Below are 243,793 nucleotides of genomic sequence, written 5' to 3' on the forward strand. Positions count from 1 at the left end.
GGTGTACATCAGTTTTCTTCCAGAGATCCATTTCTCTTCACTGCTGAGATGGCCAACAAGGGTGCCAACCAGTGCCAGTTACAATGTTGATGGGATTTTTTAGTGATATAGTAACTCGACCAAAGATACCAATTAATTTTGCTTAGGTCATTGCTTTAGATTTGGCCAAGGTCGCTATTTCTTATGTTATCTTGTTCTATGTATTTCTTCTAACTGATGTACAGCACACTCACATGAAGCGGTTCAAATGCAGCAGAGGGAAACCTGAAGCAAAACAAAAAAAGTAAAGTATTTAGAACAGCTGGAAAACCATGTTCGATATTCAGAAACAAGCTCCAGAGGCAAGCCAAACAAATATAAAATGCTTTTTAAACACTACCAGCTACAATCGACACTGAAAGAGATTTTTCCAAAACAAAAACTGACTCTAGTTCTAGAAGGATTTTTCCTAATATGTTTTTTCTTTTTTCTTCCTACCTTTCTGTATACTGACTTATCAGCAAGTACGTCCAGACATTGCAGTCCTCTTACACCAACTGCATTACAATGACAGCAACATTTATTTTAAATCCAAGAATGATTTTAACACAGGTAAATGGTACAATGCTGACAGCCTTGTAGAACATTTCCGATTCATCCACAATATTATTTATCCTTTCAAATAATACTAAAACAAGGGGCACTCCATGAAACTAACAAATAGTAGAATTAAAATAAATTGTAAAAAGTACTTTTCATTCATTGCACAATCAAACTCTGGAATCTGTTGCCAGAAGCCATGGTCAAGGTGACTAGCTAGCATGGTGGGGTTTAAAAGAGGTTTGAACAAGTTCCTGGAGGAAAAGTGCATAAAACATTATTAGCTAGGTAGACTAAAGTGATTGCTGTTTCTGGGAGTGAATAACAAGAAACAGATCTACTTTTTGGAATCTGCTGGGTACTTGTGACCTGAACTGCTAGAGGCAGAAAGCTGAGCTTCGTGGACCTTGGTCTGAGCCAGCATTGTATATCTTATGTTCTTATATTCTTAGAGTCGATACAATATAATCCATCACATTACTTGTTATTGCACCTTGAGTATTGTGGCAGTTCTGGTTGCCCATCTCATAAAATGGACATAAGGTGCAGAGAAAGGTAACAAAAAATGGATGGAAGAGCTCCCTTATAGAGAAAAGCTAAACAGATTAGGGCTCTTTAGTTTGTAAATAAGACAACTGAGAGGGGACATGAATGAAATTTATAAAATCATGGGGATGGAATGGGTAAATGGGGAAAGGCTATTTACTTTTTTAAAAAATACTAAGATTAGGGGATGGTCCATGAAACTAGCAACCAACAGATTTCAAACAAATCATAGGAAGTATTTTTTTTCATCAGAGCACAATTGAGCTATGGAATCTATTGCCAGAGGATGTGGTCAAGGCAACTAATATACAGGGTCATTTATCAAATTGCGTTATGGTGTTCTTGCATGCAAAAACGCCTTAATGCATGAGTTAAGAACCATAATGCATGGCACAATGCAAATTTTTAAAAGGGGAGGGGTTGGGGATGAGTTGAGGCTGTATTTCCGAAAAAGTGGGCTGGCTTCGCAAAGCCATAACACATGATATTGCACTGTTTTAATGCTGAAAACAACTACAACTTTGTGTTAAGCTATGCAATTGCTTCACAAATCCCATTTTGAGGAGAGAGAGAGAGAGAGCAAGCCTCTGGAGTTGGTACTCAGTAAGCAGCTATTTATGCTACTATAGGAGGCCCACTTAGTAACTTGAGGTGAGGTTTAGATAGTAGTGTATGGGTTAGGGGCCACTTTTACATGCAGAGTGAGACGTATGAACAGAACAGTGCACTCTTGTGAAGATTTGATGTCCATCAGAACATGACCTAACTTCAATTTCCACTAGGTAGCTGAAAAAAAAACTGTGAGTTTAATGCTATCAGCTCTCAAACAAAATCATAAAATTGTTATACCCAGAGCTTTATTGACTGTGTCTTTACTGAACCAAACAATACACAAATAACATTACCTCTTTCAATTCCAAATTCTATAAACTACATTGATGTGGTGGTAAGAGAGGAGTTGTTTTCTATGCTGTGCTTTATATTAACCTGCAAAAGGCATTTCTCCATGACTGGGTCCCTTCTCTGGAACCCTCTTCCTGAGAGTATTCAATTAAGAAGATACCTGACATCATCTGTTATATATTAACTAGCCGTTAAGCCCGTTAAAACGGGCGAGATTCCATCAGTCAGACCGGCACGGTTAGAGCGCTCTGTTCTCCACAACTTCCCTTTTCCTTCCATCCCCTCTCATCTTTCCTTTCATCCCCTCTCCTCTTTCCTTTCCTTCCCCTCTCACCTCATCTACAATCCCTTCCCTCTCCCAGCCTTCCTCCACGCTTTTTTCTCTTCTCCAAAATTTCTTACCCTTCCCACTTGTTCAGTCATATCCTCTTCCCTTTTCATTCCCTTCTCACCTTCCCTTTCCTTCCCCTTCTCACCTCTCCCTCAGCCCTCCTCCACTCCACCCTTCCCACTTACTCACATCCTCTTCCTTCCATCTTCCCTTTCCTTCCCTTCCCACCTCTTCAACCCCTTCCCTCTCCCTCAACCCTCCTCCAGTCCCTTTTTCTGTACTCCACAACTTTACCCTCCCCACTTACTCACATCCTCTTCCTTCCCCTCCCACCTCCTCCACAACCCCTTCCCTCTCCCTCAACCCTCCTCCACTCCCTTTTTCTGTATTTCACTTTACCCTCCCCACTTACTCACATCCTCTTCCTTCCCCTCCCACCTCCTCCACAACCCCGTCCCTCTCCCTCAGCCCTCCTCCACTCCCTCTTCTTCTCTTATCCAGAACGTGCGCCTCACCACTGGGCTCGTTGCTAGCCCACCTGACTCTTAGATACCGCCGCCGCTGCTCCATGGAAGGTCTCCGGGGGGGGTCTCTCTCTCTCTCTCACACCTCTCCACCGGGCTCGTTGCTAGCCCGCCGGACCCTCGGTGATGAGGCACGCACGTGAGAGAGACTCCCGGAGACCTCCCATTTCTGTGTCTGTGCCGCTGCTTCTCCCCATGCGAGAGAGAGTCCCCCTGGAGACCTTCTGTGCTGCCGCCGCCGCTGCTCCTCGTTACCGCTTCCAAGCAGCCCTCCGCTGCTCCATTCCTTCCCAGCACCATGTTGCTGCCCTCTGACCGACGTGCTCTTGCGCATGCGCAGTAGAGCTGCTCTCTACTGCGCATTTGCGGCACGTCGATCCAAGCCCATTTATATGGTAGATATTCAGTAAGAAGCCCATCTAATGATGCAAAAAAAAGAACTACAGCTGTGGAACCCTGATGAGTCTTTTACTCTTTGGCAAGTAAACTAATTTTATTTTGGTTAATTGTAGATCTGCTGCTTTTATACTAGAAGATCACTGAGAGGTCGATATTCAAAGGCCTTGTCAAAATAACTTTTGGAGTTAACTGGATAAAAGCCAAGAGATGATTATATTCCCTCACTGAGTGCCCAGAATTTATCTGGCTAAATAGAGGTGGTGCAGGGGCATTCTGCTGTGGGACTAAACTTTAACCAGTGAGTGCACGTATTCAACACTATCCAGCTAAAGTCTAGGGATGTGCATTCATTTCAGGGGCAGCCCTGAAAAAAATCAGGGGCCTCCCTGAATGAAATGAACCTTATTTGTTGCATTTGTTTGTAAAGAAAGCATCGGGCCTAAGCCGAGGCCTCACCAAAGGCATGGGCCGTGGCTCAAGTCACTGGTGCCACGGCCTAAGCCTAGGCCCGAAGCCGTGACCTCACTTAGGGCATTGACGAGGCCCAAAGTTGGGGCCATGCCTAGGCCTGAGCGTGATGCCAGGGTCTTGGCCTAGGACAGGCTGATGCCAGGGCCTCAGGCAAGATTCAAAAAAGTCATACCTGATCCATTGGGTATCCAATGGCAAGGCTGGGCCTTGGCCTTGAACCCAGGCCCAATGTAGGACCTGCCTAGAGACTGGATCCCGACACCTGGGCTTTGGCTCAGGCCTCGCAGCTGCTCCCTTATCATCTTCATCTTTTCTTCTGATGCTGTCTGCTGGAGTCGTGCTGGAGGGCCCAGCATCAGGACCAAGCCTTGGGGCTGGGTCATGGCAGCGGGCCTGGGTCTGGACTCTGGCTTAGACCAAGGCCTAGGTGTCAGGACCTAGCCTCCAGGTCAGGTCGTGGTGTTGGACCTGAGTCCATGCCAAGGCCCAGAAATCAAGTCCTGGCCTCAAGGTCTGCATCGGGACTGGGTCCGGGTTCTGGCCTAGGTTGTGGCCCAGGCTTCAGGCCTGGGTCCAGCCAAGATGTCTGTCTTGAATAGGCTGAGGTCGCTGTGACATACGGCTTCCTCAGTTTACACAAGGCCGAGGCTTCAGTCTGGACTTTGGTTTCACTGGCAGATCCCCATAGGACCTGGTAAGGGGGGTCCGGAGGGGATCCTGGCCCCGGCATTTTTCCAGGGGGGTGAGCGGGGAGCCTTGATTTTGGTTATTTTGGCTTTTTATTTTTTTTAATTGTTTGATTTGTTTTTTCTCACAAATGAAATGAGTCAAACAATCCATCAACTGAAATGTGTGGGGAAAAAAAACCTCCTGAAAACGAATCAAAAACAAAAATGAAATTTTTTCCCTGCATATCACTACTAAAGTAATGCATCTAAGTCTGATTGGAAAAAAATCCCTGTCCTAAAGTTATCTGGGTAAAATTATGTAGTTTCTTTAGGGATTTTCAGCAGCAGACTTATCCTGGTAAGTCCTGCTGGATATTCGGATAAAGCTGCATGCATAACTTTACCCGAATAAACTTACTCGCTCATCAACTCTCTAAATATCGACCTCTGAGTCACTTTTCTTCACAGTGGCTGCCACTTATGGGTTTCGATTTCTTGCTCCTGTAGTGCAGAATACTAATAGACTGATTGGTCCTGGGGAAGCCAAATTCTTTGCATGCTGTGGTACCTTTTATTGATTCAATGTAAGTCACAAGTATACAGAAAAAGGAATTTATGTGATCTTGAAAGCAAATGTGCAGCCCCTTTGGATAATTCTTAAATTGGTCCAATAAAAAAGTATCCCAGTGTGCAAACAGCCAAATCCATTTTGATTCTCAGATGCTTCTTTTGGTTTACTGCTGGAAAATGATGAACTGAAGAAACATAAAAGTTGAAAGTATCTAGAATGATATTCCTAAAACAAGTATTTATTAAAGAGGCAGAATATGTAATAAACCCCTCTAGCAGTAAAAAGAAAGAACTGAAGTATTTTGGCTGATTAACTGAACTGCCAGCTTTAGTTGAGAAGGTGCCTTGCTCAAGTCCCAAATGAGACACTTTACCTCACCGCAGTTTAATCTTAGCACTTTTTTTAAACGTCCCATATGTATTTTCTTAATTTCTCTGTCTGTCTGCACATTGGGGTAGATTTTAAAAGGAGCGCGCGTGGTGTACATGTGTGCGCGCTACCTGGTGCGCACACATGTACGCCCGATTTTATAACATGTGCATGCATGTTATAAAATCGGGGGTCGGCGCGCGCAAGGGGATGCACAATTGTGCACCTTCCGCGCGCTAAGCCTGCGCCAAGCCCGCGCCAAGCCGCACTGCCTTCCCCCATTTCCTACCCCCCACCCCACCTTTCCTTCCCTTCCCCTACCTCCCCTACCCTTCCCCCCTACCTTTTCCTTTTTCTTTTTTTTATCTCAAAACTTTCTTCAGCCCTGGGGCTGAAGTAAGTTGCAGTGCGCGATCCCCGGCACAGCGACAAATATGGCCGCTGTGCCGGGAGGCTGACCTCACCCCCGCCCTGCTCCCGGACCGCCCCGCCCTGCCCCTTTTTGCAAGCCCCGGGACTTACATGCATCCCAGGGCTTTATGCGCGTCACCAGGCAACTTTAAAATAGGCCCAGCGCGCGTGACCCTTTTAAAATCCGGCCCATTATCTCCTGAACCATTCAACTAACAGCAAGCAACCACATGTTCAGGATAGTTATATCTATACCACTGCTTGATGCCAGTGGTATAGATATACCAAATGTTCTCTCCTGCTGTCGCATGGCCAGTCTCGCAGCTCTTATCCCAAGACCTGTCCTGTAGCAGCAGGAAATGACGTTTGGCTAAAAGTGACTACTGCTGCCGTGCACGCCATGATCTGGCAGGCCACTAATGTGAAGGAGAGAGAGAGAACCAAGGAGCCTTATCTCGCTGGTAACTGAAGAAGAAGCCCAGACCCTGGGCGAGAATGTACTTTCTGCCAGAAGGAAATCATTGTTCCTGATTCACTAAGGGGTAGATTTTCAAAAGTATGCACGGGTGTACATGTGCGCGCACTACCCAGCTGAGCCCGCGCCGAGCCACGCTGCCTTTCCCCATTCTCTACCCCTCCACCCCACCTTCCCTTCCCTCCCCCGCCCTTTCCCCCTTATTTTTTTCTTCTTTTTTCTTTTGTTATAAAACTTAATTCAGCCCTGGCCGCTGTGCCGGGAGCCTCTTACCCCCCCCCCCCCCAGACCACCACGCCCTGCCCCTTTTTGCAAGCCCAGAATTTACACGCGACCCAGGGCTTTACACGCATTGCCGGGCCTTTTTAAAATAGGCCCAGCGCACGTAATCTTTTGAAAATCTTCCCCTAAAGGTTGCTCCCAGAGACACAAAGGGGCCAATGCAATTAGAATGCGCTGAAAGCGGGCGCTGAACACTCAGCATCCGCTCACGTCCGCTCACGGGAGCCCGTGAGCAGTTGGCCGTCCACCAGTTAGGAAACAGAAGCTGAATTTATTGGCGTCCGTTTTTCCTAATCAGCGCACAGCCAGGGGATCAGGAAATAGACACTTGATAGCTGAGCATCCGTTTCCTGAACCCAACCACCGGCACTTAATTTTAAAGTTTTTTTAAAGATTTTTTTTCCCCCTACTTAATATCGCAATGATATTAAGTAGGAGGACTTACAGAAAAGCAGTTTTTTCTGCTTTTCTGTACAACGTTTGTGAGCGCTCAGCAATTAATGCCTGCTCTGGTCAGGCGTTAATTTATCAGCACAAATATGTGCGTTTTAGACACTATTTTTGTTTTGCATTCAGAGTGAATAACTAATAGCCTCATTCACATGCATTTGCATGTGATGAACGCTATTAGTTTCACCCCGCGTTGGACGCACGTTGTGGAGGCGCTAATCCCCTTATTGCACAAAGGGATTAGGTAGCGCCTATACAACCTGTGTCCAACTGTGGGTTAAACAGTGCACACGGCTGAGCGCACTGTATTGCATCGGCCTCAAAATGGGAGAAAAGCCTTAATGAATCTGGCCCAAAATATGAAGGCTCTTTGTTTTCTGTACTATTATTTAAATGAAAATACTAGATTGCACTGAAATGTAGGATGATGATGTACATAATACTATGTTATTTTGACAAATAAATCCTCAGAATTTTGCAGAATTTACAGAATGTGTGTGCAGAATCTCCCCAGGAGTAGAAAATGCACCAAAATAATGTTGGGCATAAAACTTCTGGATCTAGCACAAAATGGAGAAAAAGAAATGGCCGTTAAATATATGAATTCATCTGTGTACACGTTATCTTACCAACCATTCGATCTCCAGCAACCATATTTTTAGGATAAATATCTCTCTATTAAAGGGGGATACCGAGACACTTTTATTTATTTTGATTTATGCCTCACTTCATTCACACATCATGTTTTTGAAGTGAGTTAAAATGAAAACATGTAGCAATATATATATATATAAATGATCTGGAAAGGAATACAACGAGTGAGGTTATCAGATTTGCGGATGATACAAAATTATTCAGAGTAGTTAAATCACAAGCAGATTGTGATACATTAAAGGAGGACCTTGCAAGACTGGAAGATTGGGCATCCAAATGGCAGATGAAATTTAATGTGGACAAATGCAAGGTGTTGCATATAGGGAAAAATAACCCTTGCTGTAGTTACACGATGTTAGGTTCCATATTAGGAGCTACCACCCAGGAAAAAGATCTAGGCATCATAGTGGATAATACTTTAAAATCGTCGGCTCAATGTGCTGCAGCAATCAAAAAAGCAAACAGAATGTTAGGAATTATTAGGAAGGGAATGGTTAATAGAACGGAAAATGTCATAATGCCTCTGTATCGCTCCATGGTGAGACCGCACCTTGAATACTGTGTACAATTCTGGTCGCCGCATCTCAAAAAAGATATAGTTGCGATGGAGAAGGTACAGAGAATGGCAACCAAAATGATAAAGGGGATGGAACAGCTTCCCTATGGGGAAAGGCTGAAGAGGTTAGGGCTGTTCAGCTTGGAGAAGAGACGGCTGAGAGGGGATATGATAGAAGTCTTTAGGATCATGAGAGGTCTTGAACAAGTAGATGTGACTTGGTTTCCCCAGTTCCTTACAAAGCTGAATCCCTCTTCCCTACACCATTGTCTTATCCACGCATTGAAGCTCTTGAGCTCTGCCTGCCTCTGGGGACCTGCACATGGAACAGGAAGCATTTCAGAGAATGCCACCCTGGAGGTTCTGGATTTCAGCTTCCTACCTAAAGTCCTAAATTTGGCTTCCAGAACCTCTCTCCCACATTTTCCTCCAGTTCCACCAGATCGCAACTCTCTACCTGAGGATTTGACACATTCAAAGTTCTTGGAAAAGATGGGGAGATCTTTGAATGTTCTTGTACATAAGGACTAGAGGGCTTTCCATGAAGTTAGCAAGTAGCACATTTAAGACTAATCGGAGAAAATTCTTTTTCACTCAACGCACAATAAAGCACTGGAATTTGTTGCCAGAGGATGTGGTTAGTGCAGTTAGTGTAGCTGAGTTCAAAAACGGTTTAGATAAGTTCTTGGAGGAGAAGTCCATTAATGGCTATTAATCAATTTTACTTAGGGAATAGCCACTGCTATTAATTGCATCAGTAGCATGGGATCTTCTTAGTGTTTGGATAATTGCCAGGTTCTTGTGGCCTGGTTTGGCCTCTGTTGGGCTTGATGGACCCTTGGTCTGACCCAGCATGGCAATTTCTTATGTTCTTATGTCATTACAATAAAATTAAAAAAAGAAATCACCACAAACGAAACAAATACTTTAAAGCAAATAAGACAAATTTAACCACCTGTGGCCCCTTTTCCCATAAATCTTAAGGATCTAGTCCAAATTTGTAAAATATGCTCATTTGACTTGCTCTGAAATTCTTTTCTTGTTTACTTCCTATTTTTTGTTGTTCATTTTTGTTATTGCAAATCAAGCTGTCTAGTATATCTAAACATTCCTTTTCTCTTCTGCACAGATCATTTTCTCTTGTTTCAGCTTCTAAAACATTTCATTCACATGTATTTTAGCAAAACATAAACTAAGGTTTTGTTGGCCATACCTGGATTATTAATATCTGATGAAATCACTATGAGCAGCAGTTTTTTCCATGCAATGTTCCCATCCTTTTCATGCCCAAGGCACATCTGCATTAACAAAAATGTTATGTGGTACACCAACCTCCAAGGGGCAGACAATCTGGACATGGAGAGGGCTCATATGGCCAAAAGAAGAGCCCTGCTATCTTCCTTCCACATTTTAAAACACAGGTTAAGGGTGGGGGGGGGGGGGGGAGTGGAAAAGGCACACCAGAAGCCATCATGATGGACCAGCTCCCTCCTATATACAAGTTCAGGAGAAGGGAAAAGCTGGTGCGATGCAGGCAGCTGACTCAGTTACCTCGGCTGCCGCATGTGGCTGCCAGAGCTCCTTCACTGCTGCTACTCCCAACGCTCAAAGTGAGTCACGTCCAGTGCATGCACCCCCTCATCTCACTCAACATGGCTAATAGGACGGAGCTTGAAAGGACTCAAAGGAGGAGGCTCAGAATGGAAAAGATGAGGAGGTTCTGTCTTCAATGGATGTGCTGCCAGAGCCGGGACCAGCTTTTTCTGTGCCTCCCCTTTCACTTACCGGTGTCTGCTCTATCGCAGCACTTTCCTCTTTCTTCCCCATTCCTTGCCCTGCATCCCCCTACCTCCTGCCCTAGGTCTTCCTCTTTCTCCCTCCTCCCCCACTACTTGTCTTGCATCCCCCACCTCCTGTCCAGCAGCGGAAGTCCCCTCTCCATCACTCTGCCCAGCAGCAGCCCCCTCGCTCTTTTTGCCCCCCTTCCCAATCTCCTGTACCACAGGAGTCCCTTCTTTGGCTCCCCTCTTTACCCCTGCCAACCAGCACCCCCTCCACTCTCCCTCTTTCTTTCTCGCCTCCTTCTAAAGCTCGTCAGGCTGCAATGTTGTCAATCTTTCTGCAGTGGCAGCAGCGATAGCTGAAGAAACTTAAAATCAACTCAGAGCCAGAGAGCCATGAGGCAGCCCCTACCTTTCTCCTTCGCAAGCTTATTCATTGCAGTATCCTAAAAACATGAGTGGCTGGGGATCCCCCCAGAACAGATTTGGGAACCACTTCTTCCCTAGGTCCTTCGGTCTTGCACACCTTCCTCAATTAATTTTCAGGCTCATAGGCTCCCCATATGTTTTTATAATTAAACTCAACCATCATTATGTCCCCACCACAACCCTTCCCAAAACAATCCTGTAAAATCACATAATTGGAGATCATACTTTTAAATATGTATTTGATAATATTTCTGTTTCGCTTCACTGATTAAAAATCGCTGAAAGCGATTTATAACACAATATTAAACTTTGTTTTGCAAAATATGTTTCAGAAATCATGTCACAGTGTCTGATGAATGTGTTCTGTGATTTTTGGAAACAGACTGCCAAAAAAGAATAGATCCCAAGAAATACTTAAATTTATCAATTAAAAGATATTCATACTACAGTGGTTGAAGGTAATCTCTGAAATGGCTGGACGAGCTGAATTGGTAATTTTTCCCTTTACTACTTACAATAGGAAAAACATTCAAATTATGTTGTCACTTCAGTTCCAGAGACACAAAGTCCCTCGACTATCAGGCACTTTGAGAAGTAACACACAAATCTTCCAAAAAATCTATATAGGAAGCCTGCCATACCAACACACATTTAATTTCCATAACTTAAACAGCAACAATCCTGCATGAAAATGCAACAATGCAAATATTCCACCTAAGCCTAAAACACCATTATACCTCCCACTGGGAAAACAGAACAAGCTGGACTACTATAGATCCCTATACTGAACCTATATGCTAGCGAATACTTCACCTCTGTCACACACATATAAGTCGATTTTAAAAGCGTTGCTTCTTACAGAAATGCTCTCATACGATGTGCCTATGCGTGCCGCACATGAGCAATGCTGATGTTATAAAGCTGCAAAACATGCCCGTATATACCTGAGCATGCATGAGGAGTAAGGGGCTGGGAAAGGGGTGGGGCCTTGGCAAAGCATGGGTGTTCCAGGGTGGGGCCAAGACTTATGCAGGTAACTCCAAATTTTAAAAACAAAACATAGCCCTAGCACACTAGATATCCGCGTAACTTTATTGCTGCTCCGGATGAAGAGCGAGTCTGTAGATCTCACGTCTTAGGGCTTATAGGACAGGGTGAGGAGTCTGGGTCAAATGGGCAGCATGCAAGATGAAGAGCAAGAGGGGACAAACTTGTGAACCTATTGGAAAACTGAGAATGTGCCTCACACAAGCATTTTTTAAAATTCGCTGACATATGTGCGTGAAAGCCGACATGATCCCATTGAAACACATGCGCGCTAGCTGCGCTTGAGTAAAACTCTTAAAATTAGGAGCATATACGCACATTTGGTGCATTTTAAAATATACACGAGTAAGTGCGCACAGAATTACAAATTCTAGCGTATCCTCGCTCGCATGCCAATGCGCACATATATGGGCGCACGTGCGCTCGTTTTAAAATCAACCTCATAGAACACAGACAGACCTTTACCAGTACAGAATAAGGTATCACAAATTAGAAATAGAAATATGCAGATAAAAACTGATTTCTATTTGTTCTGCTATCCTCTCCATTTCCCCCCATTCCAATTACCACCCTCTTTGTTCCCTGCAAATAGGAGGACAGGTGGGGACAAGAGAGGAGAAGGGGCTGGATTAGGAAGGGTTCTTCCTTGCTTTGCACTGTGCTCTGTCTCCTCCAGGCTCACATCAATCCCCATCCAGTTCCTTGCATGCTGCCTGGGAGGGGAGGGACTGGAGTAAGAAACAGAGGGCTGTCCCCCAGCCCAGTGGAAAATAGCCCATCTGGTCATCATGGCAGCCAAGGAAAAATTGGCGATGAAGTGGAGATCTGTTAATATACCCACAGCCCTAGATGTGAGGAGTCGGGTATGCAAGTTATGGTGCCTACATACAGGGATACTAGCTACCCGGCATCGAAATCCTCAGCAGTTATTAATCTGGCAACCTCTTGCAAAATGGTTAGCTCTTTGATGGATTGGGGATCCTTGCTGTGTACAATTCTGGTCGCCGCATCTCAAAAAGGTTTATAATTGCGATGGAGAAGGTACAGAGAAGGGCTACCAAAATGATAAGGGGAATGGAACAACTCCCCTATGAAGAAAGACTAAAAAGGTTAGGACTTTTCAGCTTGGAGAAGAGACGACTGAGGGGGGATATGATAGAGGTGTTTAAAATCATGAGAGGTCTAGAACGGGTAGATGTGAATCGGTTATTTACTCTTTCGGATAGTAGAAAGACTAGGGGGCACTCCATGAAGTTAGCATGGGGCACATTTAAAACTAATCGGAGAAAGTTCTTTTTTACTCAACGCACAATTAAACTCTGGAATTTGTTGCCAGCGAATGTGGTTAGTGCAGTTAGTATAGCTGTGTTTAAAAAAGGATTGGATAAGTTCTTGGAGGAGAAGTCCATTACCTGCTATTAAGTTCACTTAGAGAATAGCCACTGCCATTAGCAATGGTTACATGGAATGGACTTAGTTTTTGGGTACTTGCCAGGTTCTTATGGCCTGGATTGGCCACTGTTGGAAACAGGATGCTGGGCTTGATGGACCCTTGGTCTGACCCAGTATGGCATTTTCTTATGTTCTTATGTTCTTATTCCTAGACCACAACAGACCCTCCTGTAAGGGGCAATCTATTTCTACCTCATGAACTAGGAGATTTCTCTCCAAGACTTGTTATTCTCAGTCTGACTGCATACACCACCCTACACACATTGCTCTGAGGTTCTGCACATTGTAACACATTGTAACCATCATGTGTCACATTTCTACGGATACCCATCGATTTATAGCTTCCTTATATTGCAGAGGGAGGGGAGGAAGCTCATAGAGTTGAGTCTGGAAGACAACAGGGAAAGAACAAGTTGTACTATACTCTCAACATTCTGTTTGTTATACTTTCCGATGTATTGACGAGAGTGTCCTGGTTTTGTTGTTTATTGTGTATGCATGTTCTATCTGGTTGTTTTTGCTCCATATGTATTGTTATAATCATTGAATACTCAAACTATAAATTAAAAAAAAAAAAAGAAAGAAACAGAGGGCTGGTCTCGCTGACTGAGATTTTAGGTACTGGCCAATAGAGTCATCTGGACAGTCCTGGGTGCTTTTTTCCATAGAGAAAGCAGCCTTGATGATGCCTCCTTGTGCTTGACACCTGGGCAGCACCCCCCAAGTCCCGGCTCTGTGTGCTGCACAAAACAGAGCCCAGCTTTACTTACCTCACTCCTAACAAGTAATCATGGCAGAAAAGGACCAAATGGCCTAGCCAGTCTACCCAGCAAGCCTCTTATGGTTGTATCTGCCACTCCATGCTGGATACTCCCATGTGTAATCAGAAGTCAGAGAACATGTGTAATCATAAATGTATGATTACACATTCTTGGAAAGGAGCTCCTACACGTTTAAGAGCCACCGCTGATGACGTTGTTGTTTCAAGGAGCGGAGAACAGAACCAAGATGCTGGCCTGTCTCTGAGCATCAGGCATTGGTGACTTTTTCATGGCATATCTGATCAGGTCTGAAGGCACACCATGGCACACCAGTTAGGAAACACTGCCCTAATAAAATCAACACAAATAACATTAGATTTCAATTACATGTTCATTTTTAGGCTAAGAACACTTTAATCAGACATGCATTATCCCAAGAATTAGGCTGACTCTTAACCTCCTTCCTGTACTACTATACAAGAATAAATATATGGCAAGACATTCTTCTATTCACAAAATAATAAGCAAATGCAAAAAAAAAATAAAAATAAGATACCTACTATGTTATATCACACTAGAAAAATGTAATACTATTTTTTATTTCCCTTGCTCAGACTGCAGAGCAAAATATAGTGATTTTACCAACTACTAACAATGATGTCATAGCAAAAAGACATTTTTACTTTCCTATCAAAATGGGCATAATGCTGCTTTATGTTCATACTGTTTTATGACTCTCTACAGGTACAAACTATAATAATTCTGGGGCAGATTTTTAAAAAGTACGCTGGATTTTATAAGATACGCGCGTAGCCGCGCGTATCTTATAAAATCCGGGGTCGGCGCGCGCAAGGGGGTGCACATTTGTGCAACCTGTGCGCGCCGAGCCCAGCGCGAGCTGCATGTTCCCTCCGAGGCCACTCCGATTTCGGAGCGGCCTCGGAGGGAACTTTTCTTCGCCCTCCCCCACCTTCCCCTCCCTTCCCCTACCTAACCCACCCCCCCCAGCCCTATCTAAACCCCCCCTTAACTTTGCGCGCGACGCCGGCAGCCCCGCTCCGTCCTCCGGTCCCGGGGGCTGGTCCGGAGGCCTCGACCATGCCCCCGGGCCGGCGCCACGCCCACGGGCCCGCCACCGAAACGCCGGGGCATGCCCCCGAAATGCTGCGTCGTTTCGGACGACGCCCCCGGACATGCACCCTCCCGCCCCTTTTCGAAAGCCCCGGGACTTACGCGCGTCCCGGGGCTTTATGCGCGCCGGCGGCCTATGCAAAATAGGCGCGCCGGCATGCGAGGGCCCTGCGCATGTAAATCCGGATTTACGCGCGCTGCCCTTTTAAAATCCGCCCCTCTGGGGTAGATTTTTTAAAAATGCGTGTTCGCGTACTTTTGTTGGCGCACCAGTCGCAAACAAAAGTACGCTGGATTTTAGTAGATACGCGCGTAGCCGCACGTATCTTCTAAAATCCAGGATCGGCGCGCGCAAGGCTGCCGATTTTGGGCAGCTGGCGCGCGCCGAGCCGCGCAGCCTGCTTCCGTTCCCTCCGAGGCCGCTCCAAAATCGGAGCGGCCTCGGCGGGAACTCTCTTTCGCCCTCCCCTCACCTTCCCCTCCCTTCCTCTACCTAACCCACCCCCCCGGCCCTATCTAAACCCCCCCCCACCTTTGTCCACGGATTTACGCCTCCCGGAGGGAGACGTAAATCCACGTGCGGGAGCGGGCCGCTGGCGCGCCGAGACGCAACCCGGGGGCGGTTCCGGAGGGCGCGGCCACGCCCCCGGACTGCCCCGGGCCGAAACCACGCCCCCGGGCCCGCCCCCGAAATGCCGCGTCCCGCCCCCAAAACGCCACGTCGATCGGCCCCGCCCTCGACAAAAAACCCTGGGACTTACGCGAGTCCCGGGGTTCTGCGCGCGCCGGCAGGCCTATGGAAAATAGGCGCGCCGGCGCGCAAGGCCCTGCTCGCGTAAATCCGGGCGGATTTACGCGAGCAGGGCTTTTAAAATCCGCCCCTCTGTGTATAGCCTAGCATCTAAATATTAGTTCTTGTCAATAGATGGCAACCTACTATATTGTAGCTGAGAGTATACTATGAGGTCAGTGTACTAAAGTTCACTGAAGTTTGCATGCACTTTAGTAAACAGTGCTGCTGGGAGTTTTATGCAAATAAGCCCATTGATTGGCAAAATAGTACATGTAGTTTTTCTAACAATTTTTTCACAAGCTTAACTACACCTGATTAACATGTAGTTAATTTTCTAGTAAAATTGGGTTTGCAAAGAAATGTTTATAGAAACATATAGAAACATAGAAATGACGGCAGAAGAAGACCAAACGGCCCATCCAGTCTGCCCAGCAAGCTTCACATTTTTTTCTCATACTTATCTGTTTCTCTTAGCTCTTTGGTTCTATTTCCCTTCCACCCCCACCATTAATGTAGAGAGCAGTGATGGAGCTGCAACCAAGTGAAATATCAAGCTTGATTAGTTATGGGTAGTAGGGGAAGTAGGGGAAGTAACCGCCGCAATAAGCAAGCTACACCCATGCCCATCTGCTTTACCCAGACCGTGCCATTCAGCCCTTATTGGTTGTTTTTCTTCTCCCCTGCCGTTGAAGCAGGGAGCTATGCTGGATATGCTTGTAGTATCAGTTTTTCATCTCCCCTGCCGTTGAAGCAGAGAGCCATTCAATAGTTAATAAGCTAGCCATTCATAGTTAATAAGCTACTTTCCATAATTTTGCATTACAGTTGCTCATTAATGAATTTGCAAAACATTTCACAAGCATAAAACTGTGAAATAAATAGCTCACTAAAGAGGCAAACACATCCCATTTAACGTACACTTACTGATTATAACACATGAAGTAGCCTTTACAAATGTAGCTGCAAAATTTAGTACTCCTGCCTCCCTGTGTTTTTCAATCTGCTATGGTAGCTCATTGCTCAATCTCTGTGCTCTGTTCTGTTTAAGCACCACACACAGGCATTAGTTCCTGAATAGACCACTGTTATACCTTCTGCCTCACATACCCTGGGCGATGATGCAATAATAATCATAAATATTGAGGAAATACCATAACAACATGGCTTGCCTATCTCTTCTGTGCAAGGTCCGTTTGACTGGTTCATGGCAAGGCTCGTTCAAGGGCTGTAGTTTTGCAACACTCCTTATTTTATATTCTCAGTCTGCATCCATCACATTAACCCAAGGCTACATATTAACAGCAAGACTTAGTCAATAAATTAACCGTACAACATTTCCCATTAAAGTGTTCCATCAGTTCTCCCCATTGTATGCTCCTGACAGCAGAATGAATGCATTGCACCTCAGCTAATTAACACCAAGCAGCACCAAAATTAAAGAGTTATTTAACTAATCCGCCCTAAATACTCAACTAATTTCTCTCCTGGAAATGAGCCAGTAACAGCGTGGCCCATAATATCCAAGTATTTTCCTCAACCAAAAACAGCTCCTGTGGGCTCATAATGTCTCTCTTTCTCACTCCCTTTCATTTGCCCAGAATGGGTAATATACATAAGGATTCTGCAACAGTTGATTCTATGAGCATATAAATGGGATAGTAGTTGGATTTCTGATTGTAAAAATGTCGTTAAACACTTTTTCAAAGTTGAGAATAAGTATAGAATATGTATAAAAATTAGAAAAGGAGTTATTTTACTCATGCCACTAGCTTTCATAACTGTTGAGAGAATAGAGCAAGCGTTAAGAGAGAATTTTAGGTCAATTTAATTCACAACTGTTTTGGCCAATAGGGTAGTAATTTTTCTGAGTGTATAAACAAAAGAGAAACTGATCCAATAAATCTGGCTCCAAGTTTTGTGGGGAGGAGTGTCTCAACATTTTATACCCATACTATGAAGTGTGAGCCTTTCTGCAAAGTCCCTCAGTTATGTTCTTTGTACAAGTAATGACTGCCCTGAAGGGGTATCTGCTGACAGATTATCTAGAATTGCCTCAGGCATTGTGAGACAAGGCTATATAAGTGGTGCAAATTGGCGATGAAGATTAATCAGATCAACAAAATAAAGCAAAAGCACTTTTAAAGGAATACATTAGACATGAAAGAAATTTGTAAACTATAAACTTACAAGTCATCTTTCTAAATGGCTAGTTTTTAATATTTCCCTTGCCTATACAGCTAAAAGCTAGCTACATAAATCTTGATATGGCTAAGATTTAGCCAAATAAGAAAGGGTGTGTTCTGAAGTTAGCTAAATAAGGGCTAGATTCATCAAACTCTCACATGTGATAAGGGCATGTTTTTGCAGTTGGTGCCACAATTATTGTAATTCCTACCTATAACCACTGGAGGGAGAGAGAGAGAGAGAGAGAGAGAGACTATCTATAAGGCCCTTCTAGTAGTTAGGTATTTATACCTCTATAGGAGGCCCACCTAGTTACTTGAGGTGAGGTTTAGGTAGTAGTGTAGGGGTTAGGGACTAGAGATGTGAATCGTGTGCCCGATCGTCTGGAGGGAGAAAAAAATCTGATTGCTGGAGATGTGAATCTGAATCGGTTCTGATTCACATCGTTAATTTTTTTTTAGTGAGGCCCGACCCTTTAAAATTGACCCCTTACTTCCCCCCCCCCCCCCCGAACCCCCTGGTGGTCCAGTGGGGGCGAGGGGGACCGATCTCACGCTCTTGGGCCATCGGCGCCATTTTGACTGCCACTCAAAAATGGCGCCGATGGCCCGATTAAAAAAAAAACCCACCCAACCCTTTAAAGATGACCTCTTAGCTTCTCCCACCCTCCCGATCCCCCCAAAACATGTTAAAATTACCTGGTGGTCTAGTGGTGGTCCCGGGAGCAATCTCCCGTTCTCGGGCCGTCAGCTGCCACTCATAAAGATGGCGCCGATGGCCCTTTGCCCTTACCATGTGACAGGGTATCCGTGCCATTGGCCGGCCCCTGTCACATGGTAGGAGCACTGGATGGCTGACGCCGATTTAAAAAGGGGCATGGTTTGGGTGGGGCATGGACATTCTGAGGCAGGGACAAGAGATGTTTGTGCAAATACTTCCATTCCTTGGCATAAGCCCAGGTACAGTGCCATGTAACTTCTGCTATGGAGAAATGGTAAATTAAAAAAAAAAAAAAAACAACAGCCATCTCTGAGGGGTTTAAGGGTCTGGGGTAACTGGGGGGAGTGCAGGCTATTAAACCAGGGGGATGTGGAGGACCTACCTCTACTCTGGGTAAACTGGTAGATGAACTGATGAAACTGGTCATGGCGTGGAGGCACACCGGTTATAAAATTCACCCACTTGTGCGGCTCCAACCTGCATTTGCGCGTCTGTCCTCACCCAGTTGCAAAATAGGGCACACACACATATGTGCACCCTGGCTATTTTATAACATATATGATTATGTGCACATTATTATAAAATAGCCATATCCCTGGGCTCACATCAATGTGCACCCGTGTGTCCCTTTGAAAGTTAGTCTATACTTTATTATATCATGTTTTGTATTTTGTACTTTTACATTTTACTTTATGTGATTTAATAGTATATCTATTTATTTGAAATATAAACTTCTTTGATTTTCCAGAAAGGCAGTATGTCAAATTCAAACTAAACTAAAATGAACGGAAGTAAACTGTTTTTAGATTTTAAACCCTGGCTCTTCCTGATTATGTCCTTACTGATTTTAACCATTTTTCTATAAAACAAAGATCCTGAAGCCTCTTGTCTGTTTATCTTGATAAGATCGTAAGTGCCACAGAACATAGACTGTCTCCTTTATGTATCTTTACAATGGCATGTAAATATTGTGGTGCTACATAATTAAGTAGTAACTAGCAGATATCCCTGGAAATTCCCCAGAAGCCCCTATGACTTGTTGTCCCCTAGCACCAGCACAGTCTGCCTTCCCATTCTGAGCCCCAGGACCAGTCTACTCAGTCCAACAAAATCTCCCCCCCACCTCTCCCACAACCACAGCCCTAGCTGCACACAACTACCCATGGAAATTCCTCAGAGGATCCTACTAATTGCACTGCCCCCTCTAGCCCCAGCACAGCCTTATCCTGCCCCTGCAGCCCCATGTCTGGTAAAGCCTGCCCTCATCACCCCCCCTCCCCCGCCCCCCAGCAGCTTCAGCACAGCCTGCACTCCCACAGCCCCAACACAACCAGCCCCTTCCCTCAGCCATAGCATATCCTGCCCATTTCCCATCAGCCCAGATCTCAGCCACTCTAGCCTCTTTGCACTGAGTGCCCATTTTCAGCTTCTCACCAACTGGTAATCATACATGTGGCACTCAATGCAAAATACTAGATACCCCACACACACATACACACACACACACACACACTGCTGTACTGTTAGCTGCATCTTAATTTTGTTCAATTGTTAGTTATTTAAAATTTCTAAGGGAATAAGGATGTTCAAACTAATCTAAAGTACTTTTAATCTATTGGTTTATTTTATATTCATCTGGCAGTGATCTTCCATTGACTACAATCAATCAATTTATAACTACTTGGTTACACACTTTATTGACTCTTGCTTTGAAATAATTCCCTGTTATTGTATCAAATAAATAAATCTGTTGAAATTGGTAGAAAGTGGCATTTTGGTACATACCTTCTAATCCTCTGCTATTAGAAAGAGAGAGGGATGTGGAAGCTGGGCTGTGGGAGCTAAAGCCTAGATGACTCATGGTATTGCTGCTAGAGCTCCTGGGAGAAGTATGCAAATGAGCTTTCAGGTCCTTTGCTGCCAGAAAGAGTTCTACAGTTATGAAAGTTGTAACCTAGATGGCTTACAGTGTCCTTTGGAGTACTCTGCTAGGGTTGCCATGAGAAAGATTTGAATAAAATGGAGGCAGTGCATACAAATCAATCTCATGCACATGGCCGGCGCTAGCTTCTATGCCGCCCTATGCATAGGGTCCCCGCTGCCACCCCCACACTGCTGCAAACCCCCCCCCCAGCGCCACTGCTGTGCCTACCCCCCCCCCCCCCCGAGGCGGCCCCCTGTTTCTTCAGTCGCCAGAAGAGGATATGAGCTTATACCCTCTTCTGGCAGCGGCACTCTCTCCGTCCTCCGCCGACCCGCTGAGTGGTCGCCCGCCACCTCCCCGGGTGTGCGCTCTGTGTAATTGCACGGTTTGAACACACGGTCGCGCCAGGCCTGCTTATGCATATTCATTGTAGATATCCTGAAAACATGACTGGCTAGGTGTGTACTATCTTGTGTTTTATAAACCTCCTTTACAGTGCTTCACAATCCAGTCTGCAAGGCACACCTAACTAGTCAGGTTTTCAGGATTAATATGCATGAGAGAGATTTGTATGCACTGCTTTCATGTATGTTGATCTATCTCATGCATATTCATTGTGGATTTTTTTATTTTTTATTTTATGCAACTTTTATATACCGTGTGACAGAATACAAAATTCTATCTGTACGGTTTACATGATAATATACAAAAATAATTAGAAACTGATATAAATACATTAAAAATTTCAATAAAAATAAAATACTAAGATAGTTAAAATCTACTCATTAAAAAGCAAAGTTAAGAAGATAAAAAAGACTCCTCAAATGACTTCTGTGTTAGCTAACACTCTTTAGGTTCAATTCCAAAAGCCTGCTGGAAGCACCATGTTTTTAGATCTTTCTTAAATTTTTTCAAATTATCCTGCACTCTAAGCTGAACTGGCAAACTGGATATCCCAAAACCCTGAGTGTCTAGGTGTGCACCAACGACTGGGTTGAGAAGCACTGCTCTATCATATCCCTTCTGTCATCTCTTTGCCAAGTTGAAGAACCTAGCCTGTGTGGCTTTTCTTCATAAGGGAGCCATTTCTTCCTCTTTATCATTTTTGTCACCTTCTTTGTGTCTTTTCTAGATTCACTATATCTTTTTTTATATGGGGTGAGCAGGATTGAATGTAATACTCATGGTGTGGTTGCACCATAGGTCTATATAGAGGCATTATGATAATTCCTTAACACTCTATTTGCTTTTTTTAAATTACTACTACCCACTTAAGTGTTGCATTGGAGGTGGACCCTTGGGCTGAGGTGGGGTTGACACAACCTGTAGGCGAGGGCCTACAGGTCCCCACGGTCAGCAGGTGGAGTGGGCTGAAGCTAGAGGCCACTGGAGCTTCACCTATACCAGCCCTCATTCCCATCGGGTTGAGCCTTTGGGTGTCGGGCCGGCAGGACTTAGGTGGGCCTCAAGGTTAACTAGAGATCAATAGCTGTTCAGCCCAGAGACAGTAGTCTGTAGGTGGCGTAGTTCTATCCTGGACAGGATTCGGTACAGAAGCTCAGGTGCCAAAGGAACAATGGAGGACTGGAGGCACCCAACTAAAGGAAGACCTAACCCTAGAAAGTCCATGTCCAGAGGATAGGCGAGGAGAGGCGTTACTGACAAGCTTGGTTCAGAGCCAGCAGTGAGTGACAGTTGTGCCAAGCAACGTAGAACTCTGGACTCAGGAAAGTCTATAGCATAGTCGTGCAAAGCAAGGGTCAGGGCACGGAGAAGGCAGGTGTAGTCAATCCTGGCAGGTAGTCAAGGTACGGAGAAGACAGGCGTAGGCAAGCAAAGCAGTGGTCAGGGCACAAAGAAGGGAGGCGTGGTCAGGTGTAGCGGAGGTCCAGGGCTGGAGATAAGCTGAAGAGTAGTCGGGCATAGCAGAGGTCTGGGGCTGGAGAGAAGCTGAAGAGTAGTCGGGTGTATGGGAGGTCCGGGGCTGGAGAGAAGCTGAAGAGTAGTCGGGTGTAGTGGAGGTCCGGGGCTGGAGAGAAGCTGAAGAGTAGTCAGGTGTAGTAGAGGTCCGGGGCTGGAGAAAGGCTGAAGAATAGTCAGGCGTAGCGGTGGTCAAATCCAAAGAGTCAATCCAACACATAGACGAACAGGAAGTAGGAGAACAGGAACCGGGAACCAGGAAGACAGGAACACAACGATGAGACGAATCAGGAATAGCAATGAGAACTCGGAGTACGAGGAGATCTGTTGCAAAGGCAACGCTATGGAGCGAGGCCTGAGTTTATATACGCTGAAGAGTCTGACATCAGCATCCGGGTCCGTGGCCAGGTTCCCGCTGCGGGCCCTTTAAAAGAATCAGTGAAGCACGTGCGCCTTGGAAGGGGCATGGCGCTGATGGCGGCGTCTCTCCACGGGCCATGCGGAGAGGCCAGACAAGCTGGGACATCTTGGCTAGCAGCACTGGGTAGCCTGGCAGGGCCGGAGGCACTGGAGGGAACCCGAGGGCAGAGCTGGTGGCCTCCTGCCGCCAGCGAGGAGGAGCCAGCAACTGGAGTCCATCTGGAAAGGTGAGAGGGCCACACCGCGGGGTTGCCGCGGGCAGCACGCATAACATTAAGCTGAGAATTTCAATGTATTGTCAACAATGGCACCATGAACCTTTTCCTGAGTGATAATTCTTAATATAGAATTCAGCAATGTGTACCTATAGATTATTTTTTTCTAATGTGCATCACTTTTCACTTGTCCACATTATACTTCACCTGGCATTTACATGTCCAATTCCCCAGTCTGGCAAAGTCCTTCTGCAGTTCCTCATAATCTGTCTGTGTTTCAACATCTATGAATATTTTTGTATTATCTGCAAATTTGATCATCTCATTCATTGTTCCTGTTTCCAGATCATTTATTAATAAGTTAAAACACTAGTCCCAGTACAGATGCTATGTTTAGCTCTTCCATCTGGAAAACATGACCATTTAGTCCAACTTTCTTTTCTATCTTTTAACCAGTTACCTCTTATCCCATTACATTTTAGCTTCCTGAGGAGCCTCTCATGAGGGAATTTATCAAATGCCTTCTGAAAATCCAAATACACTATGTCAACTGACTTACCTTTGTCCACAGGCTTGTTCACACCTTCAAAAAATTCCAATCAATTAGTAAGGCAGGACCACCCATTGCTAGATCCCTGCTGGCTCTTCTACATTAAGCCATATTTATCCATATGTTTAGTATTTTTGTTCTTAGCAATATCTTCCACCATTTTACCTGGCACTGATGTCAGGCTCACTGGTCTGCAGTCACTTTTGGAGTCTTTCTGAAAATTGGCATTACATTGGCAACCCTCCTGTCCTCAGGTACAGAGGCAGATTGGAATAATAAGTTACAGATTACTAGTAGCTGGTCTGTGATTTCATATTTCAGTTGTTTTAGAAACTCTGGTATGAATACCATCAGTCCTCAGTAATTTGTTGCTTTTTTGTTTGTTGATTTCTTCTAGCATCTCTTCAAGATTCTCATTGATTTGTTTCAGTTTCTCTGAATCATTATCTACAAGGAATGGTTCTGGTGTGGGTATGTCCCCAATATACTCCACAGTAAAGACCGAAACAAAGAATTCAATTAATTTTTCTGTTATGGCCTTATCTTCACTCGGTGCCCCTTTTACTCCCTGGTCATCTAATGGCCCAGGGGTAAAAACATTTTTTCCATTGAAAGAGGCCTGTCTCCTATGCAGTTATTCCATAGCAATATTTAAATGTCTCAAATACTCCCCCTTTCCTTCAGAGTATACATGTTTAGATGTTTAAATCTGTCCCCATATGCTTCATGATGAATATCGTTGACCATTGAAATAACTGTTCTTTGGACCAATTCTATCTGGTTTATATCCTTTTGAATGTGTGGTCTCCTATAGTGTACACAGTACGCCAAATAAGGTCTCAATAGACTAGAGACATACAGAGGCAATATCACCTCCTTTTTTCTCCTGACTATTCCTCTTCCCAAGCATACTTCTGACTTTTGCTATTGTCTTATCTGCTTGACTACTTTAAGATCATCAGACAGAGCCATAGTCAGGCAATGTGGTGCCTATGGCCAAGTGAAAAACTGCGCCCTCACCCATTACACAACACATGACACCATGAGTTGGGAGACTTTGTTAAATGTTTGTACAGCAATGCCCATGGCCAGTGCAAGGGTATTATCTGCCCTCCACCCTATCACATCCTCCTCACACACACAATTAAAATTTGTGCATTTATAACAACATTTTACATGAAAAAGATCGTTCAAAGCACAGTCTTCTGAGGAAAATATATCACTTGCAATATGTATATTTTATTTACATGCACTGCTGTGGTGCCAACCAGAAAACCCTGCAAAAAAGCAAGAGGCCCTTGGAACTCATATGGTATTAGGCCTACTATTATGCGTCTTGGGCATGGGCATAACCCTCAGAGAGCCACAAGAAAACAGAATTACAGTGCAATAAACTTTTTATAATCAAACAACACTTTCTATAATCAAAGTAACACTACAGCACTCAAACAGCAATAACTCTACATATGAAAGTTAACACTGCACATATTACATCCCCTATTAGGAAAACAGAACAAGCCAAGCTGCTCTAGATCCCTATATACAAAATACACACTATTGGAATATCTCACTTCAGTCACACATGCAAAACACAGATAGACCCTCAAATACAGAATAAAGAGACCATAAAATAGAAATAGAAATGTACAGACAAAAACTGAACAGGAAACCTCAACAAGCCAAATTCTATATGAACTGCAATAATAGAAAAACAGAAACATTATCATTCCTCATAAAACAATAACATTAGTAAAACCATACCAATAAAAAGAATAATTTGAAACTAATTAAGAGAGTAGCATTCAAAAATTAAAAACTCACATACATATTTTCCAAACATCAATAAAATATTTCAAATAACACAAATAATACCCAATAATTAAAACTAATAAGGATTTAAAAAAATCCCCTGTTATCTATATCTAGAACTTTTGATTTCTAGAAGCCCTTAAATTGTCATGGATTAGCAGGCAGAGAGAAAGTGGGGTCAGTCTCCCATATACATGCTCTATCTCCCCCCACACATGCTCTCTCTCTCTCTCCCACATGCATGCTCTTTCTATTTCCCCACACGCATGCTCTCTCTCTCTCATACACAAGCTCTCTCTCTCTCCCACACAGTCTTGCTCCCCTTCCCCCCACTTCCCAGCATTCTTGGTCCCAACTCCCTCTCCCCTTTCAGACCACCAACACCCTAGCAGTTTTGCTCCCCTCTCCTCTCTCAGATACCCCACTCCCCAGACCCCTCCCCCATCCCAGAAATACCACTTCCCAGAAGTCTTACTCCACAGCCCCCTCTCCTCACCCAGACCTCCACTTCCCAGCAGTCTTGCTCCTCAGCCTTTTTTCCCCTCCTAGTCCCCCTTCTGCCCAGAAGTTCTTTTGCCCCTCCCACACTTTCTCATCCACAATCCCCTCACTCACTGCAGGTGGCCAGTGCATGATTTCCTTAAAGCTGCTCACCCCAATCATGGTAGCGTTCATATAATCATGTGCCATTCCACTGCCACCAGTGAGGCTTCTCCCATTGTTGGCAGCCCCCCGATCTGACGCCTATGAGTGGAAAAGCAGCACAGCTCCACCAGAATCATCAGTATGGCCGGCGGGCCGCACTGCTTTTCTACTTATGGAGGCCCCACATGATGACGGCGCTATGTCACCTTTTGGTAGCGGTGCCTATGGCCATGGCCATATTGGCCATAGGCACGCTGTGGCTCTGTCAACAGATATGATCATCTCCAAATCCTACTTTAGTTTTTCAGCACATAAGAAATTCACCCCTATACTGTTCTGTTCCCTAACAGGCAAATTTTAAAAGGAGAGTGCGTGCACCGATAAACATGTGTATTGTGCACACAAACAAAAATACGCTTAATTTGATATTGTGCATGCAAGTACACACATATCATTTAAAATATCCCTAGCATGCGAATGTGTAGAGCCTTTCTGCATGTACTCACAAGCGACCATGGTGGGGGGAGGGAGAGAGAGAGAGAATCTGACACTCCATACATCTCTCACTGTAAGAGGGCACTTTCAACTCAGAGGGGGTTTTGGAGGTGGGGCATTGTTACATTGGTGTGCCTAGGGCGCAAAGGTCTGTAGACCCTTGTAACACTTTTTATGTGCAATATAAAATTAAGCATATTTTTTGCTCGCGTGCTCAATACTCAAGTTTACCTGTTACATTGTTCTTTGTGCCTGTCATGAAAGAGAAAGCAGGATACTAATGACTAATGGTGCTAAGACTCCTGCAGACAGCCACAACATGGCTATTTTAGCTGTCACTGCATTGTGCTTTAGAACACATGACTCTAAGAGCCAATGAGCAGAGGAGGAGGATTTCTTTTCCATTCAGCCTGGGCCGAGGATTCAAGGATTAACATTTCTGTATGAACCCAATTGATTAAACTAAGATAAAGACATATATAAACATACAAACACTATTTTGTGTACCACCACCATCACATCAGAAAACTATTCCTGTTGTTGGAAAACACATTGCTAGCCCCCCAGGTTCTTCTTGCATTTCTCCTTCAAGGGAAAAACTCTTCTTTGGGTAACTTGGAACATGGATATAGACAAGGACATTTGCATGATAGGGAATGCCATCCACCATTTTAAACCACCACAACAAGACATCGGTTATGGGCCTCTTCTATAAACCCACGCTCTTTAAAACACAGCACACATCAAATCTCCAAGGACCAGAGTTAGGTTGGCACCTTTCCATATTCATCCTTATTCCTCAGAGGTCACCCTCTTTGGAATCTCTTGGTTAGAATTTCAGGCACCTGAAAGATAAAAAGCACACATTCTCCTCCAAGGTTCATCTCCCATGAGATTGAGTACTACAAACCAAAATTCAGGTTAAACAGGCGGCATCCTTTTGTGCACCAAAATTCCTTGGTGTCATTGAAACACAAATTCAAAAATAAGCATACAATTGCATGGAAAAATGCAAATAAAAGCAAAATTTTGAGTGAATAATATTTTTTTGTACTTTGAGTATTTTTTCTTCTCTTATGCTTTTTCTTTTCAAGATTTTCCGTATCTTTTCCAAACCAGCTCAAAAAAGTTTTGCATAGCAAAGTCCCTTAAAATCAGGATTCACAGTTTCTAAAATGAATGAAGATCTTCTGGTCTTCTATCCACCTTCTATGGGAAGGTCTTCATTTTTTTAAAGTTCAACCATTACTCTGGCAACTGTACGTGGATTTTCTTAAATCAGGAACAGTTCCTTTAAACCAACAGCAGGGAGCCCTAAGCAGAGGTATCTGGAACTTTCCAGAGGGCACTCAAATCCAGGCAAAAGTTCTCTATACAAACCAGGCACAGCACCTGAAACAAAATGCAGACAGCATTAGGACACCACAAAGGACAAGGCAGTCCTTTGAACTGGGCCCCTTCCTTTGGAGGTCCTCTTCAGAGCTGGATTCAAGCTGGAATGAATGGACTGTCTGTCTGAAACCCGTAAACAATCCAGAAACTGGCAAATCTATGAGGGGTTGCGGTCATGGCTAGACTGGCAGTCTTCAGGCACAGGCTCCAGCCAGCGGCCCTTGTACTGACCGTCTCTGACAAAACCTGGAAAGGCATCGGTTCAGGGGATTCCAGGTTTCTTCCTTCACTGGCCATGCTCTGAGGGTCACAACAGTCTGCACTGAAAGTCAAGCTGAGCACTGTGACTGGGCAGAGACACCTCACAGAACATATAGAAAGACATGGTTTAATGGAACAAAGTCAGCATGGCTTTACCCAGGGCAAGTCTTGCCTCACAAATCTGCTTCACTTTTTTGAAGGAGTTAATAAACATGTGGATAAAGGTGAACCAGTAGATATAGTATACTTGGATTTTCAGAAGGCATTTGACAAAGTTCCTCATGAGAGGCTTCTAGGAAAAGTAAAAAGTCATGGGATAGGTGGCGATGTCCTTTCGTGGATTGCAAACTGGCTAAAAGACAGGAAACAGAGAGTAGGATTAAATGGGCAATTTTCTCAGTGGAAGGGAGTGGACAGTGGAGTGCCTCAGGGATCTGTATTGGGACCCTTACTTTTCAATATATTTATAAATAATCTGGAAAGAAATACAACGAGTGAGATAATCAAATTTGCAGATGACACAAAATTGTTCAGAGTAGTTAAATCACAAGCAGATTGTGATAAATTGCAGGAAGACCTTGTGAGACTGGAAAATTGGGCATCCAAATGGCAGATGAAATTTAATGTGGATAAGTGCAAGGTGATGCATATAGAGAAAAATAACCCATGCTATAATTACACAATGTTGGGTTCCATATTAGGTGTTACAACCCAAGAAAGAGATCTAGGTGTCATAGTGGATAACACATTGAAATCGTCGGTACAGTGTGCTGCGGCAGTCAAAAAAGCAAACAGAATGTTGGGAATTATTAGGAAGGGAATGGTGAATAAAACGGAAAATGTCATAATGCCTCTGTATCGCTCCACGGTGAGACCGCACCTTGAATACTGTGTACAATTCTGGTCGCCGCATCTCAAAAAAGATATAATTGCGATGGAGAAGGTACAGAGAAGGGCTACCAAAATGATAAGGGGAATGGAACAACTCCCCTATGAGGAAAGACTAAAGAGGTTAGGACTTTTCAGCTTGGAGAAGAGACGACTGAGGGGGGATATGATAGAGGTGTTTAAAATCATGAGAGGTCTAGAACGGGTAGATGTGAATCGGTTATTTACTCTTTCGGATAGTAGAAAGACTAGGGGGCACTCCGTGAAGTTAGCATGGGGCACATTTAAAACTAATCGGAGAAAGTTCTTTTTTACTCAACACACAATTAAACTCTGGAATTTGTTGCCAGAGGATGTGGTTAGTGCAGTTAGTATAGCTGTGTTTAAAAAAGGATTGGATAAGTTCTTGGAGGAGAAGTCCATTACCTGCTATTAAGTTCACTTAGAGAATAGCCACTGCCATTAGCAATGGTAACATGGAATAGACTTAGTTTTTGGGTACTTGCCAGGTTCTTATGGCCTGGATTGGCCACTGTTGGAAACAGGATGCTGGGCTTGATGGACCCTTGGTCTGACCCAGTATGGCATGTTCGTATGTTCTTATGTTCTTATGTTCCCTGGCTCCTTTATGAATCTGGTAAATGTTTTTCTCTCTCTCGCTCTCTCTTGCAATAAAACAGCAGATTCCTGCTTGCCAGAGGGGAGAATCTGGAAGTATTTGTCATCCTCCCCCACTGCTTCACTATTTACCTGGGCTCTCACAGACATAAGCTTCAACTGTAAGGGAGGTAACCTAGCAAGCTCCAGGGGCCTTTTTCCCTGCTTTCCTAAGCTAGGACTCCTACGGTGCTCTCTTCACAGGTTCCATTTGCACTGTTTTACCTTTGTCAAGCACACAGAGCTGGTTTGGCATCCTGCTTTCACTCGCAGATCTCTCCAACTTTGGATCTATGGGCAAAATGCTAAAAGGTAGCAGTGCAGGCTGCAAAAAGCATTTCTCTCACACAAGCCCCAGGTTCTCTCATACAAGCCCCATTTCTCTCACACAAGCCCCAGGTTCTCTCACACAAGCCCCATTTCTCTCACACAAGCCCCAGGTTCTCTCACACAAGCCCCATTTCTCTCACACAAGCCCCAGGTTCTCTCACACAAGCCCCATTTCTCTCACACAAGCCCCAGGTTCCACTGATACTGTATTGCTCCTCAATCCCTCTTCATGCTAGGTGGGACTTAGCACACCGCTCCTCTTCTGGTCTGCTGGAGGGGTTGGATTGAAGCCCGTGATTCCATTCAGTGCACACTGCATCACCTCCATGTCAGCACAGGATCTCCTTCTGGCCCCAGCCCAGTGGCCATCTTGAATCCATTATACTCTATGGGACCCTTTTTTGCAAAAGTTTCCAAAATTGTTGGGGTGCCTTCCACAGGTTGAGAAGATTTCTCAAGGTACCCCAGAAGCCCCCAAACCTTTGTAAGCCCCATATTACTGAGTGACATTTTTGTATGGCCCCTTTCCCGGTCAGCTCTTGGGCATGGAAGTACACAGGGCAAGCTATGGACCACACCCAGTCCCATGATCTTCCAGAATTCCCACACAAGGAGGAAAAGAAAGATTTTTCAAGGCCCTTAGGATTTTGCTCTCTCTCTGGGGCTCTTCTGCACACTAGTACACAAAAATCACTGTTCACTCTAAACTATTGTTCAGCATGAAATTCTTTACTGCAAACTGGTGGCAGGGAGCAAATCAAAGTCCAGCAGCATACTAGACAATAGTGCACCACACTGTACACAAAGTCCAAAAATGCAAAAACGTACATCTCTGTCTCTTTCACACTCTTCTCCCCACAAACATAAGCTCTTTGGGACAGGTATCCTTTCGCTCTGGGCCCACCCAGTACCTTTTGGGTGTTGCAGATCTCAGTTCCTTTCTCTTTCCTCTTTGGTGAGTTTCTGGCTGAATTGTTTGATCAGTTTTCCAGGGAAACCATCTCCCTTAAGACTCCCTGGTACACTCATTCAGCAGATTCTGTGGAATCCTTTTCTTTAAGGGGCTCCTCAGACTCTGATCTTCTCTCCTGTCTCTTAGTGGAGTCTGTGGCTGCTGGAGCTAGTCAATCAATGTCGCGGGTATTTTCCTGGGCAAGCTACTTCCCTCGAGAACTCCCAAGACAATTCTCTCCACTGCACTCAGAAGAGAGAGGGTCCTCAGATGCAGTTTCTTCACACAACACTTCTCTTCTGTGTTCAATGAAGAGCCAGGACTTCTCTCCTTTCAGACACCCATTTGCCCAAAGTGATAGCACTCCTTCAGGCCCTGTCCCCGTGGAGGGACAGATCCATCCACGTGTCCTCTGCTCCCTCCGCCCTGGGCAAAGGCTGATTTTTAACTCACTTGGGCAAAGGAGTTTGTTAATGTAACCCCCAAGGGCGGGAACAAGAAAAGGGAGAGCTTTAGAACTGTCACCAGGCCTCTCCCTCACTTTTCCTCCAATGAGTCACAAATAAAAGAACACTTCTCTGTATTGTGATTATTAACAATACAAACGGTTTGCCAGGAGGTAGGGGAGAGAACTAAGTGCCATAAAATGTGATTGTAGAAAAGAAATAATAATAAAATCCTGAAATACAATGTGTTACTGCACAGCAATAAATACCTTGACTCAAATTCTCAAATTCAGTAGAATTTATTTAATAAAAGATCTCAAACTGAGGAAATCTTGATTTGTTAACAAGTAAAATGTATTAAAATACTTTCCAGGAACACATTTGAACAGCTTTCAAGTGAAATATTCAACAGATAAGTATATTTCCTTTAACTATTTCCCTTTCACTATTAACTAATTTCTTTTTCCTTTTCGGGTCTTTCAAAGAACTTCAACTATTAACTTTTCTGTTTCTTTTACCTTGCAGGTACAAGGATTCACCAACAACGAAAAAAAAAATCAGATAAGTTTCAGTTCAAATGATCAACACAAATTTGTAGTGCAAATTTCTTACACCAACAAATTGATTCTTTTCTCTAAATATTTTCACTCTTTGTTTCTTGCGAGCATTAATTTTTGCTCAGATGAGGTAGCTGTCGGGAAGCTTTGGGAGTTTTTCAGGTGCGGGGGTGGAAGTTCTTGGCTTGCAGTGTGTGTTTGGATAGGGGTTCTGGGGACTGGACGCTATCAAGGGAAAGAGGTATTTTTTAATGTAAAGAGGGACGGGGGAGGGGGGAAGGGGCATCAGAGCTCCACCACTGGAAAGAGCTTTTTATATTTAAAAGAGAATGAGAATATGCTTACTTGTTGAATATTTCACTTGACGTTGTTGTTACAGTATAGAGCATTTTTTTAAAAATGTTAAAGGAGATTAAACTCTGGAATTTGTTGCCAGAGGATGTGGTTAGTGCAGTTAGTATAGCTGTGTTTAAAAAAGGATTGGATAGGTTCTTGGAGGAGAAGTCCATTACCTGCTATTAAGTTCACTTAGAGAATAGCCACTGCCATTAGCAATGGTAACATGGAATAGACTTAGTTTTTGGGTACTTGCCAGGTTCTTATGGCCTGGATTGGCCACTGTTGGAAACAGGATGCTGGGCTTGATGGACCCTTGGTCTGACCCAGTATGGCATTTTCTTATGTTCTTATGAGATCGGAAAACCATCATGGATTCGAGTTTTTTAAAATGTAAAAGAGGATGGCTAGCGTGAAACTTAGAAACAGAAATGATGGTAGAAAAGGAGCAAATGATCCACCCAGTCTGCCCAGCAAGCTTATGCCAGTTTCTGCTGCACTGTGCAGGCTACCCTCGTGTTTATCAGTTTCCCAGACCGTAAAGGTCAGGGCCGATGCTGTTAGAATCCAATTTCTCTTAACCATTGCCATGAAAGCAGAGAGCAATGTTGGAGTTGCATCAAAAGTATCAGGCTTAGTAATTAATGGTAGTAAGTACCGCGGTACTTTATTTGTTCCCCAACCCGTAAAAATCGGGGCCCTTGTTGGTTGCTGTCTCAATCCAATTCCCCTTTTCTCACTGCCATTGAAGCAGAGGGCAATGATGGAGTTACATGAACAGTATCAAGGCTTTTTACCACCACACTCCTAAAAATAAAAAATTGCAACCAAAAGTACCTAGGTATAGGATTTAACCAAGCCTATCTCTCGTATCTGCAGGTAGCAGAACAAAGAATGTCTCCCATACACTATGAAAAGCATCAAGAGATTTAGGATGTAAAGGGTCCACAGATTTATATTCTAGCAAAAGAAGGTCCAGCATAGTCAATTTCCACACATCCAACAGTGGGCTTTGCTGGTAAAGCCATACCTTCAAAATACACTGTTTTGCCACCAGACAGCATTTGGCCAGCAGTAATTTCCAGTTTTTCCGCAGAGCATCAGATTTATCGGTATGTCACAAAATACAAAACTGGCATGTCCACCTAATAATAGGTCTGGATAAAGAGGTCAGAAAGTCTCTGCTGACTGTCCAGAAAGCTTGAATTTGAGGGCAATTCCATAAGCAGTGAAGAAAAGTAACATCCATTTCACCGCATTTTAAACAAGAACTGGATGTCAAAATTCTGGCTTTATGCGCCTTAAGCATCCAGAAATATAACCGGTGCATAATTTTATATTGCATTTCCCTCAAGGATATGCCCAAGGTAGTCATACTAGTGAGTGTTGAGCATGCAAGAAGAGAATATTTTGTGATTTCAAGCTGCGGGTCTGTACTCCACACATCAGCGAGGGAAATGAGTATATTGTAGACTGTGACAGAATGTAAATTCTTATATAACAGTGTCAGAGATAATTTCCACTTCTGACATAAGTAACTGAAACGTTGAAATGGTCCAGCGGTATACAGTCCTTTATGCTTTGCAAGAGTTCTATCTATGTAACTCTTTAATTGAAATTAATGAAAAATGTTCATGCTTTGCATCAAAGATTGTGAAACCAAATAAGAAAAAGGATACATCTTGTGAGCTTAATTATGTCAATAAAATTTTGTACCACCGCTTTGCTTTAGTCTCGCATTTTTATAAAGAGGGAATACATATTACCTGGGGGAAAATCCAAATTCCCAATCAAAGAGGTACAAGGAGAAAATTCCCAGGATAGCTGTAATAAACGTCTGACGTATTTCTAAGAGACTCTGACCGAGGTTACCAAAAGCGAATACACTACATAACTCGGCAAATGCTGCCCTGTAGAATGGAGAACAAACCCAGGAATTAGAGGTGCAACAAAGCCTTTTTCATACAAGAAACAAAGAGAGTTGTGTTTATCTCCCAACCATTCCCTGCCAGATATCAAATTACAGGCTATATTCTAATATTTCAAATTGGAGACTCTCAGTCTATCCTCCTCCCTCAGAGCCAGTAATTTAGATAACGATATCCTAGGTTTCTGTCCTCTTCCAGAAAATATTTTGTTAAATAACTGAAAAATTAAATGAAGATCCTTCCAACTGAGAAGTATGGGAGTCATTTGTAATAAATATAACAGTTTAGGAACCAAAATCATCTTTACTAGATCGACTTGTCCCATTAGGTAAATTGGAAAAAGTAACCAAGAATCTAGACACCTTCTGAATTCACTAATGAGAGGCTGAACATTATGTTTATACCAAAGGGTGAGATCTGGGTGGATCATAATACACAAACATCGAAGGGAAATGGTAGCCCAGGTCAATGGGAAAGATGGCCAATGAACTTGGAATTAACCACTAATATCCAATCCCTCCAATTTGCCCAAATGTAATTTCAGCCCAGAGAAACTGCCGAATCTTTCAATAATATGTAAAACTACTGGAAGGGTTTGCCTTGCATTAGATAAAGTCATTAGCATATCATCAGCAAACAGTGACATCTTCGACATTTCCGAGCCAACCTGAATCCCTTGTACCCTCCTATCACCTTTCAGTGTCTGAATAAGGGGTTCTAAAGTTAATATAAACAAGAGAGGAGACAAGAGGCAACCCTATTGCATGCCCTGGGATAGCGCAAATGGGAGAGAATGTATCCCATTAACATTAATGAAAGAGGTCAGATTAGAATATAATAAAGTTATAGCTTCAAAAATGTGCCCTACAAAACCATAATGAGTCAAAACAAACAGTAGGAATTTCTAGGACACCCTGTCAAATGCTTTTTTAGCATCAAAACATACGACAAGAGGGTCCACAGGTTTAAAATAAAGACTATACTCCATTGCCAACAGCAATGTATGAATATTAGCTCTGGAATGCCTTCCAAAGACAAAATCGGATTGTTCCAGAGATATCAGAACCAGCATAATATATTTCAATCTGTTAGCTATTAATTTAGCATAGGTTTTTATGTCTAAATTTAATAAGTTAATTGGGCGATATTATGAGGGGTATAAAGGATCTTTTCCCGGTTTACTAGTACAATTGCTATACCAAACGTTTTAGACATCTGACCACTCATTACCATAGTAGAAAAGAGTGCAGGCAAAATATTACTGATAGGCATTTGTAATAGCTTGTAAAATGTGGCATCGAGCCCATCTGGTCCTGGCGATTTGAACTGGGAAAGACTTTGAATGATATGTAACACTTCAGAGTTAGAGAAAGGCAAATTTAATTTTTCCAGTTGCTGATGGTCTAATTTAGGAAGCTGGTATCCAAATGGCAGAAGAAATTTAATTTAGACAAGTGAAAAGTGATGCATATAGGGAAAAGTAATCCAAAATGCAGTTACATAATGTTATCTTCCATTTAAAGAGTTATCACCCATTAAAAGGATCTAAGTGTCATTGTGCAAAATTCCTTGAAATCCTCGGCTCAGTGTGTGGCAGTGGTCAAAAAAAGCAAAGAGATTATTAGGAATTTTTAGGAAAAGAATGGAGAATAATACAGAGAAAATCATAATACCTCTGCATCGCTCCATGATGAGACCACACCTGGAATACTGTGTACAATTCTGGTCACCACATCTCAAAAAATATATAGCTGAACTAGAAATGGTATAGAGAGAGCTATCAAAATGATAACATAATAAAATGATGCAGAGGCTCCCCTATGAGGAAAAGCTAAAGAGGTTAGGGCTGTTGAGCTTGAAAAAGAGATGTCGGGGGGGGGGGGGGGGGGGGATATAATACAGTTTAAAAAATCATGAGTGGCATAGCAAGGGTAAATTTGAATTGGTTGTTTACACTTTCAAAAAATACAAAATTTCAGGGACACTCCATGAAGTTAGTAAGTAGCACATTTAAAACTAATTGGAGAGAAAAAAATTTCTCTCAATGCATTATTAAGTTCTGAAATTAATTGCTGGAGAATGTGGTAAAGGTAGTTAGAATAGTTGGGTTTAAAAAGATATGGATAAGTTCTTGGGGAAAAGTCTGTAAACCATTATTAACCAAGGAGACTGGAGAAGGCCACTATTTACCCCTGGGTGTTAGCAGCATGGGAACTATCTACTATATGGTAGGGATGTACATTCATTTAAAATGAAACATAAGAAACATAAGAAAATGCCATACTGGGTCAGACCAAGGGTCCATCAAGCCCAGCATCCTGTTTCCAACAGTGGCCAATCCAGGCCATAAGAACCTGGCAAGTACCCAAAAACTAAGTCTATTCCATGTTACCATTGCTAGCACAGTACTCCAGGTGAGTGCTATATGGCATTTTCGCGAGTGTTAAGGCATTTTTGCATGCATTAAGCATCTTTAATGCATGCGAAAATGCTTTTAATGCATGTGAAAGCCCCATAACGCATGGTGCGATGCAAATGAGAAAATAGGAGGAGTTTGGGGTGGGATTTGTTGCCAAGTGGGCTGAAAGAAAGCAAGCCTAGCTGTGATGCCCTCATCCTAGGTAGGTATTTATATCTCTATAGGAGGCCCGCCTAGTAACTCGAGGTGAGGTTTAAGTATTAGTGTAGGGGTTAGGGGCCACTTTGACATTCAAAGTGAGACATATGAACAGAACAGTGCTCTCTTGTGAAGATTTGATGACCTTCGGAGTGAGGAAACTCACCCAAAAATGAGATTTGTGCAATGTTCTCTCAATCCGGGAGGATTTACGCGCGCAGGGGTTTTAAAATCTACCCCTTGGAGAATAGCCACTGCTTATTAACGGCTTTAGTAACATGGGATCTGTTTAATGTTAGGGTACTTGTAGCCTGGATTGGCCACTGTTGGAAACAGGATGCTGGGTTTGATGGACTCTCGGTCTGACCCAGAATCGCAGCTTCTCATGTTCTTAAGCTTGTGAAGACCTGGTTTTTTAATTAGGTTTTTTTATTTAATTGATTTTATGAAATTGTGGTCTTTTATATTTTCCTTTTATAAACTTCAGTTGTTAGTAACAAGGTATCATATGTATTTGTTATTTTATATTAGGTTTATGTATGTCTTGTATGGTATAAAGTTACTAGCCGTTAAGCCCGTAACAACGGGCTACATTACCTTTTTTTTTTCGGTCCATTTCCTTACTCCTCATTCTCCCCCTCCCCCCATTCTCCCTCACCCTCTAGTCTCCCTCCCCCCTCCACTCAGCCTCCCTTTAGTCTCCCTCCCCCCACCTCACTCCTCCCTCCCCTCAGTCACTCCCCCTCTCAGCTCATTCACAACCCCTTCGGATGGCGCAGACGGAAGATCTCCGGGGGAGGTCCCTCCCTCCTTCGCGCGCGCCGCCGCCGCCACTGCTACTGCTCCTCGCCGCGCCAGAGGTCCCTCCCTCGCGCCCGCCGCCACTACTGCTCCTCGCCGAGCCAGAGGTCCCTCCCTCCCTCGCGCGCACCGCTGCCGCTACTGCTCCTCGCCGCGCCATTTTTGTTACAGGCAAGCTCTGACCAACGTGCTGCCCACGCATGCGCGGTAGAGTTGCTCTCTACTGCGCATTTGCGGCACGTCGGTCAAGCTTCATTTATCTAGTAGATTTTAAGATGTTTTGAACTCTGTTGCCTTGGATTTTTATATTTCTATATGACTTTGATTCTTTTGGGAAAGACAGTATATTAAATAATAAATCTAATCTAATCTAAGTCTCATTTATCAAGCCCATTAAGCCTAGGACTCGCACCTTTGAATGAACCACGACTGTGTGCCAGGGGTGGGCACAGGCAGTTTTTTGTTTTTGCTTCATTTCTTTTTGTTTTTGCTTCATTTCTTGTAATTCTTTGTTGTTTCATTTGTTTTATTTCCTTTTATTAATTTAAAACAAATAGAAAACTGTGACAGTAACTTTCAAAGGGGTGCGCAGGTACACATGGACGCGTGTGTTGGTGCACACCCAAGGACGCAGCTATTTTGTAATATACGTGCACATATTTGCATATGTTATAAAATAGCCTGGGCATGCTTATGTGTGCACCCTATTTTGTAACTGGGCGTGCACAGTTGCACACATCGGGTTTCGGCCGCACAAGTGAGGGAATTTTATAACTGGCGCGCATTCTCACCATGTCTCGTTTCACCAGTTCATCCACCAGTTCACCCAGTATAGAGCTAGGTCCTCCAAACCACCCCGGTTTTATAGCCTGCACTCCCCTCAGTTCCCCTAGAACAGGGCTTCCCAAACCTCCCCACATCCAGTCAGGCTTTCAAGATATCCACAATGAATATGCTTGAGATAAATTTGCATATCATGGAGACTCAGTATATGCAAATTTAACTCGTGTATTCATTGTGGATATTCTGATTTTGGTGTGCACCAGGCTTTTAAAATTCACCTCAAAATGTTTTAAAAGTGAAACAAAAACAAAACAAAAAAAAATCTGTCTTATCCAAATAAAAAACCCTAGTCCTGGAACCTCCCTCCCAACTTCCTTTCCCCCCTCCCAAACCCTCGTACTAAGTTGATGCTCTTCGTGTGAGAGGTTGCTCTTGCCCTGCCAGAACTGTGATTATCAATAGTACCAGCAGACTAAGGTCTGCATCATTATTAATTTTGCCTTACAAAATGGTGCCAGCCAAAACCAGGCCAGTGCCATTTTGTATGGAAGAAATTTAAAATGGCACCAGCCTCAGTCCACCAGCACCATTTGTAATCCCAGTTCTGGCAGGGCAGAAGCAGCTAAGGATCACTACTGCCCCATGATGGACATCAACTTGGTAAGAGGGTTTGGGATGGAGGGGAAAATCAGGTGAAGTACCCAGGAGTGTTTTGTTTTTTTTTTGTGTTGTTTTGGCAGCAAACTTTTTAAAAACTAAATTAAGGAAAACAAACATAATTTCATTTGGTTTTCTTTTGAAAATGAATTGAAAGAAAAAGAGAAATCCCATTAGAATTTCTTGTTTCATTTCAAACAAATGCACACTCCTACTGCCTCGTGCTTTAATACTGAATTACATCAGTCACTTGGATCCCAGGTCACCACCCACTATGACATCAGAAACACTCTCTCCCATTTGTAAGCACCAAGTCCACTCTGGATTCTGTTATCAGTTGTCACAACAGCTCCCCCTGCAGAGAATCCAGAATCTCCCTCCTTCTGGATGTCACTGCCGCAGGGATGTCCCAATCAACGGCAGGCAGATTGAAATCCCCTAGCAAAAGCACCTCTCCCTTCATAGCAATTTTGTTAATGTCTTCAACTAAATCTCTACCCATATTTTCTGCCTGTGAAGGAAGTCTGTGTATCACACCACTATTTTCCTCCGCTTTTTCCAGAGTAGCCCGTAGTGCCTCCTTCTTACCTCATAGGTCCTACAGTTCTGTTGCTCGAATGTTATTTTTTTGTATAGATAGCGTTACTCCCCCCCATTTCTTCCTCTTCTGTCCTTCCATTTCACTAAATTGCAACTGCTGCCTCCCCTCCTCTTTGACTTAGTAATGTTTATTTTCCACCCCAATGCAGACTTTAATTTTGCTCCAACGGCTAGGCAGTACCACACTAATGAAAGTCTTCATCTACCCAGAGATTCGAGCTGTTGCTCCTCCCATCATGGAGTGCCTTCCTCCTGAAGGTGGTTGACTGCCACCTTTTGCTCCCTGCACATTCAGGCTTCTTGCAGCAATCTTCCTTCTTCTCCTAGACCTAAACACCAACTGTCCAGATGGGTATATAAGAGCAGGTAATTAATTAACTTAAATAACACAGGCAGTCGATTTATAATTACCCATCAGCAGTCAGCACTGTTTTTATGCTTCCAATTTATAATCCTACTCTCTTCCTCTTCTTTCTTATCAAGTCATTGCAAAGGGCTTACTGGGGTTGTTCAGTTTTTTCTTTGGTTTTGTGGTAGGTTTTTTTTTTTTGGTTTTTTTTTTATAAAAACTCAAACTAATGAGGACAAAGCATCTGGAATAGTGACAGTGAAGCGATCTGCAGTCAAAGAATAAATCACAGTGGGAGAGGTGACAGCTGACAAGTCTCCCCATGGAGAACCCAGGAAATCTCTAGCAATCAATCTAGCACTGGAAGGAATTAAAGCAAACAAGAGCTGGCTAGAGTGAGCTTGTTCTGTCAGTGGTAGCACAAAAGGGCTTGAGAAATAAATAAATAAAAATAAGCAGATTCAAAATTAGGAAAAAAAATTATGCAAAGGTTGGGAAGCATTACTATGTTTCAAATATCTGTTATGTTGTAAGAGAGAAACGCTTTTTAAGTGTGGTGAGCTGCAGCTGTGCATGTTAATACAGTAATTAAATTGACAGAGATGCCAAATTACTCAGTTCCAGGAGGGAGATTATTTGACCAGTCCTGGTTTTGAACATACAACTCCAGTGCATGGTGGTATTTGTAATTTATTTAGTTATTTTATTTATATTCCACCAGCACTTCAAATAGGGTTGCCAAATGGCTCCAGATTTTCAGGACAGGTTGATCTAGTTCAGGTTTTGCCCCATTGCATGCTGGGATTTATTCTGATTTCCCTATTGCATTCCCTAAGAAAAGCAAGACTATAAGTACCTCCATGCGGAGGGAGTAAAACCAGGACTGGATGAACCTGTCCTGAATGTCTGGACCCAGTTGGCAACCCTAACTTCAAAGCAGATTATACAGGGATTATTTTTTATTCTACCCATTGAAATCAGAACTACAGGTACCAGAATGCATCCAGACTGTCCTAAAATCTCCCTACTAGAACTGTGTGACATGGCAGTTTTGGATTTATTTTAATTTTAGCATTCATGCACTCTGTGCCACATGCTTTTACTCTGGTTACTAGGGTGGGCTTCAATACCTCAAGAATAAAGAGCAGTTGCATTTAGTGCATAATGATTTTTTTTTTTTACTAAATGTAATGCTAATTCCCAATAACCACATCTATAAAGACTACCAAAAAAGTTAAATGTGTATGCACAACTCTAGGAGCATAAACATTTGATATTTCTGTCCTTTCCTGGCATCATTCAGAACTTTTTTGTTCCCCAGAAAGTGAAAGTATGTCTTTGTATTATGAAAAAGATTAATGCCGATCTGGAGCTCTGTTTTCATACTGTTCACTTGCAGTCTGTTCCTCTTGTTTCTCCAAGTGGCGGTCATCATTGGAAGAAACCTGTGTGAGCATTGCTGCATCGTATAGAGAACATGTTGGAGAAGGGCTTTTTTTCAGAGGATAAATCCTGAGTACTGGCTCCTTTTCCTCCATAAGCTTGAATTGCCCTGTGGTTCCTTAAAAAAAATAAAAAAAAAACCCATGCATCCAGTGACATCTATGCTCACCCTCCCTGTGTCCTTTCTTCTGCACCAAGGACTTAGGGAAGAGAGACTATTGCCTCAGCAGGGAAGTGGGGGAAAGAAGAGGACTGAGGTTAGGCCCCTGGGGAGAGAGGGGGGATTCAGCCTGTCTTCTGGGAGAAGGGAATTGAGAGACACAGAGAACCCCAGGGGGAGGAGGAGGAGAGAAGGATGGGGCAAAGTGGTATGGTGGGGGGGAGGGGGGTAGGAAGTGTTATGATTGGACTGCCGAGTCCCCGTCATCATTCCTGTGTGTGGGTGTGGCAGGGAGGGAAATTTTATGTTTGGGCCACCGAGCTCCCATCATTGTCCATTTGTGTGTTGGGGGAGCTCTTATGTTGGAGCTGCTGAGCCCCCATCCAAAATGTCCAGACAACAAAGGCAGAAAAAAAAAAAGTATTTTTTTATGGTTTAGTGATTTGAATGTGTCAGCGTTGGGAATGGAAATGCACATTTCTGAGATCTTTCTGTTGTGCATGGTAAAGAAAGAAATGCATTTCTGTTTCTCCAGAGTGGCATTCAGGGTCCGGCTTCTTGGCGTTTCCAGTTCAGTTTTTATTTGCCTATTTCTGTTGATAATTTGTGATCACTTATTTGTGTTTGCTGAGGGTCTACCTATGCTCTGTGCCTATGTGATCAAGGTGAGGTATTCTGCTAGTGTGTCATTTCTGTGCAGTGATCTGCAGCAGTCTGGCTTATTTGGTTTTCCCAATAGGAAGAATATTGGTGTTCCAAGGTCACACGCAGTATTCGCAATGCAATCATTGCATAGGCTCTGCAGCCAGTTGCAGGGGACAGGGTCCTGGATGGTTGCCCCTTATCATTGCACCCCCAAAGAAGGATCCTGCTTGTGAATACTAGTACCATTTTTCCAGAAAAAAAAAAGCACTGTGTAGGAGGTTATCATCATGTTCTTTAACGTTTTCCGGACTTTGCTTAAACGTTTCCAGGACTGTATCTGCCCTCTCTTGTCTGGCAATCTTTCATTTCAGAAGAGCATGTAACACTTTTCACAGTGCCTGATAGTACTCTGTACAGCTTATCTTTCGTCAATATCTTTAAGACTACAAGCCAGGACTGCATCACAAAATTCTTCAAAAGGCACAGCACTTGCAAGGACTAATTTGGACACTTTGCAATGAAAGTTGTTTTTAGGGAAATCATATCTGCCACGGAAATAGTTTTTGACTCTCATAAAAATTTAGACGGTCACGTTCACATTTCTCTGCCATAATTTGTGTTAATTGCTTCGATCTGGTATTCCCAACAAACCCAAAAAACTTGTTTCAAATCATTCTCTCAAGTTTCCCAGAGATTTCAGTCATTAGCTCTGTGGGATAGGTGAGTCATTTAGGCTGGAGACATCAGGCACACTGACTCCAGCCTTCTTTCTTAAAGATCCCAGCTTTATTTATAAAAGGAAACAACATTCACAAAATTTAATCCGCCTACTTCCAGCAATATAACTCACACAATACTCCTAGGGGAATTCTGCACAGAATTTCCATTTTTTGCACAGAATTTGGAGAGAGGCACAGTGGGCTGCCTGCGAGCCCATCCCGCTTGTGGCGAAGATGTAAATAAGCCTGGCATACCACGAATGGAGCCCAACTCACTCGCAGCAAAGTTGTAGCAGGCCTCATCGTGCTGAGAGCAAAGCCTATCCCACTCGTGGTGAAGATGTAAACAGGTCCAGTGTGCCTGGAGCGGAGCCCATCCCGCTCGCTGTGAAGATATAGCAGACCCGGCATGCCGTGAGCGAAGGCCCGGCAGAAGCATTACACAGGGTAGGCAGTGGCCTGGGGCTTTGGAAGTGTGCGTGGCAGCAGAGTAACCCAGTAAGGGCAGCAGTTTTGAAAGGTGTGCAGGAGGGACGAGAGGAGACATGACACGGGCGAGGCAAGGAGCTGGTGGTCATTTCCTTTTCGGGAATGTATTTATTGGAGTAGCTGGGACTGTTTGTGGTATGCGATTTGCAAGAGAGAGAGAGAGAGAGATTACTTGACATCATCACTTGACATCATCACCGCCTAGGGCGGCTGGACACCCTTGCACCAGCACTGTGGAGCCCATTGCTTCAGGTACAAAAAACTTAGATCGTGACCCTTTTGGTGACAGGGAACTACCTGCTTTGAAGTGCCTGGAAAGCGGAATATAAATCAATCAATCAGAATTGCTCCTTGTGACGTGGGCAAGTCACTTCATCCCTCGTTTCCGCAAGTACAAACTTAGGGGTCTAGTTGCTAAATCATGATATTGTTCCTGGAGGGGAAAATGCCATGGGATTCACAAAGCTGTGGTACTGACTAGCATGGTGAGGTTTAAAAGATATTTGGACATATTACTAGAGGAAACATCCATAACTCATTATTAGCCTGGTAGACTAAAGAAAGCTATTGCCCTCCCTGGGAGTGAGTAACGGGATTTAGATCTACTTTATGGGATCTGCCAGGTATTTGCGACTTGGATTGGCCACTGTCAGAGACAGGATGCTGGACGCGATGGACTGTGGTCTAACCCAGCCTGACATTTCTTATGTTCTTATGGGGACTGCAAGTTTGTCAATCCCATGGTATTTTCCCCAGCAGTAAAATAGCACCAGGACAAGTCCCATGGCTTAGCTAACCTCTTGAAATAGCACATGGCAGCAGCCCCACATGCCATCATTTAAAGGTCCCAACTGGCCTGAATATCCCCCCCCCCCCCCTCTTGCTACCACATAGAAACCTCTGGGGTCTTGAGAAAACCCCACACCACCTCCCCCCGCCCCCCCATCTTTGAGGTGGCCAAAGTGAAATAGCAAATCTGCCTCTGTTAATCTGTAACCTGTCATTAAAAATCTGACCCTGTACCAGAGGACTGGACGGTAGTCAATGTAATGACAATTCTGTAAAAAGAGATCCATAGTGATCCAAAATACTACAGACCAGTGAACCTTATGCAGGTGCCTAGTAAAATGGTATAAACTATTGTTAAGAATGGAATTACTGAACGTATAAATAAATGTGGCTTAATGAACTAGCATAGATTTAGCAAGGACAGGTCATGCCTTGTGAATCTATTAGAATTTTTTTGGATAAGGGCAGGTTGGACCATACTGTGTATCTGGATTTTCAGAAGGCATTTGATAAAGTCCCTAATGAAGGACTTCTGAGAAGATTAGAGTGTTGTGGGATAGGAAGCAATGCCTTGTTCTGGATTTGTAACTGACTAAAGGAGCGGAAACAAAGAGGAGGACTAAATGGTCATTCTTTCCAATAGAAACGAGGTGAATGGTGGCGAGTCCCAGGGATCTGCACTGGAAGTGTTTGTTTAACTTATTCATCAATGACCTAAAAAAAAAGGGAGCAACAAGTGAAGGGATCAGATTTGCAAATGACACAAAATTATTTAAAGTTGTTAAAACATGAGTAGACTGTGAGAAAATGTAAGAGAATCTGAGGAGGCTGGGAAACTGGGCGATAGCAGATGAAACTTAATTAGGGTAATTTTCAAAATCCATTTACCTGGGCAATGGGCTGCCTGAAAATTGTCCACTCTTTCCCCAGGTAAAAGTACAGGTGAGGTTCAAAAGCACATGCACTTTTACTTGTGAGAAAAGCAGGTGGGCTCAGAGGGGTGGCAAGATGGGGGAAGGCAACCATGCACAGAGTTTTGCACTTGCAAACCTACATGCTTTTTTTTTTTTTTTTTTTTGGGGGGGGGGGGGGGGGGGAAATATCCACAGAAAATGCTAGTGTACATCTTTACAGGCAATTTTCACAAAAGAAAGTACACACGTACTTTCCCTTTGAGAACTGGTGCAAAATCTGCAGGAATAAGTACCCCCAGACTTTGTAACAATGTGGGCACTTTGTAATAATGTGGACAAGTGCAAAGTGATGCACATGGGGAAAAATAATCCAAACTATTGGTACACAATGCTGGGTTCCATGTTTAGGAGTTACCAGTCAGGAAAAAGGGGTTGGATTAATTGTGGGTCATACATTATAATCCTGAGCTTAAGGTGTAGAAGTGGCCAAAAAAGCAAATAGAAAGTTAGAAATTATTAAGAAAGGAATAGAGAATAAAACTAAGAATAGAATAATATCCCTGTATAAATCCACGCTGCAACCACATCTTGAGTATTGTGTTCAGTTCCTTTCACCTCATCTCAATAAAGACAAAGAATTAGGAAAAGATACAGAAAAGAGTAACAAAATGATGAGTATGGAACAGCTCCTTTACAAATAAAGTTTAAACAGGTTACGGATCTTCAGCTCGGAGAACAAATGATTAAGAAGGGATATGGTAGAGGTTTATAAAATCATAAGTGATGTGGAATGGTTATTTACCCCTTCAAGCAGGAGATAATGCATGATACTAACTGGTATCACATTTTAAACAAATTTATGAAAGTATTTTTTCATTCAAAGCAAAATTAAGCTGTGGAATTTGTTGCATAGAGGATTTGGTCAAGGAGCGCAGGTCCATTGGCAACTATTAGCCAGGCAGACTAGGGGATCACTACTTCTGGGAGTGAACAACAGGGGAATTGATTTCCCCTTTAGGATCTTTGGGGTTCTTGCAAGTGACTCAGATTGACCACTGCTGGAGACAGGAGACTGGGTTTGCTAGACCATTGAACTGACCCAGCATGGCACTTTTATATTTTTATGCTAATCTGCCTTCTAAAGAGGATTTGGATTCTGATATGTCTGTTCTTTCAATGAAAAGGGCAAGATATATAGCCAGGGGTTGTGGATACAAATTTGATCAGATATGAAACTCCTGTTATCTCCAAATTGAATCTAGACAGATGTGAGTGTGATCTTCGACGACCTTGATCTTTGGATAAATGGATGCATTGCTTGTCAATAAAAAAAAAATTCTGGCATCAACCTGACTGATAGATTTATCTTTATGGTTACTGTGCATTGTCATGGATAGAAATATGGATAGTTCAAGCTCTGGGATACTAAACTAATTTAACATCAGCTGTTAGCACACGTAAATGCAGTGTTTTATGTGTGTATCAATAGCGGATGTTAATGAGAGAAAAATGAGGCACACATTACCTCAGACAATAAAGTATGCAATTGAAAGTATTAATGTGTATTAATGCAACTTCGTTTTTGGCATTATGCCTCTGTGTTGCATTTTGCATGTTTTAGTGTGTGCAATATCTTGCTGATTCTTATGTTCCAGATAGGACATTGTGTTCCAAAAACCAGAATTATCTTAAGATACCTCCTGTATTAAGCAGCAGACTTCAGTGAACAAAATCATAAGCTTTTTCTCAAATTGGCCCAGTTCTCTGGAATAAGTTGCATCCAAATTTAAGAGCCTGTGAGGATTTTAAAATATTTAGAAAGCAACTCAGGAGAACAAGATGGCCGCCGTCTAAACAGCACACCTAGAAGCTCTCTCTGCAATTTTCTTCTTAAGCAATTTTCCTTTTCCTTATAATGCCGCATACTAAAAGAAAAGCTAAATTAAGAGAAGTTTCAACTTCATCTCCTATACTTGATCAATGACAACAGCGAATTGAGCCATTATTTGCAGCCCCTCTGCAGACGCCATCGGATACTAGGGCCATGGTGGATGTCGGTGAGGAGTGAATGCTGAACCCACAGGCCGACGAAATATCATTAAGTCCTTGCGTGCCAACGACTCCCTTACCTCCTTATGCAATTTCTGATGTTAATTTCGCTGAGCAGACGTCTCTTGAAGCAGAAAGGACCTGGGATCAGACATCAGAAGCCCCGAGAAGGGATACCCTTTTGGCATTGCCTTCGAAGAGTCCTCGTTTGCAGGACTTCATGCGCCACCTGGGTGTTTTGGATACACTTGCTACTGCTATAGAGATTGGGAACCCTACAGAAAGAGGAACTTGGGATTCTAAGGTATGCTCTTTATCACAAATCTCTCTGATTAAACTACCGATTATTACCTTAGACTCCATATGGAATGCCCTGGTATCGTTAGAAAAAGCTATTTTTTACTTAACAGCAGTTCTGACAGAGACCAATACCAGAACACAGACAATGGAGTCTGATATTTCTACTTTGGATGTAAAATGAGAGATTTGGATGTGCTGTTGCGGTCTCGGTCGCCACCGTGGCGTCCGAGGCCTTACCTGCTCCTCGGGTCCCGGAGAGCTGCCGCGCTCCGCGGATTCGGGTCCTCAGCCCCTGCTTCCTCCCGCGTTCCGCGTACTCGGGATCTCTGCCGCTGCTTCCTCCTGCCGCTCCGACCCCCCCGCGGCCCTATGGGACCTTCGGACGCCATGCGCCAGCTCCCTCACGGCCGCCGGCGTTCTCTCGCGGCTAGCTCCGCCCCCAGGCGCGCGCGCGCGGCTGATCTCCGTTTTTAAAGGGACCAGCGCGGGAAAACTCGCTCCTCCCGTTTCTGACGTCAGACGCTGCTGGGCTATTTAAGCCCTGCAGTTCCTAGCCTTCTTTGCCTTGCAACGAGGTTCCCTACTTCTGGTAGCTCTGAGTTGCGTTCCTGGATTGTCTGTTTCCTGCCTGACCCTGCTTGCCTGACTCCGCTTGCCTGTCTCCTGCCTTGACCTCGGATAGCTTGACCACGCTTATCTTCAGCCTGCCTTGACGCCGGTCCGTGACTTCGACTCCTGTTATCTTCAGCCTGCCTTGACTCCGGTCCGTGACTTCGACTCCTGTTATCTTCAGCCTGCCTTGACCCCGGTTCGTGACCCGACCACTGCTTGCTCGCCGCCTGCCCAGACTCCAGTCCGGATTCCACTCCTGGGTTTCTTCGTTCTCGCCTAAGTCCCAGCGGTCCGGGTCCCTACGGGCTCCTCCTGGGGGGACCTCGGGCTTCCAGGGCGAAGACTCCTAAGTCCTAGCAACCCGGGCTCCCACAGCTCCTCTGGAGGGGTCACGGGTTTCCAGGTGAAGCTCCAATTGCCCAGTGGGAGTTCTGCCTACCGACTGTTCCTTCGGGTCGGTCGGCCTAAGGATCCACATCCGGATTGTCTCCATCGCAACATGTGCGACTAACAATTGCTGAAGTGGTTCAAAATATAAACTGGTTCATGCCAGATATTTACTCGAAGAAGGTGGAAATCTGAAAAATTCCTTGAGACTTTTGAACCTGATGGTTTTGAATTTCCCATACCTTACACTGGTATCCCCAAAGGAAGTATTTAAGAATTATTTGACTCAGATTCTCAAGTTTCCGTCGGAAGCTATTCCAGCAATAACAAAAATATTTTACCTACCTTCCTCTACTGAAGTGATTTCTGAAGATGCTATACAAGATACTTCTTTAAATGTATTGGACATGTTGGAAAGTACTCAAGAAACTAACATCAATAATAGGAAAACATTATTGGTAAACTTTAGGGGTGTGCATTTGTTTTTCCCGAATTAGGCAATTTAAAAGAACCTTTTTGGTCGCCCTTCTCTGTACCGCTTCCATCCTGTCTCTGTCCCTTTGTAGATACGGTCTCCAGAACTGAGAACATAAGAACATAAGAACATGCCATACTGGGTCAGACCAAGGTCCATCAAGCCCAGCATCCTGTTTCCAACAGTGGCCAATCCAGGCCATAAGAACCTAGCAAGTACCCAAAAAACTAAGTATATTCTATGTTACCATTGCTAGCACAGTACTCCAGGTGAGGCCTCACCAAGGACCTGTACAAGGGGATAATCACTTCCCTTTTCTTACTCGATATTCCTCTCTATGCAGCCCAGCATTCTTCTGGCTTTAGCTATCACCTTGTCACATTGTTTCGCCGACTTCAGATCATTAGACACTATCACCCCTAGGTCTCTCTCCTGCTCCATGCACATCAGCCCTTTACCCCCCATTGAATACATTTCTTTCGAATTTCCACACCCCATATGCATGACTTTGCATTTCTTGGCATTGAATCTCAGCTGCCATATCTTCGACCACTCTTCCAGCTTCCTTAAATCCCGGCTCATTCTCTCCATTCCTTCCGGCAAGTCCACTCTGTTGTAGATCTTAGTGTCATCTGCAAACAGACAAACCTTGCCTTCTATCTCGTCCGCTATATCGCTCACATAGATATTGAACAGGACCGATCCCAACACCGATCCTTGCGGCACTCCGCTTAACACCGCTCTCTCTTCAGAGTAAGTTCCATTTATCATCACACATTGTTGTCTGTCCGTCAACCAATTTGCAATCCAGGCCACCACCTCAGCACTCACTCCTAAGCTTCTCATTTTATTCACCAGCCGCTTTTGCAGGACCGTATCAAAAGCCTTGCTGAAATCCAAGTAGATGACATCGAGCACTCTTCCTTGATCCAATTCTCTAGTCACCCAGTCAAAAATGTCAATCAGGTTTGTCTGACAGGATCTTCCCCTGGTGAATCCATGCTGCCTCTGGTCCAGCAATTCCTCAGACTGTAGATAGTTCACTATTCTTTCTTTCAGCAGCAACTCCATCACTTTACCCACCACTGAGGTGAGGCTCCTCTCTGCTCCCACTCTTGTGAAGCGGGACCACCACCGCTCTTCTCCAGTCACTCGGCACCACTCCTGTTTCTAGTGATCTATTGAACAGGTCACGCAGCGGACCCACCAGCACATCTCTGAGCTCCCTCAGTATCCTGGGATGAACCTCATCAGGCCCCATGGCTTTGTCTAGTTTCAGTTTTCCCAGCTCTTCCCATACATTCTCTTCTGTAAATGGAGTTACATCTACTCCACTCCCCTCCAGTTTCTTGTTAACTAGTGTCGGTCCTTCTCCTGGGTCCTCTTTATGAACACCGAACTGAAGTATTTGTTTAGTATTTCTGCTATTTCTTAGTCTCTCCCAAAGATAACGACAAACCTTTTCCGTTGGAAAAAAATCAGCAGAACCAGGGGTCATGATTTAAAGCTCCAGGGAGGAAGATTCAGAACCAATATCAGGAAGTATTTCTTCATGGAGAGGGTGGTAGATGCCTGGAATGCTCTTCTGAAGGAAGTGGTGAAGACCAGAACTGTGAAGGACTTCAAAGGGGCGTGGGATAAACACTGTGGATCTATAAAGTCTAGAGAATGTATATGAAAAATGGGTGGCTCGCGGGAATGATGGCTACTATCTGGAGATAATACCAATGACAGTATTACCTGGAGATAATACCCTTATTCAATAAACATACAGACAGTTAATGCGACTCCAACATTGCTCTAAGCTTCAACGGCAAGAGGTAATGTAGAAAAAAAAAAAAAGATTTCCATTCACAAAAAATGCGGGGAGTAGTTTGCTGGTTATAGTGGTTACTACTCCTAACCAAATAAGCCTGATACTTCACTTTCAATGCCTATCCAGCATGGCTCTCAGCTTCAACGGCAAGGGAGAAAGTCTGATACTTCACGCATATCCAGCACAGCTCTCTGCTTCAACGGCAGGGGAGAAAGTCTGATACTTCACTTTCAATGCAAGGGAGGAAGACTGATACTTCACGCATATCCAGCATAGCTCTCTGCTTCAATGGCAGCAGGAATGACGGCTACTACCTGGAGATAATACCAATGATGGCTATTATCTGGAGATAATACCCTTATTCAATAAACATACACACAGTTAATGCGACTCCAACATTGTTCTAAGCTTCAACGGCAAGAGGTAATGTGGAAAAAAAAAAAAGGATTTCCATTCACAAAAAATGCGGGGAGTAGCTTGCTGGTTACGGTAGTTACTACTCCTAACCAAATAAGCCTGATACTTCACTTTCAATGCCTATCCAGCATAGCTCTCTACTTCAGCGGCAAGGGAGAAAGTCTGATACTTCATTTTCAATGCAAGTTAGCTCTCTCCTTCAATGACAAGGGAGGAAGACTGATACTTCACGCATATCCAGCATAGCTCTCTGTTTCAATGGCAATGGGAATGAAGAAAAGTGGATCTAGATACAGACAACAACCAACAAGGACTGAATTACATAGACTGGGTAAACAAACATGGGTGTAGCTTGCTTATTGCGGTGGTTACTATCCCTAACTAATTAAACTAGATATCCACTTAGATGCAGTTCCAACACTGCTCTCTGCATTATGGGGGGGGGGGGGGGGGGGTGGAAGGGATACAGAACCAAAAGGTTACTAAGAGCCAAGAGTAACAGATAAGTATGAGAGAGGAGAAAAAAAAAAAGAGTGTGAAGGCTTGCTGGGCAGACTGGATGGGCCATTTGGTCTTCTTCTGCCGTCATTTCTATGTTTCTATGTTTCCAAATATTTGTTTTTTGAGCCGTCTCAGTTTAGAGCTTTCCTAGACTCCCATTCCTAAAGCTTTCGGTAGGGGTTTCGGCAATTATTATTAATACAGAGGTTGGGGTTTTTTTAGTAAGGGATTTCTTCTTGCTACATTCTCCTTTGACACTCATAAAATCCCTTGTTCTCCCCTTCTATTTTCATTTGAACATTAAGAGATACATTTATTTATTTCTTGCTATCGGGCTAATACAGAAAACCTCGCAGGAGAGCCGGCAAGCGCCTGCTCTCCCGACACGCTACTCTCCTGTGCGCGCGATTCAGGAAGCCAAAGTATGCAGATTAAGGCCTGCGGTAAAAAGGAGGCACTAGGGACACTAGCGCGTCCCTAGCGCCTCCTTTTTGACAGAAATGGCGGCTGTCAGCGGGTTTGACAGCCGACGCTTAATTTTACCGGCGTCAGTTGCCAAACTCGCTGACAGCCACGGGTTCGGAAAATGGACGCCGGCAAAATTGAGCGTCCGTTTTCCGGGCCGCGGGCTGATTTTTTTTAGATTTTTCATTTTTTTTTAATCTTTGGGGCCTCCGACTTAATACCTCTTTGGCAGGCATTAATTTCTGAAAGTAAAATGTGCGGCTTGGCTGCACTTTTTACTTTCTGTATCGCGTGGGAATAACGCGAGTAGTTTCAGGGGGGTTGGCCGTGCTTTTTCCACGCGCTATTACCCCTTTCTGTATAAGGGGTAAAAATAGCGCATCTAAAACACGCAGCCAAATGGGGGCTAACAGTGCGCTCGACCTGAGCACACTTTACTGTATCGGCCTGTATATAATCTGTAATTGTAATTATCGTTGATTGTATCTCAATTAGTGGTGCAAGTTAATCTTGTGTTTGTTTTTTAAAAATTTGATAAAAAGAAAATAAAAAAAAAAGAAAGCAACTCAAAGTTTATTTTTTCAGGCAGGTGTATCCTGTTGGATTTATTTTTTATGGTATCTGATTTATGATTAATGTTGAATAATTTGTTTTAGGAATTGTGTGTGTCATTTTGTTATCCACGCTGATCAGTTTTGTTATTGAATTTAGCGAACTACAAGTAGACTAAATAAATAAATAATGTTTTGCTGCACTAATAGGTAATATATTTTGCATACTTTGCATCTCATAACCTCATTTGTTATGCTGGAGACAATCCGGATGTGGATCCTTGGGCCGACTGGCCCGAGGGAACAGTCGGTAGGCAGAACTCCCACTGGGCAACAGGATCTTCACCTGGAAACCCGAGACTCCTCCAGAGGAGCTGTGGGAGCCCGGGTTGCTAGGACTTAGGAGACTTCGCCCTGGAAGCCCGAGGTCCCCCCAGGAGGAGCCCGTAGGGACCCGGACCGCTGGGACTTAGGCGAGGCCGAAGAAACCCAGGAGTGGAATCCGGACCGGAGTCTAGGCCGGCAGCGGGCGAGCAGAAGTCGGTGTCACGAACCGAGGTCAGGGGCAGGCTGAAGACAAGCAGGAGTCGGAGTCACGGACCGGAGTCAAGGCAGGCTGAAGACAAGCAGGAGTCGGAGTCACGGACCGGAGTCAAGGCAGGCTGAAGACAAGCAGGAGTCGGAGTCACGGACCGGAGTCAAGGCAGGCTGAAGACAAGCAGGAGTCGGAGTCACGGACCGGAGTCAAGGCAGGCTGCAGGCAAGCGGAGTCAGGCGGAGCGGAGTCAGGCAGGTAGCAGGCAAGCGGAGTCAGGCAAACCGTGGTCAAGGCAGGTAGCAGGCAAGCGGAGTCAGGCAGAGCGGAGTCAGGCAGGTAACAGGCAATCCAGAACGCAACTTAGAACTACAGGAAGTAGAGAACCTCGTTGCAAGGCAAAGAAGGGAAGGGACTGCAGGGCTTAAATAGCCCTGCAGCGTCTGACGTCATAGAAGGGAGGAGCCGGGTTTTCCCAGCGCTGGTCCCTTTAAAAGTGGAGGACAGTCGAGCCTGCGCGCGCCTGGGGGCGGGACTGGCCGTGAGGCCACGCCAGCGGCAGCGTGAGAGCCGGCGCATGGCGCCCGGAGGCACTGCAGGCCCGCGGAACGCAGCAGCTCCCCGGAAAGCAGCGGCCGGGGTCCTGAGGCCGCGGAACGCGGCAGCTCCCCGGGACTCGGGAGGAAGGTAAGGCCTCGGGCGCCAGCGTGGCGACCGAGACCGCAACATCATTAGTGCAGTTTCTGTGTTACACTAACACAAGATAGTTTAAGTACCTCAAAAATACTGTTAACGCATGTTTACCACTTACAACTTGTGATAGTTCATGCAGGCATATGGGGCAGATTTTAAAACCTATGCATGCGGCCCACCTGGCATGCACAAATATACGCCCGATTTTATAACATGTGTGCGCTGCCACGCGCATGTTATAAAATCCAGGGTCGGCGCACGCAAGGGGGTGTGCACACTAGTACGCCTTGCGCGCGCCGAGCCCTATGGAAGCCCCGATGGCTTTCCCCGTTCCCTCCGAGGCTGCTCTGAAATCGGAGCGGCCTCAGAGGGAACTTTCCTTCGGCCACACCCCCACCTTCCCCTCCCTTCCCCTACCTGTCCTACCCCCCAGCCCGAAAAAAAAAATACCCCCGTACCTTTATCCCAGAAGTTACGCCTGCCAGAGGCGTAACTTGCGCACGCCAGCCAAGTGCCAGTGCGCGATCCCCAGGCCCAGTGGCCAAAGAGAGGCCTCTGGCCATGCCCTGCCCCGGACCGCCCATTTTTTCAAGCCCTGGGATTTACGCACGCCTCTGGGCCTTTTGAAAATAGACCCGGCGCACATAGGCTTTTAAAATCTGCCCCATAATGTGCATTAATGCTTGCATTACCATTAATGTACTTTAGTACATGGACCCCAAATTTGTCTTGCATTTTATTGTTTCTGTTTGCTTTTGGATTATATGCATAAAATTCAACAAGAACATTTATTAAAATGAAAATTTAAATTAAAAATGATTTTCTTAATATCCTGCTAACAGTTCTACCCTCTATTTCACATAATTGCAGTTTGATCCCATAGAAAAATATCTTAACATCATTCATGACGCAATGACACTGGAAAAAAGTGCTTATTTCATGTTTTGTGGTGCAGCTATAGTTCTCAGTTTCATAAAAGCCATTTATCAGCTACACATAATGTTCTTCTGATGAATTTTTTGTTCGTTGTATCTTCTTACTAATGGCAATCTCAATTCCTTCTCTCTGCTAAAATGGATGAGCTATAATTTGCAATATAGTCAACTCTTGCTTTCAAGATTTTTAGTTTGACTGAGGAAGGTGATAATTAATACAATATTTGAATGTAGGACTGACTACACTTTCATTTGAACAATGAAATAAATTGAGCTTCTACTGTTATTAAAAATGCATGTGGAGTATAAGCAAGAACTGAAAGCTCTTGGAAAGGACAGGGGTATTTGATTTGTTTGCAACCAGAGGAGTTTAATGTCCATTCATCAGGATAAAATGACCATTTATTCAAAAAGAGTCAATCTTTAATGAAACTCAAGGATGAAGCTATGGGTCATCTGCCAATATATACCAGAATGTCTCTAAGCAGTACTATTCCTTGTGTGATAGGGACTACATCACTGCCCAGAAGCATATCTGTTCTAGCAAACACGGAACACTGGCACACTTCAGAGTACTTGTGGTATAGCTGAAGAGGACTAAGATGAGACCAGGAGAGTAAGATGACACAGATTATTATTATGCATATAAATCCTGAGGTGAGCTATCATAATCAGTAAAACCAATTAAAAGCAAAACTGGCAATGCTGAAAGCACAATAAACCTCATTTAGATCACCCAAATACAGATAGATAGAGTCCAATTCCACGTTAGTACTGACTGCAAGATAGCTAAATTATATCATGTGGAGTCTGCTTTACAAAATAATTTTTCCATTATACATGAAATGGGAGAAAATAATCAGGCATATGAAGGAGAGGGCTCAATATAAAGGGAGAAATCGACACAAAGGGGGCAGTTTTCAAAGGTTTTAGTGCTAACTTACAGGCTGATACAGTACAGTGCGCTCCGATGGAGCGCACTGTTAGCCTGCTCTTGGACGCACATTTTCCCTTACCCCTTATTCAGTAAGGGGAGGAAAATGTGTGTCCAACCCGCGGCACCTAATAGCGCCCTCAACATGCAAATGCATGTTGATGGCCCTATTAGGTATGTGCGCGGGATACAGAAAGTAAAATGTGCAGCCAAGCCACACATTTTACTTTCAGAAATTAGCGCCGACCCAAAGGTAGGCACTAATTTCTTCCGGCACCGGGAAAGTGCACAGAAAAGCAGTAAAAACTGCTTTTCTGTGCACCCTCCGACTTAATATCATGGCGATATTAAGTCGGAGGTCCCGAAGAGTAAAAAAAGTTTTTAAAAAAAAATTTGAATTCGGCCCGCGGCTGTCGGGCCGAAAACCGGACACTCAATTTTGCCGGCATCCGGTTTCCAAGCCCGTGGCTGTCAGCGGGCTCGAGAACCGACGCCGGCAAAATTGAGCGTCGGTTGTCAAACCCGCTGACAGCCGCCACTCCTGTCAAAAAGGAGGCGCTAGTGACGCGCTAGTGTCCTTAGCGCCTTCTTTTGCCCGTTTTTACCGCCGGGCCTAATTTAAATATAGAATTGCGCGCACCAGCAAGTGGCCGGTGCGCACGCCGGGAGAGCGGGCATTCGCCCGCTCTCCCGCGGACTTTACTGTATCGGCCTGTTAGGGAGAGTGGGCGGCTTCGGGGGCAGAGCTGGATGAGAGAGAGAGAGCCTTGATGTGGAGTCAGTCTGACACTCTCTATATATGTATGACTGTAGAGGGGCACTTTGAATTGGGGTGGGTTTCGGAAGGTGGATAGTAGAGGGTGGTGTTACAGAAACATTCTGAGGTATTCATAGTAAAACTGACATCACTAAAGATTTGTAATCATTATAAACGAATGAAAAGTATAACTGGAGGACTAGATTTGTACAACTTACTTAACAGCCTGGCACTGTCAGTTCTTATTTTGACCTTAGACTCTTCATTGAGTCAAAAACCTGACCAATTTTCAAATTTCTTCCTCCTAACCATTCTTTTATATCAATATATTTCTGTAAGAAATTAAAGCATCTCTTTCTACCTGCCCTTAAAATCACTCACTTAAGAGCTTTCAAATTGTGGCCTGCATATAAAAATTCAGAAGAAAGTCATTGTATTCTGTACTTCTCAATGGGCACAGAAGGAAAAATATAATAAATGCTGAACAGTGATTAAAGAGTACTAATAGAGAAATAATCAAATTTTACAAGTGTGACCCCATCTCAGGGAGGCCTCTAAGCACCAATGGGCCATAAAAGTATTTTGTGTCTCCTCGGGCCTGGAACCGCTCCTGGCTAGCTGGCACACTGTCTCTCTTTCCCCCAGCGTCTGGATTCTTTGTTGCTGGGGGAAAAGACTTCTCTTTCAGGGCCCGGAGTGAAAGCAGTGACTTCTTTTTGCAACTTTCTTTTCCCTGGGAGAGGAGAAGGAAGTCCTAAGGGGAATTGTTGGAAAATTCTGCCAAATGAGAAAAGAATAAGTAATCACGTAAATTCAGGAAACTGACTAAGAAACTTTTTCTGTGGGTTTTTTGGTGCTTTTGGACTATATTCGGATTCCTGCTGTCATCTAGACTATGATCTCTTTCAGATTTTAAAATAAATGAATGGTGCAAGCATACAGTGGTCACAGAAACTGTAAGGTGTTTGGTAAGGTGACAGATGGGTAGAGGAGGGGGCATTCCAATCTTATTTTGGTTAACCAGTGAGAGGGTGGAAGGAAGCCATGAGCAGGCCTGTGCAATTTCTAAATTTTTAAAGAGAGATGGGGGACTTGGCCCTGTAGGGCTCATTTTTTCAGATATTGGGTTGAGGTCAAGGAATCGAGCCACTAAGACTGTGGGGCACAAATATTTTGTTAGACACCATCTCCACTTAACCAACTATGGCATGGATTCATCATTCTTTCGCAGAATGACGAATCCAGTGAAAACGGGGGGGGGGGGGGGGGGGCTGGCCTGCGAATGCCTGCAGCCTTCGCACCACGGAGGTAAGATTTTGTCAGCCGTGGTGAGCTGGCTGCCAGCTTTCGCACCGAATAGCACCACCATGAAAGGTGGTGCTATTGGGCTCACTACTGGCAACAATAATGTTAGTAACATTATCGCCGCCAGTGAAGACACCGCCGAGTCGCCCCCTCGACGCCCTGACTCGAATTTGCATGCTATCGCACGCGATACGGCCTTTTCGCGTGTGATAAGCATCTATCGCACGCGATACAACTGTATCGCGTGTGATAAGCCTTTAGAAAATAACCCCGTATATTCTTTTGAAAAGAACCAGTTAAGCCTAAAGTTATCCTGGAAAACTTCCCATATAACTTTAGATTTGCTTTTGGGCAATGTTCCTTCTAATTTTTGAAAGGCTTATGTGTTGTGGAGCGCTAGGAGAGCGATCCCACTCCTGGGTGATGTGTGTCCTTGGGCCACGGCTCGACCCAGAGGGCTCTGAAGAGGTGCCGCGGGAGGCGTGGCATGCCCGAGCATGGGCTGGACGGGAGCAGGGCTGGAGTGACATGGAAGACAGGCCCTCCTCCGGACCTGCACGCTTCGGAAGACCCAACAACGCAATGTTGGTCTTGTGAACAGTCCTCCGACCGTTCCCAGCCCTTTCGGACCTGCCGCAGGGTACGGCACGAAGCGGCAGGCCGGATGGAGGCCAGGGCAGCGAAGACTGGAACATGGATTCAGATGAGACTCAGGAACGACGTAGACTCAGGCATAGACGTGGACTCAGGACGAGGTGCAGGATCCATAGACGTGGACTCAGGCATAGATGCAGGATCCTTAGACATGGACTCAGGCAAAGACGTGGACTCAGGAATGAGGTGTAGGATGCATAGACGTGGACTCAGGCAAAGACGTGGACTCAGGAATGAGGTGTAGGATGCATAGACGTGGACAGGCACAGGCATGGACTCAGGACTGGATGCACAGAGGTGGAATCAGGAACGAGGGCTGAAGGTAGACATGGGCACTGACCCTCAGGGCGCCCTACTCAGGCCACCCGCGGGACTGAGTCGCGGACCACCCTGTCCCATGCGCGCCCTACACAGCCCTGGAAGGCTGGTCGCGGACCACGCAGAGAGCGGGAGAGCACAGGAAAGAGGAAGCAGGTTCGCTGCACTCCTGGCAGCACAAGGCAAGAATACGCTGCTCTCCTGGCAGCACAAGGCAAGGATACGCTGCTCTCCTGGCAGCACAATGCAGGTTAGGCATCAGGATCAGGAACAAGGATATCTGGAACAGCAGGAACATCAGGACTGGAACACAGATACTGGAACAGGAGACACACCTCAGGGCTGGAACATGGACAGCAGGAACATCAGGACTGGATCGAGAGACAGACCTTGGGATTGGAACGGCAGGCAGACATCAGGACTGGACGAGGAGCTCCGACAGGTAACACGAAACACAGGACCTTGCAGAAGTGCTGGAACACGGACGACTTCCTGGAGCGAAGGATCTCAGGAGTGACCAACTCCTTGCAAAGGCAAAGACACACTGAAAGCTGAGCCCTTTAGTAGGACTGAGGTGGACAACGCCCAGGGAGGGGTCAGCCGGGGGCCACACCTGGCTGGCCCTTTAAGAGGAGCAGAGAGGCGCGCGCCCGCACCCTAGGAAGCTGGAGAGAAGAGCTGGAAGCTGGTGGCATCCTCAGCCACGTGGGGGGCCCAAGGAAGCCGCGGAGCAGCCCTGGGCTGGAGCTGGGTGAAGGCAGGTCAGTGGAGCAGCTCCCAGCTGCAAGGACAGAAGCAGAGAGAGGTAAGACTGGCTGTAGAGGAAGCGGGGGAAGGGCTGACTGCAGGAACGGCTCCATGCCGTGAAGACAGCCCCAGGAGCAGAGGTAAGACTGCAGGCACCGGCAGGGACGGCTTCCCAGCCAGGCAAGGACCCGGGCTGTAGTAGCACGTTGGGGGAAGGCAGGAACAGTAGCAGAGAAGCAGACCGCATGGCAAGAGCTGCGGGGACAGCCCCAGCTGATTCAGGGAGAAAGAGAAGCAGCAGCGTGGCTGGCTGTCTGTGAGAAGGTAAGAGCCTGCCCATGTTTCTTGCGGGCAGAAGCGTAACATTATGTGCACAAAAAAAATTTTTTGTACAACTTTATATAAACTGAGTTCAAAATTGCGCACTATGAGCCAGCTCAAATAATATTGGGATTTCTTTTGCACACTAACATGATAACTTTTAAGGAGCCACGTGGGTGCACGCGTACACACATATGTTAGCTCGTTCCAGAGATGCGGCCATTTTATAACATACATGCATATATGTGTGCATGGTATGAAATAGGCTGACGTGCATACATGTGTGCATACTTTGTTTTTTTCTCTTTATACATTTTACAAAATTAAAAAGATATCAATCTTGAAAGGAAATACAGAAATAATCTTGATAATAATAAAGCAAATTCCAGAGCAAAAACTGCATTGATTGCTCTGATTAAAGTCCTCTAATTGAGGGGGGTAGAATTTCACAACTTAAGGTAATCTTAACATACATTTTCAAAAGAAAAAAGGAACACTCGGTAGATACAGGATACTATTACTGTTCATGAGGAACTTGATACATCAGTACTGGTATCTGCTGCTACTAAAGGAGTTTTTGCTACCAGAAATTGTGTTAGTATGGGGGGGGGGGGGTCCATGAAAAATATAGGTATTATTTGCATATTTTACCATGCACTTGCATGGAAACTTTAGGGGAAAAGCCCCCCCTATTTGTAACACTTGCAGTCTCAAGAGGAGGAAAGCTTTCCTCCTCTTTTGGGTCTCCCATGAAACATCTGGGAATACCCTCACATTGCAACCCAAAAATGTATCATTTCTGTGTTGAAGACACAGCCTTAGTAACCATTCTTTGTCTGGCTCGAGACCTAGAGTCACTATCAGAATTGCTGGAATTGTATCAGAAGTCTCCAGAAACTCCAAAATATTCAAAGGTTGCACTGAAACAGGTATCAATGGTGTAGCTCCTTCATTTTGTTCTGGAGATCTCCTTCATTTTGGAAGGTAGTAGATCTTAGAGCTTGGTGGTAATGCACTCTCCGCTACATGCAAAATTTCCAACAGATATCTTTTGAAAATGTTCTTGGAGAATTTAGGGAAATTTGTGAAAAGTTTATAAATCTCAAATTTCAACTTTAATTATATTCTCCATACTTTCCAATTTCATAGAGATATTATTCCTTTCCTTTATAGTAGCGGATTGTGGCTGTTGAATTTCCTTTATTTGATCTCTATTTATCGAGATTTGCTGTTCCAAATCAGTGTTGGTATTATCCAAAACTTTGATTTTGTCCTCCAGCTCCTTAACTTTACCATTAATAGGTATCAATTGTGATAAAATAGAAGATTTCATCTCTATTATAGAGTCCCAAATGGTTTCAAGAGTAAAAACTTCAGGTCTTACCCCCATTAGCAATCTTCCTTCAGGTGAAACTCCTTTAGCTCCAGCAGATACTTCCAGCCGAGAATCGCCTCCAACACCGGTCTGCCTTGATGTCACGCCTATGCTCTCAGCCGCAGTCACTTCCTCATCAAACCCTGCTGTATTCCGCCTCTCGACACCTCGGTCTACGGGCGTCTCCCTCGACACCGGAGTGCTCCTCAACGCGGCCAGATTGTCCGGTGGGGTTCCTTCTGCAGGGCTAAATGGAGATAGCGAGCCAGGAAGAGAGGGGAGCTCCACTTCCCCTCCCCCACTCTCCAGCGGCTGATGTCCTGCACCCAGGTCTCCACGGACGATGTGTGCATCCATTGGTCCGGTAACAATCAAAGTCGGGGGGGGGGGCCACAGGGTATGGATCCCCCCTCAGCTTTCGTTTCCCACCCATTCAAGGTAAGTAGAAGCAAGAAAATGTCTTTAATTATTTCTCCCATTGGAGCTCAAACACCAAACGACACTACCGAGCAGCCATCTTGGTTCCGCCCCCTCAGCCTTGTGTGCATAATTTTATATGAATGCGTGCATGTGCGTGCAAATACCAGCTCAACCACATAAGGGTTGATTTCTTAAGCGATGCACGCTGAAACCATTACTAGTTTTCCCAGTTCGATCCCAGTTTGCCCAATTAAGGGATAGGATTTCCAATCCCCTCTAGGTTATTAGCCTTCCATTCCCCATGTTAGCCCCCAACCTTTAAAACTCCGCTGACTAGCCTAGTGTTTTTTGTTTTATTACTTACATGCCATCCTTAGCAGTAGTAAAGTTATGCAGCAGGATACTTATGCGCACATTTCATGTTAAAGTCCCGAATGCCCATTCCCTGCCCTTTTTTGGACTTTTTCATTTGTGCGTGTACCAGGAGATACATGTGCACATGGGCACTTATTAAAGTCTACATAGCATGCGCCGGCCCAACTTGTGCCATTTCTCCCGCTTTGGCGCACACAGAGTTTTTAAAATTCACCCATATATTTTGCCATGTTTGTGGGGTTCATGACCTGTGTGTGTTCACACACAAGCACATCTTAGAGGGAATAGTGCTCCTGGGGCTGGTTAGAGTTAGCTGAAAAACATATTTAGCTAGCTCAGGACAGGATTATATAAATTATTGCAATTATAGGCAGAAAACTCAGGGTAGGAGCATTTCTCCCTAAATATCAGAGAACAGTGGAAGTCCCAGTTTTCAGACCCCTTCAGAATTTGATTCCCAAGGCATATGCTTACGTTGCCGTACCTAAATCCGGCACTGAGCTAGCTCCTAATTTCAGAGTTAGCCAGATAAGTTTCCCAGTTAACTTATTCTCACTCCAGAACTCCCCCAAAACACCCACAACTTATTTGTCTAAATTTTAATTGGATAATGAGTTACTGAAAAGTCGGCATTTAGCCAGATAACGCACATGTTGTCCGGCTAAACTGCCTTAAAATATTCACCTCATAGTCTCTACTGAATTAGCCTAGCTTTCTCAGAGCTTCAGATACAGCGCTGTGTATTTCTTTTAGCACTGTGGAAATAAGTAACAGACTGTAGTTACATAAACGGAAGCAGGGAAGGAAGAGTATGCACTCCTTACTTCCTGTAGCTCTTTTATGTCCTGCTTCATATTCTGCTGGATTCTTATACCCATTTACCCCATGACATTGACAACTGCTATAAGCTTTGGTACAGGCTGTTCAGATTGTGCCATATCCTTCAGACTCTTTCTTTGCCAAAGGCAGTTGTTCTACCTACAGAAAGAAAAGCAATTTGGGTTAATGGAGCAACTGTCATAAACCGTATCTCAAACTGAGACAGACAGAAAGCACAGGCAGATCTGGGATGGAAATTAGTCTGAAATTATTTATGCCTCAGCAAAGAGCACCACAGCAGGGTGCAAGACTGACAAATAAAAGACAACAAAGTATAAAGAGTTTGAAAGTGAATAACAGCAGTAGGAAATTGAACTTGAATATTCAGGTATGGTGTCACTGGGATATTTTATCACTAGCTAGCAGATTGGTGCTGTATACCTCATTGTGCAGTACATATTCAGGGCTGGATCTAGGGCAAATGGCACCCTGGGTGAAAATCAGCTCCTTGCTGGCTCTTCACCATAATGAGCAATGTCAGTGATGCCCCAGGCAACAGCCCAGTGCGCCGTACCCAAAGGTCAATACTGTATATCTTGAGTATTTGTTGTGCATGTGGACCCTTAGGCCAAGGTGGAGTTGGCACAACCTGCAGGGCCCTGCAGGTCCCCACCATCTGCAGGTGGAGCTGTCTGAAGCAGAGAACCAAATGGAGCTTCATCAATACCAGCTCACGTTCCCCTTAGGTTGAGCTCTTGGGTGCCGGGGCCAGCTGGACTTAAGCGCAGGCCTCTGTGGAGGTGAAGATCCATTGAGTTGAGATGTACAGGCCAGCACACAAAAGAGGTGTGAAGTCAGAGTCCAGCAGCGGTCAGGGCAAGTGGAAGACAATCAAGATCAGGTTCAGGCTGAGGTCAGAGGCAGGCAGAGCTCACTCAGTATCAAAGTTCAGGCAGTGGTCAGAGGCAGGCAGAGGTCAAAGCAGCATCAAGATCCAATCTAAAGTCAAAGAAGTCCATCTGAAGAGGTGAGGAACAAAGAGGAAGCAATAGGACAAGGAGCCACACAAGCAGGAAGAAGATGCTGAAGACAGGCAATGGGGAAAACTGACCATGATGAAGACACAAACTCAGAACTCTGACCAGTCAATCAGGAATCAGGGACCGGACACAGAACTCAGGAATACAATCAGGTAAGATGCACAGCAGGAACCAGGAATATGCAGAGGCAAATCACTACTCCAACAGAGTTGACCTATTACCAAGGTGAAGAAGTCAAGGTTTGGAGGCCTTTTAAAGGCCTTAGCTGACTGATGTCATCAATAGGAGCCGCAGAGGGCACCCAACCCGGTCCCTTTAAATTCAGGCCTGAGGCATGTGCAAGCACCTAAGAAGGCCTGCTCCATGCTGATGTAGGCAGCATTTGCTGCAAAAAAGGGCAGCAACCACCCAGACTGGCAGCCTCCCACCATGCAGAGATACCCGTGTCTTGAGAGGACGGCCAAGGTCCACTTGGAATGCTAGATTGGCTGAATGTTCTAGTGTTTCACATAGAATATGTTGCGAAGACGGACGAGAATGTGGACCCCTTGCCCAAGGTGGAGTTGGTGCAACCTGAGAGGGCGAACCCTCGCAAGTCCCCACTGTTGGGAGGCGAGGCAGGGCTGCTGCAGGGGCCGGCTGGAGCTTCATCAATACCAACCCCATTCTCCACAAGTTGAGCCCTTGGGGCAGGGGCCGGCTGGTCTTAGGTGGGCCCCTGTGAAGATGGTTGGAAAGCAGCCAGAAGGGTCGTCCAAAGTCAGTCCAAGATCAGAAGCCAGAGTGTCGCCGAAAGCCAGTCCAGAGTCAGAAGCCAGAGAGTCACTGATAGCCAGTCCAAGGTCGAATCCAGAAGAATCACCGAAAGCCAGTCTGAGATCAGAAGCCAGAAGGTCCGTCCGCAGGAACCAAAGGATGGGAACTGGAGCAGGGACAGAACTTGGAAGGCAGGAAAAGGACTCGGAAGGCAGGAACAGGAAGCAAGGTACCAATGCAGCTCAGAAGACTTCACCAGAGCAAAGCAGACTCTTTGCCAAGTCGAAGAACCAGAAGAAGAGGCCCCTTGAAATAGTTCCAGGCTCCAGACTTCATCCAGGGGCTGGACTGTAATTTGTGAGGCTGGCCCTTTAAAAGTCTGCAGGAGGCACGGCCGCGCGCCTAGGGAGGGCTTGGCCCAGAGAGGGTTGCCAGAGGCATTGGCCTGTGGCCTTGTGCCATGAAGAGAAGGTCGGTGGTCGTCTTCACGCCATAGGAGGTGGCACAGGTCCGGCGGCAAAAGCCCCAAAAGCAGCTGGGACCTAGCAAGCATGGCGAGGGATGTCTTCCCGCAGCCGCGTGGGTCCTGGCGGAGGTCCTGTCATCTGTGAAAGCGGTAATGGGGGGCCAGCTGCGGGTAGCTGTGGCTGGCACGCCTAACAGTACTCCCTTCCTTAGGGCGCCTCCCCAGGGGTTTCGGTTTGGATGGATGGGTCAGATGGAACTGAGCAAGGAGACCCTTGTCCAGGATATTGGTGATCGGTTCCCAAGTATTCTCCTCGGGTCCGAAACCTTCCCAAGCTAGCAGATACTCCCACTTTTTCTTGCATTTTCTAACATCTAGAACTTCCCGGACTTGATAAGTGGAGTTGTCCTCAGAGGAGAGAGGTTGCAGTTCGGGTGGAATTCGGGACGGCCATGTCAACCCACTGGTTTTAAGAGCGACACATGGAAGGTTTTGTGGATCTTAAGGGAGGACGGGAGTTGAAGCTGGTAGGATAACGAGCTGATGCAGCGGAGTATTGGAAATAGCCCAATGAAGCAAGGGGCGAGACACATAGATGGCAGTTTCAGGTGGATAAACTGCATATTCAACCACACTTTCTGGCTGGGTATAAGAAGTGGGCTTGGTCTTCGATGCAGGTCCAAAAATTTTTTAGCTGCCTGAGTGGCTTTGTGTGGGGTTTGTTGGGTGAAAGTCCAGAGTCGGTGCCGCTCCCTGGCGGACAGCTGGGCGGCCGGTGACAGGACCGTCATGGGAGTGAGTAAAGGTGGGAGAGGTTGCTTGCCATATACTATCTGAAAGGACGAAGAGCGGGTGGCGGCAGATGGGTGGGAGTTGAGGGCGAATTCGGCCAAGGGGAGTAGATCTTCCCAATCATCCTGCTTGTTATTCATGTATGCCCGCAGAAATTGTTTGAGGATCCAGTTAGTTCTTTCTGTTTGGCCGTTGGTTTGTGGATGATAGGCTGATGTAAATTCCAGGGTAACATTGAATTTCTGACAAAGGGATTTCCAAAATTTGGCAGTGAACAGGGGTCCACAGTTCAATAGGATGACCTTGGGCAGACAGTTAAGGCAAAAGACGTGGTGGATAAACAGCTGGGTTAACTGAGGTGCAGAAGGTAATCCTGGTAATGCCATGAAGTGGGCCATTTTCGAGAAGCAGTTGACAATGACCCAGATAGTAGTGTTGCCTTTGGACGGAGGCAAGTCCACGATAAAGTCGGTCAAGATGTGTGTCCAAGGCTCACTGGGAATAGGTAATGGGTGAAACAGGCCCCAAGGCTGACCTGTGGGATTTTTGTGATGGGCACAGGTGTGGCATGATTCCACATAGGAGCGGGTATCCTTAACCATCCCAGGCCACCAGTAAAATCGGTGAAGTGTGACCAAGGTTTGCAGTTGTCCCGGATGACCTGCACTGTGAGAATCATGTGCCCAGGCCAACACTTGATTCCAGAGATGTGACGGAACGAAGGCTTTCCCTGGTGGAATTGATGTGGTGGTGGCCAGAGGAACCCGAGTCAGGTCGATGATGAAACTGGATGGTTCTGCAGTATCCATGAGGTTGAAGGCTCGAGAGAGTGTGTCTGCCTTCAGGTTCTTAGCAGCTGGGCGATACCATAGGACGAAGTTGAATCTTGTGAAGAATAGGGCCCATTGGGCCTGTCGTGGGTTGAGGTGCTGGGCCCAGTGTAGATATTCTAGATTCTTATGGTCAGTATAGACCGTAATCTGGTGCTGGGCTCCTTCCAACCAGGGGTGCCATTCTTCAAAGGCCATCTTGATAGCGAGGAGTTCTTTATCACCAATGGCATAGTTGCGTTCCGGTGCCGAGAATTGGCGGGAGAGGAAAGAACAGGGATGAAGGGTATTGTTGGCGGAGTATTGACTGAGGATGGCCCCAACTCCTTCAGAGGAAGCATCCACCTCGACAATAACAGGGCGTCGGGGGTCTGGGTGACGGAGGCAAGGTTCCTGGAGGAATGCTTCCTTCATGCAGAGAAAAGTGGAGACAGGTCAGGCGACCAATGCTTGGGGTTGGCTCCCTTATGGGTCAGGGCAGTCAGGGGGCCACCAAGGAGGCATAGTTGAAGATAAACGAGCGATAATAGTTTGCGAAGCCCAAGAATTGCTGTAGAGGTCTCAATCCGGAAGGCTGAGGCCAATCTTGGATGGCCTTATGCTTTTCAGGATCCATGCTAAATCCCTGATTAGAGATGATATACTCTAAGAATGAAAGGGCCTCTTGCTCGAAGATACATTTTTCGAGTTTATTGAAAAGCTGGTTCTCTCAAAGATGTTGAAATACCCGAGAGATGTCCCTGCAATGAGCTTGCATAAACTGGGAGAATATCAAAATATCAACAAGGTAAATGATGACGGACTGGTACAATAAATCTCGGAAGATTTCATTTATTAGGTTTTGGAAGATGGCCAGGGTGTTACACAGTCCGAAGGGCATAACTAGGTACTCATAATGCCCATCTCTGGTGTTGAAGGCCGTCTTCGATTCATCACCTTCTTTAATGCAGACCAAGTTATATGCTCCTCTAAGATCCAGATTAGTAAAGACCTGCACCCCCTGGAGTCGGTCGAAGAGTTTCTGAAATTAATGAAAGTGGGTAGCGATCCTTGATTGTTATCACGTTGAGGCCACGATAATCGATACAGGGGTGGAGTGTCCCATCCTTTTTGCCCACGAAAAAGAACCCAGCTCTGGCTGGAAATTGGACCTGTGAATGAACCCTCTGTCCAGGTTTTCTCACATGTAGTTGGACATGGCCTGGGTCTTGGTAGGTGAGAGAGGGTAGGTACGCCTCTGGGGCGGCTCGGTGCCAGGTAGAAAATTGATGGCGCAGTCAAAAGACCAATGGGGTGGTAGCGTCTCGACCCCTTTGTTGGAGAACACATCTGTGAATGAAACATATTGTGGCAGCAAACAGACTGGAAGGGTAGTTGCTGTCAGGCATCGTTAGGGAGAGACAGGTTTGAGACAGGTGTCTTGACAGGCAGGATCCCAGCGGAGCAATTGCAGTGTCTTCCAGTCGAATTGGGGAGAGTGTGCTTGCAGCCAGGGAAGCCCTAGCACAATGGGGTGTATGGCCCGATCAAGTACGTGGAAAGCTAGGTACTCCTCGTGTAGCAACCCAGTGTGGATTAAGATAGGTGCAGTGATGTGGGTAACTCTACCTGGATAGACCTGAGAACCAATGGGACCTGAGAACCAATGGGACCGGGGAGCGATGGAGTGGAAGTCGGAGATGTTCCACCAAATTCTTCATAATAAAGTTGCCCTCAGCCCCTGAGTCTACCAGGGCCAGAGTGTGGAAGTCGAGGGATTCCATCTTCAATGTAACAGGTACAGTCAATGGAGGAGCGGGTGAAGCAAGGCCTAAGAAGAGTCCTCCTTCAGGACCTAGGCCTGGGAGTTTCCCTGATGTACCGGGCATGACGCCAAGACATACCCTGCTCCGCCACAGTAGAGGCAGAGACCGCCCTGACAGCATCTGAGGCGTTCCTGAGGGGATAATTTACCCCAACCCAATTGCATGGGCTCCTCCACTGTGGTTCCCTGGTAACTCGAATCTGTCTTCGGGGAAGGTGAACGCCAAGGGCGTCTGAACCCGGTGGAAGATTTCCTTGAGAATTGGACCTCCCGGGAGCATTCTTGGAGATGCCTGTCGATGCGCCCAGTCAGGTCGATTAGAGTGTCTAATGACTCTGGTAACTTGCGGGCTGCGAGCTCATCCTTGATTCTGGGACTTAAACCTTCCAGAAAGATGGCCCTCAAACAACTAGGGTCCCAGTGAAGTTCAGAGGACAAGGTTCGGAACTCAATCACGTACTCCGATAGGGTCTGGGAACCTTGACGTAAATGAAGGAGAGTCACCCCACAGGCTGCCTGCCAAGTGGGATCTTCGAACACAGTGCAAAAGAGAGCCAGGAAATGGTTTAATTCCTGAAGCACAGGGTCGGCATGTTCCCATAGGGGAGATGCCTAGGCTAGGGCTTTCCCATCAAGAAGAGACAGGATGTAGGTTGTCTTTGTGATGTCTTCTGGAAAGAGAGCTGGTTGTAGGCAAAAGTGCATGCTGCACTGATTAATGAAGCCCCTACAGGACTGTGGATCCCCAACAAAGCGGAGAGGAGCAGATACGGGAATCAATGGGCGACCATGTAGTATCAGAGGTGAGGCGGTTGGCATCGGCGGTGTGACAGGAATCGTGGTAGCTGCGGTCCAAATGCCAATTTAAATTCTCCACTGCTGAGGCCAGCGCCTCCAGGGCCTTCTGCTGCTCAAGAATCCTTTGAGCTAGGCCCGGAATGGCTTGGAGGGCAGAGGCCTCTGCCGGGTCCATGGACTTGGCAATCTGTTGAGACGACGGACGAGAATATGGACCCCTTGCCTGAGGTGGAGTTGGCGCAACCTGAGAGGGCGAACCCTCGCAGGTCCCCACTATTGGGAGGCTAGGCCGGGCTGTTGCAGGGGCCGGCTGGAGATTCACCAATACCAACCTCATTCTCCACGGGTTGAGCCCTTGGGTGTGGGGGCCGGCTTGTCTTAGGTGGGTCCCTGTGAAGACAGTTGGGTAGCAGCCAGAAGGGTCATCCAAAGTCAGTCCAAGATCAGAAGCCAGAGAGTCACTGATAGCCAGTCCAGAATCAGAAGCCAGAGAGTCGCCGATAGCCAGTCCGAGGTCGAAGCCAGAAGAATCACCAAAAGCCAGTCCGAGGTCAGAAGCCAGAAGGTCCATCCGTAGGAACAAAGGATGGGAACTGGAGCAGGGACAGGACTCAGAAGGCAAGAATAGGACTTGGAAGGCAGGAACAAGGAAGCAAGGTACCAATGAAGCTCATAAGACTTCACCAGAGCAAAGCAGACTCGTTGCCAAGTCGAGGAACCAGAAGAGGAGGCCCCTTGAAATAGTTACAGGCTCCAGACACCATCCAGGGGCTGGACTGTAATTCGTGAGGCTGGCCCTTTAAAAGTCTGCAGGAGGCTTGGCTGTGCGCCTAGGGAGGGCCTGGCCCAGAGAGGGCTGCCAGAGGCGTTGGCCTGCGCTACCTCCCCCGCCGCAGGAGGTAGCGCAGGTCCGGTGGCGAAAGCCGTGAAAGCAGCTGAGACCTGGCGCGCGTGGCAGGGATATCTCCCCATGGCCGCGAGGGTCCTGGCGGAGGTCCCGGCATCGGCGAAAGAGGTAGGGGGGGGGCTGGCCGTTGATAACCGCGGACGGTACTCCTAACAGAATATTAGATGTAGCCAGCAGATATTAATCAATTTATTATGTATACCAGCACCCATATAGCTGGGAGCTTCATAGCCAGAAAAGATAAAAGACAGGAACAAGAACCAAGAGACTATATAGCACAGAACCTGAACACTGCATGCAGGTAGAACACACCCTGTTGCAAAACACTTCATATTCAGAATAATCTTGCAAATACACTATCCCTGTTGCGGGAGCGCTGGGAAGCAGTCCCATATCCTGGGAGATGAAGTGTACCCTTAGGCCACGACGCGACCGGAGAGGAGCTCCGGAGAAGCACCATGGCAGCCAAGATGTGCCTCAGAACGGGCCGTCAGGCTGAAGAATAGGGAGCCCTGGCCTCTACATAGAAACATAGAAATGACTGCAGAAGAAGACCAAACGACCCATTCAGTCTGCCCAGCAAGTTTATTTGTTTACCCAGACTATGTAATTCAGTCCTTGTTGGTTGTTGTCTGTATATAGATCCACTTTTCTTCATTCCCCCTGCCGTTGAAGCAGAGAGTTATGCTGGATATGCATTGAAAGTGAAGTATCAGACTTTCTCCCCAGCCGTTGAAGCAGAGAGCTATGCTGAATATGCATTGAAAGTGAAGTATCAGACTTTCTCCCCAGCCGTTGAAGCAGAGAGCTATGCTGAATATGCATTGAAAGTGAAGTATCAGACTTTCTCCCCAGCCGTTGAAGCAGAGAGCTATGCAGGATAGGGGTGTGAATCGTGTGATCGATCGTTTTAACGATCGATTTTGGCTGGGGGGGGAGGGAAATGTGATCGTCGTGTTTTTTGTTTTGTTTTTTAAATCGTTAAAAATCGTAAATTGGGGGAGGGCGGGAAAACCGGCACACCAAAAAAACCCTAAAACCCACTCCGAACCTTTAAAACAAATCCCCCACCCTCTCGAACCCCCCCCCCAAAATGTTTTAAATTACCTGGGGTCCAGTGGGGGGGTCCCGGCACGATCTCCCTCTCTCTGGCCACAGCTGCGTTAAGAGAAATGGCGCCGGTGGCCCTTTGCCCTTATCATGTGACAGGGCAAAGGTAGCGCCGGCGCCATTTTCGTTCCTGGCTCCCGATGTCACGCGTGCAGGAGATCGCCCCCGGACCCCCGCTGGACCCCCAGGGACTTTTGGCCAGCTTGGGGGGGCCTCCTGACCCCCACAAGACTTGCCAAAAGTCCAGCGGGGGTCCGGGAGCGACCTCCTGCACGCGGGCCGTATTGCCAATCTTCAAAATGGCGCCGGCACTACCTTTGCCCTCACTATGTCATACGGGCGACGGTCGCCCGTATGACATATCCAGCATAGCTCTCTGTTTCAACGGCAGGGGAGAAAGACTGATACTTCACGCATATCCAGCATAGCTCTCTGCTTCAACGGCCGGGGGAAAGACTGATTCTTCACGCATATCCAGCATTAGGAATGTGAATCGATTTTGAATGATTAAAATTATCGTCAGATAATTTTAAAATCGTCCAAAATCGTTAGAGTGCACGATACAATACAAATGCCCCTGATTTATCGTCAGGGGCATTTGTATTGTATCGTTAAATAGGGCGCGGGAAAACCGGCGCCATTTTGAAGATTGGCATTACGGCCCGCATGCAGGAGGTCGCTCCTGGACCCCCGCTGGACTTTTGGCAAGTCTTGTGGGGGTCAGGTGGCCCCCCCAAGCTGCCCAAAATCCCTGGGGGTCCAGTGGGGGTCCAGGAGCGATCTCCTGCATGCGTGACGTCGGGAGCCAGGAACCAAAATGGCGCCGGCGCTACCTTTGCCCTGTCACATGATAAGGGCAAAGGGCCACCGGCGCCATTTCTCTTATCACAGCCGTGGCCAGAGAACTGGATTATCTGACGATAATTTTAATCGTTCAAAAACGATTCACATCCCTAATGCTGGATATGCGTGAAGAATCAGTCTTTCCACCTGCCGTTGAAGCAGAGAGCTATGCTGGATATGCGTGAAGTATCAGTCTTTCTCCCCTGCCGTTGAAGCAGAGAGCTATGCTGGATATGTGTGAAGTATCAGTCTTTCTCCCCTGCCATTGAAGCAGAGAGCTATGCTGGATATGCGTGAAGTATCAGTCTTTCTCCCCTGCCGTTGAAGCAGAGAGCTATGCTGGATATGCGTGAAGTATCAGTCTTTCTCCCCTGCCATTGAAGCAGAGAGCTATGCTGGATATGCGTGAAGTATCAGTCTTTCTCCCCTGCCGTTGAAGCAGAGAGCTATGCTGGATATGCGTGAAGAATCAGTCTTTCCCCCCTGCCGTTGAAGCAGAGAGCTATGCTGGATATGCATTGAAAGTGAAGTATCAGGCTTATTTGGTTTGGGGTAGTAACCGCTGTAACAAGCAAGCTACTCCTTGCTTTTTTGTGAATGCAAATCCTTATTTCCACATTTCCTCTTGCCGTTGAAACTTAGAGCAATGTTGGAGTCTTAGAGCAATGTTGGAGTCGCATTAACCGTGTGTATGTTTATTGAATAAGGGTATTATCTCCAGGTAGTAGCCATCATTCCCGCGAGCCACCCACTCTTCATTCACTTCCTGTAGACTTTATAGATCCATAGTGTTTATCCCACGCCCCTTTGAAGTCCTTCACAGTTCTGGTCTTCTGCTTTTTTTCTGACGGAAAAGGTTTGTCATTGTCTTTGGATCATTAAAACCTTTCAAGTATCTGAAAGTCTGTATCATATCACCTCTGTTCCTCCTTTCCTCTAAGATGTACATATTTAGATTCTTCAGTCTCTCCTCATAAGTCATTCGATGAAGACCATCCACCTTTTTGGTCGCCCTTCTCTGGACCGCCTCCATCTTGTCTCTGTCTCTTTGGAGATACGGTCTCCAGAACTGAACACAGTACTCCAGTATTCTCCTTTATTCAGAACCCCGTCTGAATCTTCAAGCAACACCCTTCATATCATGAATCCTCATTCAACTTGTGTCTTCGTCTGAAACTTTGTCTGAGTCTTAATCTGAGTCTTCAGACTATCCCGTAATTGCTTTCCACGGGAGAGAATTGTCTGGAATAGAAAGAGCATGGGTGGAGAGTGTCCATCGAGGAGTGCTGGCTCAGTACTGCCCCTACTCCCACAGAAGAGGCACTCACTTCAATTATGAAAGGTTGGGATGAGTTGGGATGCTGAAGATAGGGTTTTTGTAGGAAGGTGTTTTTTAGGCGCTGGAAGGCCGACATGGCTGCAGCGGGCCACAGTTTCAGGTTTGCTGCCTTACGAGTCAGGGCGGTGAGTGGAGCTACTAGGTTAATGTAGTTGTGACGAAAGTTCGGTAATAATTAGCGAAACCTTGGAAACATTGTAGGGCCCACAGGCCGGCTGGCTAAGGCCAGTTCAGGATACTTTGGAGTTTTTCTGGGTCCATCTATTTTGCCTATCGATTTTGTACTGCGCACCAACTGTGTATATAGTTATTGTTATAGTTCAAGTACTTATCATATACCCATGGCTTCTAACCGTGGTTGTGTGTTTTATGTAAGGGCTCCTCCCAAACATTTGTTATATGTTACCTAGCTCACTATATTCTGTTTTATGTAAGGGCTCCGCCCAATGGTTTGTGTTTGCTGTAAACCGACGCGATGTGCAAACGGTCATCGGTATAAAAGAAACGTTAAATAAATAAATAAATAAATAAATAAATCTGGAAACCACGGCGGGAGACGATGTAGCCGAGGAATGGTAAACTCTCAACCTCGAAGGTACATTTTTCAAGCTTGGCAAACAACCGGTTGTGTCGGAGGCGTTGAAGTACTCGGATGACATCTTGCGGTGAGTTTGTAGGTCCTTGGAGAACACGAGGATATCGTCTAAGTAGATAACCATAGAGCTGTATAATAGATCGCAGAAGATCTCGTTCATCATGTTTTGAAAAATGGCGGGGGCATTGCACAAGCCAAATGGCATTACAAGGTACTCGTAGTGCCTGTCCTGAGTGTTAAATACCATCTTCTACTCATCACCCTCTCGGATATGAATCAAGTTGTAGACCCCGTGGAGATCAAGCTTTGAGAAGATTCTGGCTCCTTGCAAGCGGTCAAACAATTCTGAGATGAGCAGCAGGGGATAGCGATCCTTGATAGTGATGGCATTCAGGCCCCTGTAGTCAATGCAGGGCCGCAGAGACCCATCCTTTTTAGTCATAAAAAAGAAACCTGCTCCCGTGGATAGACACGCCCACAAGGGGGGGGTCTGCCTTGAGCAGCAGATTGATGGCACAGTCAAATGGACGATGAGGTGGTAAGACATCCACCCCTTGTTTCAAAAAGACATCTGCGTAGGAGGCATAGTGGGCTGGTAGCCTGGTGGGAGACAGGGAAGTGGAAAGACAGCGCTGCATGGACGGTGTCTTCAAGCAAGAGTTGTGGTATGACGGTCCCCACTGCGACAGCTGCATGGAGGCCCACTCAAACTGAGGGGAGTGTTTCTGGAGCCAGGGTAAGCCGAGGACTATGGGGTGAATAGCACAGTCCAAAACATGGAAGACAATGTTTTCCTCATGGAGAGCACCAGTGCGCAAGGTGACAGTTATGGTGGTATGGGTGACCTTCCCCGGCAGGGATTCACCTGAGATGGAGGAAAGTACAAGCGGCATGGGGGCAAGGCAGGTAGGAATCTGTAGGTGCTGTACCAGTCATTTGAGGATGAAGTTACCGCCCGAGCTGGAGTCGACTAGAGCCAGTGTGTGGAAGTAATCTTTTTCGCCAACTATGGCGACTGGTAAAGTAAGCAGGGGAGCAGGAGAAGTTAGGCCTAGGGAAAGTCCCCAGAGCCGACTCCACTATATCCATAAAACCTTTTCCACCAACTGGTAGCAGCCTAGTATCCTCCAGGCTAACACTAGTTCTTTCCTCCTTGGAATTTGCCCTGGAGGAGGAAAACCCTCTTCAGTCTTTTGGACCTTTCCCCTTTCAGGAGAAAGCCCTCTCAGAGCCCGCTGGTGACGCTGGTTGAATCTCCCCACCAAAACTCTTAAATGCCACCTTGTAAAGTCCCACTAGGGGTTCTCCCTCACTCACTCACTTAGAGAAACATACCATATCCCCTTAATAAACTTCTGCCATAATGATTCATCATCATAACCCACCAGTAGAGGTTACGTGACATCCCTGAACACTTTCCAAGGGACACTGCTAATAAGAGGAGCTAATTTAGGGCCCCTGTGAGATAGATATATATATATTCCTCATCTTTACTTTTTCTTTTCTCTCTCTATTCCTGTTGCACTATGTCTGTACGCTTCTTTCCTTGAGCACCCTCACCCCCCCTGTACAATTCATTCTCAGTCTCTTTTACCACTTCGCACTCACAAATTCTTTATGCCTGGCTGCCAGCTGGCTACCAGCAGCATTTGCCTCTAAACAAAGTCTTAATTAGTTAGAGTCATCTGGAATAGAAAGCAAGAAGCAACATTTCTCTGCCCAAGTCACATATTTCTAAAGACATTTGTTAATTAAACTTGGATGCCAGGATTTCAGGCCCCTGAAAGTTTGAAATGTGTCAAATGATTATTAACATATACTGTAGCCCTGGTGCAGTGTAGCCAGGTGCCCCATAATTATTATTGTTGTTGTTGTTGTTAATTATTTGTATAGTGCATTCGTGATGTGCACAGTGCAGTACAGAGACACACAATGGATAATCCCTATTCCATGGAGCTTACAATTTAGTCAAAACTGACAAACAAGACATACAGCAAAGAATAAGAGGCTTTGAGTTACGGCAGCAAAGGCATCACTAAGAAGAATAAAGCATGTGGTTATAGGTGGGAATTAAACTGAGGATCAAATATTAGGAATATGCTTTTGTTTCAAACAAATAGCACATCTGAATCAAAAAAACGCTATTTTCGGTTTGTTCCAGATGGAACAAACCGAAAATGGCCTTGCATGAAAATCCTTAAGAATCTTCATTTCATTTAAAAAAAACAAAACAAAAAACGGTCTCCCCTAGGCCCTCCTATGCCCCCCCCCCCTTCAAGAAAGCCGCAGGTCTGTGGCCTAGGCGTCTGGGCTTAGCTGAGCCCAGCCTGGGCCTCTCACCCTCCTCCAACCCCTCTCCTAACCTAAAACTTTTGCCAAGGCTGTGGACATCCCTGGCCACCATTTATCCCTTCTGGAAGAAGTCCCTCTAGATGAAAGGAACAGGAGTACTGCCCACCTACTCCTGTCCCAACTTGTGGTCTTTGAAAATGGCACTGATGGCCCTGCAGCTGATGCCATTATGTTGTATGCCCATACTTTTCCCCCTACTCCTGACAGGCATTCCAGGGGTGGAGTTGGGGCAATTTTCAAATGTGCATGCCTAAATGTACATGCACAAAGTTGCACATGCTCAGGAACAGGAGTGACTTCCTGCGCATATGTGTACTGTATAATCTCCACCTAAATTCTGAAGGAGAGAGGAAGAGAGGTGAACCATGCAGTTTTATTTTAATAATAATGTATGCAGTCCTCACTGCTGTGAGGACTATCTTTAGGGTAAATTGCATCAAATATTACGTTTGTGGATAAAAAAAAATGACTTTCTAAAGTAATGTTCCTTACTGTTGAAATCTGTCTTTTTTAAGGTAAAAGGATCAGAAGAAGTGCAATAAGTGTAGAGATCCCTAGGTCTCCACTAGCTAAATTGTCCCTAGCTTAATCCCTAGTTGGGATTTAGAGAAAAAGAATTTGCAGATCATCCCTGCAGGCACCTCCACAGACACTTGTCTCGATTGGTCAGCAGTTTCCTATAAAAGGCAGCTCTGCATGTGGGTTGGTTGGCTTGATGTGTTTGGTTTCTGGTCTTTTGAATTGCAGGAGTGGTTTTGGAGTGCTCCCCATTGTTGCGCCCCCAGCATGATAACAGGGGACGTGGCAATGGACGCTTGGATTTTTGCTTTAGAGTGTGAAGAAGCATAAACAAAGTGTTTGAAGTTTTTCCCAGTTCTGGGCACCCAGGTTGGTTCCAGGGAAGAGCATATTTCCTTGTCCAATACCCCATGGTCTAGAAGGAGGTGTCTGTGCAGAATGGAGGAGAAGTTGAAATCAGTGTTGAGAAGAGCTATTTTGTGTTTTTCCTAAGCGTTTCCTTTTTTGGATCCTGCTCCTGCCTGAGGAGGGTAGACAGTCAATCTAACAAAGCAGTTGAGAAATCTCATTGTATATTATTTGGCTGCATGAAAAGAGGTATCACTAGTAAAAAGTGAAAGTAATATTAGTTTTGTACATATTTATGGTGAGACCCCACCTTAAATACCATGAGCATGGATGGAACAGGGAGCTGGGAACCTCTCTCACGACACCTTATTATAGAAAATGTTTTTCAAGGGCCCACTTTTTATCTGTACCGACCCCTTTACAAGAACTTCAATTCAAATTTTTACATAGATTTTATATAGCCCCAGCGCAGGTGAGTAAGATGGGGAAGGGTGGTACGGGTTGCTGTTTGAAGTGTGGAGCCCCTCGAAGCACTTTGGGTCATCAGTTTTGGTCATGCCCCCAGATTAGCTTATTTTGGAGGCAGGTGCATACTTATCTCCAACGGAACTGTGCCATACACTTTGCGTTTCATGTTAATGTCTTTCTTTGGGATGACAGTCGAGGCATATTTTTTGCTAAAACAACAACGAGGTGGTGGTTCCGCCTAGTGATCTTGTTAGCCAAGAAATGTATATTGCAAAAGTGGTTAGCCATTGATCCCCCGACTCTAACGCAACTTCGTAATATTATTCATCAGACCTGTCTGCTGGATAAATATATTGCTAAAGTGGAATGGTTTCGCCCCTGTATATATTTTGTGAATCGATGGGAGACTTATCTTAACTCTGTCTCTCCTTCTGTCCGCAGTTTACTTCTTAATGATTTACCCATATGTTAAACGGTGAAGGAGTGTATTCATAACTGTCTATTACTGTTACAGTCCTTGGTTATTTGGTTTTTGTTTTTTGGGTTTTTTTTTGTTCATTAAGACTGACGTCCTGGGGGGGGGGGGTCCTGTTTAGTTGTAAGTTTTGTTCCGGAGTTTATTCTTTGCTGTTTCTCCGGCTTAAAAGAGTATGGCCGGACAATGGCTTCTGTGGAAACTGTTTTTTCTTTTTCTGGAACGTATGTATGCAAATGGAAATAAGAAAATGTGACCATTGGTATTGTATGGTTGAACCTGTTTGTTAAGCTTGTCACTGTTATAAAAAATAAAAGAAAAAAAAAATACCATGAGCATTTTTGAAGACCACATCTACAAAAAGACATTGATAAGGTGGAAGCAGTTCAAAGTAGGGCCACCAAAATGGTGCACAGCCTGCATTATAAGAGAGTGAAAATCCTAGGATTTCTTGTATCTCTTTTATGCTTTTTTTTTCTGACAGTCCTTTTATATCCTCTTCCCTAGGGAAGCATATTTACAACCACATTTGTCTTCAGTCTTACTTTACTTTCTTTATCTCTGCCCCTTTGGAGTTGGGGTATTCAAAAACAGTTTTAATATAATGAATGTGGACTCTTGCGCTGTGGTGGGACTGGCGCAGCCTAGTAGGTAAACCCACTAGGCCCACGCCAACAGCTGGTAAATACTCCCTGGGCTGGGACAGAGCTGGTGCTTCATCTGTACCAGTCCCATTCCCCCTAGGTTGAGCCCTTGGGTTCCAGGGGCCGGTAGGACTTAGGCAATGGTCCGACAGGTCAAAAATATAGAGAGAGTCTGGGTCCAAGCTGAGGTCAGGGCAGGCAGCAGTCAGAGAATCACCAGAGAAAGGCTGAGGGTCGGGACAGGCAATGAGCAAAGTATAATTTGTGTCCAAAGCTATGGTCAGTTGCAGGTGGCAGGCAACGGAGTAGACCAGGTCCGAAGCGATGGTCAGTAGCAGGCAGCAAGCAAGAGAATGGTCCAGATCTGAAGCAATAGTCAATCCGGGTAGTCCAGCCAAGGCTAGGTAGGGTGGACTGAAGCAGGCTGGATGGGCAGGACAGGACAAGGTACAGCAGACTGGATGAGGTGGGGTAAGGCAGAGCAGGCTAGACGAGATGAGGCAAGGCAGGACAGGATGGTCAAGATGAGCATAAAGCAATGCAGGAAGTAAGATCATGATGAGCAACACGAACTGCAAGACAAGGCAGGAGACCCGTTGCTGAGACAAGTGTTATGATATCGAGGTGTTTGGTGGATTCTTAGGGGCAACAGTGACAGTGTCTCCCACGGGGAGGAGCCCCATAGGGAACTGTAGCACCAGGCTAGACTCAGATGCACATACACAGAGAATATATCTTTATTATGCAGCTTGTATGGTTCACCAGAGGTGGCAGTAGAGAGTGGATTAGGCAGCAACAGTCTATGATCCTCAGCAGAGGAGACCCGTCCTACAATGATGGTATAAGGCCCGGATGCAAAGATCCAATGAGGCACTGTAGACTGACAGATGTTGGAACACACTCCCTTGTAGCTGAGTAGATAGAGTTCTCAATGAGCAGTGGAGAGAGGATAGGCATCAACAGTCTGTGATCCTCGGCAGAGGAGACCCATTCCACAATGGTGGTGAAGGGCCCAATGTAGATGAACAGACTAGGAGAAGTAGTACTCACTCTCTGTAGCTGATAGGTGGAGTTCCAGCACGTAGAAGAATTAGTAGCAGGCACCAGGATAGTCACACAGGCCCTCGAGGAGCGAGTACCTGGATTCAGGATAGGCACCTGGAAATAAACAAAGGGCCCCCAAGGCACAGGTACCCAAGTTAGTAGAACCCCGGAGAGTGTAGATAGCTTCCAGCAGCAGTAGAAGCAGGCAGAGCAGCTTCAGACCGGAACAAATCCAATCCGTTGCTAACTCGGCAAGAGTCAGCAAATGGGCAACCTTTTGAAGTAGGAAGCAGTGACGTCACTCGAGGGGAACGCCCCCGAGGTTCGCGCCAACACTGCTACAAGACATGAGGCATGCGCGTGCACACACCCTAGGAGGCCTCAGGTCAACATGGCGGGACGCCGTGCCAAAGCCGCTCCGGGGACGCCGGAGGGTGCGGCAAGCAGACGCTATGGACGCCATTCTCCCGAGGCTGGTGGAGAAGGCTGAATTAGAGGTGAGGCATGTCAGGCGAAGCCATCTGAGACTGACGGACGCAACAACAAGAAACCACTGTTCCTGGAGAGCTAATCTAGGCCAGGTGTGTGATGTCATCAGAGAGCGCCACTGGGCTATTTCCACCTTGGGCCTTTTAAACACAGTATAGCTGTGTACATGTGCCTAGAGGGAGCCCCCAGAGAAGCAGGAACATGGTGCCATTCAGGCATGGTGCCAATGTGGTGGCATTCCAGGGTAAGTCAGCCAGTCGCAGGGCCATCCTGCGTCTGGCCCATCATCTACCTTATAAATGGGCTCTGACTGACAGCCCGCAAATGCGCAGTAGAGAGCAGCTCTACTGCGCATGCGCGGGCGAGTACGTCGGCCGGTTTGCCTGTTGACAAAAATGGCACTGGGAGGACCCGTAGCGGCGGCGAGGACCCGTAACAGCGGCGATGGTGCGCGCGCGCCATCCGAAGGGGTTGTGAATGAGCTGGGAGAGGAGGGGAGTGACTGAAGGGAGGGGGAGGGAGGAGAGAGTGAGGTGAGAAGGAGTGGGAGGGAGAATAGAGGTGGGAGGGAGAATGGGGGAGGGGAGGGGGAAGTGGAAGGGAGAGGGAGAGGTGGAAGGGAGAATGAGGGGGGGAGAGGGAGGTGGAAGGGAGAATGAGAGGGAGGGGGAGGTGGAAGGGAGAGAATGAGAGGGAGGGAGAATGAGGGGAAGGGGAAAGGGAGAATGAGGGGAGGTGGAAGGGAGAATGAGGGGGGAGGGGGGAGGTGGAAGGGAGAGGAGGGGAGAGAGAATGAGGAGGAGGTGGGAGGTGGGAGGGAGAATGAGATGGAAGGGAGAATGAGGGGGAGAGGAGAATGAGGGGGAGGGGAGGTGGGAGGGAGAATGAGGGGGAGGTGGAAGGGAGAATGAGGGGGAGGTGGGAGAGGGAGGGGGAGGGAGAATGAGGGGGAAGGAAATGGACCGAAAAATTTTTTTTTAATGTAGCCCATTGTTACGGGCTTAACGGCTAGTTATATATAAACAGAACAAAATACAAACTTAACCAAGTTCTGCTTCCACTCTTGAACCTGGTATTCCCATCTTCCCATATGAAATCAAATAAACTCTGGCTATGTGGCCGGGTGACTACCTGGACTTGGTTGCTCCAGATTCAAGTCTACTCTTTCTGTGATATCTGCCAAAAAATGGTTTTCCTGCAGCCCCATTCTGAGGCTCTCTTTCCTAGCTTCCCTCCTTGCTCCCAGGCTGGTCTGCTCTGTTCTTTCCAGGTCCAATTTACAAGGCCTTTCCCATGCCAAAAGTGACCCTCAATGCTTGCCTCTCCATATGCTCCACCCAGGCACCCTCTCAGCCTGTATGTAGGCTTTTCTTTTATCTGATCAACTCTGTTATACATTGTACCTGAGACTGTCTTTTCTTCCTGGCTATTGGTTTCCCTCCCTCCTTACTGAGAGTTCCTGGCACAAGGTATAACTACCCATTACATATAGGGGTAGATATTCGAAGCTGGCTGTGTGAGTAATTTAGCCGGTTAGAACTTATCTAAGTTATCTACCTTATAAATGGGCTCTGACCGACAGCCCGCAAATGCACAGTAGAGAGCAGCTCTACCGCGCATGCGCGGGCGAGCACGTCGGTCAGAGCGGAGCTTGCCCGAAAAAAAAAAAGGAGCTGGGTCCTTAGGAGCAGGAGCGGCGGCGGCGAGGAGCAGGAGCGGGAGGAGCAGTAGCAGCGGCGGCGACGAGTAGGAGCGGGAGGAGCAGGAGCGGTGGCAGCGACGCGCGCGAGGGAGGGACACACACACCCCTCCCCCCCCCCCCCCCCCCCCGTCTGCCGGTTGTGGATGAGCTGAAAGAGGAGGGGATTGAGAGAGGGGGAGTGAGCTGAAGGGAGGCAGGGGAGAGGGAGCTGAGGGGAGAGGGAGGGAGGCGAGAGGGAGGTGAGAGAGAGGGAGGAGAGAGGGAGGGGAGGGGGGAGGGGAGAGAGGGAGGGGAGGGGGAGTGGGAAGGAAATGGACCGAAAAAATTTTTTTAAATGTAGTCCGTTGTTCCGGGCTTAAAGGCTAGAGATGTATATTCAATGGCATGGCGACCCCGCTGAATATACATGTGTATATATATGCACTTAACTGGATAAGTCTACTTGGCTAAGTTTAGAAACTGCTTTATGGCAGGTCTAAACTTACATGTATACTTATTCGGCTAACTCCAAATATCAGTAGTTAACTGAATGAGTTATATAGCTAACTCACTCCACCCCCGAGCCACCCAGTACATACCTATTTTTTGTAAGTGTAACATTTACCTGTATAAGGGACATATAAGGCTAAGCAGTGGCTGCTGTATACTCTCGCTTATCCGGCTAAATAGCACTGAACATACTTTATTTATTTATTTATTTATTTATTAGTTTTTATATACCGGGGTTCCTGTATAAAATACATATCACCTCGGTTTACAAGGAAATGAAACTTTGAATACTGGGCCCATAGAAATGGAACTAAGATATAATCGTTAGATGAAATAAAGGAAATAGGCAATATGATACAGACATTCAAATATCTAGCATTCTTCATTTTCTATAGAACGTGCATTCATTTGTGCCTGGTTTAATGTCCCATATTTATGCCATTGGGTTGGCTATGTACACTGCTTTGGACAACAGGTCTTCAGCTGGGGAAGTGTTTAATCATGTTTATGTAGATAAAGAGTGAAATAAAATGTATTATTATTCATTTCCCAGTGGTGGGCTTAAAGAAGCCCAGAAGAGGTGGCCCAATGTTATGCTGGGGCTAGGAATGCCTGAAGGAAGTGCCCCAAGTTTTTTTTTTTGGCCATGGAGAGGAGCAGCAGGACTCCTACAGCCAGCAGCACCAGGCTGCACTAAAAATAAAAACAGCTGATAGCCACGATGCTGAAGGAGTGCCCCGATGTTTTTTTTTGGTGGGGCCTGGAGCAAAAGGCAGCGTTTTGCTGCCAGCGGTGCCTGGCCGCATTTAAAACTGAAAGCAGTGGTGAGCTGCAAAGAGAGGCTGGCTGCTTCAGGGATTCTTCCCTCCTGACGTGGCACCAAGCTGCGATAGCAGAGAGGCCAGATGCTTGGGGATTCCCTCCTTCCCCCCCCCCCCCCCCACCAATGTGATAGAGAAAAGCTCTGAGGATTCCCCCTATGCAGCGCTGCAGCCGTGTCATTGTCAGAGGGGCCAAGGATCCTGTGGAGCTCCTAGCAGCCACAAAGAAGGCAGTGCTGGGACTGCAGGAGACTGGAGAGCTCCCGGTGACCAGATAGAACCCAGAAGAGCCACGATGATTTTTTAAAATAAATCAATGCCATTCAATGTGGCTGGGGCCACTGTGCAGTGGCAGCACTGGGAATGCTGCTGCTGTAGGAATTAAAGGGGCAAGATAGCATCAGGGCTGTAGGAAAGGCCCGGCATGTTGTAATTGAAGGCCAAGGGATCATTACTGATGTCGATAAATGATGTCAGCGAGAGGCTGCCCCCAGAAATGCCTGAAGGCAAAATGAAAAGTTTGAAAAGTTAATAAAAACAGTGAGTTTAAAGGTTTAAAAAGGTGGCAATTTTATAGGGGAGCATAGGAAGAGGCTTCCACCTTAGTGTCAGCCCCTGGGAAGCACTCTTGTGAACCAGGTGCCAATAAGTTTATTAAACTTTTCCAGACTTGGATATTCAAATGGAGACTTGGATACTCAGAAGACTCAAACAAAGACTTGGATATTCAGACGAAGACTGGGATACTCAGAAGACTCAAACAAAGACTGGGATACTCAGGAGACTCAGACGAGGATTCAGATTTCAAGCAAGGGTTCAGGAGTCGGGCAAAAGTACTGGGTGAGAACTGCACCGCAGCACGCCCTACACAGCCGCCCATGGCTGGTCGCGACCACGCTGAACGTGAAGCAGAATCCAGATGAGGTAATGGAAATTGAGACTGGAACATGGCGAAGATTCAGTAGAGGCCTGCACCGGGGCGCACCCTACACAGACGCCTGTGGCTGGTCATGGACCACACTGGAGCGGAGCAGGTTCTGGCAGAGTCTTAGGCATGGACAGATGCAGGCACAAGGGAACTCCGTAGACCGGGAACAAGATACTCAGGAACAAGACTTTAAAAACAGAAGTCTCCCAGAGGCTTGCGCTGCAGACGAGAAGAAGGCCTTGTACCACGAGGCACCCTACACAGCCATCCCATGGGCTGATAACAGACCACGACATGGCACGCCAAGAAAGGTGGACAAACGAGGAACCTGGGAACTGGACGAAGAGCTGAAGATGAAGCAGACGGAGTCAAGACAGGAACATTGGACTTCAGGAACAAGGAACATGCCTCCTCAGGACACAGGACATCAGGATATCTGGACACGGAACATCAGGAACAGAAGACAGGCAACGAGGGAGCTCCAATGAGGGATGAGACCAGGGACATCAAGGAGACGAAGTTCAGGAACATGAAGAACATGGAACGAAGATCCATCAAGGCATAGGAGACCACAGAAGACCTGGATCAGAAGGAAGATCATAGACACTGTGCAAACCCGATCCAAAGGCCCTGAGGAACAGCAGCAAGGCTCTTTTATAGGGCTGAAGTGGCACAGGTTGATAACATCACTCCAAAGGGCCATGAGGCTTTCCCGCCGCTGGACCTTTAAATGCAGGAGAGAGGCACGCGCTTGCGCCTAAGCAGGAGCAGGAATTGAAGGTGCTTCGGCAGCGTCCCTGCCGCGTAGGAGGCCCAAAGAACAGTGGTGGCAGCCCTGCCACGAAGAACGAAGGAAGAGGCAGGCAGTGGAAGAGACTGCTTCCCTGCCACTCGAGGACCCCAGCAGTGGCACCCACCGTGAAGAGGAAACACTGGCAGCACAGTCCCGCCGTGCGGAGCAGGAGACGGCCGCAGCCTCCGGGCCGCGGAGAACGGCATCAGAGGCGGCCTGCTACAAAGACAGGGGAAAGGTAGGGAGACTGCCTGCACCTGTCGCAGGCAGGCTCACAACACCAAGACCATCTAAAGAAAGGGATCCCAGTAATGTGCACTGCTAGAGGAAGCAAAGAAGATACAGAATAAAGTTAAGAAGAACTTTGTTGCTACTAGAGGAAGTCATTTAAGGGTATGAGAGGTGCCCACTAGGCACTGACAAAGGAGTTAAAGTATCAATAAAGAGAGTAAAGTATCCTAAGGAATTAAATTATTTAAAGAGGATTTCTGGAAGAGTATTAAATCTGGGACTGAGTTCTGATTAAATATTGGGACTGTGTGTATATTCTAATCACCTCTGTGGGAAGAGAGAAGAAAATAAATTGGGGACGTGAAAAAAGATTAAACTAACTTTAATCTGCATAATCTCTCAATCCTTTAAGTGAAGATCAACTTAATGGTGATTGAAGAGGATTGGTAAGTATTGCGCCCATCGGTCGCAGAAGGCTGCGCCCTCTCTGTCTCACCTCTTTTCTTTCTCTTTCCTCTCCTCTGGGCAAGATGGCTGCCTCCATCTCTCCTCGCCGACCTCTCCGGCGTCCCTGGACCGGCATGGGCGTCTTACACTGAGGTCACTTAGGGCATGCATGCGCCACCCTCTCTTTTGAATACGTCATGGTGGGAACCTCAGGGCATCCCCACCACATGACATCACTACCTCCGGGTACTTAGCCTCCAATCTCCATTCCAGCTACAAGTTAGCAAGGATTCCGCTCCAGCTAATTTCGACTTCCTTCAGAGACACCCGCTCTGAGTTCTTGCTCCTACTAACCGTCCGGATTTACATTGATACACTAGGGCGTTCTAGGTACCCGCTCCTTGGGGGTCTTGCTTCGCTCCTATCTACTCACCAGGTTTCCCAGCTCATCAGGATCCTAGGTACCCATTCCCCAGGGCCTAACACTCACCTGCCTTCCTTCTGGGTTAAACTGCATCTATAGAGGATATCTTGGCTCCAGCGCTCTGGGCCTTGCATCATCTCTACCTCCGAGCTGCGGAGGCCACCTCTCCTACAGCTACCAGCCTTTGTGAGTACCTTCTCTCTTCAGTCTCTCTGCCTTGTCTCACCACAGAATAGATTCTCGGCGTATTCCGCTCCGCGGACCACTACCAGATCTATCATCGCTGATTATGTCATATGTGACTGGGTTCTCGGCCTACCCTGCTCCACAGACCACTACCAGACCCTGCACTTCCAGTTTCTGGTGAGACCTTCTCTGCATTTGATACAACTCAGTGCCTGGCTGAACTTAATCATCAGAGACCTACTCCACTGGCTCAAGACTGCAGCCCGCTCCTCGGGCATTGCCAATTGCTGTATAATAAAACTTCTATTCTCTCTGTGGTCATTACTGAAGATTCAGCCTATTGCTGTATTTTCCCCACGGGGCCCCTCCCCATGGAAGGCGTCATCAATACAGCAACCAAGGGTCCACAAACATGTCAAACTTACAAAAGTAAGTATAGTTTTGGGAAATCTTAGAACTTAGAAAAAGTCTGAAGAGAGATGAAAGTGGGATATATTCTTTAGGGTTGTCTGAGATAATAAGAAAGCTAGAGGGAGTTAATTCTAGTGTCTTTCTCTTCCTCCCACCCACCCCTAGCTCAACCCTTGATTTTTAGGCAAGAGACACTTTCTCATTAAAAAATAATCAGGCTCTTATCTAAATCATACTATTGCACCTTGTAGGTCAATAGCAGATTAGATAGTGAATACACCTATAAATTTAAAGTACTCTAATTCCAAATCCCTTAGCAACCTTAACTTAACTAAGAACTCAAAAAAATGAAGATGAAGGCAGCAGTCTAGCAGCTAGAGGGGGGCTTTCCAGTCTTTTGCATCCAGTGTCACATGTATGACTTTTTAACGGCCAGTGAGAGATCATATATGAGCACCCGGTGCAAAGAGCTCCTGGCTCTCAGAAAATGAGTCCAATCTCTGGAGGCTAGAATGCAGACCTGAATGAGCTGAGGCAGACAGAGAAATACATTGATGAGACCTTCAGAGACATAGTAGCCAAGTCCCAAATCCAGTCTAGCAGCCCCGGTGTGGCCTTGGATCAGAAAAGTTTTCCGGATGGAGTGCATCACTCTGGTGTAGCAGGAAGTGATCCTGTAGCAAGGACCTGCTCTCCAGGTGATGTGTTGTCCTCTCACACTGAGGACAAGTCATCCAGGGCTACTGCCCAGAAGGCAAGGTTTAGGCCGGCGTTCATAGTTGGTGATTTGATTATTAGAAATGTAGATAGCTGGGTGGCTGGTGGACATGAGGACCACCTGGTAACTTGCCTGCCTGGTGGAAGGGGGCAGACCTTGTGCGTCAGCTAGATAGGATTATAGACAATGCTGGGAAGGAGCCGGCTGTCATGGTACATGTGGGCATCAATGACATAGGAAAATGTGGAAGGGAGGTTCTGGAAGCCAAATTTAGGATTTTAGATAGAAAGCTGAAATCTAGAACCTCCAGGGTGGCATTCTCTGAAATGCTCCCTGTTCCACGTGCGGGTCCCCAGAGGCAGGCAGAGCTCCAGAGTCTCAATGCTTGGATGAGACGATGATGCAGGGAAGAGGGATTCAGTTTTGTATCCACCTCAACCAAAGTGGAACCAGGCTACTGGCGCTAACTTTTAAAAAGGAGATAGAGAAGCTTTTAAACTAGAACAAGGGGGAAAGCTGACAGTCACTGAACAATACATGATTTGGAGGAATGTATCTTTAAAGGATACTAATGAAACAGGAGAGTTAGGGCATCTTAACAGAGAGATTCCAGTAAAAGGAAAAGTAGTCCATGTGCCTATAAGTAAAGAATCACCTGAGCTAAAGAATTCCAAATTATCCCTATCAACTGAAAAACATAGTTAACACAAACAAAAAATGCACTTTGAAATGTCTGTATGCCAGTGCCAGAAGTTTAAGAAGTAAGATGGGAGAGTTAGAGTGTATAGCAGTGAATGATGAGATAGACAAAATTGGCATCTCAGAGACATGATGGAAGGAGGATAACCAATGGGGCAGTGCTATATCAGGGTACAAATTATATCGCAATGATAAGGAGGATCAACTTGGTGGGGGTATGGAACTTTATGTCTGGGAGGGTTTAGAGTCCAACAGGATAAAGATCATACAAGAGACTAAATTCTCAGTAGAATCTATACGGGTAGAAATCCCATGTGTGTTGGATAAGAGTATAGTGATAGGAGAATGCTACCGTCCACCTGGCCAAAATGATCAGACAGATGATAAAATGCTAAGAGAATCAGAGAAGCTAACTAATTTGGCAGTGCAGTAATAATGGGAAATTTCAATTACCCCAATATTGACTGGGTAAATGTAACATCAGGACATGCTAGAAATATAAAGTTCCTGGATGGAATAAACAAATGCATCATGGGGCAATTGGTTCAGGAGCCAGCGAGAGAGGGAGCTATTTTAGGTTTAATTCTTAATGGAACTCAGGATTTGGTGAGAGATAACAGTGGTGGAGATAGTGATCATAACATGATCAAATTTGAACTAATGACTGGAAGGGAGACAATATGTAAATCTACAGCTCTGACACTACATTTTCAAAGGGAAACTTTGATAAAATGAGGGAAAATAGTTGGAAAAAAACTGAAAGATGCAGCTACAAAGGTTAAAGTGTACAACAGGTGTGGACACTGTATTTTTAAACAATCATAGAAGCACAGTTCAGATGTATTCCACACATCAAGAAAGGTGGAAGGAAGGCAAAATGATTACTGGCATGGTTAAAAGGTGAGGTAAAAGAGGCTATTTTAGCCCAAAAAACATCCTTCAAAAATTTGAAGAAGGATCCATCTAAAGAAAATAGGAATGTTATGTTTTGGTATGGATGTGAACCCCGGGCCGAGGTGAGAGATGACTCTGCCCACAGGGAGGAGCCCTGTGGGCCTCACCGCTGGTAGGCACAGTCTCAGAGGCTTAGGACACAACTGTAAGAGAGATTTTATTATAGAGGAGAAAGAGCAGAACCCGTGGAGCGGGGAACTGCAGTTAAAGGACAGTTCTGGAGCAGAACCCGTGGAGCGGGGAACTGCAGTTAAAGGACAGTTCTGGAGCAGAACCCGTGGAGCAGGGAACTGCAGTTAAATGACAGTTCTGGAGCAGAACCCGTGGAGCGGGAACTGCAGTAGAGTTACAGTTCTTGAGCAAGGGATATGCCCAGGGTGAAACCTCAGATGTAGATATCTGGTAGTGGCCTGCGGAGCGGGGTACAACAGGCAGCTTTCTCAGTAGTGAAGCAATTACCTCCGATGTGCAGATATGGTAGTGGCCCGCAGTGCGGGGTATGCCGAGGATGACTCTACAATGGTGGAGATGCTGAGTTAGTCAGAGGTACCGAGGCTCAGAAGGTTCCTGAGGAAGTTGAGGCAGTAATCTGCACCACAGGATATGTTGAAGAGAATCCTGCTGAGGAGAGCACGGTAGTGGCCCTTGGCCCGGGGCACGGGGTACTCCACAGGGAATCACAGCAAGGCTTGGTAAAGTTGAAGTATGAAGAAGATACTCACGAGGCGTGGTTCCAAGGGAAGTCCTGAGAAGTAGAACAAACAGGAGTTCAAAGGCAGGAAGGCCCTCCAAGGAGTGGATAGCCCAGGAACGCAGAAGAGGCCCCGAGGAGAGGGTACTCAGAGCGTTCACACAGCAAGCCAGGAACTGGAACTGAATGTCCAAGTGTAGTGGATTCAGCAACAAGGAAATTCCTTGCTAACTCGTCAGTGCATAGGGCGGGTCTGCTTAAGTATAGGTAGCGAGACTACGTCATCGAGAGGGGACGCTCCCAAGGTTCCCACCATGACGTGTACATAGCTGGCCCATGCATGCGCGTCTAAGTAACTCCAGAAACAAGATGGCGGTCGGCAGCGTCCACACCATCCCAGGAACACCAGGGAGGTTGGCAGTGACTGGCGGAGGCCGCCACTCGTCCTAGATTAGATGGTGCAGCGAAAAAAAGAGGTAAGCATGAGAGGTCGCAGCCATCTGCGACCGATGGCGCAACAAGGAAAAAGCATAAGCATTGTCAAGTTAAATGTAAAACACTGATAAGGCAGGCTAAGAGAGAATTTGAAATGAAATTGGCTGTAGAGGCAAAAAATAAAAACTTTAAAAAATATTTCCGAAGAAAGAAACCTGTGAGAGAGTCAGTTGGACCATTAGATGACTGTGGGTTTAAAGGAGCTCTTAGGGAAATTAAGGCCATTGCAGAAAGACTAAATACATTATTTGCTTCTGTGTTTACTATGTTGGAGAGATACTGGTTCTGGAGATGGTTTTCATGGGTGAGGAGTCAGATGAACTGAACCAAATCACTGTGAACCTGGAAGATGTAGTAGGCCAGATTGACAAACTAAAGATAGCCAATCACCTGGTCCAGATGGTATGCACCCCGGGTTTCTGAAGGAACTCAAAAATGAAATCTCAGATCTGTTAGTTACAATTTGTAACCTATCATTAAAATCATCCATTGTACTTGAAGATTGGAGGGTGGCCAATGTAATCACAATATTTAAAAAGGGCTCCAGGGGCGATCCAGAAAACTATAGACTAGTGAGCCTGATTTAATGCTGGGAAAAATAGTGGAAACTATTCTAAAGATCAAAATCACAGAGCATACAGGAAGACATGGTTTAATGGAACTCAGTCAGCATGGATTTACCCAAGGGAAGTCTTGCCTTATAAATCTGCTTCATTTTTTTGAAGGGGTTAATATGTGGATAAAGGTGAACCAGTAGATATAGTGTATTTGGATTTTAGAAGATGCTTGACAAAGTCCCTCATGAGAGGCTTCTAAGAAAATTAAAAAGTCATGGAATAGGAGGCGATGTCCATTCGTGGATTACAAACTGGTTAAAAGACAGGAAACAGAGAGTAGGATTAAATGGTCAATTATCTTAGTGGAAAAGCATAAACAATGGACAGCCTGAGGGATTTGTACTTGAACCAGTGCTTTTCAATATATTTATAAAAGATCTAGAAAGGAATATGATGAGTGAGGTAATCAAATTTGTATATGATACAAAATTATTCAGAGTAGTTAAATCCCAAGCGGATTGTGATAAATTGCAAGAGGACCTTGCAAGACTGGAAGATTGGGCATCCAATGGCAGATGAAATTTTATGTGGACAAGTACCAGAAGAGGCATATAGGGAAAAATAACCCATGTTGTAGTTACACGATGTTAGGTTCCATATTAGGAACTACCACCCAGGAAAAAGATCTGGGTGTCATAGTGGATAATATATTGAAATTATCAGCTCAGTGTGCTGCAGCAGTCAAAAAAGCAAACAGAATGTTAGGATTTATTAGGAAGGGAATGGTGAATTAAACAGAAAATGTCATAATACCTCTGTATTGTTCCATGGTGAGACCGCACCTTGAATACTGTGTAAAATTCTGGTTGCCACATCTCAAAAAACATATAGTTGCCGTGGAAAAGGTACAGAGAAGGATGACCAAAATGATAAAGGGGATGGAACAGTTCCCCTATGAGGAAAGGCTAAAGAGGTTAGGGCTGCTCAGCTTGGAGAAGATACGACTGAAGGGGGATATGATAGAGGTCTTTAAAATCATGAGAGGTCTAGAACGGGTAAATGTGAATTGGTTGTTTACTCTTTCAGATAACAGAAGGACTAGGGGCACTCCATGAAGTTAGGAAGTAGCACATTTAAGACCAATCGGAGAACATTCTTTTTCACTCAATGCACAATTAAACTCTGGAATTTGTTGCCAGAGGATGTGGATAGTGAAGTTAATGTAGCTGGGTTTAAAAAAGGTTTGGATAAGTTCTTGGAGGAGAAGTCCATTAACTGCTATTATTTACCGACATTTGATCTCAATTTATTTATTTAACACTTTTCTATACCGACCTTCATGGGCAAGCCATATCAGATCGGTTTACATCGAACCAGGGTAAACAACTGTAGAGACAATAAACTTAAAACAAAAGTGTGGAAGAGGCAAAGTTACATTGAACAAGGAAAATGGAACTTGGAAGCTTAATCAGCTGGAAAAATAGGTTATAGCATGCTGAAGTTTATAACTATAATACTATTAATAAGATAATGCTTAAGGCGCTTAGGAGAATCGGAGTCTATTGTACAGGCAGGAGATAGGCTAAACATTCACTCATGTCCTTCAAGCCTAGAGTAAGGGCAGACTAATGAATGTCAGGGGGTTCAGAGAAGGCTTGACTGAAGAGTCATGTCTTGAGTTTTTTCCTAAAAGTTAGGAGGCAGGGTTCCAATCTGAGGTCTGCGGGGATGTTATTCCAGATATCTGGGCCTGCTATCGAGAAGGCTCGGTCTTTTGTCGAGGTAAGGCGAGTGGCTTTGGTAGGGGGAAATTGCAGTATTCCTTTGTGAATTTCTCTCATTGGTCTGTTTTGAGAATGTAGTTTGAAAGGGATTTCGAGATCTAATTGAAGTTGGTGGTGGATGGATTTGTGTATTAGAGTAATTGATTTGTGTAAGATTCTAAAATTCACTGGTAGCCAATGTAGGTTCCTGAGGATGGGTGATATGTGGTCTCCACGGATGGTATTGAGATATCACACCAGTTTACATTCAGGTATTTCTCTATCCACAGAGGCTTATAATCTAAGTTTTTGTACCTGATGCAATAGAAGGTAAAGTGACTTGCCCAAGGTCACAAGGAGCGACAGCAGGACTCAAACCCTAGTCTCATGGTTCATAGTCCACTGCTCTAACCACTAGGCTATTCCTCCTTCCAGCCAACAAAGATTAATTAAGTTGACTTACGGGTAGACTTTCCACCATCTGCGTGCCTAACGTCTGGCCTTTATGCACGTGGCCGGGCCTTGTGCGTGCTCAGCCAATTTTCCACGAGGCCCAACCACGCGCATAAAGGCCGGTATGCACACAAGTGCCGGGTTTCCTGGAAGGAGTTGGCCGAAGGATGTGTTCTAGATTTTAAAATCTATGCCCGATTTTATAACAAGCGCGCGTAGCCGCGCGCATGTTATAAAATCCAGGGTCGGTGCGCTCAAGGGGGTGCACACTTGTGCACCTTGTGCATGCCGAGCCCTAGGGGAGCCCGAATGGCTTTCCCTCTTCCCTCCGAGGCCTCTCCAAAATCGGAGCAGATTCGGAGGGAACTTTCCTTCTGCACCCCCCATCTTCCCCTCCCTTCCCCTATCTAACCCGCCCCCCCAGCCCTGTCTAAAACCCCCCCTCACTTTGTTGGCGAAGTTGCGCCTGCCTCTGGGCAGGTGTAGGTTGTGCGCTCTGGCACTCGGCTGTGCCGGAGGCCTCGATCCCGCCCCGCCCATTTTTTCAAGCCCTGGGACATACACGCGTCCCGGGGCTTGCACACGTCGCTGTGCCTATGCAAAATAGGCTCGGTGCGCGCAGGAGCGGGTTTTCGGGGTTACGCGTGTAAAATATGCATGTAACCCTTTGAAAATCCGCCCCATACTTTTGAAAATCCAAAAGTATATGCGTAGGTCCAAACTCCTCCCCAACTCCGCCCCCTGAAATGCCTCCATTCGATCCAGGTAGATCTATGTTCATACAGGTCATATAGGTATGTACATTTACTCACTTATCAGGCAGGCAATTTTAGAACAAATCATTTCCAGAAGTAAAACACCATTTTGCTCATGGAAATGTCATTGTAAACTACCCTTTAAATTATCTATAGCCATACTGATTGTATTTGCTTTGTCAAAATTCAGATCATAAGATCAAGAGAGCACTGATTCAAAACTGAATTCCATTTGTTCAAATATATCATTGTCTCCGCAATTTAGCTTTAGCTCTTTCAGAATACTGAGGCCCCTGCTCAACCAATAGAAGTGCAAAGCTCTAAACAGATAAGCTATGTAATCTCATTGTGAGATGCCATTCTGTGCCTAGACTGGTTTTCACAGTATCTGAAAATGTAGTTTCTGTTAGCAGAACTTGCAAATTCTTATCAAAATAAGTTAGGGTAGTTACTTGTCCTATAATATAGTCATACAATCCACCTCAATGGCATATTCAGGTATTAACTTGCATTTTTCTTTTCCTGTGAAATACTCTCACTTCAAAAGTTCATTTCTATAAGTAGGCAAGCCGAACGAGATCTGAGACAGAGCACTGACTCTTAGTCAGGTCTCTTTCCATTACTGGGAAGATTAAAGATTGAGGAAGGAATCAATTATGACATCTCTCAGTGATGGACAAAAACAGGATCCCAGAGCACTGATGCAACTTTTAAGTTACTTAAATATTGATAAAAGTAGATTATCTTTATCTGTATGTGAATTACACAGGTTACTTACTTGATCTGAAAAGAGGAGAGTACTGGTTACTGGGCAACTAGTCACTAGTTTGACTCCCACCCACCCATCCCAGGCTGTTTATCTGTTAAATAGATAGACTTAGTTTTGGGGTACTTTCCAGGTTCTTATGGCCTGGATTGGCCACTGTTGGAAACAGGATGCTGTGCTTGATGGACCCTTGGTCTGACCCAGTATGGCATGTTCTTATGTTCTTATACCGCCCCTTCCAATTAGTAGGAAGTTTGCAATCGATATAATTAACCCTGATTTTAGTGATTGACTAATTTTAGTATTACATAGTAACACAGCAATGATGTCAAAAAAAGATCAAATGGTCCATCAAGACTGCCCAGAAAGCTTCTTATGGTGGTATCTACCACACTGTGCAGGTTACCCCATGTTTCTCTTAAGGGTAGAAACTGCCGTTCTATGCAGTTATTCGATGAGCCTTCTTGAAAATTCAGACAGTGCTGATGTGTTTTGTTTATGGACTTGGCCTTACAAGCAGTCCTGTGCTTTTTCACTTATGTCTGTGTATCAGTACCCCAGACCATAAAAGTCAGGGCCTGTGTTGGTGGTCATCTGAATCCAATACCTCTTACACACACACACACACATACACACCCAACTGCCATCAAATCAAAGAGTGATGTCGTAGTTGCATCAAAAGCATCAAGACTTATTGGTTAAGGGTAGTAATCCATTGTCTTCTGTTAAGGGTATTCATTGCTACTCTGTGCAGGTTATCCCCATGCTTATCAGTTCCCCAGTGTTATGCTGGAGACAATCCGGATGTGGATCCTTGGGCCGACTGGCCCGAGGGAACAGTCGGTAGGCAGAACTCCCACTGGGCAACAGGATCTTCACCTGGAAACCCGAGACTCCTCCAGAGGAGCTGTGGGAGCCCGGGTTGCTAGGACTTAGGAGACTTCGCCCTGGAAGCCCGAGGTCCCCCCAGGAGGAGCCCGTAGGGACCCGGACCGCTGGGACTTAGGCGAGGCCGAAGAAACCCAGGAGTGGAATCCGGACCGGAGTCTGGGCCGGCAGCGGGCGAGCAGAAGTCGGTGTCACGAACCGAGGTCAGGGCAGGCTGAAGACAAGCAGGAGTCGGAGTCACGGACCGGAGTCAAGGCAGGCTGAAGACAAGCAGGAGTCGGAGTCACGGACCGGAGTCAAGGCAGGCTGAAGACAAGCAGGAGTCGGAGTCACGGACCGGAGTCAAGGCAGGCTGAAGACAAGCAGGAGTCGGACAAACCGTGGTCAAGGCAGGTAGCAGGCAAGCGGAGTCAGGCGGAGCGGAGTCAGGCAGGTAGCAGGCAAGCGGAGTCAGGCAAACCGTGGTCAAGGCAGGTAGCAGGCAAGCGGAGTCAGGCAGAGCGGAGTCAGGCAGGTAACAGGCAATCCAGAACACAACTTAGAACTACAGGAAGTAGAGAACCTCGTTGCAAGGCAAAGAAGGGAAGGGACTGCAGGGCTTAAATAGCCCTGCAGCGTCTGACGTCATAGAAGGGAGGAGCCGGGTTTTCCCGCGCTGGTCCCTTTAAAAGTGGAGGACAGTCGCGCGCGCGCGCCTGGGGGTGGGACTGGCCGTGAGGCCACGCCAGCGGCAGCGTGAGAGCCGGCGCATGGCGCCCGGAGGCACTGCAGGCCCGCGGAACGCGGCAGCTCCCCGGAAAGCAGCGGCCGGGGTCCTGAGGCCGCGGAACGCGGCAGCTCCCCGGGACTCGGGAGGAAGGTAAGGCCTCGGGCGCCAGCGTGGCGACCGAGACCGCAACAGTACCCCCCTTCTTACGCCCCCTCCGCCGAGGACCAGGTTTCCCGGGATGGTCCAAATGAAATTGAGTGAGCAATGATTTGTCCAAGATGTTTCGAGCTGGCTCCCAAGAGTCCTCCTCGGAGCCACACCCCTCCCATGCCAGTAGGTATTCCCAGCGACGGGCATGGAAGCGAACGTCCAGGATTTCTCGAACCTGATACGTAGTCTCTGAAGATGTAGAGGAGGATAGCGCATCCGTGGACGGATGATGGTACCGGGACAGTACCACTGGTTTCAGCAAGGATACGTGGAACACGTTGTGGATGCGAAGTGAAGACGGAAGGCGAAGTCTGTAGGAAACGGTACCAACACGCTCCGCAACCTGAAAAGGCCCACAGTATCGAGGGGCCAACTTACGAGAGCGGTTAGGTAGTTGGAGGTTCCGAGTGCTTAACCACACCTTGGTACCTGGCAGAAAAACTGGCGCTGGTCGTCGATGACGGTTGGTATACTGCTGGGACCTTTTTGCTGCGGTGGTCAGTTTGAGTTGAATCCTCTTCCAGAGATGATGTACTTGCCGTGCTGTGGCTAAGGCAGCAGGTGATGGAATGGAAATCGGAAGCGGCAAAGGAGGCCTTGGGTGACGTCCATACACAATCTGGAAAGGGGTTTGTCCAGTGGCAGCATGGGTATGGTTGTTGTAGGCGAACTCCGCCCAAGGCAGGAGAGAAGTCCAGTTATTCCCTTTTTCGGAGATAAAACTGCGAAGGAAGGCTTTAAGAGTGCGGTTCGTGCGCTCTGTCTGACCATTAGTCTGGGGGTGAAAGGCCGTGGATAAGTTTAATTGGACCCCAAATTTTCTGCAAAGGGCACGCCAAAAACGAGCCGTGAACTGCGGCCCTCGATCCGATACGATACTCTGTGGTAGACCGTGAGCCCGGAAGACGTGGGTAGTGAACAGGAGTGCGAGTTCAGGTGCAGAGGGCAGCTTGGGCAAGGGTACCAGGCGAATCATCTTAGAAAAACGGTCTACAGTTACCCAAATCACCGTATTGCCCTCCGAGAGGGGCAGATCCACTACAAAGTCCGTGGCTATGTGGGACCATGGTTCCACGGGAATAGGCAGCGGCTGCAGGAGGCCCCAGGGCCGACCACTGGGCGGTTTTTGCCGGGCACATACTGGGCATGAGTCAACATATACTCGGACGTCTTGTCGCATTCGAGGCCACCAATAATAGCGGCTAAGCAGGTCGAGCGTCCTCTCCCTGCCGGCGTGACCCCCTGAAAGCGAGTCATGGGCCCAAGCTAACACCCTTCTGCGGTCTTTGTGGGAAACCACCACTCGTCCAAGAGTGGAAACTGTGGTGCTAGCTAACTGGATTTTAGCGGGATCTATGATGTGTTGTGGAAGGTCTTCCTTCTCCTCCTGAAGCTCATAACGGGAGAGTGCGTCAGCCCGTACATTCTTCAACGCGGGTCGGTACTTCAGAATGAAATTAAAACGGTTAAAGAAAAGGGACCATTGTGCTTGTCGAGGATTAAGACGTTGGGCCTGGTTAAGGAACTCCAGGTTCTTGTGATCTGTATAAATTGTAACCAGATGGAGGGAGCCTTCCAACCACTGTCTCCATTCCTCCAGCGCAAGTTTGACCGCCAGCAACTCCTTATCCCCAATGCCGTAATTGCACTCGGCAGAGGAGAACTTCTTAGAAAAATAGGAGCAGGGTAGGAGATGTCCGGAGTTAGAGACCTGTGAGAGGACCGCTCCCACAGCAATGTTAGAGGCATCGACCTCAACAAAAAAGGGCCGTGTTGGATCTGGGTGCCGTAAACAGGTATCCTGGAGGAACGCCTCCTTTAATAGTTCGAAAGCCTCACAAGCTCCCTTAGGCCAGAGACGAGTGTTTGCCCCTTTCCGAGCTAGTGCGGTTAAAGGAGCCACCAAGCGGGAGTACTGAGGAATAAAGTGTCTATAGAAGTTAGCAAACCCCAAAAAGCGTTGTAATGCTTTCAACCCCTCAGGTCGGGGCCACTTCCTGATGGCGGTTACCTTGCTGGGGTCCATCCGGAAACCTGTAGAAGACACTATAAACCCGAGGAAGGGTAACGACTCTTGTTCAAATAGACATTTTTCGAACTTGGCATACAAATGGTGGTCTCGTAAGATCTGGAGTACTTGTCTCACATGTTGCCGATGGGAGGCAAGATCCGGAGAGTGTATGAGAACGTCGTCCAAATAGACGATCACGCAGGAATGCAATAAGTCACGCAGAATCTCATTCATTAAGTGCTGAAAAACAGCGGGAGCGTTGCACAGTCCAAACGGCATTACTAGATATTCATAATGGCCGTCCCGGGTGTTGAACGCCGTCTTCCATTCGTCCCCGGGACGGATTCGAACCAGGTTATAAGCGCCGCGGAGATCCAATTTCGTGAAGACTTGTGCTCCTTGGAGTCTGTCCAACAACTCCGGAATGAGGGGAAGCGGGTACCGATTCTTCTTGGTGATAGCATTGAGCCCACGGTAATCAATGCAAGGCCGCAAGCCTCCGTCTTTTTTGGCAACAAAAAAGAAACCTGCTCCGGCGGGGGACTTGGAAAGGCGTATGAAGCCTTTAGCCAGATTCTCAGTGATATATTCGGACATGGCCCGGGTCTCTGGCTGAGACAAGGGATAAACTCGTCCCCGTGGGGGAGTAGTACCCGGAAGCAACTCTATTGCACAGTCAAAAGGTCGGTGTTGCGGTAACAATTCTGCTTTTTCCTTGGAAAAAACATCCTGAAAGTCAGCATACGGAGCCGGTAGTACCGGTACGGTGTGGGCCAGCGGAATCCGTTGGAATCTTTTCCCTTGGAGGCAGGATTGGAAACACTCCGAACTCCACTGGGTAATCTGAAAATCTTTCCAGCGAATCACAGGAGAGTGTTTCTGAAGCCAGGGTAACCCGAGAACCACCGGATGTACTGCTCTCTCCAACACTAGCAAGGAAATCTCTTCTGTGTGTAACAAGCCCGTCTGCAAAATTAACGGGACGGTCTCAGTGGAGATGCATCCCGATAAAGGAGTACCCTGAATAGAGGTTATCCGCAAGGCAGGAGTCCTAGGTCGCGACAGGGCCTTACCTCCACGGCCTGGGTAGCCACCTACGCTGCTCCTCGCAGCCCAGAGGCCGCAGTTGAAGCCGGGGCCTCACCTGAGGCGGCCGACGCCAGGTGCTCCAGTGGCCCTGCTGCTATCTTGCCGGCACGTCAGGAGCCGTGCCGGGTCCTTGCCTCACCTGGAGTGCCTGGAGGCCGACTCCCCGTCGGGGCCTGCCTGCGGCCCAGTCTTCTTCTCCCCTATGCGGCAGGATGCCGCCAACGTCATCGAGGCCTGCCCGGAGGCCTGCTTCCTCCACTCTGCCTCCTCCCTGCAAAGGCCTGCCCCCTCCTTGTAGGGACAGAGCGGTGTGGTCCTCTTAGCAGCTCCACCCAGGGAGTTGCCCTCAGCCCTATAAGAGGGCCCTGCTTCATTCCAGCTTTGTCTTCGCATCAGCTCAGATGCTCCTGAAGACGTCTCTTCATCTGATATCTGATGTCTGATTCTTGAGTCCGGATCCTGATGTCTGATCCTGAATCTGGATCCTGATGTCTGTTCCTGAGTTCAGATCCTGATGTCTATTCCAAGTCTGGATGTCCGTGAGTCCAGCTCCTGAGGTCTGCTCCTAGCCGGATGTCCGTGAGTCCAGATCCCGAAGTCTGTTCCACGTCCGGACGTCCGTGAGTCCAGATCCCGAGGTCCGTTCCAAGTCCGGATGTCCATGAGTCCTGATCCAGATATCTGTTCCAAGAAGTTCCATGTTCCAAGGTTCTGTTCCAAGTCCTGCAGTCCATTTCAAGTCCTGCAGTCAGTTCCAAGAAGTTCTGTTTCAAGTCCTGCAGTCCATTTCAGTCCTGCAGTCTGTTCTAAGATGATCCAAGATGTTCTAAGATGTTCTTAGTTCCAAGTTCCTAGATGTCTGTGAGTCCTTGTCCTGTGATGTCCTGATATTCCTTGATGTCCTGTTGTTCATGTTCCTTGATATACTGATGTTCCTTGATGTCCTGATGTTCCTTGATGTTCTGATGTCCCAAGTTCCGTCATGATCCCGGTCCTAATACACCAGGAGGTGGGACCCGTGCCTCAGGAGATTTTCTGCTTTTACTCTGAGTTTCCATACTCCAAGCTTTTATTTGGTTCCCTAGTTCCGACTCCAGAGGATCCGAGGGGTTACCACTAACCTGCGCTATGAGACTGCATGAGCCTGTCCTGATCTCCTCATGGTCTGCAACCAGCCATCCAGCTGTGTAGGGTGCAAAGGGGACAGTGTGGTCCACAACCAGCCCCAAGTACTGTGTAGGGCGCCTGAGGGTCTTACTCATCCCTCCTGTTTCCTGTCTTCATCCCAAGCTTCACATGAGAGTCTTCACTCCAAGTCTTCAGCTCTACGTTCCAAGTTCCAAGTCTTCATCTCTATGTTCCAGGTCCCAAGTCTTCATCTCTACCTTCCAAGTCCCAAGGCTTCAGCTCTACATTCCAAGTCCCAAATTTTCTGCTCTACATTCCACGTTCCAAGTCTTCAGTTCTACATTCCAAGTCCCAAGTCTTCAGCTCTACGTTCCAAGTCCCAAGTCTTCAGCTCTACGTCTCCACGTTCCAAGTCTTTAGCTCTATTTCTCTATGTTCCATGTCCCAAGTTCCACGTTGTCCTCCTCAAGAGTTCCAAGTTCCAATGTTCCAAAGTTCCAAGTTCCTAGTCCTAGCCAGAGACCTACTTCATAGCCCTGTGTTCCTAGCTCCATCCAGCTCTGCTCCTGTGACACCCGTTCCCGCACACACACACCTCACCATGGGTGCAACTCATGTCCCGACCTGAGCCGCCCTGTGGCCCAAGAGTTCCGCTCTCCCAAGAGCCAAGTGATGCGTGCCAAGCCCACACCATCGGCCCCTGAAGGCTGCGCTCGAAACATAAATGCTTTTAAAATCAAGCCCTCTTATTTTAAAAGACACCAAATAATTTAAAACCCCTTAAACTGAGCAACATACCTACTCCATAATAATCTTTAAAACTTTAGCAATAAAATGAAAAAGCAGACAGTAGTCCAGTTGCATGTTGGAGGCTATCCATTTACACCACATGTATGAGTATCCGCCAATTGGTGGTTGTTATGTGTACACCCAGTACAAAGAGCTCCTGGCTCTCAGAGAATAAATCTGATCTCTGGAGACCAGAAAAGCAGACCTGGAGGAGCTGAGGTAGACTGAGAGGTATATAGAGGAGACCTTCAGGGACATAGTAGAGTGGCCCTAACTCCAGTCAAGCAGCTCTTTTGCTGCTCTGAAGGAGCAAGGTCACCTGACAGGAGACTATTACCTTGGTGTGGCAGGAAGTGATCCTGTAGCTAGGACCTGCTTTCCAGGTGATGCCTTATCCTCTTGCACTGAAGATGCATCTCCAGGGCCATGATTCCAGAAAGAAAGGTTTAAGATGGCCATTATTGTGGCTGATTCAATCATTAGAAATGTAGATAGCTTGGTGGCTGCTTGGCGTCAAGATCGCTTAGTAACTTGCCTGCCAGGTACCAAGGTAGCGGACCTCATGCACCACCTAGATAAGATTTTAGAGATTGCTGGGTAGGAGCTGACTATTATGGTACATGTGGGTACTAATTACATAGAAAGATGCAGGAGGGAGGTTCTGAAGGCTAAATTTAGGCTCTTAGGAAGGAAACTGTAATCCAGAACCTCCAGGATTGCATTCTTAGAAATGCTCTCCATTTCACACATAGGTCTCCAGAGGCAGGCTGAGCTCCAAAGTCTCAATGCGTGGATGAGACAAATGGTGCAGGGAAGAGGGTTTTAAATTTGTTAGGAATTGGGAAACATTTTGGGGAAGGGGAAGCCTATTCTAGTGGGATGGATTTCTCTTTAACCAGAGTGGAACCAAGCTGCTGGCACTAACCTTTAAAAAGGAGATAGAGCAGCTTTTAAACTAGATGATAGGGGAAAGCCAAAAGTTGCTCAGAAGCACATAGTTTGGAATGATATATCTAGAAAGGATACTAACTAAACAGAGAAATTAGGACATCCTAATAAAGAGGTTGAAATAAATGCTAAAATAGCCCATTTGTCTTTAAGTAAAGAGCAGACAAAGAAGAAAGATTCCAAATTACCCCATCAAATGATAAGCAGATTGTTAAATCGAACAAAATCCATATTTTGAAATGTCTATATACAAATGCTGGAAGGCTAAAAATTAAGATGGGAGAATACATAGCACTGAATGAAGAGGTAGATATAATTAGCATCTCAGAGACCTGGTGGAAGAAGGTTAATCAATGAGATATTATGATGCCAGGGTACAAATTATATCACAATGATGGAACGGATCAAATTAGTGGAAGAGTGGTGCTATTTGTTAAAGAGGGCATAGAGTCAAACAGGGTAAAAGGTCTACAGGAAACAAAATGCACTGTAGAATCTTTATGGTTAGAAATTCAATGTGAGGAGAATAGAATAGCAGTGGGAATGTACTACCATCCACCTTGCCAGAATGAATAAACAGACAATGAAATGCTAAAAGAAATTAGAGAAGCTAAGAAAATTAAGAACACAGTAATAATAGGTGATTTCAATTACCCTAGTATTGACTGGGTGCGTAAATGTTACATCAGTTCATGCTATGGATGTAAGGTTTCTGCATGAAACGAATGACTGACTCATAAAGCAGATGGTACAAGAAGAAACAAGGTGGGTAGCTATTTTAGACCTAATCCTTAGTGGAACACATGATTTGGTAAAAGAGGTAATGGTATTAGTACCACTTAGAAATAGTGACATAACATGATCGAATTTGACTTGATAACTGGAGAGAAAACACTAAGGGGCAGATTTTAATAGCTATGCGCGGGCATAGATTTGAGCGCAACCCGGCGCTCACAAATCTAGGCCCAATTTTATAACATGCGTGCGCAGCCGTGCACATGTTATAAAATCCGGGGTCGGCGAGCGCGAGGGGGTGCACACTTGTGCACCTTGCACGCACCGGGCCCTAGGGGAACCCCGATGGCTTTCCCTGTTCCCTTCGAGGTCGCTCAGAAATCGAAGCGGCCTCGGAGGGAATTTTCCTTCCACCCCCCCCCACCTTCCCCTCCGTTCCCCCAACAAACCCGCCCCCCAGCCCTACCTAAAATCCCTCCTTACCTTTGTTTTGCAAGTTGCACCTGCTTCTGGGCAGGCGTAGGTTACGCGTGCCAGCCAAGTGCCAGCGCACGATCCCCCGGCCTAGAAGCCCTACGGAGGCCTCTGGTCATGCCCCCGCCCCTTTTTTCAAGCCCCGGGACATACGTGCGTCCCGGGGCTTGCGCACATCGCCAGGCCTATGCAAAATAGGCTCGGCGCACATAACCCCCCTACACATGTAAATCCAGCTGGATTTACGCACGTAGGGCTTTTAAAATCTGCCCCTAAGGAAATCTACTACAATAGAATTTAACTTTCGAAAGGAAATTATGATAAAATTATAAAAATGGTTAGGAAAAAACTAAAAGGAGAAGCTGCAAAGGTCAACAGTTTAAATCAGGCATGGACGTTGTTTACAAATACTATCTTAGAAGCCAGACCAGATGTATTCTATGCATTTAAAAGAAGGTGGAAGGAAGACCAAACAACTGCTACATTGTTAAACAGTTAGCTGAGAGAGGCTATTCTAGCCAAAAGAACATCCTTCAAAAAATGGAAAAGGGATCCAAATAAAGAAAACAGGAAACAACATAAGCACTGGCAAGTTAGATACAAACCGTTGCTAAGAAAGGCAAAGACAGAATTTGAAAAGAAGCTTGCTGTGGAAGCATAAACCCATAATAAAAAAATTTTCAAGTACATTCAAAGCAAAGAGCCTGTGAGGGAGTCAGTTGGACCAAGGGGTAAAAAGAGTGCTAAGGGAGGACAAGGTCATAACAAAGAGATCAAAGCAAAAAATTAATTTAATCTTTACTGAGGAAGATGTAAGGCAGATACCCATGCCAGAAGTGATAATTAAAGATAACGATTCAGGGGAAATGAAACAAATCTTAGTGAACCTAGAAGATGTACTAGGGCAAATTGACAAAGTAACAATAGCAAATTACCTGCTCCAGATGGTATACATACATCCCAGAGCATTGATAGAACTGAAAAATGAAATTGCATACCTACTGTTGGTAATCTGTAAACCATCATTAAAATCAGCTACAGTATCTGAAGATTGGAGGCTGGCCAATGTAACACCAGTTTTCAAAAAGGGTTCCGGGGTGATCTGGGAAACTACAGGCCGGTGAGCCTGACGTCAATGCCAGGAAAATGGTTGAAACTATTCTAACGAAATTACTGAACATATAAATAGATATAGTTTAATGGGCTAAGTCAACATGGATTTAACCAAAGGAAATCTTTCCTCACCAATTTCCTAAATTTTTTGAAGGCATGAATAAGCATATGGATAAAGGTAAGCCAGTTAATATAGTGTATCTAAATTTTCAGAAAGCATTTGACAACATACCTTGTGAGAGACTCATGAGGAAATTAAAATGTCATGGGCTAGGAGGCAATGTTCTGTTGTGGATTGAGGACAGGTTACAAGATAGAAAACAGAGTAGGACTAAATGATCAATTTTCTCGATGGAGAAAGGTGAATAGTGGAGTACACCAGGGATCTAACTGTACTAGGATTGCTGCTTTTTAACATATTCATAAATGACCTAGCAATAGAAATGATGAATGAGGTGATCAAATTTGCTGATGATACAAAATTATTTAAAGTTGTTAAAAAATAACAAGGTGATTGTGAGAAATTGCAAGTGGACACTGCAAGACTAGGAGACTAGGCATCCAAATAGCAAATGACATTAACCAATGGTTAGTGCAGTTAGTGAAGCTGGGTTCAAAAAAGGTTTGGATAAGTTCTTGGAGGAGAAGTCCATTAATGGCTATTAATGAATTTTACTTAGGGAATAGCCACTGCTATTAATTGCATCAGTAGCAAGGGATCTTCTTAGTGTTTGGGTAATTGCCAGGTTCTTGTGGCCTGGTTTTGGCCTCTGTTGGAAACAGGATGCTGGGCTTGATGGACCCTTGGTCTGACCCAGCATGGCAATTTCTTATGTTCTTATGACATTTAATATGGACAAATACAAAGTGATGCTTGTAGGGAAGAGCAACCCAAATTAAACTATACAATGTAAGGTTCCAAATTTGGAGTTACCACCCAGGAAAAGGATCTAGGCATCATCATGGATAATATGTTGAAATCCTCTGCTCAGTGTATGGCGGCTACCAAGAAAGCAAATAGAATGCAAGGAATTATTGGGAAAGGAATGGAGAATAAAACAAAGAATATCATAAATTAATGCCTTACTATTGTTCCATTGTGCATCGGCACCATGAGTATTGTGTGCAGTTCTGGTCACCACATCTCAAAAAAGACACAGCAGAATTAGGAAAGTTACAGAGAAAGGGAATGGAACAGTTTACCTATGAGAAAAGGCTAAAGGGGTTAGGGCTGTTCAACTTGGCAAAAAGATGGCTGACGGGAGATATGATAGAGGTTTATAAAATAATAGGGGTGTGCATTCGTATTGAACATAAATGTAAAACGCTACTTATTTTTTTTTTTACTTAAAAAAGTGATGAGACATAAACGATCGGATTTCCAACTTATTCAACATAGCTATGTTGAATAAGTTGGAAATCGCGATTGTTGATCCAAAATAAAAATTTAAACCCCTCACCTTCCTTAATCCCCCCCCAAAGACTTACCACAACTCCCTGGTGATCCAGCGAGGAGTGAGGACGCCATTTCTGAAATTCTTTGCGAGGAGCACGTGACGTCGGCGCCACGTCGGAGTGACGCGGCGTCACGTGATTCCCCGCGGGTTCGCGCCGGGACGCTCGTTCGGCCCAAAAGGAACTTTTGGCCAGCTTGGGGGGGCCTCCTGACCCCCCCAAGCTGTATGAGTTGTAGTCACTCATACATAAAGGAGGCAAATGGATGGTTCTTGCTTTGACAAAGTGACTTTTAGCAAGTTACAGACCCTTAAGTCCTAGAGATCAGGCAAAAAGAAGATAAACACCAACATGTTCTGCAGCACTGCTTCTGCTAGCACCTAAACTGAATTGAAAAGTGATGATCTTAGTCTCTCTTCTGAAGGGCAAATTGGAAAAGTGGGATAAAAATCAGCATTTTCTACAGCAGACGAGGAAAAGAGGCTGATAGGGAAAGTGAAAGAGCAAGCTCTCTACAAACCCGCATATAAATGTGTCATCACTGACCTCCCCAGATTAAATGCAAATCAATTTCAGACTTTCCAAATAAGTCTGACAGATGCAACCTGTCCTAATGCACTACGTGATATGATGTTGGTTAATGCATCTCTCTGTTTTTCTATAAGTTTTAAAACGTTACTATTTACAACACCGCATGAATAAAGACTAGGTAAATATAGCAGTTAGGATGAATAAAGGCACTTGTTTATTGCTTTCAGACTTCTGAGTAATCTACACACTACTTATTATGAGAATATACTGTTTTGACTACAACTGTCTCTATGAGAGCTACACACTACTCTTGAGCTAATGCTGTGCTATCACTTGTGTACCTGTTGTATGTATTGATGGTTTGTATCTCTTAGTCCATCCTTTCATTCTAATCTGCTCTGAGGCTTTTTTTGGAAAGAAAAAAAAAAGCAGAATATCAAATGTTCAGAAATAAATAAATACAGAAATACTGAGGACAATCCCACATCTCATCAGCTGAAAAGGCAAAGACAGTTCACAAGTCTGAGCACAAGGAAATCTGTCACATGGCCAGAATAAGATTTATTGACAAGTATTTCCAAGATCCAAGACTGAAACTGCAAGGCATTTTACTTTTCAGGATTGAGGTACATCAGCAGTTTTAGGGAGTATATTCCCAGGATTAGAATAGCAGGTCATGATACTCAGACCAAAAACAAATATTTGATGCAGCTTTCCAGAGAAATTTGCAGGAGTCATGATAGAAAATCCAATAACAATCCACCTTTACCCTCAACCTGCCTTCCAGATCGGGTTTACCAAACTATAATTAATACTACTACTACTGTTTATCATTTATAAGGTGCTACGAGACATAATTACTCCATCTCAGCCCTCTTCATATGAAAATGACTATACTCGTCTATCTACTCCCGCATATGCTACCTGTAGATACACCTCGTTCAAGATTATATGTTAAAGTTAACATCTGATTGTTTCAGTTAAAGTTATATGTTATTGTTATCATTTGATTGTTTTTTGTATCTTGTTGTTTAACATGTAAACCGGAGTGAAGGCCTCCACTAATACTTCGGTATATAAAAAAACCTATAAATAAATAAATAAATAAATAAATAAATAAATAAATAATTGCTCAGCACTGAACAGACACACAGATACACAGTTGCAACATATGTGTCACATTAGAGTCATCCAAGCAAAAGTTTAGATCACACCAGACTGAGAAACTAAAAATTGTCTAATCAGTATAAAATTTTCCTTGATCTAACTTTGTACTCCTTTGCTACTCAGAAAGCAATAGGCTGAGCGCACCTGACAAAATAGAAACTTCCTCTAAATTGGAAGCATAATAAATGGAAGCTTTTCGGGTGAACTAATAACAAAATGGAAATCTGACAATGTCCACTTTGCTTTTCAGTGTCTCTTTGCCCTAATTCCAGGAAACTGAGCACAAAGCTGAATCTAAATAGTCAGTCGCCAAATTCCCCTTTGGATAAGTAGAAACAAGAGTTAACAAACAAACTGTAGATGATACCTATTCACTGGACTAACTCACTACATCTGTGATTAGCTGTTGAGAGCTATATTTCCTTCAAATCAGATAAATGATGAATGACTATAGGACTTTAGAGTGTGCTTTAGTGGCACTTAACTGAATTAGCAAGCTATTTTGTTTTTCTTTTCTCTAGATTTTCCCTTACTACCTTTTCATTAATTCTTCATTCATTTGAGCGTACTTATTTACATTTTTTCAGCAATTGTATTTATCCGTTCATTACAGAACAATTACTGAAAGACTGCAGATGAAAGAAAATAGTTTTTGCAACAATAACAAAAAAATTACATCACATAATCCATCCTTCCGTGAAAGTCTACGTGTTTGGAGGGAGATTAACTAATCCAAATGAATTAATAGCAAAATAATTTTGTACAAAGTAGAAAAAATTACTCCTTATACTCTCACAAAACATCTTAAAATGGAATCACATTATAGAAAACAATAATAATGGGTATTCTTTAGAGATCTTGATATGGCTATACCACTCAGCAGATGGATCTTTCTTTGAAATGTTTCCCTCAGTATACATCAGTGGCTAAAAAAAAAAAAGCAAATAGAATGCTAAGAATTATTTAGAAAGGACTAGAAAACAAAATAGAATGTAATAGTGCCCCTGTTACGATTCCTGCCCGCGAAGCTATTCCCCGCGAGCAGGCCTCTCCACCCACCTTCCTGAATTGCCGCACTACCGCTGAGACTGCCGCCCCTCAGCGGCCCGAATCGCCACTGACTCCTCCCTCATTGCGGCCTAGTGCCGTTGCTGCCTACGTCGGGCCCTCCCGTGGCAGGGAGCCGCCGAGACCTGTGGCAGGCTGCCGCCAGCACCATCCTTGTTGCGGCCCTGATCTGCTGCCAAGACCCGCGGGAGGCCACACCATCCAGCTCTTCATTGCGGCCTGTGCCGCCGCCGAAATCCTTCTCTGAGTGGCAGGGGAAAGCCGCTGCTGCTCCGTCGTCCCACAGCCTGGAGGCCGTCCTGAAGCCTGCCTGCTCCTTTGCCCTGCTCCTGTACACAGCTTACCGCTGTCCATGGTCCTGCTTCCTCCAGGGCCCTCCTTTAGGCGCCGGCACGCACCTCTTCTGTGTATTTAAAGGGCCAGTAGCAGGAAGTGTTCCTGGTCCCATCTGATGATGTCTTAATGTGCCAGCCCTATAAAAGGGCCTTTCTTCAGTCACTCCTGGCCTTCAGATCGGGTTCCACAGTCGTCTGTGTTCTCTTCTCCGGTCTAGGTCCTCCATGATCTTCTTCTGCTTGACGGCTTCATCTTCATGTTCCTGATGTCCTTCGTCCATGCCCCCAGATGTCTTCATGTTCCTGATGTCCTTCGTCCGTGCCTCCAGATGTCTTCATGTTCCTGATGTCTGTTGTTACTTCCTGACGCCTTGTCTTTGCCTCTGTCTCCATGCCTTGGTTCCTAGATGTCCACTTTCTCGGTGTGCCATTGTCGTGGTCTGCGACCAGTCCCACGGGTGGGCTGTGTAGGGCGCCTCACAGTACAAGGCCATCTTCTCCTGCACAGTGCAAGTCTCTGGAAGACTTCTGTTTGTCTCCTGAAGTTTTGAATCCTGAGTTGTCTGAAGAATTGTGTATTTTGAATCCTGTGCTTGAATCTTGTCCCAGACTTCGGAGCTCCTTGCATTTGCATCCGTCCATGCCAAAGACTCTGTTCGAACCTGCTCCACTCCAGCATGGTCTGCGAACAGTCCCGCAAGTGGACTGTGTAGGGCCCGCCCCGGTGCAGGCCACCTCAGAATCTTCGCCATGCTCCAGTATCAGCCTCCATTATCTCTCCTAGAGTCTGCTTTGAGCCCAGAGTGGTCCACGACCAGTCCCGTGGGTGGACTGTGTAGGGCACCCTGCATTGCAGTCTCGACCCAGTGCTTTTGATCCTTTGTCTACAGTGCCTTGATCCTTCGTCTACACTGTCTTGCTCCTGAACCTTCGTCCAAGAGTCTTCGCCTAGGTCTTGGTCCAAGAGTCTTCGTCTACAGTGTCCTCGCCTATGTCTATGTCCAAGAGTCTTCCATGTTTCAAGACCTCCGTCTGCCCTCATCCTCTGTCCGGCCTGCCACCTTTTGCTGTTACCCAGCGGCAGGTCCAAAAGGGCTTGGAATGGTCAGAGGACTGTTCATTGATCAACATTGCGTTGTTGGTCATCCTGGGGCGTGCAGGTTCGGTAGAGGGTCAGACCTCCTGTCTCCTTGTCTTTGTTCTAGCCTTGTCCTGCTCCTTGTTACCTGTGCTTGCACCAGCTCACCTCCCGTGGTGCGTCTTGGGGCTCCTCCCTGGGTGGTGCCATGGCTCAAGGGCTCACTTCACCCGTTTCAGAAACAACCGCGCCTCCATGCTCGTAACGGCTCCTGATTGACCATATTTAAATTTTAGCTAGCTAGCAGGGTCATTCATCAAATTGCGTTGGGGCCCCTTATGCTTGCGATACTTATTGCAGCACTGCGTATGCAAATTTACAAAATGTATTCAGATGGGTGGATTAAATGAAATAAGCAATAGCCACACCTTTTTTCCAAATTCTGTTTTTTAAGAGAGAGAGAAAGAGAGAGAGAGCAAGCTTCTCCAGGATGGCACACACATATTAGGCATCTATTTATATCACTATTGGAGTTTCAACTAGTAACTCGAGGTGAGGTTTTAGTGGTGGTCTAGGGTTTTGGGGTCAGTTTTACATGCACAGGCAGATGTACGAACAGCACAGTACACATCAGTGAAGATTTGATGTGATTTGGAATGAGGAAAGATACACAAAAATGAGATTTCTACAATGTTCTCTCACCCTAGTTTGATGCATGCTTTACCAGGGTACTATCAAGTTAGGGTGAGAGAACATTGTAGGGATGTGAATCGGGCTTCGGACAATTGAAAATATCATCGATATTTTCAAAATCGTCAGAAATCGGGGGCTCCCCCAAAACGATAGGAAAACCCCACGATATTGATCGTGGGGGTTCCCTTATCGTTTTGGGGGAGGGAAAAACGGCACACAAAAATAACCCCTAAACCCACCCCGACCCTTTAAAAGTAACCCCTTAGCTTCCCCCACCCTCCTGACCCCCTCCCCAAAACCTTTTTACAGGTACCTGGTAGTCCAGTGGGGGTCCCGGGAGCGATCTCCCGCGATCTCCAGCTCAGGGCCGTCCTCCGGCTCCCGGGCCGTCAGCTGCCACTAATTAAAATGGCACCGATGGCCCTTTGCCCTTACCATGTGACAGGGTATCCGTGCCATTGGCCGGATCCTGTCACATGGTAGGAGCACTGGATGGCCGGCGCCATCTTGTGCTCCTACCATGTGACAGGGGCTGACCAATGGCACCGGTAGCCCCTGTGACATAGTAAGGGCAAAGGCTATCGGCGCCATTTTGATTACTGGCAGCCGATTGCCCGAGTGCAGGAGATCACTCCCGGACCCCCGCTGGACCACCAGGGGCTTTTGGCAAGTCTTGGGGGACCCTCCTGACCCCCACAAGACTTGCCAAAAGTCCAGCGGGGGTCCAGGAGCGACCTCCTGCACTCGGACCGTCGGCTTCCAGTATTCAAAATGGCGCCGATAGCCTTTGCCCTTACTATGTCACAGGGGCTACCGGTGCCATTGGTCAGCCCCTGTCACATGGTAGGAACACAAGATGGCGCCGGCCATCCAGTGCTCCTACCATGTGACAGGGTCCGGCCAATGGCACGGATACCCTGTCACATGGTAAGGGCAAAGGGCCATCGGCGCCATTTTGATTAGTGGCAGCCGACGGCCCGGGAGCAGAAGGACGGCCCGGAGCGGGAGATCACGGGAGATCGCTCCCGGGACCCCCACTGGACCACCAGGTACCTATAAAGGTTTTTTTGGGGGTCGGGAGGGTGGGGGAAGCTAAGCGGTTACTTTTAAAGGGTTGGGGTGGGTTTTTTGTTTATCGGCTGGGGCGCAGCCGATAAACAAAACGCGATCTGGCCCGATGGAAAAAAACCCACATGTGAATTGCAACCGGAATCCGAACCGATTCACATCTCTAGAACATTGTACAAATCTCATCTTTGTGTATCTTTCCTCATTCCAAATCACATCAAATCTTCATTGATATGTATTGTGCTGTTCATATGTCTGCCTGTGCATGTAATACTGGCCCCAAAACCCAGACCACCACAAAACGTCATCTTGAGTTACTAGTTGCCCCTGCTATAGTGGTATAAATAGTGCTTAATAGGCCTACCACCCTAGAGGCTCTCTCTCCCTCTCCCCCTCCCCCCCCCAAAAAATAAGAAAATACCCAACTGGCTAAAAATTACCCTAAACCCACCTCTTTTCCTTAATTTTTATCTGGCTAACTTTGGACCTGTTAAATAGCAGAACTAACTTATCCTGTTAACTTATCAGGATAAATTTGAATATCACTACATATCCAGCAAAGTCAGCTGGATAAGTAGCCATGCCCTGGAATGCCCTCATCCAACCCACCACTTAGATGGATAACTATTTAGTCAGATAAAGTGGTGGCTGAACATGGCCAAATATTCAAAAGCTGCAACTTAGACTTTGAATATTTGGTCTGAAAATATCCTGCTACGTTGCACTGAATATTGACCTCTTGATATACTGTGTGCAGTTTTAGGCACCACATTTCAAAACAGATATATAACCAAACTAGAGAAGGGCAATAAAAATGATAAACGGGATGGAGCAGTTCCCATTGAAGAAAGAATAAACAGGTTAGGATTCGTTAGTTTGCTGAGACTAGGGGACATTCCATGAAACTAACTAGTAGCAGATTTAAAATAATTTCTAGAAAGTATTTTTTTCAGTCAACACATAAATGATGGAAGTTTCTGCCATAGAATGTGTTCAAGGCTAATAAAATAGCTGAGGTTTAAAAAGTTTTGGATATATTTCTAGAGGACAAGTCCATTAACCTTTAGTTGGATAGCCTTCAATCTCCACCTCCGGCTTCTGGGAATAAACAGCATGGAATGAGCTTTCCTATTTGGGATTTGATGGGTATTTATTTTATTTTACTTTATATTTTTAGTCTGCTTTTTAACCCTGCAAAGCAGATTATATTCAGGTATTGAGGGTATTTCCTTATCCCCAGAGGGCTTACAATCGAACACACTCATTTTAAAACAAGCATGCAGGCTCCCATACTCGTGCATATGGCCGCGTGAGCAAACATGTGCTGTAATTTTAAATCATGTGCGCATTTACGTGTATAAGATTTAAAATATGTCTAGTGCACATAAGTACGCTCCTAATTTTAAGAGGTTACTCAAGCATATCTACTTTGCTGGCTTTAACGTACATATGTAAGTGGATTTTAAAACGTGCTCACACGAGGGGCATTTCCAGTTTTTCCAATTAGTTCACCAGTTTGTCCAGTCAATTTCGAGGTCATCCAGACCCCTCTGGCTCTTCATTTTGCACTCCCCTCAATTGACCCAGGCCCCTCACCCTGTCGTGTAAACCCAAAAACACAAGATCTGCAGACTTGCTCCTCATCAGGAGCAGCAGTAAAGTTACATGGATAACAAGCCAACGCATGCTGCGGCCTCCTTAAAATACGGAGTTATGTGCGATACTCTTGGCGCCATCCCAGAATCGTCATGCCCAGCCTGCAACTCTGCCCCTTTTCCGCTCCTTTTTTTTTTACTTGCATACGTGTATATACACATATATTCTGGCTTTTAAAAAAATATGCTTCACTTGCCTGCGGCCCAGATATTTGCCTATATCTGGGATTTTTAGCATGAGCAATGCTTTTAAAATTCAGTCCTAAGCTTGCATGTGAAGCTACAGAGAGAAAAGGATGTCACAATGACTGACAGTGAGATTTGAAGTGTGGTTTCTCTGGCTCATAGCCCACTGTTGTAACGACTAGGCTACTCCAAGTGACCCGAACTGATATCATTCAGAGACAGGATGCTAGGCTTGATGAACCTTTGGTCTGACAAACCTGTCACTTCTTATCTTTTTATATTCTAAACAAAATGGGCCGGATTTTAAAAGGATTACATGCACCGGGCCTATTTTAAAAAGGCCCAGCGATGCATGAAAAGTCCCGGGACACGTGTAAGTCCCGGGGCTTGCAAAAAGGGGCGGTCTGGGGGCGGGGCTAGAGGCCTCCGACACAGCGGGCATTGCTGCTGTGTTAAAGGATTGTGTGCCAGCAGGCGCAAAAGGTAAAAAAACTTTTGGGGAGGTTAGAGTAGGGCTAGGGGGTGGAAAGGTTAGGGGGAAGGGGTGGTGGAAAGGTTAGGGGGAAGGGGTGGAAAGGTCAGGTTAGAGGGAAGGGAAGGTCCCTTCCAGACCACTCTGATTTTGGAGTGGCCTGGGAGGGAACAGGGGAAGGCAGCGCGGCTTGGCGCACGCAAGGTGCACAATTGTGCACCCCATTGCGCGCGCCGACCCCTGATTTTATAACTTGCGCACGCCTGCGCATGCAAGTTATAAAATCGGGTGTACATGTGCGTGCACCAGGTAACGCACGCACATGTATGCCCGCACACAAACTTTTAAAATCTACCCTAATGGTTCCAGTCAGACTCAGTGAAAAATGCACCATGATAATAAAAAGAAAAACTAGTTTAACAGATATTCTCTGAGTTTATCTGGATCAATATAGATATATTATTTAACAATTATCCAAAATTGACATTTGCAAATATATAACAAACAAAGTTCACCTTTCAAGCCAAAACACCTTTTCTTATAAACCCAATTGCTCTATGTCAGATTCAGATAAAAAGTTCATCATTTCTGAAGTAGTGGAAATTATTTTACTACTCAAATATTCTCTAAGCTGATCAATTTCAAAATAGAAATATTGGGGTAATTTTGTAACATCCTATAAAAGATAGATGACAAAAATGTGCATATATTGCACCAATTTTCAAATCTGACTTATGCAAAATTACATAGATCCTCAAGAAAGGCCTACAATGCAGATATTACATAGATCTCGTTAGCTGGGTCCACTAGCAACTGCTAGCTTTTGTATTACTGACTCTCAAAAGTTTATTTGGTTAGAATGATATATTTATTTAATTTTATTTTTATGTTTCTATTTTCACTGATTTGATTTTTTATTAGTTTTATATTCTGGATTACAAACTGGTTAAAAGACAGGAAACAGAGAGTAGGATTAAATGGTCAATTTTCTCAGTGGAAAAGGGTAAACAGTGGAGTGCCTCAGGGATCTGTACTTGGACCGGTGCTTTTCAATATATATATAAATGATCTGGAAAGGAATATGACGAGTGAGGTTATCAAATTTGCGGATGATACAAAATTATTCAGAGTAGTTAAATCACAAGCGGACTGTGATACCTTACAGGAGGACCTTGCAAGACTGGAAGATTGGGCATCCAAATAGCAGATGAAATTTAATGTGGACAAGTGCAAGGTGTTGCATATAAGGAAAAATAACCCTTGCTGTAGTTACACGATGTTAGGTTCCATATTAGGTGCTACCACCCAGGAAAAAGATCTAGGCATCATAGTGGATAATACTTTAAAATCGTCAGCTCAGTGTGCTGCAGCAGTCAAAAAAGCAAACAGAATGTTAGGAATTATTAGGAAGGGAATGGTTAATAGAACAGAAAATGTCATAATGCCTCTATATCGCTCCATGGTGAGACCGCACCTTGAATACTGTGTACAATTCTGGTCGCCGCATCTCAAAAAAGATATAGTTGCGATGGAGAAGGTACAGAGAAGGGCAACCAAAATGATAAAGGGGATGGAACAGCTCCTCTATGAGGAAAGGCTGAAGAGGTTAGGACTGTTCAGCTTGGAGAAGAGACGGCTGAGGTGGGATATGATAGAGGTCTTTAAGATCATGAGAGGTCTAGAATGAGTATATGTGACTTGGTTTTTTACACTTTCGAATAATAGAAGGACTAGGGGGCATTCCATGAAGTTAGCAAGTAGCACATTTAAGACTAATCGGAGAAAATTCTTTTTCACTCAACACACAATAAAGCTCTGGAATTTGTTGCCAGAGGATGTGGTTAGTGCAGTTAGTGTAGCTGGGTTAAAAAAAGGTTTGGATAAGTTCTTGGAGAAGTCCATTAACTGCTATTAATCAAGTTTACTTAGGGAATAGCCACTGCTATTAATTGCATCAGTAGCAAGGGATCTTCTTAGTGTTTGGGTAATTGCCAGGTTCTTGTGGCCTGGTTTTGGCCTCTGTTGGAAACAGGATGCTGGGCTTGATGGACCCTTGGTCTGACCCAGCATGGCAATTTCTTATGTTCTTATGACATTTAATATGGACAAATACAAAGTGATGCTTGTAGGGAAGAGCAACCCAAATTAAACTATACAATGTAAGGTTCCAAATTTGGAGTTACCACCCAGGAAAAGGATCTAGGCATCATCATGGATAATATGTTGAAATCCTCTGCTCAGTGTATGGCGGCTACCAAGAAAGCAAATAGAATGCAAGGAATTATTGGGAAAGGAATGGAGAATAAAACAAAGAATATCATAAATTAATGCCTTACTATTGTTCCATTGTGCATCGGCACCATGAGTATTGTGTGCAGTTCTGGTCACCACATCTCAAAAAAGACACAGCAGAATTAGGAAAGTTACAGAGAAAGGGAATGGAACAGTTTACCTATGAGAAAAGGCTAAAGGGGTTAGGGCTGTTCAACTTGGCAAAAAGATGGCTGACGGGAGATATGATAGAGGTTTATAAAATAATGAGTGGAGTTAAATGGGCAAACATGAATCGATTCTTTACTCTTTCAAAAATTGCAGACAAGGGGACATTCAATGAAGTTACTAAGTGATATATTTAAGACAAATAGGAGAAAATAGTTTTGTACTCAATGCATAATTAAACTCTGGAATTCATTGCTGGATAATGTGGTAAAAGCTGTTAGCATAGCTGAGTTTAAAAAACGTTTAGACAAGTTTCTGGAAGAAAAGTCCATAACCATTATTAAGGTAGACTTGGGGAAATCCACTGCTTATCTATTTACCTTTTGGGATCTTGCCAAGCACCTGTTACCTGAATTGGCCTCTCTTGGAAACAAGATTCTGGGCTTGATAAACCTTTGGTCTGTCTAGTATGGCAAATCTTATGTTCTTCTTTTGCTGTTTCAAATCTTCGGAAGTCCATCCCTCATTCCTAAGTTTGAGTTCCAAGCTCCTGAGTCCTGTTTCAGTCTTTGGAGTTCTTGTTCTAGCTTTTGCCTTGTTTCTGGTCCAGTGTCTGCACCACTATTGTTGTGGTCTGTGATCAGCCCACAAGCTGTACAGGGCATGCAGTGTTGCTGGACCTCCTCAGAGCCTTCATCATGTTCCAAGTCCTGATAGGCCAAGTCCTTGTTAAGGTCCAAGTCCACCTGCGCCACCTTCGGCGTGGTCTGCAGCCAGCCCACAATCGGTGCAGGACGTGCTGCAGTGCAGGGCATTCCCAGAGTTTCTTCTTGTTCCAGGTCTTCAGTGCCTTAGTTGGTATAGACCTAGTAGAAGTTTAAAGTCCCAGAAAGGCTGTTTTCTAAGAGTTCAGGATGTCAAAATGTTCCAGCATGACCATCTGAAGGCAAGATCATTCACCGGAATGATTCTCAATCTTTGGAATAACTTACTGCTTAGTTTGAGAGAATAGGTAGATGTTTTGAAATTCAGGAAAGTTTTAAAAATCTGCTTGATGAATGAGATTGTTTAGTAAATAGAAGGTTCTGGTAGAGAGGAATTAAAATATTTGCCCCAAAGTATTGAGGATTGTTGCACTCGGGGGTGGACCCTTGTCCTGGAGTAGTGGAGAACAGTTTCCTGGTAGGGACCAGGAAGCACCTGCCCCCAGGGAGCGGAGCACTGGAGGAGACAGAGGCTAGGATGAGCTTCACCACTGGAAGCCCACGGTCCCCCCAGGTAGAGCCCGTAGGGACCTGGGCCGCTTGGACTTAGGTGGACCTCGCAGGGTCTCCTGGAGAGGTAGTAGACAGGCGTGCCCACAGACAACAAGGGAGTGTGGTTGGACTTGAGGCTGTAGGTCTGATGGAGCAAGGAAGACCAGAACAGCATAGGCGATGACAAGGAAAGGGACAGAGCCAGAATCAATGGCAGCCGAGGTCAGAATCCGAGGATCAGTCCGAGGAACAGTCAACGAGGCAGGGGTCAGGTTCCGGAGATCAGGCAAGGTCTCAAGGCAAGCAGAGGTCAGGATCCAGGCAGCAGACAGAATGGTCAAGGAATAGGCTGAGGTCAGTACCTTAGAGACCAATTGGCCAGGTATGTACACACATTCACTCACATAAAGTTACACCTCCTCTAAAGAGGGTGTAACTTACACACACACACACACACACACACACTTATGTGCATATTTTTTCAAATCAAAAAGGTATGCATGGAAATGCCATCTCCATTCATTTCATTTTCATTTCATTTCATTTATTAAAATGTATTAATCGCCTAACACTTAAAAAGGCCTAGGCAATATACAAAAATACATACATAATAAAACAAAAACATGCGATACAAACCTCCCTGGAATACCTCTTGTCAGTGCTCAGTCTGTGAAAGTACACGCGTAACGAGGTTACGAGCATACTTTTCCATGCACTCAGCCCCAGGCTATTTTTTTTTTCTACAGCCATATTCTTGCAGAAAATCCCATTTTATACACAGAAATGGCTTTGAAAACTACCCCTATGGAAAGCAGTTTTTAAAGGTATTTACCCAGATACAATAGGCAGACTGAAAATTGCCTTTTTCAGATACAGCTAAAAACATTTAGCTGATGGGAGAAAAGAGGCACTTCTGCATGTGCATTTAGGTCAGGGAGAAAAACAGCATGCGCACACTGGATTTCCAAATGCACGCATCCTGTTAAGCCTTCCCAAGTTGCAAGTGCAAATTCTCACTTTGCAAGTGGTCATTTTCAAAGAGGTGCATAAAGTACATGCAGAAAAGCGCCCACACAGTTTGCAGCTAGATGGGTTACTTACAGATTGCTCCCCATAGTAATCAGAGCTAACATGGACATGTTAGATGGAATGAATAACAGATGGGACCTACAGGGAATGGAAGCATAGCAGATGATGGGAAGGATGGAAGAGAGGCATGCAACCCAGCAGCGCTGAAATGAGGAGACCCAACAAGCCACTCCGAGGGAGAAGAAATAGAAAGAAAAGGGAAAGGACAGAGGAGGGGATGGGGGCAGAAAGGAGAAAGAAAGAATAGTTAAAGGGGAGATGAAATCCAGGAAAACAAAGCAGAGTGGAGAGGAAGGGGTAAGTAGCAATCTGATGCTTTTTGGTACACATGATAGCACCAGGAATCACTACGTAGATGTCAGTGCTCTTCACTTGTAGGTGTTTGCAACTAGTAAGGGCAGCTGAAAGAAGCAGGAAGAGATTTGCTGATGGTACAAATAGGGCAGGTATGCAGCAGACCTGAACAAGTCCTTTGCCTTTTCAGGCTATGCTTGGTGTTTCCTTGAGAGAGACTGCAGCAAGCTGAAAAAAAAATGTAAGGATTTATCTTGAACAGGATTAACATTCTTTAGGGGCCTTGAAATGAAGGGCAGCATGATCAGAGCCCTTAATGCAGTTTTGATAAGAATCTAATCCTTCTTGTATGAGTCAATAAACATCAAATTACAGGGTGCAAGGGCTGCCAGTCACTTTCTTAATTACACTGAGGTTCTCCCCAGAGGCTGAAAGGTGAGCAAGGAAGCAATCCCTGGTACTCATGAAACTGACCGTGCCCTTTAATTCACACTTTCTGGAATAGGATTCGTAAAATAAATCTCAATGTCATCCTGTCCCAGCACGCTTGTAATCTGGGTGTCATTTCTGACGCTCTCTTTTCTGTCTCTTACTACACCTTTGGAATTTCCAAACTCATTTATATTTCCTGAATGCTCAGTTGTCTTATTTTTCCTAAACCCTTTTTCAGGAAATTCTTTAACCTGCTCCCTTGCAGTTTATGTTGCATTTCTGTGTTGGATTGGGCTGGGAATTTTGTTTATTTGATGTGTAAGTGAGTCTTGTTGTCCTCTTAATGATAACATGCTAATAGGTGCATCTGGATAAGCATGAACTTTTGGAGAGCCTGGCAATATCCAAATATACTATTCAACAGATCAAGTTTGGTAAAGTTAATAGATTAGCAATTTGTGTACTTACTGTTCACCATAAATCACTGGTTCAGTTCTTTTGGACTTTCTGAGATTGTGTACTCATAAAATATTGGAGTCCCCCAATTTGGTAGTCCAGGGGGACTTCAAAATACATGCTGATCTTCCTGGGGCTGGAAAAGCTCATTTGCTGCTGTCATCTCTAGCCTATTTAGGTTTGAACAAGTAATATCTGATCCTACTCATAGTGCATGCTTTGGACCTGATTTTTTACCCAGCTAACAATGAGATTTTGATGTCTATAATTAGTTAAGAGATTTCACTGATTGTTTGGTCGGACCATTATTTGGCTACGTTTTGCTACAGTGGCTTGCCTTTTTTGACTGATGATCTTAATAATAGTTCCCCTTCTAAATATAGCAAAAGAATGGACCCAACCAGCTTCTCTGCAAAAACTGAAGAGTTGCCTTTTGATATAGATCGTTCCCCTGTCTGCAGCTCTACAAGTACTTCACCATTTCAAGTAGTTTACGAGAAGCAATCTTTGCCACCTCTGCCTCTCCCCATGGCAGTACCTTCATTGGCAGACCAGCTATCCACCCAAGAACCCCAGAACTTCTGGATCCACACCAATGCCCTAATTCAAAAGGCAGTGGAGAGTGGTCCACTTACCAGGAGATGTGTGTTCTTGGGCCATGGCTCGACCCCAGAGGAACTCCAAAAAGGTGCCGCGGTAGGCGAGGCATGCCCTAATTCAAAAGGCAGTGGAAAAGGACAAGAAAACCACAGACACGCACAGGAGGCCTACTCCTCAATTCAAGGCAAGCAAAAAGGTGTGGCTAAGTACTCGCCATATATGCCTAAGAGTGCTCTCTATGCATCTCACCCCACTATATATTGGACCCTTCACCAACCTCCACCAGATAGGACTCGTGACCTACCAGCTAAGATTGCCACCCATGCTGGGCATATACATCTTTACATATCCTTTGATACTCTCTGGCCCTCTAGGGCACCACCAAAACCTCAAGAAATGACCAGTGAGGACAGTATGCTCTATGAAGTAAAAAAAAAATCTTGGACTCATGACGTGGAGGCAAGATGGGAATTCCTCATCTATTGAAAGGGATATGATCCAAAGAAAACACATGGGAACCTGCTTCCAACATTATGGACACCAACCTATTAAGGGAATTTCATATCTTAACTCCAAGATACATAGACCCCCAGTCAGGGGGTTTGCATTTAGCAGTCCATGGGGCAGTCTGTGTCGCCCGCTGCACTTACCTCCAGCCCTGAGCCTGAAGTGACATCCTCCAATGCTGGGACAAGTCCCCGAACAGATGCGCAGCAGGCTGCTATGCTCAATCTCCCTCCAACACTGCTACTTCCTTCATACCCTACTAAGGCGTACGCACGCCCGACGATCATCTTAAAAGGCCTGTGGCAGGAAAATGCCAGTGGTGCCAGATAATATCACCAACAAGGGCCTATAAAAGGCCAGCTCAGCAGCACCTCCTTGCCTTGGCAATAGGCTGTCTACTGTTTAGTATAGCAAGTTTCTTCAGCATACCTGGTCTTCATTCCTGAGTTCCTGGTCTGTGTTCCTAAGTTTCTGGTCTTCATTCCTGAGTCCTTGGTCTTTGTTCCTACATTCCTTGTCTGTGTTCATGAATTCCTGTTCTTCATTCCTGAATTCCTGGTCTTTGTTTCTGAGTTCTTGGTCTGTGTCTTTGTCCTGTGATCAGTCTTCTGTTCTTCAGTGTCTTCTCCTACTCACCTGTGCTGCTCCTTGCCTCCATGCCTACCTATCAATCCTGTTTTCCCTCAGACAGTTGTTTGACTTTGACTTCAACTTGACACTCTTCTACAATTGAACTCCACTTGCCACTGACCACTGCCTGACTCGCAACCACGCCTGAACTCTGCTTGCCACTGACCACTGCCTAACTCACAACCATGCCTGAACTCCACCAGCCACTGACCACTGTCTGACTCATGATCATGTTTGTATGCTACTTGTCTTGGCCACCACCTGTCTCTGCGTATGCCTGATTCCAGCCTGCCCTGGACCCTGGCCTGTGACCCGACATTCTCCATGGACCTCCAGTTCAACTAAGACCTGCTGGCCCCAACATCTGAGGGCTCAACCTAAGGGGAATGAGGGCTGGTATAGGTGAAGCTCCAGTTGGGCCTCTGTTACAGCCAGCTCTGCCAGCTGATGGTGGGGACCTGCAGGGCTTCTCCCTGCAGATTTCACCAACTCCCCCTTGATCCAAGGGTCCACGATCAAGACAGAATAGTCCTTGTGAGCTATTCCAAGTTCTTGAGGGATTGGTGACTCCTTCATCTTGTTTATCTTTCACTTCATTTTCTTTACTAGGTTGTACTCAACTTGCTGATTTTTTTTATTGAGAAGGTACAAAAGCTCAACAACCAAAGTTTGGAACATCAGTGCTTTTGAGGAGGATAAGGTATGAAAATAAGAAATCTTTAGCATTGTGCACTAAATTTAAGCCTAGAAAACTATAGGAAATTCAAGTTGTTATGAAGCCTGGATCCTTAGGCTAAGGGGAAATTGGTACCACCTGTGGGGAGGAGCTGCACAAGTATCCACCGTTGGCAGGTGAGCTAATGGGAAGCCTGATATCCCGTTGGCGCTTCACCACTACCAGCCCACGTTCCTCTCAGGTACCCCTTGGGTACCTGAGGGCTGGTTGGACTTACGTGGGGCTACTGGTGTAGCTCTTAGCAGGCAGGGATTAGTAGAAGGCAGGAACTGGCAAAGCAAGGCAGATGATGTGGCTGGAGGTCGGGTACAGGCGGAGGTCTTGGGCAGGCAGCGTATCTCGGAAGTCAGGTACAAGCAGAAATCTTGGCAGGCAGCATATCTCGGAGGTCAGGTTCAAGCAGATATCTTGGCAGGCAGGGCATTTCGGAGGTCAGGTTCAAGCAGAGGTCTTGGCAGGCAGGGCATTTCGGAGGTCAGGTTCAAGCAGAAATCTTGGCAGGCAGCGTATCTCGGAGGTCAGATTCAGGCAGAGGTCTTGGCAGGCAGCGTATCTTGGCAGACAGCCTTGGCCACCTGTTACGAAGCGTGGATCCTTAGGCCAAGGGGAAGTTGGTACCACCTGTGGGGAGGAGCCCCACAGGTCTCCACCGTTGGCAGGCGAGCCTAATGGGAAGCCTGAAACCCCATTGGTGCTTCACCACTACCAGCCCACGTTCCCCTCAGGTTCAGCCCTTGGGTACCAGGGCCGGCTGGACTTACATGGGGCCTCAAGAGACAGAGTTCAAATTCTGGTGTAGCTCTTAGCAGGCAGGGATGAGTAGAAGGCAGGAGCTGGCAAGGCAAGACAGATGACATGGCTGGAGGTCAGGTTCAAGCAGAGGTCTTGGCAGGCAGGGCATTTCGGAGGTCAGTTTCAAGCAGAGGTCTTGGCAGGCAGCGTATCTCGGAGGTCAGGTTCAAGCAGAGCTCTTGGCAGGCAGCATATCTCAGAGGTCAGGTTCAAGCAGAGGTCTAACCTGTCAGAAGCAAGAAATCAGGAATGGGACTATCAGGAACACAAGCAGGAGCCAAGTAGCCAAGGCAAGGGCTTGCAGGAAGCCCTTGCCTTAAATTGTCCCAGGTCAAGAGGGAGGAGCTCTAGCACCTCCCATAGTAATTCCTTTAAATGATGTCAGAGGCCGCGCGCACGCCTAGGAGCACGGGGCACCCCTGCGGGACCAGACAGGGCACCACCGCGTCAAGGCCGGGAAGGAGCAGCAGTGACAGGGGCCTGGCGGAGGCCCTGCATGGAGAGTGCTTGCAGCCGGAAAGGAGTAGCTGTGCCAGAGGCCAGGCAGGAGCCCGGTGTGGGGAGAGCATGGCAACCGCGGCTGCGAGACTTCCAGGGCTAGCAAGCTGCGGGCAGCCATGGCGGTAGATGGAGGGAGCAGGCTGCAACCTACAGTGGCCAGTTCCCATAACAGAAGTTCCGTTTTTGTTAGGAAAACTGCATAATTCTGCTTCTAGCTTGGATCCTTGTCCCACAAACTTAATAAAGGTTTCTAGTAATAATTTGGTTAAAGAACTCATGCGTATAGTTAATGCTTCTTTTGGGGAGGCTTTTTTCCAGACAGTCTTAAGTTGTCTTTAGTGAAACCTTTGATTAAAAGGCATCACTAGATGTCAATTCAAAAAAGAATTATAGACCAGTGGTAAATTGGCCATTTCTGAATCCATTTATTGAAATAGCAGAACTAGAACAGTTTTTTAAATTTTGGGATACTCAGAACTCTTTGGATCTAAGGTAATCAGAATTCCGCTCAGGTTATCACACTGAAATGGCATTGGTTACTTTAGTAGATGATTCAAGACATTGTTTAAATAGGGAGGGATGGGAACTATCTTTGTTCATTCCTTTGAATCTAATGACTGTCTTTGATGCCACATATCATGAATATCCTATGTACATTTATCTGGCTAACTTTGCTGACTGAACAGCAGCTGAAAATATACCCCTATGTGGTTGAAGCCTGTGACCTTCCAGAGATCCTACAGCCCAGACAGGAATCAACAAGGCTGTTATTAAGCGCCGTTTGTCCGGCTAAGTTTGAACTTAGCCAGACAAACAGCAGTATCTGAAAAATCCCCCATGCTGATTGGCCCTGAGGGAACCAGATAACTTTAAAATTGCCAGATAAACATGTCCAGCTAACTTTAAGATAGCTGGGTATATTCTGTGATGTGGGTGCACTGCTAAATATCATGATAAAGTTAGACAAATAAATGTATTTGGCTAACTTTGCAGGCTGGACAACAGTTGAAAATGGACCCAAATATGTTTAAATCTGAGGGCTCCAGGAAACAAATAAAAGGCACAGTTGGTGTCGGCCTGTCCAAGTGTTACTGGAAAATCCATGGCAGCTCTTCTTCCTGTGCATCCTAAATATCTCTTTATGAGCTGTGCAGGTTGGTATTAACATATTTCTGTAAGAGACAGTCCTCTCTAGACTTGGCAGGGTTGATTGATAAGCATTAAACAGCATGACAAGGTCTCTAGTACTGCTAGCACCTAAGCAAAATAAAACCGTTACTGACTTCAGTGCTTGAAGCTAGTCAGTATCCAAGTCCAAAGGAAGCAAAAGGCCCAAACTTTCTCTTGTTCCGATATGAGGGATTTCGGGAGGTTCCTTTAATCCTTTCCTGTCAGAGGTTCCGCTTTTACCTGAGCCACTATCTCTCAGTAGCCAACACATTTTTTAGGCTTTATGAGAAACAGACAAATTCTGCTCTCCTCTCCCCAGACCTTTTGGTCAACAGTCTTTCCCATCCCAGACGTGGAAGCTCTGAATGTTTCCAGCTTCCTCAGTTGCTCTTTTATGCAGCTGCTTCTGGTCCTTGTAATTAGTTCCAGCTGTAAGCAGTGAACAGAAGCTCCTTTCTTTTTAGATTGTCCATCTTCATTACATTGTTCACAGTACCAAAGAAAGGAAGGCCTTTCAACCTCTTGTGTACTGATGTTTATTCTGATCCTCATCATGAAGATTATATCCACTCCGTCACACACATATAATTTATGTGTGTGTTTATTTTGTTCAGTCTTACATTCCTCAATATCTGTCAAGTAGTCCATTGTGGATTATAGCATGACATTCATAATAGTAAATAACAAACAAATTCTATTCTGCCCCAAGGAAAGAAGTATTAGCTCCCAAGATTCAGTCAAGAAATGTATTGTTAGTCCAGTAAAAAAGGTAACACCTTATATATAATTTTTATTTCAACCTTTACTTCCATGTAAATAGTAAGGAATAGGGGACTTTTAGGACACCTTTATGTCTGCTTTACCTGTAATGGTATGTATGAAGGCCCTGATGCATCAAAATGGTAGAAAAGCCTTACTAAATGAACCTTTAAGGGTAGCTGGATCCTGATATAATCTATGGTCCTAGGGCCCATTTTGCTTTCAGGATACCTCGAATGAATGTGCACGAGATATATTGAGGCACTGAATGCTAATATATCTCATCTATATGCATTTGGGATATCCTGAAACCTGACTAGCTAGGGAGGAGAACTGAGAACTGATTGAGCACTACTGCATTATAGGATGAATGTATCATACATGTGGCCCTGGTCTAAAGCCTGTGCCTGTTAGGTCTGTATGGAATGCACTTAACCATTACCTAATGTTCATTATTCCCCTACCCATGTAGCACAAAGGGTTGCAACAGATTCAGTGGTAGTAACAGAGAGTCATACCTTTAAGCCTTGGAGATGCTATAGGAGAATATCAAATGGGGAAAAGGATTAGATTTGCAGAGAAGAAATGACTTTGGCCCATTTTTTGTCTGCCTGTTCCTCTGCTCTGTATTGAGCTGCTGTCCATTTTGCTCTCTAGTGCAGAAACCAGTTGAGGTATCTTTTTCCATGGAGGGAGTAAAATCTACATTTTAGTCCTAGATTAAGACCTAACTTCCTTTGGAAGAGCCCCTGGGAGGAAAGAGCAAAGAGCAACCTGCCTTTAAAAGTCTCATTATTTATCCTAACTTATGATGTTGAGCTAGTGACTGATTTTCTCTGATGAATTGTAATGGATTCTCAGAAATTCATTTTATATGATAATGAATCTTTTGTGGTATTGCTAAAGTGTTAATCTTTTTTACTGTCTGCCTTACTGTTGAAATCCTGTGGAAGTGAACTTGTGAACTGTTTCCGTACGCTTAATAAATTTGGCAATATTAAAACCACCAACCAAATTGTGGACTGTATTCTTAATCCCAGTGTTTGGATTTACTAGAGGTGGTAATGACTGATCTGCTGTGAGCTTGAAGAAGCCATGTAGTTGAGGGTATGGTCTGTTCACCCACAAAGTGGAGAAGTTTCACTGTCCAGTAAGAAGGATTACCAAGAGAAGTGTCTGGGAACCAAGTTGACTATATCATCTGCTTGACTTGGAAGATCAGAACCCTTCTGTACATGGTTTCTATTTTATGTGCCCCTTGCAAATCATACATATATATTAATATGCTTGTGGACTCATAGGATCCAACTGTCTGTGGCGTTTCATGCCAGCAGTGTCCACAAGATGGCAGTATACTATTATTATAAAAAGACAATACTGACATCTTGTGGCTACTGTTGGTACTGCACCCTCTCACATTTCCTAGAAAAGAGCTCATAGAGAAATGTAGACATATATATGGTATCCAGCTCGGTGAGCATGCAGCACATAAATCATTGCAATGCCTCTTCAAGAAGCTTGGTTCATGCAGCATTGTACAGGCAATAGTTCAGTCCCTATCGTTTTGTAATTTTAGATTTAGCTTTAGCAGTGACAGTACAGGCCCCTGCAGAAGTCAGCATTGTGATCAGTGCAATGCCAAGGAAATGTAGGACTTGTGGTGGGAGTGCCATTGGGCTACAATAATTGGACTTCAATGGGCCCCATAAGGCAGAAGAATTAGACACAGTAGTGGGAAGATGGAGAAGAGGTGGGCCACATCTGATGGCAACAGGTCAGCTGCATCAGTGCTAGAGGCAGTGGTTGAAGAGTATGGAGATATTATCAGCCAGCAGTGAAAGCTGCAGGGTCAGAGACATGTCCAGCTGTCATTCACTGGATCAGCAGACTCCATCAACAACATGGGCTGCACTCATGGTGAGAATGATGGCAAGGCAGGAGGCCACAGAAATTTGACATGGGCAGACAACCTGAAGCTGAGGCAGCAATAGAAATTGTTTGCACTTGTGGTAATAGAGAGGGAGACAAGGAAGAGAGAGAGTAGAAAGTAAGAGAGAGGAAGGGGCTGAGTAATAGAGTTGAGGGAGAGAGGAAAAATGAATAAGGAGAGGGTAAAATTTGTGATGGGAGGAGGTAGAGAAAAGGGAATGGATGAAGAGGAAGAGAGATAAGGTAGAAAGGGGGCAAAGGATTGTCATGGTTTCACCTGTTATACAGTCTTTGTGCCAAGGTTCAGCCTGCTGCATAGTCTTCCCTCCAGCAGGGGTCCTCAGTGAGCATCACCTATAGCCTGGCCAAGTGCTTCCTCACTGATCACACTATATCCAAGCCTCAGTCTTACTTAATCCAGCCTGCTCAAAGCCTCAGTGCCTCTTCATGGAGTCACTCTTGGCTCTCTGACCTGGCTACACTTACCATATATACTCGCACACAAGTCGTAAAATTTACGACGTAAAATAAAATAAAAAATTACAAGGAAGACTTAAGTGCTATTGGACCCACCATGGCACAGTGTAGTGTGGTTTCATCCAAGTGTCAGATTACATTGCGCAACTCTGAAAACAACGCACCATTGGTTACAGTTCTTTCAGGCGGGATAAGTCTCAGGTAAAGATCTTGAAGTGTTAGATATTTTTTTCTTTGTTTCTGTGAGGATGAACATCTTGGAATGATATGGAGTGATAGAGCTTCTCACCGAATATTACAACTACAGGGAGTGAGTTGTAATATTTACTTGTATGCATTTAACTACTCTAGCTAGTGCTTAACGAGGATATGTAGGCCTAGTGTAATAATAATCTTAAGCTAAGTATTTCTAGAGTACCATACAGAGGCTGAGTTTGCTATTTCAGTCATGTGTAGCTAAAGTACGTATTTTATTAACCACATTCAACTGAAGTAAAAATTTGGTAAAGCGTTTTTTATTTATGCATTTTAGGTAAATAACGAATGATATCACATGGATTAAAAAGAAAAAGATTGTCTTATGATGCAAGCTTTAAGATGAAAGTCGTGGCTTTCACAGAGAGTACAAATAACTATGTCATAGAACGCCACTTTGGTATTTCAGAAAAGTTAGCACAGGTCTGGAGAAAACAGAAGCAAATTTTAGCGGAAATGCCAAAAAACAAGAAGGCATGCCGTGGCGATCAAGCAGTATTCCCAGACCTTGAGAGGGCATTGGCAGACTGGATACTGGAATGTCAACAAAATGGATATATCATCACTCGGACGGCTATTCAATTGAGAGCTTTGAAAATGAATAAAGAGGCCCCTTACAATCGGAATCCTCTGTCTGGTTCCTTTCTTGCTTCCGCAGGCTGCAAGAAGCTTCCCAAGGATTTAGAAACAAAAGTAGACTCATTCTTAAAATACACAATATAGTTGTGTAAGAAATATAACTATGACCTGTCACAGATAGGAAATATGGATGAAACGCCCCTAACCTTTGATATGCCTGGGAATACCAAAGTGAATGCTAGTGGTGAGAAAACTGTAATGATAAAGACAACTGGGCACGAATGAACCCATTTTACATGTTACTTTCTCTAAAGGAATTATTGTAACAGCACACCTGAAGGGTTGGATGGACGAAAATGGCACAAATGATTGGCTGAAAAGAGTGTGGCATGTGCGGCCTGGTGCGTTGTCAAGAAAACGGGGTTTACTAGTTTGGGATATGTTTAGGGGCCCATCTTTCAGCTGATTTTAAGAAAACAGTTAAGCGCTTAAACACGGACCTTAGTGTTATTCCTGGGGGTCTGACATCCATTTTGCAGCCCTTAGATGTATGTTTAAATAATCCTTTCAAGGACTGTATGTGCCGAATGTGGATAGATTGGATGACATCAGGCACAGCAAAACTGACGTCTGTCAGTGGGTTAAAGAGGCCTGGGATGAAATACTGAAGGATACTGTTCATTGCTCATTTCTGAAATGTGGGATTAGTAATGCTCTTGATGATCACAGGACGATGTAATATATATGGAGTCTGATACCGAACACAACGAAAGCGAGGACTGACGAATCGAACAACCCCCTATGAAGACGAACCAAGTGTTCAACGAAAATGAGAATGGAGAAGACTTTTATGGTTTTGATTAATGAATGCTTTTTTTGTTTACTTACTATTAGATGTTTAAATAAAGTATCAAGTAGAATTGGAATAAATGAATAAAAAAGGTTATCACTAAAACATTTGTTACAGCAAAAGTTTGTGAAGTAATTCCTCTTTTTTCAACCTTAATTTTGTTCTGCCTAAGGAAAAGATCTAGAACAGACTTCTCTGCTGGGTTACCAAAGGTGTCACATTTACTATGAAGGAGGGGCTGTGGTAAACACAGGTTGTCTGTCCCAAACACAAACACAAACATGTACCCATTAATGGGGACAGAACAAGTGAATGTAAATTTCCTGTAAGCATGTAAATATCTATGGACATGACATGTTTAAATAAAGCATCGAGCATATTTGCATAAAACATGTTGTCCTTTCCTAATGTGCCACATGCCAAAATTTCCTAACACAACTTATATCGGGTCAGCGAGCTTTTGCATTGACAGCTGTCTAAACTTAACGGGGTGACTTGTACGTGAAGCGACTAGTGCACGGATATGTACAGTACCTTTCTCCATGCCTTATGGCCTGCTCTTACCTTGTACCTTGTCTTATGGCCTACTCAGGTCATTCCTTACTCTGTGGCCTCATAGCCTGCTCTCACCTTGTAACACCATTGAAATCATAGTTGTATTGCATTATTCACATCAAAATTAAAATTTAGACATTTGTCTTAACTTTCTTGTCGATATTTACTCATTATTGTGTTGTCAACCTTCCATCTCTGAAAGTTGGGCTCTATCTAAATATGTTAACATGGTCGCCTTTTTTAAACTCCAAACTCACTTCAATTGTAGCCAATCAATTCTTTCGTATTTACGTATCTGCAAGATTTCGTATCCTTCTGAAAATACCTTGCCGCTTGTATCTTAATGAATTAAGCTATTCCATTCTATTTTACTATGAAAAATCTGTTTCTTAGCAAACTGCTGGAAACTAGGACTACCAAGAAATAAATCAGATTACATTATTGTGTTGGTCAAAAAGAAACAGGCAGGAGGAAAAGTAGAGAAACCAAAGAAAAACAGAGGTAAAAAAAAGAAAGAAAACAAATGCAAGACATGAAAACAAGACAAAGAGAAGAAAAAGTGACCAAAGAACAGAAAACAAAGTAAAATTGGAGGGAAATGAGAACCTGAAATCTGTATAAAGAGAAAAGTAAGAGATCATTGTTCAGTTCATACTGATCCCTGTTAATGGGAAAATTATGAGTAACAAGCTACACCAGGGGTTCTCAACCCAGTCCTCAGGAGGCACCTAGCCAGTCAAGCTTTCAGGATATCCACAGTGAATATTTATGAGATAGATTTGCACTCAGCGGAGGCAGTGCATGCAAATCTCATGCATATTCAATGTGGATATCCTGAAAATCTGACTGGCCAGGTGTGTCCCGAGGACAGGGTTAAGAATCACTGTTCTACACTAAAAGATTCTAAGACCCAATGGACTTAAGGGCAATAAACATATATCCCTATGTGATAACTATATATCATGTCTAATAAGACATGATGAAGGTGGTCTTCACATCTATAATAACATTTATCACAGCTAATATGCATGGCAATACTGAATAATGAGTTGTTTGGGCATTCCCACAGTAAGATGCAATAAAACTTACTGCCAAGGAAAATACAATGGCAAAGTGGCCCCACATGATGGTGGCCCAACATCCTGAGGCTACCACCTTTTTACGGAGTGGTAAAATCATGTGATGGGGCAAAAGTGTGACTTTGGCCAATGCAATTTTGAAAATGGAGGCACTGGAGCAGGAGCACAAGGGGATGATCCTAGACCTGCTGGTTTACCAATGACTTACAGGTACCAGTTCGGAGGGTTCAAGTGATCCAGGAGAGGGTTGAAAGGTCATTTTTACACCCACATAATATTATCAAAAAACTATTGTAGCAACTTTCCTTTAATTTTAAACACTGGCTAAAGTTTCCCATGTAAAAGCCATTTTTAAAGGACCTGTGCTTTTTCCTCTCAGGGATCATAGCACTTGCCTTGGAAAAACACGTTGGCATACTGTAACCACCAGAATCTAATCTAAACATACACACCATCTCTCTTATCAGGATATAAACCTTTACTCCCACTCTTTCTCCCATACTCATCCAGTCATGCATCACGTACTCTCTTGCATTAAGTCGTGTGGCTGTCATGTTGTCAACCTGAATGCACAAAAATAAAGATTTACACATAAAAAATAAATATACACTCTTTCACTCTCTCTATATATGCAAACCCATAACATCATAGCAACATCACATGTACTGATAAATATGCATCCTTAACACTTGGGCTAACACAAACATTACTATCTACTGTGATACACTCGAGGTGAGAGAGCGTTCATACAGACCAAGCTCAGCAACAGTTTTACTTTCAGTCGTATTTCTCTACCAGCCCTTATGAACGTTACCAACTATCACACTATAAAGCTTATATATCCATTTATGCATCCATGAACTCTATAGAACTGAACAGCTGACAGAAGAATGTATACCAAAATGATTTTTCTTCCAGTGCCACCTGCTTCCTGGTTGTAGCGGAAAGTTCTGGTCCTCTCTTGCTTCTTCCCTCCTGAGCATAATGATGTCATGCTATGCAGTATGTGATTAAAAAAAAACACAGTCTACCATGACTATAATATGGGCCTGGGCTACATCATGTTCTACAATGTGATCAAATAAGGGTAAAACAAGAGGCAGACAATGGCATGCGGTAACACGATAGCATCAGGAAATGAGAAGCATAACAACACGCTTTTAACAGTGTGACATCAACCAGCAGAGCCGGAAGTAAAGACATAACAGCTATTCTTCCGAAAAAAAAGTTAACATATGAGTGAGCACTACAGATGGCACTAGAAGAGAATAAGCTATGAAATACTATGACTACAAAAATAACTGTGTTAACCACAATGCAACACCCTGTGAGTGCAGCACAGACAGCACTACAAAGTACAACCATAGTTCAAACCACAAGAGTAATGCAGACCCAAGCACAGAAATGGATCACCTCCTGTATTTCCTCACACCAACTGAATACATGTGATCTACTTCTTACAGCTGCATCAATGTTATTTTGCTTCCACTATGAGATTGTAAAATGTCAAGTTATCTGCTCCCTGACAGCTGTTTTGTGTTTTTTATAATCACGACTGCTGGCTTTTCTTTCTTTTCTGACCTGGCACTTCCTTCCTATTCATTGTACTTCCCACTCAATGGGAACCAGCGCTGGGATCTGGCACCATAAGCCTTCACTTCCCTTAAATAATGGGTGGCAAACTCCAGTCTTCAAGAGCCACGAACAGGTATGGTTTTCAGAATATCCACAATGAATATGCATGAGATAGATTTGCATACAAAGGAGGCAGTGCAAATGCAAATCTATCTCATGTAAACTCATTATGGATATCCTGAAAACCAGACCTGTTTGTGGCTCTTGAGAACCGGAGCTGGCCTGCCTGGCTTATTTTATATTCCCTTCTTCCCTTCTCCTTCCTCCAGCATTCCTAGTCTATTCATTGCAATGACAGACCTGAACCAGGGGTCATGCATCTGGGCTCCTTCTGAAACCCCGCAATCATGAGCCTGAATCTGGCCAAATGCTATCACCTTTAAGGAATGATCACAAACACCCCTCCCCCTTCCAGGGGGGCTGAAAATATTGCCTCCACAGCATCTCTAGCACCAGCTGACCTGGGGAGAGGAAGCCCTGACTCATGGATTGAACCGGAGACCTTCCACATTGCAGCACCCAGCACTGTTCCTGAGCCCACAAACCAGCTCACCACTGGCTTTTCTAATCTCCTTCCAGTTACAAATACTAGAAGTAATTTTCAAATTGATTTTATACGCATAAAAGTATTTTACGTGCATAAATGGGATTTTGAAAATTGCTACATTTACACTCATAGGGGTAGATTTTAAAAAGGTGCGCACGGGCGTACATGTGCGCGTGCTACCTGAGCGGTCAGCAGCCGCTCTGTCGGAGGCCTCTGACCCCGCCCACGCCCCGCCCCTTTTTGCAAGCTCAAGGGCTTTACGAGTGTCGCCGGGCCTTTTGAAAATAGGCCTGGCGCACGCAGGACTGGTTGCGCGCGTAAATCCTCTGGATTTACGTGCGAAACCTTTTGAAAATCCGACCCATATCTTCTTTCAAATTTCACTGAATTTTCAAAATGTTTTACGTGCATAAATGGGCTGTTGAAAATTGCTATGATATATGCTACTTTTACACTTGTAACTTCTTTCAAAATTCACTCCTCTTTATTTCATGCAGTCCCCCACATACCTCTCTCCATGTCAAATTCAAAAGCCATTATCCACATCCTCCTTTCACACATAGGGAGAAACCTGCTAGGTCTCCCCTGTCCCCCTCTCTTTCCAAACCGGCTGAGGACAAAATGGTCCGGATATCTGTTCAAATTACCTACTTCAGTTTTTTCAACCACTTCTGCTTTTGCTCTACCAGTTAGAGATACTAATGCCACGTGTACCCTAGCCCACCTAGCATCCTTTAACTCAAAGGTGTCATGCTTGCCACTTTATATAAACTAAAACCAGGGCTGGGATTCCCTTCCCAGTAATAAATATAATTGTCCAAATTAATACAATTAAATAATAAATACATGTGTGTATGCTTTTCAAAGGCTCTATAGGGGGGACGTGTAGTCTAACCGTTACACTACTGAAACAAAAGGTATGAGAAGCCCTGGGATATAAAAGAGCCCACTCAATCCGCTACTGTCTGTGTGATCCTGGGTGCCGCCTGGATTTGAGTAATAATAATAACAACAACAGTGTGCTGCCTCCTTTTACCTAGGTCCCAGAATTGTGCTGCTAAACCATTCACCCCAAAAGTGCCCCGGTATTTCTGAATCAACAAACGTTGTAAAGTTTGTTGCCATCTTGCTCGGATTAATCATTAATAAATTGTCCAACAGTTTTACTTCAAGTCCACACACCTCTTAGTAAATGGAATCGCTGAGAGTCAAGTTAGTGCCCTTTTAACATTTGTAACTGTTTCTTGGCATCAACATTTTTAATATTTTGAAAGAGACTTGCAGCTTTTAATATCCTCCTAGTCTCCACTTTTAGGCTGCAGCCCACCTATGTAATTGTTTAAGAGAAACTGAAGAAATCCTCTCTCTTAAATATGGCAGTTTTTGTCTTCATTTTCGAATCTGAAAAAATTCTTTGTAAGGACTATTTCTGCCAGTTCCATGGTAAACCAAATTGGGATACGTTTATGGTGACTGTGTATGTGTAAGACTTCTTTAATAATATCAAGTGCATCAGACTGAGGTATATTTGTGTAAAGTGATTCAATATCAAGACAAATCATAGTGATATTTTGGTCTTTGATTTCAGATTTTTCTAGTGTGGAAATGAAATCACTTGAGTCTTTAATGTAGGAAGGGATTGTAGGAATGTGTGGTCTTAAAAATTGATTTATAAATGTAGAGGGGCTCAAGAAGGGACCCTATGGAGGAGATAATGGGATTCATTCATGGGATTAAGGCACAGAACCCTAATCTTATATCTTAAGCCAGACGTGTTTGTCCTTTTTCTTTTCTTCCTTCTGTACCCAGAACTGGCTGCTTTGTTCCTGTTTTCTGAGCCTGTAGCTCGTTCCCTAGAACCTGCGCCTCTCAGCCCGGACCCTGCCTCTTGTGGCTGTACCGAATCTGCTATTCAGGCCCATTCACTGCCTGGCTATTTATACTGCTGAACTGAAGTACATGCATTTGAGGAGAAAAAAGTTCTTAACTGACACTGGTTACACAGGGATACATTGCACCTCACTAATATCACATGTGCCCCTGATTAGTTTTATTTCTTATTAACCAACTGCTGTTCAGGGGTTAGCAAAATGAATTTTTTTTCCCCCTTAAAACTGCCATGAACGCTTCATGACAGCTGCAGCCTGCTTAGCAACGTATCCTCCACCAGAGACTGCCATGGCAGTATCGGGGCTGGCAGATGTCACCTGCTCCCTCCTTGTCTCCAGTGACCTTCTCTTTTCTGCATTTGTTGGTGCCACAAAACATTATCCATGTCCCTCCTTCCTCGACGTTTCGCTCATTGACGGAGCACTCTGTAGAGGTGTCAGCTTTTGCTGATGAGGCAATAATGGGACTGAATGCACGCCATGCCGATCACTGCAGGTCTGGCCTGATGAATTCCTGATCCGCTTACTGCCACCTGAGCTTTTTGGCTGGCAGAGTCCTTTCCTATCCAAACTAAATTAAAGCCACTGGAAATGGGGACTAATAGGGGGGGCCACAACAAAACGTGCATCCAGATTCCTGCATCATACTGTTTTGTTTTGGGGTTTGTTTGTTTTTTTGCAAAATAATTAATTACCTTTGTCACCCTCATTACTGTGAAATCTTATTTTCAATTTAAGGATAATAAGACTGCACCACCAGAGCCCCAGTGCACAAATATTGGAGTAAACCTTTCCCGCTAGCTGATGAGATGACCCCTCGGTTAGATTTAGTGCACCGGTTTCCAGCTTCCATACATTCAAACAAAAATCTGAGCTGATTAGCAAGGGGGGAGGCGCCATTTTCAAACTGACTGCGCTGGGACGCACGCCGTGGCTACTTTTAACCCTCACACTACGCAGCACTTTTTAAAGCTAAAGAATGCGCATGCGTTTGCTTTGAAACTTGCCAGGAGTTACAAAGGAGCCGTGGAAATTTTCACCGGCTTCTTGTGTGGGTTCTTTTTTTCATGGAAACTACCGTGAGCAGAACTGAAAATGTAATATCTGCCCATTATTCTCCTACCCCCCCCCCCCCCAATCTAAATATGCCTCCAGGGGAACACAGGCTAAAAGCACAACTTTTCAAACGATCAAACTACGCACAGAAATCACCATCTACCCGCAGAAATGGCTTTGAAAACTGCCCTTGAATAGTAATGAAGAGCATCTCCTTTCTTTGGGGATTAGATTAAATGCTTTCAGATTTTGTACCCCATGTGGAGAGTGGCAAGTAAACAGATATGGGATATATTTAGAGAAAAAAAATCATATTACTCCAGTGCGATATATAATTGAGTTAAAAACTGGGCTGTGAGAAGTATCAGTTCAGCTTCTCCACCTGTGCACGCTTTGGCTCCAGTTCGCATGTGTGCGCTAAGCTGGGAAGCCGGCCAAGAGCTGCAGGATCTAACATTGAATCTCAGTGTCATGCTATCATTAGCGACATGGGAGGGTAAAAAACCTCTGTATACATTGAGTAATAAGTGTGATTCAGGGTGACTTTCTTGGGAGGTTAAAGGCCAGGCTGGCTGGAGCATGCACAATGCAGAGAGGACTGCCCCTCTGCTGAAAGCACAGGATGCAGGCTGGCCAGCTGCCAGGCTCAGTAACAAGCATGACTTGTTGAAAGGTTTGCAATTTCAGGGAATAAGCAGGCTTCAGCAGGGAGAACGAGGGAGAAGGTTAAAGTGATTAGGGAACTCACGCATTCCCTGGAGCTTCTAAATTCATGTTTCTCCTGGAGAAGGCTAAAGTGATTAAGAATTAGCTTGACCTTGAAGTTCCCACTTCATGATATGCAACATGGATTAATACAGGCTTTAACAACAGTCTTAAGAAAGCAATACAGATTGAAGAAGATTTTCTCTCCAGTACTGGCAAATGATTCAAAACAAAGCTGTGCACTCTAGGGTGAATTTTCAAAGGAGTTGTGCATGTAAAATTAGCATATACACATGTAAGTTGCTTATATTTTCATATACACTGTTTTATAAACATCAAACGTACTGTGTATTTGTGGTTTCGCATGCAGATTTATCTGTGCAAAAAAGAGGCAGTCCAGGTGCATTCTAGGGCAGGCTCAAGAGGAGCTCACGTAAGTTGTTAATTTATAAGAGATTTACGTGAATAAATTAGGTAACTTATTCGTGCAATTCTACACCCATTAGTTATCTAGTGCAATTGCTATCAGACTCATTCTGTTGTCTGCTATTAGTTGGGTAGGAGGTCTGGGTGAACTGGTGGGACTTCAAGGCGAAGAGCTAGGAGGTTTCAATAACTTGGAGAAGGACTGGGTGACCTGATGAAGGTATTGGCCAACTGGTGATTTCAATTGCACACATTTTAAAATAAACTGACATCCATGTATAAATCAGGGATTTACACGAGCAAATTCTAATTTTTTTGTGCAGAAAATATATGCACATATGCTTATAAATAAGGAGGAAAAGTACATGCTTTCAAAGAATTGCAGGTACTCATGAATAACCAAACATATGCTCATATGTTGGGGGTAGACATATGTGTTATGTTCGCCGGGCGGCTCCCATGACTGGCATCACTCACCCCCCATGAGCTCCTGGCTCCTGATGCGGCTGGCAGGTCGCCATGCACCTCCAATGTCGCAAGACGCAGTCAGCAGGACACCATCTCTTCTTCCCTGAGGGCAGCCCTTAGGCACGCACACCGCACTGCCCTTTGAAGGGCCCGCGGCGGGAACCTGAACTGCCAGCACACTCTGATGACATCATTCAGCTGTTTATTTAAGGCCCAGCTGTGCACTAAAGGCTTGCCTCATCAACGGGTCTCCCGCTTAGAAGCAGAGCATGTTGCTCCTGCGTTCCTGATTGTCCTGCATTCCTGTTTTGCTCCTGCCTTGCCAGGCTGCCTTATCCAGCCTTGTCCTACCCTGTCCATCTCGTCCAGTGTCTCCTATGTGTCTTTGTTATTCTCAGCCTGACTTCTGGACTCTGACCTCTTGCTTTGGACCTGTCCACAGATGCCTGCTGCCTGGACCTGACGTCTTGCTTAGACCTGATCTGGTTCACTTGCTGCCTGTCCCGACCTTTGGCCTGTCCCAGTACCTCCAGATTGCTGCTGGTCCTGATCCTGGCATGCTTTGGATTCTTGCTCTCTCCACCACCATAGCAACCTGCCTAAGTCCTGCTAGCTGCCAGAACCAAAGGGATCAACCTGAGAGGGAGGCAGCTGTTATAGGATAAGCTCCTGTCTGTCCCGTTATAGGGCACATTCGCCAGCTGTTGGAGTAGGCCTCGTAGGTTCGCCTGCGAGGCTGCATTAACTACACCACAGCATAAAGGGCTCACTCCCACAACACTCCTTACATGTGTGTTTTAGAATCTGCACAGATCTGATCATGCAAGTTATAAAATACTGTTGTAGATTTCCATACGGTCATATATACACATATATGGGCTATACAGAGTTGTGTGAAAGTTATCCTCTCTGGGTGCTGTATATTGTACCAACAGTACATTTGATAAATAGTAATACCAACTAAAGGGGTGAAGTTAGCACTGGCACAAGGGCACCATGCTCCAAATCCACAGATCAGTGCCCCGGGTTTCAGTCACGGCTCACATAAATCTATTTTTATGCCCCAGTTTATTCTGCCTAGCGGCAACTCCACCTTTCATTGTTCTTCTTCGCTGCTCTGAGTGATGATCTGAGGGAGTCAAGGCCTCCTCCCTATAGACTGAAGAGAAGGCTACTATGTCTGCCGGGCCTGCGTAACACTGAATTGCCTGGGCCTGTGCCGCCAAAAAAAGAGCGCTCTTGTCAGCTGGGAAGCTCATTTGAAAAGGGAAAGCCACTGCCAGCAGGGCTGAGTTGCAGAAGACGGGAGGCCGCTGTCAGCTAAGCCACATGGTGGAAGAGAGGAGACCGCTGTCTACCGGGCCATGTGGCACAAGAGAGGATGCCGCTGTCTTCCAGGCCATGGGTGGAAAAGAGGAGGCGGCTATCTATCAGGCTGCATGGCAGAAGAGAGGAGGCCATTGTCAGCTGGGCTGTGCATCTTAAGAGAGGAGGCTATTCTTGGGGGCTGCACCACCAAAGAGACTCTTGCATCTGTAGGGCCGCATGGCTGAAAGAGGCTGTTGTGCCTGCAAGCTGTACGAGAAGGAGGCTTTTGCATCGATGGGCCACATAGCTGAAGAAAGAAGGCTGATGTTATCTGCACCCTGTATGTTCCATGGAGAGAGAGAGTATGAGTGTGCGTGCGTGTGTGTGTGTGTGTGTGTGTCAGTAAATAGAATGTAAGTATGCATGTGTGTGAAAGACACTGTACAGGCCCAAGTAGGAGGCCACTATTGCTGGTACGTTCCCAGGAGAGAGAGAGCATATGTGTATGAAATGAAGCAAGTTTGAATGTGTGAGAGAATATATGTCTGTAAGAAAATAGCATATAAGAGAGCATGTGTAGGAGTATGGGTATGAGCAAATAGCATGTAAGACTGCATGTGTGTGTGAGAGAGAGAGGGAGAGAGAGAGAGAAATGCTGCACAAGTCCAAGAAGGTGGCTGCTATTTGTGTGTTCTGGGGAGAGAGAGAGACAGTATGTGTGTGTGTGAGAGAGAGAGCATGTGAGAGCATAGGTGTGAGTGAGTGAGAGAGAACCTGTGTGTATGTGTATGTGAAAGCATATTGGAGAGAGAGAGAGAGAGAGCGCATGTGTGTGAGGATATGTGAGTAAGCAAGTGTGTGTGTGCTGGAGAGAATGTGAGAGAAAGAGGAGAAAGTTTGTACCACTCCTTCCACCTCCCCCAACTAATCCACGACAATGTCAGGGTGACTGGAAATAAAAACTTCCCAGGTATGGAGAGCAGGGGATTTTTTAAAAAATCATTAATTTTAATTATTGGGTGTTATTTAGTATGTCTTCTGTTTTGAAATATTTTATTTATTTATCTGATTCATATTCCACTTTTATTGGTGTTTGGGAAATTTTTAAAAATGTTTAATTGATGGGTATTATTTTCATCAGCTGTTTTGAAATATTTATTCTTTTTATGATTGAGGTTCTATTATTATGATGTTTTATATGTCTTCATTGGATTGTTTGATGTTTTATGTGAAATGTGATTTTTTTTCTACTATTGCACAACACAGAGTCCATCTTGTTGCAGTTTCTGGTTCAGTTTTTGTCTGCACATTTCTGTTATAAGTTATGATCTCTTTATTCTGTGTTTGGTGAGGGTTTGTGGTCTGCATGTTTGACTGAGTTGAGGTATTCTGCTACCTTGTAGTTTCTGTGTAGAGATCTATAGCAACTTGGCTTGTACTATTTTCCTAATAGAAGGTACCTTGGTGTTTTAGGCCCTGTTGTAGGTAATATTAAAAGTGTTTGCTTTTCATAGGTAGGGTTGTTACTGTTTGGGTGCTAGCAGTTAGTGCTGTTTTGATATGGAGGTTTATTATTTTGCAACTGTAATTTACTTTTTCAGAGAATTCATTATCAATTTGTTTTCAGCATCACATTAAAGACAATACAATTTTGGAATATTTACATTTCTGTAACCCAAAGGCATGACATGACATGAGCTGGGTCGGCCGTGGATGGCCACGGCCGACGGTCATAACAATGTTATACCAGGGAACAAATTATATCACAATGATAGAGAGGAGCAACTTGTTGGCGGGGTTGCACTTTATGTCCGGGATGGCAAAGAGTCCAACAAAATAAAGATCCTGCAAAAGACAAAATGCACAATTGAATCTTTAGGGGTAGAAATACTACTGTCCACCTGGCCAAAATGATGAGACGGACAGTGAAATGCTAAGAGAAATTAGGGAAGCTAACCAAATTGGTAGTGCAGTAATAATGGGAGATTTCAATTACCCCAGTGTTGACTGGGTAAGTTTAATATCAGGACATGCTAGAGAGATAAAGTTCCTGGATGGAATAAATGACAGTTTTATGGAGCAATTGGTTCAGGAACCAATAAGAGAGGGAGCTATTTTAGATCTAATGCTCAGTGCAGCGCAGGATTTGGTGAGGTAGGTAATGGTGGTGGGGGCCACTTGGTAATAGTGATCATAACATGAATAAATTTGAATTAATGAGTGGAAGGAAGACAGTAAATAAATCCATGGCTCTAGCACTAAACCTTTTTTTTTTTTTTTGTCAAAATAGTTTTTTATTGGCAAGGAAACAAGCACTAAACTTTAAAAAGGGAAACTTTGATAAAATGGGGAAAATAAGTTAAATAAAAACTGAAAGGTGAAGCTACAAAGGTTAAGAGTTTGCAACAGGCGTGGAGATTGTTAAAAACTACCAGATGTATTCCTTGCATTAAGAAAGGTGGAAGGAAGGCCAAATGATGCCGGCATTGTTAAAGTGAGGTAAAAGGCTATTTTCGTAAAATTGTGTGTCCGTTTTCCTAACCCGCGCACAGCCACATCTCCTGGGTGCCCGATGCCATGGACACGCTAGGGACGCACAATTTATCCTTAGTGCATGCATCCTTTTTAGTGCGATGGTTCATTTGCCTATTGCATCAAGTGCCCAAGAGAGGCAAATGTGCGCACAGTAAAAAACAGGTGCTCAGTCTGGATGCACGTTTTTTATGTGCACTTTATTCCATTGGTCTGCTCGTGCCTTGAGTTCTTGGCAGGAAAGTGCATTTGTAGTTGAAAATTCAATTATACATGAGTACTCTTCTCCCCTGACCCAAACGTTCCTAAGAATTCCTACTTTAATAGCAGCTAAATGTAGCCATATTTTGAAACTACCAGAGTAGTTTCTATTTGAAAATCGGCTAAAGGTATGCAGATACTTAGCAGACTTTGCCACTATGTGGCTTATTGAAATTTGCTCTCAAAAGACGGAAAAGATTAACTTGTTTACTGTGCAGAACTAATCTGGTACTCAGTAAATCAAGCAGATCAGCGGAGTGATTAAGAAATAATTGCACAACAAAAGATCAGTCAGGCAGTTGAGCTAAACTTTAGGGATTCAATTCACCTAAAACAAGTTTGGCTGTTTGATAAGGTTCCTACTATGGGATAAGGTGGGGGGTTCTCTATTTGTAACCCTGAGGGCTATATTTTAACCCACAGGATTTCTCATGGGGGATTGGCTATTTTGTGTAAAATTTTGCTACTGTCATGAAATGTCATGAAATTGCAAATAAAAATTTTGCAAAAAAGATACCTACATCTCAATGAGGTATAGTTACCTTTTTAGCAAAACCCAAACTGTGAAGCCTTTTTCACAGATAAGTTTTCATTAAATTCATAATTAATGAAGTGCTGTCACGTAACTCTGCAGTGCCATCCCTAACATATACTCAGGGTAACCCTATGGTCCTTCGGAGGGTCCTGCCACCCACTGCCCAGGCCTGCCTGCACCTGCACATGTGCTTCTAGACTGGCAACCTCCCATCCGCCAACTGGGTTCCTACTCGCATCTGGGTAAGTTCCCCTGCCTGCAAGTTGGTGGTTTCTAGGGACACTGAGACCTCTCACAACTAAGGGTCACACAATTCCTAGAAATTTACCCATAGACCAAATATACACAATTCCAAGTTCGTTAGTCAGTCCAAGACAGGCAGAGCTAACAAACTAATAAGTTTATTAAGAAAAAGTAGGAACAGTGAAAAGATTTAAACTGCAAACTGAAACAAGTAAAACATCAAGGATTATACAGCAAAAGTTAACTGAACACTTTTCACTACTTAGTTAGTGCCTGGGGAGGTACAGAAAAGGCTGACCATAGGAGCTGAACGGGGCCTCAGCACAGACGTCTGCTTCCTTTGGACTCCCAGCCAAGACTGGAGAGTTCCAGAACCCTCAGGGTGAGTTCTCTGTCTCCAGGACTAATCAGGGCATACAGTATTAACAGCTTTCTGGCCGATGGCACTGCAGTTTCAGTATTACATGTACTCAGGGCTGCTGGGATGTGTATGCCGACCAAGCCACCTTCAGTCAAGCAGCATCCAACGCCTCCGATTGAACAACAGTGCAGAGGTCAAACACCACCTGCAGGCCATCATACGGGAAATGAGCTCTCTGAGGAAAAGTGTCATAGTGCAGAAAAATAAACTACAAACATGCAAAACCCCTGTTTCTTCATAAGTGCTTTGCATGATATTGCGTCACAGCATCTCATTAATTTTGAATTTGAATAAAATTATATGTGGAATGAACTATGTGTGAAATTTTACTACTTGCACATTATTTCACAAATGGTGCTTTGTATGCTAAAGGTCAAATAGTTTGTGTAATTGTATATTATGCATGCTATTTCTCTATTTGCAAAGTAATACATGCTTTTGTACATCAGCATCACAATCTTTTTAAAATGCTGCAAAAGCATTATAATCCAGATTAACCCTAAGGAAATATTGATGTATACTACCAGTAAGGGGAGTCAGGGGGACACTTGTGGTTGAAAGAATTGCTATTGGTCTACCATCCATTCTGTATACATGAAAGAGCAACCTGGTCTGTAGATAGATCTGTTGTTTAAGCCCAGAACTTGTACTGGATCCAGCCTGATGCTGGAACCAGTCAGCTGGCATGAAAAGACAATCTGTGTACCACTGGAAAACTAACTTGTAGCAATCCTCCCCAAAGGATTATGGTTGAAGATTCTTTTGCTACCCATCTTTAGAGTCAACACATGATGGGCTCAGTATCTAGAATCCATTTATAAAAGGGAATGAAAACTCTATAGCAGGGGTGGCCAACCTATCACATATCAAGAGGCACAAAACCAGAATTCACAGTAGCAGAGAGCTGCCATACCTTTCACACACCCCTCTCTCCAGACACAGACACACATTCTCACTCCCTCTTCCTCCCAGACACACACCCTACCCTTCCTCCCAGTCTTCTTCATACATACAACCCCCTCTCTCTCTCACCCACACACACCCGCCCTCTCTCCCAGACACTCACACCCCTTCCTCCTTCTCTCTCTCTCTCTCTCCCAGACATACAAACGCACACCATCCCTCCTTCTCTCTCCTAGACACACATGCATACCCTTGCTCCCTCTCTCTATCCTATATACACAGAACCTCTCCCTCCCAGACACAAACACACGCCCCCCCAGACACAAAACAAACATACACCTTCCTCTCTCTCCCAGACACTCCTACACATACACATTCTGTCTCCCTCTGTTTCTTTCCCAGACACACCCCTCCCTCCCTCTGTTTCTCTCCTAGACACACATACCCTCTCTTTCTCTCCCAGACACAATCTCTCTCACTTTTTTCTCTCCCAGACACACACACCCTCTCTCACTTTCTCTCCCAGACACACACACACCCTCACTCTCTCTCTTTCTCTCCCAGACACACTCAATCTCTCTCACTCTTTCTCTCCCAGACACACACACCCTCTCTCACTCTTTCTCCCAGATGCACAAACACAATCTGCCCCTTCCAAAATTACTACTGTTCTGCTGCTCATGTGCTCAGTGAGTGCCCCCCAAACTAGCACTGCCATATCAGACCAGTTACTGTTAGATGTAATGTTGTGTTTTGTGTTAAATTGTAAATTGTAATAAGGAGTAATCGTGTTGCTCACGTTCTCTGAGTTCACTTACTGTTTTATGTAATGGTTGTTGATGATATAAACCGGAGTGAAGGCAGCTAGCTATACCTCGGTATATAAAAAGCTTTAAATAAATAAATAAATATCATTAAGTAAACCTTAAGCTCTTGCTTACTGTCCGCAGCCTTTCCGCAGCTTGCAGCTGTCTACTCCATGTCCCATTACCACCTTCTCTTGACACGCCAACTCTCCAACTAGCTGTGTCACTGGTTTCACAGCCAACTGTGCCTCTCAGAGTTCAGTCCAGCCACCTAGAAGCCTTCAAAGCCATGAGTAAACTGAATTTCAATTATGGAATAACCTCCCACACAAAACAGCACTAATTGCCAGCACTCAAACAGTAGCAACCCTGTCTATGAAAAGGCAATACTACAAATATTACACCAGCCCTAAAACACCAAGATCCCTCCAATTAGAACAGAACAAGACAAACTGCTATAGATCCCTATACCGCAACAACATGCAGAATACCTTATTTTGGTCACATCTGCAGAACACAGACAGATCCTCATGAAATACTGAATAAAGTGATCATAAGTATAAACAGAAATATGCAGACTTTAAAATGAACTGGAAACTGTAATAAGCCAAACTGTATTATGCAGTTCAAGAATGGCAAATCAGAAATGTCATGTTTCCTCATAACACCAAAGAATAAAATGAAGAAATATAAATCATTGTTAACAGTAAAACCATACTAATAAATAGAATATTTCAAATAGCTGGTAAATAGAATAGCTAATCATTAAAAATTCATATTTTTTTTAAATTTCCCAAACAGCAATACAATTTTTCAAAAAACAAATACATCAAATAACACTCAATCATTAAAATTAATAAGGATTTAAAAATCATCCACGCTTCCTATCCTGAGATTGTTGTGGATTAGTTGGGGCAGGGAAAATGGGGGTTATTGGTGATGCACAAATTTTCTCTTCTCTCTCTCATGCTCACGCACACACACACACACACACATTCATTGACACATTCTAGTTCACAAACACCTGCACTCGCTCACACATATATTCACAAATATTCTCTCTGACATACACTGAGACATACTCACTCACAGACATACATCTTCAATCGCACACATGCTTTTAGATAAATATGCTCACAGACACATGCTCACTGGCACACACATGCGCTCGCACCCATGCACTCTCAAACCCTCACTGTCATGTTTACAGATAAATGCACTTGCTCATTGACACTCAAACACACTTGCTCAGATATATATGCATGCTCACACACTCATTGTCTCTCACTGATATAAACTGACATAAGTTAAAATAATAAAAAGTTTGTACATATAGTGGTGGGAATCCAGACAGGACCAAAGGAGAATGGGTGGGCTTCCAATTAATGCTTCAGTAGGTCTTCAAGACTGCAAGACCCCCATACCCTTTATCAGTGATAGATTTAGGGTTTTGATGCCCCTAGGCACTGTTGGTTCTATCACTCCCTGTCATCCCCACCTCTTCCCTCCCCCCCCCTAAGATTGGACAACAGCAAGCAGAATGTTTAAAGCACAGTCCCCCCTGATTTCCTGTGGCAAAAATGTAAAAAATTCTGAAGCGAATTGACAAACATTTCCATCTTTTATATTACATTACGAAATTAAAATACACTGGGGTAGATTTTCAAAAACGGCGCGTTCGTGTACTTTTGTTGGCGCTCCAGGCGCAAACAAAAGTACGCGGGATTTTAGTAGATACGCGCGTATCCACTAAAATCCTGGATCGGCGCACGCAAGGCTGCCTATTCTGTGTAGCCGGCGCGCGCCGCGCAGCCTGCCGCCGTTCCCTCCGAGGCCGCTCCGAAATCGGAGTGGCCTCGGAGGGAATTCGCTAACGCCCTCCCCTCACCTTCCCCTCCCTTCCTCTACCTAACCCACCCCCCCGGCCCTGTCTAAACCCCCCCCTTCCCAGAGGAAGAAGTAAATCCCCGCGCGCCAGCGGGCCGCTGGCGCGCCTAAACACAACCCGGGGCCGGTTCCGGAGGGCGCAGCCACGCCCCCGGACTGCCCCGGGCCGAAACCACGCCCCTGGGCCCGCCCCCGAAATGCCGCGTCCCGCCCCGAAAACGGCGCGCCACTCGGCCCCGCCCCCGACACGCCCCCCTCGGAAAACCCCGGGACTTACGCGAGTCCCGGGGCTCTGCGCGTGCCGGTAGGCCTATTGAACATAGGCGCACCGGCACGCAGGGCCCTGCTCGCGTAAATCCGGGCGGATTTACGCGAGCAGGGCTCTTAAAATCCGCCCCACTATATTTATTAGTATAATTTATATTATTTTATTGGAAGGCAGCAAATCTTCAGCTAGCCTGCTGCCCCTTCAGATTTCTGCTGCCCTAGGCACAGGCCTAGTGTGTCTATTGATAAATCCAGGCCTGCTGTTTTCTATTTTGCCACGGCTCGAGGATGAGTGGGCTATCAGCAGAGGACTTCATTAGGGGCTCTTGAGGCAATGGCTGGAGGTGTGCTAGGTATCTCCCACCTAGATGTAGGTGTGCTAGATACCTATCCCAGCAGATGTAGGGAGAGACAACAGGCCTTTTCCAGCTGCTGCGGCTGAAGATAAGTGTATGTGTGTGTATGTGTGTGTGTGTGTATGTTTGTGTGTGTGTGCGTGTGTGTGTGTGTGTCCATCCAGAAGGGGAGGGCTTTACTAAGGGAGCAATTCCAGGGAGAATGAAACTAAGTAGGATCCAGTAAGGAGGCTGTTGCGAGGGCCTGTTGTTGGTCGCAATGGCTCCACAGTCATCTTAAGGCCTGTGGAGTGCTTTGACATGGTGGGGAGGTGACAGCAGCGTGAAGGTGGGCAGCTTATGCAGTCGTCTTCCCTCTTCTCAGCTGACCAAGCCAGCTGCTGAGAAGGGGGAGTACATTGTTTGCAGGAGGCAGAAAACAAACCTGGGTCTACATTAGTGGTCTGCAGTCCAGGAGGATTTTAGTCGGGAGCCATAATTGAAGCTTGGAAGAGTTGCGTGCAGCTCAAGAGATGTCGGTTGGCCACCCCTGCTCTATAGCCTTTCTGATATGAGTTTTAATCCTAAAGTTTTGTAGGGTTGACCTACCTGTGATCATTTACTAGAAGGTAACCGCTTGGCCTGGACAAGGCTGGAGAGTACTTATTAAAACATAAGCCATATATATTTATAATGTAGAAACTGAGTCAATGTCACCAATTTTAGGCATAAAACTTTTGTATTAGAATTGAACTAGGCATTAGTTGCTTACATTCACCACTGAATACTATTTTGAATCTGCAGTTGGAATTTTTCAACCTTGCAAAGACTGAGCTATTTGCTACACTATTTTTTGTTATCTCAGAATAAAGCAAGCATCTGTGAAACAGCGAGCCTGGTATGGAAGTCAAATTGCAATTTTTTAGTTTCCTCACTGAAGGTCCCATTTGTTACAGCCTCTTGGATAGAGCAAAAATGAATGATACCATATCAGGCCTTGAACCAGGCTGGGGAAAGCACAGCTACAGCTGGAAAATGACAAACAACAGGGAGATCAATATTCAAAAGCCATTTAGATAGATAACTGATACATTATCCATCTAAATGGCAAAAATGAATGGCATATTTCTAAGTCAGCGGCATTCCAGGGGCCGGAGGGAGGCTTTTTAAGGAGAAGCAGAATCAGCCACATAAATCAACTGTAGTCGGTTAACTTATGCAGCTAACTCTAGTCATGCTGCTGACCTGTCCTAAAATTAGCAGGAAAAACTGTGCCACTGAATATACCCTGCTATTTAACTGGATACGTTTATTTGGCTAAGTAGCCAAGCCACTCAAGCAGCTGAATATTGCCCAGTAGATTTTATATAAAAGAAGATACTTGTGTGGAAAAAAAATATTTGTAAGGGCGATGAAAAAGTTATTTGCACACAGGAGGAGGGGCAATCATAGACATTTTACTAATGCTAATTTTCTCATCAAAGGGAAAATACCTTCCCTCCCTCTACTTTCCTCCCTTGGAGGGGTATGTTTGCGAACTGCGCTTACTTAAATGATTCCACATTTCTGTTAAGTGCTGGAAAGTATGAATCGAGTGGCGCAAAATGATGTTGCATAGCATTCCATGGGTAATTTTCTTGTATGCATTTGATTCTTGTTGATTAGTTTGGAAGTATCAAATGACAGTAGCAACAAATGACATTGCGAATAAGGATGAATGCGTCATGCAGCGCTTTGATTCGCATTCCTAAAGAAGCAGTGCTTTCAGAGTTAAGATGCTGATTTTTCAGGAATTTTGGAGGAGCTTTGTTGATTTGGCTGGAAATTCAGGTGTTTCCCATGCCTCTTTAATTACCATTCTTTTGAGGATGACACCCTTCATAGAAAGACAGACGGCCCCTGGCATGGATTCCCCACCAGGCAGTGTAGACAGCTGGAAGGGGAGCTTCATCCTCTATCTTGGTAGCACTTTCTGAGCAGCAAGAGTCCTATTGGACCTGCCTCTACTAAATGTGCAGGGGGCTCGTAGGCTGGCAGCATTAGGATTCAAACAGAATTGTCATCATCGCACCTTTATGCCGCCACTCAGGAATGGTCCGCTGGGATGGAGAAGGAGGTGCCCAAGTCATCACGCCACTTCTTTAGAATGGGACCATTGCATATCCCCCCTCAGCTCCTTCCCTTTCTGCTCCCTTCCCAGCTCCCATATCCTCAGGGGAGGATCCCCCTCTCCTGCATCTAGGGCATCTAACTGATACATTTGGCCCTAGCCCCCTTAACCATGTCAATCCCCTCCAAACTCTTCAATGACATTTCAGTTTTTAATAGCAGAATTATGTCACTGTAAGCAGTTCAAGTCATACAAATGGAAGGCACGATGTGCTTTCACTGTGAAACTTTCCATGGAGATTTTCTTTTTTTTTTAATCTTTTAGTACCATGCAAGCAAAGTTGTAAAATATGTTGTAATTTTTGGGCATAGTTTTCAAACAGCCCATCTAGGTCTGGTGGCAAAAACACAATATTCAAAAAGGATTAACGCACATAAGTCCACTTTGAAAATTATCCCACCAAATTTACCCGCACCTTCTATGATATGTGAGGAAAGTTTTGGGGAAAATGTACGTCATACCTTCAAACATCCAAATGTATGCACATAAGTCCAAGTCCCCTCCCCAGCTCTGTCCCCAGTAACATCTCTGCTCAGCCCAGGTAAACTTAACGTGTGAATGGGACATGCATGCGTACATTTACCCGCATGTCAGGCAGGCAGTTTTGTATAAGGCCATCTCTGTGGGTAAAACACTGTTATACCTGCAGAAAAGCCTTCAGAAATTACCCTGCCCTGGCCTAATTCTAGAATTCAATGGGATCCTCTTTGCCTGCTCATTGGCTCATGTGCAGTGCTTATTAAGTTGTAAGATGCATAAAGTGAAGTTGTGTTACCATCAAACGAAGGCACTTGAGACCATGTTGCTGTGATAAAAAGGTGCTCTAGAATTCAATTCACAGGGTGAAAGGTACTGGAATATCTATTACCATCTATTGTTGTTTTTCCTGTCTCCCCGCCATCCCATTCTTTGCCTGAGTCTCATTGCTTTCATGTTTGCTCTCCTTCTAGGTATGATTACCAGGAGCTCCTCCACAATTCCAGTTTCTGTCTGGTTCCTCGGGGCAGGAGGCTGGGATCATTCCGCTTTCTGGAAGCTCTCCAGGTAAGCCAGAATTCCTCCCTTGTTTTTTCTCTCTCAGATTTTGACCTTTTCTCCTTGCATTTTCCCACTTTTTTCTCTGCATTGTGGGAATGTTTTAAGAGATAAACTGCAAACTGTGAGAATTAAGCTGTGAGATTATAGCAACAGGTAAGAGATTATTAAGAACATAAGAAATGCCATACTGGGTCAGACAAAAGGTCCATGAAGTCGAGCATCCTGTCTCCGACTGTGGCCAATCCAGGTCCCAAGTATCCAGCAGGATCCCAAAGAATAATCTAATCCTTCTTGCTCTTTACCAGGGATAAGCAGTGACTTTTCTAAGTCTGCATGGCTAATAATGGTTTATGGGCTTTTCTTCTAGAAACTTGTCCAAACCTTTTTTAAACCCAGCTATGTTGACTGCTTTCATCACATCCTTTGACAACAAATTCTATAGTTTAATTGTGCATTGAGTGAAAAAAATACATTCTGTGATTTGTTTTATATGTGCTACCTATTAGCTTCATGGAGGGACCCCCTGCTACTAGTACTATTTGAAAGGAAAAATAATTGTTCCCTGTGTAAAACTCCTTCCCTTTGCTGGGGTCATTTTCGATGACTGCAGAGGTGATAAAAACCTATCTAAAGGTTCGGTACAAGGTTCCTTCCATTGAGAAATAGCGAAAAAGCTATGGGTCCAAGGAGAGTCTTGCACCCAAAAGGAAATAACGCAGTCCACACTCCAAGTGTTGTTCCAAAACAAAAACAGAATTTATTAAGGAGATCAAAGAAAAAAATCAGAGTCCAATTAAAACAGGTTACAGATGAAAAGACTTTAATAGCACAGCCAGGGGCGGTTCTATCATGAGGCAGGGTGAGGCGACGGCCTCAGGTGGCAGAATTTTGGAGTGGCAAAAAGTGCCCCGCCAAAATACCTCTACCGCATCTGCCGCCTCACCCTGCCTCCAAAGTCTAACATTGGATCAGGCAGGAATAAACCAAACCCCTGCCTGATCCACTCAGTGGCAACCCCAGGCAGCAGGAGTCACGTTTTTCCCAATGTCATCTCCTGCTGCCACGAGACCCGCAGCACCAGGAGATGATGGGAGAAATGCGACTCATCATCTGCTGCCATGAGACTGGCCTTCCGGCAGCAGGAGATGTTATCAGGAAAAAGGTGAATTCTGCTGACGAAGTTGCCACTGAGCAGATCGGGCCTTTGTGTATCGGGAGGGGGGGGGGGGAGTGAGAGCCTGTGTGTGGGTGTGTACGTGTAACTGCTTGGGTGTGGGTGGGTGAATGATGGGTGCCTTCCTGGTGTCTGTCTGTGTGAGAATGGGTGCTTGCCTGTGTGTGGGTGTGTGTGTGTGTGTGTGTTTGTGAAAATGAACTGGTGCCTGCCTGGGTGTGTGTGTGTGTGTGTGTGTGTGTGTGTGTGTGTGTGTGTGTGTGAGAATGAATTGGTGCCTGCCTGGGGTCTGTGTGTGTGTGAAAATAAATGTGTGCATGCCTGGAGGGTAGGGGGAGTGGTGTGAGAATGAATGGGAGCTTGTGTTCTGGATTTGCTAGGGAGTTAGCAATCTGTTCTGACTCTGATGCTTGATGGGAGGAGCAATCAGATAGTAGTTAGCAATCCGTTCGGGATTTGTAGTATATATGAGAATTGAGGGTGGATCCTTGGACCAGTGGCAGATGACCATGCCCCCGGGGAATGATTCTGAGAGGGACCACCGGTCAGGCTCAGAGTTAGGAGACAAACACACACTAGTTCTTTATTAGACAGTATACTGAACTACCAGAGACGCCTGAGGACAATTGGCAGGAGAATGCCGCGGTAGCCAGTCTTCCCGCGGGCGGAGAGGGAGGCGCCAGAGAGGTAAGGAGGGCGGAGAGAGGGCGTCGGGCACCGACGGACACAACAGCTTGCATGGGTGTGTGTATGTGTGTATGTGAGGGAGCCAATGAGAGCGTGTGTGTGTGTGTGTGTATGAGAGAATCTGGGGGAGTAAGAGCTTGTGTAAGGGGGGGTGGGAGGAGAGAGAGGGTCTTAGAGCCTGAGAGTGTGTCAGTGTCTGTGAGAGAGGTTGTGGGCTTGTATAAGAGTATGTATGTGTGTATATGTGACAGTGTATGTGTGAGAGGGGGGTGGGCGAGAGGGCACCATCTTATCCATTGCCTCAGGCAGCAGATTGCCTTGAGCTGCCCCTGAGCACAGCCCAACACTTGAATTCAAAACAGTTTCTCATTTCCAATCACCAACAAATTTCACAAATGTTACTCAGTTTCTTCACTCCATGGTAAAACACTTTCCAGGGCAGTTTATCCAGTCTGGCCCCTCCAAAGCCTCTCAGTTCCACAGATCCCCAAATGTAGACACTGGGAAATGTTCTCCTTTTATAATCTCAAGCCCAAGCTGTGGACTTCCCAAGGCAGATGAGAACATCCCATTTGTCTGAGGAATTTTCTGTATCCAAGATGGCCTGTATCTTTCTCTGAAAGAGCTCCTATGCTCCTCCAACACTCTTTTCTTCTGAAACCCACAGACCCCCAAAGACCTCAGGGCTCAGTCTCTTAGAATGCAGGACCAGCAGTCTCAGAGATCCTCCTCTCAATTCCTAGACCAAACTCCTCCCTGTGCTTGTGGAAGCACCTTTATATCCTCCCCCAATACCCATCCCCTTTAGGGGAAGGAATACCCTTTCACTCATCAATCTCAGCATACCCCTAGCACCTCCCTTTGCTGGAAAATTCTCCATACATAAACAGCACAAAAATCTAGTACCCTGTAAGGGATCAGACCTGTTTTCCCATTTCACCCCATTCATGATTTTTTATAAACCTCTATCATACCTCCTCTCAGCCATCTCTTCTCCAGGCTAAAGAGCCCTAAACTGTTTAGCCTTACCTCACAGGGAAGCCATTCCATACCCTTTATTATTGTGTTACCCTTCTCTATCTTTTCTAACTCTACTTTATCTTTTTTGAGATGGGCCAACCAGTCCAGAACCGCACAAAATTATCAAGGTGCGGACGCATCAAGGATTGATCCAGAGGAGTTATAATATCCTCTGTTTTATTTTCCATTCCTTTCCTAATAATACCTAACATTCTGTTTGCTTTTTTTTTTACCTTAACGACACACTGGGCTGAAATTTTCAAAGCATTGTCCACAGTGATCCCAAAATCCTTTTCCTGAATGATGACACCTAATATGGAACCCAATGTTGTGTACCTACTGTTATTCTTCCCTATATGCATCGCTTTGTACTTGTCCACATTAAATTTCATTTGCCATTCAGATGCCCAATCCCCTAGTCTCTCAAGGTCCTCTTACAATCAGCCAGTGATTTGACAACTTTGAACAATTTTGTGTCATCTTCAAACTTGCATTAAAGACAGCATGTCCCTCATAATGCTTCTGTTTTAAGCAACTCATCTTTCCTTATGTTATCCAGGCCAAAGTGAAAGGGCCGTTCAGTGCAGAAAAACAAGTCCAAAACCCTATAACCTGCCCAACTCTGATACTCAGAGTTGGGGCCTCATTGCCCATTACATACTCACTCACCACGGACCTCAGACACAAAGTAGGGAACCCTCACCTCCAGATCTTACTCATCCTCCAAGAAAACTTTCTAAATCTTCACTGACAGGATGTAACCAGTTTCTTCTGGCTGTCAATAATACCAAGTCCAAAATGATGCTATTGGCACACTTACCTACATGCCAAAGTTCATATTTGACATGTGGATCAGAGTATTAATGGCACCATTTTGGAGCTGGCATCACTGTTAGCAGGAAGGAAACTGGTTTCATCTTGCTGGAGTAGATTTAGAAGACTTTTATAGAGAGTGTAGATGGTTTCTGAGGGTGGGTGACAATGGGCTATGAGGATCCTATTTTGTGACCTATAGGAAACCACTTTTATGTGTCTTGGTGGGAGGAGATGGGATTTTGAGCACAATGATTCAATTTTTCTTAAGGGGAGGTTCAGATCAGGAGGCCCAGACAACATCAGCTCTCCTAATGCTGGCCTTTAAACCACCTTTTGAGGTGTAGTTAAAGGTCCCACATTAGTGGAGATGTGTTAACACTGGTTAGTACTGTGCATAGAGCCCCTAGGGCAATAAACCTCTAGTGACCAGTACTGTGAAAAAAAACTTTAGCTTATACTAACTGATATGAGCTTTCAGTGATAATGCCATGAGACTGTGGTTGTGCACATGCAATAACTGGTGCTTTGAGGGTGACTGCAGTATTTAAGAATAAAGGGCCAGATCTTAATAAATACGCGCGGGTGTAGATTTGTTCGTGCAACCCGAGGCGAACAAATCTATGCCTGATTTTATAACATGTGCGCGCAGCTGCGCACATGTTATAAAATCCAGGGTCAGCGCACGCAAGGGGGTGCACGCTATTATTCAGCTCATGCCTATCTTCTCCATAACCTGCTTATGTTTTTAGTCTCATATGGGTCACACTGGAGTAGCTCTATTTTTCCTTCACCCCATGTGACCTCTCTTCTTCACTTCCAGGCAGCTTGCATCCCTGTGCTGCTGAGTAATGGCTGGGAACTGCCCTTTTCAGAAGTCATTGACTGGAATAAAGCTGCCATCATTGGCGATGAAAGACTCCTACTGCAGGTAAGAAGAGGGCATAGAGATCTGGGGAGGATGAGAGATTCCTACTGAAGAATAAAAGGAGTCATGGAACCCCTGGCGGACGAGGGACCCCTACTGAAGTTAAAGAAATTCCTGAAGGGAGGTGGATGAATTAATCTTATTCAGATTAGGGCAGGGATGAGGAACACATACAGCAGGTAAAATGGGGAGGGGCAAACTGGACCTTTGATGTTAGATTACATGAAGGGTAATAATAACCTTAAGTAAGGGAAGGGCCAAGAAGACTCAAACCATTGTAGGATGAAGCCCTCTTTCTATAGGTAACATGAGGTATTCTCCAAAGCCTTCCACTTACATCTACAATATTTAGTTATAATTCTCTGAAGACAAGCGAATGACCCATGATACATATGGGTAATGTCATTGCTGCTCAGCACTGATGAAATACTTCCAGAATGTTCTAGAAATTCTTGAATATACCACTGAGCATGCACAGTATTTTCCACACTTCTGCAGCCCCACAGTTCATTTATTCCAACTCAGTCAAACAAGTGGATTTTAGCTGTTTTGACTACAGTGTGCCTCAGGTTTTTTTTTGCTCTTCCCTTCTAGCTCCCTAGTGAGAGTTTCTCGTCAGTTTGAAAGCTTAATTGATTTTGGCGATTCTTGCCAAAAGGTCCAATTTAGACCCCCTCAGGCACTGCAGTTGGCATTTTTATTTCTCAGGTCATCTTTCTCTACTGCAAAAATGTCTTCTTAGATTTTGCCTCATTGATTTTTTGCTAACCATGGCAGAGAAGTAGTTCATGGGCTTTAAGTTTTGCTCCGAGTGCAGACAGAAAATGTCCATCATGGGCCATCACAAAGTCTGCCACCACTGCAGATGTTACATCAGTATGTTAAGAGTGAAAAACAGCATGCATCAACTCGTTCCATTCCACTTGGTGCATTGAGCAGCTCACCTGCTGCCTCCTTTTCAGTACTGAGTGCTTTGATGCTTGTCCAGAGGGGGATATTAGTGATATGTGGGCGGGGGGGGGGGGGGGGGAGAATGGTGCATGAGGTGGTTGGAAGGGGAAGGGAATATTTTTTTTCACTGGGGTTTGGGAGAGAGGAAATCTCTTTGAGAGAAATTTCTGCAAGTAGCTAGTGTGCACATCATCGGGGTTTTTTGGTTCCTGTGTACGCTAATAATGTGGCCATGCTGGTGTGGCAAAAATTTAACTTGCAATCGGTAGACCTTATTACATACCACGTTAAGTGGTATTTTATTGTATATGATAATTTTTTTACAGATTTGCACAAAAAAACATTTTTTAGCATGGCTCCAAAGTTACATAGTTGGTTATGATTGTAAGTCCTCTGGGGATAGGGAAATATCTACAGTACCTGAATGTAATCCACTTTGAAGTGCTGAAAAAAAGTGTGAAAAGTGGAATACAAATCTAAATAAATAAATCTAAATAAATAAATGTAACCTTTTTGTATATACTGAGGGGGCACATCTGGGAGCTGAATGGCCACTAAGCAACTCATTGGGGCTCCCATGATCCTTCTGATAGGGAAAAAAGATGATTTTTAAGGAACTTTAGGTTTCAGATGGTCTTCTTCATGTCCCAGCACAAATCACACAATCACACAAATATTCAGAAGGATAGCTGTGTAAAATTACAGGAGTCGGGCGGCACCTTATAGACTAACCAGTTTATTGAAACATGAGCTTTTGAGGACAGTGTCCACGTCATCAGATACATCTGACGTCTGATGACGTGGTCACTGCTCTCAAAGGCTCATGCTTTAATAAATTGGTTAGTCTATAAGGTGCCGCCCGACTCCTGTCATTTTTTACAATCAGGGTTACACCAAAACTTGACAAAACCCAAAACTGTCCTCTCATAAAAGAGAAGATCACTTCTGGCTTAACAGAGTTAAGTACAAAATAACACTGAAAATTGGCGAAGTGGGTTGACGTATAAGAGAGTGCTATTTGAACAATACCCCTTCCCCGAAGGACAGCCAGAGCAGAAAAAGGAAAGAAACAAGCAACCTCAAGGCACCTATGTTATATAAGCAAACCCCTCTTCATTTTGTAGACCAGATAAAGAAGTCACACAGTTCCCAGGGCTATTTCACTAACATCCCTGACTCCTTTATCTCTCTGTCATGTCTCATAGTTCACAGCCACTGGGAAGCCAGAGTTCCACCAGCAGGGAGGAGGCATAATCTCTGGGGCCTTTGGTGCAATGGAAAGATTCAAAACAATAGCAGATACTGTCAATCACTCTTCGAATCTCAGTTCAAGAGGTACTTATAGAAGGAAGGAGCTCAATGAATTGAGGCCACAAGGAAAAACACAGCCCGAAGTCCAGTAGTGATGTTCAACAAAAATAGGTTTACTTCAACTTAAAAAACAGAATCTATGCCAAAATGGAAAAAAAAAATCATCAACATAAAACAATAAAATGACATTTCCAAGGGCTGCAGTTTTTTTGTTCATAATGCACCTCCTCTTAACTATTCTCCTCTGATCTGAATCAATGTCTAATATGCCCTCCCCATGACAGAAAATTCTCCTCTCAAAATCATAATCAAGATGCAAAAATGGGGAAAAAAACCTTTCTTGCTTCAAAACTGGATACTGTTCCAGTAGTCTCTGTCCCACTGTTAACTGGTCACAGGATTGAAGCAACTGGAACATTCAGCTCTTCCAACAAGGGCATATTGGTCCTCCTATTTGGAACAGGTCAAAAACCACAAAAATCCACAAAACTCCCAACTTCCTTTAACTATCTTCAATTGGTGAACTGAGAAGCCTACCAAAAACTCTTCTTTATTTTGCTGAGCCGTAAGCCTGCCAGGAACCCCTCCAAACTCCTGAGTCAAGACAGTCTCCTAACTCTAGATGGTCTCCTCCAAGAACTTGCTTTGAGCATGCTCACACAGGACATGAAGGACCAGACCCAACCCAAGAAAGGGGAAGGGCTTACTTGGGAAAGATGCCAAATATGCAAAAATCCCCCAAAACGGGGTCATCAGGGAAATTCTAGTGAGGGTGTGAAGCCACCGCCAAATGTACAATTGACTCTACTCTCCTAACTGAGACACCCTCCATTGGGAAGCATCTGGAACACACTGACATACTTCCCTACTCTCTCACTTCATCCATATGTTTCTGTCGAAAAACCTAAAGAAATAGTAAGGGACACTTTTGGGACACCCTTACAGTTAGGTTGAATGAGCAACTTTCTTCTCTCTCCCTCATGAACTTGAAATACAAACTGGAATAAAAGAATCTTAAGTGACTTGCTCAAGACCACAGATCGAGTGGCAGAGGCAAGACTGGAACCCGATTAACTAGGTTTCACAGCTTCATTTCTTCATAAGGGCTCAATTATGTATAACAATAGAATAACTCCTCACACCTTGTCATGCCTTATAAAGTAAATATTATTGCAGTAATTGTTGTTAGCATTTTCCCTTCTCTCTTCCCCTCTGTTAGTTTTCTCTCACAGATGTGATGGTGCTCATTCATGGCACACTCCAGACTTAATGGCTTCATTAATTACTGTGTGTTATTTATGGCTGGTAATTACTGAAATTAATAACAGCATGGGGCTGTCCGGCCCCTTGTCAGACAAGGAAGGGATAATTAAAGCAGTGCTCTGTCTTCTGCTGATGTATACATGGGAATAAAAAAAGCAGTGTGAATGTCAGAAGGGATAGGACATTGTTGGAAAGCTGATGGGACAGCACTGGTGGTAACAGGCAAAGCTTGCGCATAGCAATACAAAACAAGCCACATGCTCACAAGCGGGAGTGAAGCAAATCTATGAAGCATGGGCTACAGGAATTTTCCAAGAAAGAGATGCAAGCTGAAAGTGTTTTGTTGTCCCAGAAAAGTTTTGCTTTTGATTTTAAGGTAGACAATGGATTGTGCAGGGATATGGTAGATAAAGAGAATGTTTATGTTAGCAATGAGTCCAGGAATCCCTCTCATCAGTATTGGACACTATGTTGGGAGATCTGCAGTATGGCTGGGTTACTACTACTATTACTTATCATATCTATAGTGCTACTAGATGTACCCAATACTGTACTAGACTTGACTTCACTAGTGCGTGACTAGATGTTCGTTTTGGGATAAGATCTGAAACAGGCTAATCACAAAATCATAGAAGACCTACAGCCACTACTCCTGGAGGCTGAATCATTGAAAGACATAGTCTAATCATATCGGCCTTCAGGTAATCACCTAATCTGAAGCAAAAATTTGTAGAAAGCAAATTTCTAACAGAAATTCCCAAAGAATATGGCATATATCCCTACAATGTAATATGCTGCAAGCTATGCCAGTACATATCACAGGGCCCTACAATCACCCACATGGGAAAATCATTCATCATAAGGGGACTATATTATTCAATGATGAAAATCTGAAGAAGCATGCTATATTGGTGAGACAGGCCAGACATAAAGGCAAGAGTCAATTCACACAGACACAAGATCAAATGATCAAACACCATAAGGAAGACCAAGGTGACACCTCCAGAACCCGACCACTGCATCAATGACCTAATGATCATGATAACCTAAGGAAATTTTACAATGATCTAGGAACACGAATTTTTTGTAGTTAAAATGATCAGACAAGTTGGAACTGACAAGAGAGGACTGCCTGTCACTGTATGACCACCCATCAAACCCCCTTCACCCCTTTCCCCTCCACACCTCTACACACCCCTTTCACCCTGTCATTAGAATGCCTTTTATGATTCATTTATTTTGTTTGGTAATGTCATCTTTTGCTCATACTATTCTGACCTAAGGAAGTGAGCATTAGCTCTCGAAAGCTAGTCATGAAATGTATTAAGTTAGTCCAATAAAAAGGAATCGCCTTATATTAACCTTTATTTCTGTGCATTCATGTGGACTAACATGGCAGCCAATCTACTTTATCCACGGTTGATCATGTCCTGATTTTGCTTCATTGCATCTATGGACTTGCAATTCCAACAGAAAAGCAGGACTATAAGATCATAGATGCAATGCCTGTAGCTATTTCTTTTTATTTTATTGAAATGCTTAATATATGCAGATAACCAAAAAGTTCCTATCAAACATTTCGGAACAAAGGAAATACTTTGTAGTAGGGACTAAGGCCTAGATTTATCAATCTGCAACATAGATATTACCACAAAGTGTGTTAACTGCGCATTTCACCACGAAAGAGAGAGAGAGAGAGTGCCTCTGGGGGTGGCACCATAGTAAGCAGCTATTTATGATACTATAGGAGGCCCACCTAGTAACTCGAGGTGAGGTTTAGGTAGTAGTGTAGGGGTTAGTGGCCTTGGACTCCATCAAGCTAGGTTGAGAGAACATTGTCTAAATCTCATCATTGTGTGAGTTTCCTCACTCCGGACATCAAATCTTCACAAGAGTGTACTGTTCTGTTCGTACGTCTCACTCTGTATATAAAAGTGGCCCTTAACCCCTACAGTGCTACCTAAACCTCACCTCGAGTTACTAGGTGGGCCTCCTATAGTAGCATAAATAGCTGCTTACTATGGTGCGTCTCTCTCTCTCTCTCACACTCTCTCTCTCTCCCGCCCTCACCCTCGCCTAAAAATATCCAAAATAGAATTTGTGAAAAAATTGCATTATGCACAATTTCGCTCAGCTTAATACAATTGAAAAAGGTGTCGTTATTTTCGGTGTTAAAACTGTGTGATATCATGCATTATGGCTTAGAACAAAAAAAAACAGCAAGAAATTTACCCATAGTTATATTATTTTGTCTCAAAAAACAAAAGAAACAAGAAGATTCTAGTCTTCATCTCCAGTAAAGATGTTCAGTTCAGATAAGGAAAAAAGAGAGTCTGTATTAAGTGTTGTTTGAACAAAAGTAAACAGTTAATCTGGATTAAGTATAAAATATCATTTCTGGAGTGTTTGTCCTGAAGAGCCTCTCTTCCTTTTTGCACGCTTTGTTTGCCTTTTGATATGGGAGCGGGTTGGAGAACAGAGCATTTTGATATTTTCCATATTTTGAACAGTCTTTTGGCTTTGTGGTTTTAATATTTTTTTATTAAAAATCATTTAAATAAAAGCAGCATAGTCAAGATACCCTTTAGAATGTTCACTCTTGCTTTCCTCAAGACTTATAAATGCATTGGCACTGGCACCAGCATCACAGGATGATAATGCCTACAGCTATAATATTTCTTTATAGATGGGTCAGCTGAGGCACAGCAAGATTAGGTTATTGACCTAAAATCACATAAAGGAGTCTTGGCAGAGTCAGGATGTGAACCCATGAGAACCACAGGAGTTCTACTGACTCCCACTCATTGCTGCCAATACTCCTTCTTTCGAAAGCATATGCAATAATTAGAAATTAGAAGTACTGCTCCAGGGTCAAGGCATGAAAGACATTAACATGAATATCTGTGCTAGTAAATATGATTGTTATTTACTCCTCACATTTCTAATTTCACTTTCTATCTCTCTCTCTCAGGTTCCTTCCATAACCAGATCTATAGGGCCTGACAAAGTCCTGGCACTCCAGCAGCAGACTCAGTTCCTTTGGGAAACGTATTTCTCTTCAATAGAAAAAATAGTATTAACTACATTAGAGGTAACTACCTTTCCTCTTTTAGATCCAGCAATGAGTCCTATACTTTGTTACCTGCAAAACATATCCATTCATTCAGACAGTCCTCTTAATGCCTCACATTTTCCATATTGGGTCAGAGCAAAAGTCCATCAAGCCCAGCATCCTGTTTCTAACATTGGCCAATCCATGTCACAAGCACCTGGCAATATCCCAAAAGGTCAATAGATTCCATGCTGCCTATCCCATCAGAAAACACCTGTGCAGTCAAACATAAAGAGACAGGTGTGGAGGAACAGAAGGCTTGCTTGTTATCCCCATGATCCCCATATAACAGCCACATTCACAATTAACTCTGTAAAGGTTATTTAGCAGTATGATAGTGCACCAAAATGAAAAAGCTACAGACTGACAGAATTGTCTGCAATAATAGCAATCTCACAAGAATATAGTGGAACAAATCTGGATCATTATTGTATGAATTCATCATTCTAGTATTCTGAACTAATACCATAATTTCATGTTACAAATCAGAGTATTAGCATAGAATTATCACATTGCTATGTCCCAAATCATTATCATTATCATAAGTGTTTCACTGTACAGTATGCCAAATGCATAGTATTATCATAAAAATACTGAAATAAATATACACTATATATTAAAGTTAACATATTGTATACATTACATAGAAGAAACATGATGGCAGGAAAAGACCACATGGCCCATTCAATCTGCCCATCTGCTCAATTAATTTAGCTTTATAATTCCCATCACTCCTTTAGAGATCCCCTGTATTTATCCCATGCTTTCTTGAATTCGAATACTGCTTTTGTCTCCTCTACATTCACTGAGAGGCCTCTCCATGCATCCACTACCCTCTCTGTAAAGAAATATTTCCTAAGATTCCTAGGGTTGGTAGCCCAAAAAATTGTGTTGCATTTTTACTATCATTTCAGGTCCACACCCAGATTGGTTTTTTTTTTGTTTTGTTTAAAAAATTAAAAAAAACCAACCTAGAAACCATCCCTTCCCTTTTATTAAAATATTTAGCCCCCCCCCCCCCCCCACACACACACACACCAGCTGAACCCCCTCACCCACCTTAGCCTACCCTCCCAACCTCCTTAGGACTCATCAAAATGTCTCTGGTGGTCTAGTGGGGGCCCAGGAGCGACCTTCTGCTCCTGGCCCAGTGGCTGCAATTATTCAAAATGGCAGAAACCTCCCTTTGCCTCTATAATGTGACAGGTGCTACCGGTGCCATTGGGTATTGGGAAATATCATCGGTATTTCCTATTTCATTGTAAACTAAGTCTCCTGAGTCTACCCTCCTGAGTCTCCTGAGTCTACCCTCATCCCATGATCCCTTGTTCTAGAGATTCCTTCCCATTGAGAGAGGCTTGCCTCTTGTGCATAGAAACTTTCAAGATATTTAAATGTTTCTATTATATTTTCTCTATTTCGCCTTTCCTCTAGGGTGCACATGTTTAGATCTTGTAAGTCTCCCCATATTCTTTAGTATGAAGACCACTAACCATTGTAGTCACAATCTGGACCAATTCCAACAGGTTTATATACATTTGAAGGTGTCATTTCCAGAATTGTGTGCAGTATTCTAAATGAGGTCTCACCAGGGACCTATACAGGGCCAATATCACCTCCCTTTTTCTGCTGACCATTCCTCTCCCTTTGCAGCCAAGCATCTTTCTAGCTTTTTACCATTGCTTTATCCTCATGTTTGGCCATCTCTCCCAGATAGTAACATAACATAATAACATACTAATGAAGGCAGAAAAGGACCAAATGGTCCATCCAGTCTGCCCAGCAAAGCAAACTTCTTATGGTAATATCTGCTGCGCCGTGCAGGTTACCAATATGTTTCTGTTAAGGGTAGCAACTGTCGCTCTGTGCAGTAATTCCCAAGCCTTATGATAACCCATAAAAAATGTACTGCTAGCAACATTTTTACTGGGTGATGAGCCTTCTTGAAAATTCTGACAGTGCTGACATGTTTTGCTTATTGACCTGGCCGTAGAAGCAGTACTGTGCTTTTTCACTTATGTCTGCATATCTGTAACCCAGACCGTAAAAAGTCAGGGCCTATGTTTGTTGTCATCTAAATCCAATTCTTCTTCCACTCCCCCACCGCCTTCAAAGTGGAGAGTGATGTTGTAGTTATGTCAAAAGCATCAAGGCTTATTGGTTAAGAGTAGTAATCCCTTGTCTTCTGTTAAGGGTAATAATTGCTACTCTATGCAGGTTACCCCCATGCTTATCAGTTCTCCAGACCATAAAAGTCAGGGCTCTCATTAGTTGTTGTCTGAATCCAACTTCCCTTTTCACCCTGCCATTGAAGCAGAAAGCAATGTTGCATTTGCATCAAAAGTATCAAGGCTTATTGGTTAAGGGTAGTAACCACCACACCAACAAGTTACCGCCATGCACCCTTTTCTTCATTTCCATCTTCTAGCCTTTAGAGACCCACAGTGTTTATCCCATGCCACTTTGAATTCTTTGACTGTTGCATGGGTTAAAGATCCTGCTCTTTTCATTCTTAGAAGTATTTCACCATCCCCTTGGGTTTTAGCACCCTAAATGCATTACTCTGCATTTTTTAGCATTAAATTTTGGCTGCTGGACCCTAGACCATTCCTCATGCTTCACTAGATCCCTCCTCATGTTTTCCACACCTTCCTTGCTGCCCACCCTGTTGCAGACTTTGGTATCATCAGCAAAAAGACAAATCTTTACTGACAATCCTTCTGCTATGTCACTCACGAAAATGTTGAAAAGAACCAGTCCAAGGACCGATCCCTGAGGCACATCACTAGTAATACCCTCCTCCTCAGAGAAAACTCCATTTACCACTACTCTTTGTTGCCTCCCACTCAGCCAATTTTTAACCCAGTCACTCTAATTCCTATATTAAGGTTGTTCAATTTATTTATAGGTCTCCTAAGCGGAACCGTGTCAAAGGCCTTACTGAAATCCAAGTATACTACGTCTAGTGCTCTCCCTTGAACCAATTCTTTTATCACTCATTCAAAGAAAAAGATCAGATTCATCTGACATGATTTACCGCTGGTAAAACCATGCTGCCTCAGATCTTACAATCCAAAAAACTGCACTGTCCTCTGTTTTAGCATTTATTTCATTAATTTGCTACCACAGAGGTCAGACTAACCAGCCTGTAGTTCCCAGCTTCCTCCTTACTTCCACTTTTATAAATAAGAATCACATCCACCTTTCTCCAGTCTACTACTTCTGACTCTTAAGAAGTATTGAACAAGTCAGCCAGTGGAACTGCCAGGACATCTCTAAGTTCCCTTAGTACCTTCTGATGTATCCCATCTAGCCCCATCGCATTATCTACTTTAAGTTTAATTAGCTCCTCACAAACACAATTTTTCTGAAAATCTATTGAGCTTTACCTCACTTCCAATCTTATTTGTGTTTGTTTTATGTGGTCTTGCTCCAGGACCTTCTACAGTGAAGACTGAGCAGAAATATTTGTTAAGCATTTTTTATCAGCTTCTACATATTCCTCCACTTCACCTTTGCACTTTCTTCTATCACTAATATATCTAAAAAGAGTCTTGTCCCTTTATTTTATCATATTTGCCATTTTTTTCTATTTCTTAACAAAAAGATTAGTTGCCCTTATAATATCTTCTAGCTTTTCCCCACTGCTCTTCCACTTTCCCTAGATTAGATTTTCCCAACCAGCTAATGATTCCTTGAGCTACTCCCCTATTTTAGCAAAGTTGATTTTCCTAAAGTCTAGGACTCTTGCCTTTGAATGAACCTTCACCTCTTGCACCCTAATACTGAACCACACATCTGGTGATCACTGGATCCCAGATGATCATCCACTACAACATCAGAGATACTGTCCCTGTTGGTAAGCACCAGGTCCAGCATCTCCTTCTCCTGTGTGGGTTCTGTTACCAGTTGACAGAACAGTTCTCCTTGCAGAGAAACCAGGATCTCCTAGCTTCTACAAGACACTGGAGCCACAATGTCCCAATCAATATCTAGCAGATTGAAATCCTCTAGCAATAGTACCTCCCCTTTCATAACATAGTTTTCCTCTCCATTAAATCTCTATCCATTTCTCCTGTCTGTGATAGAAGTCTGTATATAATACCAATATAAACAGATGTTCCATCCCCTCTTTGCAGATTAACCCATAGTACCTCCTCCTTACCTCATAAGCCCAGTAATGCTGTTGCTTTAATATTTTTTTATATATATAATGTCATGCCTCCTCCTTTCGTTCCTACCTGGTCCCTCCTAAATAGATTATAGCACAGTATTACTGTATTCTTGTCATAGTTCTCCATGTGACCATGTCTCCATGACAGCTACTATATCTTCTTCCATCACTACCTCTAGATCTGGAACTATATTTCTTATTTCTATAAAACTTTTAATATTTTACTTATTATAGGGTTTGTTCATCCATTCGCAATGATTCTAGTTTAAAGACCCCTCAGTAGGTTAGCCATTCTGTGTTGAAAGACACTGTGCCCCTGCTGCTGCAGGTGGACCCCCATCTCTGCTCAGCAATCCTTGAAATACCATCCCATGATCCAGAAAGCCAAACTTCCTCTCATCAACACCATCTATGCAGCCAATCATTGATCTTCAGAATGCGAGCTTCCCTGCCTGGGCTGTTATCCATGACTGAAAGGATGGAGAATACCACTTGTGCACCTATCTGCTTTACCTTCTCTCCCAAGCAACTTGCCAAATACAAAACCCTACTGCATGACTACAGAACTAACACTCTAAAAGCCAAACGCGACCACTATGCCGCCAAAATTCACAACTTTCAATTCATCCCGAGAGCTCTTTTCTCTTTTATCTCTAACCTTACCATGACATCTCCCAAGACATCTCCATGCGAAGACCCTAACACTAAATTCAACCAGCTTGCCCAATATTTCCACAACAAGATCGCCACTCTTGCCTCACGCTTTCCCCCTGCTCCTTCACCGACCAAATTTAACCCTAAAGTCATAGACTACAAAATGGACACATTCGAAAGCACCTCCTCCTCTGAAATCTCTGCTATACTTAAGAAAATGCGACCTGCTACCCACCCCTCTGACATGATCCCCTCCAAAATGCTGTTGACAATCCCAGACAGCATTTCCCAACCGCTAGCTGATATTATCAACACCTCCATGGCCACTGGAGATGTTCCCACCCAGCTCAAATCAGCCATAGTAAAACCCATCCTGAAGAAACCGAAACTTGACCCTTCTGACTTATCCAACTACCAACCTATCTCCAACCTCCCCTTCGTCGCTAAAGTCCTTGAAAAAACTGTCAACACCCAACTGTCAAACTACTTAGACCAGCATCAGATACTCTATCCATCACAACATGGCTTTAGAAAGCGCTTCAGTACTGAAACTCTTCTACTCTCCCTCACCGACCTCGTCATCAGAGGCTTTGACAAAGGTCACACATTCATTCTAGCCCTACTAGACATCTCCACAGCCTTCGACACTATCAACCACTTTATATTACTCGACAGGCTAGCTGACATTGGCATCTCTGGGATCCCACTTCGCTGGCTCAAATCATACATAAGTGACAGACAATTCAAGGTAAAAATTGAAAACCATGAATCGGAGCCAATCGACATCACAAGGGGCATACCCCAAGGCTCCTCCTTATCATCCACACTCTTTAACATATACCTCCTCCCCCTCTGCCAGCTACTCTCAAATCTCGATCTCCCACACTTTGTCTACGCAGACGACGTACAGGTTCTTATACCTATCACTGACTCCATCTCCAACGCCCTAAAAAGATGGGATACTGCCCTCTCATCCATCAACTGTCTCCTCACTCAACTCAACCTAGCCCTAAACCCCAACAGAACTGAACTTATGATCATTTCACCTCAACCCATCAATTCCTTACTCACCCCCTCAGCCAACTCTCCCCTTGCTCCCCCAGTCCTCTCGCAATCTGTAAGAGACCTAGGCGTCACACTTGACCCTCAATTCAGCCTACAGAAATTTATCTCCTCCACCATCAAAGACTGTTACTATAAATTACACACCCTCAAAAAACTTAAACCTATCCTGCACCTCAACGACTTTAGAACAGCCCTACAAGCCCTAATATTATCTAAAATAGACTACTCAAACGCTCTACTCCTTGGTCTCCCGAAGAACAGCCTTGCCCCCCTACAGCTGCTTCAAAATGCAGTTGCACGAGTATTAACAGGAACCCGCAGAAAAGAACACATCACACCTGTTCTCAAACAACTTCATTGGCTCCCCATCACAGCCAGAATTCAATTCAAAACCCTCACCCTTATTCACAATGCCATTCACAATCCTGACATGCTCTGGTTCTCAGACAGTTTACACATCCGTTCCTCTTCCATACCTACCAGAACGCCCTACACCGCAAACATTCACACACCTTCCCCCAAACTCTTCCATCTAACAGCCACCAAACAACGTGCGATATCACTAGCTGGGCCCTCCTTATGGAAATCTATGCCCACCCACCTACGCCTTGAGACTTGCTCTAAGAAATTCAGACAGAACCTCAAGACCTGGCTGTTCACACGAGCCTACGCATGAGCCCCCCTTCTTTTCACTCCTATTCTCCTTCACCTCCCCGCCCCGCCCCACCCCCCCACTTGCCCTCCCCTCCCCTCGCCCCCCACCCCACCCCTCCCCTCCCCTCGCCCCACAGGTCTCTCCCTCTACTATATTTTTGTACATAATCTATACTTGCATTTATTATGTTTTTGCGTTTACCTATTTGTACAGCATAACCTCCCTCTAGTATATTTTTGTACATAATCTATACTTGCATTTATTATGTTTTTGCGTTTACCTATTTGTACAGCATTACCTTGGTTTCCCTTATCCTTATCTGCTATTAATCAAGTTGACTTAGGAAATAGCCACTGCTATTTCTGCACCAGTAGATCTGGGGCAGGCAGCGAAGAAGCACAACGATGAAATAGGCCAGGGGTCGAGACAGGCAGCAGACAGGCAGAAATGAGAAGACAAGCTGGGGTCAAACCTGGAGATCAAGCCGAGGACTGGATACAGGAGCAGGGAAGAGGCAGGAGCTGGATCAAGGCAGGAACGGAAGCTGGAACTGGAACAAGGCAGGAACGGAGGACATCTGTAGCAACTAGCACTCAAGCAGAGAAGACCTGTTGCAAAGGCAATGTTCAGAGGGAGCTGTGGGGTTTAAATACCCCTGCTGGATGATGTCATCTTCCGGGGCTGGGCTTGGCTTTCCCGCCATTGTCCCTTTAAAGGGCGGGGCCTCCCACACGCGCCTAGGGAGAGCCCAGCTGAAGAGAAGAGGACGGCGTTGGCAGACATGTGGCAGGCCGTGGGAGGCCTGCCATTGAGTGGAGCGTGCCCACTGAGCCGCAGAGAAGAGTGGCAGTGGAACAAGTAGGAGGACCCAGTTGGGGGTTGCCGCGGCCGAGAGCCGCAACAAACACCACCACGCGGCCTACTGTGTGTGGTGTGTGAGAGAAAAGATAACCTCCATGACAGAGAGTAACAACTGAAGCAGATTTTTCTGAGGAAAACCAGGCCTCAGTCAAGGCAAGTTGATAAAGAGTATGAGAGATAAAGAGGTCATAAATATAGGCAAGTTTCTTGGAAATAGGGTGAACATTCTACAGGGAACACGAAGAAAAAAAAAAAGAAGAGGGAGTTTGGGAGGAGAGGAATAATGATAAGATTAGAAGGGTAATGATTTGATATGCACCAATGCAAGTGAAAGTTGCCTTGGAGGACCAGGATTGGAACTGATATCCCTGGCTGAGAGTAGGAGGAGGAGCAGGAGAATACATCAAAGAGAGGTAGAGGTGTGTTGACAGCGACAAGGATGAGATGCTGTTAGAGAGAGTGGAGATGGCTGGATGAGAGGAAGAAAACTATGAAGTTCAAGAGCAGTGGATAGTGCAGATGACAGAATGTCAGGTGAGATAAAGAATGTAGGGAATGAGGAAGCTGGACTTGGTATTAGTAGTGGTAGCCAGCATGAAATAAGACTGGGGAGGATTAGCATCAGGAAGAGAAAATGTAGTGGAGCCATAGGAAATAAAGAGAGACGTGTAAGCTCCCCAATACCTGGCCAGCTGATCAGGGAGTGTGAGGTGGGAGCAGATCAGGCCCAAGGTGGCTTGTGACTTCCAGAGTCACCCACCAAGGCAGGGTTTGGCCACCAGATGTCACTGTCCCTATAGTATAACACTCTATTAAAGAGCTATTCATACCCTTTAGTCCCTACTTGGAGGTTCTAGATTAGATGCCTCAGCTCTATTTAACCCAGCCATTTTAAGACACATGGGTTCAATTTAAGGAAGCAGAGAGTAAAGATGTATTTTTCCACAATCTGGTGGGGCCTTCCAGCTTCATCCTAAGGAGTTTATGTTAGAAGAGACAGCTCCCAGTACACTCCCTGCCTGAGGGTCCTTCTTATAATTTACAGAGCGAAAGATTTGTAAGCCTGATATCCTTTAGGGACAAAAGGGCTCTCACCAGGGGACCAAAGACTTGTGAGCCTACTCTAAACCCTAGCTAGGCAAGCACCAGTGATGGATCCTGCTGCAAGAGACAGTAAAGGCAGAGAAGACAACAAGTTTAAGCTTTAAAGTATTTTTTGGATTTTGAGTTAAGTGGGGAGGTTTTTGAATCTCCCCTCCCCACTGGTATTTCAGAGCGGAGAGCGTGCCTGATCCCACTGACTTTTCCTTAAGAGAAGTCCCCTGGAAAAAGAATAATCAAAATTGAAAGGAAAAATTAAACTAAAAGAAAGAAGAACCAGAATCAGGAGATCCCATCCGGATTTCCTCTAGAGGGACCAGGACAGGCTGGGTGTCCAGGATAAAGATGTATAAAGGTAGGATTTTTCAGTAAGGTTGGGGACATCTCCACTAGGATTCCTGCACAGCTGCTGGGAGAATTATCCGCATTTAAAATCACCATGGGCTCTATTCAGATGTCTGTGACAAGGACACCTACCTACCAGAACTGTCTTGTAACACCTTTCAGAGGTATACTCATCAATTTGGACAAATGGACTTTATTTAACTTTCCCTAACTTTACCAATCAGCACACTTTATTTTAACACCCAGACGTAGACCTGTCTGAATTATTCCAGCCTCTCACCTCATGGGAAACATCTAAAGTATAGCATACACACTGGTGACCTTTTCTCATCGTTTGGGTCATAAACGAGAGCTTTCCTCTATAAAAAGAGTCCCCCCCCCCCCCAGGGATTAAGAGTTAGTGAGAGATGCAATGGTTATCTGGAGCAGCCCCAGAAGAGATAAATAAGTCATGTGTCTTTAAGAGTAGCAATCCTCCAAAAAAGGGATTACAAGTTTGTTTAAGGGACAAAGATTTCCCTCTCATTACAGTGCATTAGAAATTGAAGCCGCATCTTTCTTAGTATTTGAAGGAAAGCATAGACTGTATCTATTTAACTTTTCAACTGATTAGAAGTATCTACTGTACATAATTGATGTCTCTTTTGTAAATATGTACAACTATCACCTCAGTTAATAAATACTAGTTCTCATGAACCCCAGCCCAGTTTCTAAAGTGAGCCTCGGTAACCAGGACCCTGCCTTGGCCAGGACCTGGAGTCAGAACTAGGCCTAGGCCTCAGCTTTATGCTTGAGCCTCAGTGTTGGGCCTTTGCTTAGGCCTTGGCCCAGACCTCAGTGACAGGACCCAGCCTAGGTGAGGCACCAGTGTTGGGTGTGGGCCTCGGTGATGGAACCTGGCTTCAGGAATGGGCCCTGGCCTATTTTTCTTTTATAGTGAAGTCAATGGGACCTTCCCCATTGACATCAATGTAAAACAAAAAAATAAATGGAACAAATATATATTTTTTTTGCTCCAAAACTAATGAAATGAAATGAGGTACTCACAAAGCAAACCAATGAACCAAAACTAAGTTTTTCAAGTCTCTTTTCATAAAATTCATAACATAAAGTTATGTTTGGTAAATCTGTAAATCTGTGATTTCTTCAACAATGAAGTCCTAGCCATATTCCCTCCCTACTCTAGGGGTAATTTCCTCCTGGGATAGCTATCTCTCCTCTTACTTATTTCCTTTATTCTTCTTGGACATTAGATGAATGTCTAATCTTCTTCCAATGCTTCTATTTTGTATTGCTGAATTTCTTTATTTTCTTTATTTATTTAGCGATTTTATATACCGACATACACTGTGAGTATCACATCGGTTTACATTGAAACAAGAACTTAGCTTAAAATGCTTTACATATAACTCTTCATATATGCGAGTAAAATGAACTGAATGTAAATGAACTAAATGTAACATGAACTGATGCGGATAACAAAGCTAAACTTAAAATGGGAAACAAGAGCTTATTTTACATCATTTTACACTATTTTACAGAGAGCTCTTTGTAAATGCGAATCTTTAGAAGAAGGGATTGGGGGGCAGAGAGGGGGATCACAGGGATTATGGGAGGAACCAGGGGTGGGTGGGCAAGAAAGGAACGAGATGCCTGAAAGGATTCAGTCTGGTATGGTATATGCCTGTTTGAATAGCCAGGTCTTTAGCTTCTGCTTAAATTTCTTTGGGCAGAGTTCCTGGCATAAACTAACTGGCATAGAGTTCCACAGTGCAGGCCCGGCTATGGACAGTGATCAAGCTTTAGTGGATGCAAGGTTGTAGAGTTTGGGAGAGGGTGTGCGTAAGGTTGCCAGGTATTGATTTCTGGTCGGTCTTGAGGAGGTGTGGAATATTAATGTTTCTTTGAGCCAATTCATGTCGGGATTGTGAAGGGCTTTGTGGATGATGGAGAAGGTTTTGTATCGGATACGGTGTCCAATGGGGAGCCAGTGTAGATCCTGGAGGACAGGTGATATGTTTCTACGGGTGTTAGTAAGGATGCGAGTGGTAGCGTTTTGAAGGATTTGGAGTGGATGGATGCCACTAATCAAAATGGCGCTGATGGCCTTTGCCCTTACCATGTGACAGGGTATCCGTGCCATTGGCCGGCCCCTGTCATATGGTAGGAGCACTGGATGGCCCGCACCATTTTTAAAGATGGGGCTGGCCATCCAGTGCTCCCTCCATGTGACAGGGGCCGGCCAATGACACGGATACCCTGTCACATGGTAAGGGCAAAGGCCATCAGCGCCATTTTGATTAGTGGCAGCCGACGGCTCGGGAGCGGGAGATCGCTCCTGGGACCCCCACTGGACCACCAGGTATCTGTAAAAAGTTTTTTGGGGGGTCGGGAGGGTGGGGGAAGCTAAGGGATTAGTTTTAAAGGGTTGGGGTGGGTTTAGGGGTTATTTTTGTGTGCCGTTTTTCCCGCCCTCCCCCAAATCGATAAGAGAACCCCCACGAACAATTTCGTCGGGTTTTCCTATCTGTTTCGGGGAGCCCCCGATTTCTGACGATTTTGAAAATATCGTACAATATTTTCAGTCGTCAGAAGCCTGATTCACATCCCTAGATTGTTAAGAGGAGTCTTGCTGGGTGCAGTGGTAGTGGGGAATCGTGTCAACATAATCGTGTCAACATAATTTCTTATGATGAAAGAACCAGATGATCAATCTCAAAGTTCAAAAAGGGAAGGAAGGGTAAAAAAAAACCTTCTTCAACTTAACTCTAAACTGGAAAAATCCTCTCTTCAATCAAAAAGGAAAATTTTGACAAGAAAGTCTCTTAACTCTTCAAAGATCCAGATCTCACAGTACTGGGCTTAGGATTTCTCCATAACAGAAAAGAACATAAAAAGAAACACTCCTCTCCTGATGTCCAACTAAAAGATTCAAACATAGAAACATAGAAATGACAGTAGAAAAGGACCAAATGATCCATCCAGTCTGCCCAGCAAGCTTATGGTAGTATCTGCTGCATCGTGCATGTTACCCAGACCATAAAAGTCAGGGCCCTTGCTGGTTGCTGTTTGAATCCAGTTCCTGCTTTGCTCTTTTCCCCCTGCCATTGAAGCAGAGTGCAATGATGGAGTTGTATCAACAGTAATAAGGCTTATTGGTTACGGGTAGTAACCACCGCACCAGCAAGTTACTCTGTTGTACTCTCTTCTTCATGTCCATGCTCTAGCCTTTAGGGATCCACAGTGTTTATCCCATGCCCCTTTGAATTCTTCCACTGTTTTTGTCTTCACCACCTCTTCTGGAAGGGCATTTCAAGCATCTACCACCCTCTTCATGAAGAAATATTTCTTAACATTGGTTCTGAGTCATCCACCCTGGAGTTTCATTTTGTGATCCCTAGTTCTACTGATTTCTTTCCAACGAAAAAAGTTTGTCAGTTGTGCATCATTTAAAACCTTTCAGGTATCTGAAGGTCTGTTTCATATCTCCCCTGTACTTCCTCTCTTCCAGGGTATACATATTTAGGTCCTTCAGCCTCTCCTCATAAGTCATTTGATGGAGACCCTCCACCATTTTGCTCACCCTTATCTGGACAGCCTCCATCCTATCTCTGTCCCTTTTGAGATACAGTCTCCAGAACTGAACACAGTACTCCAGATGAGCCCTCACCAAGGACCTGTACAAGGGGATTGTCATCTCCTTTTTCTTACTGGTTATTCCTCTCTCTATGCAGCCCAGCATTCTTCTGGCTTTAGCTATCACCTTATCATATTGTTTTTCCATCTTCAGATTGCTAGACACTATCACCCCAAGGTCCCTCTCTTGATCTGTGCACAACAGTCTTTCACTCCCCATCACATACAGCACTTTTGGATTACCGAACCCCAGATGCATGACTCTGCACTTCTTGGCATTGAATCCCAGCTGCCATATCTTCGACCACTGTTCAAGCTTTCTTAAATCATGTTTCATTCTCTCTACTCCTTCTAGCATGTCCAGTCTGTTGCAGATTTAGTATCATCTGCAAGTAGATAAAATTAACCTTCTATCCTTTCCACAATGTCGCTCACAAAGACATTGAACAGAACCTGTCCCAACACTGTTCCTTGTGTCACTCCGCTTAACACCGTTCTCTCTTCAAAGTAGGTTCCATTTATCATTACATGTTGTCTTCTACCCATCAACCGGTTTGTAATCCACTCCACCACCTTGGCGCTCATTCCCAAACTTCTCATTTTATTCACAGGCCTCCTATGTGGGACCGAATCAGAAGCTTTGCTGAAATCCAAGTAGATCATATCAAGGGCTCTTCCTTGATCCAATTCTTTAGTTACCCAATCAAAAAAATCAATCAGATTTTCTGACAGGACTTTCCCCTGGTGAATCCATGCTGCCTCGGGAACAGCAATTCTCCTGATTGTAGATAGGTCACTATCCTTTCCTTTAGCGAGTCTCCATTAATTTTCACTGAGGTGAGACTAACCAGCTGTTGCGACCGTCGCTGCCTGATGTCTTCACTCCGCCCTCTTTACCTCTGTGGCGACTCCCTCCAGGTCTGAAGGACGGCTGGCTGCTGCGGCGTCTCCCTGCCGTCTCTCTCTGGCGTCCCCGGGCCGGCTCGACACTGCAGATCCGCCATGTTGCCTGAAGCCTAGGGCGCGTGCGCTCCGAGTGAAGTACCAGCAAGGCGCGAACTTCAGGGGCGTCCCCCTGAGATGACGTCATCCGCTTCCGATATTTAAAGGTCTCTGATATCGCTACTAGTTGAGTTAGCAAGGGCTAAGGTTCAGATTGGGTTCCCTGCCTAAGCTACTCTGCCTCCTCGGACTTACTAGAGGTACCCACTCCTCGGGGGCCTCGCTCTCTCTCTTTGCCTTTCAGGTTACAGACAGGAACCGGTACTCGCTCCTCGAGGGCCCTCGTTCCTGACTATCTGCTGATTCTCTTCTGCCTGGAAGTCATCATTATCTACATCATTGTGAGTTACCATCACTCTCTCAGAGCTTTCCCTGGAACCAGGTACTCGCTCCTTGACGGCGTATCCTTTCCAGCTCCTGAGCTCCCTGAGACCAATATGTGAGTGTTGTCATCTAGTTCTGTTCATGAACTCTGCATACCCTGCCTACTCATTGTCTACAGTTTCTCAACAACTCAGCCATCCAGGGATCGCTGTTACAGTATCTGAGGGACTTCAGCTCACTACTGCCACCTCTGGTGGTTTCAAGACCTGTTTAATAAAAGAACTAGTGTGTGTCTGTCTCCATACTCTAAGCCTAGCCGGTGGTCCCTCTCGGGATCTTCCCCCAGGGGCATGGTCATCTGCCACCATCCCAAGGATCCACTTACTACTATCTCCGGCAGTCTATAACAACAGATTGCTAAGTCCGCCTACGGAATACATCAGATTGACACTCCTATTTGATTGCTTCTCCCATCAGCATAGCGAATCATGACACTGGCCTGTAGTTTCCAACCACCTCTCTGCTATCATTTTTGTGAAGTGGGACCACCTCCGCTCTTCTCTAATCATATGGCACCATCCCATTTCCAGAGATCTATTGAATAGTTTATGCAGTGGATCCACAGCACATCTCTGAGCTCCCTCAGTATCCTGGGATAAACCTCATCTGGCCCATCTTCTCTTTTTAGGACAGTCCATAATGCTTCTTCTTTACCTCATGTCCTTTGCAATTCAGTTGCTTGGATATTGTTTCTGACATAAAGAGCTACTCCTCCCCCTTTTCTGTCCTCTCTGTCCTTCTTTAACAAGTTATAGCCCGGGATGGCCATATCCCAATCTTGAGTCTCAGTGAACCACATCTCTATATAGCAACAATGTCCAGTTCCGCCTTTACCATTAGGGCCTGCAGGTCTGGGATTTTATTGCTCAGACTACGAGCATTTGTAGTCATAGCTTTTCAGCTGCTCTTCCTAGTCGCTTTTTCTGTTTTTGTGAACTGATTGGTTTTGTTACTTTCTCTTCCCATTTCTTGTATTGCTTGGGGGTGACATTCCAATTTCATTGACCATCGCCTGCCACCCCCACTTCCTAATTTAAATGCCTGATAATGTATGATTTGAATTGTTCACGTAGCATCCTCTTTCCTGCCACAGACAATTGTAGGCCATCCTTACCATATAATCTTGTATTCCTCCATACATGGCCTCAGCCTCCAATGTATCCAAAACTCTAGTTGTCTCTGTCTTTTATAGCAATAGGAGGAAACTACTGCAACAACTTCACATGAGGGTGCTGAGGCATAGATGGTTTGCTCCTCTCTCCTGCTCTACATGCATAGCCTTTCTACACAGCCATAAATTAAAAGGAACCCAATGAGGCCTTGCAGGTGTAAAAGAGGGTATATTTTAGATCACAGGCTAGGGTGAAATGCTTTGATATATTCATGAGAATAAGCAGATTCCCTATAAATCTTAATTTTAAACAATTTATGCTACCAAACCCATTAATTCCCATAAAGCACTCAAGAAGCATGTATGCAGCAGGTTTGTCTTTCTGGAAGGTATGTATTGATCTATATAAAGACTCTCAACTTTTTATTTCTAATTAATTAAAACAGATAAAACAATCTCAACTTTTATGAATGAGGAACATAGGAAGAAATAAGTGCTCTTTTCTTCCCTGGCAGATAATTCAGGATCGAATCTTTTCCCACATAAACCGGAATTCATTGATGTGGAACACACTCCCTGGAGGTCTTTTCGTGCAGCCCCAGTACTCCACTCACCTTGCTGATTTCCCATTCTATTATTTTGTATTGGGTGAGTATAAATAGCAGTGGATACCAATCATAAGATTGTAGTATTCTGTCAAATCATCCATTGTTAGTCAAGTAAGGGCCAGTCTACGTATTGTATTTATAGATCAACCAGTCTATTTCACTGAAACAAAATTATTTTAGTTCGCTGAAGTTTTTTTGTTACAAAAAAAGAAGGTAATTTGGATTTATACAGCACCTTTCGCATCAGACATATCCCAGTATGCTTTATCAGTGTATACAGGTGAATGTGAGGCCATCCCAGTGATGAAAACCAGGCAGCAATCACTTGTGCATCAGCTCACATTCCCTCTGAGATAGAAAGGAAGAAATACAGATTGAGGAAAGCAGAGAGAGAGACACACACTCAGAGAGGCTCTTAAAGTGGTTAGTGTATGAGATTGGGACCCAAGTCTTAAATTTATGTTTGACTACATTACCAAGCCCACAGCATAAAGTTTAGTTATAATTTTCATAAAACTGCACCTGAATAAAACTGAATTAAAAATGTCAGTCATGTATGTTATGGGGCAATTTTCAAAACAGCTTGCATGCAATGTCCACTTTTACTTGTGGACTTTGTACCAGTACTCAAAGAGAAAGTCGAGCATCCTTTCCTTTTGATAACTGTCTAGAGAAAAAAATACTCTTAGAGATTTACACCTTGTAGCTTTGAAAATGCAAAATTATGCATGTTATTGCTTCATGCCTCTCCTGACCAACCCCACATCCAAGCCCACCTACCTTTCCCACAGGAAAAAGTATGCACATTGTTGATCCATGGCCATACTTTTACCAATGGAAAGGGTCAACAATTATCAGCCAATTTCCCCAGGTTAATGGCTTTTGAAAATTGTTCTTGATGGGGACTGTTGTCAAAACAATCCACATAGTTGCAAAGTCTACACATACTTTTATTCATGGACTTTGCTAGGTCTCAAGGGGAAAGTACAGCATATTTTCCCTTTGAAAATTGCCTTGGTTAAATGTACCCATAGTGCTTTGCACTTGCATTTTCCATTAAAAATAACAGGTATCATTTTGAAAATGCAAAACTCTGTATATTATTGCCTTTCTACCCTTTCTCCACCCCTGGGAATGCTTTCCACTCAGTATTGGGGAACAATAAGCATACTTTTTACCCATGGAGGGGTGGGCAATTTTCAAAAAGTCATTTACGTTTTTATTGCTTTTCAAAATTGCCCTTTATGGGAGAAATTTTCAAAATCATGCAGGTATTTGCAAAACAAACCACTCAAATTCTCAAAAGGAAAGTGCACGCTCCTTCTCTTTGAAAATTGCCTATACCTGATGTACACTTGCTTTTTCTGTGATACCTTTTCCCTGTATTACAACAGATTGTTTAGAAAATACAAAACTACATGTGTTGTTGCCTCCCTGATCTAACCCCACCTCTGAGGTTACCTAGTTTACCCATGCATTGTTGATCCCCACATGTACTTTTTACCTATGTACAGAATGGGCAATTTTCAGGCAAGGTGTTTATCCAGGTAAATGCCTTTTGACAATTGCCCTCTCTATGTATTCTGAACAAGAATGTTTTTGTTTATTCATTTTCCTTGAGATAAAGACCACTTCTGACTCCGTCACAAGTATAACGGTAGGATCTCTGTATAGCCCCTAGCAGAGAGTTTTCACAGGAATAACACCAGGATCTCTGGTGACATTGCAGGTCAAACCCCAGTCAAGGAATTTACAGCGGTTGTTCATGCGGTGTCTCCACTGCTGACACATTCCCAGACGATCCTCAAGCTCATCGTCAACGTAGCAAAGTCCAGGTACTGCAGACAGGTAGGTATAACAAACTGTGGTCAGGCGAAAGAGACGGCATCACTTTATTCCCGGTAGAGACTGGGAAAGCATGAGAACTCCTCTGCGATTTACAATACATACTGATTATTCTCTTATTAACTACCAGATTTGATAATACAATCTAATAATCCTACAATATTGTTTTTAAAACTCATTAATTGTTTTGCATATAAATGGAAAGCTCTTTTCATTTTTTAAGAAATCAACTAGTTCAACAAGTTTGCAACTCCATAAGAACAAGGCCCATACACTGTACTCACTCTGCCATACAAACTCCAGATCATTATAAAACTTGATGTTTTTCAGTTTAACTTAAAAAAGCAATGAGCCAGATAATACTTACTTCTGTGTGAATGAATACATGCCAGAGGAACTCTTCAGTTTTCCCCCACTGTCTTATGCAGATGAGCTGGAGGAAGAAAACAGCAACTCCAACACCCAGAAGCAAAAAGAATAATGTTGCTGCAGCTTCTGACTTAGTCCCTTATATGACATATGAAAACCTTATAATAGCTGCAGATTTGTAGGCCAGTTCTTACCAGAAAGGTGTACAAGTTGAGCCATTTAAAGAAAGATTGCAAATTGCACAGATATTAGCATAGCATGAATTTTGTAAGAAAGGCCTATCAATATAGGAAATGTATTATTTCCCTTCCTCTTGGTTTTGGTAAGATGGAATTGTCTTATGTACACGGTTTTGGCTCTGAACGGCCATCTTCTTCTCTATCCCATAATCCATCCTCTGCTCCCATAATCCATCCTCTGCTAGATTACTATATATTGCCATGTTTTGAGAGGTCAGTGTACCTGTCCTTAAAGAGGAAGAGTGGTAGAATGAAGGATTCTTCATAGTTGTGTAATAAAGAGGAGCACTATTTGTGAAGAGAAAGACCAAAAAGGTCCATCCAGTCTTCCCAAAAAAGTGTTTAGTATTGTTATTGCTGCATAAGTTTTTTGCCATCCCTCCTCCCCCTCATCTAGTTTGAATACTTGGAATATATGATCTGAACTATAACTGTTTGCCTAGGATCTTGGTCATCTTTCTAGAGTGATGCAGGTCATCCCTACAGTAAACTCATGTATCTGCCCCAATAGCAATCCAGAGCTCGTGAAATTCAAACCCTCTTCTTTACACCATTTCTTCTGCTAAGCATAGAAGATTCTGGCATGACATCTTTCTCCTTGCCATAAACAAGTAATATCTCAGAAAATGTCAATGTCTTTGGCTGTTCTTAAGACCTTCCCCTAAGTTATTGAACTCTTTTTGTATTACATTGATTTGGGGATCTAATTAACATGATAACGCTCAATGTACAAACTGATTTTTCAAGCCAGTCTTAGAATGAATATGCATGAGATAGGTTTGCATGGAACAGAGGCTGTGTATGCAAATCTATCTCATACATATTCATTATGGATATCCTGAAAACCAGCCTGTCTAGGGGTATTCAAGGGTCACTTTGACAAACATAGTACCAGATATGCAGAACAGAGTCTGCATTACCATGGTTACATTAAAGGACACAACCTGCAAATCAAATTTCTCTGTGCTAATTGGCCAAGGTAGATGGGGGAAAATGCACCTCCATCCTCAACAGAAATCACACCAATGGACATTAGCCTTCCCTCCTCTCAAAGCTGATGTATCCCACTGTTGTGTCCCCCAGACCTCCTGATGTCCCCTCCTGAACTCACAGCTCTGATTGCAGCCCTCTTCCCACCCCAATTGCCCCCAAAGTCATAGTTCACCTTGCAGCCCCCTAATGGCTTCCTGAAGACACAGCCCTGATTATGGTGACCCCAACCTCTCCCTGGTATCCCCCCCCCCTCCAAAAAAAAAGCCATGATCCACCTTGTTGCATAATCTCCATTGTCCCCTTCAATCCTGGCCACAGTCTAGTCTGCAGAGGTGTCCAACTCCCCACTTCCAGAATTCCAATTCCCAGATATAGCCTGCTACCCAGTAGCCTCCCTGGATCCCTGGCCTATCTCCCCCAATCACCAACAACCAAAGATGAGATCAAGTCCCTGGCAGCCCTCCCCAGACCTTACCAAACTCTAAACCCCTTAGTCACAGCTTAGTCGGGCAAGACTATGGACTCTATCCCCCCCCCCCCCCAAAGATACAGCCTAGTTGGGCAGCTATCCATACCCTTTAACCCAAACCTATCAACCCTGGGTTGATGACCCCTCCTATAATGCACAGTGAATCTTAAGATCCAGAAGATAACAATCTTAAGAAAAACTTACAAGGATTCTTAATATTCTATATAACATGGAAAAATAGAAATAGATTTAAAAACATGCAAACACAGATAACAGAGCAGTTTGGAACCTCTCTCCTTTGCTCCTCTCCTTTCTCATGTCTGGTTACCTCTAGACAGACATCTGACACTCACCTCTTGCTGATCCTGTGAATATCTTCATTCAGACAAAGAATTCAGATCAGGGTCCTGTTGCGGTCCCGTTTCGAGCCTTCCCCGGGTCGTTCCCACCAGGCCCCGGGCCTGCAGGCCTTCCAGCGCGTCTCTCCCTCCTCGGGAGAGACGCCAACGTCCCGACGCGGTTGGCCCCGCCCCCTTACGCGCGCGCGTGGGGAGGAGTCCAGTTTAAAGGGGCCAGCATGGGAAAAACCACAGCTGAACCCAGGATGATGTCAGACGCCTCAGGATACTAATATCCTGCTACTAGCTCTCTTCTACGCCTTGCAACAAGGTTCCTGGACTTGTCCTGTGGTTGCTGCGTTCCTGGTTGTCTTCGTCCCGCTTCTGCCTGCTCCCCTTGCTGCTGATTCTTCTGGCTCTGACCCCTTGGACTGGCTTTGGACCGTGCTCTGGCTCTGACCCCTTGGACTGGCTTTGGACCGTGTTCCGGCTATGACCCCTGGATTGGCTGCAGACTGCTCGCTTGATACGAACCCCTGGACTGGCTGCTGACCATCTCTGGAATCCGACTCCTGAATCGACCTTGGACCACCTTCGACCTGCTGGAGGCGCCAGCCGTCCGGACCCCACGACCTGCAGGAGGCGCCTGCATCCGGACCACCTTCCACCTTCAAGGAGTCGCCTAAGTCCCAGCGGTCGTGTCCCTACGGGCTCCTCCTGGGGGAACTTCGGCTTCCAGGGTGAATCTCCAAAAGTCCCAGCGGCCGGACTCCTAAGGGCTCCTCCCGGGGGAGTACCGGTCTCCAGGGTGAAGATTCTTCCATCATCAGGGGTTGACGTCAGCCATTCTGCCAGTAGGTACGAAGTCTTTGGTCGCATAAGGCTTCACCGTAGTCCATTATCTAAGCCTACTCCGGGTCTCCGAACCACCTCCTGGTTGGGACTCTTGCTGTGGGTCCTCACAGCACTCCACCTTCTATCCCAACCGGCCCAAGGGTCCACGAACATAACAGGTCCTCCTTCCCCCATAGAAAGAAGAACTTGGGGTGAGAGGTTTACTACTCAGAATAGGGATACTCTCCACCCTACTGATGAAAACAATAGGAGCAGCTACTTTTAGTTAAGTATCAGAAGACCTACTATAGTTCTGTGTGGCTTGCTATACTTACTAGTATGAAACCTCTGTAGAATTGGGACAGAAAGCAAGTTTTGCAAACTCCAAACTCCTTCAGAGAAACGAAAGACTGGACTTCATAAGAACATAAGATTTGCCATACTGGGTCAGACTAAAGGTTTATCAGGTCAATCCAAGTCACAAGTACTTGGCAGGATCCCAAAAGGTCAATAAATTCCATGTTGCTTATCCCAGATATAAGCAGTGGATTTCATCTTAATAATGGTTTATGGACTCTTCTTCCAGGAACTTGTCCAAACTTTTTTTAAACCCAGCTACACTAACAGCTTTTACCACATCTTCCAACAATGAATTCCAGAGGGGATTGATTAAAAAAGCATTTTCTCCTATTTGTCTTAAGTGTATCACCTAGTAACTTCATTGAATGTCCTCTAGTCTTTGTACTTTTTTAAAGATTAAAAAATAGATTTGCTCGACTCATAACATATCTCGGCCTTTGTTTTCCAATCCCTGAACTGTACCATGGTGGTCGCTCTTAGAGGGGAGTGCCATAGAAAATGGTTTAGTCCACTCACTACTCCACTAACTTGATATTTCCTTAGCTAGGAGGAACATAGATCTAGCGAAAAGACATAAGCCCTTTTCACTGGCAAAACTTTTTGTTTAAGATTTAAGTATCTTATTGTGGACTTACCTGGAATATACCTTATTTTTTACTTTTTGTATTTTTGATTTTTAGTATGTGGCCAGAGAAAATATTTTTAATCAATTGCTGTCCTATCTGTGAATTGCCATCCTAGTTTCTTCGTGTTTCCTGTTGAAAGGTGATGTCACATTTCTGTGGGGAGTTCATGCACATCTTTGTTTTGCTTCTTACAGGAAAAGGAGACCAGAGTATGTGTGAGTATACATGAGGCAGGAAGCAGTGGATGGCTAGGGCCAGTTCCAGGGACAGGAGTCAGCAGGAGAAAGAGTAGAGGCTGACTTAGAAAAAAATTATTAACATCAGATAAAGAAGGATGTGAATGGTATGTCTCTTTTCTGGACTGGTGATAGTAGCAAGTTAGAAGAAACCTGAGACATGATGACAGCATTGACTGGAGGTGGGCTGGGGATGCACAGGGGCATTGCTAGGCTAAGGCACATGGGATCCCTGCCCCAACTCTATTCCATGATGTCTCAAGTCCCTGCTTTCTCTGCCCACTTCTGAAACCTGTTCTTGTTTCTGCCTTTCTTCCCCCTTACCTTCCCCTCCATGCCCCAGTGCTTTGCGCTTCTAACACAGCCACTTGTCCTGCTGTCAGTACCTCTTTATTTCCCAATTCCTGTGGCGTTCACTGTTCAGCTGTTTGAACTGCATGGCACTCTGTGCTATAGAGCGGAGGCCCAGTTAGAAGCATGAACTGCACTGGAGCATGTAATAGGAAGATGATGGGGAGAGAGAGAGAAGCACTAGGAGGCAGAAGCTGGGTGGAGAAGAGCAGAAACTTGGGTATAGTGGTGATTCAATGATTGGAATAGAATGGGATTTCAAGGAGACAGCATGGACTCAAAGACTGAATGGGATGAGGCAGCATGGATAGGGAAGAGATGGGCTATGAAAGTGGGGAATTGGGGGGAAGTAGGTACTTGAATTGAGTGGATTTGCAGGAAAGCGGAGACTTGGGAATTGGATGGGAGAGTGGAGAAAAATTGACACTTTGTGATGAGGAAACAACAGGGAATTGGAGATTCAGCAGAGATTTGGGAGGGTAGCAGGGATAGTGTTTGGGTGGGGGTGGGAGTAGGGGCTTGTTATATGGGATGGGAGGGTATGAGTGAGGGATTTGAGATGGGTCTAAAGAAGGCAGAGGATGAAGGGTTGGGAAGGGTCAAGAGATATTGTGAAGGACCAGGAGGGCTAGGAGGAGGGTAAAAAGTAGTGAAAAAGGTTAGGGAGTGGGGAAGGGCAATATAAAGGAGAAAGTATGAGAGGCAGTGAAAAGGTAGGGATGGGAGAGGATGGAAATGAAGCTGGGGATGCGTAATGGGAGGCTGGTTGAGTATGAGACAGAAGAAATGAGATGAGGTAGAAGAAGGGATGAGCAACAGGGAAGAAACAGACTGGTAAGGGGATGAAGCAAAGGAAAGCATATAATGGTTGGAGAGGGATAAATAAAGAAGGTGGAAATGGGGGACTAGGTAGTGGGTGAAAGACAGTGAGGAATAAGAGGTTGGAGAAGGACTGAGACAAAGTGGATTGGGGCTGGGGAAGAGGTGAGAGAACATGAGAAAGTGGGCTGGGATGGGGCTGAGAAGAGATGGAAAGTTGTAAATAAGAGAAGAAAAAAAGGAGAAGAAAAAAAGGAGAAGAAAAAGGAGAAGAAAAAAAGGGACCAATAGGAAGTTTAGAGGGAGAAATCTGAGTTGACAGAGAGGCAGAAAAAAAGAGATGGAAAGGAAAGATCAGTGTCACATAGATGTAGGGGAGAAAGTAAAGAAGATAGGAAGAGAGAGTAGAAATGGAAAATGGAAAGGAGACCCTGGAAAAAGAGTTAAGAGTTAAGAGAAGACAGAGGAAAGCAGAAAAGAGAGACTGGGACCAACAAAATTAGAAAAATAAAATGCCCAGTCAACAAAGGTTGCTATAGGTGAATAGCTTTATGTACCTCAATGTACTAAATCGTTATTCCACTTTTGAGAGCGTTTTTATTAAAGTTGATTTGTGGCACAACACTAATGCAAGCAGTGTTTCAAAACACAGCAGGTAAATAATTAATTTTGCAGGAAACCTCAATTTTTGACTATTTTTAAATATATTTTTAATTCAGAATTTGAATGATTTTATCCTCTTTTTTCTCTTTCATATATAGGCACTAGGTTAGCCTATGTATGACACTGTGTCATCAGCCCTGCAGGTTATTTTTCAGTCCTGCTTCATTTGAGTAAGCATTTCAGTTCACATATTCATCCTTTTTTCTTTTATTGGTTTATGGTTTCTTGTGTTCCTGGTATTACCACTGATTTTTCTAGCATGATCAGAACACGGTTTTTCTAACACAAAGTCCTCCTCTCCAGTTTCATATTATCTGTACATCAATACAGTGTTTTAGTTATGTATCTTTACACAATATGGTTTTCTGCTTCTTAGTCCACATTCTGATTGCATACCATTATTTTTGTTTGTCACATATGCATGTATTATTTTAAGTTTTTGAGTTTCTACACCTATATTTATTTATTTTATTTATTTATTTAGGATTTTTATATACCGGCAATCATGAAGACATATCTTGCTGGTTTACATAGAACAGGAGTGCATTATATACAAAAACATATATGTTGTTTATTGATTTTAAGTTTAATTTTATATGTTTGTATATTTGCTTCTAGTTGCCCCTGAGGCAGCTCTATATAAGAGCGAAACTCGGCCAGAGCCGGGCATATTTTAATAAAGGGCTTTTTCATCATCCGATCCTCATTTTGTCTTACTGTTAATAAGAATAGCCATACAGTCAGCACCTTGGTTCAGCTATTAGATCCTCGGAAAGCCCAGTAATCAGACAAAGATACCTGCAGCTGAAGCAGAAATTGTGGCTATTATTGAAAAGTAGAGAATGGGAAATAGAGGTGAAAGATCAATGCTTCTAGGAGTTTGTAGAGAATGTAGGAGAGCTGTTAGTTTGCCAAGAGCCTTTTTCCAATTGAAAACCCCACAGGAAGTGAGTTGCTCTCAGGCTACTTTTAGTCAAGGGACCAATAGGAAGAGGCAAGAGAACACAGAGAGAGGGAGCAAAATATGAATAGATCCAATAGGTAGATCAGAGTCATTAAAACAATAACCATTCAGGAAAAAGAGCTGGATACCTTGAAGACTCTAAGCTAAGCAATATCATAAGATGACATAGGCTGCCGGCATGTAACAAAAAAACTGTGGAGGCAGAACAGGATCTATAGTTCTGTTCTATTTTTCCAATTTGAGATGTATTGATCTATTACTCCTATTACTTAACATTTTTTTAGCACTACTAGGTATATGCAGTGCTGTACAGATACATAAAAGAGACCATTCCTGCTGACCATGAAATTTACAATCTAGTTAAGATACACAGGCAAGATAAATTGTATACTTGTTTTTATTTTAGGTAAACCGCTTTGATTTTATAATGGAAAGGTGGTATATTAAATGTAATAAACTAAATTAAATAATTTTGTAGTAATCATGTAACTATTCCAGGAAAGCATGTTAAACGTGAGAGGACCAAGATCAGGAAGAGTCAGGATCTTTAAGCATGACTTGAATATGGCCAGAAGAGAGCAAAACACACCAGCTCAGGAATGCTGTTTCAAGCACACAATGCTGCAAGATAGAAAGCATGGATCTGGAATTAGCAGGGAAAGAGTAGGGCACAGTTAGGAGCTGCTTGTCCAAGAAATGGAGATCACAAGCAGGGACGTAGGGGAGATAAGAAAGGAGAGGTGGTGTGGAGCTGCAGAGTGAATGTACTTGTAGATGAGAAGCAGTTTGAAATGAATGTAGAAGCAGATAGGGAGCCAGTGTAGAGCTGTGAAGAGAGGTCATAACGAGACTGGAGGAAGATAAGTCACATGACTGAATTTTGAACAGTGGAGAAAGACTTGTTGGGAGAAGGAGGTTGCAGTAGTGCAAACAGGAGATGCCAAGAGAGTACATAAATAAAGGTTTTGGAAGTGTGCTCAGCAAGGCCAGTGCAAGGGTATAAGGCACCCTAGGTGAAACTCCAGCCTTGTGCCCTCCCCACCCCCAAGATATTGATAATTAAACTCAGTAATCATGATGACCCTCACCACCCACCTCCCGGATATCATATTTTTAAATATTAAGCTTACAGATATGTTTCAAAAATCATGTCGCAGTGTCTGATGAACATGTCATCTGTTATTTTTGGGGCTAGGCTGCCAAAATAAGAATCAAGAAATACATAAATTTATAACTTACAAGAAATCCATACTGCATTGCCTGAAGGTAGTCTTTTAAATGGCTGACCATTTAAACTACTCACCATGCAAAAAAAAAAAAAAAAATTCAAATTCTTTTGTCGCCTATCACAAGGCAGATCTGTAAATATTATGCCAGGTCCTAGTACACCAATACTGCTACTACTACCATTAAACTTTTATATAGGACTACAGGGGGTATGCAGCATTGTATAGATACACATAAGACAGACCCTCTGTTCAAAGGAACTTTCACTTTAGTCAAGACAGACAGACAAGACCAATAAGCATTTGGTGAGGATGAAGGAAAACATTTAAAGTTTCAAAGGTGGATTAATTGAAGACAAGGACCATATTATCTCATTAGCAGGCATTCTATGAAGTAGCACAACACCCTGCAAAAAAAAAAACAAACACTATGTAGCACACCTCCTACTGGGAAAACAAAAAAAGTCAGACTGTTACACAGAAACTACAAATTAGCAAAATACTTGGCATCCATTATATACGCAGAACACAGACAGAATCTCACCAAATATGGACTAAAGGACCACAAATTAGAAGTAGAAATCTGCAGACAAAAACTGAACTCTTTTTACTCTTCCATCTATTCCAGCCTCAACCCCTCCCCTCCTGTTCCCTGCAGCTGCCTGGGAGAGGAAGGGAAGAGAGAAACAGAAGTGGGGAGCTTTTCTCTACTATCTCCACTCTAGCCCCAACCTCTCCCGTCCTGTTCCCTGAACCACAGGCAAAACTTTGGGAACAAGGCATAATGCTAAAGTTCTGTCAGAGGTATAGACACAAGGGGACAAATGTAATGAGCCATGTTGACCTTACCGTGGGTTTTAACTCCTGTTTTAACATGGATTTTTTTTTTTAATCTTTATTTATCAGTTTTAAATTTACAAAACCATAAATTTTGCAAATAAGAAAAATGACAGATAGAATGTAATAAAGAAAAACAAAAACATGTTATACAATTCTAATTTGAAGGAAATAATATTAAGATTCCATGAGTCTTAAAGTATAAATCAATATACAATGTGTTTCCACAAACTGGTGAGATCCGATATTACAGAGAGTACATTAGTAAATTAATTATTCCCTTGAAGAAAAAAAAAGACGACATCTATCCACCACTATTATTACATATCAATTGGGGAAGATGTAAGGGGGATTTTAGACATAAGAAAATTATTTAACTGCTGGGAAGTAAAGAATATGTTAACTTCTGCTCCTTTCTTTAAAATACATTTGCAAGGGAATTTTAATTTAAAGGAATAACCCAAAGTAATTGCCTGTTGGCGAAGGGTTAGAAATTCCCTTCGCCTTCCCTGAGTAATAGGAGACAAATCGGGAAAGATCTTTACATTTTCACCAAGAAAAAGAGTGGGAAATTTCATGAAATAGTTTTTCATAATTAACTGAACATCTGGTAATGATATCAGTGAAACCAATAACGTAGGTCTATCTATTACCTCTGCTGCAGAGTTTTCTAAGAAATCAGTTAAATTTTCTTGTATATTTGCTCTATTTGGTGTAGGGGTTACATTTGGTAAAAAGAAGCATTTATTAACATTAGGTAAATTTTCTTCTTGAAAACCCAAAACTTCCTTCAGAAACCTCTTCAGGGAAATATAAGGATTTTCTCCTAAGACACGAGGAAAATTTAATATCCTTATATTTAAGTGTCTGGAGGCATTTTCTAATGCTTCTATCCTTCTTGCAGTAAATTGATTATCTTTAGCATCTGCAGCCTTGAACTTAAGATTTTCCTGCTCCTTTTCTTCTAATTTATCAATTCTCTTTGAAACCAAATTGAACTTCTGTTGAATTTCCAGCGATTTTTGGGTCCCTTGAGAAGCCAACAATTCCACTTTCTCATTTACTTGGTTTATTACAGTCGCTACCCCCACCATCAAATCCCACAACGCAGCATTTGTCACAGTCTCTGGACATTCTGGGATTTTTAGGGGTATAACAGTTGGGGAAATTGCCTGTGGTAGTGGCAGGAAAATATCCGCGGGACTTACCCCAGCAGCCCCTTCTCCCTAGCCGATTTCTGCTGTTCCCAAGGCGAGGTTCCCTTCTCCTGGGACGACTGAGCTGATTACCCGTGCTGTAGGCACAACAGTCGACGTTGGCGATGGTGTCTCTGCTTGTAACCCGGAAGAAGATCCTCCCTTCGGCGCATCAAGTTGAAACAACCGACCAGCTTCCTGCTTCGGTGCTGCCCTCAGCTCGGGGCTCAGGCTAGTCTCCTCCGGAGCGGGTTCCTCTCTCTGCTGGATCCGCTCCAAGGTCTCCTTGACTCCTGGAGGTAGTGTGGTGGAGGAGGTAAGGAAGGGAGTAATCTCTTGATAGGCTACCGAGGTTAATGGGGGAGTCGAGGGGTATACCTTGACTTTCCCTTTCCTCTTCGGTGGCATATTGAGTGTATTAAGGCAATTTCTTCAGCAGGAAAATGTAGAGCTACTCGGAGCCTGCTCCTACTGTGTCGCCATCTTGGATCCTCCTTAACATGGATTTTTTTACACTAATCTAATCCCGGTATGTAATAGGGGTTTTAGCGCTGGAAAAAAACCCATGCTATAAAATCTGTGGTAAGGTTAGCACATCTCATGCTAACTGCAGGGTAATAAACCTTATTACTCTGCAATGCAAGGAGGCACACTAGTGGAGAGGCTGCCTAGCATGTTTCCTTTCACCATGGGAAATTTAACACCTGCTCAGAGGCAGGCGTTAAACGTTTTACAGCCCCAAATCCCACTCCCATAAGTCCTCCCTCCACTCCCAAACAGGCAGATCCTGCCACCACCTTAAAAAATAAAAACTTGAGGACCTAAGATGGCCGCCATGTAAGACGCGGAGGAAAACGCTCGGCAGCGCTTTTTTCCTACCTTTCTGTTTTGCAGCAAGAACTATGCCCCATACGAAGCGCAAGGCCAAGCTTAGAGGGGTAACAACAAGTTCACCCTCAAGCAACCATCTTCAGCCGTGCATAGAGGGTTTTTTCTCCGCGGATAATATTCAGACACCGGGAAGTGCGGTCGCGGTAGGAAATCTCGAGGAGCGCGAGATTAACCTTTTGACCCTGGATACCACCTTGAGCCCTGGTGCGCCGGACAGACCCGTTCCCCCAGGCCAGCTACCACTGAGGTCCGTGCCAGAAGCAGCGCTAAACCCTGTGGAAGCCCAGGGGAGTTTGGAAGCACTGCAACATCGAGAGCCCCTGAGAGAGGATAAGGGACTTTGGAAGTCCCCGGACACGGGAGAAAGGAAAGATCTTGAAGAAAACAAAATCCTCGCGTGGAAATAGAGCTGGATATCCCTGGGACATCAGCACAAGGTAGGGGAACGGGCGCAATTAGGAATATGGGAGAAGAGAATCCAAAGGTTGTGGAGACTGATCTATCTAAATTTATGACTTCACCCTCTACAATGGAAGGCATTTGTGGGGCTTTAAAATCAATTGAGTCCTCTCTAGCAACTTTATCACAAGTTACTATGGATACTAAAAATCAAGTTTTGGGATTAATACTACATTGTTGTCTTCCTATAATCAAAAAATACAGGATATTGATAAAAGACTTGATGAAACCGAAAATATTAGTCAGAATTTGATAAAATCTGAAAGAATTTCTAACAGAAGACTAGAAAGTCTCGAAAATGCTTCAAGGATTTGCAATTTAAGAATATTAAATTTTCCCCAAATAAGATTGATCTCACCACTTGAACTCTTTAAAAGCTACATGTTAAATATATTACATATTCCAGAACCAGCACTTCCAGTCATTACCAAGATTTATTACCTTCCACAAGTTTCAAGAGAAAATGTAAGAGTACAGGAAGAGCGGGATCAATCATTGGATGTTTCAGCTATCCTTGAAACATCGATTGAGACAGATATTGCTTAGAGAAGACCAGTATTGGTGACTTTTGCATTCGCATCTGAACGTAATAACATATTAAGAATGTTTTTTCGCAATAGGCAGTCGTTATTCTATGGCCATAAGGTCTGGATCTTTCCAGATCTAATCAGATCTACACAAATAATGCGCAAACAATTTCTTGAATTGAGACCAGATATTGTGAAACTCGGAGCGAGGTTTAATTTACGATATCCCTGCAAATGTGCCATTTTTTTCAATAATGTAAATTATGTTTTCTTTGAGATAGAACAGTTGAAAATCTTTTTGGAAACTCATACCCAGATATAATATAATTGTGGTCCGCAGTAAAATAAGATATTAGTATACATGGAGACCTGAAATGTTACAAGTATAGTTTTTTCCTTAATTAACGCTCTGTTTTTCAGTCCTCCCCCTTATTTCTTTTATTTTAAGTACAAAAGTTATGCAGTAGAGAAACTTTTCTTACATGACTATACCTTTGAATGTACTGTATTACCCTAACAAGATATATGCTTGTTATAATATGGAAATTAATAAAAATAAAATTAAAAAAATAAAAAATAAAAACTTACCTGGGGCCTAAACCAAACTCCTCCACCCTCCAAGCATGTTGAACTCCTCACCTTAAAAAAAAAAGGTAGAGTCGCATCAAGTCAGGCACTTACTATTAATTTATTCACTGTCTACCAATCGGTCTTCCACTGGCAGCTGTCAGTGAAAGGACCAATCCCCTTTCAAAAGGCTGTCCTTTCAGAATTCTGAAAGGGGATTGATTCTTTCATTGACATTCTACAATGGAGGGACCAATTGGCTGTTAAGAGAACAGCCAGCTGGAGGAAGCCACGGCCTTCTGAGGTAGGGGTTTCTGGGATGGAGGAAATTTGGAGAGCTCTTATAGGTAGAATGGGATTCAGGAAGGTAGAGAAGTTCGGCTCAGGCAAATTTATTTGTTTAAGACGAGAGGTCTGGGAGGGCCTACTAGACTAGACTGGACCAATAGATTGATGTGACCCAACCTGACCAGACCTGGCTTGACTCTCTTTTAAAGATGAGGGGTTCAGCATGCTTGAAGGGATTCGGGAGTTTGGGAAAGTTTGGCCCCAGCCCCAGCCAAGTTTTTTTTTAAGGTGGGGGCAGGATCAGCCTGCTTGGGAGGGGAGGACAGGACTTGTCAGGCCAGCCTGGTCTGACATCAGGCCAAAGTAGGAGGACAGAGGAAGAGTTGTTTTTCTTCTTCTTTTGTGCTGGTTTTCAGCTTATGACATGCAAAATGGCCACGGATTAAAACAATTTAGTGTGCTTTTTTTACATGTGGTCTATCAGCATGTCATTAGCTTACTGTATTCTGTGGGGACCACTCACTTTAGCGAGTTCATAAAATAAAAACCAAGCTACAATCTAACTACAGTTTTAGCATGGGTTTCATTGCATCAATCCCAAGATGAGTCAAGCCATTAAAAAAAACCATAAAATCTAAAACACAAAAATAAATAAAAATATGAAAAACAGTACTTGTGTAGTGTGAGTTTATTTGTACACAAAAAAGATATGAAGACAAATTGATGAAAAGCGCTGATAGTTCTGTGAGTTTGTGTGGCTGTCAAGACATATGGTTTTGCTGTGACTGCTAATGTTCAATGCAGCTTGCCAAAAACTAATTCTCCAAATGATCACCTAATCTGCTTAATGGTTAAGCTGGTCCTAGTGTGCAGAAAGGAAAGAGTGAATTTTGGTGATATTATACAGAAAGAAACACATTTTAACAATGTTTTGAATGTGCACAGAGAAGGAGAGAAAGGAGTCAAAGATGACACCAAGGTTGAAGACCAAGGGGAGTATGACAGTGTTATCCAGTGAGATAGAAAAAGAGGAAGGAGGGAAGTAACATGGACAGTACAGCACACAAATGATCGGTAGAAAGCAGTGAAGAATTGAGGGTGAAAATGTGGATAGATAGTGAGAAATACAGATGTTAAAGTGAGTAAAATGTAGTATATACAGCTGTATAGATCTGTGAGCAGATAGATAATGAATAAATGAGTGGGTGATAGTAGATGATTTTTGAATGGGTTTTTGGATTGTTGAGTTGGATGATGGATAAAATGCCAAAACAATGGATGAATGCATGCTTTGGTTGATGGGACGGGAATCATGGATACATAAAAGATACACAAGTGTCATAGATGATAAGCAGATTTGGTGGAAAAGTTGCATGTGTATGATAAATGGTTTAATGGAAGGATAAGTGAGTGGTGATGAATGATGAATAAGTTAGTGGGTGGATAGGAGAGGTGAATGATAGGTTCATGGAATGGATGAATAAAAGGTTAGGTTTGTAGGAAGCATGATGAATAAAGCTGCCAACCACCAAATTACTGCTTCGTTGCTGTACATGCTGCCTGCAGATCTGAGCAAAATGTATGACCAGATAGATAGGTTGATGGATTAGATTCATAGAATAAGCGTGAGTGAGATGGATGGTATGTGTTGATGAAATATGTGGGCAGACAGAAAAGAACACTAGATTGATGGAAGGATGAGGTTAATGAAATGATTAAGAAAATGGATATATAATTGGCTAACAGATGAATAGATAAGTAGACAGATAGATCATGGAAAGGTGGATAGATGGGATGCATCATGAATCGGTGAGTAATTGGATAGATGAGAGATCCAGACCTCTGTTACTTTATTTGTTTAGAGTTCAATATTCGAAGAGTGCTAAGTGCTCAAATATATGCCCCTATGTTAGGTACCTATGAAATTTCATTTAATATAGGCCCATGATCTTAACTTGAGGGTCCTAACTTTAAGCGCCTAATGTAGGAGCCCAGTGCTGGAAATCAACACTGAACACCTGGAGATCAATATACAAAAATAGGATTGAACAGGTAAATTACACTCAGGTTTAAAATATTTATACAACATAATGAGAGCGATCACAAAATATTCACAAATAGTGAAAAAACATACAAATTTTATTATAGTGACGTTCTTTCATAGAAAATTATATTATCCGCACATATATAAATTGCAAAGATGTCCAAAAAACATATTCTAATTATAATATTTTAACATATGATATGAGGTACAATCTTCTCATCATGATATAATCTCTCAACTCACATCTATATATTCCAAATGTTTAAAACAACTCCACATAAATTTAAATCTATCTTTGTTCACATCATAACACACCCAATTCATACACATTCACATTCATACATATTAAACCAAAAAAGTATAGTGACTTCCAAGAAGTATCCTCGGCAGGTACGGTAATTTCAAAGGCCGTTCAAAGGCTCTTCTCCTTCATAAATCTTTGCTGATGTCTCAGTTGGTCCCAGTCCTGCTGATGTTTCAAAACTGCCCGACAAGGGACCCTCGTTTCACCCAACTGGGATTCCTCAGGAGGCAATTTCCCTATAACCACAATAATACTTAGTGGGCCATACTGTTTGTCACCAAAACTCCTAAAGCATAAATGTGCCATAAACACATACCTCAAATTCATATATCCTACTCAAGAATGTCAAATATACCACTGATATGGAACCAGAAAAACACTTAGTATTCCATGTTACTAATTTATTGGCTCTCTCAAAATATCTAAGAAATGGAAGCATAAAAACATCAAAGATCACTACATTTAAATATACTTAATATAACAACTAAGGGCCTCATTTTCCAAGGAGTTACCGGGCACGATAACAGCAGTTAATGCGATTTGCAAATGCTTAGCCGCACTGTTAGTGCTGCTCCTAACTACACCTCTTTCATTTGCGTTACAGGCCAATAAGAGTTTATTGTGGTTCATGAGGTGAGAAAGAAAGAGAGAGAAAGAGAGAGAGAGAGACTTGCCATAGTGTCTCTTCCCTAGACAGGTATTTGTATCCCTATGGGAGGCCTACCTAGTAACTCGAGGTGAGGTTTAAGTATTAGTGTAGGGGGTTAGGGGCCACTTTCACATTCAACATGAGACATACGAACAGAACAGTGGTCTCTTGTGAAGATTTGATGACCTATGGAGTGAGGAAACTCACTCCAAGATGAGATTTGTGCAATGTTCTCTCCACCTAGCTTGATGTTACCCAGGTAGAGAGTCCATCAAGCTAGGTTGAGAGAACCTTGCTCTCTCTCTCTCTCTCTCCATTGTGAACTGCGATATACTGGCAATGTAGCCCAAATTGGGCTAATAGCGCAACTTGCGATAACAGCCTTTCGCATAGCAATTTGCGATACACATGCTTATTAGCATAAGGTACACCCCTTTTTGGTATCACATGCGATATTGGAAAATGAGGCCCCAAATTTCTTCTTAAATACTACTTACAAATAGATCCGGTGCAAGGGAATTGGGCACCCTAAGCACCTTCTGCCTTACGTCCATCCCAGGTTGGGTACTGTGCTCATGGCCTGCCGATTGCAGCCTCACATGGCTCATGCCCCCTAATGGTCAGCGCCCTAGGCCCAGGCCTAGTTCGCCTAGTGATTCCGCCAGCCCTGCTTACAAACTATTCATAGGCAGACCAGATAATCCGTTGCTTCGTGTGCCTTATTTATAACAGCTTTTTGACATTAAAATACACATCATATCGGTTTACATCTTAACAGAAGGTGGAAATTACAAAGAACAGGGTGGAGGGGGGGGACAAACTAAAAAGCAAGAGGTAAGAGACTAACAGTGAGCCTGAAAAAGTGGAACTAAAATGGAGAGAATATGTAGTAGGGATGTGAATCGTTTTTTGACAATTTAAAATATCGTCCGATATATTTTAAATCGTCAAAAATCGTTAGAGCCGTGATACAATAACAATTCCCCCGATTTATCGTCAAAAAATCGTAAATCGGGGGAAGGGGGAGGGGAAGGGGGAGGGGAAGGGGGAGGGCGGGAAAACCGGCACACTAAAACAACCCTAAAAACCCACCCCGACCCTTTAAAATAAATCCCCCACCCTCCCGAACCCTGAACCCAGTCGAATCGTGTTGCAGTACGGCCGGCGCCATTTTCGCCCCCCCAAGCTGGCCAAAAGTCCCTGGGGGTCCAGCGGGGGTCCAGGAGCGATCTCCTACGCTCCTGACGTCGGGGGACAAAAAACAAAATGGCGCCGGCGCTACCTTTGACCTATCATATGACAAGGCAAAGGTAGCGCCGGCGCCATTTCTTCAACGCACTGGAGGTCCGAGAGTAAAAGATCACACCGGGACCCTTCCTCTGGACCCCAGGTAATTTAAGGCATTTTGGGGGAGTTCGGGAGGGTGGGGAATTTATTTTAAAGGGTCGGGGTGGGTTTTAGGGTTGTTTTAGTGTGCCGGTTTTCCCGCCCTCCCCCTTCCCCTCCCCCCCACTGGACCCCAGGTAATTTAAGGCATTTTGGGGGGGTTCGGGAGGGTGGGGGATTTATTTTAAAGGGTCGGGTGGGTTTTAGGGATGTTTTAGTGTGCCGGTTTTCGATTTACACGATTTACACGATATTTAAAAAACCCAAACTGTGACGATCCGATTCCCTCCCCCTCCCAGCCGAAATCGATCGTTAAGACGATCGATCACACGATTCACATCTCTAATATGTAGATAAGGGAACATATTTACAAGGGTTACAACAAGGGGCTGGAAACGCCACATACATCAATGAACAAACGTAAAAGTATCCCACATATTTAACTTCCACTTTTAAATCTGCAAGCCCAATCAGCAACAAGAATCTATGAATTACATAAATGCCGACCACTCTATTTCATTATTAAGACCAAACAGTGTCAATGTATGCCAATTATAGAGGAAACGCTGTTCACATTGTCTCAATCTTCGAGAAATGTCACCCCATGGGTAATGTCCAATTGTTTAATCACAAAAAATCTTCCAACGTCCATCGTGTGTGATGCTGAACTCCAATGAGATACTAACGGGGCATTTTCTTTTAATGTCCAATTGCTGCTGCTATGCTCCATGATTCTCTGTCTAATCTCTCTTTTAGTTTGCCCGATGCAAATGTAAGAGCATAGGCATATCACAGCAAATATAACACATCTTGATTTGCAGGAGAAATAACCTGGCAATATATATAGATGAGAAAGACTCCTATGGGAAAATTGTTGAATAGTTAACACATTATCACAAACCAAATACCTATCATACTGAACCTGTTTTCTGTCTACTTCTCGTTCCCTTTGAAAATCACTGCCTAACCATAATCTGCTCTTCATACTCTCTATTGCCTCAGGTACAAACGTAGGGGCCGATGCAATAAATGAGTGTAGAAAGCCTGATCTAAATTTTGTTTCATTTCAAGTTGAAGGTTCAAAGTGGGATCATAAGCCAATATTTTATAAATCTCTATATGACTCAATTGTTGATTGGCTTCCCAGGTATACATACTCTCATCCAATACCACTACACCTCCACCTTTTTCAGTGGGTCATATTACAATAGATTTATCATCCCACAATTGTCTAATGGCAAAAAAATTCATCCCTAGTCAAGTTGAATTTTACCCGTTCTTTTTCACCTTCCAAAGTATGATGACTTAAAGGAGGTCAATATACAAAGCCATTTATCTGGAAAACTCAAAAGTTGTCCATCTAAATGGCAAGTTTTTGAATATTGAACCACTTATCTGGCTAGATTTTAGCCAGATCAGTCATTATCTGACTAAAATCTAGCCAGATAAAACAAGAGGCATTTCAGGGTGGGCCTCAGCTATCCTCCTAACTTAGCTGATTTTCAGTTCTATCCAGCTAACTTACCCTGGGATTCATCATTGCGCTATAAATATAGTGGAATGATGGACTATGGGGAAAAAAAAGGGGCGGGGGTGAAAGTATGCAGCCGGCCGCATCAGGGCCAGCTTGGGGGGTCCTCCTAACCCCCACAAGATTTGCCAAACGTCCAGCGGGGGTCCGGGAGCGACCTTCTGCACTCGGGCCGTATTGCCAATATTCAAAATGGCGCCGGCGCTACCTTTGCCCTCACTATGTCGACATAGTGAGGGCAAAGGTAGCGCCGGCGCCATTTTGCCAAAAGTCTCTGGGGGTCCAGCGGGGGTCCGGGAGCGATCTCCTGCACTCGTGACGTCGGGTCACAGGAACCAAAATGGCACCGGCGCTACCTTTGCCCTGTCATATGGTAAGGGCAAAGGGCCACCGGCGCCATTTCTCTTAACGCAGCCATGGCCCAAGAGTGGGAGATCGCGCCGGGACACCCCCCCCCCCCCCCACTGGACCCCAGGTAATTTAAAACATTTTGGGGGGGTTCGGGAGAGTGGGGGATTTGTTTTAAAGGGTCGGGGTGGGTTTTAGGGTTGTTTTGGTGTGCTGGTTTTCCTGCCCTCCCCCCCCCTCCCCCGATTTACGATTTTTGACGATAAATCGGGGGAATTGTTATTGTATCGCGGCTCTAACGATTTTTGACGATTTAAAATATATCTGACGATTGTTTTAAATCGTCAAAAAACGATTCACATCCCTAGTTCTAATTACTGAAGAGCTTTGTTTGGTCTTTAGGAATAATTGCTTTTCTTATGTCATTTCCTGTGCTGTGCATTTATTGATGCCTTGTGTTTTTTTGTTTCCTATACAGATCATTGTGTTGTGGAACTGCGAGAAGCCCTTACCTCCAAAAAACAAGTGGCCCTCTACCCCAGTGCCTATCACTGTCATTGAAGGAGAAAGCAAGGTAGGGACAGAGAAGCAGAGTGACAGAGAACTAAAGCAGCGCTAGACAAATGATGAATAATAAACTACATTTGAAAAAAAAGTTTTCTGCTGGCCTAATTATTTTTGCTGATTTTAACCAAATGAAAGGTGCTGATTCCACATATGAAATAAAAAAAATATGCAATACGTCAAATTTTTTCACAAATGAGACATGTTTGATTAAAGTCAAATATCAAGGGTAATAAGAAGTTCTGAAGAAGCGATAGCACATAATATATTTGTTTCATGCAAAAAAACGAGTCTATCGTCTAACCAAGAGAGCAATAGTTGTGTAAATTTTAATTGTTAGGGAGAAATTTTCTCTCCAATGGTTTTGGGGCTCTCGCCACACCATTGGAACTCCGAAGCTGAGACCTTTTCTCTGACCTTTAGTCCACTGTCTCAGGTTTTCAACACACGTCCTGCACACTTTGTGGTAGATTTTAAAAGGTGCGCGCGGGTGTACATGTGCGCACGCTACCCGGAGCGCACACATGGACGCCTGATTTTATAACTTGCACACACAGGCGCGCAGAAGTTATAAAATCGGGGGTCAGCGTGCACAAGGGGGTGCACAATTCTGCACCTTGCGCGCGCCGAGCCCACGCTGAGCCACGCTGCCTTCCCCCGTTCCCTCCGAGGCCCCCCTACCTTTTTCTTTTTTTGATTATTGTTTTAAAACTTACTTCAGCCATGGGGCTGAAGTAAGTTGCGGCGTGTGATCTCCCACACAGCAATAAATGGCCGCTGTGCCGGGAGCCTCTGACCCCACCCCTGCCCCGGGACCGGCCCGCCTCGCCCCTTTAGTAAAGTCCCGGGACTTTCATTCAGTCCCGGGGCTTTACACGCATCGCCGGGCCTTTTGAAAATAGGCCAAGCGCGCGTATGACCATTTACGCGCATAACCCTTTGAAAATCCGGCCCTTTATGTGGTGCCGAAGGTTTGTCTTGGTCATAAAATCGGGGGTTGGCGATGCACAAGGGGGTGCACCGAGCCTCGCTGCCTTCCCTTCGTTCCCTCCCTTCCCCATAGCCTGACCTTACCACCCCTTCCCCCCCAGCCCTACTCTAAACCCCCCTGACCTTTGTCTTACCTTTTGCGCCGGCCTCTGGGCAGGCACAAGTTGCGCACACTGGCAGCCTGCTGGCACACAATCCTCTGACACAGCGGCATATGGCCACTGTGTCGGAGGCCTCTGGCCCCGCCCACGCTCCACCCCCAGACTACTCACCCCACCCACTGGACCGCCCCTTTTTGCAAGCCCTGGGACTTACACGCGTCGCCGGGCCTTTTTTAAATAGGCCCGGTGCGCATAGGGCTTTTAAAATCCGGCCCTAATTATCTTTTGCATATTCAGCATATCTAAATAATAATGTTACGTTATTGCTATAAGAGTTTATGAGTAGACAGCGTTTTGCGGAAAAACTGGATGTGATTGGAGGAAATGGATGTGATTTTTGGATTCATCACACTAAAATACATAAAGATCACATGTTATCTTGTAGTCAGCAAAATTGATGTAGACCAGTGAGGATGAGACATAATGGAGGGAGAAGCTGGGCTTTGTAGCTATTATAGTGAGCTCCAATGCAATCTCAACAGGCCATGAACTCACTTTCATTTCCTCCCTTTTATACACCAACTTTGATTTCCTATCACTCTCTCTATATTTCTCATTTTCCTTTTCTTTCTTGCCTTAAACTCCTCTCTATCTCCTTTTTTCCCCTCTTTCACTTTTTCTAATATAACTCTGTTTCCCACCTTCCTATGACTCTGGTAGATAGGATAAATATATACTCAGATTTGGATTCAAATAACTCGTTTTGGCATGACAGTTTTACATATGTTACCAAAGTAATATACAGAATGATTAAAATAAAAGGGTAAGAAAAGAAAGGAAAAATATTACAAAATAAGTCAAGTAAAGATACAGGCTACAGAAAGTGCAGCTTGAGGGACATCTCAAGTTGTAGTGCTCGTCTGCATTGTCCCCTGGTCAGGCTTCATTTCTGGCCTGGTGGCAGGATACCACTTATTTTGCTGCTATAGCTGTTGATTCTCCTGTTTTCCCCCAAGATTATACAGAGTATTTTCTGCTCATTCTTTTGGAGGAAGTCTTGGGTTTTCCTTTTTAGCTTTGGGAAATGTGCATTTCTTACATCTTTGTATTTTGCATAGCACTGGAGGAAATGCATTTCTGTTTCTATTTCTCCAGTGTTGCACTGCATGCAGAGACTGGTTTCTTGAGGTTTCCAATTCCGTTTTTGTCTACATCTTTCTATTTCTAGTCTGTGATCACTTATTCTGTATTTGTACTTATCAGGCTAAACAGATAACCTGATATCGAATGGGCAGGCAATGGGCGAATTGGAGAAGAGCTATTTATCCATCTATCATAGCCAGATAAGTGCTGATATTTGGATTTATCTGCCTACAGTAGATGGATAAGTTAAACCTGTTTAATAGCAGGTCTAAACTTAGCCGGATATGAGTTATCCGGCTAAATGCTGCTGAATATCCCTTGTAAGTTAGCTGATTAACTCTTATCTGGCTTTGTACATTGTCTTTCAGCTTTGAATACTGAGGCCTTAACAATAAAAGTAAAACATGTTTGAAATAAAAAGGCTAATATAGCTCTATCCAAATAATGGGGCACATAAAATGTGAGAAGATTTAGCACCTGGGTCACCCAAGTGACAGTCTCTTGGGAAGGGTTCAGAGAGAACATGGGTCAAGCAGATGGTGTGGTACAGTGGTTCTCATCCTTTTCTCTATTGGGACAAACCTGGCAGATCATTTTTACAGGCATGACACATTGAACATTTGATTATCACTAGGCTAAATGTAAACATATACCCTGCATCCACAGGAATCCGCCTCCCCCCCCCCCCCCCCTCCCTAATCAATGGATGCAGAGCAGAACTAGGATATTTCAAACACAACTCACTATAAAAAATAGATATTCTGATTCTGGTGCTATCTCAGTAAGTCAAACACAAACTCCCTTACTACCAGGAGCATTGTAAAATATAAATCCTGAAAAAAAAACCTCAGTACATGTGTAGCATACCTTCTATACCACTGCAACACTAACTCCAAAAATTCAGACAGCAATAGCCCTTCCTATGAAAAGGCAGCAGTGCAGCACCAATGCATGTCCTATTGGGAATGAGAAAACACAACAAAGAAGATTGATACAAATCCCTACCTACTAGTAAAATACCTCACCTTAGTCACCCATACAGATCTGACCTTCACCAAATACAGAATAAAAGATCACAAATTACAAATATGGAGACAAAAACTGGAATGGAAACCTCAAAAAAGACACTGCCTGCAGTGCAAAACTGGAGAGTTAGAAACAGAAATATATATCCTCCTACACTAAACAAAGTACAAGGATAGAAGAAATGCACATTCCCAAAACTGACATATTATGGCTCTTGCACCCTGTTACTCCCCTTCCATACCTCCATCATCCTTCACTTTCCCAATTACCCCCCTTTCAATCATCTGCTCACACTCACATCCCTGCCCAGCATTCCTCACCCCCCACATCCTCTTCCCTGTACTCCCTCTCTCCCCTGCTTGACTCTCCCTACCCCTTCATCCCATCTCCCTCCCTGCCCAGCTAACCTGACCTCCTATTTCCCACCCTTTCCTGCTCAGCAGCCCCCACACTCCCTCTCCATTCCACCTTCATCTTCCCAGCATCCCCACCCTCCTTTCCCCCACCCTTCACAGGGTGAAGAGATCAGCAGCAGCATCACTCCCAGACTCAGCAAGGGAAGATAAAGTTTGCATCCCATCAGATCTGGGTGAAGGAGGAAACAGCCTTCCACTGGGCCAGAAAGAAGAGAAGGAGGTGAGAGTAGCCTCCCATCAGGCCCAATGTAAGAGAAGTTAACCAACTCCCACTTGTGCTGATAAGGAGGCAGCCATCTGCTGGCCCTGCGACACACCTCCCAGGACTTCGCAACACACAAGTGTGCCCCGACACACCTGTTGAGAACCACTGGTGTAGTGGACCAGGCCCAAAGGCTAGGAGGGTGTGCAAATGCCCATAGCTGGAAAGGGTTCACTTACTGAGGATCCCATCTATGACCCACTCTGACAGTAATATTCTTCTTGTTTTATCCCGCAATTACCAAAAAAATGGAACTCACTCCAAAATATATTCTAAAACAGAACTTTTATTTTCTGGTAAATGTAAAAAGCCTATGTACATCTATGCTAAAAGGATTGTCCCATGTTAATAGGGGAACAGAAGTAGAAGTTTGTTGTGTTATAGCTCCTCCATGAGGAGGAAAGCAATGGTGGAATGCTTGGCTATAAAATCCCAAGGTAGCATTTTGAGGCATGGATTGCCCTTTCTAGAGGTAGCACGCTCATATGCTTTCTCCCCTCTTTTGTTTCTTTTTGGGAAAAGGACATGTGTGTTTCTTAGAAAGAAACTTGGGATGGCATAGAAGACAAGATACCTTTTGCCCTCTTAAAGAATTCAGCTTATAACCCTTTTATTTGGAGAAAGAAGTTCCTTCCACCTCTCTTTCCTCATTTTGGGTTACCTTTTGAAATTTGTTTATTTTTACCCTTTGCCTGAGTGCCCAAGGGCCATGGGACTCAGTGCTATTACCTAAAAGGAGAGTAGGAGCTTCTCATCCAACAGATCCAAGGACCCATCAAAGATCATTGAAGGAATGAATCCTCATTTATTCTGTGGAGGAGGAGGAGTTGGACTTCAAAGAAGACCAGTGGCATCCAACCAGTGTTAACCACAAAGTAGCCCCTGGATAGCGAAGAAAGGAATGGAGAGATATACTTCAGGTATCATGAATAGTGAGGAGAAAGATTAAGAAATAAAGAGTAACTTCTATTCATCAGGACAAGTGATATGTGCTTAACACAAGGGTATGACTTATGGGACATTAAAGTATATCATCTAAATTGAATTAGAGAATCCTGAATCTTGAAATTGGGAGGGAACTCCAAAACTACCTTTACCATTGGCAAGGATCAGGACAACATGTAAAATGAAAAACAAAAAATCTTATAATAACCAAGCGAAAACTTGTACCAATTAAAAAAATAAGTGTATGTCTTTAATCAAAATACAAAGCAAAATATATCAATTAAAAAAACAACTAATAAATAAATCAAATGTAAAACAAATTATAAAAATCAAAATAGCTACAAATGATTACCCCTATATAGAAAATCAATCGAAAAGATACTGTCTAGGGCCCACAAGACAGACATACAAAACAAAAACAAACAACACAAAACAAAACCAAGCTAAGACATCACAAAATATCATACATATAATAAAAATTTCTTCTTTTACTTAAAACACCAGACTGGAACACAGAATCCCAGCAAAGCTCCTTATGTAATAATAATGTCCAATGCTGAATAAAAATGAAGCAATATAAAGTTCTTACAAGTTGCAATCTTTTAATAGTAAAGCAAAGGTTTCTTCCAAATCTTCACATGGAAAAATTCCAGAGGAAGAAAAAAGATGCATGGACCAAATTATTGAACACTGAAATCAATCAACAAAGAGCAACAGGAACAAAACAAATACTTCTTAATATGATGGTGCACAAACAGAAGCCATACTTACTGGAAACAGTCTCAGAAGGTCATAAAAAACAGGAACTTCCACAAAACTGAACTACATTCATTCAAACAATGCCCAGCATGTTTTGCCAGAGAAAGGCTTCTTTAGGGCAATATAGTTCACTTCGAACCCCCAATAGGTCCATCCCTGTTTTTTTCAGTAAAGGCCAAACAGAAACTGATTTCAGTGAAATTGGTATAGTAACCTCATATACAGGTCAATACAGTAAAGTGCGGCCGCGGTTACCCTGCTCCTAACCCGCTTTCTACCCACTTTTTGGCCGCGTTAGCCCTTCCTGCGATACACAATCCCCTTTAACCTACTCTTACCGCGTCCTTAAATCACTGGGTAACCCCTTCCGCCCGCGGCATGTATATTACATGTAAACGATCGAATTAGCTATTCCCTCCCATACAGTAACGCACGCCCCGACTATCGCTTTTTTACCCTGCCGTTTTGCCACACGTTTAACCTGCTAACTTACCGCCTACCCTTACCCCTGCATTAGAGGACAGGCAATCCTACGCTCGGGATTGCCAGTCCTCTCTCCCCTCCTCCCGAAGCAAGGCGCGAAAAGCAGCCTTGCTTTTCGGGAGGAGGGGAGAGAGGACCTGCAGTGAAAAGCAATGAAGCGACTTACTTTTTTTGCAGCCCCCCCTTCGGAGACGGACATCGGCGACGACGGACATGGCTCCCCTGCCTCCAGCTGCCCGCAAAGATAGATGCATCGCACGGGCAAAAGCGGCCCCTGTGCGTGCAATTGGCCGCTCAAGACGTGACGTCACATGCCGTGAAGCCAAACGTCGTGACGTCTCATCTTGAGCGGCCCAATTGCACGCACGCATGTTATAAAATCCGGGGTCGGCGCGCGCAAGGGGGTGCACACATGAGCACCTTGCATGTGCCGAGCCCGAGGGGAGCCCCGATGGCTTTCCCCGTTCTCTCCAAGGCCACTCCGAAATCGGAGCGACCTTGGAGGGAACTTTTTTTCAGCCCCCCCCCCCCACCTTCCCCTCCCTTCCCCTATCTAACCCACCCCCCAGCCCTAACTAAATCCCCCCCACCTTTGTTTCAAAAGTTACGCCTACCCGAGGCAAGCATAACTTGCACGCGCAGGCTGGCTGCCGGTGCGCCATCCCCCGGCACAGGCCGCTGTGCCAGAGGACTCGGAACCACTCACGGACCACCCCCGGACCACCACCACGCCCCCCAGCCCCACCTCCGGACCGCCCACGGACCGCCCATTTTTGAAAGCCCCGGGACATACGCGCGTCCTGGGGCTTGCACGCACTGCCGAGCCTAAGCAAAATAGGCTCGGCGCACGTAGGGGTAGGTTTTCGGGGGTTAAGTGCGTAACCCTTTGAAAATCTACCCCTAAGTGTCCAACCAAATCTACAAGAAATTTGCTACGTAAATCAATTATCTTTTTGAAAAGAAATCTGCAAATACTTGGCATTGATCATGTTCAGAACTTGCTTAGTTTTAGAGAATAAGGGCATAACTTACTGCTATAAAATGAGTTGCAAGATGGGATAGGTAAAGTATTCCTGATATTTGATGCAGTCCTTCTGTTTGTCTAACTGACCTTTTTGTTTGTTTTTATATTTGTTTTATTATTTTGTATTGCATTTTATGTAGTTTTTGTGTTTTAATTTTATTCACCACTTTAGGCAGGCTTTCTGAAGTCCGGGGAAGCAGTCTATAAATATTTTAATATGTGGCCCAGGCCCCGAATTGGCCTCTACTTTTGATTGTGATGGGATTATGATATTACTGAAGAATATAACAATGCTTTCACTTTTTTTCTTTAAGTACATGTGTGAAGAAATTAACTTTAGGAATAGTGTGCCCTATGTAAATATAAGCCTGGGCTCAGAGTGGGAGGGGAAAATCTGGTCATTCTCCAGGGGGATTTAGAGGGAAAGACTGACATGAGTCTGCTAGCTCTTCCAGTCCAGCAGGGCCCTCTGTTACCATGGATGCTGGTGTGTCAAGGGAATGTTCCTAGGCATTTCCCAAGAGATATGTGGGAGAAAGTATGGATCCTATCATATAGAAACATAGAAATGACGGCAGAAGACCAAACGGCCCATCCAGTCTGCCCAGCAAGCTTTCACAGTTATTTTTCTAATACTTATCTGTTACTCTGACCGTTGAGGTCAGGGCCTTTATTGGTAACTTTTTGGTTCTAATTTCCTTCCAGCCCTGCCATTGATGTAGCGAGCAGTGCTGGAGCTCATTAAAAGTGAAGTATCAAGCCTAATTGGATAGGAGTAGTAACCGCCGCAATAAGCAAGCTACTCCCACGCTTATTTGTTTACCCAGCCTGTGAAATTTAGTCCTTGTTGGTTGTCTTAATATAAATCCTTTTTTCTTCATTCCCCCTGCCGTTGAAGCAATGAGCTCTGCTGTATGGGGTAGATTTTAAAAGGGTTACGAACATAATATACGCGCGTAACCCTTTAAAAGCCTCCTGCACGCGCCGAGCCTATTTTGCATAGGCTCGGCGATGCGTGCAAGCCCCGGGATGGGCGTGTGTCCCAGGGCTTGAAAAAGGGGACGGGGCGTGGGCGGGATGGTCCAGGGTAGGTTGGGGTGGGGCCAGAGCCTCCAGGCCCAGCGGCCATTTGCTGCTGTGCCCGGGATCACAGGCCGGCCATCGCCGGCGTGCATAACTTACGCCTGCCCAGAGGCAGGCGCAACTTCGTGAATAAAGGTAAGGGGGGTTTTAGATAGGGCGGGGGGGGGGGGCAGGTTAGGTAGGGGAAGGGAAGGAAAAGTGGGGGGTGCCGGAAAGAAAGTTCCCTCCGAGGCCGCTCCAATTTCGGAGTGGCCTTGGAAGGAACAGGGAAAGCTTGCGTGCGCCAAGCCCCTAGGGCTTGGCGCACGCAAGCCCCTAGGGCTTGGCGCACGCAAGCTTTCCCTGTTCCTTCCAAGGCCACTCCTGTCCCTCAGTAGGAGGCTTAAAATCAGCATTAAGGGCCTGATTTTCAAAAGCATTTACAAGCATAAAACTGGGTTTTACATGTGTAAATGCACTTTACTCATGTAAGTTGGCTTTTGAAAATTGCTACAATATATGCAGCTGAATTCTCCATAGGTTTTACTCGAGTAAGTGCACTTTACTCAAGTAAATAGCTTTTGAAAATTGCTATGATGGCATGTTACATTTACAGAACACTAATTTCCCAATTATCTACACAATTATAATGATGCTTAGATAGTGACCATCATAATAGGCATCATTGTGCAGTGCTATGATGGTCACTATCTAAGCATCATTATAATCGTGTAGATAATTGGGAAATTAGGGTTCTGTATGATCACCCTTGTGACTCATAATTTCCAAAAATAATTCGTCGTTCTGAGCATTTGAGTTGTATGTTACATTTACATGCATAACTCCTTTGAAAATTACCCCGTAACACAGAGAGTTTTCCTATAAATGTCTAATATACCTCCACCTCATTTATGAGCCCCTGATTGCTCCAAATATGTAAAACCCAGGGAACATACCTGATTCAATAAGATTTTATCATATTCTTGATGCCAGGATTTTGTGACCAGCATAATATCTAAATTATGCTGTTCAATAATATCTGTTACATACATTTTTTTATTTTGTAAAGGTCTCGCATTCATATATCGGATCTGTAGTAATCGCCCTGATTTATGATAATTATCATTTAATGAGATGGGTTTAATAGCAATCAATGCTGACTGCCTTGGGCAGTATCCATGTCTCAGACTAAATCCTGAGTACCTCCCCTGCCTGTTAAAACAGGAATATTCATTAAGCTTAAAAAAAACCCCTAAAAATGTAACATATAACATTAATCATACTGCAAATGCAACCATCTCCATAGGGAAGCCAGATTTCAAAACATAGTTCACTGCAATCACTGCAATGTTCCACCAGGTCCCACAAAGGGGCAGGCCCTTTGGCGAGCCCTTAGGTGATGGCCCGCCAGGTGGAAGCGCGCCTAAGGGCCTCCTTCTTATAGCAATGCATCATCAGCATCAGGTGACATTACATGACCTCCTGGTGACCTTGCAGCCCAGCAGCAGATCAGGAAAAGTCTTTGCAGGCAAGTTTCAGGCCATAAAGTGCTAAGTGCTTGTGCAAGATCAGCGTTTCAGCAGCATGAGGGTAAGTAGTTGCATTTATCTGGATAAATTCCAATTTATCCAGCTAAAGTGTGGCAAACCCCTACTTAGATAAATCAGAATTTATATGGATAAGTAGCGCACAAATGCTATACTTGCGTATTTTTATATCTAATCTTAAAAACATACATGTGGAAATTTTACCTGCATAATTTACATGCATTTATTCCCTGTAACGCAGAGTTGCTCACCTGTAACAGGTGTTCTCCAAGTACAGCAGGATGTTAGACCTCACACATGGGTGACATCATCAGATGGAGCCAGATGTGGAAAACTTATGCCCAGCATGCTCTATATCACATGTCCATGCGGGGTCTCTCTTTAGTCTCGTAACATAGAATTATGATAAAATAAAAAATAGGAGAAACCCAACTCCATGGGGTGGCAGGCGGGTTTCATGAGGACTAACATCCTGCTGTCCTTGGAGAACACCTGTTACAGGTAAGCAACTCTACTTCCTCAAAGAACAAGCAGGATGGTAGTCCTCACATATGGGTGAATCCCTAGCTACAGGTGATCCCCAACACAAAAGGGGACCAACAGATACCTAACCAGGTGCCAATGGGCACAACAACACTGGTGCTGTTGGTAACAGAAGGGGAGACAGCCTAAACCCAAACAACACTTGGGATAGTTGGATACTACACATCAAACAGGTTCTGGAGGATATAGACTGGCCAAACTTACTGTCGCATAGACTATCCCTAACCAACAGTAATTCAAACAGTGAATGTGTGGAGAGAACTCCACATCGCAGTGTTGCAGATCTCCTCCATGGGAACTGCTTGCAAGTGGGCCACCGACAATGCCATGGCTCTGTCAGAATGAGCCTTGACATGTTCCCCAAGATGCACTCCTACCTGGGCATTATAGGAGATGCAATCTGCTAGCCAGTTGAATTGTGTCTGTTTGGCAATGGCAATGCCCAACCTATTCTTATCAAAAGAAACAAAAAGTTGGGTGGACAGTCTATGGTCTTCTGTCTGCTCCAGATAGAAGGCTAAGGTTCGATTGCAGTCCAAAATGTGCAGTGCTCATTCACCTTGGTGTGAATGGGGCCTTGGAAAGAAAATTGACAGGAAGATTGATTGGTTAAGATGGAAATCCATCACCACCTTAGACAGGAACTTATGGTGCATACTCAAGACCACACTGTCATGATAAAACTTAATATAAGGTGGATAAGTCACTAAGACCTGGAGCTCGCTGACCCTGTGTGCTGAAGTGACTGCCACCAAAAATATGACCTTCCAGATCAAGTATTTCAGGTCACAGGTGCACAGTGGCTCAAAAGGAGCTTTCATCAGCTGAGCTAACAACACATTGAGATCCCAAGACACAGCAGGAGGCCTTAGAGGAGGCTTCAATTGAAACAGGCCTCACATGAAACATACAATTATAGGCTGTACAGACATGGGAGTACCATCTACACCATGGTGGTATGCACCAATTGCACTAAGATTAACTCTGACAGAGTTGGATTTTAAGCCAGCCTCTGAAAGGTGTAGCAAGTAATCAAGCAGTTTTTATGTGGGGCAGGAGAAAGGATCTAGGGCCTTCTGCTCACACCAAACGGATCTTCTAGTGGAAGGCTTTCTAAAAGCCACCAGGACCCAAGACAGATCCTCAGAAAGATCAAGCGGCTGCAGAATCAACCTCTCAACATCCAGATTGTGAGTAACAGGGCCTGGAGGTTAGGATGCCGCAGCCTGCCCTGATCTTGCGTGATGAGATCTGGGGAAGTCCCCAGATTGATCAGTTTCCATATGGACAACTCACATAGGAGTGAAAACCAGACCTGTCTCAACAATGAGGGTCTATGAGGATCATAGTCCCTCTGTTCTCATGAAGCTTCAAAAGAGTCTTTGCCACTAAGGGAATCGGAGGATATACATACAGAAGATCCTTGCCCCATTGACGGGCCAGGGCATCTGAGGCTGGTTTGCCATCTAACTTGGACAGGAAGCAGAACCGAGTAACCTTTGTGTTGCAGGCCGATGCCAACACTGACTGAGAGGAAGGAGGGGTGGCCAGATATTCCTCAGACCCACAAGGGGGATTGGTGACTGGCACCAGGACCAGAGGAGACCATCACGAACCCCGGGCATTGATGGAGGATGGGTGCTTCTCGCCACAGGGTCGCTTCAGGGGCATTGTGGCAAAAGCCAGTGTATCCCCATGCCCGGCACTGTGCATCAATGGGGACCGGTGTCAATGCTTCTTACGCTTCCCTCGATGCTCAGCTCAGTCCTTCCCCAGTGCTGAGGCCAAGGCTGACGAACCCAGCATCCTCAAACCAGAGGAAATCGACAGTGGTTGGTCTCCAGCGCCCCTATTCACCAGCAACCTCAACAGAACTGATGATCCCGCCAATGTCGATGATGCAGTGTCCATTGGTGCAGCTCAGAGATCCTTCATTGCCGATGCCGCCAATGCTGATGGCTCAGATTTCTTCAACCCAAAGAGATGATCCATCTTGTCGAGTTGAAGCCAGTGTCCCTTTGGGGTCATCTGGGTGCACAATCAGCAACCCCAGATGTCATGCGATTCTCCCAGGCAGAGGATGCAGACATCATGAGGATCGGTGATCGATATGGTCCTCGGGCACTGGGGTCATCGACGAAAAGCAGACATAGCCATGATGGGACAAACTCAAAGGGGTAGAAGACGGAATGATGGCAGTGGGTGTCAATGGTCGGCGGGCACTGAGGCACCGCCACCATGGGGGGAACCGACTGCGAAAAGAAACTTACCCGAATGCCAAAAACCCTGACTGGGGACACTACAGGGGGACCTGGCAACAGACCGGAAGAAAAGATCAAGAAAAAAAAATGTGAAAAATGTTATCCACAAGGTAAAAGCCAAGTTTTTAGAGCTCAATCAAACCTCGAGGCTCACAGTTCCGTAGAAAAAAAGAGACTGAAGAGGGACCCCGCATGGACACATGGTATAGGACATGCTAGGGCATGCTCAGTGTGCCTAATCAAAGTTTATAAAAATTTTAACATAAGTTTTCCGAATTGGACTCCATCTGATAATGTCATCCATGTGTGAGGATTACGATTCCACTTGTCCTCATAGAAAGTGAGTTTTAAAAGTGTAAATTGGGAGATTTCTTAATATTTGCACGGCAATGAAATTACCAGTTTTATCAGTCTACCAGTTTGCCGAGTCTATCTGCAGGTTATGGAGACTCTCCTGCCCTAACTCCCACATTTCACCCGGACCCCCCACCCCCCTCGGTCTTTCACTTTTAAGATGTTTGCGATCACTTACTCCAGATAACAAGCAGGTGTAAATATATACAAGTAAGCTGCCAAATCTGCATGCATTAATTGCATACAAAATAGAAACTTATTTGCATAAATGTTGGCCCAACCCTGGAACGTGAGTATAAGCTCTTTATATGTGCATATGCTAAGTTTTACACATGTAGCTTTTGAAAATTCACCTTTTAATGTCTATGTACATGCTGGTTGGCTTACTCCACTATGCATAGGCCCATCTTGTGTGACATTAATTAATATTAGTTGAAATTTCCTCATGTACAGGCCATCAGGCGGGTTACTATTTCCAGTCTGCAGGGATTCAGATATGCCTCAGGAACACCCCTAAAGTGAGACTCTATGTGATTGGGCCCAGGGTTGTAACAAGCCAATATTGAGGCAATTTTCCAAACTGCCCACATTGGGACATAGTTTGCAGGGGACTTTTTACCTGTGGGGTTTGCATCAGATCTCAATGGAAAAGTACATGTGTATTTGCCCTTTGAAATTTTTTGTGAGCACACTTGATCTTGCTTTTTGTGCAGTTACTTTTTCCAGGGAAAATAACACACATATTTGAAAATGCGATCTCTCCTGACCTAAATGTGACCCCTGAAAGGTCTACTCTCTGTGTGGCTAAAAGAGTGTGCATTGTCGAACAGTGCATGTATTTTTTGCCATATCAAAGCCAGTTTTCAGACAACCAATTTACATTGGTAAAATGCTTTTTTTACCCAGGTAATTTGCTTTGAAACAGGTTAATACAGTAAAGTGCGGCCGCGGTTACACTGCTTCTAACCCACCTTCTACTCACAATTTGGCCGCGTTAGTCCAACCCGCGATTCACTATCCCCTTTAACCCATTCTTACCGCCTCTTTAAATCAACGAGTAACCCCTTCCGCCCGCGGCATGTATATGAGATGTAAACGATCGGATTAGCTATTCCCCCCCATTCAGTAACACGCGCCCCGACTATCGCCTTTTTAACCTGCAGTTTAGCCGCGCGTTTAACCTGCTAATTTACCGCCTACCCCTACCCCTGCGTTAGAGGCAGGGGTAAATGTAGACGGCAAACTTTCCCCCAAAAGAAAACCTAAAAACCTAAAATCCCCTCCTCCCGAAGCGACTCGACATGTAAAATATGTGAATAAGTGTAACCAACTTACTTTATGTTTCTTTTTCAGTCCTTTCAACCTTCTCTGACGTCCTCTGGAGGGGGCAGCCGGCGGGGGCAGCCGGCGGGGGCAGCCGGCGGCGAAAGCGGCTTCCACCCCTGCCGGCGAAGATGGACGAACGCACGCCCGTAGTGCACGGGCGCTCAAGCCAATGAAAGCACATGAACGGGCGTGCGTGACGTCACGGCATACGTCACGCACGCCCATCCATGTGCTTTCATTGGCTTGAGCGCCCGTGCACTACGGGCGTGCGTTCGTCCGTCTTCGCCGGCAGGGGTGGAAGCCGCTTTCGCCGCCGGCTGCCCCCTCCGGAGGAGGGGGGCAGCCGGCGGGGGCAGAAGGTTGAAAGGACTGAAAAAGAAACATAAAGTAAGTTGGTTACACTTATTCACATATTTTACATGTCGAGTCGCTTCGGGAGGAGGGGATTTTAGGTTTTACATATTTTACATGTCCAGTCGCTTCAGGAGGATGGGATTTTAGGTTTTAGATATTTTACATGTCCAGTCGCTTCGGGAGGAGGGGATTTTAGGTTTTTAGGTTTTCTTTGGTTAAAGTTGGGATCCACTTCCTGGTGCCTGTCATTTCAAATGCCATTTGAAATGACAGGTACCAGCGCACCCAGGATACTGTATAGGTGCTGTATAAAGCACCTATACAGTAAAATGGGTTGCGCGGGCCTAACGCTTCACGGACGCTTCTTGGACGCGGCTTGCATTTGCATGCGATTTTAATACAGTATCGAGCAGTAGGTGAGCCGGACTGTGCGTGCGGCAAACGCGGGTGCGCCCGGCACTAACGCAGCTCTTCCTACCGCTCCTTACTGTATCGGCCTGAAAGTTAGCTCCTGTAGGAGAAAGATCCAGCATTTTCTCTCAGGAAAAAAAGAGAGAAGAAGAGTCTGGAGCCAGCTTGCAAGGTGCAGGGGGGAGAAGGTTAGAACCAACTGATTCCCTGGGAGAGGTGTCAATACCCAAGGAGAGGAGTATGAACTACGAACAGAGAGAGAGAGAAGGTCTCAGGTCTATGAATAAGAGAATTAGAGTCTTATATAATCAGGAATCAATTGCTTGATAAGGTACAGAATTTCTGACACCAGTTTCCCTTGAGAAAAAAATAGAGATTTCTTAGGAGAAGCCATCAGGGAAGTAAGCAAGTCGCTCAGTGGTCCCAGAAGCTCTCCCCATGAAAGTAGTGTTGCAAGGTAAGTGTGGCAAGGGTACCCAAGAAGATAATTGCCTGATGGGAAAGGTGCTTGCCCTAAACCCCAGCAGTGGTCCCAGTCTGTCATGGTAAACAGGAGCCCACAACCTGCTGGGGGGACATTGTTGCTCATCTGTATGTCTCAGCCAGGATTTGGACTGAAAGTTTCCTTCTGCAGGAGTTTATGTTGAAGAAACCTCAAATTAAGCACCAACAATCAGGGATTATCTGATGACTCCAGTGAACAGAGGATGTGTGAATTCGCCTGCATCAAACCATAAACAGTTGGAAATAATGTTAGTCGAGGAAGTATGAAATGTACTATTTAATGCAAACCTGTATATGAACTTTAAGGGCACAATTCAGCCAGCCATGTGAGATAAAGTTAACTGGACATTCCGATCCGATACTCCACCCTCAATATTAGGCATGTCGTTTTGTTTGAAATGAAACAGGAATTTTTGGTTTATCCTTGGCACAAAAAAAAAAAGGAAAAAATTGTTGCTGTCAAAATTGTAAAATTGAAGGCCCCTTCCCCAGACACATCTTCCCATGCGGTTCCAGAAGTTGAAATGGGCTAGGAGTTAATCCCCTGTCGATCCTGCCCTGCTGGGTCACTATTTCAAAATGGCACTGGCCTCAGTGCTGGCTTGGCCGGAGCCATGAGACCTGGCTGGGCAGGAGCAACTGGACATCGCTCCACCCTATTTGGACTTCTGGAGATCCCATGGATAGGGTAAAATATATACGGGGAGAGGGGGGGGCTCCACTTTTTAAATTTTGATGGTGCTGAGGGGCCTTATTTTGGAGGGGAAGGGGGAATGGGGCCTCTTCGTTTTGTCTTGGTTTAATCTGTTGCTTTTATCATTTGTTTCAGCCATTTTGCTGTTTATTTTGTTTCAAATAAAACAAAACTAAATAAGCCTCAAATGAAAAGAAAAGAATGATTTGAAAAGAATTACGTGTACGCCCCTACTGAAAATCAGTGCTAACTGGCCATAATTTAATCACATCTCAGCAACACCCCAGCACCACCGCTCTTTGTCCCACTATATTTTATGTGGGCTGCAATTTGCCTGAATAAAATTTAACCAGTCAGCCGGGAGACAATTTCAAACAGCAGATTTAGTCTAGCTAACTCACAAAATTAGCCAGACAAAACTTTGGAATATCGACTCCTTTGTAAATAAAAGCAGCCATGTGAGAACAATAACTTAAGTGCGATCTCCCCTTCTTGACAATAATGCAACAGGTTTTGCATCCAGGAAAGTTCCCAGTAAATTAACAGAGCCACCTGAGATTACACCATCTGATTAACCTAAAACCTCAAGAACTGAGATAGTTGCATAACAACTCATTAACCAATAACCATCTACACATATCTAACATACACTTATGAAATCACTCCTCCCATGTCAGTCAGCGCTGACTGTTTACATATGTGTAGATGGTTATTGGTTAATGAGTTGTAAGGCAACTATGATACTGTGTAGCAGCCATTTATGTTCATAAATGATGGGTTTATGCAGCTAAATGGCTAAGGAAATTCAGCCCTTAGAGGGTAATTTTCAAAGGCATTTCCATGGGAAAAACCATGCTTCATCCATAAATATGGATTGTTATAAAATTGCCTGCTTCATATGAGGGTAAACTTACGCAGGTATGTCCTGTATACACATACGTTTGCCTGGACAGAGAAGAGGCCTTTCTGGGGTCGAAGTTGGGAGGAACATTTTTTTATTTTATTTTTTATGTATTTTATTTTATTTAAAAGCATATTTATGCTGCATAATCCAATGATCTTAGCAGCATACAAAAACATACAAAATCAGCATTAAAATACGCAAAGTCTATCTGCAAAGTCTATCTACTAGAGCAGGGATGGGCAATTCCAGTCCTCGAGGGCCACAAACTGGTCGGGTTTTCAGGATATCCCTAATGAATATGCACAAGAGAGATTTGCATGCACTCTGCCTCAGTCATATGTAAATCTTTTTCATGCATATTCATTAGGGATATCCTGAAAACCCGACCGGTTTGCAGCCCTCGAGGACCGGAATTGCCCACTCCTGTACTAGAGTATGCACATAATTTGCTTGAAAACATTTTGTGTACATTTTAGTAGATGTAATTGTGTGTAGGTGGTTTTGAAGGGATAATTTTTAAAACAAACATACTAGCATACGTTTGCTTTGAAAATTGTGTAACTTAAGTGTATTTTTGCTGACTTCCTTAATGCAGGCAGTTACACAATTACCCCCTTGTGGTTGTTTCCTACAGACCATGAGCAGTCGGTTTTTCCCATATGACATGATTCAGACAGATGCAGTGTTAAGCTTGGATGAAGACACTGTCCTGTCGACTAACGAGGTAGGTTGGACAATTAAGAAAAAGTGCTGTAAAATATTTAATTTACTTTTCTTTTTTTGTATCTAAACACTCACAAATGTCATTTACATTGGCCTTTGAAGAGTATGCCAATAGTAAGAAAAAAGAGAAAGAGAAAAAAGATATCTACTTCAGGAAATCCCTATACAAATAGGGCCGGATTTTAAAGCCTACACGCGGGGGGTACATTTGTGCGCGCTACTCGGCGAGCACAAATGTACGCCCGATTTTATAACATGCGTGCGCAGCCGCGTACATGTTATAAAATCCGGAGTCGGTGTGCGCAAGCGGGTGCACACTAGTGCACCTTGTGTGCCGCCGAGCCCTAGGAGAACTCTGATGGCTTTCCCCATTCCCCCCAAGGCCGCTCCAAAATCAGAGCGTCCTCGGAGGGAACTTTCCTTCCCCCCCCCACCCTTCCCTCCCTTCCCCTACCTAACCCGCCCCCCAGCCCTATTTAAAACCCCCCCCCCCCCTAACCTTTGTTTAATAAGTTGCGCCTGCCTCTGGGCAGGCGTAGGTTGCGCACACTGGCACGGGAAATAGTATAGCACCACCTTTTAGTGTGGTGCTATGGGGGCGATAATGTGCAGCACGGCCGCACCGCGGCAGGCGAAACCGCACCGCCTTAATGCGGCCAGCTGCACACTAGCTCCCTCCGCCCCTTTTTTTGCCACCCCCCCTTTTCCACAGCAGCTCATCATTCCGCAGGAATGATGAATCTAGGCCAAAGTTAGGTAGGTTACACAGAATAGTTAAAAGGACTGAAGGTATAATAAATATTGCTAATTCAAAAGATTACATCATCAATGAAGAAGAGTGGTTGGTATGCTTCTTGATGAGCTCTTCTCCATATTATCTTTCAAGAAATTCAAAAGCTGATTGGGGGTTCCAAAAAAAAATCTGTTTTTTCTGTGTTTTATCAGACATTTACATTGAGATTTCAGGACAAATTTAGCACCCAGCTGAACTGTATCCTGATGCAATTTTTAGCGCAAATCCTGTTTCGGGCATATCACATGGCATAACGCCAGGAAAAAAGGTGTCGTTATTTCCAGTATTAAAAACCGTGATAATCTGCATTGTGCTACTGCAACGCTAAGCACTCCTTATTTTAATTTGCTCCGCCCTAACCCTGCCCAAACTCCTCCCATTTGGGGAAAATCTTTAAATTTGCATACACATCTCGTGATGCGTTATTTATCACAGGCTTTATGGCGTTATCATGGGCATTAGGGCCCTAACGCGATTTGATAAATGACCCCCTTAGGCACCTAAGTATTACAGTAAAAATAGTAGGGGTGTGCAATCATTTAAAACAAATTTGCAGTCCCAACCAAACATGGCCACTTATTTGCTTCCATTCAAACATAATGAATCACTAACTGGTCTGAAAACGCCCCCAAATTGTTGTGTTTTTCATTTCAGTAAATAGTGTGCATTATTAGCCAACCTCGTGCTCTAATTGCTGTGAAATTTTAATAAAAATAAAACATGCCACTTCCATAGTTCTAGTAAAAGAGGCAATTGTTTGTTTTCTGGCTGTACTGTTTTACAGCTGTAGTACTTCATAGATATAAAACAATATGGCGCCATCTGCACCATTTTTATAAAGGCCCCAACAGAAGAGGAGTGACTAGATATTAATTCTGCCCTTTTCACCAGTGCTATGGAAGGGGTAAAGGTATAGCAGGGGTGACATGGGCTGTGGAAGACACAGGGAAAGGGGGCTACGAAGGAGTAGGGGATGTTTGGGTTGGGGTTTGTTTTTTTTTAACATTTATTTTGATTCGACAAATGAACCAAACAGAAATAAACATTAAACAAAGTGAATTCCAAGAAAAATAAGACCCAAAACCAAATATCTTTCCTCGTCACATCTCTAGAAAAAAGGCTCCTAAATTTAGGACAGCAATTGTTCTCCCTAAGTTTAAGACTCTGAGGCCAGATTCATTAAGGCTTTTCTCCCATTTTGTGTCTATGGGAAAAACCCTTAGGGGTACATTTTCAAAAACAGTGCGCACGCGTACTTTTGTTCGCGCACCACGCGCGAACAAAAGTATGCTGGATTTTATAAGATACGCATAGCCGCGCGTATCTTATAAAATCTGGGGTCGGCGTGTGCAAGGGGGTGTACATTTGTGCAACCTGCGCGCGCCGAGCCCGACGCGCGCTGCCTGTTCCCTCCGAGGCCGCTCCGAAATCGGAGCGGCCTCGGAGGGAACTTTCCTTCTGCCTCCCCTCACCTTCCCCTCCCTTCCCCTACCTAACCCACCCCCCAGCCCTATCTAACCCCCCCTACCTTTGTCGGCAGATTTACGCCTACCCGAGGCAGGTGTAAATCTGCGCGCGCTAGTGGGCTGCTGGTGCGCCATCATCCGACCCGGGGGCTGGTCCGGAGGCCTCGGCCACACCCCCGGGCCCCTAGACCCGCCCCGAACCACCCCCTGACCCCCCAGACACGCCCCTCCTGCCCCTTTTACGAAGCCCCAGGACTTACGCGCGTCCCGGGGATATGCGCATGCCGGCGGCCTATGCAAAATAGGCGCGCGAGTGCCTGTTATTAAGGTGACTAAATTTAGGAGCCTAGTATAGGGACTCAGTGGGTGAGAATTTTTATTTAGAAAGATCTAGATGCCCAACAGGCACATAGATCCTTTCATTATCAGCTTCTTAGTTCATTGCATATTAAATGACATTTTAGTGGGCATGTAAAGGAGCCAATAATCAAAATGGTTGCATTTCCGCAAAACCTGCTACAAATTTTTACCCATAGGGATAACCAAACTAATTAAAGCAAAACTATTTGGGTAGATTTGCTGTGATTATTGGTCCCTCTGAAAAGTACTGCACAAATTTATGCCTGCTTTTTTCGTACAAGTCGTTTTTGAAAATTACATGTATAGTTACCTCCCCAGACCTACCCTCACCCCGATGCATCTAAAACTCTGCAGGTAAACACATGCACTCTGTTGACATGCACATATAACTGTAACTGCTGAGCGCCTGATTTTCAAAAGAATTTATGCTCAAAAACCCCTATTTCTGCATGTAAATAATCCTTTGAAAATCAGTTTGGGATCTGTGTACATGAAAGTATGCATGGAACATAATTTTGTGCATAATTTTACATGCATAATAAGCACATGCTCCTGGGGTAGAGTTGGGGTAGAGAAAAGATTTATTTTATTTATTTAGAGAATTTTATATACCGACAACCATTTGCACATCGTATCGGTTTACATGTAACTTATAACTAGTTGGGAATGCCCTTACATAGAACAGGAACAAAATGTACAGTAACTTACAACAACAAGATAAACTATGTAACTGAGAAACTATTTACAGAATTCGATGGTATATAGACCATAATTTAGTTAGAGAAGCAGTCCATCGTATGATTGAGTAACTGGGAAGGCATAGGCGTGTTACAGGCATAAGAGTGTTACAGGATAAGCAGTCCATAGTATGATTGAGTAACTGGGAAGGCATAAGAGTGTTACAGGCATAAGAGTGTTACAGGATATGCAATCGATCAAACTTTTAAAAGAGGAGTGTTTCAGGGAAAGTTATAGCGGGGGGGGAGGGGGGGACAGCATTAGAACTCTAAATAATTGTAGACACAAGGTGAGGAGGCAGGGAGTTATACTAGGTAGTTCAGAGTGGTGGTATTAACTGCAGTAGTTCAGAGCGGTGGTATTAACTGCAGTAGTTCAGAGCGGTGGTACTAACTGCAGCTCTGTGGGTTGTCAGACTGGTGGAAATCGCATGAAGGGTAGGCCTGTAGGAACAGCCAGGTTTTTAGCTTTTTTTTTAATTTGGGAGTGGAAGACTCGGTGCGTAAATCTGGGGGCATGGAATTCCATAGAGTGGGGAATTTCCATGAATGCACTGATTTTCAATGATTTCCTTGAATGCACTGATTTTCATGTATGAGGGTAAATCCACATAAAGTTTACACCTGCACATGAGCAGGTGTAACTTAGTGCCTGTCTGCTGTGCTAGATTCCGTGCACAGCTGCAAATTTACAAAATGGATTGATGTGCATAAATCCACTTTGGAGATGATATTCAGTAAGCTAGTTAGTGGACAAGTTATTTGGTTAAAGTTAGCCAGATAGATTGTCCCATATATTCTTCAGTGGGATAAACATCCTGCTGAATACACTTTCCTAAACCAGCTATTTTTGGATATAGACAGAGGGACGGTATCTTTCAAAGGGATGCGGGTGTGTCGGAACACACCCGGAGACGCGGCTATTTTATAACATTCCCAACATACGTAAGTGTGCGCCCTGTTTTGCAGCGGGGCATGCATAGCCGTGCACTTCCTGGTGTGAGCCACATAAGTGGGGGACCAATTTCACTAGTTTGTCCACTAGTTCGCCCAGTGTAGAGCTAGGTCCTCAAAACCCCCAGTAACCTCAGACCCTTTAAACCCTTCAGAAATGGCTGTTTTTCCGTTTTTTTTTTTTTGTTTTTTTTAATTACACCTCCTCCATAGCAGAAGTAAAGTTACGCGGCACTAGACCTGGGCGTGCATCCAGGCACGTAAGTGTTTGCATGCACATCTCTTTGCCCCGCCCTGGAAAGCCCTGGCCTATCCAAACCATGCCCAAACCATGCTCCATTTTGAATCCGATTGAGATTTTCGTGTGTTGCGAGATGCATGCGCATGTAGGTGACTTTTAAAATCCAGCACACGGACACATATCCTACATCTTTGCGCATCTCCCGATTTTGGCACACGCCCAGCTTTTAAAATTCACCTTTCAGGGTTTTTAGTTATCTGGCCTATCAAAAAATATCCAGATAAGTAGAGCTGTGAAATTTAGATTTATAAAAAAGAAGTGAAGGGGCCCATGACCCACTCTTCTTCCTCCTCCCATGAAATTCATCCATGGTCCTGTCAGGCCTTGCATCCTCCACCCCACATCACCTCCAATTTTAGAAACTTTTTCCTAGATAGGTGAGTTTGGACCTCTCCCTAACCCCAATTCCCCTGCTTTTTTTTTTTTTTTTTATTGTGATCCCACCCTGGACCCACCCATTGGGCCAGGTTTTAGTAGGCATGTCCGATTTTATAACATGCATGTGCAGCCGCGTGCATGTTATAAAATCCGGGGTCAGGCGCACAAGGGCACACCAAGCCCTAGGGGAGCCCCGATGGCTTTCCCTGTTCCATCCGAGGCCGCTCTGAAATCGGAACGGCCTCAGAGGGAACTTCCCTTCCGCTCCCCCCACCTTCCTCTATTTAACCCTCTCCCCAGCCCTACCTAAATCCCCCCTACCTTTATTTTCTTATTTACGCCTGCCGCTGTGCCGGAGGCCTCGGTCCCACTCCCGCCCCGCCCACTCTCTGCCCCATTTTTCAAGCCCCGGGACATACATGCGTCCCAGGGCTTGTGCGCATTGCCAGGCCTATGCAAAATAGGCTCGGCGTGCGCAGGAGCGGGTTTAAAAGGGTTATGCGCGTAACCCTTTTAAAATCCGCCCCACTGTGAATAAGTACTAGGCCAGCCACCCCCCACCACTGCCTGAACCTCCTCCTGTCCTTCCAAAACTTACAGTCCCCTGCCAGGAGCAAAGAACAGTGTCTCCCACTCCCGTTGCTTCAAGCCCAGCTGTTGACTGAAGATATAAAGAGGCCCCTAGACTAAAAGGTTGCTCCAATTCTTTAGCAGGCAGTGGTGGGAAGGTGTGCATATCTGGACTGAAAGGCATATTCCCCACTCAGCCAGCTTAACCCAGAACCTGCTTCCAAGCAATTAACAAATTGATCCATAGGATCAAAAACTGCTGCAAAATGAACTAGATCCTCAGAGAGGTTAAGTGCAGCTTTTACCCTTCATCTTACCTATCAAAAGCTACAAAATAGAGCAATAAACTTATTTTTGAGGCCACCACTCAGTGAGAAACCAGTGGTTCTCAGTGCATGAGCACTATTAATGTATAAAATCATAGGCAGAAAGAAAGCTTACTGAAAAACCATAGAGCTCTGCTCATTATTTATTTATTTATTTGTATTCACAGCCATTTATATTCCGCCTGATTGCCAGAACATCTATTTCAGGCATGAGGAAACATAAATAATAAAATAACATACAGACAAATATCATACACCACAATAATAAAATAAATATAAATAATATACAGCTAACAATGTGTTTAACGTTTAACACATAAATCTAGGCAAAGATTGTTCTTTCTAATAAAGGGAATTCCTTGAAAACAGGAACTAATTCTACAGCTTTCACTATAACATAGCTTCTCTTCCCATGTTATTTTTCATTACCTCCCCTTTCCTTTGGTAAGTAGCTCACCAACTGTCTTGTCACTTTGATCCCCAGGTTGATTTTGCTTTCTTTGTATGGTGTACTTTCCCAGAGCGCATTGTGGGTTATCCTGCCCGCAGCCATTTCTGGGACAACAGCAAAGGATGGTGGGGGTACACCTCCAAGTGGACCAATGAGTACTCCATGGTGCTGACTGGTGCTGCATTCTACCATAGGTGAGCATGGATATTCTGGCTCCTTCCATTAATAGGACAGTCAATGGCAGATTTTTATTTCTAGCTTAAAACACCATGTTCGACATAGTCTATTGTCACATAAGCACAATTACAGTATAGCTTGTATATACTGTAAAGAGTAAAAGATCTCGATTTCATGCTCTTGGTGGGGTTGATTTTCAAAGCAGTCCATGCCTCTCCATCAGAGGACTGTCACAGTAATGGCTGGGTTACATGAATGGGGGAAAAGTAATAAAACTGTTAAATAAATAAATAAAAATGGGAAAAAAAATCCTCAGGTAACTGTGAATGAAAGCTCAAGCACAACAGCCCCAGTCAGGGCAGACCTGTGATTGGAAGGAACATAAGAACATAAGAAATTGCCATACTGGGTCAGACCAAGGGTCCATCAAGCCCAGCATCCTGTTTCCAACAGTGGCCAATCCAGGCTACAAGTACCTGGCAAGTACCCAATCACTAAGAAGATCCCATGCTACTGATGCCAGTAATAGCAGTGGCTATTTTCTAAGTCAACTTGATTAATAGCAGGTAATGGACCTCTCCTCCAAGAACTTATCCAAATCTTTTTTAAACACAGCTACACTAATTGCACTAACCACATCCTCTGGCAACAAATTCCAGAGTTTAATTGTGCATTGAGTGAAAAAAACTTTTCTCCGATTAGTTTTAAATGTGCTGCATGCTAACTTCATGGAGTTATGTTCTCAAATAAAAAAACTGGTTAGGGGTCCCTTAATCTCTCTCAGGTGGTCCTTGGGAGGACCCTTTGCCCCTGTTTTAACATTTTCAATTTGAGCCTATTTAAGCTCCTTTAAAATCTATCAAATGTCACTTTGGAGGCAAAGAGCCTGTCTCACTTGACAACCACCACTAGTTGGCTTGAATTTGGGATATTTAAAGCAATTATAACACCCATTTTGCCCTGCCATCAAAATCACTTTGGGGCCCTAAAACTCATAGGGGCCACCTCAGGAGGTCCATCTGACCTGTACACAACTTTTATTTTGCCAAACTGTTTAATTTAGAGGGAGCTTTGGGCACTTTAAATGTTGGGTCAGTGGACATTTCCTGGGAGCTCTGAAATTTAGGTGCCGCTCAAGCAGGGTCCCCCCCTACCCAGAATCAGTGCTTATTTTTTCACCACTTTGTTTATTTTTTATTTAAAGTTGAAATTTGCCCTGTTTTCAGCCACGAAATGGGAAACACCTTTGAGGATCACTTCCAGGTCGCGGCCCAGTCTGTCACTGGTGTTGGGCACTTTCTCTTATGTCCCCGACGTTGAAATATGGCTTCTCTAGGCAGCAGCAGCAGCTTTTCCAAGGTTGCCACTACAGTGTGGTGCAGGCTTTCTCGCAGGACAAGTCCCACCTCCCTGATCACTCTGGGACCAGTAACATTGCTGGCTCACTTCTCTGAGAAGCCGCGATGCAGGGAGCCCTCATGGCTGTCCTGATCAGCCAGCCACCTTCCTCTTTCTCCACCACGGTTAGCACGGCTGCTAGAAAGAGCTTCACATGGGAAGCTGCCACAAATCAAGTCAGGAACACCCCCAGCACTTTGGACTCTCTCTTGAATGGGTTATAACAGCCCTAACAGCTCTCTCCCAGCAGCAACACAGACTTTGGCAGATAAAATAAGATTTGGGTTTTTACTTATCCAAGGTTTCTTTCCTCTTTATTTAATTTAAAAAAAAAATGTCCCCCCATTTTATTTTTAACCCCTGGGGTTACACTAGCAAGGGCTTATAGTTGCTGTGGGGGAAATAAATTCCCTCCTGAACCAGTGTGTTCACGTCAGGCAGGCTTGGCATTAAGGATTTCAAATAGCACTGTTCACAGCAGATCCTAGCAGGTATTAACCAATGGCCATTCGGCAAGCTCTTGGTAAATAACATACCATGTTTACCAAGAACTTGTAACTCCTAATTGGCATATGAATTCCTTCATTTGCATGCATGGGCTCATAAATTTTTCGGTGCCCTCGATTGATGAATTTTTCTCTCCTTGACTGGAACCAGTTCTGGCCCGATCTGCTTATTCCTGGTCAGAGCTAGGAGTGTGTGCAGCAGGGATTCCCATGCCTCCAGGAGAAACACTTACTGTGAAGCAGAAATGACTCCGAGCTCTTCTGTGGCAGCAGGCAAAAATTCTTGACTGGGATAGAAAACAATAAACATAGGGACGGTAACTTTGAAACAGCTGCGCGGATGCACATCTATGCACATATGCCGGCTCGTGCCAAAGGACATGGCCATATTATAACATACGGGTGTATATGCATACATGGTATAAAATAGGTTGTACACGGGTACATGTGCGCACAATTTTATATGTACACACGCATGTGCATGCAAATGCCGCCTCTACCACGTAAGTGGGGGGATTTCAGTAGACATGCGTGTCGATGCAATTACCAGTTTCCCCAGTTCATAAGAGCATAAGACTTGCCATACTGGGTCAGACAAAGGTCCATCAAGCCCAGTATGCTGTTTCCAGCAGTGGCCAAGCCAGGTCACAAGTACGTGGCAGGATCCCAAGGAGTAGATAGATTCCAGACTGTTTATCCCAAGAATAAGCATAGGATTTCTGCAACTCTACCTTAATAATGGTTAATGGACTTTTCCTCCAGGAACTTGTCCAAACCTTTTTTAAACACAGCTACACTACAGTTAGAGAGAGAGCAGCTTCAATAGCCGGACCTCGCCTATGGAACTCATTACCTGAAAACCTAAGGTTACAAAATGACACGAAATTATTCAAAAAACAACTCAAAACATGGCTATTTCAACAAACTTACAAAGAAGGCATCGGTTAACAAAAGCCTCAACAACTTTACATGCCCAGATAAGAAACCTCTGCACCAAAAATTCGGACAAATAAATATTACCATTGTTTAACAGTAACCAGTAGTTACCTTGCCAGTTAGTAAAGTTAAATATGACCATACTACCATTAGTAAAGTGAAATATCACCATGTTACCGTTAGTAAAGTTAAATGTTAACAAAGTGTATCTGTTTTAATTGTTATAACATTCATTGTAAGAAGTTGTTATATTTGTAAACCAGAGTGAAGGCTTGTACCAAACTTCGGTATATAAAAACACACAGATAAAATAAAATAAATAACTTTCACCACATTCTCTGGCAGTGAAGTCCAGATAATTATGCGTTGAGTAAAAAAGTGTTCTCTTATAAGTTTTAAATGTATTACCTAGTAACTTCATTGTGTATCCCCTGGTCTTTATACTTTTCAAAAGAGTAAACAACTGATTAAAGTTTACTTGTTCCATTCCACTCATTATTTCATAGACCTTTATTATATCTCCCCTCAGCCATCTCTTCTCCAAGCTGAAGAGTCCTAACCTCTTTAGCCTTTCTTCATGGGGGAATCATTCCATCCCCTTTATCATTTTGGTTGCCCTTCTCTGTACCTTTTCTAATTCTGCTATATCTTTCTTGAGATGTGGTGACCAGAACTGCACACAGTACTTAAGATGAGGTCGCGATGCAGAGGCATTATGATGTTCTCTATTTTCTCCATTCCTTTCCTAATAATCCCTAGCATGCTATTGCTTTCTTGGCTGCTGCTGTACACTGAGTTCATTCCCAGTTCGCCCACACACATGGGCACCTTTTAAAATCCATACAGGACACGCAGGCCTGACTTCTGCTGTATCTCCTGGCTTTGGCACATGCCAGGCTTTTAAATTCACCCCTATATATAGTTTCATGGTTCTGTACAGGTGATAGTGCTAGTATTATAACTAGCACAACAGGCAGGGAAAAATGATGGAGACTCAGCTCATTAGTACAGGTTACATTCTACCTAGGTAGCCTTTCAGACACACAACTCTCCCACGCAGTGTCTGGTGACATGGCTAGGAAGCATCCTAACATCTTGCTGTCTGGAGGATGACTTTCTGCTATCATGCCTCCAATATCACTAACATCTTCTAGGACCACTTTAACATGCTGTTAAGGCTTTCCTGTCTAGCACACTATTTTTAACATACACAAGAAAGTCTTACCATGCATGTTAAAGTTTAATACATAGGCTCTTTAGTCAGGTAGTTAAGCAGTTAACCTGGATAGGTTGCTCTGGCTGAAGATTGTCCCCCTCACAGTTGGTGAAAGTATGCATGTAAGTTCACAATGTGCATTCTTTTAGGTGTACTAAAAAGAGTTATTCCTAGGGACATGTTTAGGTGGAGGAAGGGAGCAACACATGTAGAACTTCATTTTCACATCTATGTAATAGTTTTGCCCCCTTTCTAGTGACTGCAGAAATATTAGGTGCAAAGTATGCAAGTAACTTGTATCCATGTACCTTAAAGGCAATTTTCAAAGGGAAACTAGTTAGGTAATTTCCCTCTGAAAATCAGCTACAAGATACACAAGTACGAAAGTGTCTGAGTACTTTGCAGCAATGCGAGCTACTGAAAATTGCCTCCATAGGGTAAAAGACATTTGTTTAGAATTCCCAATGGGGAATGTGTGTAGTCCTGGATGGAATAAATGACAGCTTTATGGAGAAATTGGTTCAGGTGGAGCACAAGATTTGGTGAGAGAGGTAACGGTGGTGGGTCGCTTGGCAATTAGTGATCATAATATGATCAAATTTGAATTGACTGGAAGGGGGACAGTAAGCAAATCCACGACTCTCGTGCTAAATTTTCAAAAGGGAAACTTTGGTAAAATGAGAAAAATAGAAAAAAACTGAAAGGAGCAGCTACAAAGGTAAAAAGTGTGCAAGAGGCGTGGTCATTATTGAAAAATACCATCCTAGAAGCACAGTCCAGATATATTCCACACATTAAGAAAGGTGGAAAGAAGGCAAAACGATCACCGGCATGGTTAAAAGGGGATGTGAAAGAAGTTATTTTAGCCAAAAGATCTTCATTCAAAAATTGGAAGAAGGATGCAACAGAAGAAAATAGGATAATGCATAAGCATTGGCAAGTTAAATGTAAGACATTGATAAGACAGGCTAAGAGAAAATTTAAAAAGAAGTTGGCCATAGAGGCAAAAACTCACAGTAAAAACTTTTAAAAATATATCCGAAGCAGAAAGCCTGTGAGGGAGTCAGTTGGACCGTTAGATGATCAAAGGGTTAAAGGGGCAATTAGAGAAGACAAGGCCTTTGCGGAAAGATTAAATGATTTTTTTGCTTCAGTGTTTACTGAAGAGAATGTTGGGGAGATACCTGTATCAGAGAAGGTTTTCATGGGTAATGATTCAGATGGACTGAACCAAATCACCGTGAACCTAGAAGATGTGGTAGGCCTGATTGACAAACTGAAGAGTAGTAAATCACCTGGACTGTATGGTATACACCCCAGGGTTCTGAAGGAACTAAAAAATGAAATTGCAGACCTATTAGTAAAAATTTGTAACCTATCATTAAAATCATCCATTGAACCTGAAGACTGGAGAGTAGCTAATGTAACCCCAATATTTAAAAAGGGCTCCAGGGGCGATCCGGGAAACTACAGACCGGTTAGCTTGACTTCAGTGCAAGGAAAAATAGTGGAAAGTGTTCTAAATATCAAAATCATAGAACATATAGAAAGACATGGTTTAATGGAAAAAAGTCAGCATGGCTTTCCCAAGGTAAGTCTTGCCTCACAAATCTGCTTCACGTTTTTGAAGGAGTTAATAAACATTTAGATAAAGGTGAACCGGAAGATGTAGTATATTTGGATTTTCAGAAGGCATTTGACAAAGTTCCTCATGAGAGGCTTCTAGGAAAAGTAAAAAGTCATGGGATAGGTGGCAATGTCCTTTCGTGGATTACAAACTGTCTAAAAGACAGAAAACAGAGAGTAGGATTAAATGGACAATTTTTTCAGTGGAAGGGCGTGGGCAGTGGAGTGCCTCAGGGATCTGTATTGGGACCCGTACTTTTCATTATATTTATAAATCATCTGGAAAGAAATATGACAAGTGAGGCAATCAAATTTGGAGATGATACAAAATTGTTCAGAGTAGTTAAATCACAAGCAGATTGTGATAAATTGCAGGAAGACCTTCTGAGACTGGAAAAGTGGGCATCCAAATGGCAGATGAAATTTAATATGGATAAGTGCAAAGTGATGCATATAGGGAAAAATAACCCATGCTATAGTTACACAATGTCAGGTTCCATATTAGGAGCTACCACACAAGAAAGAAATCAAGGCGTCATAGTGGATAACACATTGAAATCATCGGTTCAATGTGCTCGGCAGTCAAAAAAGCAAACAGAATGTTAGGAATTATTAGAAAGGGAATGGTGAATAAAACGGAAAATGTCATAATGCCTCTGAGGTTCAGTTGAAACATGATTCATGTTGGGAGTATTTCTGAACAGCATAGCTTGGTGACATAACAGATTTGTTTTGTCGGGCTAAGTATTCCATTTTTATAAATTTGGTGATTTGGTGGTATAGTCTGGGGTAAAGATGCGTTTAATATAAAAGAGAAAAATTAAACAAAAAATTGTAGATATAATAAAGAACAACTGTTTAAATATAGAGCAACAAATGACAATAATTGATTAGATAAAAAATGCTCTAAAGGCTGAATACAGCCTGTAGCCCATTGTGTGGCGAGAGGCTGCAGATTAAAGATTTATAGAGCTTTGACTTATGATATTGTCATTTGTTTGTATTAAGAATTCTTTAATTTTTCGTGGATATTTGGATTGCATCCTTTTTCCCTCTCTCCTTGTATCGATTTAATGTTCTTATGTTGACCATAATTCTCCTTGTCTTTGGCTTCCAGATACTATCATTACCTTTACACCTTCTACCTACCCAGCAGCTTACACAGCATAGTGGATCAGATGGCCAACTGCGAGGATATTTTGATGAACTTCCTGGTTTCAGCCATCACCAAACTTCCTCCACTTAAGGTCACCCAGAAGAAGCAGTACAAGGAGACCATGATGCAGCAGGTGAGGAAGTGTGATGCTACTGTTGAGCAAAATGGATGGCCGACAGATCTCGATATCTAGCAAAGAGAAGCCCTGTTTTCAAATGTAAATTTCCCAGGGAACTGCATGTGATTTTGCAGCTGAATATATTAGGAGCTTTTGGGCACTGTACAAAAACTGCTGTTGAGCTATATTCTAACCCCTAGTTGGAGGCAATTGTATGACAGGGGAGGACAATTCTCAAAGTACTCTGGCTGCATTAAAATGGATTAATGTGCCTATATTTGCTTTGTTTAAAGACTGGCTTCCTTCCTTTGCCTGGCTAAATGTACAAGTGGGTTTCCATAACATTATGGGGATTGAGGGGAAGTATTCCCAGGCTGGGAGGGGAGGTGTTTGGATGGTGGCGAAAACAATCACACATGCATAATATTTTCAAAAGAATGTGCACTATTTTACCTTTCTCAGCTGCCCCCACAAAGTCCATGGGTGCTTTTAGTGTGTGTACTTTATGCTAATTAGTACACACTGTGTGGTTTTCTTTTTGTAAATCTGTGTAAAGTACTCGGTACAAGCAACCTCAAACTTTGCATATTGTGCAAGCTATTTGAAAATTGCTTCCCAGGCCAACCAATCAGGCTCAGATGATTTTGCATGGCTAGCAGCAGTCTTCATTACACTGAGCAGGAACTGCCTCTTACATGTATCTGTACACTACTGCATACATCTAGCAGTGCTATAGAAATGATATGTAGGAAGAAAAGGAGGAGTCGCAGTTAGCTGCTCTGCATGCCAGGCTGGTAGGTCTTGCTCTGATCAGTGACTGGCCTTGTGGGATGGTGATAACGAACAGTAATGCAAGCTGGGCCCAGACTAACTGAAAGAACCCCATCTCAGGTCCTCTTTGTGTTAAGCTCAGGCTTGTGGACCCTTGGGCGGATGAGAGGATGGAATACCTTGCGGAGGTTCTGTAGGTTCTCTCGTCGGGTGGCGAGGCAGAACAGAAGAGGAGCGCAGTTGACCCTCGGCTCTGGAGGCGGAGACGACTGCAGACAGATGAAGAGACTAGAAGAGGAGCTGAATCTTCACCCCTGGAAGTCTGTGGTCCCCCAAGGAGGAGCCCGTAGGGACCCAGACCGCAGGGACTTAGGTGGACCCCGAGGAGTCGTGGTATCGGTGCAAGGGCTGACTGGAGCTTCACCCTGGAAGTCTGCAGTCCCCCCAGGAGGAGCCCGTAGGGACCCAGACCGCTGGGACTTAGGCGGGCCCTTGGAGACGGAGTCCAGGAGAGGTCCAAGATCAGGTGCCAGAGAGTCGTCGCTTACCAGGCTAAGGTCACACACCGAGGGATCAACGCTTGCCAGTCCGAGGTCACACCAGAGAATTACTGCTTGCCAATCCGAGTCGCACACCAGAGAAGTACCGAAGCCAATCCAAAGTCAGTAATTGGGAAGACCAAGCCGAAACAGGAACAGGGATCCAAGCTCAAGAACTCACAGAGGTGGGCAGACAAGACAACGCTGGAGGACATTGCCAAGTCAGAGAATGAGCAGAGGAAGCTCCCTTATATACTTCCTCTGCTCAGGCTAATCCAGGACAGGTGAGGTTGTTAAAGGGATCAGGTCCCTTTAAATTAGTGAAGGGGGCGCGGCCTCGTGCCTAAAAATGGCGGCGGCCATCTTTGATTTCCTCCGCGGAGGAACGACTGCTGAAACGGCGTGGGGGCAGAGCTGGGAAGGCTCTCCCCTCGATGGTCAGGCCGGGGACCCACGCCGGGGCACTGAGCACCCGGTCAGGAGTTTCCCCGGAGGCTGCCGCAGCGGGTCGCCACCGCGGATGAGGTAGGGGACCGCGCTCGTGGCCTGCCACGGCCGCGGGACACAACACTTTGCTCCTCTCTTTCTTCCTTCTTATCCTCTTTGCTCTTTTTCTTCCTGTCACACCATCCTCTTCTCCTTCCCTTCAAGTCATCTTTCCCTTCTTCATCCCATCCTCAATGCTCCTCTCCTTCCTCTCCATCCCTCTTTCCTTATTCCTCTATTCTTCTTCACTTCTCTTCATCCCATCTTCTTTGCTCATTTTCCTTCATCCTCCTCTCCTTCCCTCACCCTCGTTGCTTATCTCCCTTCTCCATCTTTCTCTTCTTCCTCCCATCTTCCTCTTCTTCTTGCCTTAATCTTCTCGTTCACCCTCCCGTCCCAAATCCCATATCTTCTTTACTCATTTCCTGGTCAGCAGCCAGAAAGCAGCACTTTGGTTTTTGAAGGCTTTTCATAGATCACTAGCTGACTACAGCTATCCCACAGTTTGAACTGTATAGGGCAGCCCAGATGTGAGATCTATAGGGCCCTGCAGGGTTGTTGGAACCTGCCATAACTGATAAAGGAGCCTGCATCCACTAAAGGGTCACTCTCTTACTGCTGGCTGTTGGTCAACAATGGTTAAGAGAGAGAAACAAAAACTCAGGACCAGACAGAGAATAAGGAGGAAAGAAAGGAATGAGTATAACGTTTGGATCGGGCAGAGAGTAGATAGAAGACAAGGGGGGTGGGGGAGGTACAAGTCAGGTCTGCCTAAAGCAGTTCCACAGGAAAAAAAATCACAATTTCCTAAATAAACCAAGTGCCAACAGCAGCACAACAAAGTGGAGTGGTCCATGGAAACACCTGGGGAATGCCAGCCAGGATCCAATCAACACTCTCTATCCTCCATGGTCCAAGCAACTGGAATAGTGTTATCATGACAGTGGCCAAGAAGGGGGTGGTGCGGATGTGCACTTGTTGCTTTAAGTGCCAAGAACAAAAGTCTCAGTGGTGGCAGACTAAGGAGATGCAGGCTCCTCCATGCTCCATGACAATTGACTGGACTGGTCACAGCATGACTAGGGTGAACTTACTTGGGAGAATTGGAGCATACTAGCTGCTGAGAAGTGTCCATGTGGCTAGTTAGAAGGCTAAAAGTCTGTGAGTGAAAATTTCCAGATAGTTTAGCCCTTGTTCTTTCGAGCTTCCAGACAGGCTTCCAAATCAGTCAGAAAAAACTGGCTAGAGATCTGGCTGAAGTTATCCAAAAGGTGGGAAGGAAGGGAGAAGTGTTGCTTATTGGAGATTTTAATCTGCTGGATGTGGAATGGAGTATCCCTGCTGCAGAATCTGTAAGAAGAGAGATGGTGGATGCCTTTCAAAGACTCTGCTTAGAAAATGATGATGGAACCCATGAGAGGATGAGCACTACTTGATCTGGTACTCACAAATGGAGATAGTATCTCAAATGTCCGGGTAGGTGCTCACCTGGGTATCAGTGATCATCAGACAGTATGGTTGGATATAACGGCGAAAAGAGAGGAAAGTCATATGACGATCAAGGTCCTAGATTTCAAAAACACAGACTTAAATGGTAACATACCTCAAAAAGTAGTTAGATGGCTGGGAGGAAATGGGTGAAAACAACAGTGGGCTAAATTAAAAGTGCTATAACAAAAGCAACCAACATTTATATAACAAAGGGAAATAAAAGTAAGAGAAAAGGAAACCAAAACAAAGTGGTGGTGGCTGAGAAAATAAAGGCAAAAAGTTAACTTCTAAAAGTACAAAGGAACTCAAAAAGAGAAAAACGGAAGAATATCTGATGAAACTGATGGAAACAAGGAAAGAAATCAGGATTGCAAAAGCTTGAGTAGAAGAAAAGATTGCAAAAGAGGTGAAGCATGGTAACAAAACATTGTTCAAATATATCAGAGTAAGGAGGAAGACCAGAGGTAATATTTTAAGATTGAAAGGAGACAAGGAGCAAAGTGTGGAGAAAGATGAAGAAACAACAGAAACATTAAAGAAATACTTCAGTTCAGTTTTCAATAAGGAAAACACTGGAAAAGGACCGCTGTTGACTAGCAAGAGTACGGAAGACACTGGGGTAGATACACTCCCATTTATAGAGGAGAATATATGAGTGGAACTAGGAAAACAAAGTGGACAAGGCCATGGGGCCAGATGAGATACATCCCAGGGAGCTCCGAGAAGTTCTGGCAGGTCCACTGAAGGACATGTTCAACAGATCTTTGGAGAAGAGAGTAGAGCCACAGGACTGAAGAAAGGCAGTTGTGGTCCCTCTTCACAAAACTGGTAGCAGAGAGGAGGCCTGAAACTACAGGTCGGTTAACCTTAACTCAGTAGTAGGAAAATTAATGAAGAGACTGCTAAAGGAAAGGATAATGAACTAGCTGCAATCCAATGGGTTACAGGATCCGATCAACATGGTTTTACCAGAAGAAGGTGCTATCAAACGAATCTGATTTGATGTAGTTTACTTGGATTTCAGCAAGATTTGTGTTACAGTCCTGCATAAGAAGCTCATAAATAAAATAAGAAACCTGGAACTGGGTCCAATGGTGGTGGAATGGATTACAAACTGGTTGACTAACAGATTCCAGCAAGTAGTGAAGAAAGAAGAGTGATAAGTGAGTTCTTCAATGATCAGTTCTGGGACAAGTTATGTTCAATATTTTTATGAGTGATATGCAGAAAGATTAGAAGGTAAAATTTGTCTTTTTGTGGATGACACTAAGATCTGCAACAGAGTGGACACACCTGAAGGAGTAGAGAGAATGAGAAGCGACCTAGAAAAACTTGAGAAATGGTCGAAGGATTGGAAGTTAGGATTCAATGTTAAGAAGTGCACAGTTATGCAATTGGGCTACAGCAATCTGAAGGCATTGTATGTGTTGGGGATGAAGACTGATGAGCATGAACTGGGAGAGAAACCTCGAGGTGGTATTGTCTGATGATCTGAAAGTGGCAAAACAATGTGACAAGGGAATAGCATCCCAATAGATGCTGGGATGCTTCAAAAGAGGCATTACCAAATAGGAAAATGAGGTGATAATGCTCTTATATAGATCCTTGGTGAGGTTTCACCTGGAAAACTTCAGTTCTGGAGACCTCATCTCAAAAAAGATAAGGACACAATGGACGTAGTTCAGAGAAAGGCAACCAAAATGATGTGGGGTTTGTACAGCAAGCCATACGAGATGAGAGATATGATACAGACTTTCAAATACCTGAAAGAAATTAATGATGTGCAAAAATCAAATTTTTTCCAATGGAAAGGAAGCTGTAAAACTAGGATCACAATATGAAACTCTGTGGGAGAAGACCCAGGAACAAGGTCGGGAAATATTTTTTCACGGAAAGGGTGGTGGATGCATGGAATGCCTCCCGGAGAAATGGTTAAAATGAGAACAGTAATGAAATTCAGAAGGGCATAGGATAAACAAAGGATCCCTACTAGCTAGAGAATGGAAATGAAGAATGGGATAACTATTTTATTACATCTTGGTGGCAGCCTGCATGGAGCAGCAGTTGCTACAACCTTTAACAGAAGGCTTGGGGGTAGCCTGCATGGAGCAGCAGTTGCTACTACTCAAAAAAATCTTGCTGGACAGACTAGCTGGACCGAATTGCCTTTCACTATCGCCTGGACCGAATTACCTTTCACTATCGCCTTTCACTATCGCCTGAATTTTCAAAGTGCTGCGTGCATAACGTTCAGGGGTTACACACGTGGCGGGGCCATGCGCGTGCCAAGCACATTTTAGAAACCCCCAGGTACGTGCAGAAGTGCAGAGCCAGTGAAAAGGGGAAGGGCGAGAGCTGACTGGGACAGCAGCCATTAGGCCCTGTTCTGGGGAAGCGCACACCGGCAGCTGTTCGGCAGGCCGAAGTTACTTCTGCTCTGAAGAATCAGTAAGGTAAAAAACAAAAAAAAATTTGAATAGGTAGGTGTTAGGGGTCAGGGAGGAGAGGAGAAAATGGAGGAAGGGTAGGTAGGGATATAGGAAAGTTCCCTCCCAGTCCGCTCCTTAATTGGAGCGGACTGGGAGGGAACTGGGCAAAGGGCCGATTGTGTTGCCGTGCGTACTTTACAAAATTCCCCCCCACCTCCACACGCGTGAGAGGCCACCTGTCCGCACATGTGCATGCAGATATTAAAATCCAGCGCACATGCGCACACGGGAAATATATTTTATAACATGTGCGCGCCGACTCACGCATGTTATAAAATAGCCAGGAACCGCGTGCACATGGACGCCTGTGCGGGCCTTCGAAAATCGACCCCTATGTTTTTATGTTAACGATTGCTGTGAATAGGAGAGAATATCAATAACAATTGACCACAGGAAGGACAGAGTCAGTGGCAATATGGGCTTGAGGGAAATTCAGTGACACCTACAGGCTGGGGAGAGAGTCAGCAGTGTGAAACTTGGGGGGGGGGGGGGGGGGGGGGGGCGGCAATGGCCAATTTAATAGCATTAGGATAGGTGAGAAAGGAGCTAGAACCAATTCCTGTATAGGGATTGGCACATCTGGAGAGTCTTTCAAGAAGGCTCCAGAATACATCCATGACTTTGAATTTTTCCCAAGTGAAATTCTACATAGCTCAAGCCCAGGACACTGCCTGCATGTGACAAGGCTCTCGAGTACATCCAGCTGGAGGAAAGAAGTTGCACCCCCAACACTTGCAGATATCACCAACATATGGTTCTGTGAAGCAGAACTAGACATTTAGAGAAGGAAGGTAGAAAAGATGGAAGGGTAAAGATGGGGAAGTAAGGAATGAGGGGGAGGAGACAGGATGTTTGTAAGGGAAAAATGCTGATGGATAGAAGGGAGAAAGACAGAGGTTGGAGCAGTGAAAGCCTGGCAGAAAAGAGGGAGTAATATGAAGCCTGAGGAAGGAAAGACTGCAAAGGGGATTAAAAAGGAGGGAGAGAGAGAGAGAAGAAAGTATAAAAGGATAAACTCGAAGTGCGGAGGTAGGTAAGAAAGAGGTACCTTTGAGATGGATAGAAAATATGTGACATGAAAAGGGAGAAAAGGGTAAGACAGAAGAAAAATGTGCAAAAAATGAATGAAAAGAATAAAAGAGGGATAAGACTGAAATGAGAAAGAAAAAAATAAAAGCAATTAAAAAGACAGAAATATAATCATACAATGAACTGAATATTCTAAGCAACTAAAGAGATCAATGGAATATGTATTTGACTAATCACTGTTCTTGCTTTCTTTACTTATGCTTTATAGAAAGCAATTTTCAAAGTTATTTACCCAGGTAAAATGGCCTGACTGAAAAATGCCTTCTTCAAATGCAGCTAAAATAGCACATGGCTTCCATGGCATGCATATTATTAGCCACAAGAAAAAAAAGTGATGTTCCTGTAGGCATGTTTAGATCAGGGGAGTAAAACAGCAGGCGTACATTCAATTTCCAAATGGACACATGCAATTTTGCTCTCCCTCCACAACCTGGACACATAGCAAGTGCAAACTACACAAAGGTTTTTAATGTGCATATTTTTCATTTCCAAATTTTCAAAAAGAAATTATTTGAGTAAATTCTCTTTGAAAATGTACATAAAATATGCACATTACAACCATCCACAAAAATTGCAGCTATGCAGGCGGCTTGAAATATTGCTCCAAACATGTCTAAGCAAACCAACTGCATCGTCTACCAAATATTTTATCTTACCCTAAAGAGTTTTTTTTTCTCTCTCCTACCCATTTCCCCATGCCCTATTCCCTGTTTCTAGGGCTCCAAGACTTCTCGGTGGGCTGACCCGGATCACTTCGCCCAGCGTCAGGCCTGTATGAACTCATTCACTAGCTGGTTTGGATTCATGCCCTTGATTCATTCACAGACTAGGCTAGACCCTGTCCTCTTCAAAGACCAGGTTTCTATTCTTCGTAAGAAGTATCGGGACATTGAAAGACTCTAGCACATACTCCATCCCCCATACAGGGTGACACTGAGAACTCTAGGAATATCAAGAGATTGTAGGCTGCCTTCTGTGTGTCGAAATAAGTGACAGAGGATGTAAACGGACGCCTACATCTTTTACAATAAATATTAGAATATAAAAAATTTCTCATGAATCCGGATATATGAAGTATCAGGATACTCTAAAGACTGAGGTCCAGCTTCTGCCAGAAGTTCTGGGACATTGAGACACTCTATAGAGCCTCTGTTCTTCATGTAAAAGTACATCATTAAGCTCTATAGAATACTCTGCCTTCCAAAAGTTGAATCAAGACGCTAAGAGACTCAAGGGACCTCTATCCAGACAAATGAAGATTCAGCATAGGACATACTGTCCTCTTGCATCGTGATCAAAACAAAAAGAGAGAAACCTAAGTGTAACTAGTTGTGACCTCTGTTGTAAAATGGAAGTCTGAATACCATGTGGAAGAAGACAGAAATCCAAGATATGTTTTTCTCAGATGAACATGTTGATCCTTGAGATGAATGTTACGTAGAAATGCTTCTAGGAAAAGGCTAATCGGTATATAAATCAATCAGATGGACATATTGATCAGTAATAAAACTGGAGCACTGTAAGGGCAATCTGTGAATATTTAAGAAGCATATGAGCCCACAGACTCCACAAGGAAAGGAAAAATAGGATCAGATTTATGTATGTATAAACTGTTTTGCCTTGTTTAATCATTGTTCATTTTGAGCTCAAGCCAGGAAATATGCCTAGCTTTAGAGGACACTGAAAGGATGACAAATGTCAAAGTAAATTTGAATGCAATAGGAGGTTCTAACCTGAGGACAGAAGCAAATTTAAGTCTGCCTGATCTTGGCTCCATCTTTAACAGCTTTCTTTTTGTCTTTTTCCCTTTGTATCACCCTCCATCTTCAAACCACCCTAACCAGATGGCATATCCACATGGCCCTGGAGAATCCTCATCATCCTAAGGAATACCGCCTCCGATGCCTTCCACAGCACCATTTTTTTGGCTGGTGGGGGCTATCATGATAACATCACTTGTCTTTCTGCCCCAGGCCTGACCACACCACCTCATTCATGTGCTTAGGCCTGACCACTCCAAAATCTCCCCAAAACAATGGCCTGAGCAACAATATTCTCTATTAATGCTGGGAAGAATTTTTTTTAACAGATTCCAAGTTTACAACTAAAATGCTTATTTCAGTCACAAAAGGACTATGTTTTCCAACGTATGCATTTGTGCATCTATGTCTGAACATAAGCATTTAATATTAGACACAAAAAATGGATTGAATTTTCAAAGATCACCATATTTGTGTTAAAAGCTCCCCCTTGTAGACACACACAGTTTTAGACAACTAAAGAAGTTAATTTTCAGAATGTTAGACGCTAGTGGCAATTTCGAGTACCCACATAGCCGCAGATAGTTAAAGCTGCCATCAAGGTCCGTGAGTACCTTTGCACCTGAAAATTCTACTGGCACAAAAATAGCTGGAAAACAACCAGAGTAGATTTGTAAATTGAATCTGCATACATCGTTTCCTTACCCCACGCTATCCCCACTCCCAGCTAAAGGTATCCATTTTTTTGGTCCACACATGCTTTTAGATTTACCTAGGAGGGCAATTTCTAGGCAAGCCAAAATTACCCAGGAAAAAGGCTTTGAAAATTGCCCTCCTTGATCCAACTAAAACTATGCATGGGCACAAACTTTTAGCCTGGGCAAGGGGGTGAGTGTTAAAATCAGGGAAGGAAAACAACACAGCTTTTTTAACCCCAATCATCCAAGCACACACACAAATAGCACGTACAACGTATGCTGGTACTTTTAGCATGTGTACAAGCTTTAGAAGTGCCCGTATACTTTATGTCTATATATGTTACTGAAAATTAACCCTTAGAGTAAATTTAAATGAGTGCACCAAGGTGGCTAAGAAGTTCTTGAGTTAGATCGCTGGGGATGAAAACTGCACCCCCCTCGCAGCATCAAATAATTTCAACTGCACAGCCGAAACATAGAAATACAGGATGGCTTCCTTTTCAACATTAATGGCAAGTTATACAGCTACAAAGTACCCATGGACCTTGCACTCACATGGACAATTCAGAACTGCCCCCTTAAGAATTAAGCATCTGTTTGAATGAACTTCTTTATCCAGCCCATTTTCAGGGCAGTTTTCAAATGGACCTTGTAGTTACAAACTGCACCAGGTGCTTTTACTGTGCCTACTTTGGCAAATATTCAAAGAGAAACTACCCGTGCTTCCATTTTAAAGTTAGGAAGTGAAAATCTGCTTGTTAAAAGCATTCACATACTTTGCAGCTGCTTTGGCTGCAGGTGGTCAGGTGGAGGGAAAATGGCAAATAAAGCTTTGAAAATTGAAAGTATATGCCCTGATATTCTCTCTGGCCCTGAACGTGCTCACAAGAATACTTCTTTCTCATGCAGCTAGAAACTACATATGCTCTGGTATCTGTTCACATGTTTAGACATATTTTAGGACAATTTTCCATCTCTTGCTACAGCCACAAACGAAAAAAGGGGAAACAACAAGTGCCAGTGGGCACAAAATATTTTTGTTTGCAACAAGCCTTTTTTCCATATTATCTTTTCTATGAAGGGCAGCCTGGAACAAAATCAACAGCCCCTAGGAGAGAGTGGAGTTGGGTTCTCAACCTCACACAAATTACACAGGACAGACTGGCTAAGCCTATTATCACGTCAGCCATCCCTATACAAACAGTAATGAGATGTTCATGTGTGGCGACAACTCCAAGTCACAGCCTTGCATATCTCCTCCAAAGGGATTAATCGCTGGTGAGTCACTGATGCTGCCATGGCTCAGAGAGTGAGCCTTGACATAACCCACTAGATTCAGGCCCACCTGTGCATAACAGAAGGAAATGCAATCTTCTAGCAATTTAGATAATAGTTTGTTTGGCAACAGCAATCCCCAGTTTGGTGTCCAAAGAAACAAAAAGACGGGTGGAATTTCTATCTGCTTCAGTCCACTCCAGGTAGAAAATCCTAGGCTCTCTTGCATTCTAAACTGTGCAGTGCTTGCTTGGTGGATATGTGGCCTGGGAAAAAATGTTAGAAAAAAGAAAGGTCATTTACTTTATGTTGCAGGAATGCTGTGACTCAAAGAGAGATTTCATCAGTTGGGACAAAACCATGCTGAGGTCCCAAGATACAGCTGGAAACCTGATGGAAGGCTTCAACTGAAGTAGGTCCCGCATAAACCGGACAACCAAAGGCTGTACAGAGATGGGTCTGCCTTCTACATGCTGGATGATTAGTGCCAGTTGCACTAATGTGAACTCTTACTGAGATAGTCTTGAGACCAGACTCGGAGAAATGTAGAAGGTACTCAAGCTGTTTTTGTGTGGAGCAGGAGAAAGGATCTAGGCAAGGGCCTTCTGTTCACACAACAGGACAAAACATAGGACTTCCTAGTGTCATCCTTTGTTGAAGATAGCACATCATCAAATAAATCAAGGGGTTGCATGGTCAACCTCTCAATATTCAGGCAGTGAGAGCCAAGGACCTGATGGTGGGATTGTGCAACCTGCCCTGATTCTGAGTGATGAAGTCTGGGAAAATCCCTAGCCTGATTGGTTTCCTGATGGACATCTCCCTGAAGAGTGGGAACCAGATCTGTCTCAGCCAATAAGGAGCTATGAGAATCATGATCCCCCGGTCTTCTCTAAGCTTCAAGAATCTTTGACACTAGTGGAATTGGAGGATATGAATACAGAAGGCCTCTACCCCAATATAGAGCAAAGGTGTCCTGTACTTGTTTTCTGGATCAGAAGAGTGGAGCTTTCCTGTTCTGAGGGAACTCAAACAGATCCACCATGTGAGTGCCCTACTGGCATAACATCTGAATCGGAGAAAATTCTTTTTCACTCAACGCACAATAAAGCTCTGGAATTTGTTGCCAGAGGATGTGGTTAGTGCAGTTAGTATAGCTGGGTTCAAAAAAGGTTTGGATAAGTTCTTGGAGGAGAAGTCCATTAACGGCTATTAATCAAGTTTACTTAGGGAATAGCCACTGCTATTAATTGCATCAGTGGCATGGGATCTTCTTAGTATTTGGGTAATTGCCAGGTTCTTGTGGCCTGGTTTGGCCTCTGTTGGAAACAGGATGCTGGGTTTGATGGACCCTTGGTTTGACCCAGCATGGCAATTTCTTATGTTCTTATGAATTGCTTCCCCCCCCCCCCCCCCCAGTTCAGGGACCATTCATGTAGGTCCAGGATCTGACTCAATCTGTCTGCGAGGACAAACCTGTCAGATACATGGCCCTAAGAAACATCCTTTGAAAGATGGCCCTGTCCCACAGCTGGACAGTATCCTGCTTCCATGCTTGTTGATGTAATACATCGCAACCTGGTTGTCTTAACTAGGACTACTTTGTTGGCCAATCAATCTCTGAAAGCCTTTAGCACGTACTGGATCCATGAAGTT

At 44.4% G+C, this 243,793-nt stretch overlaps 1 protein-coding gene across 1 annotated transcript; it reads left to right on the forward strand.

Annotated features, from left to right (window-relative positions):
• The first annotated feature begins 133,303 nt into the window (after positions 1-133,303).
• On the forward strand, positions 133,304-243,250 carry LOC115088644 (exostosin-1-like). The gene is made up of 11 exons (XM_029596906.1): positions 133,304-133,446; positions 151,373-151,466; positions 155,978-156,085; positions 162,579-162,698; positions 178,223-178,355; positions 180,045-180,163; positions 200,153-200,248; positions 217,982-218,071; positions 224,440-224,600; positions 231,383-231,554; positions 239,122-243,250. The coding sequence occupies exons 1-11, from the start codon at positions 133,304-133,306 to the stop codon at positions 239,305-239,307; spliced, it is 1,422 nt and encodes a 473-aa protein (XP_029452766.1). The 3' UTR covers positions 239,308-243,250.
• The last annotated feature ends 543 nt before the right edge of the window (positions 243,251-243,793 follow it).

This window comes from Rhinatrema bivittatum, chromosome 3 (genome assembly GCF_901001135.1).
Source record: "Rhinatrema bivittatum chromosome 3, aRhiBiv1.1, whole genome shotgun sequence".
Lineage (NCBI taxonomy): Eukaryota > Metazoa > Chordata > Amphibia > Gymnophiona > Rhinatrematidae > Rhinatrema > Rhinatrema bivittatum.

Coding starts and splice junctions, on each gene's coding strand:
- LOC115088644 (XM_029596906.1), top strand. CDS start 133,304: ATGAAATACTATGACTACAAAAATAACTGTGTTAACCACAATGCAACA. Junction 200,249..217,981: donor TCATTGAAGGAGAAAGCAAG/GTAGGGACAGAG, acceptor TGTTTCCTACAG/ACCATGAGCAGTCGGTTTTT. Junction 231,555..239,121: donor AGGAGACCATGATGCAGCAG/GTGAGGAAGTGT, acceptor CCCTGTTTCTAG/GGCTCCAAGACTTCTCGGTG.